The following is a 288,358-nucleotide window of genomic DNA, read 5'->3' on the forward strand; positions in this document are numbered from 1 at the left end:
GACCCGATCTTGCTCTCCCCTGATGCCTTGAATCTCATCTCAGCCCGTACCTAACTCCATGCTCCAGGTTTCTCGCCCATCTCTGCGGCAGAGTCCACGAAGTTTAAGCTACCCTCAGTCCACGAAGTTTAAGCTACCCTCTGTCCTTTAAGTACAGCAGCATGAACTGAGGGCTTCTCAACCCAGTGTCCCCATCTCCACAAAGCTGCGACTAAAGCTGCTGAGTCTGTTCTGTAATTCAAGGAGGCAGAGAAAGATGCCCACTTTCATTGAAATCTAAAGAACAAGGCAGGCTGCCTCCAGTGCTAAGGGCTTACCCTGGGCTCTGCAATTTGAGAGCAGGGGTTTTGATGTACATGCACAATGCGAGCCCACAGAGACTTTCTTCCAAACACCAGTTTGGGGACCTGGACTGATTTGGCAACTGCTCAGATTAGCCATGAAGGCAGAACTGAGGCTCTCTGTATCTCTCATCCTATGGTGTTTTTACAAAGAAAAATTTTTCATGGAGCCATACAATAATACTGCAACTCTTGATTGCTTTATTCTCTAAAAACCACCGTGGAAAAGGAGCTGTTTTATAATTTTTAAATATTAGTCTTTTCCTAATATATTCTCATAAGTATGTGCTGGAAAGGCAGTGACTAAAACACAAACTTCAATACCTACCCTGCTAAAGCTGACTGCAAGCAGCCCTTCCTCAGTACAGTGGAACACTGGTCTTCCTAGGCCTCAAGTGAAACAGAATTGGCTTTAGAACTTAATAAATATGGACAAACTGGGTGTAAGGCTGCATACTCGTAATCCTGGTACTCTGGGAGGCTGAGAGAAGATTGCAAGTTTGAACCCAGCTCAGCAAGTTAGTGAGACACTGTCTCAAAACCAAAAACAAAAAAAAAAAAATCTGTCAAAAGTAAAGAAAAAGGATTAATGAGCATTCTCTAAGATTGAAACTTCTAAGAGTACTGGTCCAGTGTTTTCTAAAGCAATGTGCAAACTTTTCACATATTTTCTAGGTAATGTTGAGTAGGAATAACATACTGGCTCAGGTCTCCTAAGGAATCACAGACCACCTGGGGGAATGTTGGGGCTAGTTAGGCTGAAAGCACATGGAAGCTAGATGGGGCAACATGATACCTGCCTACAACAGGGCCTTCAGGCCATCGTGTCCACCCTAGCACATCCAGGGACACCCTTGCCCAATGGGACTCTCTGTGATATTAAGAGGTCACTCATGTTGTCTCCTTAGGTGTGCCCAGCTTCCATCACCAACTGCGGTTTCCAGTGCCTTGGCTAGAGTAGTTCTGTTGAGTAAAATGGAGCTGGCGTGAAGGCAGCACGCCTGGGAATGTGTTGGCATTGTCCCCAACACCTCAGGCCCTAGTGGATGAGTCATGCAGCAGATAGAAGAGACCAAGCTGTAGTGACAGGTGCTGTCCATCAGGATCCAATGTCCTAGTAGGCTCCTGGCTCTTATTTTGATAAACACTCTTCAAAACAAAAAGGATCCAGGGCAGTCATGGCAAGACTTCCAGAGCTTTCAATAACAAACAGCCGGCTGCAGCACCAGTGCCACAAGTTCACCACCACTGGTCTAGGGCCTGCTGCTGAGGACTGTGGCAGCTGGGACTAACTCTGGGCTAGGGCGGGGTCTGGCTTTCTGGATGGTGTAGTGCCTGTGGACACCCACTCTGTTCCACAAGTATGTTCCGTGGACACCAGCACCTGGTTTTCAATCCTGGGGATCTTTGTCTCTGCCAAGCATCACCGAGGGACTTCAATCTACTGCAAATACTCCGTTTTCTGGAAACTTCCCGACTTACATAAAGATATGGTGCTTGAGAAGATGCAGTGAAAACTGGTCACTTCTCAGTAGGGTGATTTCCTAAAAATGTCTACCAAGATTTAAATTTTCCAACTATTTGGTGGCAAAAGGGTCAAGATGAATGGAGCTCCATTTCCGCCTGTGGTTAATACAGAGCCAAGTCAGACTGCAGGCTTACTGAGCAGCAGTCCTCTGTCCTAACCAGATCACAGGGGAAACGAGACTGGGTCAGCCCAGAACCCCAGATCCACACAGTGTGGCCAAGACAGTTCCACTTGCCACCTTGAGCATCTCACACACCAGTGCTCCAGATTTTAAGCAAATTTAAGTGAAAGGCAAGTGAGCACTTGAGGTGTTTGGGGGCACTCGCCCATTAGAGTGGCTTTGAAACACTGCAGGAACTAAGAGAAAGTAGAAGATGAAGGATATGTCACTACCTCTCTGGGCCTGCAGCATCTGACACTATTCAAATCACCTGTCACTAATCAGTATAATATCTGTTTATGATAGTCAATTATTTGAAATTATCACTTTGGCACAAACCTGTGGAGCACCAAAATGTCACCTAAGTAGTGCGTGTCATTAGGGTCTCATCTCTGATGGCAGAGGGGCCCATCTGTTCAGTGCCCAGTCTTCCCTCCTCCATCAGGGACCTTACTGAACACTGGCTACACAAAGGGAGCACTTCCTCAGAAACCTCAGCATCCAAGTTTCAATTGTCTTTGGGTTCCCTTTCCTGCAGTAAAAAGAACTTCCCTTAGCACAACTGGGTGACCCTTTGAGCGTGCAGAGTTAGCGATAGGAAGCTAAGCTACTCTCCTGGAAAGGACAAAGTACACATTCCATAGTCCCTGCAATCTTGTTCTAGTTCAACATTAAGTCTGTGAACTGATTAAAAAGCACTTATTAACAAACAACTAGATCTTTTCAGTAACTAGATATATCTCCTAGGTCTGTGTTGGTAAAGTTGATCAGTGGGTAACAGTCATATAGTTTTTACCTTTAATGTATTTTTCATACCAAAGTATTTTACATGCTGCAATGGCTAGATAATTTTGAAATTTCTGCCTTATGTGCTCTCAATTTTAAGGAACTGAATAGAATGAGTACAAAGTTAGGGCTGCTAACAAATCCTTTAGATTTCTAAAATGAAATTATACAAACATTATATTCTCACCTTATAGGAGCTGTGATTAGAAAAACTATGAGGGACATTTTACATTTTAAAAAATTTTAAAGTATAAGACACACTGCCATTAATCTCCCTCAAAATACTTCCTCTGGCTTTGAACACATTCACTCCGATATTCTCAAAACTTAGTCAGTTCTGGAATTCCTCTTCGTGAAGAAGGGTTGTGACTGTCTTTAGGTCCTATATTAATTCAAAGTGTTTACCTTTTATCCTATTTTGACTTTGAGGGAGAGCTGGAATTTGCACAGGACTAGATCTGGTGAGAAGGTGAAGAAAGAAACATCATGTTTTTGACACAACTGCCATAAATCTTTGATCAACACGGGGTGATCAAGTAATATGGCTATTAAAATAAAAATTTTTATTACAGTAATAAAATGCCATTTATCCTCTTCACAAACTCCCTCACTTTGGACATACCCCATTGTTCTTGGAAATGTGTCTTTTACTGTAATAAGCTTTTAAAAGTTCAAACACTCTATTTTTTGACTGCGCCTTGTATTACACAGTACAGTTGTTAGCTAGATCCCTGCCAGACATCCTAGGACAGTGATAGTGCTTTGAGCTATCAATCATACCAACAGCCTGCTGTGGCACACATGCCATAGGTAAACCACCACTGCCCTAGGAAATTCGAGAAAGGCATCAGTGATATCTCAGAATGCTTGTTCCACCTGTGTCTTTGCAGAACATGAGAAAGAAACACTGGAGACACAGTACAGGGAAGTTCACAGATGTAAAGAACATAGAGAGGACGGTCACATCTGCACAACGCTCTGCCTGAGACGGGGCAGCAGAGCAGCCAAGCGCTCAGATAGTGCACCTGCGGCCCAACAAATCCCAACACCGGGCCAGCAGGTGGAGCACGCTACAGGAGCTACAGCAGCTCCTCTTCTGTTTGCTCTGCCTATCAAAGAAAGAATAATAAAAATACAAAGGAGCAGGACACACCCGGTTCAGGTCAGGGAATAGTGAATCTATAAGGAAGAACTATGGGGAGATAATTTCAGGGAGAAGAGCAATGTACTTTAAAGACTGCTGTGCAGCAGCATTCTAGGAAATAAAAAATGGGTGACTTCTGAGTACATAAAAGAAAACAGTGATGGCTAGGAGACAGCCAAGAATGAACGGAATGACCAAACGCCCTTCTCAGATTCATACCAGTTACTGAATCTGAACTTAGCAAGGTGTCCCGTAGAACCCTGCTGATCATTGGGTTCTTCAGTGTGCGGAGTGGGTGGATGGTAGCCTTTAACATACAGTGGTACCTCGGTTTACAAACGTAATTGATTCTACGATTGTGGGGAAGATGGCTCCATTTGTGTTTGCATGGGTAAGATGAATATGGTTGTATTTATCACCCGATGCAATGTTTGCCAATGGAAGCAAAATTTTTGCAGAAGGCTTTTGTTTGGAAACTGAATTCCTCCAAATGGAAGCACTGGTGAACCAAGCTATTAGTGTAGAAGTGCTAAAGGCATGGTAATGTCAACCTGGGTACTGTCTCTCTGTCACGTAGAGTAGTAGTATTTTCACATTTTTATTGATAGGTTGAACAGACACAAAATTAACGAAGCATGTGGTAGATGCCACTAGAAGGTTCAGTTGAATGGGATAATATTTAAATTTGGGTAAACGTGTACTTCTAAATTTTACCCTGCTGTCTTTAGAGAAAGAGCAAAGGTCTTGCAGCCTGTCACCTCCCTTGCCTCTTAGCCATTCTGTCCCTCTGCTGTCAATTCGCTATGTCCTCTGCTTCACCAATCTTCCACACACTCTCTTCCCTCCGCCCTTTGCCATTGTATGCATACTGTTCTGTCCACTACCTCAGAAGGGCTCCCCCTCAGTGACCCCCACACAGAGCCAGGGCAGGGGATGTGTGTCATAGTCTGCCGCCCTGACTACAGACGCATGTATCACAGAGGTAGGGCATGTTCTGCATTCACACTACTGCAGTGTGAGGCCACGAGGACCAACGCCCTGCAGTCACAGCCGGCCTGACCATCTGTCTGAGGGTACTGACGGACTGAGGGAGACCTGCAGTCTGGGAATTACTACGGCAAGAACTTAGAAGGCAAAGGTGAAGAGGGCAATGTGTAGGGAGAGTGGGGTACAGGTCAGCAATACAGTGAGGCTCCTTCAGCTCAAAATAAAAAATACTTTTCACCAGTTAAAGTGATTCTAAAATGGAAGAGGGCACTAAGGAAGATGACTATACAAAATTTCCTTTTAAATGGCGCATTCCTGGAGCACACTGCAGGGCCTCCTCAGAGGAAAGTGTGAGCTTTCCGTGCATTCAAGGGGAGGCCACAGTGAGACAATGTGACAAACATCTCAAGCAGTATGTCACAGAAGTTCTCATTGTGATGCTAAAAAACTGATGTGCAAGGCAGTGATTTCAGACACCCACAGTCTGAAAACAGTTGTTATACACTATCAGTAACTGATCTGTTTTGGAAAGCAACTTTTCCCTTGGAAAAAAAAAGTGGGCTTCAAAACACAGATGCACAATCCCATATGTAGAAACATTCCCCAACCGCAAGTTGAACTCTTCCTTGCGTTTTGGACTTCTGTATAAAGCCTTTTAAAAGCTAAACAGAGTCTGCAAACACAAATGAATTTCCATGGACCTTAATGCTGCTGCAACCCTGTCTTCAAAAGCCCTGCTCTCGAGCTTCCTTTTGTAGCCTGTACAAGACCACGAGGAGGACACAGTCTTAACTTCTAGCAGCTGCCAAATTGATTAAGAGCACAGCTCCACTTGTTACAGCAGTGTATACATGAGTAGGATAGCATCTCACAGCTTCCAGAGGGGACACTGTTTCGGAATGATCACATTTTTACATAGCTCTATTAGGTTATGAAGAAAATACTTGTCTTAATTTTGCTGAATGTTCTAGAGCAGTAGTGGCAAACCTAATCAAATTCAATGGTTAGGTTCATTACTGACCTTACGGGAGAATTTGGTTCAGTTCTTACCCAATTCAATTTGCAACCAGAATCATGGAAAAAATTACATTTGTGAATTGAGATACCACTGTACTCGCAATGAACATCTGGATATGAAATTAAGAAACTTTCATTCATAATAGCATGAAAAAGAATATAATACTCAGAAATACATTTAAATTCCTAAGTGGTACAATGAAAATTATAAAGCACTGCTGAAGAAATGAAATACCTGAATAAATGGAGAGCGATCCTGTGTTTATGGACTGGAAGACTTAAAATAATATTCCCAAAGTTGTTCACAGATCCAATGTAATTCCTATCAGCCAACTTTCTATTTCTGTAGAATAGAAGCTAATCCTAAACTTCATATGGAAGACACACGATGTTGAAGGATTCATACTTCCTATTTTAAAAACTTACTATACAGCCACAGTAATAGATAGTGTGATACTGTATGTAAGTTAACATTGACCTATGGAACAGACTTGATGGTCCCAAAACTAACTTTTACATATATGGTCAATTGGTTTTCGACAAGGGATTCCAGAATAACTTACTGGAGAAAGAACTGTGTTTTCAGATGCTAGTGACAAAAATATACATATGCAAAGGGTGTATTTGAAACCCTATCTTTTAAATTTAAAAAACAGGCCTAATTTAAGAGCTAATACAATAAAACTCAGGGAAAAATAGCATACATCTTTGGGATCTTGCATTGGGCAGTGATTTTTTAACTATGATTAAGCACAAGCAATAAAGAACAAGTTGATGAATCAGATGCCAAAAAATAAAAAACAAACCAACCCTGAAAATAAGCTAAGTGTGATGGTATATTCCTGTAATCCCAGAACTCTGGGAGGCTGAGGCAGGACAATTACAATTCAAGCTTAGGTTGGACAATTTAGCAAGATTCTGTTTCAAAATAAAAAATTAGAGCTGAGGATGTAGCTCCCTGCAAAGGCCTTGAGCTCACTCACTAGTACTGTAAAAACAGACAACCAACCATACATGCTTCATAGGACATCATCAAGAAAATTAAAAACAAGCCACAGACTGGAAAAAAAAATTTGAAAATCACCTATTAGGTAAAGTACTTCGATCTCAAATGCATAAAAAACTCTTGCAACTCAATAAGAAGACAAATAACCCAATTTTAATATGGACAAAAGACTGAATAGCCATTTCACCAAAAAGACAAGCAGATGTTCACGATCACTGGGGAAATGCAAATCAAAAATCACATGGTGGTACCACTTGATACTTACTAGAACAGCTATTATCAAAAAGAAAAACCATGGCAAGTATTAGCAAGGGCATAAAACAAGCTGGAATCTTTATATGCTGCTTGTGTGACTGCTTTGGAAAACAGTTTGAAAGTTTCTCAAAAAATTGAACACAGAGTTACTATGTGACTCAGTAATTATGCCAAGAGAAATGAAAACATGTCCATACAAAAACTTGTATGAAAAGTCCCAGCGCCTCACAATATTCAAAATCCATGTGCCCATCAACCAGACTTGGATAAAGTGTGGTGGGACAGTTACACAACGGAATACTACTAAGCAATAAAAAAGAAAGTAGTACTAACACGTAAGTATCAAAAAACTTCAGAGGAGGCAGATAAAAAAGATCAGATATTTCAAGATTCTAGTGATATAAAATGTCCAAGATAGGCTCCATATACTAAGGCAGGAAATAACTGAGTGGTTGCTTAAGGATGAAAGTAAGAAAGGGAGTGACTGCAAACAGGCATGTGGTTTCTTCTGGGGAAATGATTCAAAATTAGATTACAGTGATGGCTATAAAACTACAAAACTACTTTTTATTTTGGTTTTTTTAGACGGCGTCTTGCTATATAGTCTAGGCTGGCCTTGAACTCACTTTGTAGCCCAGGTTAGCCTCAGCTTCCAGAGTGCTGAAATTACAAATGTACACCACCACATCCGGCTCAAAACTACTTGAAACTGTATTAACCAGGCGTGGTAGTACATGCCTGTAATCCTAGCACTCGGGAGGCTGAGACAGGAAGATTGCTGAGAGGTATGGCCAGCCCGGGCTACAAAGTGAGTTCAAAGCCAGCCTGAACTGCATACTGAAACCCTGTCTTTTTTAACAAGTTCAAAAAAAAAAGAAAAATCCTGTACTAAAACTCACTGAATTTTACTGAAGTATTATGTAAATTATAACTCAAAAGGCCATGTAAAGACATTTCAAGTCTAAACAAAATTCTGTTTAAATCCTGCGATGTCAACCATTCACTGAGTGTTGGAGATCAGTTATCCTGCAGGGAGGTGAATGCAGAACCTGCGTAAGAAGAACTCATCCAGGGTGGGCTGCTACATGTAAGGAGTAAGTCAATGACCTAGAAAGATTTCAGGCAGCTTTAAAGTCAATCTTTTAAAAAATTTAATAGCAAAAAAGAAATAAAAAACACCATCAATGACATAGAATTTGGCTATTTTAGAACACTGCTGAAATTCAGTTTACATTCTGAAAAAGGTGATTTATCAAGAGTTCATTCAGCAGACTTGACACTGACCTAGCACCTACACATCTTGGTTTTAAAATAAACTGAACCCCAGCATGTGATAATAAGGCTTGAGCTTTTGTTAATTCTAAATATGGTGGTTAGTATAAAATAATTTAGAAGGCTACCTTACATCTTCCCTGTCAGCAAGGGTCCTAGCTCAGTCCTTGGTGGGCCCTCAGCACAGTGCCCTGCTGAGTATGTTTGGCTGTTTGCTTTCTGGGAGGAAGAAGGCGAAAAGGACGAAGCTCTGCATCCTAGACTGTTGGCTCTTGAGTTATCAACCATTAAAAGACAATATAACTTAGCTTTCCTAAAATAAACCATTTATTGAAAAAAGAACCTTTTTCTTAAATTTCATTAGCCTTTTGCATAACAAACCTGCAGCTTGCCAACAAAAAAGATAAGGTTTCACAGTCAGTGCACTCAACAACAGGAGATTAAAAACAAGGTCCAGGACGCCTGATAACACTACAACTTCTTTCGAACCCAAAAAGGTCAAAAATACTACACTGATGTCACGGTTCTCAGTTGCACAAGAAATGGAGGGAGACAGAGGCAATGGTCCGTGTACAGTAGTAATGGCACTTAACATGCAGCTTCTTAACCTTGTGGCCGCCATCCCCCAAGAGGGCTGTGCCACATCAGACAACAGGAGCAGCAGGAGAAGTGACACTTGTCACCTGTGCAGTCTTCAGTCTTGGAAGGTTAAAGCTGCACTGCTTCTCAGCAGTCTTTCTGTAAATATTACATACAGTAGTGATTGAGAGAGTTCTCCGCGTCCACACTGCTGGGCCACGGGCTGGTGAGCATCACTCTTCATCTGTGCAGACCTGTGAGGAAGCAGGAGAGAGCTGAGCCCTTGCAGGTGTGGAAACGCATGGGTACATCCGACAGGGGAGGCTTGAGAAATGAAATGCTCAGGGATAGTGCACTTGCCTAGCATAAGACAGGGCAGGGCAGGGCAGGGCAGGGCAGGAGGAAAGAAGAATGGAAGGAAGGAAGGAAGGAAGGAAGGAAGGAAGGAAGGAAGGAAGGAAGGAGAAAGAGAAAAAGAGAGAAAGAGAGAAAGAGACAGAGAGAAGAAAGGGTAACATGAAGGTCAGTGCTAGCTAAGCGCCTGCTCTGAGAGTAAGCCTGAGAACTGACTGCTAAAGTTCCTGAAATCTGTATGTACAATCTCAGGGCAATATATTGTATGTACACCTAATACTTACTCTTTAATTACATGCGCCTACCACTTCTATGCTAACACAGGTGCTTGCTCCTTCCCACTCACCAAGCAGGCCCCGCAGAGCTGTTTGCTAGGGTGTATTCTTGTCATACTCCTAGACTCTACACCACAACACTTCTGTCTCTCAAATCTAAACCCTAGCCTAACTTCCTGGAGTGGTGGCCATAAACATTCAAATGCCTGTCAGAAACCCTCAGGCAGATGTTCCTAACGTATGTCACCTCACACATAACCGAGAAACTCTCACCTCCCTGACCTCTTACCTAGAGCGGTGAACTGAATCTCTGCGGCTGCGGGTCGTCTCCGGACTCACTCTTCGTGTCTAATCAGTGCTTCAGTCAAGGGCGTTCTAACTCCTAAATATAGCTGATAACTCATGTTGATGATCCATTCCCAATCCTCCAGTGTAGCAGCTACCTAGTTTCTTACTTCCACAGTGATCTTTCTAAAATGCACCTTAACCATATTATGTTTACAATTAAACTGAAATTTCTTTCCACTGTCCCTGCTTACTTTCTAGCTCTATCTTTTGACACTCTGCACATTCTACGCCCCATCGAGATCTCACCTACACCCGACTCTCAACTGTTTGCCTCCTGGCCTGTGTCCTTCCATAACTTTACTTCACCTGTCACATCCCTTACCTCATCCCTGACCCAGAAAAACCCTGTCACAGACTAAGTACCCCGTTCTGAGATTCCCTGACTGCATTAAATCCACCTTTCCAGCAGCCATGAGGTGTGGCATACATACTGTGATCACAGCTCCTGCCACAGTGGCTGGTCATTACCAATCTGTCTGCCCTCCACAGATCACGTGCTTCCAAGAGTGGAAACTATTCTTCAGTCTGTCTCACTCAAAATTCCATTTAACTGTCTTAAGTTTACTTTCAATATAATACCAAAATAGGCCAAGCAGAAGAACTCAATGAACACTTTCCAAATGAAAAAACACACAAAAATGCCTGGCAAAAGAAGACATTTAGTTCTTTTCTATTTTAGACATGGGTATTTTATATTTAAGTTTCCAAATGTTCTAAAGTGTCAGATGCAAAACTGAACTCAAATAAATTTAAACATGAGGATGACTTTAGCAATCTTCCAAACCTTGACAAAAGAATGGTCGAGGAGCTGGCTGGCTGTCCATCTCATCTTTGGGTCACTTTCCAGGCAGTGAGAGAGGAAGTCCTTTCCTTCAGGGCTTAATCTTTCGGGAATTGGTGGCTTATGTCCCATTCCCACTTTATACATAATCTGAAAATTGTGTTCATATTCATGCCAAGGCCTCTACAAAGACAGGAAAAATAAACATAAAAGAATGCCTAACAGCTTCAGGGTTCAGCAAACCTTGACTTTAGAACTAAAGAGGAAATACGCCAGGCTTACAGGCCGAATATTTTTCATTGCAACTACTTACTTCTCTCAAGGGAGCACGAAAGCAGCGAAAGATAATACACACACACACACACACATGCACAGGTGCAGCTGTGTTCCAATGAAACTTTGCTACAAATTGGTGGCCCGCATGGTGTGCTACCCTATTTGGGATGTGCTACCATCCAGCATTATCTAACAGCAATCTTCATCCAACTAAAAGATGTATTATAAATAATGATATAAAAATGTCACTAAAACATCTAAGATTCAACAACTCTCACAGGGATGTTTAATACGCTATCTTGTGCACAATGAAAATTCCTTTAGTACAAAGATTAAATGATCACAGGGAAAATGCATAGGGAAATAACTAAGTTTGTGCAGCATTCTGATTTGTATACTGTTGCTTAGTATATAATATGTTCTCATAAATGTGAATTCTTGCTTTTGTATGGCTTGATTGAAACACTGTAGATATCAAGGCCATTTTCCTATCTTAATGCGAGCACAAATAACATCAGCTAGTATTTGCTAGAATTGTATGTGTTGTCTTTCAGCAGTTGCAAGGCACAGCTGAATAATTTAACTGACTTCCTAGGAACACTTAAAATATTTTTTTTTTTTTTGCTATACAAATGATGCTACATAAACTAAATGTTTATACATTTGTACCATTACTCATCAGTATCTTCACAAAAAGAAATTTTTAGACACAAAATTTCTTGGTTTAAGGGCTATGCACATTTAATTTTTTTAGTACATGCTTGCAATATATAATGCCTACATTCTTTGTATGAATACATGTTGAAAACTGTTCTCCAGAGAAATTCCACCACTTTGAATTTTTGTTCATAATATATGTCTTTCCTTACAGCCCCTCTAAAAGTAGTATAAATCTTTAAAAAGGTCACTCATGGGGCCAGGGATATAGCTTAGCAGCACTGTGCCTGCCTGGCAAGCACAAGGTCTAGAGTTGAGTCTCTTTTTTTTTTGGTGCCAGGGATCAAACTCATGACCTTGCGTTTGCCAAGCAGGCACTTACATCGCTGAGCTAAACCCCTAGCCCCAAGAGTTTGATTCTTGGTACCAAAAAATAAAAATTTAAAAAAAGTCATTTGTTAAATAAAAACATTTCATTTTTACTATCTAACTCCAATTACTAGTGAGGCAGATCATTTCATGTTTCTTTTTATATTAACAGGGATAATTTGTTTTTTAGAAAACTGAACTGGAAAGCATGGAGTCCCACATACCCAGTTCCCGTCATCCGCATCCTGCAGTGGTGTGGTCCCTTTGTTACACTGATGAACCATTGTCAATACATTACTGCTAATCTAAGTCCACATTAGGATTTACTGTGTTGTAGTCTCCTTAAGTGCGGACTTACAGGCAGTAAGTATCCTTCATCTAGGTATCTACCATCACTCTCCTAAAAAGATTTCACCACCTCAAAATTCCTGTGCTCTACCTAGTTCTCTCTCCTTCCCCTGGTAACTACTCATCTTTACACTATTCTTGCCGTTCTGCCTCTTACAGAATGCTATAACAGGGAACCACACTGGACTCAGCCTTTTTGCGTTGATCACTTGGCTAGGTGTATTTAAGGTGCTTCTGTGTCTTTCTAAGGACTTTAGCACATTTATTTTTATTTATTTATTTATTTTTATTTTATTGGTACCGGGGATCAAACTCACATCCTCATGCTTGCCAGGCAGCCACTTAAGCCACGGAGCTAAATCCCCAGCCCCAGAACATTTATTTTTATCACTGAACTTATTCCTTTGTATGAATTTGATATATTCGTTCATTTATCTGTTGGACATCCTGGTTGCTTCTAAGTTCTGCCACTTATGAAAAAAGCTGTTAAAAGCATTCATATACAAATTGTGCAGACACAAGTTTTCCATTTTATGTTTCTTTTTGTAACTGACTGTGTCTCCTAGTTCTAATTTGAGATTTGTCTCTTTAAATTCATAAGGCATAGCATATATTTTATAAATATTTAGTTTCTTAGATTGTTGTATTTTATAACCTCATATGTTTTGTTGGATCACATTCTAATCTCTACTCATTTTCTCTAGCAGAATATGTGCCCAGAGAATTTACTATGAATAATAAAATCACAGTTTCTACTTTGTCAATGTATAGTGCCCTCCTAAAGCTCCTCTTCCAGGTGTGGGCTCTGCTTACCTTACCAGTCACCATCTCTATGACAACACATCCCAGACTCCAGATATCTGCAGCACGTCCGTGACCTTCTCCTTTAGCGCGGGTAATGACTTCAGGTGCCATGTATGCTTTAAAAGTCACAGATACAGTGATAATAACAGGCTAGGAATACAGCACTATGTATTAATAACATGAAGCAATAAGCTAATATAATATTCTTTCTCCAAATTATCTGAAAATAGACATGTAAAATCAGTATGTTGAAGGGACTTTTTAGAGACAAAATTACCTTTTAAAACACAATGTTTGACTATGTAAATCTTCAAATAAATTGCATTCATAATGAAATGGAAATTTGACTTGCAGAGTATGAAAAGCTTTATGACACTAAATAATCAAAACAAATAATTACCATTTAATTATAATGTTATTTTTTTTTCCTGTATTACTTGTACCCTTTTATCATTTTCTTTTTCTTTTTTTTTGTCCTTTTCTTTTTTTTACTGGTACCGGGGATCGAACTCACGACTGTCTGCTTCCAAGGCAAGTGCTTATGCCACTGAGCTAAATCCCCAGCCCAACTATAATGTTATTTTAACTAGAACAGTTTCACAATACCAATGCAAACAACAACAAGTGTCTTTGCTGGGAAGAGAAAAAGGCTTTCTGCCTGTAACTTTCAAGAAGTAGTTTAATTCACCAACTGGACAACAAAGCTCAGCAGGAGGCCTTCTTAAGTGGAGGAGCAGCCCTCTTCTTGACCACAAACCTCTTCCTACTCTGCAGATCTAGGTTAGCACAGAAGGGTGAAGGGGAGCTCCAGGGGCCACATGACCCATCCTAAGAGCATGTACAGAGACCTCTCCAGTGGGCCCTACCTGCTGTCCCCAGTGTGCTGTTGACTTCACCAGGCATCGTCTGTGCATTGTTTTTAAGCTTTACCGAGCATCCGAAATCTCCCAATTTGATTAGTCCAGATGAGGTAAGGAAGATATTGGCACCTAACAAGAAATACACAGTCACTACGCAGCCTCTAAATGAGTCCTTTAAATGTTACATGGTGACCTAACTACAGGAAACTATTCATAAACTAAATACGATGAAGCCTTTTGAAACTTTACTTATAAATGTTCAATTACAGAAAGACTTATGAACTTTATTCACAAATGTCAGTAATTCAAAACAGTGAAACTTAACAGCACAGTAGGTAAGTCTGACACACACACACACAAAAAAAACCTGAAGTGCATGCACAAATTCAAACACTAAAACCTCACAGATGTAAACAGAAATTATACACAAAATACCAATGCTTGTAGCAGTCTCTCAACCTGTTTCCATGCTAAGAAGTGACGCTCAGAAAAGAACTGGCAAACACACTGCAGTTCTACAATCACAGCTGAGTTTGCCTCTGGACTTACTGTAGACTATAACTGAAACAATGTTTTATAATGCTTCTATATTTCTACAAGCAACATATATACCTAACTAGTACTCTAGTTAGAATTTGAGTTTATTGTTCAGTTTTCAGGGCAGCTTGGGCTTTTGCTATTGACTATAAGATTGCTTGCTCCAGCGAGTCACACATCTTTGGTACCTGCCTTACACTATGCACTTCAAAAAGCAACATGGAGCCACTCAAGTTGGACAACAGCCACGCAATAAGCTAACGTCTAACATTTCTTCTCAACATCCTAACTCTTGCAGAATTCATGCTCTCTTGCACAGGAATAGTTCTGGAACCATTCTCAGCAGGGAATGCAACATGCAGTCACCATTTCATGACCGTGCACAGTATGGAAATGGGAAATGCCAAAGTTTGCTCAACTGCCAATTAAGCCAGTGCCCAGAGTGCCTCCAGACAGCAAGGCCACATATGTGGTAGAGAGGCGGGCAGCCAATAGTCCCAACATATCATATACTGGGTGACTCAGGGTTGAACCACATTACAAAGGCAAAGCTATTCTTATACCCAGACCAACGAAGATGCTGGTGTAATCAGAATAGCCCACCAGACTGGTTCTAGTCCCTGATCAGAAGTCAGGCCGACTCTTTAGTAAATGTGTTTAGGTTAACCACACTCAGACTCTATGATAGAATACTTTTGGTCAAAGGAACAAAAATACTCTCCTGCTTTAACTCTGCAAGCCTACTTGAAACAAAAGTGAAGAGCGTGGCATGGTTAAGGCAAATGTCACAGTGACAGTTCTGAGATGAAAAACACAGCCATTCCCCTTAAACCAGAAGAGAAAAGCACTTTTAATCAATCAACATGACCAAATTAACCATTAGCAGAATTCTAATTTGGAGGTTGGTGTAAATAAATCCTATTTTTGTTTCTAAAGATACAGGTGCAAATTCTGAATTAGACAAACATTTTTTATTTACTGTCACTTAACATATTGATAACACTCATATATAAATTCAAGGATCATGGCATGGAAAAATTTGCTTTGATCACAAATGTCTATTAAGCACACGGGCTATGTCAAGTCAGCTTATAAAATAGCAGACTTTGCTTGTAAAAAAAACCTAGATTTCTCTCAAAGTTATGTTGAAAAGAAAAGATAAAGCAAATTTTCCTACTCATGAATGGAAGATAAGGTTCAAGAAATTTTTTTCTTTTTGGTTTGAGACAGTATTTCACTATGCAGTTCAGGTTGGTCTTAAAACTCACTATGTAGCCCAGGCTGGCCTTAAACTTGAGGCAATCCTCCCATCTCAGCCTCCCACATGCTGAGATTACAGGTGTGTGCTACCATACCCGGACTCAACATTAGAAATGAGTATCTACAAAGCACCTATGTATGGAATACCAGGCCACTCTGCCCATGGCAACTGAACACATATGGGATTACCTTTAATGTCACGGTGAACTATGCCATGCTCATGGAGAACATTGATAGCAGTGGTGATTTGTTTGGAATATAGCCTAATGACGTGTTCCTGAAGCCCCAGCCTTGACACCTCTTCTAATGTGCCCTCGTCACAGTACTCCATGAAGATGTACATTTCTTCCTGGGGGAGGAATAAAACACAGCCCTGTGTTTGTGGTTTTCTTTACATGGATACAACGTGAAAGCTCTGGAAAACGTCATAGGCCACGCCCCCGAGGAATCAATCTTCTTTCTAGTGGTTCACTACGCTAGCCATCCTGAGCACTGATGTGTGTGTAGCAGGCGTGCCTAGCTCTTCTGCAGAGGTGGCTGCCTACACCCTGTCTGGAATTATACAGCTCGTCAGGGTAAGAATGTCCCCTCCAAATCACAGGGGATGGACTTCTATCACCCTCCGAGGTTAAGTCTGCCATATAATCTCAGACAGGGACCAACAGGGCTTCCCTATAAATATATTATTAAGTACTGAAACACATCCTTTCCAAACACGAACATATTGTGAAAACATTAGAAGTAATCAACACCCAGCTCCCCCTGGAAGCTCCGGCTCTGTACCAAGATGCTCCACAAGTCTTCGGCTTTTCCTCGACATGTTTATTGCTAAACACAGCGGGGAAAATGAATTTGAGGTTTTAATTTTCTCTTATTTCACAATGGTTCCTTTAAGACAGAAAAGAAAACCAGTGTACTGTAAATGGAAAAAGTCACAAGAAGCGGGGGAAGGGACACTTTAGAAGACTCTTCAGACTGGCAGGATGGGTTTCAGTGCTTTATAATGTCAGGTTAATGACTACAGTCTACAACTTACATTTTAGGAAGAACTCCTCTAGTTTCAGAGAGAAGGCAGAAATGATGTAACTCATGGAGATTTCCTGAGAATTAGGCAAAGTTACTGTGCTCTGAAATGAGAAGACCTGTGATGTAGAACAGGACTCCATTTTGTACCCTTACTGATTCCTCACACAGAACAGTGTGATTAAAGTCAGCTTACTCTATGCAGTTCCACACCAAAATACCGAACCAGATTGGAATGTTTGATGCCTTCAAATATTTTCAGTTCATCTGCAGTTTCCTTGATAGTTTTATGGTCATTAGGTTGAAATCGAATCTGTAAAAGAAAAATTGTCTCCAACAGTCAAACTGGAAACAAGCATCTTAAATAGTCAAGGCTGTAAAGCCATCTACTAATGTTTTCATTGTGCAGGCCATGACTATGGTGAATATGACTATAACTTTACTTCCAGATTTTACTTTTTACTTTCCTTTTTTTTACTGTTCCAAGTGAACAGCATCCTTGTTTTGAATATCTGCTGATAATAACAGCTAATAATATCACTGGCAACTGCGACCTAAACCACCAAAAGCATTAAACATTAAGTAAGCAATCACTGTCTCTCAATTCTAGGTAATACAGAAAGTTAAAATGTGATTCTGCACCTAAAAAGTTTACAGCCTATTTTAGATTCCACCTGTAAGGCTACATAGTATCTGTACTTTTCTGTCTATCTTACTATTTCACTTTAGCAATTCTTTCACTCTAGCAATTATCTAGGTTCATTCATGTTGCTAACGAGGTGACTACAGTTAGTAACAATGTATGTATCTCAAAATTGCTGAGAGTAAATTTCAAATTATGAGAAGTGAGGTGATGAATGTGTTAATTAGCTAGACAGACCACTGCACTATCACCATGTATCAAAACTTCATAATGCAGGGATGGCTGACCATTTAGAGATGAAGTGCCCAAACTGCAACCCAAGTGCCAACACTGCAAATACACCTGAATACTGCGATTTTAGTTTACGAAACAACTCAGAAATTAGTGTCTTTTATCTTAAAAACACAATTACATGTGCTACAGTTTGGCCATTACAGTTATACCGTATCCCGTAAGTATATAAAATTATGAAATATAAATTAAAAATTAAAAAAGAACGCTAGGCATTGGGGTGCATGCCTGTAATCCCACCATGTAAGACACTTAGGCAGGAGGATAACAAGTTTGAGGCCAGCTTAGATTACATAGTGAGGTCAAGCCCGGCCTGGACTATACAGTGGGACCTGTCTCAGGAAAATAAATAAATAAATAAAAAATCAAAGTAAGCATATAAATAAAGATAAAAAAGAGAAAGAAAAGAAAGACATTTACAACCAAATTGGAGTAATGACATAAAGGAACGAGGGTCAGGACTGGACAGAGAAAAAGCCTAAACACTGCCAGTGCGCAGAAAGGGGCAAAGAATTGGGACCCCTGTGAGTAAAAACATCTCCCCCTCAGTTGGGTCCAACTTTGAAGCCACACCACATAGTTCTCCAGCGGTACTGAGTCTGGTTTCCTTCGCTCGAGCCGTTCCTCATGGTTCCCTCCTCCACCCATTCCACTAGTAGCAACAGGCATACTGATTACCTGTGCAGTTTACCACAAAGTTCACCTTTTCCCTATAAGTTGTGCTGTCATCATCATCCACCAGCCCTTGTGCTATCTCCCAGTATAGCAGGATCTCTCACACTGTGCAGGGTTGGGCTTGTGTTCCTGCTCTCACACTCCTCGCTGAATTGTCAATATCTTCATTTTCTAGTGTTATCTCAAGCACTGCTGGGTTGGTCCTGTCTAAACTGCAGCACGTGAGACTTAGAACTGGACAGTACTTCAGCCAGCAGTGTTAGTCCCACTATTATTCCCAATCTCTGACATCTGAAGTCCTTCACTACAAAGGCCTAGCTAGGCAACTGACTCACCTCCTTCATGGCCATCAGCTCTCCTGTGTCAACACTGATGCAGGTGTAGACCTTCCCATATTGTCCTTCTCCTGCGAACAACACCAATAGGCCACTCTTCCAGCCAGCTCAGATAAGTTAAATCATTGAAACTCACAGTAATATTCATTAATTCTGGGTACCTATGTTATCCGTGAGTGTGTTTGATACTGTAAGACCCAAAATAGTTCTAAATGTTCTCTAATAACTGAAGTCTCAGGTAATTTTGTCAATATGTCTTTATCTGTAAATACTGTAAGGAGAGAAAATTCCAGAAGAGCATGAGGAGTCTTAGGTGCATTTTGAGCCGTCATGCCTCTTGAGAAGGTCTGGGCAGAGGCAGAAGGCAGCAGGACTGCATCTGGACCCTGTCTAACTCACTGCTATAGGACCAGGAGTGAGGGACGTACAATCTCCTGACACCCCTTCTGGGAGACTTAGGCAATGGGCAGAAGAGCTACACAAGATTAAGAGCAACGATTAACAGGTGTAGAGTATTGACTATTCTCAGGGTCTCCTGTGCTACAGACTAGCTCGTGGGGAAGCTCTAGTTTCCTGATACCCACAGAGTTCCTGTTCCTTTCTATTTGCCCTCTTAGAATCCAAATTCTTAAAGAATTCATGTATTTAAGAATGACCTGAGACATCATTTAATCTACCACTAATTATTTTACAGAAGGGAGTTTTACCTGGAAATTAATCAGAGAGCATTTCAGAAAAAAAGATTGTCCTATCCTGATTTGCATCCATTCTCTGTCTAAATAATAGTCTTGTATAGAAGAAAATAAACGGGTAAAATTTCAGTAGTTCTCCAATGGAAACTTCTGAAATTACTGAGCAAAACTATTCAATTAAATGGACTTGTAAAAATCTTTCTTCAAATCTCATGTTTATTGTTCTTAGCCCACACTTCAGCTATTAAGCAAGGTAAAGACGTCTGATATCATGTATAGTTGCTGTATCTGTAAGATGAGGATAAACTATAAAGATTTAACCTATAGAAGCACAGACAGTACTTTTTCTAACATCAAGTGCCTTCATGCCATGGTTCTTAGTTTCCTTACCAATTTTGTTTCCTCTTTGCCATTTGAAGGTCACTTTCCTCAAGCCAACGTGCATGACATTATCATAGGATTTAGGCGTATCACAAACTTGACCAATGATATTCTTTCTCCTCATTTCTCGGTATCTCTTTTCTTCAAACAATCGGACTGACTTCTGGATAGCTTCTATGGGTCCTTGTTTAGAAGCAGTATCTGCAGAGAGACCCCCAAATTCATCAGTGAGAGACACTTACCAACAAATAACAATGAGACAGAGCAGTATACATATGCACTCCATTACAGCTTATCATTGTCTATCCAGATCAACAGCAGGCGAATTAAGAGTTCTTCCACTAATTCCAGTACATATCCCCATCCAATAGAGTACATAAACCCCAAGCTCAGCAGCTAATCCCCAATCCTTATCTGTGCTTCAGGCCGATGGCTGAGCCACTACAGTAATTTCTATGGCTTCTATTCCCTGCTCTTCCCAGCTCTCTTGCTGGTCAGCATTATCTTACCACTCAAGAAATCTTGACATGTTACTTTCCTGGGTTTATTTGTGCTCTCCACTGCTTATGAACCAACAATCCAAATTCTTATTTGGGGTTGGAGTCAAGAAGAATTTGGACCCAGATTTTCTTCTTTGGTTTTGTTTGCCATTCCTCTTGTATTCTGCTACCACATGCTCCATATTGGTCAGACTGGATGATTTAGGGAGCACACCAAACTGTCTCATCCGTAAGGCTGCTCATACTTTCTCTTCTTCCTAAAATACTTCCTCAACACAGCAACCACTAAGGAAAACTCACAGGACTCAGGTGAAATAAGCACTTCTCATAAAAGGGAATGAAGTTGTCTTCCCAGGAAAGAGGTTAAAGCAAGACTCCAGCATCGTAACACCCAGAGTAATTACTTTCTAGGTGCCTGCCGAGGGGGAAATCGATCGACTTCACACATTGCATACCTAATCTATTAATTGACTTCTTCAGCTGTGAAATGAAGGTGGTAACACTGAATTCAGACCAATTGTGAAGATTTAATGAAATAATGCACATAAAGCACTTAGCCTGGTGCTTGGAACATGGGGAAACTCAGTATACATTAGCTATTGTTATCATCCCTTATGTTCCCACTAGTGTCTATATCACTATTTCTCCCACTTATTTTACCATGACTGAAAGGAAGAGATACCTTTGATGTACTGAATGATATATCTAAAAGGAGTTTTGTGAGACATTACACCCCTTTCTAGATCTAATTCTGATTCCATCCTATCCTTGTTTTTTTTTTTATCAGTACCAGGAGTCGAACTCACAACTGCCTGCTTGCAAGACAGGTGCTTATGCCACTGAGCTAAGTCCCCAGTTCCCTATCTATCCTTGTTAATAGCTGATCATTCATACTAAAATTGTACATCCACTAATGGGTCATGACTCATTAACTTGAAACCACTGATTTACACAACATTTTTGTGACTGCACTTTTTCACACCACACCCTAAAGAACTACCTAAGAGCTTTAAACTTCTAGCCAAGAGATCTTTGAAAACCTGAATGACTGTAAGGTTAATCTGAAGTGAAATTATGTTTTAGTTTTTTAAAAACTACAATCATTTTAAAACATAGGTTCCAGTTTGTTTCCTTTACCTTAATATATGACATAGTATGTGTGCCCCTCATAGGACAAGCTTTTCACAGCTGTGAGGCTGTAGACTACGTTGTCAAGTATTTCTGGGAAAAGCTTTTTTTTTCCCCCCCCAGACCCCCAAAGGAAAAGCTTTTTTTTTGTTTTGTTAAGCATAAGCCTTTCTCAAGATTTCTCAGTATTTAATATGTCAGCGTGAGCTAAAACCCACAAGAGAAACTGCATTCTGGTGGTTTCCAGAGCATTTGCTTCAATAAGCATGGCAAACACCTAGTACCCAGAGAAACTGCTGTCACAAGAGAGCCATAGAGAGTCCAACTCCTCTTCACGAGGATCAAGTCCAGGAAGTGTCTCCCACTTGACCCTCAACACACACCTAATCTGCCATGAGGCCTGTCTACTGTTGCAACGAAGCTATTTCTTGCTATCATCTCTTTTTTAGACCTCCCCTTAGACCAGTACCTGTTACTAACGTTGAATCACTGGATAGTGTTCTGTTCTCCCAAGATGCTGCTCAATTCAGACGAACAGCATAACCTACCTTTACAGTGTCTTTCTAAGCCCCATCCTTCCACTAACGAAACACCTAGCTACTCAGGATCCTTCAGAGGTGCATACTATTTCTGAGTAAGGGTTTAGATTACTGAAGATATCTATGATCAGAATATCCTTCTACTTCTCCGATTTCACCTGTATTTATAGTCACACCCACCAGTCTAGTCAACGGGCCATCCTCCAGTCACCAGGCCTCTTCCTCCTGAGCACTCTGGGCCTCGGGGAACAAACACTCTTTCAATTGTGACACAAAGTTCAAAGGACTACTGTGGAGGAGACAGCTATGGACGTGAAGAGAGAAGCATGCTCTAGTCCCAGCCCTGCCATTTTCTATCTTAGCCAAGTATTTGACCTTTTAGAATCTGTGTTATTTGAGAAAAAAGATTTGTTCTGCCCACTGCTCAAGATTACTGTGACAAAAAATACCTGATGGTATTCTGTATTCATTCTTCAGTTAGTATTCATTGATCAGCATGTTCAGTTGATTCACTGATCAACATGTGTAACGTGTTTTTTCCTTCTACTTACCATAAAAAATGTTTACTTATTTCACAAATATTTATTAAAGAATTACATCAAGCTTCTTAGAAACTTATTAGTGGACCAATTTTAGTTAGAAAAATAGTGAATGTCCATAAACATACTGTATGGCAGTATGATGTTCTAACTGATGTTAGAAGTATAAATGAGACCCCAAAATATTAATGTATAAGGCCTACTAATTTAAAACCTAAAGCAAATTTTAACTGAAACTGCTCATGTTCTGATTAAACACTTTTAAGTTTAATGTCTTCTCTTACCTTTGGTTTGGCTAATAAGTGTCCGTAATTCCCAACTTCTCCGTGTTGATCCACTTGTATCACCCCTGGGATATGCTGGCTCTGCAGGAAGTATTTGTTCACACGAATTAAGATTTATGGAAAAAATATGCTTGAGAGCAAAACTGAAATGATGAATGGTAATAGTCACCATCAACCTCTCCTTTCTAGTGATTCCTTCCTAATGTGTTTAATATGTGTGTTTCTATAAAATTGGGCAAACTAAGAGATTATTACAGGATTTTTACTAATACAGTAAAACTTTCCAGAAGTAACAGATAATTGAATGCTGAGCAGACACTGCATTCCTGTTGACTTCACTGAAGAGGTTGGTTTCAGGAGTCTCCACCCTGCTACACCTAGAACAAGGACAGGGTTCTCCAGCAGACAGTAAGGACTGCATCAGAACATAACATCAGTGTATGATCCACACACACAATATTACTTCTGCCTTTCAAAAGGAATAAGAGCATTCAACAATTAAAATACCAGAAATTTTTAAAAAGAAAAGGAATAAAAGGCGATCCAAAATATGCAGGAGTTAAAAGGCATCTATTTAAAAAACCAAGAAGTTTGCTTCTTCCCCTTCCTTCTGATTAAAGATATCAATGAGAGAAACTAGCAAACTAAAACATATGATAGGCTAGGGATAATACAGGAAATAACTGAAAACACTCACCATCTCTCTCTTCCGTGGGGCTTGAGTGACGACTCAGGGATCTAAACTGCAATTCAGCAGCTATAGATGCCAACCGGTCATTTTCAGGAACACTGGAACCCCTGTTTTAACATTTTTAACAATTGAACTGTCAGTTCAGTAAAACTCAAAATGAAAGATTCATGAGATTCTCTTGGAGCCCTGATACACAACTGGAGACAGTGCTGCCACCCAGGGACAGTGGCTAGGCATGCAGACACTTTGGACTACAATGACTAGCAGGGTGTAAATGGCATTAGTGAGCACTGGACAATGCACAGGACAATCCCGCAAGAATAGTCGCTCAAATAAACAGTGGTGCCATTTTGGAGGCCATTAGTCAGTTTTCCACTGTCATCCCTCTACACCCAGCATGGTAGCCCCATGACACGTGCTTTCAGAGTACTATACCTTATTTACATAAACAATAGAAATAAAAATAAACCCTATTTACTTAAGTATGATCGACATGCATAGAAAGCTCCACAATTTAAGCTCAGATAGGGAAAAATGCATTAGCCAAATGTGGCCAATATTTAAGGTTACCATCAAATTATATTTATGTACTTACTTATACTTAAAGTACTAAAATCATTACATAGTTCCAACAGATTCCAAATCTCTGGATAAGAAAAGGAAGGAAGTACCTAATGATTTCTCAAGCAGTAGCCAAGCAAAAGTACAAAAGAGCAGGAAGCTTAAAATACTAAAGGACAAAGTTAATTAACTGCTTTTCCAGAATCAAGTTAAATGTTCAGCCACCAGATGAACCCACAAGCAAAAATCAGAATTAAGTAAGGGGGAGTGTTAAGCTGCAATTCTAATAATCCACAATCTCAAAATATAGCATTAACTTTTAAAAAAGTTACTGGGTGCATTTTTAGCAAATAATATAATGAAGTATGGTAGCATTTATGCTCTTTTTTTTATTAAATTGAAGGCAAACTTTTTTATTAGGCTGAAGGTAATACTGTATATACTGTATTGAACAAATTTTGAAATACGCATTATTTTATATATCTCTAAACCCTCGAGCCTTGTACATAACTTGGTAGTCTAAAGAAAGGGTAACATTTTTGGGCCTCTTAGGAGGTAAAATCACTGATGTTGAAGCAAAGAAATATAAGCAATGCCAAAGGCTGTGAGATCATGGAGAAGTTACTCAATATCTATTTCCTGATTTCCTGCAGGTAAACACTGAAATTCTATGTTTTTCAGAGATTTTTGCTAGGGTAAAAGACAAGAACCCATGCTTACACAAAGTGGTGCATTTGTGGATGTTTAACATTTAGCTGTAAGGTGGGATGTGAGGGACGGGAGGTGGGTCTAGAGTTTGCAGATTTTAGTGGTGTAACAACCAGCCTGTAAAATACCTGCAAGTTAACCAGTTGAGCTCTTATGCTATCAGTTGCTGGCTCTAGCAAGTCCATAACACAAAAATGTTTTATAAACATAGAGAAGAGAATTGAAGCCAAGAATAGGTATCTCCTAGGCCAAATAAAATTGAACCAGTAAATACTATCTTGTATAGTCAAAGTCCCTCACATTGCTTTCTCCCTGAAGCGCACTGGCTGGCAAGCCCACAGCCACGATGAGGCTCCTGCTCTGGGTATGCATAGTAAACTTCAGCAGCAGTGAACTCACACAGCCCATTCCCTTGACTCACTGTGAATGTGAGCCCCTAAGCACAAGGGCTGAGTGTAGGGGCAGTCTCACAATCACCCTAGCCTAGAACAGTGATGGCAAACATCCTGCAGGTGCACAGCAGGCTGTTCGTACCACTGAAAGCTCTAAAAGGTTCAGCACCACAGCACTAGGACACCTTTGTGTGACTGTTCTTCTCTACCCACCAGTCATATATATAATGTCATATAGACTTTATTCTTTTGTAAAACAATAGATTTTGATATGGCAGACTACAATGCTACTAAAATGCACAGTCCTCAAGAACTATCCAGGTATGTACAAATGTTTGACAATTACTTAAGAAATGCTATTCATAACATGCTGGGAAATGACTTACACAAAGCCTAAGATTGAATGTGTGCAAAGGCCAATCATAGGTGTTCAGCTCTTATACTACATTTTAAACACTTTAACTCACGGTCTTTCCTTTCTGGATGACCTCCTGAAGGTGGCAGCAGAAGGCGTGGACTGGGCACCATGGTCCAGCTAATGCTTTCAACTACTTTGTGCTTACAGTTCATTTATTTCCCTTGACTATGACCACATTTATAAAAAAAAAAAAAAGTCTCAGTCTTTCCACAGGGATATGGAAGGCTATGTGAAAATAATTCACTAATAATTCACTAAACATGTGTAGGGAAACAAATCCCTAAACAAAACAAAGAGTATAAACGGAATCTGGTTCAATGTTAATTGTTGATTTTTTACAGGTGACCACTGAAGTGATCAAAAACTTCAACACTTTTTAGTTTATAGATATTTGACATTGCAAGAAATGTTTTATGAGTAAAAATAATGAAAATGTTTACAGAGATTTTAGCTGTTATAAAAGTAAGTCTAAAAACATTTTAGTCTTTTAACCTAAAGCCATAAATACCCTGTCCGTCAACTATTACACTAATATTTTTCCTATGAGCTAAACAGCACACTGAGTTGTGTCACGATTTCATCTTTTGTGAGCAAAGCACACCCAATCCAAATACTTTTATATGTCCTTTCTGGAAGATGAGACTACTGACCTACTCAAGTCCAGAGAATTAAGAGTGGCCAAAGATTGTCTCTCCACTAAGTAAATGTGAACTTGATAAAAATCCTCTGGTAAAAGGTAAATAGCATGCAAAATACTCCAACTTTCTCCTTACAAAAGGCTTTCTGCATGAGACTTAAATTTTCTGGAGCTTATCAAATGTCTCATAGTTCTCTTTAGTAATGATCTATTTTCAAGTGATATACAAACCTTGTGAACTTAGCTTTACACTTTAACATAAATACTTCTAATCCAATTTTTTAAAAATCAAGAAATCAGGTTAGAAAACTGATCCTTCTAAAACAGGAAGCACCACTTAACATTAATAGGACACCGTCTCTGGCTCTGTGTCACATCTCCTCCTACTGCACTCCAGGTTCTTTCCTCTCAGACTCTCCACAGAGCTACTACTACCAGCAGAGTGTCTGATCATTCTGGCTAATAGTGAATCTGTAAAAGTACTAACGCCAGACAAGTAAGAGTCTGCTTGTGCTGCCTGGCACAAGAGCCTGGGGGCCGGGAAACCCTAGAGAGCCCCTCAGCAACACTCACATAACGAAGGAAAGAAGCCCAGCTCTCCCCTATAACACATCCTAAAGCTGCGGTCCCGGTGGAAGGGCGGGAGGGATGGCAAGGAGGCATGACACTGGGGATGGGAGACTACCTGGTATCAGGGGCAGTGCTGATAGGTTTGGGCGGCACAGCGTCACCACCAAAAGGGCCAGGCCGACTGGTGGTGGCGGCGGCGGCAGCAGCAACAACAGCAGTAGCAGCAGCAGGGCTGCCGTGGCTCCGCATGTCCGAAGACACGCTCCGAGTGCTAAGACAAGAAGAAGAGCTTCAGCAACACTGGTGAGAACAGGGCATGGACTCACAAATGGTTTCAGTTAAAAGTAAAACATGGTAAGGACGTGAAAGTATGTAAAAAGAAAGTATGACCAAAAGAATCCCAATTTCAAAGGTTTCAAAGGTTCCAAAGGTTTTTAAAAAAGAATTATGGTCCCTACCAAGCCAACCCTTTTAAAATAACCTTTAAAATTAACTTTTACAAGTGATTTCACAGGGGAGAGAGGATGCTCACTATCTCAAGAAGCAGAAATGCCACCACATTCACGGAAATCATTGTGAATATACTTGTTTTTGAATTTACTTCAGTGTTACATTCGTAAGTTAGGAATGGAAAGGTCATTCCAACTCTCTCCATTTTAGTATTGTTTACCAAATGGTTACTTCATATATAAATCTATTTCCCTAAAGTAATTTTTCAAAGAAAGGAAAGAATTATTTCAAAGCCAGAAAGCATTTAGTAGTTTAAAGTTATGAAAAGCTGAGTTATCTCAAAATGTAGTTTTGTTTTAAATCTGCATGCCTTTTTTCTTTTGCAACTAAAGCATTGTGTTAACTCTTCAAAATAATGCAGACAAGAGTTTTTAAAGGCACATGAACAAGAGAACAGAAAACCATTTGGCTCTAGAGCAAACAGTCAGTTGTTTCAAGAGCACCAGCAAGCATATCAGAGAAGAATCCATAAGCCAAATGACAGAGGAACACCAAATACCTGAATCCCTCTGGAGTTGGAATAATTAGATGTGGGTTAGGAGGGTCACTATGGCATCGAGGTACCTTCACAGGACGGGGGCTGTTCCGATGAATGGCTGCCAGTAAAAATGGCAAAAATGCAACTTGTTAAAGTGGTCAACAGAAAACTGTCATTATATGTAATCTGAAAGTAACTTGATATTGCCAGTGATCAAAATAACCAAGTATCAAATATCCAACTATTATGAAAAATGTCTATTTTTAATAGTTAATAAAGCTTTATTACACATTCAAAGTTTTGTCCACCTAAAACATTTTTTAAAACCTGTAGTGAACTATACATAATGTATGCTAAACAAATGATTGAACCATTCTAGAGATTTTGATCTTGTAGTCATTTCAATAGGTCCTGTGTTGGGGTCAAACATGCAGGTCTATTCAATTGCTTTAAGCCAGCCCAGGTGGATAGAACACTATTTCACTGCATGTTCCCCCTCCTGCCAGAATATGTTTTCTTCTCTTCTTTTAAATATTCTAACCAAAGGGTAACACAATAAAATCTTAAATGAAATTTAAGACCAGTGATCTTACCTAATGCCAAAAACTTCACTTTCCTGGTAAGAAACTATAAATAATAATGGACAAGTGTTACATTTTGTCCAATTCTAACATGTTTTTCTCTTATTGTAACTAACTGGCTTAACCTTTGTTATGTTTTTAACTTTTTATGCTGTATTTTCTTGTCACACAATAATTTTAATTCACAAACATTTTATTGTAAATGGAAATTCTCTTTCTTTGGTTTGTTCCTTTTAATAACATTACACAAGAGACACAGAACTACTGAAATTAGAAAGACCTGAAGATGCCTTGTAAAACTTGAAAAGCGAAAATGAAGCAACTAGTATCAAAAAGTCAGGAAATCTGTGTCTCTGGTTCATCTTCTTAAGTAAACAGTAAAAAGAAAGAGAACAAAATGATTTGATGAGGATGACAACATCACTGATTCAACAAAGATACTTGGAACTAGTCAAAAATTATCCCAGGGCCAGGCATGGTGTTGCATGCCTGTAATCCGAGCACTCAAGGTGCTGAGGCAGGAGGACTGCTGTGAGCTGAAGGCCAGCCTAAACTGCATAGTGAAACTCTGTCTCAAAAAGACAAAAAAATTTTAAAAGTTTACAAAAATTTCTCATGAAAGTATAAAGACATTCTATTAAAAAAAATGAACACACTCAAATTTAATAGTCTCTATGAAACAATACATTTTAAGATATGTGTGTTTAATGTTGCAAAATGGATATTTCATTGGGGAAAAAGAAATCCAAATGACCAACAAGCAAAACAGACATTCAGATTTCACTAGACTTGAACAAAAGAGATGTTTTTCATGGCCATGACAAACAAAAGACCATAAAGAATGAATTATAGTATATCAATGATGGCCATAATGTACCCACTATAAAAAAAATTACGTAGATCTACATCTGCTGATATGGAAAATTTCTACAACTGTCAGATTAAAAGATTAATAATTCAGGCAACCCCATTTTTCTATAGTAAGTGGCAGAAAAACCACTTTATATATGCTTGTATAGTTATAGTGCATGGAGAAAGGTAGGATAGAATGTGTTTGTTATGTGGATAAACAGAAAACATGAAAGGTTATATACCAGGCTGTTATTAGTAGTGTTTAGAGCAGAAGTAAGCAACAATAACAACTCCCTTTTAAGAAAAGAATGTAAAATCAAAATCAATGATCCCTATTGTGTATGGGACACGAGAGTTCACAAAATGTTATTACCTAATTTCTTCTTCATTAGCATCCCACTTTACAGAGGAGACGCAATGATGTTCAGTGAGCAGCCCCAAGTCCCTTGCTGTCGTGCAATCTGACTCTTAAGTTCAATTCAACCACCCTATAGCAGTTGAGGCAACAAACAATAACTTCAACCTACAAAGAACACTATTAACTATCCCAAAAACAGTTTGGAGTGACAGGCATATCAAAGATCACTAAGATGTGCTTACCTATGGATTATGGGAATAAAAATATCTTCATATATTCTTTTTTTTTTTTTTTTGCTAATCATATATTCTTAGAAAATTATTTTAAGAGATAAGAAAATCAACTTATTATAATAGCCTTAAGCAAAAGCTTGGTAACAATATAACGAGATTTGCATAAATCTGTATGAACTGAGTGAATTTTAAAAGTTAAAAACACTCAGTGATTAAAATGTGTTCTAATACTAAATTTTGTGTAGGTAACAGGTATCCTTTAAGAAATATAGTTGTCGCTCAATAAATTCACTATTTATTAACTGTTTCTTGTGTTGTATTGAATTGTATAGTATTTCTTGAACTATATAGTATTTCTAAGTTTTCCTTTTCTCTCTTCTTTCTTCTGTTGGCAGTGCTAGTAACTGAACCTAGAAACTTGCACATATTTGGCATGCACACTACCATTGTGCTATATTCCCAGACTTCATCACTTTTGAGAGTTCATTACACACAAATCAAGTTTTGTTTTATTTACAGTGTATGAACAATGGCATAAGACATAATCTTTCCTTGACATTTTGTTTTTAAACCTTGAATATATACTTTAAAACTACACTAACTGTAACAGAAACCTGTAATTAAAATAATGTATATTTGCATGTGTGTTATATAACTTGATTGTCTAAAATGTAAAACCGATCAGAATACACTACATGGAGCGTGAAAATGAGTATTTGCAAAAACTGGGGAAAATAAGTCCCCTCCCGCTTTCGGAGATAAAAAGATACAGAAAAATTACTTGCCCAGCTGCATCAGGGGCCTGCTAATGTCTGTCAAACACTACCTCTGCATAAGCAAAGATTTCAAGAGAAAAAGTAGAATCATGGTGCTAACATGGGGAGGAGAAAACCCCACAGTTTAATCTTGCTGGTTAATCATGGAATATCTTATCGCATTTTAAACTTCTAGCTGGTTTTATAAGATTACCATGAAGTGTGCACATACATACCTCATTTCTGTCACTTCCATTATCATTTCTCTGCATATTTTAAAAATACCTTTTAAAAGTATAAATGGCAGCAATCAAAAGACGATTTGTTTATCCAAACCAGTATGTTCCAGGAGAAATGCTACAATAGCTGGTCTTACCAAGGTACAAACCTGTAACAGGACTGTGTGGCTTTCCTATGACATGGCCAATGCATTCATTCATCAAGGCTTGTAAACTCTAGAAATGAAAATAGGAAGAAAGAGAAAAAATGTACAATCTTAATTATTGAAGTAGCATATGTTAGGTTTTTACTGTAGTTTAAAAATATGTAATATAAACAAAACCTGTAGCATAAAATTTTGTTTTCATAAAAAAAGTACAATAGTAATCAGTCTCCCATAATAAAATGACAACCATAACAGAGGATCTTTCATAAAATCATGTCTACTACTGGGAAATTAAAAATGAAATAAATTTACCTTCTATCTTTCAGACTTCATGGAACTTACTGGAACAGTATTAACACTAATAATACTGGCATTATGACTTCAAATGATGGACATTTAAGTGACACAATTAGTCCTTAGTCATCATTAACTTGCCAAAAAGCAGCAATGAAGCTGACAGTTTATAAAACACAGAAAATTCATATTTTAGAAGTGCCAGGGTTTATAAACAACTAGACTCTGACTTAACTGAACACCATTGTTATAGAAAGAGGACTAGAGATCTCATTATGTTACTAAGCATGCTTTAACTTTTCAACATCATTACTATAATTACATAAAATATTTAACAGTTATTATTACTTATTTAAGAACATATAATTAGGGAACAAAAATGATCAACTTGTTTATTTTTTAATGAAAAAAAAAAAAAAACCTTTCAAATATTCCATACCAAGAAGTCATCTTCTGGTAGAGCTGAAATAAAGGCAGGCTCAATGGCTTGTAAAAAATCAAATCCTTGAGTTGCCCACCTGTCGCATAAAAATGGTTGAGAATTACAAAATAACCAAGAAAATGTTTGTAGTACTCTTACACTATACAATATTGAAAATACTGTAATTAGAAAATCACAGTACTTTATAGGATAAAATACCTTTTTTTTTTTGTTTTACATAAATGCCTAGTTTGAAGTGAGTTATAGGTGACCTTTTGGGGGAAAACACAGAATGGCTTTTAAAAATTTTTTATATTTAAGAACAGAAAACACAGAAGATATTAGAATATGGGTGTCCATTTATATTTTTATAAGACATATGAAATGTTCCTACTGTTAGTCCTAATTGTAGCAAACTTGTATTTCTTTAACTTGGAAATGGCATTAAAGCATCCCATGATGTTCTTCCAATATGAACTACAGAACATCCAGCTAACTTTTCAGTCCTAATACTTAACAATCGTGCTTACAATCGTGCATGTCTATAATCCAAACCTCAGAAGGCTGAGGCCAGGGGACTGCCATAGATTCAAGGCCAGCCTAAACTACATAGTGATAGCCTATATCAAAAAAACCGAAATCGCCATCATCATTGTCATCGTTCATTTCTGTGTAGTTACTAATGAACATATCACAGATATTTTATGTTTTCCTCATATAAATTCTAAAATGGCTGACTGCTAGGTAAACTTTACCCATTTGATTCCCATTTACACAAGTAACAGGCTTAATTATGAGAGGCAAATAAGAGACTAACAAGCTCACCATGGTGGTGCACACTTGTAATCCCAGCACTCAGCAGCCTGAGGCAGGAGGATCACCATAAGTTCCAGGCCAGCATGGGCTACATAAAGAGTTCAAGACCAGCTTGAACTGCATAGTGAGATGCTGTTTCAAAAAAACAGCAAAACAAAAAGAACAAAGAAAAACCCAACCAACCCAACAAACAAAACTCCACAGAGATTAGCAATCAGGAAGACTTGCCCATGGATAATGTGAACTCCCTTAACAGTAACTCGCTCAGTCTGGGTTCATTTTTTTTAAAATAAATTTCCTAAGATTGCATATTTTCACTAAAAACAAAACAAAACAAGATCCCTGATCACTACAGTATTTAGAATGTTCTCTCCTGTTACTGTCTGTTCAGAAATCCCATCTAACACAGGAACAAAATACTATCAACCACACTCAACTCACACAGGAAACAAGTTATTTGGTCATTACCTTGGTCTGGTACCTCGACCACTTTCACATTTAGTCAGCACATAATTCATCCATTTCCGGGCAAAGCTTATGTATCTATCTCCTATCTTCTGTTTAAACTCTCCCGACATCAAGCGAACAACTTCTTTATGATACTGTAAGAAGATGTCATATATATTAAAATTAAGAAAACCATAATAATACCTACACACTATAGTGTCAGTTTAAAGTGCCATTTTCTAAAAACAAAAGGCAAAATTCTATTAAAACCTATATATTCTGAATAGTACTAAAATTATAGTGTCTCAAAGTTTCATGTTTTATTCATAAGTTTAAATTACGTATGAAGTTTCATGATATTAAACATTAAAGAAAGTGTTAAATTTAGTATATAGTTATTAGCACAAAATAAAAACTGGGCAACTATAAGGTAATTTAAAAAGAAGACACTTCTGATATACAGCAGGGATGTAAGATGGCATATTTCACTAAGGTATAATTATAATATTAATTTGCCCTAAAAGATTCATAATACTTCTGGTAAGGAAGCTACAAAGCAATTACCAAGCTACACTATATTTTTTCCTCTCCTTTTATACTTACCTCAAACCCAAAATTGTAGCCTTGAATCATTGCTTCTCGGTAGTACTGCTGCAGTGTGACAGACTCAGATTCATCAACTTCAGCATCAAATTCTGATGTGAACATGTGGTCCACTCGGTCAATGGCATCACTTATTCTGTTGCATAGTTGTAGTGCATCATTCTGAAGAATCCCAAATCACAATCAATCCAAAATGAACCAAATCACATAACAGTTACTGCATTTTAAAGGAACGTTTCATTCATCATCACAGATATTTATCACTACAATATATTCCAGCCACATTTGTTCTAATTATCAAAAGGAATGAAATATAAAGGAAATATTTTTATTTGCACTTTTAGGCATTCTTTAATATCTACAGAACACAAAATGGGAAAAAGTCCATTTTAAATGGTAATGCCTAATTACAATTTGGTCTTTGCTATTTTTAATTTTGATTAATTATGTTTGTTTGTTTGTTCCAGACAAGGTCTTGTTATTTAGTTCAGGTTAGCCTTGAACTCATTATGTAGCCCAGGTGATCCTCCTGCCTCAGTCCCTCCAGCACTGGGATTACAGGCAAGTACCACCACACCTGGTCTTTGAATAGATGTTCTATCTTCAGTATTTTGTGTGTCAACCACCAGAGGTAGTACTGGCAATGTCTGAATCTAGTTTTGTTTATAAAAATTGGGAGAAGGCAGAATCCACTGGCATCCAGAGGCTAGCGGGCAGAGATACTGCTAAACATCTTACAGTGCACAAGATAGACGCCCCACCAGCAAAAAATTACTGGTTTCAAATGTCAATAGTGCAAAGTTTAAGAAACCTGGCCCTAATGCAAGCTTTTCATGTCTCTCTAAGCCATATTAAAACAGCTCCAAATTCCTCTCCCTTCCCAGCTGTCCTTAAACACTTCTGTGTATGCATGGTATGCATCAGGCAATCACCCCCACATAGTGTTACAAAATAGTCTTCCAAAATCTTCAATAACTCCCTGAGTCCTACCAAAAAAAAAAAAAAAAAAAAAAAAAAAAAGAAAGAAAGAAAAGAAAAAGAAGAAAAGAAAAAACAAAAAACGTCCAAAACAAAACAAAACAAAACAAAAAAAAAAACAAGCAAATCTAGTATCTCTCAAAAAATAAACTTTGGACCTCCTTATTTCACCAGTCTACTACTTTCCTATTTGAGAATGAAGATCCAGCCAAATCAGACCATGTGACATCCAGGCAGTGGACCCATAACCTTGACCCAATGACATCAATGCTCAAATGTTTCTTTTGTTAGTTCCTTCCCAGAATGCATCCTCCCAAGCTGAATTCCCAGATGCTATAAGGAAGTACTAAGTTCTTTCTCTTCTGTACGTAAGTGTGACAAGTTAGGTCCTTAGAGCTATAAATTTCCTAAGTTCAAAAATAATCAACTCATAAAATCTTACACTCTCCAGAATTCACTGGCTCAAAGCAAGACAAAAGCACCCTGCTCTGATAAGACAGTGGGATTGCAAGTTATGAGAGATTTACAGAGAAGTAAGACACATCAGACTGACAGAACTAAAGCCATTTGAGGGACTGCTTCTTCAAGAAGGTGACTGAGAAGACATAACTGATGGCTCATGGAAAACTGTAGATGAACCAGGACTACTAAACATGGTACAAAAGAGAAAGCGGTGAAAACAGAAACAAAGGGAAAAGAATGGACGGCTCTGACTGGTCACAGACTTCGAAAATCTTTATGTTTGTATTTATCTACAACTGTTTTCTCTATCACAGTGAATTCTGCTGAGTTATCTATAAAATAAAGGAATAAATAAACATCACTGCTACGGGAAAAACTGGAAATTGCTAAAGGAGAAAACTAATATGATATGAAAAGACCTAAATGCCAATCTCAGCTTTGCTACTAACCAGCTATGTTATCATTAACATCAAAGAATTACTCAATTTTCTATCCTTTCAACTCTAAAGTTTCACAGTTCCAAGAAAGATTCAGAACTTTCTTTCCTATCTAAACATGGAAAAAATGTATTTAAGGATACAACTTAACAATTTAAGTTCAAATGACATCATATCACACTCTTCATTTCCTCCACAGCACGGTACCCCAAGCAAAGACCTCCGCCACAAGGCAGGATACAATGAAGTACCTTGAGCTGCTGCAAAGCTGTGGCAATGACTGGCTGACTGGATGTCTGCTCTTGTCGGAGCGTCATAAGTCCCTCAATGGACTGCTGGAAGGCTTTTCTCTGAATTGTGAGATGAGCAGATTGCATCACGACTAGTAAAAGATTGTCCACCTGCGAAGAAAACCAAACATAGGGCATAAAAGCAAATCGCTGACTGTTTTCCCACTCTAGTTCCACACCCAAAACAAACTGTCCAGAAACAATGCCAACGTCCGGGCTACCAGACGAACCATCTCACCAGTCTTCTGCAAGCAAAGGTGCACCTAGAGAGCAACACACTGCAATGGGTACTGACACCGAGGCCCTCAGTATAGTGGAGAAGCTTGTGCAACTGTGGACATGACAGCTTTCAAACAGTCTAGACCTCCAAAGGGACTAGAGCTGCTGGTACAGTGTGTACGTGTGTTCACACACGTGTGAAGACAGAAAAGATAAGAATAAGAGTGGGATCAGATGAAGGGTCTCATTAAGAGACCAAGACCATATAATTTTTATTCTTGTAAGAGATATACTCACCGCACTAATTTAAGCAGAGCTATGTATAATAACGATCATTGACAAAGTACCAAAACAATCAAAAAATATAACTGGAGCAGGGCATGGACATTTCAAGTACAGAAACTAAAGGTAAGAAACTGTAATAGTTCTGGAAAGGAATGATGATATCTGACTATGGCAGCGGCTGCGGGGCAGGGATAGGATCAATTACTGCACACAGTGCCGGCTTGCCAAGCTAGTGATTAACTGGGAGGGTGGGAGGCTAAATTTATATTAACTGTCACATTTCTGGCTTAACAAGCACACCATCCATTCAGGGAAGGCAGGAGAAAGAACAGACCTGTAGCTGGTGGGGGACAGAGGCTGCATGTGAGATGAGCGTAAATATTAACCACTCCTAAGCCTGACAGATATAACATATGAAGTCTCCTTATAGTCTTAGCAAGTTACATAAACTAATCAGGATCCTTGTTAGGTGGGCAGATGTCAGTCTTTACTATAAAAATGAAAACTGCACACATTACTAAGCCAGAGTACTTAGGGGATTTCTGGAACTACAAATTATGTAAGTAAGATCATTCCTTGTGATAATTTTATTAAGTTAATTTCTTTTAGATCTCAGGTCTCTAGATGTAACTATATGACTATACCAAGTAAAGGTATAAATAAAATATATGACTTACTTCAAATGTTTCAGTGTAATTTAACATATTGTACTTAATAGAACTAGGAATATTTTAATATAAATTAATGCTGAAAATTACATGGCAATTCACAGTGGCATGCCGTGGGAAAGGACACACTTGAGATTAGAAAGGCAGTTAAACCAATCATTCGTGAGCAGCTAACAATTCATTTTCCCTAAAAGTACAATATTTTAAGAAAATAATACAGCTGGAAGAGACACAAAGTAGGACCGACCTGCATATTTTTCAGGGTATCAACAGTCTCCACCTGGGGCATTACTTTCACAGTCTGTGCCTCCCATGTGCCCCAGCCATCATCTGAGTCACGTGCTCGATCCCCATGCTTCGTTAGAAGCAGAAAAACATCTATGAGCAGATCATCTGGGTCTTTGGAACAGTCTTTTCCTGCAGCGGCATTGAGTAACTGCAGAATGATACCCTTCTCCTCAGCAAGGGTGTCTGGGACAAACACTTGCAAGTTTTCTAAGCCAGGAATCTGAACCTGTAAAGAAAAAATCCCATCTCACATTAAGGAACACTGTACATACAGAATGTGTTATTAAAAAGCAAACTAGAAAAAGACAAGCAAGTTTATGGTAGAGGATTATGGAAAAATGTTGATCTAAGCAGCAAGAGGACTTCAAGGAGCTTGATTTAGTGTGATTGAAGGAGAGCACAGCTTGGGAATAGACTGTGGGAGGTCACTCCAGGTTTCTCCAGTGACAAGAACACCTCTGCACTGTTTTACTTTCAATAACAGAGAAAATACTCCTGGAAGTGGGGAGGGGGGGGTCACAGAAAACCTCCCAGGGATCATTTTAATGACGGTCACCAATATGATGATCTAAAGGCCGCACATACTACCCTACTTGACACATTCTTTGGTTGGCATGCAATTTTCAGTGACATCATACATATATGTATGATTCAGAACTGCTAAAAACGGTTATAATTTAAAGGGAAATAAAGATGGTGCCATATAAACTTTTAATTGCTTTTGGAACTATAAGGGAAAAAAACAAAGTGATTCAGATCAACATTACACTCCTATAAATTATTTTAAAAACATACAAATATATAAAACTAAATATACTAAATGAGTAATTAACTACATTCTTAAGTTAATGAATCAAGTATGGAACAGTTTCTTTTCCTAATTATTGCACTGTGAAAGTATGGGGTAATCCTGTAACTGGGGTTAATGTATGGGGGGAAAAAGCCTGAAACATTTATTAACGGGACCCTTATGGAAGAGTGTGCTTACTTTAGAACAGAGCAGGGTGTTTACCTTAACATACTGTTTTGCTTTCAGAACATCCAGCAGGTCTCTAACTGGAGCTGAGAAGGTAAATTCTGCTGCAATTTCCAGGTCCTAAGGTCACAGTTACAAAGAAATTTCTTTAGGAAAAGAAAGACAAAAGAAAAACCAGGAAAAAGATAATAGCCTGACAGATACATAAACTTACTTTTCTCAACATTTTGGCAAATCCAAGTGCCTTTGAGGCTCTTTCCCTGGCTTCATGGAACAGCTCCTTGAGTGCTCGGCTGATCTCTATGACGGATCTCCTACCAGGAGATGGAAGCTCAGTCAGAAGGCACCAAACACAAAGAAAAGCAAATTCCAAAGCACTGTAGCAAAGACTATGGTGTTTTCAATGGGTTCGAGCAATTATTGAGAATGTATTAAAAATATTCAGAACTTGCTCCTCAGTTTTGTTTTGCTTTTTTGTGGGGGTGGGGGAAGGTTGTGGGGTGAGAAAATCAAAGCCAAGGCCTTACATATGGTAGACAAACACTCTACCACTAAGCCATATCCCCAGACTGCTCTTCACAGTAGATACATAAGTAGGGTACATTTAATAATTTTCAAGTAATGGTAATTTATAGACTCTATAAATATTTCATTGAAAAGTTTTTGATTTTATGATACATTATTGATACTCAGCTCATAATCTAATACACACACAGTGCAGTCTGATAAGTGCTAAACAATCAGCTTCCTCAAACATCGTCTCATAGTATGTGTGTCAATTTGTGTGGTATACGCCTCCCATCACAGCTGATCTCAACACAGCAGCTAAGACATCATGGAGAAGTTTGGAAGATGTGCATAGTACCCAGGATAAGCCAGCTTTCTCACTCCACTATACATAAAGTGCCTTTTAGATTCATCCCTATAAACAATTAGAGCATCATAAGGGTTATTCTCTAGTTCAGCATCTTAATTCTCGAATTATATTTATTTTGAAACTACAATGTTAGACTTTAAAACTATAAAAAAAAGCTGTGAACTGATTCACCCCATCTCTCTCAACTATTTGGTATTTTCTCAGATGAGAATCTATGTGGGAATTTCTTTCTTTAACCCAGACATAAGGACATCTCAAGTGTTCTGAATCCCAAACTTTGGATAGTATTTTTCATCAAATTTTGTTTCAGTAGTAACAGAAAACATTTTAGCTCTGGAGAAATCAGCTGCATCTAAGCATTTATGAAGGCCGAATCATATGAAATTACTGATACACAGCCACGACACAGCACTAGGTATACGCTGGTATCTATGGTATCCCACAAAAAAAGTAGCAATTTCAATTATTTAACCTAAATAGACTCTGTATAAAATTATAGAAATTAACAGATGAGTAAGCCATGGTTTTATATACTGAAACAAAAGGAATAAAGCATAATAATACAATAAAAATGTATCAAATGTTATTAAGAAGTATCAATGTACTGCTATAGAAGTTTTAAGAACAAAAACGTAACTTAATTACAGATGTTCCAGAAAATATGGATGGAGATAATTCTACTCATTTTGAGTCAACTTTATCCCTTTCTGTAAAAGTACTGTTTTTATTTTGCTAAATTCTAAGTTCACTTTCAGAGAAAATACATAAAATCATAACTAGATGGATAGTTATAGATATAGATCACATGAAAAGATGAGACAGTAATAAATAAGGCCCTGTTACAGTTATAGTGCCCAAATTCCTCCACTCTAATACAACTGGGTTTGAAAAAGGATGACTCTAGCTAGGCTCATTACTAAAAATAAAACTACATGTAATAAGAAATATAATAGGAAAGAAAGTGCAACTCCAACCGTATTTCATCAGAGGCACTGGTATCGTCAGCACTGGTCCAAAATTCAGCACAGCTCTCTTGTAAGCCAAATTCTAGAAAGCTTCCTGTAGATTTTAGCAGCATTCCTGCAATGTCACTAAGGAAACAAAAATAACAAAAATAAAATAGAAAAGAAAAATTGTACCAAAACTGAACATTTCAGCTTTTGCTACAATAGTTTAAAAGTTAGAATTTTCTTTTAATATAAAAATTAGGCTTAACATAAAAAAGTAGAAATCTATAACAGGTATATATCTTTGTTCTATTATTAACAGTATTTTATTGACCATAAAATCTTAAAACTTGAAAAGGCTATATGATAATTACACAAATATTACTTCCATCTTAAAAAAATATTCAAAATGGTATAGTAAAATATCTCAAATAATAGGAAAACAAAGCAAATTTTTTTCAATTTTAAAAAATTTCCGGCTGGGCACAGTAGCACATGCTTGTAATTCTAGCACTGGGGAGGCTGAGGCAGGAGGATCACCATGAGTTTGAGGCCAGCCTGGGCTACATAATGAGACCTTTTCTCAATAAATAAATAAATAAATAAATTTTAAAAAGAAAAAAGTTCCTTCAAAATTAGCTTTCTAGAGTCAATAAACACAAAATAATATAAAAGAAAAAGGGAAACTAAGTGAGCCTTGCAGAAATTCAACAACAGTATATTAACCTGGTCAGGTTCAAGGAAAGGCACTTACAACCTAGTAAACAAAACAGCAGTGCTAGATCTCCAGTCAGAGGAGAACGACCATACCCAACTAAAGGCAAAAGGTTTCCTGCCAGAAAGCCCTAGAGCAGCCCTTGTAGGCAAAAGCAGACTGTAAACAACAGAATAGTGGAAAGAAAGAACCTGTCAGGAAAAAAATAGAGAACAATACATATAATCGAGGAACAATACATATAATGTGTCACGCAAGGGCATGTTTGTTAGAAGTGAAACTGTCTAATCTGAAAAGATAAGGTGTTCACTGGGTGGCTAAGATCAGAAAAACAAACTGGGGCCATGCTGTGGGGACCTTGGGTGTCACACTAATTAGTTTGAACAAATTTGGGAGTCAAAGTGAGTGAGATTTAAAATACTATAAGTAGGAAAGGGATGTGATTAGAAACATGCTTTTAAGAAGAGTATCATTTAAAAAAAGAAGAATATGATATAAGGATATCCAGGGTGGATGTATTCACTGTGCTACATACATCCAGTATACTGGAAGTGGTAGTGAACAAAACAGAGAAAAGTCCTTCAGTGGGTGGAGATAAAGAAGAAATAAAATTTTTAAAACTACTTCGGATAATCAGTGCTCTGGAAGGTGAAAAGCTAAAGTGTGGGTGGGTAGGAAATTCAATTTTAAATATGGTGAGAATACAACATTTAGACAAAGACCTGATGGAAGTGGGGAAATGAGTCATGAAAATAACTGTGTCCAGCTGAGGAATTAGCAAACGCACAGGGCCCACGGCAGAAGCACTCCTAGATTGTAGAACAGAAGGACAGAAAAGCACTGTCCAACAGGCACAGCAGATCTGAGCAGGAAATGAAGAAAAGACTTAATGAGAGGTCACACTGTGTCCAGCCTCAACAGCCACCGCTTAGACACTGTCACTAATAGGCTCATGGAAGACTCAGAAAAGAGGGCTGAAAGTCCCATTTAATAACTCTGGCTCTTGAACTGAGAATAAACTACAGGAAATTACGGATCATAGAAGCAGGACTGTTTATATCCAAAATACTAAAGCTTGACTCATCTCTCACCATGAATTAGACTAAAAATCAAAATGGATCAAACATCTATTTAAACATTAAAACAGAAACAATCTACTGGAAGACAAAATAGGTAAAACATTTGAAGTTGAAGGAATAGGCAAGGACTTTCTGAACAGAACTCCAATTATATAAGAAATACAGTAACGGCAAGAGTCTCTAATGAGATTATATCAAACTAACGAGCTCCTGCACAGCAAAGGAAACAATCAATGAAGAGAAAATCTACAAAAGGGGAAAAAAATTTGCAAGCAATTCCTCGGAGGAATATCTAGAATACAAAAACTCAAAAGAAAAATTTATCACCCAAAATAAGAGACCTGATCAAGAAATGGACAAGCAAATACTTATCAGAAGTAGTTCAAATGGCCAATAAACATATGAAAATGTTCGATTTCTCTGGCCATTAGAGAAATGCAAATTAAAACAACTCAGATTTCACTTTATTGCAGAAAGAATGACAATCATCAAGAAATTCAATAACAAATGCTGGTGAGGCTGTACTGAAAGGGAAATCTATTACATTGTGTAAACTAGCACGACCATTATGGAAATCAATAAGGAGATTTCTCAAAAATCTAAAAATAAAAATTCCAAATTACAGCAGTACAGTATTACAGCAGTATATTCATATCAATGTTTATAGAAGCATACTTTATAATAGCTAAATTCTGGAAGCAGTTTATATGTCCATCAAGAGATGAATGGATAAAGAAAAGGTACTATTTATAAATAATGGAATACTAAGCTATAAAGAAAGATAAATGTAGACAATTGTAGGAAAAGTGGATACACCTGGAAAATATAATGCTAAGTGAAATAAATCAGACACCCAAGCTTAAATATAGTGTGACAGCTCTTGTATGAGTAAGGCAAAGTACAAATAAAGAACAAAATAAAGGATAGAAAGAAACAGGGACATAGACCTTTTGTAAACAGGAGGCCCTGTCTCAAAACTCCAAAGTAAATACCTAAATAGGGAGAGTGATGCTGAAAATGGGAACGAAGCTGACTAGGAAAGGAAGGTGAGTCAGACTGGGGATGACAGCCTGAAGATCTGGGAGTCAAGAAACAAGAGCAAGTTCGCTGCTCACTCAAAACAAAGACAGGATGGATGAAAAGAAAAACAGATACAAGACACCCAGACACCAGGCAGACAGAGTGGGACAGGGAGAGCTGCTCGAGTCCAAAGAGTATCTAACATGGAAGCCAGAGTCCCAGACACAGCAAGGGGAAGGAAAGAGCATGTGAGCTGGGTACGGGGGCACTTAGAAAAACAGGACAGGAATGCTACTTGATTTTTGAGTGTTAATTTTGTATCCAGCTATACTACTGAATTTGGTTATTAAATTAGTAAGTCTTTTGGTAGAGTTTCTGGCATCTTCTAATTAGAATGTCATGTTATGCGTAAATAATGGTAATTTAACTTCTTCTTTTCCTAATTCTATTCTTTCTGTTTCTTTGTCTTATCTAATTGCTCCGGTCATGTTTCCAGAACTATACTGAACAGGAGTGGTGTTAGTGGACCTTCTTGTCTTGTTCCTGATTTTAGAGTGAAAGCTTTCAATTTTTGAACATTTAGTATGATGCCAGCTGCAAAAATGTATATCTGAGATGAATACATGGTTCTAAGATAAAGAAATACAAATGCAAATAAATATATGAAAAAATGCTCAACATCACTGGTTATTAGACAGATGCAAATTAAAACAACACTGAGATTCCTCTTCACTCTAGAAAGAATAGCTATCGTTAAGAAGTTATTCTAAAACAAATGCTGGAGGGGATGTGGGGAAAAAGGAACTCTTCTCCACTTTTGGTAGGAGCATGGAATCATGCAATCACTATAGAAATCAGTATGGAGATTCCTCAAAAAATTAGGATTACAGGTTTCATTTGACCCAGCTATTCTCCTTCCGGGTATCTTCCCAAAAGAATTAAAAACATCATACCACAGATAAATACACATACCCATGCACAGTTCATAATAGCTAAACCTTGGAAATAATCCAAATGCTCATCAACTGAGGAATGAATAAAGAAGATGTGGGTTTTTATATATAATTAAATACTACTCTGCCATAAAGAAGGGTAAATTTGAGGCATTTCTAGGTAAATGGATGCAACTTAATACCACAGTCTAAGTGAAATAAACTGGACTCACTTTTGTAAACATCACTGTCTCCCTGGTGTGAGAAACTGAAAGAATAAATATGTACCAAAATATAACAAAAGATACTGGGAAATCAGAAGAAATTGTTCAAAAGGAAAGAACTAGGGTGAGAAAGGAGGGAAAGGAGGGAAGGGACAAGAAAAAAAGTGATTTGAGAAAAGGATAAAATGGAAACAATGCTTTGTAAATAGGTAGAGGAGGAGGGGTTTGAAGGGAAGACGGGATTGTGGGGAAAAAAAGGAATCAAAATATATCAAATATAGGTACAAATTCCCTATAATGAGTATGATCACTTTGTTTATCTAAAAATTTACCAATAAACTTTAAAAAAAAGAGAGAGAGAAACAGACACAAAAGAAATACAGCAGTGGAGGACACAAGTGGGAGACTTTAGCACCTATGAACAGCAGCAGGGCCCAGTGCTCTCCCCAAGTCACAGCGGTCACCAGAAGAGCCCTCTGAACTGGCCCTGAGCGCAACAGCCTGGGCCTGACTCAAGAAAGACACTCATTTTCTAGAAAACAGTCTGTCTAGTGACTGCACACCCTCCATAAGAGCACCTCAGTTTCCATTCCTAGCCTTTTCCTGTATGGAAACCAGTTCATAAAGAGAGGCTGTGACTGGATGATACTCTCCAAACACTCATTGAAAATTATACTTAGGCTCACAATGTCACCACCAAGACTGAAACACACAGGTCTATTCTACACTCACAGATTTCAATTCTCCTTTTTTTATTAAAAATAACAACAACAAAACAAAATCAAAAAGGTTTACTCTTAAGCTCAAGGCTGACATTTCGGGTGGATAATTCTCTGCTGTGCACTGCAGGATGTGCAGCAGCAGCCCTGGTCCCTGCCCACTAGGTACCAGCAGCATCTCTCCATGGTAACAATATCTGCAGATATTGCCCAATGCCTCTGAGGGGGGCCAAATCAGCCCAGGTTGAGAACCACTGCTCAAACCTTGGAAGAGGGGCACCTCACAGTCACAAGTGACTCTAATTTTCATGTGAATGAACATCCAAATGTGCAAAACAGGATCAATGGGCAAACCAGGAAGACAGTGAGAAAAGAAGGAAGCCATGTACCAAAGCATAAGATTTTTTACCAGAAAAGCTTTCCAGCCTGTGCCTCTCCTCCTCGAATATAATGAGTTATTTCTTTGGTGAAATTCCACTCCTCTTCTAACAGATTTTTTAAACTATGGGATGCTTGAGGTAATTGCTGTAGCATTTGGATCCAGCTTCGCATGTAATCAAAATATACCTTAAAATACAAAAGCAAATATTTGAGAGTCGAATTCATTAACTCATCACTTTATCTCTTAACAAAAGCTATAAATTTGAAGGGCAAAACCATGAAAGCATGCAATACAGAGAAGTTAAGATTGTTCACCACCATCAGCAAGGATTAAACACCCTGCAAACTTATTTAGCAATTTAGTATTCACAACTCTTCAAATTTTATGCAAATAAAACATTCACAATGTACAGAAAAACAGAATAATGTAATAAAAAGTTTTAGAAATGTTCATTATGAACACATTGTAAATGGTTCTTTAAAAAGTTAGTATTTTGCCTACTTATTTGGGCTGGAAAGAATTATGAATTGCAGGGAGGAACTGGTACACTTTGCACCATCCCTTCCTGACATTCAGATTTTTGTGATGTAAGTGTTTCAAGGCTATCACATAAAAATCATGATCTATAATCACACTATCCAGTTGTTTGGGGAGGGGGGTCCAATGCTCACCCCAAATCCTACAGGGACAGTTTTCTCACATCTAAATTCTCATCTTATCTGTTGGCTAGGAGGTTTTACTAGCAGTTTGTCCCAAGACGGACTCACTGAGGCTGTAACAAAATGTCCTCATCTATGGATTTTCTGACCTAAAGAGTAACTGACTGGGTAAAAAATATTTGTATCACACAATCTCTCCCTCAGAACTGTGCAGACAGAACTTTACTACCTTCTAAAACAAAGTGTGATGTTACTATAGAGACGGAATTTTCTTCTTTGCTTTTTTTCCACTGGGTTTCAAGAGAAGAATGTGTACAAAATGTGATCTGATTGCCTATCTAAAAGCAACTCTGCCCTTCTTTCTTAACAGAAATATAGATTTTAGTGGGATTCTTTTCAGTCCTCAAACATGTTACTGTCCTGATCCTCCTAGCACACTAGAGAACACAATTTAAACCACTGAAAATTGTCAGTTTCTTTAGCTATAAAAGTATTCATTCTGATTCATACACACCAAAAAACTGCAAGGCCAAAAGGAAACTCTACACTTTCCTAAGACAGATTAGCTATGAATGCAGGTAATTCTCTCACTCTAGGCCTTTCACCAGACAGACACACTAAGAGCGTGGAAACCACATTTGGGGACAATGTATGTTCTTTGCTTCTTATCTCTCACCTCCCCTTTTTCCCACTAAAGGACAAAAGACACTGGGTATGCCTTTGTAAGTTATTCTGCAAAGAACTTGCTTTTGTTTTATTTTGGTTGTATTGGGGATTGAACCCAAGGCCTGCACACTAAGCTATATCCACAGTCCCTTTTTAATTTTTTTTTATTTTGAGATAGGCACTTGCTAAGTCACCCAGGCTGAGTTTGCAACTTTGAACTCTTATGCCTCAGCTTTCCAGAGTGCTGAGATACAAGTGTGCTATTATCCATAATTATCCACAGAAGGAGAAAAAATTTGTATGGTGTTGCATTTTACCATATCTTTTCAATAATAAAGACTTTTCTGGAAAAGTGTTTTAAAATGCAGTCATTTTATGTATTGTTTTTTATGTAATAAAATTATTTCTCAGGACATGCCAGATAGTGCAACTTCCATTCCTCACCACTTTCTTCCTTTACTATTCCATATTATGTGGTCATCTACATATTTACCCTAATGAATCTAACATGCACATATTATATATTAATATTCTACTACAGAATATGGAAGATGAAAGAATTTCAGGTAGTAGCCCCTTATTCAAGGAGCTTTTGGTCTAACTAGAGAACCCTGAGATAAGTCTCTGTTTGAATGTTATAGGTACAATACAGTTCTAACTGCAACTGCTAGCACTGTTCAAAGAAGAAGGTAGGGATAAATGTAGGCTTAAAAGTTGAAACTGTTAGATAAGCTTACATGAAAGTAAGCCCTCAGTGGGCAGATAAGGATGAAGAGGGTCATTTCTAGCAGGAAAGAACACAAATACTAGCCCAGAGGTTAAAATCACAGCACAACACACATGAGAGGACATGGGCTCATTGGAAGAAATAAAAACAAGACTATTACTCTCGCCACATCAAACAATTTAGAAACCCTCAAATGTGCCGGGTTTTTCCAGGAGCCTTTGGCTCACCTCTGAGATAGGGCTTCCTCATAGTGAGAACCCTCTGAAAGTCCCTAAGCTAGGGGAAGGGTCCCATCTCAGCCTGCTTTTTTCTAGCCATGGGTGGACATGTGGAGTTTCACGAAAGCATCTTCCACAGCCAATCCTAACCAAACCATTTCTTGTTCTTCTTTGCTATTTCCAGAGCTATGCAAGTCCTTGGCCTCTTTCCTGGAAATTAAAAACTGGCTATTGACAGTTAAATAAAACAGTCATATTCTGATTCTCTTTCTGGGCCTTAATCAACTGTCCTAAATTAAATAATAAATTCAAGACTTGTCAAAAATGCTAACTCAAAAACCACTCAAGAATTTGTTTAAAAGGCAGACTTAGAAAAAAAAAAACAAATGGACCCTACCACCAGATAGACAGACTCAAGTCAAACGCTGCCACACTCACACAGGTATACACACACAAGAAATGTCTCTCTCCCTTACCATCAACATCTTATGCAGATCCTCTTCGAACGCATCGATGTTGCAGTCAGTCTTCTCCAAGTCCTCTAGAACCTCCTGCAGCATAAACTGATAGTACTGCTTCATCAAAAGGCCACCCTTCAGGACTTCTTTACACTCTCTCACCAGCTACAAAACACGAGGCACAAGCTCTGTTGTTCACGTGCCCTGTCCAGATGTGCTGTCAGTTCTCACATATCCCCACTTACATTCCCTAAATAACCCAGAAGGAAGCACTTCGCCTCTGAAAAAAAATCAGTTTATTTTACAGAAATATCTGTGGTCTCAACTGAGCAAAAACAGAGGAATGAAAATAAAGAAAGTTTGTATTACAGCACAGACATACACTGAGATAAAACTCCATAGACAGCTGATACTGTGCTAAAGATACAGTCCCCTACACGTAAGTTTATATTAAAAATAAACTCCACGGAATAAGATCAATTTTTCTACTAACTTACACTGTAAAACAACAGATACAAGAGAAAAATCTCCTAGTGAAACTGGTAAATTTTACTCATAACATAATAAAATTCAAATGTATTAACATACCAGAGTATGGTAGCCTTTGAGATAATTTAGCATAGTCTACTTACTATGACCAGTGACTTCTACCATCAAAAAAGTCAATTGCAAAAGCAAGCAAACCAATCCTAAATTTATCTAATGAACACAGATGGAAGTTAACAGAAATTAAATAACCTGATAAACTTCTACTTCTGAAGAATCTGTTTTATGAGGAAGGGTTAATTATTTTACCAGAAGTTTCCAGATCACTGTAGCAATACAGAAGACAGACGTAAAAGTCTTGCCAAAGTAGACAGTAAGACAGTGACCAGCACAAGATGGAGAGAAGCACGTGAATACTGAGCTCTGGCTGGTGCCAGATGGAGGGGCCCACTTCGAACTCACCTCCACTCCACATTCTATGCTGCACCTACCTAAACAAATAAGCACAAATCTCGATCTGTACTTGTTGTGTGACCTGATTGACCTGTCTTCTCTCAATCTGTACTGCTCAGTCTTTTTTTTTTTTTAATTTTATTTAAGGAGAAAAAAGAAAAAAAAAAAAAACAGAAAAAGGGTACAAGTTATATAGAATTTCAGAAAAAATAAACAGTAGGAAATCACTAGTTAATTACATATTGTCATCTTAGAAATAGTTGTTCAAGTTACAAAATTAAAGCATATAGAGGGGACTTTCAAACAGTGAGACTGCAAACATTTTGTTCAATGATCCAACAAAACTCAGTAATATGGTTATCTATCTTATACACTTAAATATATATGCAGTTATATCTTTTAGAGAATTTTCTTTTCCTTTCTTTTGTACAATGACAATTACACATTTTGGGTTTTATTGCTCCCACAGTTCTTATTACTTTTTTTTTGAAGAAAGTAAAACCAAATGTGACATACCAGGACAGAGTCATTCAAATCAAAAGTGTACTGCTCAGTCTTATCATTCCAGAGTCCATGTAGCATCTACCCTTTCATCACTAGGACAGTAGTAGCCAACCTATGGCACTCATGCCACAGTTAGCTGCCTGTCATCACTGATACCTGTGAAAGGTTTGCCATCACTGCATTAGAAGATGGATATGACAGTCTTCAAAAAAGACATCACTCTTTTTGTAATCAAGACCTCAAAAATTTTACTTTATATAATGAATGTGGAGAAGTTAAAACCACAAAGCATAAATTGATACTTTTTAGTATTCACTCTACTCAATAAAACTGCTCTCAGCCATTCTTCTACATGCTTTTGAATACAATGTAAGAAAAATCTCACCTAATACTAACTAGGAAATCAATCATCTTTACTGTTTAAATAATTGCTTAAGCAAGCAAAAACTCCAAACTCTAAAAAAGACATTACTCTATATAACTTAAATACAACACCACCAAAAAAAGATCACTCTACAGAACAAATTTTGTGGTTGGGTGTGGTGGTACACGCCTGTGATCCCAGCATTCAAGAGCTTTCAGCAGGAGGACTGCTGCGAGCTTGAGTCAGCATGGGCTACAAAGCATATCCGGGGCCAGCCTGAACTGCAGAGTGAAATCCTGTCTCAAAAAGACAGAAACAAATTTTTGTTTCTAATCTTCAAAGATAGAAACAAAGGAGGCAAGGGTCACATCATCCACCCATTTTTATACTCTTCTGGAACAAGGAAGCAGTGGTAGAAAAGGTGAACCGTAAGGCAAGAATATTTTATATCATTCTAAAAAGAGCAGCTTAAAGACAATACATTTTCTTTTTTTTACTGTTTGCAGTAATTATAGAAAACAATCCTCAAAAAGGATAAGCCTCGAGACAAATGTACTAACTGCTGAAAATGTAAACAGTCTTTGAAACCAACCTGCTTGATACTCAGGAGAGACGGCTCCCCAGCGGGTCTCTGCTCCAATCGCAGTTTCAGGCACTCGTGTATAACGTTCAGCAGCACTCGGCAAAGCACTAGGAAGGCAGGTTCGAATGAAGGCAAGTCCATGGCCTTCAGCTCCTCCCAGGACACAGAACTACATTTCTGTTCAGAGGAAGGTGGTGTCCTTGACAACTGCACATAATCTGACCCCCACATGGGATCTGGAAATTCAGAAAACTGACAAAAATTCAAGACAGAAATTTTAAGAGAATACAAGAACAATGCCCTAAGGTTTTTGGTTCTAAACTACAACTTCCTGACAAACCAACAACGTCTATTTTAAAGGCCTAAAAATCTTTAATAATTCAACATTTTCAACACAGACCCAAAAAGCTTAAGAGTACTTGAAAATCGTAACAAGAATAGAGACCTAATTGAAATAACACTTATCAAACCAGTAGTGAAATTATCAAGCTCAGTTTTAACATTCTGCATCATACTTAAAAGGATCACAACACTTCATTTTTAAGGTTACATACATTATTATTCACAACCATTTTTGGACTAAGGAACCAGAAAATTAATATAATTTGAGGAAAGAGTACAAAATCAGGAATTAATTCTTCCTAGGTAGCCATTATGTGAAGATAAAAACTAGGGAGTTCAACTAATTCTATTTGTTCTCATACTTAAGAATGCTGATAGGTATGGGAGCCTAGGATCAACCCATTCTATCTGTTGTTTGATGTTTCCTGGGCTCATACTTGGGAGTTTTTACACTGTTCTTAAACATCCAGCCACATTATATACTGACCTATCAAATTCAAAGACATTACATGTTCCTATTAAGAAAACCAAACTCATCTAAATTTGAAAACCTTGAATTCAACATTTCGCAGTTGTAGTTATTCTGCTCCCAGTATGACACTGATACCTGTCCTCCGTGTCATTTAGTGAGTTTTTTGACTGGTCTCCTCCTATTCACATCTTGACCTTTAATTTGACAAATGAACCAGAATTACCACCTCAAAGCAAAACTCTGAAGTGATTAGAACACTCTTGGAGGATCCACCCAAATAATACCTAATGTGAAGGTGCATGGTATTTACATAGCAGTCAGTCTGTGTCTACCACATGAACATCCTGCAGGCTCTTTCAAGCCTCTATCTACCTATTCAAAAAATACGGCCCAGAGAAGTTAGTCTGCCATCTCAGCCTGCCCAGTCCAGTCTGCACGCTCCTGGGTGGCCTTACCTCTCCCCTGCCCTCCCTCACAGGATTTCTATAACCCTCATGTGTACGTGTACGCACCACACCTGACCCTTGCTGTGGTCTCCTCTCATTTCCCCACCTCAAAACCCTTAGTGTGCAAAATTCACCTTTTGCTACCTTTCAGATGACTTTCATCACACACACACACACACACACACACACACACACACACACACCCAAGATGCCAACTAAAAACACTGCACTCTGAGTTTACTTTAGTTTTCTTTATAGAGAGTGTGTAATTAAATAAGAGAAAAAATAAAGGTCCAAAGAACAGAAAATCTGGCTTTGGGTAATTTAATTAGCTATGTGATTCTGGAAGCACTAGTCTTAGACTTGGTTTCTTTATTTTAAAAATAGAGGTGGGCCAGGGATTGTCACTCAATAGTGGAGTGCTTGCAAAGCATGTTTTAAGTCCCTGGGTTCAATTCCTAGTACTGAAAAAATAGTCGTTACCTTACCTTGTAAAGATTAAACAGAACATACCTAGTGAGAAAAGGTGCTTTTATAAATTGACTGCATGTAGCACTTGTAAAATTACTACTGTTAACATGCTCTCCCTCCCACCACACCACTGTTGCTTTAGAGCAAATTCAGGTAACAACTAATGTCAGACTTGGTCAACAATCACATCCAGAACTTTCAGTCAGCTCAATACCTGAACTGCAAAAGAGCCTTGACTTAAAACCAGGACTGTGTCCATGTCTATGACCTTCTTTGGGATGGCTCCCTGTCTTCCTTAGAGACATGTATAATGTAGCTCTCACAATGTCTGTCATCTCACTTCTCCTGCTGCACACACTTGTCAGCTCTCCTCAGTTCTCCATCTACTTACACTTACACCACCTTCATTCACTCTCTTTTCAAACTTGTTGCTTGATTCCACTGTTTCAGCCCACTGACCTTGTGACACCCCTCAGTGTGATTCTGTTTAAGGCTTATTCTACCCCTTCTAATTTGTGCTACAGCTTCACTGTCACCACTAACAACCAGGGCCTCTTATTCAGCCCAGTGGTCTGTCTACACAGAGATCTTGATCCTTATCTAATATTGCCTTCTCCCCCTCCATTTCACAAAAACTCCTTAAAGTTTCCTAAGTTCAGCGAACATATCTGCCTTTCTGCACAAATTCACACCTTTAATCATCAGAGCATGTGATTTACTGACAGTGCACTGTCTCTGATGAACTCTTATTCTCATTAGACAAAAGAATTCAAATGCTGACCTCACCTATCAAGTTTTCTTTGCCTCAAATAACATATTTTCTTACAGTATGAGAGCCTTACAGGTACTTCGCTGTTTGTGTTTATCGTTTTCTCTATAATGTGTTATTTTTTAAATTTTTTTTTTGTCTTTTTCCTTTTTATCAGTACCAGGGATCGAACTCACGACTGCCCGCTTGCAAGGCAGGCGCTTATGCCGCTGAGCTAAATCCCCAGCCCCTAATGTGTTATTTTTATCTATATGATTTTCCCCACAGTCATCAGTTCCAAAAACATGAAGAATGTCTCTTACCCGAGACTTCAACACTTAGTTCAGTATCTGCTATGTAATACATGCTGAGCTACACTCCCACTAAAGAATCGATGTCTCTTCTCCAATTTTTCCAACACTCTACATTAAGAATGAAACATCTAACCAGCCTGACCTATTAATAGCTCCTAGTCCTCAGAGTTGTCCATATACTCCTTAATGACAACAGCAACTACTGTAGTGATAAGCTGACATGGTCTGCAGTTTGAAAAGTGGGTGCTTTGATTAAAAAAAAAATTATATACTTAGTATAACTGAGACACATTTATTTATAAAAACAAGGATTATGTTTTCTTCCTAGTATAAAATTCCCAGTAACATCATCTGCTTGAAAAGATTTCCCCTGCTTCTTAAACTGAAAATATTTAATCTACAGTAATATACAGTCTGGCATTAAACAAATAAACATTAACATGGGGAATATACTGAGTGCTTCCATCTAGTAATTTGCAACAGCACTAAGGAGAACAAGATTAATTTATCTTTTTATGTTTGTCATGTTTCAGAATTTCAATTAATATATACTACTATCCTTGGGTTTCCCTAAAAGGGCAAGAATTTCTAAACTAGCCACATAATTTATGTTTTGGTTTGGTTTTTGTTTGTCGAGATAGGTTCTCCCTAGGTAGTTCAGACTGACCTTGAACTCACTATGTAGCCTAGGCTGGCCTCAAACTCAAAGCAATCTTCTTGCCTCAGCAAGAAGTGCTAGGATTATAGGTGAGAGCCACCATGCCTGGCAGAAGCCATATAATTTAAAAATCTACTACTTGTGATAAATGTGATCAGGATTAATACATTTTTAAAAAAGCTTTAGGTACTTTATTTTGCTTTTTGTGGTATAATGACATCAGAAAAAAATGTTAAAGCTCCACAGAATTCAGCAAATCTATATGTATTAATTGCCATTTGTGTGGCAGTCTGCCCACATTTGCTGCATAAACATCCTGCAGAATGGATGGAGCCTTCACCTGCCCATCCACAAACATGGCCTAGATTAGCCTGCCATCCCAGCCCTCCCCAATCCAGCCTACACCACAGTGATGACCGACCATCTTACAGTGAAGAGCTCAACATCTCACAGTGAAGAGCTCAAAGAACAGTTCGTTTACCTTCTCTAAAAACTACATAAGGAATTACAAGAGTCAAAAGAAAAGTGGATTGGAATACAAATCACACGATGGGAAGAAAAATACTAATGAAAATGATAAGCTATAAAACTTAGCAAAATTTACACAGGCTAAAATAACTGTAAGATGAGTAAGTTAGTTATGGACCAAAAATTCTATAATGAAGTATTTACATTTTTTACAAGTATACTACAAGAGAAAAATCTGAATCATCTATTCCAAATCTTATCTAACAACACCAGACTGGGGAAAGGGGAAACGTGGTACAGCAATGGCATACCTGCTATTATTTTAGTGCAGTGAGAAATACAAGGTTAATATGGTGGGAAAACCTCAGATCAATCCAGTCAAACCATTGGTGCTTAATAATATAAGGTCAATAATAAAAATCCGATGTAACCACATCATAATCCCAAAGTCATTTTGTATGTTCTTGGCAAATCCATAATAAAATTCTGATGAAAGAAAGTGATGTACAAAAATTAAAATGGCCCAAAAACTTTTGAAAAGAATAAATGGGAAGAACTTCCCTGCAAGATGCCAACCTCATTAATAACCTTACCTTATTTAAAATACTAAAGTTTTGGCATAGTAAACAGATCAAAAGAATAGAAACATATTCAATTATCTCTGATAATTTAATTTAAAAAGGGAGGCAGCAAGTTAAATTGAAAGATAATGAATTATCTAAAGAACTTAAACTGAAAAATAGTGAATTATCCAAAGAATGTTACAGGTAAACACATTTTACATTATATGCCGATTTTAGAAATTCTTGCCTACAAGGAATCATATTTTACATTATATATCTACTTAAAAACTCATACCTATTAAAGGAAATCAAGTATGCATTGAGCATATATATTTTCAAGAGATTTCAAATGTATTAAACCTAAACAAAGAGCAATACACTAGGCTAAACACATAAAATTGCCATTTTAGTCAGCTGAAAATGATCAAATGTTGGCAACTTAGTATAGGTCAATCTAATAAAAAGAGTTCTGGGAAGACAGTCTCCCTTATGCCTCATAAAACACAGAGCAACTAGCACAGCAAAACCAGCACTCTTGGAGACACATCTACAGAACATTAGGTGGCAAGGGATATTCACAAATCCAAAAAGCAGAGGGGAAACAGTGAACAGTTCCATAACCAACACAGAACAGCAGTGTGCAGGGGAAGCCCAGGAATTTATAGGCTGTCTTACCTGTGTGGAAAGGGATAACTCTCAAAATCATCAATACATATTGAAAAGAAAGCTCACTGCATTTACTTGAGAACATCAGTGAGACTGGGAGTGGTTTGGCACAACTTCCTGTGTGACGTCACAGGGCTAGCAGTAAGGTCAAAGGGTGCTGCAGTGGTTTAGGCTCATAAATGCTTAATTCTAGCACCCCTGATTTACTGTCATAGCAAAACTTCACACCAAGAAAGAAAACTAACGGAGTGAAATCCTACAGACCAGTAAAGGACAACAGAACCAAAGACGAGGAGACTACATATTTCTCAGAGAGGGAGCTCAAAGTCATAATCTAAACATTTACCTGACTCCTTTAGTCTTCAAAGTTCATGAAAATAGTTATCATGTTTTAAAATGAACAACAAGAAGGACTGTGGTAGAATAACAGGGTTACTGTAAGCAAAGAGAGAAGAGGGAGTAAAATGATCCCACAGACAAGAGAAGTAGGTAATATAGGTCAAGTGGGCAAATGAAATTGCAGTCTATTTTTAAGGAGCTAAAAGATATTAAGAAAAATCACAGAAAACACAATGAAACAACATTAAGTGATAACTTTCAATAATTTTTAAATCATTTCAAAAATAAACCAGAAGAAACACAAGAGCAAATAAACAGAAGAGATAATGCTTTCACAGAAATGTAATATCAGAAATACTTAAAAGTGCACACTGCCTGTTAAAAACTATCAAACTGGGAAAATAAACACCACATAAGACTAGTGGAGTTTAAAGAAAGAACTAGTGGAGTATTCAGCAAACCAATGCTCTTATAAATGGAAACAAAGAGGGTCCCAGGATATAGCTCAGCCACACAGTGCCTGTCTGGCAAGCATGAGGTTGTGAGTTCAATTCCCCTGTACCCTGTAACAAAAAACAAAAAATAAAAGAACTCTTTAAAAAAAAAAAAAAAAAGAAAGAAAGAAAAGGGAAACAAAGAATCACACTGGCAAACTTTCCAATCTAATGCTTTAGGCAAAAATAAATAAATAAATAAAAATCTATTAAAGGAAAGAGAGTAAAAGTAAAGGAAGTAAAGGACAATGACGAAGAAGAAAGAAGTACAAAGAAGGTTATATGATCTGACACTATAACAACTATCAAAATGTAAGAAGAAATCAGGCACCTGTAATCCCAGCTACTCTGGGCTGAAGCAAAAAGATCACAAGTTAGAGGTCAGCCTGGGTGGGCAACATGGTAAGACCCTGAGTTAAAACAAGAGAAAAAGAATCTTCAGAGAAAGGGCTGACATACCTTAGCATTTCATTAGAAGTAAAAGAAAATCACTTCAAACGAGTAGGTAAAGAATAAAAGGACAATTCTAAAGCTGAAAAGTAAAATAGAACATCCAAAAAATGAGAGAGATGTAGATAAAGATACTAAGGAAATGTATCAATATAAAAATACCTTTAGTGGGGGAAAATAAATCCATCTTTAAAGTAACAATTGTAGCAACAGAAATATGAACAGAAACTTGTTATTTGATACCAAGGAATCACTGCTATACAGTATTTTAGATGTGATAATAGTATAGTGGTTATAGTTTGAAAACAAATCCTCTTACTGATAACATATACTTAAAAGTCAGTGGGTAGATCTTATATTAAATATTTATATTACAATCAAATAAAAGTAAACCAAGTCATTTTTCATAGAAACATACTGAAATGGGTAAAATGAGAATATCTAAGGTTTTCTCCAAATGGTAGAAGAAGACGTCAAGTGGCTACAGATCCCGGCCATGACCTGTTAACTGGGGGCTTGGATTCAGATTTATGAGCGTTCACAGAATTATTCTTTTACATGTTTACTAGGATTTTGTAACAAAATAAAATTTTAAACTGTGTAACAAGAGTAAGAAAAATACAAGGACACATAAAACAACATAATCACAAAATAGTAACAGACAAATTTCAAACATCTATAAAACTGTTGTGGTTTGGGTAAATGTTCCCCAAATGTGCATATGTTAAAAGGTTTAGTCCCAGGGTGGCACTACTAGGAGATGCTGTGCCTTGTATGAGGAAAGTGTTTAAAGGAAGTCCTTAGATCACTGTCAGGAATGGGCCTGCATCATAAGGGTCTGTGAGATTCAGGCTATTTCTTTCTCTGCTGGTTTTGGACATGAGGTGAGCACTCCTCACTCCCACAGCAACTGGGTTCCCACCTGACCCTGGAGTAGAAACTCCAACACTATGAGCCAAAATAAGATTTTTTTTCTTGATAAGTTAATTATCTCAGGTATCTTCTGAAAATGATGGGACGGTAACTAACAGAAAAGCCCAGAGCCACAGAGCTATATTCAAAATTATACTAGTATTCTCTACCAGGGATCCCACCCCTAACTGAAATTCCTACAGAGGACAAGACAGGGAACATAGTTGGGTGCACTAGGGCAGCTCTAAGAAGTACTGAGGTAACATGGAGTACAGATGCTACCAGTCAGCTCCAAGCAGTGACTATTATGTAAGAATGTGCACCCAGTATTGAGAGACCATCCAGTATTTCAAGCAGAACCAAAAATCCAGATTTTCACATGAAATCTTCCCTTTTAAATACCAGTCCCTCCCTCAGTCAAATATATACGATCCCTAAACACCACGAGAGACCAACTGTAGTTGTGGGAGGTAGTACACTATCAAAAGCATGCATGGCTTTACAGCCAGAATTCTGAGTTCACACTGTGATTTTGCCACTTAATGGATATTCAACCTAACCAAGTTACCTGACCCTTCTTTGTTCCCCAGTGACATGTCAAGTGTTCAGTTAATCCTAGCCTCTAGTCTTAACACTACTGTCACAGTTTTGTTACAGGGGATCCAGTTCTCCACTGAAAGCTGATGACTTCTGTCCTCCTCTGATCTTGTATCATGTCTGAATCAATCTCAAAACAATGCAGCACAATTCCAATTTTCCCTCAAGTAAGTCCATCCCAGAAAACCTCTAGGCAAATAAGCAAGTGTATACTTGCTAGTGCGTCACTCAATAAAAAGTTCTTCTATTGTTATTTATGAAATAAGGAAGTTAATGATTGCAGCAATTCAAAAGTTAGCTTTAATAACTGCATAGTAAGCACAGATCTTGAAGGTAAAGGGAGACGGAATACTGCGGCCAAACTGGCATCTCCAGTGGCTGACTCAGAACCACACTGGCGCAGGTCTGGGTATATATGAAATATACAGCACAGATTTGTTTGAAATGTTATTCTTTTCAAAAAGTCAGCCCTCTGTTCTATGCTGAAAGATTCTGACTTGTCTTGCATCCAAGAAGGACAAAGGTGTGCATATTTTAAAGGTTCGTGGATAACGCTGATGTGCAGGCAAGACAGGAAACTAAGAGCATAGTTCAAAGTCTGGTATCCTGGAATCCTACTTTTGAATCTATGTAACGTCATACTGGTGTGATTTGGAGAGAGTTTCTTCTCTTTCTAATCCAGGCTCCTCATCTGTAAACTGCAGAAATATAACCACTATAGTCGCTGAGACCAGTAAACGGTAAGACTCACTACATGTAGGGTTTCTTTGGGGCTTTTTGTACTTTATAGAGGAAAAACCAGCATAATTTTTCTTTGGCTCCAATGCCAAACAGTAGTTTATTGGACACTAAATTTATAATAATTACATGGTCATTTCTAATTTTAAAAAAAGCAACCAAACCAGTTAATCAAAACATCTTAATTGTATATGAGGTAATATGATAAAGATTACAATAAAATATACTCATTTTATCTTTCTCTCCTCTAGAAAATATAGGAAAATTCTATACAGAAAGCAAAAATTAGCACAACAACCTTATCACAACCTATAAAATATATTTTTACAAGTATTTAAACTACACAAAGCCAAAAACCTATAGAAGGGTACAAATTTTAAAACATCAACCAAACACCGCAGAGGCTTGGGAGTGAAGGCGGGAGGTCGTCCCAAGACGGCACGCAGCCTGAGATAAAGGAGTCCCACTCATTTGGAGATGTAGTGAAGCAGCAACACTGCAGAAGGTTAAGGGGAAACGCAGCCCCCAAGTCACGTTAGAAAAGTGAACTGACTATACACTAAAAGGCTAACGCAAAGTGCACTTCACACCGTGCTCTAGTTCATACGTGTACTCCTCACAGGGTACACTTAGGCTAGTAATGTTGAAACTATACTACAGGTAGACTAGACCTGAGCAAACATGTAAGAAGAGCTAGCTTTCTCACTGAAAGAGAAATTTACAAATATGGATAAGATGAGGAAGAATGTTGTAGTGATGGATTACAGTTAGAGACAGCAGCATGAACTCATGTTTGTTCCAGGCACACCAAGATAAAAGCAGTTCAGAGTACTGGCCTGAGAACACGGATGGGTTAGACACCGTCCAAGCTCTTACTACTCACTGAGAGTCCTTAGAAACAATGACCGCCCAATAGGAACCAACATCTAGTGCCACGTGCTCACTTTCCAATACCATTCTCTGGACTGGAACAGTGAGAACTATACAGGACAAGCTTGGAGTATCATGTAGTGGCTGAAAGTAAGATATCACTTAAAAACCAAACAAAAAAGCAAATTAACACACAAAAAAATAGCAACATGCTACCGAAACAGCTCCTATAGCGAAAACAAGAGCCTAAGCAACAAAATAAGTAACACTAGAAATGGATTATAATCCTAAGTAAAAAATAAATATTTGAATTCTTCTTGATAAAAAAACTGATTAAACAGAGAAGAGAATCTTCCATACAGATTTCAAATAATACACGTAGATTGTATCCTGTCCCACTCCTACAAGTGTAGGCTGATACCTTTCATCCTATCGTAGTTTGCATTTGATGACTCATTTCCAAAGAATACTATGAAAGGAGAAAATGGTCATTTCTGGAGACACCTGGCAGATACTGTCCTAAACAAGTGATCAAGGGACACATTAACAGTGATGATGCAATGCATCGGGCACTTCAATTCTGTGACACATCCTCAAGCCCACTACTCAAATCCAGTAATACGAAAACAAACCCAAATGTATAGATCTGGATCCTGGGACAAAAAAAGGAAGTAGTGGGAAAACAGGGAAATTCAAATACTCTGTGGTTAACAGAGTTTTATATTGATATAAATATGTATTAGTTTTGACAATGTACAAAGAAGTCAATATTCAGGGAAGAAAGATGCAGAATATAAGAATATTACACTACCTTTGCAAATTTTCTGTACATCTAAAATTATTTCAAAGTAAAAGTATATTTAAAAAATATAATTGCAACAGGTAGCTTTGATATTAGTGATAAATTTTCTATATACTTCCATGGTTTCTTGTTTTAATTTTTAAGATAAAACTGAACTGTAAACAGTATTACAAAACCCAGCCTTAGCTATCATCACTACTGTGAAGGACACCTGGACACTACAACATTGCTAAAATGATTCCTATGAATTTTATAAGGAGACTGGGAAGGATCACCCCCCCCCCAAGTAGTATCCTCTTCTACAAGTAGAGAAGGAGCAAGATTTGGAGTCTAGAAGAGCCCTATCATGAGGAGATCAGCAAGTATTATTAGGAAATAGGCATCAGACAAATTCATCCCTAAAACCTGTGATTAACAGTCAGACCATAGGAATTTAGATCACACCTACATGAGAGAAAAGTAGGAACAAAAGACCTAGTGGGGGGAGCATGTACTTTCCATAGCAAGTGAGTATGAATTAGAAAATAAAGAAGGAAGCATAAAAAGACTTCAGGTCATCCCTGGGTCCACAAAAGAAGGACACCAAAGAGCTGCTTTTTCCCCCCTTATGTTATGTTGTTCCTATTGTCAAAAACAAAGCAAAAAAACCCTTTAGCTGATATTATTTTAGCTACATAGATTAAACAAGTTTTATTTTTATTTGATAACCTGAGATTCTCCTGTTTACAGCATTGTTTCTATAGAGTGCATTTTCAACATCCCCAATAATTGCCTTATGCCTTACATGTGAACTTTGGAAATTAATCCATCCCACTTTGTAATTTATAGTAATACTATACTTTTTTCCGAACTCAGAACAACCTTGTGATGTAGAGAGGTATATATTATTGTGAGCATTTTATCAGCAAAAAGACTCAAAAGCAGAAAGATCAAGCCATTTACAAAGTTCTACAGTGACCAGACATAAGGAATGGCTCCAGTTACTGGAACTTGAAATTTGTGGCTCTTTCTCTGACATACTTAATGGACTAGCAAAACAAAATAAACACAAGAAAGAAGTGTGCACACACAATACAGCCCAGATAGTATGGCCCTGAAATGGAAATAAAAACAGAATCTTCATTTTCCCATGAGTAAACTGTAACTTCAGAGCCTCATCATTTGTTAGTTTGGATTATCTCCAGTACAGTACAGAATAATTCCTACCTTAGCTGTTACTTTCACTATTTGACAAGCACTTAATATTTTATGAACCAAAATTAAAACAGCAGGGGCTTCTGTGGTTGGCTCATTTTCTGAAAAGCAAACAATCTACAAATAATTCTAAATAAACAGCCTTCAATTCATATACTTTGTAAGTTTTAAATATGAATCTGATACTTTTTTCTCTAACAAAGACAATTCTTTGGTTAAATCTCAATTAGTCAAACAAAAGAACACAACTTTGATGGGGAGTTCAAAACCATGTAAACCATGTAATCTTTCCCTCTGCATCAGTTCTAACAGAACATGCAGGTCCCTCCCTCCCTCTGTGAGGGTACTGATCACTGGACCTCACACTTGCTAGGCAAATACACTACCACCACAAAGCTTCCTCCTCAGTCCCTCAATATATTTAAGGATACAAAAGTACAGCACTCACATTAATAACACTCACGAATTCCTACAGTCTGGAGGGGAGACAAAGATACCCGGGCAGGGCATGCAAAGCAGTTTACACAAAGCCAATATGCCTGCGCTACTCCTTATCCTTACCATAGGCTTGTTGTATGAAAATTACTGTATTAAACATGATACCAGGCTGGGGATATAGTTCAATGGACAGGGGCTGCCTGGCAAGTGTGAGGTCTGGAGTTTGATTCCCGGTACCAAAAAAAATAAAATAAAATCTCCTAAAGATAATACCACAGTATTCTTCATATTACTATTCTTCATATTACTTCAAAACTGGCTTCAAAAAAAAAAAAATTAAACATCAATCTTGCGATGCCCACACATCTGGATAGAATTAAACCACTCCAGTCCAAACACTACACAAAAGTTACTCACCATTGGAAATACGTGACCTATCCTTAAGACATATCCATTGTTTTACTCTGTTGTTTCTGAAACCTCCACTATGATAAAATCTCTCTGATTCGTGAACTAAAAAGGGGGAAAAGCTAATTTGATTTAACAAAACAATGTACATCAAAAAGAACTTACATAATTCACAAAGTTAAAATACTTTTAAAAATTACTACAAAGTGCTGGTTCATCTAATCAAGACCTTGCTATGTTTATGTGACTATTTGACCTCCATGTCCTAAAAGGTTAAGGATTTATACTCCCCATGTGAGTATAAATAACCTTGCAACCTGAGTCTCTTTAGGTATTTTGCACCTTAAACGTCTTCTGTTTTGTGTCTCACTCCAGAGCAAGCCAGATTATAAAATAAACTGAAATTTTAAAAATTAAAATGTCAAGTACATGTGGGTATATGTGTATCACTGCTAAAATCCTCGATTTGCAGACTAACACAGGTACAAGCGCTCTCACTGGGCTGAGTGCTTTCACTTCCAGCTAACAGAAGATGCAAATTTACCAAAAGATAAAGACTGTACTACTTTGGACACTAAAGAACAAATATCCCACACTATGTCTCTTTCTAGTTTTGACACTATTAACAGTAAGAAATTTTGAAAGTGTATAAAGTGGGGGCTGGGGATTTAGCTCAGCGGCATAAGCGCCTGCCTTGCAAGCAGGCAGTTGTGAGTTCAATCCCTGGTACCGATAAAAATGAAAAAAAAAAAAAAAAGAAAGTGTATAAAGTTATCTAAATCACAGCTCTACTATTTTCAAGCCATTTCTTCTAGTGGAGATAAAGTTTGCAAAAATCTTCACAGACCAAAACATACACTTAATAATAAAGACTGTCCTTAAATTTCTATCATCTACCCTGAAATCTTCCCAAATACAGTATACTTTTTCCCTTTAATATTCTCCTATAATTCCCAAGATCTCTTTAAAATACAGTAACCAAAACTGGACATGCTACTCAAAAAAAGAGTGAACTATTTTAAAAAATAAAAGGCTTTATTTGTGACCTTGAATGCCAGGGTCATTTAAAAATACCTGAGTGTTACATGTTGACTCTTACTGACTCATCCTCAGCTTGTGGCTATCCACGAGTGTGGCTTTCTTCGCTCTGTATTTATACCTAACCTCTCCTCTATCCTCTATTTATATGGTTGTACTTTTTCTTTCCACATACCACTATGCACTTAATTCAATAAATTTCATGCAGTTTTCATAGATCCACTTATCACTTTATACTGAAACAATTAATTATGTAATTTATAACTGCTAGTTATGACTTATAAATGTTAAGATATGAAAGTACATAATAATTTAGTACAACTACTATAGAAATCAGCATGGAAATTCCTTAAAAAACTAACACTAGAAATTCAGTTTGACCCAGTTATTCCCCTGCTAGGAATCTTCCCAAGAATTAAAGATATCACACATTCATACCCATGTTAATAGCATCACATAACTGCTAAATCTCAGAATCAAACTATTTGTGCATTAACAATCAACAGATAAAGAAAATGTGGTATTTATACCCAATGGAATATTACTACGTCAAATAAAGACAAATTTGTGTCATTTTTAAGAAACTGGATGCACCATGAGTCCATTACGTTAAGTGAACTATATTAGACACACAACCTTAAATATTACATGGTTTTTCATATATTGAGAAACTCAAAATATAAATAAATAGCAAAGTAAAAAAATAAATAATATGTAGGATAATAGATCTTTCTCAAATAGGAAGGGGATCAAGAGATGGAGTAAAGAAAGGGGTGAAATGAAATGAAAAAGGAAATTAAAATGTGTTATATACATGAACCAATTCCCCACAACAAATGTACACATTACTGCAAACATGAACTAATGAAAAATGTTTTAAAAATAACCAACACATATTACAATTTGTAATAAGTAGTGGAACTAAGGACATCATAATACTCTTGTCTACTGAAACCTACCTCTCCTGGATGATCACTCTTAATCAGTGCTATACGCGCCCTTTGCAAGGAACCATGCATTAGTTTATGAAGTCGTAAAATTAACTTTCTTAACCCCATCTGCTTCAGTGCTTTGTCTACAAATGGTCTATAAATAGAAGTCAGACAATGTTTACTGAAGCCTGCTTCGGTACTGTACTCCGCTGCTCCCCAGCCCACAGGCTCCTCTTCAGACTCAAGCCTCTCAAGCTTCTTGGATGCACAGTCGTGCAACTGAACATCCAAACGGTTGTCTATGGATGTCCTGATTTCTGATACCCCTGGATCAGAGCTGTGTTCTTCATCACTTTCATCCATACTACTTTCCAACTCTTTTAGTCGTCCCTCTGTGTAACAGCCTTCGTCTTCCGGATCATTACCTTTGGATGGTCGAGGGGAAGGGATTTCAAACACTGGCCAGCCAATATCTGATAAATTCTTGATGCCCAAAACAGTACCCATAATCCTTAATTTCTGATTTAAGTCTTTTGTGATATTTAACCACAAACAGAGTGCCTGCACTCTGTCCTGGAAGTCTTTTGCAGCATATTTTTCATAGTCCTTTTGGAGAGCCTGCAATGATGGATAAAGTGCCTCTATGTACTCTAGCAGCTCCATTATCCGTTTTACCTGCTCAAACGAGACCCTCTGACGCTGGAGATGCTCATGGTAAGATGAGTAACCCACGTTCTTTGTTCCATAAGGGGCTTGGTGTGGCCCTTCTACTGAAGTACCATTGAAACTTGCTCCATTTCTAACAAAGGGAAAACTCCCATAGTTAACTTTGAAAGTAAGGATTTCATTGATAATATCTGGGATGGCCTGTCGGGCTGTATATAAAAAGAGGTCCTGATCATTAATGGTCCGTCCTGCATGCCAGGCTTGCAGCTCTAACCAGATCAGTTCATTTGATCGGTTAAACCAAAAAGCAGATGTATTTTCTTGCCCTCTTTGCTCCCTGTCCTTCTTCTTTGAGACTGAGGTAAGCTTTAGCAAAAGTCGTAATGTTTCAAAAAACTTTAAACGATCTGCTGGACAGTCAGTTCTAGAAGTCTGCCGTGCAGTTCTGGCTATAGGCATGGGTACAGAGACAGGAATCTTAGCGTTGCTACAGCCAAGGCTGAGGTAAGGTTTATTGAGATCTACATCTGGAATTGACTTTTTTGGCAAAGACCCACTGACTGAGTCTAACATGAACGAGCACTGTACATTTTTCTTGTGATCACGCTCTGTTGTTCTAAGAGTTGCTCGAATCTTTTTCTCTTGCTTGTAGCTGTATTCTTCCACGTTCTCTACTGCTTTTCCAGTGTCTTTATGTGGAGGCTGATTTGGTGCATTCATTTTTTCTATTAAAAAATAAAAAGAAAATATTATATAACCCTAAAATATGAAGCCATTCAACATTTTCAGTAAAACTGATATTCACATGTACTTGCGTCTCAAGTGGTTGTGAAAAATATCAGGCTGAGAATGAAAGGAATCAAACAACACATGCTAACATTTTTTCTCTACATTTTAAAAAAGATTTTATCTATCATTCTCACCATCATATAAGTAATCACCTTCAACTTAAGAAGAAAGGAATATCATGGGAGATCTGACAGAACCATGGGTTAAAAACTTACCTAATTCCTACCTTTGTCATGAAATGGATGTGTTAACTTTAGACCAAATCATTTTGCGGCCATTATTCACTAAGATTATTTCCATAAAAAGATGAAAGACAAACGATAAAATGAAAACTACAGCCTTAGTTTATTTTATTCCTTGACTTCTTTGTACAAACAAATGAGTGGTAACATTTTAAATTTAACAGTAACACAACTGAAGACATTAAAATCCAGTGTAACTTCCTAGTCTAACTTTATGTGAACATAAAATTCTTCCAAATTCAGGCAAAGTAATGCACAGTTCCTTCAAACAACTAGTTTTATTCATTTAATTACAAGCTTTGGAATGAACACACATATCTTCCTTCTTGTCTAGCAAGACACACTATTACCAGCTATCTATTTTATTAAAGTATTTCATTTTACTGTTTCCTAAATACAATTGCCTATGAATTCTCTTCTATTCAAGCCATTCATTTTTACCCCAACCCCACCTTAGAACTTTGTATCACTTCTAGTCTTAATGTGCTTCTCCCAGGTAATTATAATCAGTAACACCCAACATAGAGCATTATCCCAATCTCCTCTATACTCAGAATACACTACATTTCTTCGAATAATCTAGGGCAGATTATTTTCCCACGTTAACAACTTTGAGGTAAAAAATGTTATGTAATCAATGGTGACCTGAATAAGTTTCAGGCCCACACTCATCAATATATTTCATTTATGTAAATAACAAAGACCTTTAGGTGGGCACAGTAGTACACATCTGTAATCCCCTCACTGGGACAACTAAGGTGGGGTAATCACTACAAGTTCAAAGCCAGCCTGTACTACAGTAAATTCACATCCAGCCTAAACCACATAGAAAGACCCTGTCTCAAAACTAAAAGTATTGGACTCTTTAAATAAATAAAAATTCTAAGAATAGTGTCATCAATTATAATCATTTTTCTTTTTAGTACATAACATTATAGTGTCTTTAGATATGACAGAATAGGGTATTATTTACAAGTTACAGAGTAACATATTGGCAACCAATGCATTTTAGAAAATTTGTTTGAAATCAATTTACCTCATAATCGATTTAAAAATAAGGATTTTAAAACAAATTTTCCTGAGAGCACTAACAGGCTGATTTACCTTACATTCAAATTATATGAAACATAATTTATGATCAAAAAGGATTTTTAAAAAATCTGTCTATAGGGATTTTGTTACATTTTAGTACAAAAATTATTATTGCTATTTTACCTTACATTCAAATTATATGAAACATAATTTATGATCAAAAAGGATTTTTAAAAAATCTGTCTATAGGGATTTTGTTACATTTTAGTACAAAAATTATTATTGCTATTCCTCATTCATAAAACAATTTGCCTAGGGCCAGGGATTTAGCTTAGCAGTGTGTAAGTACCTGCCTAGCAAGCATGAGGTCAAAAAAAAAAAAATTGCCTAGGCCAACATTTAAATTACTTCTTTGCTTTGTCTAACTCTGTGTTATGTACACCTTCATTAACAGAGCACTTGCGTATCATTCATTTCTGTTTAGTTAAGCAATGATATTTGGGGAAAATGACAAATGGTTTTAAATTTCAAGACACTAAAAATACTATTTTTTAAAAATATTAATCATACTATACTTTGTCATTAAGACAACACAGACTGCTATATACACATATAAAGGCACAGGTAGAGATAATGAATTTACTTTCTAACACACTAAATTAGAGGTACCCAAAGGACAACCATGTGGAAATAAATGTCTGACAGTAACTAAAATACAGGTGTTAAACTCTGCAGATAATTTCAACAATCTGAATTTGAAAATCACATTTATACACAGATATTCTCTAATACCAACATAGAACATACAAACACTCATGCAAAGTAAAGAGAAGCACTAAGACAGTGTTACATAATTAGCATGGAAAAGATAGTCATTAGCACCCCCCCCCAAGAAAAACTTCTGTGACAAAAAATTAGTTTGGCTAGTTTAAGGTTTATGATTTTAAAAATCATAAAACTAATGTGGTATAGTATTACTGATAATGGTCATCGAATATTTGGACATACAAGTAATTTATAATTTGAATCTAACAGTGAATAGTAAAGAAGCATATATAATTTATTGATGTTCTATGATTTAAACATACTAAGTAAAGCAGATAACTGAGACTAGCTAGGATGACCTTAATAACTTTTAAAGACTGGCTATAAGCATCATGTTTGAATCTATTATATTTACCAAGTGAAAAAATCATGAAAATAATGAAATAAGGCTTCTCAGTCTAGATCTTTATGTTAATAATTAAAAGATTCTAGGTAGGAAAAAAGGTCATAATCTTATTTTTCTAAATAGAATAATCTTATTTTAGCAGGCCTAAAAAACTATCTGTAGTTCATACCATATATACACAAGCCTTAAACATACCTTACACTATACAAAAAGAGTGGATATATTATATAATGCTCTGAAATTTGTACTGACATAAAGCAGCAATTATTTGGATGTATAGTATATATAAGGAAAATCAACTAGGAATCGAACAAGATGGGACAGAGCTTATCTCACCCTCCCCAAAAAAGGAAATTCGTTTCGGGAAAAAATTACAAATTAACACTTCTTAGTTTAAATGATGATGCAATTCAAACTTAAAATAGACTTAAAATCCTAAGTCACTGCGCAAATATATAGACACAGACACACACAATAGCTGTATTTTTCAGATAATGTATGTATGATAGTATGAGTAAACACACATGTTCTTATTTTTTATTTTTTGGTAATAATAGGGATTGAAACCAGCAGTGTTTGACCACTAACCTACATCCCCAGCCCTTTTAAACATATTCACAATGTGGCTATAATTCGTTTGTCTTGCTATGGGGTCTGATTTAAATTTCACTTTCTGATATTAAAGAGCTAATCTCCAGTGGTTCAAGCCAGAGGGAACATGTTAATTTAAAACAAGTCCTACTAAGCTCCTCATCTTGTGATCATCCTGCTGCAGATCCCGAGTAACTGGTATTATAGGCACGTGCCACTGTGTGTAGCCAGAAGTGTGATTGCTAGCAACTGATGACAAGGTAGACTTCTACAAAATCACAAGGGATCTATTAAAATTTAAGAAAAACATTAGGGTGTTTCAAGAGGTATACAGGCTTCAACCTAGAAATTTCCTCAAGCATTACAAATTTTATCTTTAGCACTCTAATACACATTAACAAACTTTTAATACACTGTAAGTACATTACTAATGCACAGGTTTGTTTGTTCAGTTTTCTATTACGTTTAAATCTCCGTGCAATTAATAAAAAGTCAAATATAAAGACAGCTTCTGAAAGGAAAGTATTAAAAGTACAGTAGTTACGGAATGTTTTGTTGCAACTTTTAGTTATAATACTACTAAAAAACTAGTTCGTCATCAATTAAGATAAACAGAATATCTGATCTCTTGTGCTCATAAATTAAATGGTGTGATTTCTATAGTACAATGAAAGCAAACCTCTGCAATACTTTTCCTCCATTCAACCACTAATAATTCCTGTCAAATCAGAAATCATGAAAAATGTTTAAAAAAAAACTTTGTAAATAAACTGAAAGCAGCCTATAAGCAATATGGTTCATGTTTAAACAGATATAATTTCAACTGAATTTCTACCACCCAAACCTAGAAAAAGTTCCTTGGATATGTATAGAATGTACTTTTAGTCAAGTTCTTATAACTTCTATTTTCTCTCATTCGTTTATTGTCCAAAATTCAACATACTGGGGTCGAGCTCTCACGTGAAAAAGCACGAACAAATACATGATCTTTATCTGTAAATCTTAGATGATCACTAGAGTAAGAGTGCCCTACAATATCAAACAATGCTAACAGTATGAAGGGGCTTAAAGTTATATGTAAAGTTGTCACATTTCTGCATATGTTAAGAATCACTGAAGTCCTGTTAACATGCATATTCCTGGGGGCCCTTCCACTGTCTCCAACACAGCTAGAAAGGCACTCATTTTGGAAAACACTGCTTTTTCCAATTCCTTAATTTACTAGGTAAGGCTTGACAGAAATTGTCGTAATTCTCATAACAACAGTATGATGAAGATTACCACAGAGCTCAGGCAGATGGTACCTGGAATCCTAGCCCATAGTTGTGTCCTTCTACCACCCATACACACCTATCAAAGTTACTCCCAAGTCAGTAGTGAGTGACCAAGGAAAGGCTAAAATACCAAATGCCATAAAAAACTGACTACTGTGCACTAATTAGTCTGTAAAGACTTATAGTAAGAGCAAAAACTTGACTTCAGGTCTTGAAGAATGGTTTCAACATAAAATAAGGGTAGCACAGTGCCTGATAATTTCAGCACTTCGTAGGCTAAGGCCGGTGGTTCACACCAAGTGCAAGGCCACCCTAGGTTACAGAGTGAGCTCAAGGCCAACCTGAATGGTGAGGCCCTGTCTCAGGGAGGGAAAAAAAACATAGTAACAAGAAAAGTGAAAAAAAAAAAATAGATATTTTAAACCAGTAAAGAGGAGGAGCATGAAAAAGCAAAGGGAGAAGACAAAAGTGTGGCTAGAACAAAAGTCTGTGTATCGATAGCCTGGAAACACAAGTGAAAACCTGGAGATCAGGCAGGGTTTAGACTAAAGGGGAATAGGCCTTTTAAAAGACAGCTTGGGCTTCCCTGAAGACACCTACCTGCCATGACTGGGGCTGTGCACCCTCCATCCATCTGCTATCATAGTCAGTCTACCATGGAGGTGAAGCCACACTTCCCACTGGCCAGCTTTTCCTCAACACTCAGATGTGTACTCCCAGTCCTAGAGATCATACAAAGCATTGAATTTGGATCCCTGCACAACATACAGTGGGGCTGGTTGTCCCAGAGAGCTCACCTGAGGGCACAGTACACACCCAGGAGAATGTGTCCTGCACTCTCGTGTGTCACCAAGTCTGAAGATGCTGGTGCACTAGCTACAGGTCTTCGTTATAGCCCTACACCACAAGGGGATCCTGGGTGAGAGGAGGCGCCTTTGCAAATGGACTGGTTGGGTCCAGGGAAAGCAAATAGGTAAGCACAACTCTTTGGCTAAAGGTGAAGCTGACCCTCTTGTCTTCCTGGCTAGAAACCACTCCATATTTCCAGTCATGGTTCACACCACAGCCTTCTCACACTTCTCACTAGGGCCACAACTGCTTAACCTCCTTCTCTAAGTAGCTCCCCTGGTTCTCATCAGATTAGCTGCCCAGCATGACCTCCTTTTCACTGACTTAACATCACCAAGTTGGGGACATCAGTTCCACCTGCAGAATCCCTCCGGGCAGCACTGAGTCAGCAGTCAATCAGTGTGTTACAGAACGTGACCTGCAAGTGCCAAAGCTTCCCTTCTACCACTGCCTGCACAAAGGTCTAAAACCTACTCGCACCGGACAACGGGCTTTTAAAGTCAGTTTTCGGTAAGGCTGAAGCTGAGATACTGTCCCTGATCTTGGCAAATATGGAAGGAAACTTGTGACTCTGAATTAGCTATGCATCTGACACCTTTACCTTTCAAGTGTAGCATACCTTGGACAAGCTGCTTTGAGAAGGGAACCTTTTTGAATGTGTGGTAAATATTATCTAGGTCAGTGCTTCTTAACATTTTTAGGTCACAGACTACAAATGAGAACCTAATGAGAACTAGGGGCTCTAGGCAGAAAAATGTGTAGGTGCACTAATAAAATGTACTCTCAGTTTTAGGGAACTGCTATCCTGACTGCAATGTAAAGTGATAGGGCTTTGCTAACTTCATTCCTCAATTTTGTACATAATTACATTTCTTCAAATGCGGTACTTCAAGTGACACATTTCTTTTCTAAAATTGTATCTGTATACACATAACATATGCTGTATTTATATATTATATTTATATCTGCCCTCATATTTCTAGTAAACTTCACATTGGCCTTAGGTATTCAACTACAATCATCAATTTCATTTTTCTTGGTAAAGATAAATATATAATTAAAGATAGGTAAATTTAAACAGGTGAAACAGATTTAAGAAATTTCAAACATTATTAATGTAGAAAATATAAGGAAACAAGGCATTTATCCACAGCTGGTAGGAATGAAAAAGGAAGAGTCTTTTAAGAATGAGAGGGGTAGTATCCTAAATTATAAATGTACATGCCATTTGATACATAATTTTACTGCTAGGTAGCTAATCTACAAAATACCCCATTTATATATAAAGATATATGAACCAAGATGTTTCATATAACCATAGCATTTATTTGAAAATATGGAAATACCTCATAAAGAAAGCAGTTGCAGTTATCAAAGACCATTTAAAAGCTTAAAAGTGCATACACAGAATAGCCTCTACCTATTGCTAAGTCAAAAAATTGAATGTCCTATATTGGATGTTCTAAAATAATGTTGACTCTATAACATGGTATATGTATCTCATATCTTCACAAAATGAAGAGCTTACAATTATACAAGTGCTCTTCTCAGCTCTAAAATTTTATTTGTAACTTCCCATTTGTATATTTATCATCATTCCAACATAACTAAGAACGTTTGTAGAAATTCAGCCTATTACAATTCTATTAAATCATTTCAGTCAATTTTCTAATCATAGATATGCACAATTAGAGCTACAAATCTACTCAAGATCCAATTTTGCAATCATTATAAATAAATCTATAGCATTAGTAGCTACTGTGAGCCTATACTGTAATAATATTTCAAGAATATCCATATATTCAGTTCATAACATTGTCTGCCACCACTCAATTCCCTACACACAGCCACACAGAGTATGGCCAGTTATGTCTCCTTTGAACAGTGCCCTCAGTTGCCTCTTCATCTCCTTACAGTCCCTCAGGGGAGCTCCTGATATTTTTTGCAGTTATGAGGGAAAGGGGCTGGAGAAAGCAAGGACAGTCAACTAACAGGATACTTGCCATGACCCACGCGGCCCTTAAGGTTCTTGGGGTTAAGGTTCACAAGGGAGGATGAGAAAAATAAGAAGAGACAAGCTAGGGGTCAGGTGGAGTGTCCTTATCTTCCTGATGGGAGGAAAGGTAACTGGCTCCTCACTGCAGAGGCCTTTATTTATACCTTTTAGCAACTTAATGTCACATGACACTCTGTTGTCCTAGCAACCCACTGTTCAGACTGTCTTGGAGGCAGGTGTTCTCTGGGCTGAAGCAGTGTCTTCAGGTGGCTTGCCCCAGGTGCTCTTTGTTCTTGGAATGGTCAAGCTCCAGCCTTGCACATGTGGTCAATTTCCAGCTTCAATGGGTACCAACAGATATTATTCCAAAAGCATTACTATGAAAGCACGTAAGCACAGCTTCCCTACACAGCCAATGAACCAACCTCCTAGTATTACTACTCTGTGTAGTCTGCTCCCACACTGCACATGGCCAGTGATGTAGCAGAAGTGATGCTGTCTGACTCCTGAGGCAGTCATAGAAACCCTGCTACTTTCAGCATGGTCTGTTACAGACCTGATCTGAGAAAAGTCAGCTAACACATATGGCAAATTTCCCAGAGGTCAGTATGATGTGCAGAAGCCCAGGCCAGCTACATGCAGCTATCACCACCTCAGGCCCGGTCCAGACAGGGAAGAAAGCAGTCATCTTATGGGTCACAGAAGACATCATGTGGCAAGGGACCCAAGGCTCAGATCTGGGGCTCCGGCCAATCCCAGGGTGACAGTGTGGGTCAGTGGAGCTGTTCCAGACATCATAGAGCAGAGATGATCTATGGTCTGTCTAAATACTGAACTACACAACTGTGAGCAATAAAGGACTGCACTTTTACCCACAAAGTTTCAAGGTGGTCTGTGACATGGCAACAGACGATGAAAATAATGCAAATATTATCAATGATTATTTGTTGAAAGAGTCCAACTTTTTAACTCTAAAGTTAACAGTATGATTCAGAGAACCTCTACTTGTTGCAATGAGAAACAAAGAATGTGCCAGTTCCACTTTCTTGGAAAGCTTTGAAAATAAAGCTGACCAATCTAATTAATTCTAAAAAGTTCTTCAAAACACTGAGGGACCAATTTATTATTATGAATCATACACTAGTTTGAAATGTTCTCCCTGACTCAGCCTTGAGGTCATAGCACAAATGTTTCTTGTTTTAGAAGTCTTCCCAACCCCAGCTTTCTCAGTACCCTGTCCTGTTGCAGCCTCAGCAGCCTCCATCCCAGCCCTACCATACGAGGGTGTGCCCCTGTTATTTGTGTGCTCCCTATTAGAGAGAGAACCAGGCCTTACTCATCATTTAAAATAGCACATGCCTATAGAGTCGGGCAGATTCAGATTCAATAGAAAAATCAAAGAGAAGTAAGGGGAAAAAGAGATAGAGGAAAGGATAAAAGGAGAGTGAGGACAGAGAGTGAGCAGAGATGACAGAAGAAAGAAAAGAGGAAGGGAAGGAAAGGAAGAAAAGAGAAAAGACAAAGATTTAGCAACAAATAAACAAAAACTATAATACTACATTTTGAATGAGAAAAAGAGAAAAACATTTGGAAGAAGTAGAAAGAAATACATAGTTCCAGCAGGACAGATATAAGCAAAGTACCTACATTAACCACAATCTAAGGTTTAGTCCTGAAAACAGAGACACTAATAAAAATATACGAACAATGTAATATCTTAATTTTACTTTTAAGATTATGATTTAGCTTTAAAGAAAAAGTAATATTAGGGGTATAACATTAAGTTGCAATTATAACAATGATAGATAACATTTACGGGATATATAACCTCACTACAGTCAGTCAGATTATTTTATGGATAAAGAGAATGAGACACAGAAATTGCATATCTAGACTATGACAGAGCAAGGATGGAATCCAAGCAACCTGGCAACCACATTTGTACTTTATGCTGCTAAATTCTGGAAGCAAATAAGTGCTCAAAGACTATTTTACCATCATAATAAAAATACCATTTTACCAAAACATTAAAACATGGTCCAACTGCTTAACTTGGGCACTTCATTTCCATCTTTTCTAGGTATTCATGAATAAGAATTCTGGCAAAAAACAATTCACTGAAGGGGAAACATGGAGCTACTTTCCAACATATCCATGCCTAAGACATTCAAAGTAAAAATCTAGTGGAAACCACTCTGAGCTACGGTTCCCCGAGTGTGAAATGAATGCTCCAGTAGGACTCACATTTCACTGAATTGTCATATCTGAAAGATAATCTTTTGAAATGCTAAGCATAGTCCTAAGTACACAATATGAGTAACAACTATGAAGACACTGGTACACATGTAAATGATATATGGGCCATTGAAGTTAGGACAATAAGTCATTCTGTGACATAAGAAGTTCATAAAACATTAAACAAAAGAAGTCAGTCATCAAATAGTAAATGTACTATGACAAGAAAAATACATGCAAGCTGACTTAAGACAATTTTCCTTGCAGGCACAAAACACCAGACATCCACAAATTAAAAGACAGAAGTTTGTTTCAGTTCACAGTTTGCAGTGAATTTAACTCCATAGTTCTCTGGCACCAGTGCAGGATGGCATGGCAGAAGACAAACAGTCCATGGTATTTCCCATTATATTTCAACCAGACTACAAGCCTCGTGATTGCTACCACCCACATCCAGACTGAGGCTTTCTTTTTAAGTAAATCCATTCAGTCACACCCCAGAACTATGTTAAACTGATCAGTGGACTAATCCAGCAGCATATACCCTCACTCCCAGTTTCACAAACCCAAAATTCAGCTTCTCCCAAAAGCTCCAAATAAGTGCACAAAGATTTGCAGGAATATTTAAATACAAACCATTAACATTTAAATACAATTAAAGAGATGAAAGCTAAAATGGTAGAAGAAATCACTTTTATATGTTGGATCTATGAGTGATTTTTTCTTTTTTGTCTATACTGTCTAAATTTTACCCCGAAAATGTAATTTTTGCAGTTAGAAAAAAAAGATTATTGAGGATTTTGGTGCTGTCAGTCTGCTATTAGGTAGCCATGAAGTTAGAAGTCTGTAAGAGTTAGCTTCTTCATCTGAGAAGTGGCAGACGTTTACGTGGCTTTAGACTCCTACTTGCTGGAAAATTCCAGCTCTAATATTTTATGAGGTAAAGGAAGCTGAGACAGGAAACAAACACCTTTTCCTATATTCCCTCTATCTCCCACACAGCAGAAATTCAACAAATGCCTGGTGACAGGTTGTCTGATTAGTGAAGATGGCATACTCAGCTCAGGTATTATATTGCCTTCAGACAAGCTTTAGACTCCCTGCTGGCTGTACTACAAAAAAACCCAAATTGAGTGTCGTGAGAACCAATAGTGAAAACAGCCCTGCCACTTGCTCAAATCTTCTGCCCTTAAAAAAGTTGCTTTAAACATCCAACCCTTAGTTTCTCAAGCCATCTAACAGGAAAACTGTGCTTTCCACTGTTCTAAAATAATACAGAATGACAAGTGAAAAAAAAAGGACTTACTGCTGGCATCTTCTCATTTTACCACCACGAAGAAAATATTTATTAACCATCAGTGGTAGATACTGCTTTCCTGATACCTCTTTTAGGTAAGGAAAGTCCATAGCCATTTATAAGTTTCTTTCAAAAAATGGGCAAGAACTGATTTTCTTTTTTTTTTTATTACTTTATTTGTTAATATTAAGAAGAGAAAGTAAAACAAATTTTCACAACAAAATAATGAAAAAGTAACAATTGTTGATAAATTACACAACATTATCTTCAGTCACACAAGTACAAAATATGGGCATAAAAATTTCTTCAATCAATATTAGCACAACCTTTCCTGTTCAGTGAACTAAGTGACACTAATGGTACAACTAACTCGCATTTTTTTTTCTTTTCCCTTCTATCCTTTCTCTTTTCCCCTATCTTAGTTTCTTCTTTTTATTGAACAGTTTCCTTCCATTTCACAGTGACTACTGTATGTTTTGAACCTTATGGTTTCACATATGTCACTGTGGTGTGATGTTTTTAAATCCTTCTGGGAAGATACACAGAAGGGGAATACCTGGGTTGAATGGGACCTCTAATCCTAATTTTTTGAGGAATCTCCACACTGATTTCCACAGTGTTTGTACTAATCTACTCTCTAACCAACAATTGTAAAGGGTTTCTTTTTCCCTACAGAACCAGGAGCATTTTTTATTGGTTGATATATTTTTTTTTTAAAAACTAAATGACTTTTTAATGAATAAGGGAGAGGATGAGATAAAAGGGGGCATAACATAACAATACAGGTTAAAGCATGGCACTTTCAGCAACCTAGTGCTTCACCACCAAATAACCCGACTTAATAGTAGTTACCATAGTGTCTTTTCTTTGAAATATTTGACTATAACTTCATATGCTATAGCATCAAATATATCAAGACTGTGTAACACCATTCAAGTAGATGAAAGCATTGTAGAGTATTTAGAACCAGCTAACAGAAAAAAATGATCAATGGTTTCAATATTATCTCTTTGCCTATAACAATTTTTGTTTATACTATCACATACGATAAAGTCCAGCAAGTTACAACATCATAAAACCAATGGAAACAGAAGAACCATAGTTTGGTATGGCTTTAAGACAAGATGTTATTAAATCAGCACTAGCTGTTATTATGTCTTATTTTCTTCAAGTGGCTGTTCATTACATCACCAGCCATGATATCAAACAGCCCAGAATAAAACCATTCCAAGTAATGAGTGACAATTTTATAAGGCTTCAAGGCCATATAATGGGGAATCATGGTTATCACATACTTTTATATATTTGATTCATTTCCTACACTAGGGAAACTATTCGGAGTTCACAGATGCGAGTTTGATTTAGTTCACTTATGAGTATGGTTTCAAGCTGCGCCCATTTATTGATAAATACCTCAATGCGATCCTTCTTTATAGCTGAGTAGTACTCCATTATATAGAAGTACCACAGCTTTTTTATCCATTCCTCGGTTGATGGACATTTAGGTTGTTTCCAGGATCTAGCAATTACAAATTGTGCTATAAACATAGATGTGCATATATCACTTTGGTATGATGCTTTCAGTTCTTCTGCGAAGATGCCTAGTAGTGGAATAGCGGGAACAAATGGGACTTCCAATCCCAGCTTTTTAAGAAATCTCCAGACTGACCTCCACAAAGGTTGTACCAGTCTACACTCCTACCAACAGTATAGGAGAGTTCCTTTTTCCCCACAGCCTCTCCAGCATTTGTTGTTGTTGGTTTTCTTGATCCTGGCCATTCTCTCAGGAGTGAGATGGAATCTCAGTGTGGTTTTAATTTGCATTTCCCTAATAGCCAATGATGATGAACACTTTTTCATGTATTTATTTGCCATTTGTATTTCTTCCTCTGAGAAGTGTGTATTCATCTCAGATGCCCATTTTTGGATTGGGTCTTTGAATTTTGGGGGTCTGATTTTTTTTAATTCTTTATATATTTTAGACAAAAGTCCTTTGTCTGAGGGGGAGTTCACTAAGATCTTTTCCCAGTTTGTGGGTTTTCTTTTCACTATGCTGGAGATTTTTTTTTTTTTTTTGACTTACAAAAACTTTTTAATAAGAGGTAGTCCCAATTATTGATTCTGGGAAGTATTTCCTGTGCAGTTTAAGTCCTGTCCATGAATTCTCTACCTACCCCTATGTCTTCAAGGTTTCTACCTAATTTATCTTCCAATAGATTTAGTGTTTCTGTTTTAATATTCAGATCTTTAATCTATTTAGATTTTAATTTAGTACATGGTGATAGGCTTGGGTCAAGTTTTAGTTTTCAGCAAATGTAGAGCCAGTTTTTCCAACACTATTTATTAAAAAGACTGTCGTTCTTCCAGTGAACCTGCTTGGCTCCTTTATCGAAGATAAGGTGGTTGAGTGTGTTTGTAGTTGTGGTTGTATCTTCTAATCTATTCCATTGATCCTCTCCTCTGTTTTGATTCCAGTACCATGGTGATTTTACTACTGTTGCTTTGTAGTATAACTTCAAGTCAGGGATTGTGATGCCTCCTGCCTTGCCTTTGTTGCTTAAAATTGCCTTTGATATTCTAGGTCTCTTCTGGTTCCAGATGAACCTTAGGAGTGATTTCTCTAGATCTATAAGGTATGCTGATGGTATTTTTATTGGGATTGCATTGAATCTGTATAACAGTTTTGGGAGAATGGCCATTTTCACAATGTTTATTCTTCCTATCTATGAACATGGGATGTCTTTCCATTTTCTGAGGTCATCTTCAATTTCTTCCTTCAGTGTATTATAATTTTCCCTGTATAGGTCTTTCACTTCTTTTGTAAGAGTAATTCCTAAATATTTCATTTTTTTGGTTGCTAGTGTGAAGAGTGTGGCTTCTCTTATTTCTCTCTCTGTGATTTTGTTGTTAGTATATAAGAATGCTATTGATTTCTGAGTATTGATTTTGTACCCAGCTACATTACTGAATTTATTTATTATATCTAAGAGTCTTTCAATGGAGTTTAGGGGGTCTTCTATGAGATTATCATGTCATCTGCAAATAATGACAATTTAACTTCTTCTTTTCCTATCTTTACCCCTTTTATTTTTCTCTCTTGTCTAATTGCTCTGGCTAAGAACTGATTTTCAAAATGACAAACTACAATAGCAACTTATTGGTTTTCAACAAAGTAAGTAAAGTATTTAACACTCTATGGAAAATAAAGTTTTAAAAGAAATTTTAAACATTATCCTCCGTAGGAAAATCTGTGCACAAAAAAGATTCTTCGTTAGCTTAGATTGCCTCTTCTTTCTTTAGGAAAGGCACCAATGGGCATGTAGAAAGAAGAAGCCAACCTACAACCTTGAGAGATCATGTACTAAAGAAATCTGTATGGAAAGGAAATTGACCAAAGTTCTACAAATAACCTGACTAAGAAAAGGGAGACACAGGAATGAATGAGCTTGGGCTCAACAGAGAAATTTCTGAGATGAGACAAAGAACAAAATCCCGATCTTGTATACTAATAGGTAGAGTCCCAGAGAATTATGGCATCTGCTTTTGGACAAGTGGTTTGCCACATTTAACAGGGAAACACTAAAGCCCTACGGTTTCAAGACCTAAGGTTTCCAGTCATATGTAGGATACAAAAAGGCAGCAGGTCAACATGATTTAACTCACATACCTTAAAAAAACAGGCATTAGAATCTGCCAAGAGGAAAAAAGAAACAAAAAAAGCTATATTCACAGCTTCTAGGAGTAGGGCGCTACCTGGGATTTGGGATTCTATACAAAGAAAAAGGCAGAAAACAGGTTCTGTCCATGCAGGATACTATCTAAGTGGCTGCTTGGCAAGAAAGCCCAACACACTGATGGAATCATTGTGAATTACTGGCAGATGACTGGCAGAGGTCTCAGGCTGCCTAGGGAATCCAGAGAAGAAAGCCTGAGTCTGTCTCTATTCAACTCTCCAGTAAACCATTTCTGGAGAGAGAAAATCTTAAAATAATAAAAGAAGGCCATATTATTCCATATATTACCATCTTGGGTTAGGACAATGGGAAGCACTTGGCCTTGTCATATCTTCAAATGCTTCACATCACTAAAATAACTCAAAACAGACTTTTCTCTGGATTATAACTTGGCTTCTCTATTAACAGTATCACTAGATTAAAAATAATTCAAAAATTAGCAATAATTCAAAAACGTAAATGCAGCACTAAAATGAAATTTAAAATAAAAGGAATTACAAACATTACTATAGAAAGGATTAATCAACAACTATATGTCATATAAAGATTATTTACCAAAACTGTCATGTCTTTTCATGTATATATGTATATTTTTAACACTAGTTTATATACTGCATATTGTTATCTGAGAAGTGGTTGTTCAGTTTATAAGACCTAGGTATAAAAATGATCAAACAATCAATGACAGCACAAACTGTTCTTTCTGATGAACACAGATTAGTAGTAGAGTTATCTATCTTGCATACACATATATCATGTACACTTTTTCAAGCTTAAGACTCACCTTTCAGACTGGATCGACTGGCTGGCCTCCCTACATTATTCCTCTGGTGTTTGGCTGACATACGTTTCATCTGTCGAGGAGTACTAGGGGGAGAGGTGCCATAAAGATTTTCAGTATTTGTTTCATCAGAAAAGTACTCTGGATCTGATTCAGGACTCTTGCAAGTTGAATCTCCCAACATGCACTCTTGCCTATGAAAGACAGTAAGTAAACATTTAGCAACACATTAAGTGAATTAAAATTTGAAGTCAAATTACTTCAGTTTTTCAAAATGTATCTTCAGCATTATAATCCTTCACATTTACTTTTGCCTGTGGAAAGTTTCAGGAACTTTTCTTCCATTCAAAGGAACAAGGATAGTGATCACAGAACAGAGAGAGGTACACAGAAGAAAAATGACAGTGACTGCTAATACTCTCTGAATAAGAATACACTGGGTAGAACCCATATAGCAGAACTGATACACTATTTCTGATTCGTGAAGAATTCTTTCTAAATTAAGTGAAATTTACAAGAAAAAAGTGAAGTTTAAGGGGAAAAAAACAAAAGACTAAAAGATTCAAATCAGACAGTATGAAAAATGGACTTGTGTGTCAGCTAGTAATACGCTTAACTGATAGGTGGGCACATTCAGTCCTGCCCTGAACTTGAGGCCCTCGCCACAACCACAACCACAGGCAGAGAGCAGAAAGTGGTACAAGAACTCTTCATTGCGACCCATGTAGCAACCAACGCACAGAGCACTGACACATACAGCAGGTTGTAAGACACTGATAGAAAGTCATTACATATGTATCTAACATTAGACAATAAAAATGGTTAAGACAGTAAATTTTACATTATGTGTATTTTAACACAATTAAAAACCTGGAGGAGTGATAGTGCAGAGTATAGCTCAGCAGGGGTACTAACAGTACTATAAAAGAAGAATTTATTTTTCACTTTCAAAATGAAACTCTTCATTAACTTGTCAAAAAACACTGTGTGTGAATTCTCTATGTCCAACTAGTTTCACAAATAACATCCCTATTTTAATAAAGTTCTATTTTTTTAGCTGGGCATGATGGCACACACCTATCGTCCCAGCACTTGGGAGGCTGAGGCAGGAGGATCGTTACAAGTTTGAAACCAGCCTGGGATACAAAATGAGTTCAAGACCAGCCTGAACTACATAGCAAGACCCTTTCTCAAAAAGACAAAAAAATAAAGTTCTGTTTTTGTAAAATTAGCAAAATAAAATTGTAGGATTGATGTTATGATTATGTATATCTAAAATGTACCAATAAAATTAAATTTTAAAAATTTAATCATAAAAAAAATTTAATCATAAAAACAGAGGCAAACACAATTCTGAAACAATGAGCCAGAAGGCATCAATCACAAATTCTTCTCATCATAGTGTACCTAATTTTAAACATGCTTTATGAAATATAGTTCATATTTTAAAAAAATATAACTTCATACTGTATCCAGCAGTTTCCTTCCTGACAATTTATATCTTTTCATAAAGCCAAAGCTAATTCAAAATCATAAAAAAATAAAAAATAAAACATTCTAAGATATATGATACCATTAATATTAAACTAAGAAAATTTTAGAAAATACTTGTCTTCTGAAAAAAAGAAATTCTATGGAACTACACTAATTTACAACACTGAAATTTATTTTTTACAAAATCTTTCAGAGGTCAAAGACTATTTTTTTTCCAGACTGTTCTACTTTATCATATACCTACATATTCCCAAATATATGTACACACAAGAAATGTAACTTACATGGGCCAGAGGCTAACTGAAACAAGCTAAACCACTAGCAGATTTAGAAGGTTTCAAAGTTCCTTATTCCCTAACTACATATATATTATTTGCCATAAAGCTATATAATAGAATAACTTAATAAGTTAGGTTCAAACTTCTAATATCCGTATCTCCTATAGTCACTAAAATAAAGGTGTGGCTGATTAAAACACCCGACCCTAAGTGCCAATATCGTTTCTTTCTTTTCCATGTATTTTAATAGTTAACAGCAATGTCTCTGGAATGACTAACAGGTCAGGCTTTGTGAAGCTCTAGAGAGACTTTTATGTTCAAATTTTGTTTATGCAGGTAACTTCTGAACATACACGAAGTTAGGATCATAAATACTTGGGACTCCATTCCTGTGAAAGTTAACTCCAATAATTCATTAGACTATACTGAGAGTTCATTAAATGTCCAATATTGCTCACACAACAAGACTTAAATAAACATCACTGTGTTCACTCACTTCAGGCTTATCTGCCACAAGAGGGAAGTCCACAACAGGGTATACAGGATTAGTTATTATTATAACACTTTTAACAACTTTAAAATTCCTTGAAACATAGCACTTTTAAATCTTTGTTTTTACTTATTTTCCCACTAATATACTTAAATGGTAAGGAAAGACTTCTTTTGTATCAATAATGCTATTTAATATGGTGCTCAGAAACATTCAGTGCTTTTCTATAATAACATATTTCATACATTAAAATACTAGAAAACTATAGCACAAATATTGGGTCAATTAAATGCAACAAAGCCACACAGCATGGCGTGCTAGGACAAACAGAAAAATGGACTCAGATATGAAATAGCAAAAAAGAAAAAGTCCCATTCACAACTTGTCTCTGGAATAGTATGAATATGAACATGAGAGTCAAAGTCAAGTTCCAGACTTCCTGGATGGGTGAAATATATACTGCAGAATCTTTCTAAAATTAAAAAAGAGAGTAATTTACAATTTATAAGTTCTACATTCAGACATGGTTCAGGAAATTCACCGGTAAGGACTTTTTAAAAAAATCATAATGGAAATAAAAGGCTATGCAAAACATAAAGTGGCTTGTTTTATTAGTATGCTACAGTGGTGTGCAGATGAATGAATCCAGGTAATATAAAATCAGAGTGGAAGGAATTCTGTGAAGAGAGATTAACAATGTCAAACCTCAATGATGTAAATGGCAAGTCCGCCAACCTGAGGACAGTCATGATATAAAAAGGCAAGTTGGTTTTTACAAATAAATTAGTACTCTCATCTAATCACCTATCAAGAAACCCAATCCTTGCTTTAAGTAGACAAAAAGTCTAAAAAGCACATATAAGATAAATATCTAAGACTTTAATCTGCGGAAACAGGAAGAGATTTGTGTTGTGCTGCCTTCCAACTGTAAACAAGGTATTTCTCCACACATGAAAAAATTTAATTGGCTGCATTCCTTAAATAAAAGTAGAACAAACACTTGTACTAATTCTACAGAAGCTGACGGTCTTTTATTTCCAAATCTGCCATCTATTACAAAGCAACAAGTCATCTGTCTTAAGTCTGTATAATTTCACGTTGACAATAAACAGAATCACATTGAAATAGACAAGTACCATCATAAACATCAAAATAAGATAGTATAATACATGTCATCCTTCCTTATTCACTATGTATCCTATAAAATGAGTTAGAAAAAATGTCATGTAGTTCTACCACGTACTACTTATAATTAACGTGAATTTTAGGGTAAGCATCAGGTACAGTATTTCATACCTTTTTAAGATTTACTTAGTCAAGGTGATACTCATTCTGGGTGGAAATGTTACTGGTTTACCTGCCATCCAAACAACTTAATAACAACTATGTGTTAGAAGTCCAGCATTATTTAAAGTTTTTCTAAAAGTCCAACACTCCATAATACAATTCAAAATACATGCTATCCTATCAAAACCTACCAAAGAAACAAATATGACCCAAAGAAGGAGACAAGCCAAAAGATACAGACCACAAACGACTCAAGATACACCTAAATGAAAAATACTCTGATCAAAATAACAGCAGATTAAATTTGGCGAAGAAAACACCAGTGTACCTGAAGATGTAGCAATACAAACTATGCAAAATGAGTCAGAAAAAAACTAGGGCATAGGACAGAGCCTCAACACCTGTGGGGCAACACTAGACACCTAACATAAATGTTACTGGGGTATAAAACAAGAGAAAGGAGGCACAGGGAAAAACTTCTGAAAAAATAAGGGCTACACAATTTTCACATATGAAGAAATCAAATTCACAGGTCTAACAAGCCCAGTAAATTCCAAGCAGAACTATAACAAAAGCTATCCATTTTTAATTATGCACATGACAAACAGATTGCTAAACATCAATAATGAAGAACTCTTAAAAGCAGTCAAAGCAATATAACTTAGCTGTTACTTCAAAGTAATCAAGGGGAAAGATATTAAGCAAAAGTTTGTTTTTTCTTTTAAAAGTTTATATACAAAAAGTAGAAAAATAAATACTAGTGGTTAAGTTCAAAAGAATTCACATCATTTCAATTAACTAACCATAAAAATCCATTTTGTAATACCTCATGTGAGATGAGCTAATGTGGTCAGTTGACTGGCTCAGGATGTTTACATGGTTACCAATTATTTTGGATGAGGAAAGTAGTACAAGGTCTACATCAGCTGCCCTGAAACACACATTCCTTGTGTTTAGAAACATACAAATGTAAAATGTCTTTCTGGTCCTAAACTTCTGGCAGCCTAATAAAACAATGTTCATTCTCTTAACATAAAACCCTGCCTAAGTACTATTCACTTTACACATTAATCTAGCTGAAGGAAAGTATATCTTGAATTCAGTCCAATGGAGTTTATGTAGTTTTTAAACAAAAAACAGAGAAAGAAAACAAGACAAAAATTAAAATAATTTAAATAGTTCTATTGTGACATACTAGGTAAACCAAATGGTGTCTATAATAGCTCATTTATAAAAAAGAAGTTGCATTTAAGTTCAAAAACATCTGTGGTTTTTGCAAAAGGTTTTAATTTTTTAATTCATTAAAGGTTCTTTAGCAACATCCTTAGAAATAAATGGGTATTTTACTCCAATGAAGTTCATTATTCATTCATGTGAGGTTCTTTTCTTCACCTCCACCTCCCCATCATACTGTTCTGTTGCACAGTAATTCAACTGAGATTTCTGATATTGGGGGAGATGGAAGAGAAGCATGGGCAAAGGGAGAGAATTGAGGTTTTTCTTTCTTTTAAGTATCTGTGTAGTTCCTTGGCTCGCAAAATAAAAGAGTGAAACTAAGTTTGAAACTGAATGGTTCAAATTTTGAGAGCCAAATTACACATAAATTAGTTGATCTTCACTACCACACAACAACTGAACATTCATTAGTTAACCTCCAACTGAACTGTCAAATCTCAGCTTACTGAGCATTCATTATTGTAACTTTTGCAGTGATATCAAGCACGGGTCTCTGCAAACCTGGCTTATCTTGAGTACTTTTCAGGATAGACATTTAGATTTTTTTGTTGTTGTTTTTAACTAAAATTCATCCTTTTTAGATAAAGGTAGATTTTTTTTTAAAGTAAATGGTTTTATTACTATCTCCTCAACTATAACTGAGATTGTAGGCAAGCAAAGACAAGATTGTATGTGCCCTCTCCAGTGCCCAAAACAGTCCTGGCATAGATTGTCTGCTCAATAACTACCTACTAAATGAACAAATTTGTGAGTTAAGTAACTTTATTTTGATTTTATTTTTATACTTTAGATGTAATCATCATCAAAATCCTATTAAGATGAAATCACATTTCATTTTTTAGAAAAAAATATATTAGAAAATACACACACACACACACACACACACACACTTTTTTTTTCTTTTTTCTTTCTTTCTTTTTTATTTTTTTGGTACCAAGGATCGAACTCACAATCTCGTGCTTGCCAGGCAGGCGCTTGTGCTGCTGAGTTATATCCCCAGCTAGAATATAATTTTTAAAAGGCTCCGAGAATGAAAAATGACAGGGTAACATAGGCGATTCTATAACCCTGGGTGCCAAAAGACTATACTGACCGCAATGTGATATGGAATAAGCAATAACTGTTTTCCAGTCAGATTAACATGGACTGAAATTTCCATGCTCCCATATTTATTAGTAAGAATACAAGTTTTCAGGTTTTAATCCTAGTATTACATGTTTTCTTACAAATATTTTGATTAAGATCTCTTCTGGTGCAATCCTTCTGGGACATGTGGTTGGCCAGTTAATTAAAATGTATATACAGGTATTAAAAGCAATAAAAGTGAAACATGAAAATAAAAACTGAAATATACTGTGGTGGCTGTTCCTTTGGTGGCCTTTGATGAACATGGCCTCCGGACTGTCATGTCTATGTATTATCATCTCCTCTTGAATTTCGGATGACACAGTGACTGCTTTACCAATGGAATGCAGTAAAAGTGACAGTGAGTCAATTCTGGGGATAACCTTAATGAAGCCTCCTCTATACACTAAGAGAAACCGGACACAAAGGAAGAAGCTGAACCCAAATAGGTGGAGAGGCTGAAAGGAGAAGCTAGTTAGACCAACCTAGTTCAGCTCCCAGATAACAGCCAGCACCAATTTGCTAGCCTGAGGACAAAGCTAGTTTAGATCTTCCTGTTGTCCCAGTTCCACAGCCAAGAAGCAGATATATCACACAGAACCATGATAAATAGTTTTTAATTGAAGTCACTAAGCTTTGGTAGGGTTCATTAAATTGTAATAAATAACTACCACATACACAAATCTTAACATTTTGTTTTCATTTTAAACCCACAAAGAAGTTTTAACTAACTGATTACTATAGTGGACTCTTGAGTGATGGCTGGCCTCACACACAAAAAACTTGAGTTATGACACGAATTTTAGGTTTAATTTATTAACAAAGTCTTATGTTATGAATGTTGGTGGCTTGTATGGTTGTAAACTTAAGATTCACGTTACCAGAAGAACATATGTAGTAAGCGTATGTAAGTGTCAGTCTGAGCCCAGATGCCCATGTTTGTGGACATGATTTTGGTTGGTGCTTTATATAATCACTACAGTTATTACTATCAAGATGGCCCCCAAAAAGCTACAAAAGAAACTAAGGAAGAAAGAGAAGGTAGAGAACCAGGGATATAGTTCAGCAACAGAATGCCTGCCTGGCAAGTGCAAGGTCCTGAATTTGATCCCTGGCACCAAAAAAAATAAATTAAATTTAAAAAATAAGAAAAGGAAGGTAAGGAAAGCAATCACAATCAAAAAGAAGATGGCAAGTGTGGAGAAATGTGAGAGTGGCATTCATGGGACCAATTTTGCTAATACATATAGCATGTCAAAAGCCACCATCTCGACAACCTCACAGAGGAAAAGATTTGTATATGGTGTACACAAATTAGTAAGTTATGATCAACAGTGTTAGACAAGCTAAAAAGGCTATTATTGGTTTGAATGAATAAAATGCGGATGGTAGGTTACAGCCTATCTGAACCTATCATTTATGAGAAAACTAGGCTGTAAGTACAGGTTTCATAAAGAATGATCCATCAAAGAGTGAAAGCAGTGAAATATTTCATGGCAAGAAGCAGTTTCAGTTTTTAAGCAAGACCCAACGTTCATAGCATACTAGGCTTTGTAAAGCAGCCAGTGTTGATAAAAGAGCTGCTGAAAATTACATACAACACTTTCAAACAATGATAAACCAAATATTCAGCTGTGATGAAATTGGCCTTTTCTGGAAGAAAATGCTCAGGAAAACATACATTACCCAGGAAGAGAAAAAAAATGCAAACCTTATTGCTATGTACCAATGTGAGTGGTGACCTCAAAATAAAACCTCCATGGTTTTATCATTCTGAGACACCTAAAGTGTTCGGAAAATGTAAATTCATGAAGAATGGGCTCGGAATCATGTGAAGATCTAATGCAAAAGCTTGGTTAACAGGAGTACTTTTACTTGAATGGATCAGGGAGGCTTTCTGTCCTACTGTTAAGAAATATCTAGAGGACAAAGGTTTACCACTCAAGGGTCTCTTCAACATGGACAATGCTCCTGTTCACCCATGAGACTTGGAAAAATTGGGTAATCAATTCCCATGGCTCTCAGTCAAGTTCCTCCCACCTAATACAACTCCTGTAACGCAGACTATGGACCAGCAAGTTATGACTAATTTTAAGACGCTAACACAAGCAAACGGTTCCTCAAGTACTTTCAGATGGTCTCAGATACAGATATAACCCTTAAAGAATTCTGGAAGGAACATTACATCATCTCTTATTCTGTAGGGTTGATTAAGAAATCCTGGGAAAATGTCTCTTTAAGGACACTAAGATCTGCCTGGAAGAAAGTATGGTCTAAAATTATACCGGAGAGAAACTGTGAAGACTGTGTCGAGGAATCTGAGCTTTCAACTGACTCTGTGGTTTGATGACAGGTCACTAGGCTTGCAGGTAGACAGTGGTGATGTTGAAGAACTGGTGTAGGAACACTCTGAGGGACTGTCTACAGAAGAACTTCAGCAACTTCTGGCTGAGCAACAGAGAATAGCAGCTGAGGAGCTTTCTAAAGAGGGAGAGTATCACTAATCAATATAGCAAAATTGTTCTTCTGAAATGAAGGAACAATGGACCAAGCTACAAACATTTATAGAGAAGAGCCACCCAGACAGAGGGAAAAAACCAATCATTGCGTTCCTTGCTTAATAACAATGTCATGTCCTATTATAAACAGTGTTAAAAAAAGACAGAAATGGACAACCTTAGGCCAGTTTTTAGTTCTGAAAAGACTGAGATCTAGTGAGCCATAAGCACATCCTAGTGGGCTATAGACTCTTCCGAAGACAGAAAACATACCAGAGGGCCAGATTCCTGGTGTTATTATGGAAGAAGACTCTTCTTCCAAACAACAGCCATCTCTTATTTCATCCTCCCTTCCGCCAAGTCAAAGGCGTCAACTTGAATGGCATGTACAGTATGAAATTCTTTCTATCAAGCCAGGCACATTTTATAACTTTTTGGTGAATATACTAGGAAAATTATTGGTATTTCTGGTAAATTACACATATTATACTTTTTTATTATGAGAATGTTAGTTAAGGGGCTCTTTGGGAGGTTCAGAACACATTATGGGTACTTACATTATTTCTTATGGGAAAAATGGTCCTGACTTAACAACCAACCTGAGTTACAACCAGCCCTTGTGAACAAATTTGAAAGTCAAGGGTCCACTGTACTTTAATGACAGATGTAGCCCTGTCTTTTAGTTGATGCCAACTTCATGGCATACCAAATGTAGAATGCAGTATCTGTAAGTTCTATTTTTCTATTTCTTTAAACTAGAACAACAACTTAAATACTATGTGAGGAAATTTTCTGGCTTTTTATGATTTTTTTCCTAAAACTTTTAATAGTTCTCTCCTACCACTAATTTGAAGGCAATATTTTGGCATACAACTCAATACTGACACTATGCAAAGTGTTTCAAATCAGTTTGTGTAGAAGCTATAGTTCTCTTTGCACTCAAATTTCAGATTTGTGTCAATTATGAGATTACAAATTAAATGTAGAATAGACCTATACAGTACAGATATAGGAACAAGTCAGGAAATGCAGATAAATATATAGTTCAACTGATAGGAATAGAACACCGTGAATATTCTAGGAAGTAGCCATAAATCATCCACAATGGTCAAAGCATCAGCTTGTATGTTTTATAGAAGAAATGACTTGGACAAGGTCAGTTCTTAGAAAGGCGGACAAGCTGCTTAGGACTGCCTAATTTATTTCTTCTAACATATTGCTTCACAATCCTGTTTTGGAGTTTATACAAATAAATTTTATGATTCCTAAAATAAGAAGAAAACAGAATATGTGAAGGAGGAAGGCAATTTACAGCAGAGACAAATTATGTCATATGGATAAACTTTATCAATAAATTAAAGCTCTATGAAAATATATTCAGATGAGGCTTTCAGAAAATAATCCCTTACAAAATCATATAAACACAGTAACACAATGCTCTAAAGAACTCAGTACTAATTATTTTTCATGTTTTAACCAAGATTATCTGAGAATTAGAACAAAAAAATAAAAATAAAAACAGAAGTTTTAGGCATTCAAATACCCATTATACATCGAGACAAATGTTATATATCAAAACACAAACATAATTATTGCACAATTTTGTTACGAACTATTGAGTACTTAACACTGCAGAACAAAGACATTTTTAGGTGTGCTTTCTTATTTTTACCAGATCTAACAGCTCAAAAAGCTGTGTGAATGTATCTGTATCTTCATCTAAAACTGAGAATAAATACCAGATCATATGTATACAAACTAGCAAGAAGAAAATCAAAATTGCCTTAGATATACTTGCTTATACTGGGGAAGTTTGGCTGGAAGCTCAGCGGGGAGAGTGTTCTTGAAGTACAAAAAGTGAACATCAATATTCTCTCAGTATCACACGACGTATTTTACAATGAAATGGCAACCAAAAACATTCAAAGGAAGACAAGTGACCATTCAGAAAGTTGTTTTAGGGGTAACTAAAGAAGACTGTGGAGTTATGCAGAAGGTACATGGCAAAGGTGGGAGGAAAACAGAGGATTATGCCACTGCCATACAAAACATTAACCAATTTACAAAGAAATGTTTTTAAAACTTTAAAAGCAGGAAAAACAATGAACTGTGATCTAACAACTGTCTTACAAATGAGAAAATTTTAAAAATTTCTTCTTACTAAAAACTGAACTTATTTGTAGAAAAATGTTTTATATCATGAATTACTTCCCTGGTATTCTTGTAATTGAAGAACTATTTTCTGTAGGAAAAAAGATGAGTTGCTATATATCCTGAGCACAAGCTTCCTTATCCTTAAATCTGAACTGAAAAAGTATCTGCAAATATGCCCTACACCACACAAGATACACTCAAAAACATGAATGCCAACTGCTGGGAGGATAAATTAAGGAAATGTAAGCACATGAGATGGCCTCAAGTTTTCAAGGAAGCAACATGGAAAAGAAGCCAGGGGGAAAAAATCAGGACAGTTAAACCTTAAATCTCTCACTGTGGCTTTACATCAGTATAGTGCTGCAGACCAGATGTTTGATTCTAACATCATTCTCTAGGAAAAAACAATTTTGGAGAAACAGCTAACTCTGGGAGTACGTAAGAAAGGTACAACATGATCCTGGAATATCTTCCCAGTACCAGCAAGTGAGAAAGTGTTAAAAACAAAACAAGAGGTGTATCAAAGGAACACCAAGGGTGGAACAATTTAAGCAACAAAATAAACAAGGTAAGACTGGACTATAACCATGAATCCGTAAGTCCATGTTGACATAATTATTGAATTAATAAATAAATGGAACAAGAGACAAATTCATACAGAAAAAATTCAGATTTTACATTTCCCTCTCAAAGAGATAGGAGTTTCACTCTCTACCTCTTAAGTTTTGAGCTGCCCTCTCCATGTCTTACTTCTAAGATGTAGAAAAAGGAAAAAGATAACTTCACAGTGGAGAAATCTGACAAACTCTACAACAAGCAAGTGACCAAGGTCAACATCATCAGTGATGAGTCATGCTGCCAGCTCATGCCTTTGACTCCCTACGATGAGAAGAATGCTTTGCCTCTGTGGTCTTCCTTCCAAAATAACCTCAGTGAAATCATGAGAAAAACACCAGACAAACCCAAATTGCAGGATATTCAACAAAATACCTGGCCAGTGTTTAAACTAACAAAGTTACCCAAAACAAAGAAAGTCTGATAAACTGGAAAAGCAAAGAGAAGGCCAATGAGATATTCCTAATGCAGCATCTGGGCGTAATCTGTAAATAGTTAAAAAAAAAATTGTATTACGGGCAAACAAATGGCATATAAATAAAGCACCCTGTTTAGGTTATAATAATGTGTCGATACTACTTCATTAGTTGTGACAAATGTACACAATAATGTAAGACTACCAACAGAGAAAATTAAGCATAAGATATACAGCAATTCTCTGCACTATCTTTGCAACTATGTCTAAATTTAAAACAATTTGAAATGAAGAGTTTAAAAGTTTACTGATAAGTGCCTGAAGTTTATCTTTCTTTATGGCTTACAGTATAAATATTGTGTTTTCCTTATCCATTCATCTGCTGATGGACATGCAGATTTAGTTATTATAAATTAACATATAGAGACCAGTAATATTAAGAGAAATAAGTCAGACACACAAGCTTAAATATCATATCGCTTCTCTTATATGAGAACTCCTCGAAATATAAATGAAGAGCAAAAAAAAAAAGGTAAAACAATAGCAAGTAGGGAGACTTTTTTCAAATGGGCGGAGGGACAGGAGATGGGGGTGAGAAAGGTGAGAAAAGGGGAGTGAGGGGAAAAAGGGAATTAATAAAAATGGAAACAGCTTTTGAAAATTGGAAGGGATCAAGAGCAGTAAGAACAGGGAGGGGTACAAGGGGCAGGAACAAAAAAAGAATTAAAATGTATTTTGTGCATGTACCAACTTCCCATGATAGATGAAATTATTAGGGGCTGCATACATGTACTAATAAAAATATATATAAAAAGTGTAATTAATTCAATTATATTACATGAAACAGTTCCATGAATAAGTATAACTATACAAGTAAAAAAGACAGAACTAAAACTGAATTAAAATACACAAATAATTATAAATTTAACCAATTCTTCATAAATACAACTGACACCTAATGATGATTTTTAAAAAAAAATTTCCAAGTGGTAGAAAAGAAAATGTCATTTAAAGCAATGGCTCCCAAGAGATTCCCCAACTTTCTTGCTAATACAGATTTCAGTATCTTTGACTAGAAATTCTAGGGAAGGGCTCAGAAACATTTCACATTTAGCAATCATTACCCGAGCATCTAATCCATCGGTCAGTGCTATAAATGGTCTGGACAACTGTCATAAACCCCGCATTTTGTTCCCATCTAAACTAGCTCTGTTCTTGGTGTTCATGGACAAGTTACCCCTCCTAACCTAGGAGCTGGGTGACAAGGCTAACTGAACTGCTGACTCATGTCTCTGGGTGAGCCGGATGGAAAGCCATGTGTGCAGTTCTTCATAACGTGGTATTTAAAGGACTTTAGGATGCACATGTGCAAAAAGTCATTTAACATTGGTTATTTTCTATTTATGGGAAGTTTTCCATACTTACTATTGTGATGTCTCCTTTTGAAATAAATGCAATTTCCTTTAAAAAATTATGTTAAAGAAAAAAGAAAAGCAAATAATAGAATAATTGTAAAAAGATAGACCCTGAATTATAAAGGTAGCACAATTATGATGGAAGGCTGACAGCCACTGGGCTAGTTAAATTCTATCATTCCTTTTAGATAAAGGCTGGAAAACAGAAAAGTATAGGCAAGTCAATGGTCAAAACCAATAAAACAATATCACAGTAATGAAAATGAATACAGGTTTTTAATCAGCTCTATAATTTTTACATGGTAACATAATTTTTAATGTAACAGTATAACTGCTAATATTAGTGAGCTAATATTAGTGCCAGGCACTATGCTAAATAGCACATATAGATAAGTTCAATCTTTCCTAGAACTTGATGGGGCCATTTAGAGAAGGACTGGCCTAGAAGGTAATTCTTGCTGATAAAGCAACACACTCAAAGCTCTGTTATCTACTGTTAACTACTAGATACCCTAGCACTGCTCATGTTGCCCTGCTAGAACCAAGGACTCTGCAGAAGCAGGCATAATTCATGGGTGCCAGGGTAGGGAAAGGACTTCTGTGGTAACTTAGCTAGTGTTCAGCATGACAGTGTGTATGACAGAACTACAGTCCAGATCTAACTTCAAAGTCAGTGCACCTCCCACCACCACCCACTACCCACATGCCCTCTCAGTGGCAGACACACAGGATGGCACAACTGTAGAAGAGGTCTCCACTGGCTAGAGAAATAGTGGGGGGCAGGGGGGGGTGAAAAGAAGACGACTGGTAGTTCAGGGAGCTATTTCACTGGCCAGTTCTGGCACTCACATTTCTAATCACTCTAAGTCAAAATTTCCTTATCTACAAATGAAGGTATTAGCCTGGACACAATGTTGAATCTAAATTCAGGCCTAGGAGACCTAGCGTGGCCTTTATTTAAATTAAGAAAAAGAGTGGGCATTTTGCCTGGCTTACTGATGTCTGCATCTGAAACAGAAAAACCATCTCTCCAGCTAACTACTTACCTTGCCTACCAGGAATTATACCCTGCCTTATCGGAAGCCAACTTAATGTGTTTTAATCGAGCACTCACCATGAGGCTGGTGTCTAAGTTTATTTCATGTAAACTGTGTATATTGACACCTAAGAAGCATAAAAACTACCCTTACAAGGTCCAGAAAAAAGACCTCTTTTAAATTCTGAATTAACAACTTTTTTGCTACTGGGAAAAGGATTTTGTGTAAGAGATAGATGTTATATGCTTTTTAAATGTATGCTGTTTTCTTTTATTGATTTTTTTATTTCTTGGGTTTTTCTAATTCTTTACATTTGAATATATGCATTTACTGTTTCATACTTCCTTGTGTGTGCATGTGTCAATTTATGTGTTTAGCTCCTTGAGTAACTCTTTGATGCACTCCTCCGTTCAACACTGACCCTACTAGACAAGAGTGCTGGGTTTGAATGAAAAAAATACACTACTGAACAAGAGCATCAGCATCCTTGCTCACCTCTTGGAGCTTCCACATATGGAGAGAACTTGGTAATCAACACATAATTAAGCAGTCGATCACACACACACGCGCGCGCGCGCACACACACACACAGCATGTGCCTAGCATGTGCAAGGCCAAACACGAAACAAAACTCCCTGTAGCAGGGTGGGCAGGGAGAACCAGGACACCCGAAGTAGCAACAGCAGGCAGACATGTTGGGTCTTTCATCCTAGTAGAAACATGTGACCATCGAAAGGCAATAAGGAGAAGAACATGTATGAACCTATTTTCCGCTTCAAAGAATTTACCCTATCACTTCAGTAGACAAATACACACAGTCTTTTAATTGCCTTTACCTTTCCCCGATGTGACATTTCTTAACCACAACCATGTATCACTTAACATTGAAGGGATGTGCTCTCAGAAATACATCATCAGTTTGCTGCATGAACATCACAGTGTGTTCTTAAGCAAACCTAGAGGGTATAGGTCACTCATTGCATGCAATCAAGAGACTCTGAACACAGTAGACTTCATCCAGCATAACACAGTATGCTGCTCTATAGTGTACTTTTTCTAATAAACAGGAATACATCTAAAGTAACAAATAGTACCATACATAACCCAATCACATATTTATTATCCTTAAGTATTATGTACTGTACATGGGTTGTATTGCCATGATTTTACAAGATTAGCAGCATAGTAGGAGTGTTTCCAGCATCCTCACAAACAGTCATGAGCAAGTTACTTCACTAGGCAACAGGAATATTCCAACTCTTATAATCTCACAGGACCACCACCTCACGTCCAGTCTGTCACTGACCATAAGATCAGATTCAGTCCATGATTATATTTCATCTTGAAGTCAGCCTAAACAGCTACTCTCCCTATGCTATTACAAAGGCAAGACAAATTCATCTGTCGGTAGCTAAAAGAGGGGGAAAAATTATTCATTTGTGAGGAACAATGCTTTTAGGAATTACAAAATCTTTAAAAATGGTAAGTTAACACTTAAGAGGTAAAATATTAAACACAAAGATATATAAAAATTATCTCATGAAAACTATAATTTCCCTACTAATTAAAAGCTATGCAAATGGGGAAATTTTAAATGGGTCTAAGAGATTTTAGAAGAAAAAGTTGCTATTTTTAACTGTACAGTTTTCCTTACTAAGAAGAATTCTGCTAACTGCAGCTGAATAGTTAAGGACAAAATTAAACTTCCTGAAAATGTGGGGCTTAGAGGCCCTATGTATTCCAAACAGAAATACCCCAAATAGAAAAGGATGTCTTGCAGGATGTAACATGGACAAAATTCACTTAATACTAAAAATCGGTAAGAAATCAAAACTGCATTACTTTGTATCTTAATCAGGTAAACTATGAATCACCCAAAACTGAACCTAAATTTTTATTATGCACATGGCCAATCTGAGTGGAGTCCATAATCTCCCTCAGATTCTCAAATGCAGTCTGGGACACAGAAAATGTTAAGAAGCACTGAACTACACAATACTTACCACACACCTAGCAAGGCTCTCTTTTTAAAATATCTATCTCCTCCTGGCATAAATTAGGCATTCCAAGGATAAAGATGTCAGATGCACAAATAATTCCGAATCAATGCTCAAGCTATAAGGTTGTTTTCACATGAGCCAAGATCCTCCTACTTACCTACACGCACAGGCTTTCCAAAAAAGTATTTAAAATCACAGGTATCAGGAAGATCACTGAATAAGGTCATTTTTAATGTTTTACTCTTATCTTATTTTTATATTTTGAATCACACTTTATATTTTGAATCAACTATAAAGTTGGCTAATTAAAAATAAAACTGAAAAGTACAAACAACAATAAACATTTACAAAGTAACAGTTAATTTAAGAATTAGAAAAATCCTTAAATGGCTCATAATCAAGGCCATGACTAAATATAACAAAAGTAGCCATTTGAAAGGAAAAAATTTTAAGTAAACATGGAAGAAATTAATTTGAGCTTATGAATCTAAGACTTTACATTATCATTCAAATTTGAAACATTTATAGCCACTGTTTCTTAAACATTTTTTGATTCTCCCCTTTCTTTCCTATTTCTAAAACTCAGTGTCACTTGCTGACTGCTTAGTCCTATCCCGTAGGTCAGTGATGTTCTCTTAGATTTTTCCAGTCCTTGTTCTCACTGTATTGCATCTTGCAATTTCTATGCTACGTCTACAAGTTTACTAATTTGTTTTCCTGCAGTGTCTGCTATGCTGATAATCCAATCCAACATACTTCTCACTTCAGATACTGTATTTTTCTCTTAAAAAGATTTATTTGGATCTTTTGTGTATCTTTTATTTTTCTCTAATATTCAGATTTTTCTTTAAATAGTAAAGATGATTATAATTATTTTATAGCTTCTGCTACTTCCCTCATCTTTTACCTTTCTGAGATTATCACTACTGATTTTTCTCCAAGTTGTAAGTCATATTTTTCTGCTTACTTACAATTTTTGATTGGATACTGGACACTATAAATGTTATTTGGAGTTTGCTGTTCTCCTTTAAAGAGTACACATAGGCTGTTAAATTATTTCCAATTCTTTTTATCCATTCAAAACTTGTTTTCGAGCTTGACTAAAGCTACTTCTAGAAGACATTTTCTCTAATAATCGTTTAGCCCCCTTACTAAGCTGTAAACTCTCCACAAGCCTTTATTGAATGTTTCCAACTGCAAACACAACAAAGACTATGTACTTTCATCAACTGGAACTCAATGATCAGTGGGACTCAAATGGGAATCAGAGTCCTTTGTGAGCTCTAGGAACATTTTCAGCCGCAACTCTCCAGTAGCTCTTTGCCTTGTCCTGTAGAGTTATGAATTCACTATATCTCTAACCAAGACTCAGGGTGGCCTTATGGAGATTTCTGGAGTTCCTTTTCTACAATGTTCCTTCTTTCCTAGAACTCCATCCTCAACTTCTAACTGCCTCAGATTCCCAAACTCCAAACTCCTGTAATAAAACTCTGCCTGGCCTGGGAGTCTCCATTCCAGACCTGGGTCTGGAACAGGCTTATCTTATTTGTTGCCTCTGAGTCAAGTATTACCATGTGTGGCCTGTCTACTGTCTGCACACTGTTGGGAATTGTGTGTCATATATCACTAAAAAGCAACATACACACACATACATGTATATAAATAAATGCCATTAAAAAATTGTTCTGTAGGTTTTTTGGGTGTTACAATGAAATGTTACACTATCTACATCATGAATACAATATAAGAAAAGCAATACTTGACCTTCAAAGTGACTAATCATAACAGTTAATTATTTTATAACATAATTACATAATACTTCTTTTGGGAAACAGAGAACTTTTACTCAAAAACTACTTTTTAAAAAAAGGCAAAAATCATTCAGTTTTGGAAGCTAAGATACTCAGAGAATCAAACTTAACTTATCTGCTCTGCAGCAATTAAATCTCTCTTGGATCCAGTTTTCATGATTTATATGATGAGATCGCAAAAGATTCTTTGTGGATCTAATTGTTAAGGAAAAATATAAAATGTCTAAATAAACTTAGAATTTAACAAAGCTGATACAATTTAAAATATTCAAATATATCAAAGATGACATACTTCTCACCTCTAAGTATTACCAGAAGACCAAACAAATAAAACTTTTGGCAAGTTGCTTATATATCTGTCAAAAAAAATTGTAGGTAGTTGTATTACTCTTACCTCTGCTACTGAGGGAAGAAAACCATTATTAAAACAATAGGCAGGGCACCAAATTTTTCTCAATTCTCTTTCTGAAAATTCATATTAAGTTATATAAATGTGTTCCTCCTCTAAAAGAATTTGTTATACTGAGTCTGTACATTTCTTTGTCGCTAATAGCTTGTTGGTTCATCACTGTGGTCTCTGCCATTCTTTTTTCTCATTTATAATTCTTTGTCAATGCACACAGGACCTCCTCCTAATGTTCTGCAATACTGAGCACTGAACCCAGTGCCTTTGCAAAGTGAGTTATATCACCATCCCTTTTTTATTTTGAGATGGGGTCTCTCTAAATTGCTAATTTGCCCAGGTTGGTCTCTAACCTGAAATTTCCTGCTTCAGCCTCAGAGAATGCTAATATGATAGCTCTGCTTCACTACATCCAGCTACATACTACCTTTAATAAACCAATGCACTCCATGATATGTATCATTACTAGAAATTTTTATTTGTATCAGGGAATGAAGATATGTTACCAAATGTTGAAAAAAGATGTTGCTGGAAAAGTCTAGAGATACCAACTTATTGCTCAAATTGAAGATGAATTAGTTACTTTAAATTATGCAATGCAATATTTACTAAAAGCTATCATATGCTAAACACTATTCTAAAGCACTATATGCAAAGATACAGGGATACAAGAAGTTAACAGATAAAAGCAACCAAAACCAAGAATAAAGCTGAAGGATTCACCTTCCCAATTTCAAAATTTAATACAAAGCAATAGAATTCAAGATACCTGTGGTAGTAGTATAAGGACAAACAGATTAATGAAGAGAATTAAGCGCAGTTATAAACCTGCATGTATAGTACAACTGGTTTTCAACTGAGATGCCAAGATTACACAATGGAAAGAGTAATTTTTCCAACAAATAGTGCTAGGACAACCAGCCACATTTAAAAAAAAAAATACATCTGTGTCTTAAGCTCACACCAAATACAAAATTAACTTAAAATGAACTAAATATTTAAATATAAGAACTAACACATTTAGGAGGAAATGAGTAATTCTGTATAATCTAAATCTAGCAATGGATTCCCTCTTATACTAAAATCTCCTCAAAATAGCATAAACAAGAAGAAATAAACCACACATCAACAAATTTAAAACCTTGGGTACATTATCAAATTTAAAAACTTTTGTGTGATCACAACTTGATTGTGAAGGACACAATCAAGAAGATGAAAACAATTACCCATACAGTGATCGAAAATATTTGCAAATTATAGAAACCTATATAAAGAATAAATGAAGAACTTCTATGACTCAGTAAAAAAAAGACAAAAAAGCAAGAAGACATCTTTCAGGAAAACATCTGTTTCTTTCAAGAAAACATCTAAAGATACAAAAATAAACAATAAGCACCTGAAAAAAATGATCACCAACATTAAAGAAATGCAAATCAAAACTGTGATGAGAAGGGTTCTATACCTACTGATGGATGAGGTAGGTGAGGATGGTGAAAAAGTCAAATAACAAGTGCTGACAAAGATATGGGAAACTCCCATGACAGTGGTGGGAATGTCGAGGCACCCACTTTGCAAAACATCAGCATTCTACTCTTTGGTACCCTATTTATCCCAGAAAAACGAAAACAGAACATCCCATAAAAACTTGTACATGCATATTTACACCAGCAATGACCCAATGCCCATCCACTGCTAAACAGATAAACATAATACACTCATTAAATTACTGTACCATTAAATGGAACATTATTCAGCCATATAATGAAACGATGTTTGGCACATGCACAACATGAATAAAACCTGAAACCATTATGCTAAGTGAAAGAGAGTCATAAAAGACATATCATATGATTCCATTTACATGAAATGTACTGAATATGCAAATACACAGAGACAGAGGTAGATTAAGGGTTATTTAGAAGCAGGAGGGATGGGGACTGGGAAGGGTGGGCAACTGATAAAGGGTACAGGGTTTCTTCCTGGGGTGATTAAAAAGTCGAGAAGAGGCCGGGCATCGTGGTGCACACCTGTAATTCCAGCACTCAGGAGGCTAAGGCAGAAGGATCACCACGCGTTCATGGCCAACCTCAACTACATAGTGAACGCAAGGCCAGCCTGAACTACACAGTAAGACCCTGTCTCAAAAAAAAATCTAAAAGTGACCATGTTGAATGCTGCACATATCTGTGCATATACTAAAACCACAGATTTGAACATTTTAAATAGGTATGTTATACATTATATGAATTATATCATAATAAAGGTTTTCTTTAGGGAAAAAAGGGCCAGATTTCTAATTGTATAGCTGTTTTTCCATGAAATCTGAATTCAAATTTACAGCAGTAAGGTCATGGAGTTGTAATATTTTTGGTAGTACAATTCAAATATATTTAGATTACTATAAGTTTTCAGCACTAATATAAAGAAGGGACACCTGTTATTTCTAGGAAAAACAGAATAACAATACATATGTGGCAAGCCATATCACACAAATCTCTGCAGAGCCAAATTAACTCATTTTAATCATTTATTATTCAAATTCTAAAACTGAAAAGGCACTAGTAAATTATCTCAATTTAAAAGGAAAACAATCCTACTTATATCGAAACAAGGAAAAACAAGGATCTCATGGCAGCTTCTATATTACCTCTCTCAAATATCATTTCCAGGAAGAATGCTCTTAGATGCAAACTCAGTAGTACAGCAAACAGAAATCTTACACAAAAAATGCCAAAAGAGAAGGGCAATCCTTTGTCTCTTAATCATTCATTCTCAGAAAATGAGAATGTGTTCAGAATGTAAAAGGAAGAGGTGCCAAGAACCAGTAAGATTATTAGGAAAGTCGTGTCACTGATAATTTAACTCTTACTCATACCACCAACAGATACACATTCAGTGCCTGTGATGCACACAACTAGCAGAACAAGACACACAGTGATGTATAAAATATACACAATACCTACTATAAGCGCTTCATAACTTACATCTGCTATGTATGTTTCCCAAAAAGTATAAAGTTATTTCTCTTAATTTCACGTGTTACAAATTCTAGCTTAAAAGAAATGGAAGAAAATTTGAAAGGAAAGACTTCACTGTGAATATTAAAACTTTCAATATTTAGAGAAAAATCTAAGCCATATTAAAAAAGTTAAAATGGTGAAAGATATTGTCCTTAATTTATGAAAGGCTCATTAAAACTGCCAAGAAAGGCTCTAAAATACTGACAAAAAGATGGATAAACACCACAGAAAGATGATCCACAAAATAAATTCAAGTAGCAGTAAGACATTAAAACTTGTTTTCATTTATGCTAATAATCAGATACCAAAACAAGATTGCTCTGTCTGGCCTACTTTTATTTGCAAACATTTTTCAGTATTCAGAGTTACAAAGAGTATGGTTAGGTATATACACTGTGTCACTTATGCATTCATACACTGTTCCCAGAGGAAATTTTTAATAGATACCAAAATCCTTGCCAACAAATTTGTATACTGAGAGGTTCACTACAGTCTAGAATAGTAAGAACTGTTAATAATTTAGATGGTCTAATATTTTACTAACACGATAAATACAATGCATTTAGATATGTCCACTTCAACCTAAAGAATCTCTCCCATTGCTATAAAATGTATTTGGTCATTATTCTTGTGATCTTCTTATTGCTGTAATAAACTATTATTTAAAACTTCTACCATGTCTTTTGAGAAAGAGATAGTATATAAAGTAGAAAACCAGAGTCTAAATCATAACAAATATGAATTAGAAACCTGGCTTCTGGTATTCCACACTAAAATATCTCTTAAAGCCTTACATGCCCACTTGGAAATGCACATCCATTTTATAAATTCACTCCAAAAAATTTACATAAAATACAACACACCACTTAGATGATGACACATATGTAGATGACAGATATAAATTTCTTAACATTTCTGCACTAAATCATGAATTATAAAGTTTCCACTACTTCTTCAGAACTAGACTATAAATTCTTTGAAGCCAGGACATGCTTTATGTTATGCTTTATTTATATAATAAAAGACTGGCTGGCACAAGAAACAACCCAACTGTGATTACATCAACCAAAAACAAAAAGGCCATTTGGTGTACAGGAACCAACTTAAAGGAATCAAGTTGAGAACATTTGGGAATTGAGAAGAGTTCAGTGTGGATAGAGATTAAATCAAAGAGGAAAGGAGTTTGGCAGGATTGTTGGTCTGGACCTCAAGGTTAAGCATGTCTCAAATTTGGCTACTGACAGGCAAATCTGCATACACACCCAAGTCAAGGCTTCCTCAGAAATGTTGCCTTTCAGTGAAATTTATGGCCTTAATTCTAGCTAAACTTAGGTAGAGAGATCTTCAAATCAGTTCCCCCGGGCCTGGTTATTGAGCACAGGAGACTCAGTTTACCACTGGAACCCCCAATATAACACCAGCACTGTTGATAGAGCAGCCACTGCTGCACAACGCAGACCCTGCTCAATAAAGCACACTTACAATCAAGTGAGTGTGCAAGGGAAACACATGAAGGGAGGACAGACTTCATGGGTAGCATTAGTAAAGTTTCAGTTTTTAAATTTCCTTCACATGGTCAGACTAATTACTCTCCTGTTCTAGTAACTGTTCCTCAGTGTTCCTCTTTGTTTTCAGCACCAGGATTGAAGTCTCAAGACAAATGTTTCTGGCATTTCCAAAGCACTTTCTCCCCAGTTCTTTTAACATCCTACTTCCTAAGACAAATGAGCATAATGACATAACTTTTAAATTATTTTTGTTTAAGACACGTGTTATCAGTCAACGTTTCACTACAGAAATAGATTTAATATAAGATACATAAATAGACAAGGATTTACAAGGTAGGCTTACAATAGTCACCTGCAGAAACGGGTACAAAAGAGTACAGTGGGGCAGTGTGCATGCTGGAGATTTAAAGGATCCAATCAAGGGCTGAAGGCCTGGAGTTCACTGTAGAGCCCTCTGCGGGTCACATGAAGAGGACAAAGGGTCTGCAGTGGAAGGCTGACAGGTCTGCGCTGCAAATCAGGACTCGGGTATCCAAGGCAAAGGCAAAGGCAAGACTGGAGCTGCTCTGAAGAAAAGTAGTGAGCCTTCCTTTTCCATTGCTCTTTTTATCCCATTCAGGATAAAAGTCTTTTATTAGTTGGTGCCACTCACAACACCAAGGTGAGTCTTCTGCCTTCAGTAAATCCACTCAGTAACACCCAAAACTGACCTAATCAATTAGAATTTTTACTCTTACAATGGCTAACTATCACAATGTGATATCCAAAGTTAAGTGTGTGCTGGAGAAAGGAGGTAAAAGGCCAGTGATACAAAGCTGCCATCATTTTACCTTGCCAGGTAAAGATTTCGGGAGGCGGGTTACTGGGAATTGAACTCAGAATCTCGTGCTTGCCAGGCAGGCACTGTGCCGCTGAGCTACATCCTCAGCCCCAAGACATTATTTTTATATTTGTTTGAACATAAAATCTGTCACCATTCCCTCCCCAAAAAAACTCCACAATTTACCCTGAAAAATAACTTTATAGAAAAAAGTCATTAGCGTCATTTTATAGCTCAACTGCAAGCTGATAACATCACTGCCTATCTGAAACCCCCACTAAAGGAGTCAATCCCTTAATGGCATATTCTCCCAGAGAAACTTTTCTTAAAAGCATTTTACTTTAAAACTCTTCCCAAGTCTTCCTTCCATTAGCCTGTTAGAACAGGGACTGCTGCTCTGCGTGAGCTGACACCTCATTCTCTACCCACCTTGTGTGTCTGTGCTACAGCCCCCAACTCCTTACACTGCTTTTCGCTCTTTTCGTTCATCCACTCTCCCCACAATCATCTCTAGAACTCTACCCACTACTAGGTTTCTTCTAATTGACTGTCTTACAGCACCCTAAGGATCATATGCTTCACATTCCCTGCGAAATAAATCACACACACTCAAAGCTGTATCATTAAAAACAATCTCACAGACTTTAACTCAAATTTTTCAGTTGTGAATTCAAAAATTACATAAAATGCTACCAGAATCCCAAATATAGTGAAATAAATTCTTTAAACTATTCAAATAGTTATCGACTATTTAACAAGGCTTAATATAAATATAGCAAAGTGAGTGATATACTAAACCTAGGCTTAAGAATAATATCAAGTCCATCTACTCTACTTAAAAGAAAATAAAGGGTATGTAACTGTACAACTCACTTAGATGGACTAAGGACTAGGGAGAAAAAAAGAAATTCAATGGATCAAAATTGCTTTCATTTAGAATTGAATTTTTTAAGTTTACCTAAGGGTAAAAGAGGACAATCAATGTTGCTTTGACCTAGAAATATAAAAGAAAATGCCTAATAAGGAAAATATTAATCAAATACTACCTGAGACGATTTACTGCCCACTATTTTAAGAAATACTTTTACAAGAGATTAAAACAAACCAAAATTATTGTAAGGATACAATCTTAGGAGGTTCCAATAAATTCACAAACAAGTCTATCATTTGCCATTACATCTTGAACATCTCATACAGAAAACAATATTAAGATAATTTAGGGATGAAGAGAATGTCCATGATGACCATCTTACTTTCAAATAGGTCTCAGTCAAAAGAAAGACATATGAACAAATTTTTAAAACATGATACAAAAAAATTAAATAGCTGATTAACATAAGACAGTATCCAACCTTGCAGATAATTTTTAAATGCCAACTATTTAAAATAAATTTTTTTAACCTATCAAGTAGGCAAAGACTTCTATTAGAAAGAATAAGCTCACATATTCTTGGCACAAACTGTCAAATATTCTAAAGAGCAGTCAGCAAAATAAATTAAATATCTTAAAGAATATACCTCTATGACATATAAATTCAATATATAAAATTCTATACTTAAAGAATAAAACAGAGTATAACTAAAATACACAGAGTGTAACTAAATTACACTGCCAGGATTTTATTCTAATAAAGTAGCATGAATATACAAAGATTGAATTAAATGCAATGCTTCTATTATTGTTTATAATAGCACAAGAAATAGAAACATCTTCAAAACTCCAACTTTTGTTATGATCACAAACCACTTCCTAGAAGAGAAACAGGAGAAAACATGAAGTAGAAATCAGTACACAGTTGCTTTACAACATAGGTTCCTACTGCAGACTACATCCATGCCAAATATCACACAGTGAAAATTACCACGAACTACTTCCTTAAAAGGTACCATACCAAGGTTTAATTGCAGTTGCTTAATGATGTATAAATTTATGATGCATCTAACAATACCTTACAGCTATGAACTGTTATTCTCCAAAAGCTTGATTTCAAGAATAAGACAGCTAAAAATGAAGAAACAACAGAGGCCAACTTAAGTATCAATCCAAGTATCTTGCCACTACACCTGGCTGAATTTTATTTTTTTTATACTTGGGCCACGACTAATATTGTTTAATTAAAGAAATAAGCTTCCTGTGTAATGCTTGTATGTCTATAACTCAGAAACGCATTTACCTCTCATTATGTATTTCCTATCTCTGGACGGCTATGACAAATTAATTATAAAATCTCTTAAAAGGACTAGCTTACAGGTAAATAAGTACTTCCACAACCTGAGTATTTCTAAAACCCCAGAAATTAAGTATCACGCATGATACAGATGCAAAAATAAAATCTGGTTTTCTCTGTTGCAATGCCAATGATTTTTTAATTGCTGATCTGCTCTTACCATAAAGTTGTAAATGTTATTCTTTGCTCTTTTGTGTTATGTGTCTAGATAGCAAAGATTCTATTTATCAGGATAACATCAAATACACAATTCTACAGAGTATGCCAACTTACATCCTTGATTATTTAAGAAAACAAGTATCACACTTTTTTTAAAAAAAAATCTTTTCAATCACGTTATTTGCCTGTTTACTTTTAAGTATACCTTTCAAGTATAGTCAATTGTTTCTTGATAACCCATGATCCCATCATAAAGTACTCAAATCTCCTGACAACTTTTGACATTTTGTATTCCACAGTCAAATTGTAAATAATACATTTTGCCCCTAAAAACGTCTTTATGAGATTTGCCAGTGGTCCTCTGGATGGTCTCAAATATTTGTGTTTTATCTTGTGAAAAAAGAAGTGCTAGAAATAACTGGGATTACATGAACATCGAATCAGAAAAGATAGCCTTCTGTAGGTTAATTTTGTATTGGAAAAACATAAATATTTGAAACACTGTTTGTCATATGAGTTCTCAGAGAACTGTCACTTCTCTCCTTGGCCATGACATGCTTCCAATCAATGGTGTCCTGAAGCTACTTTGCTTATATTACACAAGTACAAAATGTTATCAATAATGATTTCCATCTCTTTAATTTGAATCTAACTTCTTCTAGGCCAGTGGTTTTCAAATGAAGACTCACATCACTGATTGGTGAATTTTTATTAATATATACAAATGTTTAAGACATATCCCAGTCTTACAGAATCTATCTACTTGCTCTTCTTAATATATACTTGGTATATTCTAACTACAGGCTTGGTATATCAGGTCTATGTAACGTTATACCTAAATTTTTTTTCTCCACATAGGATGTGTTCCTACTTTTTAAAATTAGATGTAATATCCATGTTTCCTTGAAAATTGAGTTAATCATTACATCTGTAAACATTCCGTTCAAAAATGTTTTGGAAACTTTTGTTTTGGATGTCAGAAGAACTACCAAATACAATTTACCAATTGCCTTATCTTGTCTTGTAAAGAAACTTCACTGTTTCTTTTGCTTTTGAAATTTTTCAGGAGTAAATTTCAAGCTAATTTAAGTTTTTGGTTACTCACACATAGGCTTCTCATTTACTGTGCTGCTTCCCTAACAGCTCCTGTGATCAGCTGCAGGTCAACTGCCAGTCTTCCACAAAGAAGGGCTGTCTCAGGGTCCATGGAAAAGGACTGTTGCAGGTACTTTTGGAGAAAGGCCTCTCAGGGCATGTTTAAACAGCTCTGAGAAAATGCTAATGGACTGAGTCAGGATTTTTAGAACCATAGTCAAGAAGATGGATTCATGAGATGGCTAACCAAAGATCAAGTAAAACAAGACTTATAGAACTGACTGAACTGATGAAGGATGACTATAGGGGTTTTTTTGAATACTGTTGCTGTTAATATATTTTAGTTTTTTATTTTATTAAATTACTTGCTATGGTTTGGATATGGTCTATCCCTAAAGGTGCAGGTGTTAAGAGCTTGGTCCCCAGGATGGTAAAGTTTGGACCTTCAAAGACAAGGCCTTGTGGAAAGACCTTCAGTCAACTGTGGGTATGTCCTGAAAGAAATCAGGATAGTTCTCTTGGGATTACAGTCTCACTTTTGGCTTCCTCTTTGGCAACTGCTCTTACACAATCCCACCACTGCTATCCATATCAGGTGATATAATCATGCAGGCCCTTACCAGAGCTTGTGCCATGATGTCTGAACTTTCAGCTACCAAGGCTGTGAACTAAACAAACCCCTTTGCTTAATAAATTTAGTCTCAGGCATTTCATTACAGTAATAAAATCACGGACTAATACATTATAGTTAATTTGTGAGATATAAATTAGGAGAACAGTTCTGCCATAGCTTACTAATAGGAAAATGATATGGCAGTTTGTAAAGAAAAATTGTAGGGATGGTGAAGAGACACACATACACACACAAACACACACACACAAAGATAAAACCAAGTAAAGAAACATATCAAAATGTTAAGGATAAATATTTTTAGATAGTACAGTTACAATTAGTTATTCTTCATGGTTTTCATAATTTTCCAAATGACATGTCTGATTTTTATAACTAGTGAGATTTCTAACTAAGATATTTTATTAAATAAATAAATCTCATTCATTTTTTTGAGGAAGCAGCAACCTCAATCTAAAAAAAAATCTTAAATACAGTGTACAACTTTTAAAAAATGAAATTAATCTAAATTATAAAGACACAAGTTAACTGAACAACTAAATGAACTTCAAAAGGAAAATCTGTGGCTACGGACCTAAACTAGTTTAGTACCACACTTCTGAATGTACTAACAAGATTTTTGACCTTCCAAGGACCAGTAAGAATTGCACACTCTTTTGCAAAATGTCACAACTAAAACAAGTGGAAATCTAGGAAAGGTGGATCCTAAAAACCTTTTTCTTATTTCTATAGTTTCTGCAGATACAGAAAAACAAAGTTTCTTGAATAATGTGGCCTATTGAAGCTATTTTTAAACCGTATCTAGCTTTAAAATATATTTGATGGTTTTTAAAAGAAAATTAATTACAATAGGACTTTCTCCTTTTTACCTTAAACAAAAAAGGAAACAAAAAGATAATGATTGCTAGTACACTATATAAAAGGTATTACTTCATTTCTCATAACAACAACCTAGGAAGTAGATGCTATTATTATTTTTGTTTCTCAAAAGAAAAAAGACAGGCTGGGCGTTTAGCTCTGTGGCTCAAGTAACTGTTTGGTAAGCATAAAGTTGTGAGTTTGATCCCTGGTACCTAAAAGGAAAAGAATTTTTAAAAAAAAGACTGAGAAAGGTCAAATAACTTTCCCAAAATCATACAGCTAGTAATCGAAAGGTAAGATTCAAAGCCAACCAAATACTGAAACTTATGCCCTAACCAATATATTCATTGCTCACCCAGCAAGTATCAGTGAAGAGCCTAATGGTTAGGTGCTATGCCAAGAATTGGGATATGAAAGACAAGGTCCTGTCTTCAAGGAGTCTCATGGTTACTGATGGCAAAAGACAGTAAACGAATATAAGCACAGATACATAGCTACAAATGGTAGCTCACTCCATGGCAGAAAACTACAGGGAGTTCTTAAAACACAAACAGAAAGACCTCTAATCTAGGTGTACATGGAGATGTCAGAGGTAACAATGGCAATGCTTGAGAGAAGACCCGAAGCAAAACTGCACTCTCACCTACACTCCTACATGAATGAAGTCAATTTTTCCCCCTTACAGATATCTCTATTTGGAAAACTTTAAATACAGATCAGTGTGTTATAGGAACATGAATAAACAGGCTGAGGCAGACTCCTACTTCAACCCTAATTTTACTATAAAATTAATCCAAATTTTTATAATGATTTTACAGTTCTTGCATTTTAAAAATAGAAACCAAGAGAACAATCCTAAGCAAAAAGGATAAGACACATTCTATACTCTTGCCTACAGGTAACAATGCTGTTTTCTAGAAGAAATTACTGGACTCAGATTCTGCCTACCAACTTCAAAATTTCTTTTGATCATTCAGCAGATAAGAACCATTCTTGATCTCCTGACTCAGTCTCCAAGGACAAGGTACAAAGTAAAACAACACCTTTATTATTTGTAGGACGGCCATCTTTTTCAAAGTGATTCATGATCCATTTGTAATAAAATCAATTTAGTAGGTCATGATGAACAATTTCTAAAAAAAAAGAACTACCCACACATCATATATTACAAGTTCAAATATTTCATAAAATTTTTATTTCTGCTATACAGCACATACATATTGTTACAAAATATATCTCTTATTGTAGGTTACAGTCAGTTTAAAAATCACTGCCACACACAAAAAGTCAAATCTTACTGCCTACTTGAGCAACAAGGCAAGTGCAAAAAAGAGTAACAACTAATTTAACGAGGCTTGAACACTAGCTTTTAACTTTTGTGTGAGCTAGTTCTATGGTGGAGGGTTATACAATGAATTTGGAGAAGTTTTTTTTACTTTACCTGAGCACTGTTTTTGGAAAAAGCACCTTTCATATTTGCTTGATCCAATAAAGGCTAAACAGTCTACAGCACTGCATAGCGACCCAGTACCTATTCCTGTGAGCTTTGGCTGCAGCTGGGCTAGGGGAGTCAGGTGTCAGATGAACACCTTTGGCTTTGGGCCCTCACCAGAGTACAGTGTGACACCCAGGAAATGGAAGCAAGAGCCACTAAAGCCCTGGTTGTTTCATCTTTAAAATGAGCCCAGGTGATCTCCACATTTCCTCCTACCTCACAATTCCCATTACTTATCTCAGTAAGTAATGATGAAAAGTTGGATGAAATAAAACTGAGGGGCCTCCCACCCAAAAGACTTCAAATAATAAATAAATTCTGCATTTGAGTAAAAACCAAACACACATTCAAAGCATTTGTGAAAGAAAAAAGGTTAGACCTGTATGTTTATGTTCCTACATAAAAGCCTTTCAATTTTAAATAAAAATAATGTGTTAAGTTTTCTTTCAAAAATTTCCTCACAGAAACACTTGGACACGATGACAATTTCTAGTGCTTTGACATCCTTAAACAAGCAACCTTCCAATAGGACGTAGTAAGAAAGTTCTAGAGTTCAGCAATACCAATACCAATAGTATGCTCACATGCAAGAGAGCTTCTACTAACAGAACAATCTAAACAGCTTTAAAGCTTGGCATTTACTTTCTCTAAAGATAGCTTGGCTCTTCTGAAATAATGTTGAAATGAAGTCCATTTATAAAACACTGTTGATAGAATGCCTGATATATTCTTAATAGCACTGCCTGCAGCTACTTTTAAACGTAGCATTCACAGGTTCCATGAACCTAACACTTTTACTGATGTCTGCAAAATAGGATAAGAGAATGTACCTGTAAATCAAAAGTAATCTTAATTTGGTATGCTAGTGAATAAACATTTAAGAGCAAATGGCACTCCATTACATAAGTCTGAGATCTGTGGAAATCTAAGAATGAACGCAACACATCTATTCCCAACAGACTGTTCCTTTTAAAACAAAGCCATTTCAAATACACTTCTGATAAAGGATAAAACAGTTTAACATACATATTGAGGACAGTTATAAATATTAAATAATTGTATAACATAAAAATATCAAACAACTGGGATGGGGAAAGGAGAAAAGAAGGAAAAAGATTATACGTCCCTATATACATTCATGTATATACATATATATGATAACTATACTACTAATCTCTGTTAGCTCATCAAAAAGAATACTTTGTATTTTCATTGTTCAATTGTTTGATCATTTTTTCATGCCTAGGTATTAAATGCGAATGACTTTAAAGGTAACAATACACGATGTATTAACCAGTGTTAGTCTCCTATTATTCTGTTTTGAAATTCTGTATCATCTTTCTTTATTCTTTTTTTTTTTTGCTTTTAAAATTAAAGAAATTTTTTAAATATCAGAAAGCAAAACTTTGTTTTGTCACTATTGAAACTTTTTCTAGTCTACATTTTTGTTACCCAAGATGAAGTGAATATTCAGTTCAAGTATCACATGGAATCTCATCAAATTTCAATTTTAAATAGTAATTCAAACTAAAGAGATTTAAAATTATAAGTTTACCAGTTAAGAATTTGGTCCCTAAAATTAGCTATTTATTTTTTTAAAAATCAGTATATTATAAAAAAATTTTTAGGAAAAAAATAGCACATGACCCTTCAATTTTTTTCTATGCACACTTTTTATAATGGAATAATATGATTAAGATTTTAAGAAGCTCTACCAAATTAATAATTTAAGAACAAATAAGAGAATATGTTCATGCACATGTCAAATCAAGAAAGAAATGAGAATGAATCTAGCAAAAAAGACAAGTGACTGACCAAAGACTTCTTTCAGCCTGCTTTCCTCTGGCACTTAAAAATCACTACCTGAGACCAAACAACCTCTCTCTGAAAGGGACCACAATTTTAGGTAACTAGTTTGTGGTTTTTGGCTTCACAGATTATATTTCAATTTTCAAAATGTACATTTCTCTCCCCCGGCTCCAATCTGAAAAATCCTAGTAAAGAACCCTAATGCTCTGGTATGGGTCAAAGGTCTACGCCTACAGTCAGGAGTCTATGTGGAGAGAGAGAGAGCAGCTTCAACTTATATTATAAGCTAGAATCAACAAAAAGATACTTCCAATGGGGACAAGGGAAGACAGGGAGGTAGGATACTTGTGACAGCACTGTAGAGACACAGGAGCTTAGCACCACAAATCTAGGCCAGCATCTTATACAAATACTGTTTTGTCATCTGCTTCAGGCACTGAACACAATGAAAGGTACGTTCTAGAGTAAAAGCACTTGAGAATTTTTTTTTTTAAATATTCAGGTTCTCCTAAAAGACTTTTAGCATGAGTAATTTCATATTCTTTAAAAAAGTACTTTTAATAGCTGCACAGAACTGTAATTATTTTTCAACTTAATGTTATGGTTTAAACTCAGAAAACAACTTACCATGGTAATATTTTTTGAACACAACTTTCAAAAAGAATTTCACAAAAGCACTAACCACTGACAACTGTGCCATACCATTTTCAGGAACTAAGCCAAAGGATTTTTCATGGGAAGTGCGGGGATTATGATGTTCCTTTGAGTCTTACATTAGTAAAATATATCCTGCCACAGAAAGTTTCCTTAAATTTCTTTAAGGAACAAGAATATCCCCCAAATTAATGTAGGAAAAGAAATGTTTATCATAATCTAATTAAAATCTTAAGGTTAAAAATACACTATAACCCAACCAAGGGACAGTCATAACAAGGTGGAAAAAAGCAGCCTGTGTAACAAAGACTAGAAGAATGAAAACCTAGGAGTAAAACTATCTCCCTATCATACTAGAAGTGGGGGCTGTGCTGGACAGGAATGCAAGCCAACCACTCTGGTCTGTTACCATTAGTCACTAAGATGATTCAAGTCATTTCCCTTACTAATGCCACAGTTACCAACCAATCTCTTAATTATACTTTGGCTTTTGACAGACAAGAGAACATGCTGACCAATCTATCACAGACCAAGCTGAGCAGCTGTGCCTGAGAAGGTGAGGCTCAGCACCTGCACCTTGCTCATATGATGTGATGCCAACCTAGGAAGCCTTAGAATGGTCAACCATCCTCTTCTCTTTAAAGAAACTATCTTCAGCAGCCAACTGATAGGCAATCTTAAAGTCTTTAAACAAAACACATACGACCTGGTAAAATGGAAAGACAGACAAGAGAACACTGTAAATATAAAGATAATCATTGAGTAATGAGGAATTATTAAGTAATAGGAAGGTATTAAGGCAAACATCCAGAAAGTAGTAAAGACTTTTATATTCCCATTATTTTTGTAAAGCTCAGAACAAGATTTGTAAGACATCAAGAAAACTCATGACAAGGAAAAGGAGCAACTTCTAACAATACAAGAGCGTCCAGTCAAAGTTGTCCCAATTCAAAACACGAAGTTTCTGCCACCACTAGAGCTTTTTGCCACTGCTGTCAGGCAACTGATCATTTCTGTCTAAAGCTACCACTACCGTGGTCATTCTGGAGCTCCACAAGACTGATGATAGTAACATCCAATGTCAAACTGGAATAAGCAGGCTCAAGCCGGGCATTCAAACTGAGAGATTAAAGGGTCTCTGAGTGGTGGTATTTAGTGGTGGTATTTTATTAGTGAAACCATTATTCAACTGAACTTACAAGAACCCCATTACATAAAGTAACAGACATTGCTTAAAAACAAGCTATTGGTAAGATTCACTGGTATGTACTTACAAGATCAGTAAGAGCAATAAGGCTCTACTTAATATAAATATTTTAAATGAAAGGTTACAGTAGACTTAATATTCAGTTTATTTATTTTTTTAAGGGCACAGATCCAAGAAATTACAAAGGTAAATTGTTCAAATTAGTGCTCATAGCTCGTCTGGCAATTACTGGACTCTACTAACTGACCCAGAAGCATAAAACAGAAATAAGGAATGTTTATTACAACACTTAATCACTAACAACCATCACACTCACCTTGAGTTCTTCACCAAAAATAAGGACAAGAAGTATCCACAACTGACAATAAGCAATAAAAGCATAATAAAGTACTACCACCTCTCAACCTGTTTTGTGTTCTTCAATCATTGCATAACTCTGGCGTGGGGAGGAAAGCACACAGAGAGCAGATGTACTGGCTGCCTGGCATCTGCTGCAGTGGTGTATTGCAGTACAGCTTTGGAGATCAACATGTACAGGCCTGAAGTCTACTGCGCATCAATACAACCTTCCTAATCAATAAGGTGGCAGAACAGCTTTACTTGGGTTTGCTGCAAAACCAGTTAACCTGATATCACAAATGATCATATTATTGGTCTCCAGCATGTTAAAAGGTTTCAGGTTATCACATTTTGAAAGTACACATTGGACTTCTTTTAGATGGTTAAACATAACAATAAAAATATAAAAGAAATTCAAGTAGACAACTGAAGAACCCCCACAACATCTTTTACCAAAGACCTAAAGTAAGACTGTCAGAAGTCAGCTCTGTGTATTGAAAAAATGATGACGATGAAAGCATAAAAGAAACAAAACAATAGGTTTACCAAGTAATCTGTTTCACAGATTTGCTATTGTAAAATTAACTGCAATGTTGCTAAGAAAAATATTTTTAAGATCTTCTTGTTCTGTACACTGCTGTTCACTTAATGTTGGATGAAGCCCATTACCCTGACCTATTTTTATTATAACAAAGACAGACAGAAAGCTGGCTGCAAAATCAAGGTTTGTTTTTGTCACTGCAAAAGCACTCGCACTTGCAGCACGTTTTCATTTCTCTGCCCTTCTCACTTTTACCTAAAAATGTTCATTTTTTCCCAGAAGTTATATAAAATTATAATTTCTAATCTATACAGAATGAAATCACATCCCATGATAATTAAGGCATGGAATGCACAACCAGACCTTTGTTCATTAGGAGCTGTGAAACTCCAGACAAGATACTTAACCTTTGTGCCTAAGTTACCTTGTTCATAAAAGATAGATAATAATAGGACCTATCTTGCATAGTTGTTGTAAAGGTTAAATGAATTACTAGCAGTAATTTTATAAGTGCTAAGCTTTTAAGCATTTAATAAGAATTCAAAATTTTTTTTAAAAAATTCAAAGGAGCCAAAACTGTTCAAAACTAAATTTATTAAATTTACATAATAAACTGTGACAAAATTTCTAAGAAATGTTACATGAATTCAAAAGAAATTCTCCTTACACACTCTACCATTATTCAGAAAAACTTTTAAAAGTTCACAGAAGTATTTTAGAATTGAGAAAGTAAAGCAATGACTTTTTTCACAGCTTATAAAAATAAATGCGTTCGGGCCGACTGAGCTATGACAAGGGAGAATGCAACCTCAGATTTATTTAAAACTTCTTTAAACAGGAAAAAGAAAGGACACTTAGTTGATTTATTCCTAGAACCAATCAATACAAAGCAAGATCGCAGGACGGGAGAAGCTGTATAAGTAGTTTCATCATAGGGGACAGGGGGCAGCAATTTGCAAGTTGCCTCTAGGATGCAGAGGGTCTAGGAGTAATAGAGTATTTGAACATTCAAGCGTAAGCATCTAAGAGGAAAGCTTTTAGTTTAAAATAAAGATAAAAAAGTAATTAACACGATCTCTAAGAGGCAAAATGCAGCTGAATACTTTGAGTACGAAAGTTCCATCTTAAGATTTCCTGCATAGCGAAGTTTTAGACAAATCAACCCTTACTTTATATGCACGTGCAACGCTACTACTAAAGGACAGTACTGTACAGGGCCCTCAGAAAGAGAAAGCAACCTGTCTATCTGATCAGTCTAAAGTGCTGTTTCTCCCCCAGAGAGACAACAGACACGGGGGGAGGGGGGAGCGGTAGGACGATGCGGGGCAAAAGCTAGGGTGCTCGGACTTCGCGAGTCTTCTTTCCTCGAGGGGGGTCAGAGTGAGAGACCACCTCCGTTCAGTAAAGAAATGAGGAATTCCAGTGCTCCAGAAGCTCACTGCAAAAGTGCTGCGCTGGGCTCCCGGTCCCCAGGGCCCTCAATGAGTCCAGAACTAGCCTGCAGGTTGGGACACCGGGCTGCACACTCCGGCAGACCCTGCGGCGCGCGACCCGAACAGAGGTCGCTGTCGCGGTGACCGGCTCCTAGGGTTGCACCGCGCCCCTTCCGCAGCTGCCAAGCTTGGATGCGTCCTCCCCACCTGAAAGAAAGAACCCCCCAAGCCCCTTCAGCCCCCGATCGAGCTCCGGCAGCCAGCGGCTGCACAGCTGCACTCACCTCGCCGCCTGGCTGCACTCCTGCTCAGGTTCCTGCGGCGGCGGCGGCGGCGGCGGTGGCGGCGGCTCTTCCATGGCGGCGGCAGGGGTGACGGCGAAGGCGGGAGGGGGGACCAGCTCGTCGACGGCTTCCCTCATCCGTGCACAGAGCCCTGCATGGCCGCGGCAGGCAATAAGCTGCAGCCTGGCGCCTAGGACCCGAGCCCTGAGTGCAGGAGTGACTCGGCTCCGCCTCCGCTTCTAGCCCGCCGCAGGAGCGATGCGTGCCGCGGCCATCTTGAGAACGGCAGCCGGTTGGGCTACGGCGGGCGGCTAGGGACAAGCCTCCCAGGGCGGCGGCCGATGAAAGAATCTGAAGGGCGGGGACGTGGGGGGGGGGGTGGAGCGGAGCAGCGCGAATCCCAGTGACCCGTCGGTGTCAGCGCGATTCTGTCCCCGGCCTCTCTTTCCTTTCTCAGGCGACGGGTGACAGCGGGGAGTTGTGGTGCAGATCTTGACCAGGTAGGGGCCTGGGCAGCTCGCGCGGCTTCCAAGTAGTCCGCTGAGCGAGGGCCTGGGCCGGTGGGCACCAGGAATGCTAGGAAGAGGCAATAGTGTATCCTGCTGCTAAGTGTTCCCTCTGCTGCTAAGTGCTTTGTAAACTTAAGCCAGTAGGTCGCCGCCGCCAAAGGCTGATGCATTCCTGGATCCCATCTTTCCTAAATAGAGATGATGTCACCCAGACACCCACAAGTCAGACTAAAGAAGAGCGCCAGCCATTATACTGCTGCTAAAACTCAGATTTTTGAGACTTGAAATAAAGTTTCTGGAAACTCCAACCATTGAAGTGACTGGTATACTCCAGGCAGAAAAGAACACCTTTCCACACTAGATCACAAGGTTAAATTTTCCAGACTCTTGGACTAGAATGTTTCCACACTGGCGGGAAAAAGAATTCTGAAAAAGAAAAATGAAGTTTTAAAGAGTTATTGAAAAATTACAAAAATTGCAATACATCATTTTTCTTAGCATGTGGAACATCCCAGCAGTCAATTGCAAATGCACACATATTTTCCCATGGAGTGAAATCCTCAATCAATTAAAAAATAACATTTAAAATGACGTATGTAAGTTTCCATTGATTCAGATTTTTAACAAAAAAAACTTTATTCAGTTAAGTTTTGATAAGTAAAACAAATTTTTGAATAAATTTTGGTAAGAAAACTGACCCAGACAGAAGTTTAAACATAAAAATCAGGTAAGATTGGAAGGCTAGCTGTAAAATCACTTACATTGTGCTAACTTCAATGTATACTAGAGAAATTTCTTTGTAGTTAAAAAAGTTTCACCATTTTTGAATTATAATAGTCTGTAATATGTACTATTCTGAGTGCTGTGTTTCTGAACTGACATTTATGTATTCAATAGCATGCATTCAGCAAGTGCTCATTAAGTGCACGTATGTATTAGATTTGAACTGTACAAAATGCTGGAGAGCAAAATAGACCAAATTTTTTTTCCTATACAGCTAATTGCCTCGTAAGAGGAGAGAGAAAACAAAGCAAAACAAAACTAAAGTATTCAAGGAAATAAACTGATTTTTATCTTGATAAAAACTACAAATTTCTAGTTACTAATACATTTCCATTATGTGAAGAAAGCTCAGCAAAGTATTTCTCCAATTGCTGAAAATCTAATTATCTATTTAATTTTCCTTTGCAGTTTGCTGGGTCAGAGCACTTGTTAGTGCATTAGAGACTGTACAGAGTAATAAGCTAAATGCCACTCCTCTAACAAAGCCTTATGCTATGTAGTCTTAAGAATTTGTATTCCAACTAACTGCAACTGCTGACAGTGAGCTAGCCACTAAGCACAGATATCTAAAGCAGGAAACACGGGACAAATACAAATCAGCCTCAAGCAGGACTATCACTTTTTTCCAGGGTCCACTAGAGGATAATGTCTGGTTTTCACAGGATCCACACAGTCTTACATTTAGCAACTCACGTAATGCAGCGCTTGTAACAACTCAAATTAACTGGTACTAAACACTCAGTGTAAGTGCAACAACTTTCTGGCTCATCCCCTCTCTGGGTCCAGGCATACTGCTCTCTGATCCACCTCCTCCAAAGACTCCCACTGTGACTCCAGGGATTCCAACAGGTTCTCCCAATATCCACCCCTTCTGGTTCCACCCACCCCACATCCTATCCTGTTCTTCCCTTTGCTGTCCCCCCTACAGTGTGTATGCCTTCAGGAGACATGCCATTCATCTTCCTGTCTACTCTACCTAACTGTCCAGCACAGTATCTGATAAATAGTAAGAGCTCTGCAAATATTGTTTTGAAACAGTTAATGATCCAACGTCTTAAAATATACCAAATTATACATTGATTGCTTTAATCTGAAATCACTTAAGAACCTCATATAAAACTTTTGAATAACCCTATATCAGTTAATGAAATTGAAAACAGTTAAAACCTTACCAACAAAGAAAAGCCCAGGTCCCGTTGGATTCATAGCTAATTCTACAAGAAATTTAGAGAATTAATGCCAATACTCCTCAAACTCTTTAATGAAATTGAAAGAGAAACAATTCTCTCTAACTCATTCTTGGAGGCAAATATTGCCCTGATAGCAAAACTAGAGAAAGACCCAACCAAAAAAGAGAACTGTAGGCCAATCTTCCTAATGAACATAGATGCAAAAATCTTTAATAAAATATTAGCAAACAATGCAGCAAATCATCAAGAAGATTATACATCATAACCAAATGGTCCATCCCAGGAATGCATGGTTGATTCAACATTCATGAATCAATAAACATAATACACCATATCAACAAACCAAAGAAAAAAATCACATGATCATCTCAAAGGCTGCAGAAAAAGCTTTTGACAAAGTCCAACACTCATTCATGATAAAAACCTACAAAAAATCAGAATAGATGGTCTTTGTGTCAATCTGATAAAAACAGTCTATGACAAAACCAACAGCCAACATCATACTAAATGGACAAAAATTGAAAGCTTTCACTCTGAAATCAGGAACAAGACAAGGATATCCACTATCAAAACTATTCAATACAGTTCTGGAAATGTTAGCCAGAACAATTAGATAAGAGAGAGAGAAATAAAAGGATTAAGGGTAGGAAAGAAAGAAGTCTGAGAATGACATGATACTCTACGTGGAAGACCCCAAAAACTCCACCAAAAGACTTCTAGATTTAATCAGCAAATTCATTGGCATACTTGGATACAAAGTCAATGCTCGAAAATCAATAGCATTCATGTACACACAACACACTCACTGAGACACAGTTAGGGAAACAGCCCCTTCACAATAGCATTCAACAAAATGAAATACTTAGGAAGCGATCTAACAAAGGAAGTAAACAACCATACTGAAAACAATAGTGCTCTGAAAAAGGAGATTGAAGAGGGTATTAGAAAATGGAAAGATATTCCTTGCTCTTGGATAGGAAAAACCAACATTGTGAAAATAGCCATACTCTCAAAATTGTTATACTGATGTAATGCAGTCGCAGTCAAAATACCATTAACACACCGCACATATCTAGAGAAAACATTCCTAAATTCATTTGGAATCCGAAGAGACCTAGAATAGCCAAGGCAATCCTGGGAAACAAAGGCAAGCCAAGAAGTATCAACAATCCCTGACTTGAAATTATCCTATAAAACTAATGTGATAAAATCATTATGGTACCAGCAAAAAAACAGACCTGAGGATTAGTGGAACACGTTAGAAGATGCAGACATGGCCAGAAACATACTCAGCCTCTTTATCTTTGACAAAGATGCCAAAAATACTTTCACAAAAGAAAGATAACCTCTTTAATTAAAAAAAACTGGCTTTCCACATATCTAAGACTAAAACTAGACTCATGTCTATTACCATGCACTAAAAGCAAAGTGGATCACATATCTAAATATTAACACAGAAACACTAAATCTACTAGAAGAGAAAGTAGGTAGAAATCTTGAAGATCTAGGAGTAGGCAAAGAGTTCATGAACAAAACACAATCTACACAGTAAGTATTTCAAAGACTCAACAACTGGGATTTCATCTTATCAAAAAGTTTTTCACTTCAAAAAAAATCACCAACAGAGTGAAAAGAAAACCCACAGAATATGAAAATTTTTAGCCAACTCCCCCTCAGACAAAAAATTTCTATCTAGACTATATAAAGAATTGAAAAGAATCAGGTCTCCTGAATTCAAAGACTCAATCCAAAAATGGGCATGTGATATGAATACACACTTCTCAGATAAAGAAATACAAATGGCAAATAAATACATGAAGAAATGCTCAACATTACTGGTCATTCAAGACATGCAAATTAAAACAACATTAAGATTTCATTTCGTTCCAGACAGATTGGCTATCATCAAGAAATCAACTGATAACAAATGTTGGTAGGAGTATAGACTGATACAACCACTGTAGAAATCAGTGTGGAGACTCCTCAAAAAACTAGGATTAGAGGTCACATTCAACCCAACTATTCCCCTTCTGGATATCTTCTAAAAACAATGAAAAACGTCATACCACAGTGATATATGTCCATCCATGTGTATAGCAGCATAATTTATTATAGCTAAATCTTAGAAACAACCCAAATGTCCACCAACTGAAGAATGGGTGAAAAAGATGTGGTATTTTTATACAGTGGAGTACTATTCAGCTGTATAGATGGATAAACTTGAAGCTGTTATAGATAAATAGATGCCCCTTGAAACCATACCTGTGGACCAGCGGCATAGGTGCTTGCCTGGCAAGTGCAAGGTCATGAGTTCAATCCCCGGTACCAAAAAAGAAAAAAAAAAAAAAAAAAAAAAAGAAAAGAAATTGTACTTGTAAGTGAAGTAAATCAGACTCACATTTGTAAACATCATTCTGTCTCCTTAGTGTAAGAAGCTGAAAAACTAAATAAGATTCAAAATGTACAATAGATGTTGTAAAATGGGAAGAAACTGCTCAAAAAGAAAGAACAAGTAGGATAGGGAAAAGAGAAAAGAAAAGGAAAAAAATATATATATATCAACACACATGCTTGCTAAGGTAATTATACTACTAATCTCTATTAATGGAAAGAAAAGGTTTGTGCTTATATTGTTTAAACAATTTTCATGCTTATATCTTGTAATCTGAGCAACTACTCTGAAGATAACCATATGCAACTTATTAACCATTATTAATCTATTATCTTGTTTTGAAGTTCTCTATCATTGTTTTTACTGTTTCTTCTCTTTAAAATAAAATTTCAACAAAGACCCATAACTTAAGAAAGGGCCATTTGGCCTGTGTTTTCCTACACACTGCAAGTAGTAAAGATTCTTTCGGGAAGGAAGTCCTTCACATCACAGCACCAAAAATGTCTCAATGACTGTCGGGTAATTAGGATGACAATGAACTGAAACAACAAGAGAACACCCTGAAGGAACCCTTATTTCCACTGCCTTCTACATGCACCCCCTCTCCTAAGTCTCTTAGTAATATCTCCGAATTTTCTACTCTCACCTATATGTTCCTTTATCCTGTCTTTATCTCACAAAGTTGTTGTTCTTTGTCTGAAAAGTATAAAGCATTGTGTGTTGATCATTTCTTGTGAAAATCTCTATGTATAGGAAAAAGTAAAATTTTGATGCTTTTCTTTTGTTAGCTTTTATATTGATTTCTTCAACCCAGTCATAGAGCCCACAAGAGAATAAAGAATTTATGAAGGAGGGTTCTTTTCTAACATTAATAAGCTACTATATAATTACACTTTCATCTCTGATTTCATAATGTTTAGCACATGTTTGGCCTCATTACCTTTAATCATGTAAAATGATTACAACAATATCCTCAAAGAATTACCTCTTTTTGTCTTTCAGGCTTAATTCACAGCCCAGTGTCGCAACACAGACCTGTAATCCCAGCCCTCTGGTAAACTGAGGCAAGAGGGCCACAACTTGAACCCAATCTTTGCCACTTAGTGAGACCCTGTCTCAAAGGAGGCAGGAGGATTGGTGGTCTGGGAATGTAGCTTAGTGTAAAAGCCTTGAGTTCAATCTCCAGTACCAGGAAACAAGAATAAAGATTGGGAGGAAGGCAGGAAAGAAGAAAGAAAGAGCGAGGGAGAGGAGAGAGATTAAATTCACATAGCCTTTATTGAACTTCCTATGTAAAATGACTTACAAATGCTAAAGTTCTACTGAAGATCCAGTTTTGGTCAAAGTCTGTAACATTCTTAACTTTATTTATCACTAAATTCAAGATCATTTTTGAAACAAAATCAGGTACATATTCATATGTAAGTTTTTTCTGCTTTCCCAAAAAACTAATAAACCTTAGGCACAGAGTAGCATTATTATGAAATTTCAAACCATTATGTACATCTGTGTGAGTGTGTGTGAGAGAGAACATGCTCACACATACATCAATGCAAAGGGGATTGTTGTACCACCTTACCATCATATCAAGACTAGGATATAAGCAAAAGTTTAATTTTATGGATTTTGTGGCAACATGATTCCAAAAGAATTTTTGTGCCAAGCCATTCAATAAATACAGTTATGTCTTTGTGGTTTGGGAAAAAAAAAAACTTTCCTGGCTACCATAGTATTTAAATAGCATGATGCTGCATTTTATTTAAAATAAGTTCTTCCCTGCCTAGTGGCAGTGGTAAGTTCTTCCACCAGGAATGCTCCAGTGGCAACATTCAGAGGCTTCACCTGCCCTGACCCTCTATACTCTACCCAGCTCTGCAGAGTCAAAAGATCAGAGAAATCCCAAACTGCTTCATGATTCTCTGCCATTCCCGCACACATAAAAGAAGGAAAATCTCACTTCTAGTGGGAAAAATCAAAAGACAACATCATACACGTTTTTTTTTTCCATGATGATACCAGAACATCTATTTCTCCCTACTAGTAAAACACAGCAAAGAACTAGTTACCACACTTGTTAATTTGTTTCACTTTGGAGTGTTGGGATTCAGGCAGTGTGCACTGCTAAGCTACATCCCGAGCCATTTTTAATTTTTTAAAATTTTTTAATGTGACATGATGTTTATAATTCTTTTGGGAAGATATGAAAAACAGAATAGCATGCAGTACTGGTCCATATACAAACACCTCTTGATCGTTTTTTCCTTCCCTTCCATCCCTGCCTTCCCTTATCACCAGATCTCCCTCCCATCACCAACAAAGTCTGAATCTGTTCTTCAAGGACAAGTCCACAATCTACAAGCCAGAAAAGACCAACGCTCCACTCTGATCTCTAATTCCAAGCCAATAGTAAGTCTTACAATAGTAAGTCTCATCTTCCTTGTCTGAGCACTGGGAAGTCAGATAAAACTCTCCTGTTTTTTTTCTGAGAGGCAATTTGCCTAATTTCGTTATTTCTCCACCACTATACAAATCACTCCTTATTTCAAACATTGTCCTCTTTACAAAGTATAGACTGAGCCTGTTGATAACCCTAAATTATTAGACAAAGAATTACCAGTGATCTGCTTTTAAAAAGTTTAGAATAGGGGCTGGAGATTTAGCTCAGTGACTTAAGTGCCTGAATGGCAAATACGAGGTCATGAATTCAATCCCCGGCCCAAAACAAAACAAAAAAGTTTAGAATAGTATGTGTTATCCCAAGGGATAAAAACAAGATAGGGGATGGAAGTGGCCCCAGCATATCAGAAGTGAGACTGTGCAGCTTGGAGAGACGTGCTAGCAGGAAGCCTCATTCTTCTGGAAGCACAGAAGGATGAATCAGGAAAGTTCCTATTTCTCCATTCCTGCTTTGTTCTCTCCATTCTCCTGCCCAAGACTGCCCAGGTGAGGAATGGATAGCTTAACAAGTTGAAATCCGTGTGAAAGCTCACTCCGCTGGTGAGCCAAGAATTTCAGTTGTTTCCTACCAAAACATCAAAAGATTGCCTGATTCTCATCCTTTCATTTCCCCTTTCAATGTCCAGGTGCAAAGTTTAAAGAACTGAGAAACTACAAGTTGCAGTTCCTAAATTATCTTCGGGTGCCTTCACATTGTGCTTCGTGTGTGACGTGGGACCAGGCACAGAGGAAAACAGGTGACTAAACAGCAAGAATTTCCACGCCGCCTGCCGGGGGCTCCTGCCCCTTGATTCTGCTCTCTTGCCCTTCCAAGTTTTGCTTGAAGGTTTCCCACTTCACTCAGGGAACACTTCTCCAAGCTCCGCCATCAATCTGCCCTACGGTGACTGTTAGGTGCTTTTATTAGTGTCCCCATAGCACGTAGGGCAAACCCTTATTTTAGCATATTCTACCAACTATCTGCATCTGGCTGTGTACTTGGCTGGCTACATGTGCATTTTCCCCCTATGATCTTCTCAAAAGCAGGTACTATTTCTTCTTATCACGGTTACTATCTTCAGGACCTAGAATCATATTCTAGAAAATCAAAGATATCTGTGTGGCTCTGAATTTTCATAGTAGTTTCCTTGAGTTGGAAACACCCTGAAAAGTCAGTCTACCTTCTTCTCAGAACAAAGCTTTTCTCTGTCAGTCATAAAGGTGTCCAGTGTCGGAACTGCCTGGTTTCACAAGCAAGTGTGTTCTGAATACTCTTATGCTTAGGAAGTTAATGCTTAGGAAGCTTAGGAAGTTAATTCCAGCTCTTCCTCCCTATTATATTTACCCAAAAGTCTAAGACCTTTGTACATAAGTACATTTGACATTTTTTGAGAGCAACTATATTTTTGCTTCTCTTCCAAAATGGCAGCAGTAAGAAATATTTTTTCCAGATTAATTCTCTTCTCTCTTCCTCCAAGCTTGAATTATTTACTACAGGGAATAATTATATTGGAAATTTTTTGCCATGGTTTATTTCATGATTCAGACTGTACTAACTTTTTAAAAAAATAATTTAAAATTACAATTTAAGGACTTTTTTTTTTTATCGGTACTGGGGATCGAACTCAGGACCATGGGCTTGCAAGGCAGGCGCTTATGCCGCTGAGCTAAATCCCCAGCTTTGAAAACATTTTTAAATCTGGAATTCATCTCAGAACATAAGTGGAGATAACTATATTTGGGTGATATTTTGAAAACATAATGATTAATTTTCTTATTTAAACAAAGCCATACTGTGTTCACAACAACCAAGAATGTAAAGGAAGTTGACTCCTTGTTATTTATGGCCCACTGTTCAAAATTTGAAGTATGCCTATGCCCTTTGCAGATCTTGTTGCCCTGCACATTCCCAATTCTGTAGGTCGAAGTGGGACCACAGAGCTTGCATTTCTATTCAGTTCTGAGTGATGTAGACGTTGCTGGAGAGGGACTGCACTTTTGAGAGCAGGAATACACACATCTGCTCAGTATACACAACACATCTCTGCTTAAAAGAAAAGTGGGACTCATTAAATTCAAATGAGGATAACAAAACATCCCTGCCAAGTAAAAACAGCAAGTGTGTGGTGATCCTGGCTGTGTGTTGCACTGTGTCCCTCAAAAAAGGATGTTAAAGTCTAATCACTTTTTGTGCTGATTTTTTTCATGTCTGAAATTGGATATTTATACACAGCATTAATATATTGCTCACAGTTTTAGAGGCCAAGAAAGCCAAAAACAGGTGCTAGCGGGGTTGGTGGTGGCAAGGCCCTGCTCTCTGCTTACGAGATCTGGAACACAGCTGACTTTGGACAGAACAAACTTTGTGTACTTTAACAGAGCAGAAAGGGTGGAGGAGCAAAAGAGGGTGCAGCTAGTTCCCTCCAGCTCTCTCATAAGGATAGGGTTAGGGTTAGGATTAGGGTTAGGGTTAGGGTCTTAAAGGCTGCATCTACTAATGCGTCATGTTAAGATTTACATTTTAATGTGAATTTTGGAGGGGCCATCACCACAAAGTCCTAACAACCCTGTGTATGGGAATGAGATTTTATTTTTAAGTAGAGCATTTAAAGATGTAATCAAATGAGGCCATGCTGGTATAGGCTGTGCCCATAATTCAATTCAAGTAGCATCTTTAGAGGAAAAAGAGAACAAAGAGAGAAACATGTGCAGTGGGAAGAGGGTTTGCCCATGGAAGCAGAGACTAAAATGAGGCATCTGCAAGCCAAGGACACCAAGCACAGCCTGCAAACACCAGCAGGTAGAAAGAGACTCACCTAGCCTCAGAGACAGTGCGGCCCCACTGATAGCCTGGTGTTAGACTCTCACTTCCTATACTGTAAGAGCACACACTTCTGCTGTCTTAAGCCACCTCCCCTGTGACTCTTGGCTACAATCACCCTAGGGATGGCACAAGAGGAGAGAGGAATCCTAGCCATGCCAGGAAGTCACATGTGAGCAGAAAGAATCTGTGCTGAAGAAAGGTGTTCATAGAGGGGGAGGACACCAACCTGGCAATGACCCATGAAGCAAAATGTCTTCCTAAATGGGAGGATGCATGTGGGAATGCACTTACACAGGGTTATAGGGGTAGCATAGAAGATGCTCATATCTCATTTTTTAAAAATCTGTTCATATTTATTGTCAGTGGGATTACCAAAAGAGGTTAGTGACTGGTTGGTAAAAGTGAGACGCAGATCAATGAGACTCTCCTTTGGCTGGACACTAGAATCACCTGAGAAGATTTTAAGGCAACACTGATGCTTTTATCCAATTCCTCTCCTAGATTTGCATTTAAGTGGTCTGAGATTGGACCACTATGGCAAGGCTGAAAACATTCCATATATTACAAACTAGGCGGCCTAAGATAATAGAAGTGTATTCTGTCCTGGTTGTGAAGGCCAGAAGTCCAAGATTAAAGCATAAAAAGGGTGGGTTTCCTGTTGGGGACTCTAGAGGATGGGTTGCTTCACGTCTGTCTCTTGGGTTCAGGTTGTGGCCAGCAGTCCTTGGCAGTCCTTGGCTTAGAGCTGCAGCACTCCAGCCTTGGTTTCTGCCTTCCCTCAATTTCAGTCTCTATGTCTCTTTTCTTTTTTCTTCTAAGGACACCAGTCAGACTGGATCAAGGGTCCACCCTCCTCCAGTATGACCTCATCTTAAGTAATTACATCTGCTATAACCCTACGTCTAAATATAAATAACCTGAGAACTTTACATTCTCAGGTTCCAGGAAAGACATGCATTTCAGGTGACACTATGCAACCCTGGACAGTGGGTCACTGTATTGCTGTTATGGCCATATACTCCAAAATAGATCTCCCTTGAATTGTTAACTCTCTTGCCAAGAGAATTGATTTTATGATTATTTTGGGGCTTTTCATGGAACACTACATTAGAGCAACTTACTTTTCAAAGTTAATTAGAGTCACATACCAAAAAGTGTCTTTGTTATATGAATGTGAGTTTCAGTGCCCACCCAAACTTTGTCTCTGGGGATGCGGATTAAGATCCTGTATCTTTAAAGATGTTGTGTTGTTCTGGTGAAGGCTGACCTTGATTCACACACCGGGAGTCACTGGCATGGGGTTTCACTGAATATACTTTGCAGTGAAAAGCTGAATTCAAATTCTCATGGAGTATATTAGTCAGTGTTCACCACAGAAACAACCAACATCATGTGTATATGCAAATATGAAAAGCAATTTTCTTTAAGGAATTAGCTCACATGATGTTAGAAGCTGATGATGCCAAAACTGGCAGGGTAACCAGCAGGGTAGACACCCAAGGAAGAGCCAATGGCAGACTGCAAACGGAATTCTCTGATGTTCGAGAAAACTGTCTTTTCTTCCACTCAGCCTTCAACTGTCTATATAAGGCCAATGACATCATGGAAAGCCATCTGCTTTACTTAAAGTCTACCAATTTGATGTCAGTATCAGAAACATGCACAATAATGTTTGACCATATACAATGCCCATATATTTGGGCACTGTAATTCACAGTGACATACAAAATAACTACCGCATGGGGATCTCAGGGAATCCATCACAAGGACAGACAAGTCCAATAAAAAGAGAGCAGGTAGGGCAGGTAAGATCAATGCTACATATCCCTGGCATGTGCTTCTCCCAGAGTGGCCTAGGGCTGCACCACTAACCTTGGAAGTACTATATGAAAATGCAGATCACTAGGCCTCATGCAGGGCTCAGTTAACCAGGCCCTATGATGCAACCTAGGCATCTATAAAATAACTGGTGGTGCCTTAGATTATATTTAGAAACAGCATAAAAGTCATACATTTATAAGCATATCATAACTATTAAAATGTACTACATTTAATATATTTATTATATATACATAATACATTTCAATACTAAAGTAGATAATTATTATCTATAATTATCAAAACATGCTGTATAAAGTTTATAGGCATGTTAGGAGTACTATACATGAATGTACAAACTAAAGCCTAATTGTCATTTTAGCTCTTGTGCTGCCTTTTTGCCCTCAGTGTGCATCTGCTGTGGCGAAGTGACTTCAGTGAACAGTGAACTGTCATGATTGTTCCAAAGCAACATTCACTGACATTTCTGGGAGGAGAGGCAAGCGAAGACCACTCCAGAAGCTGAGTGTACAGCTCTAAATGCGAGGTGGGACTGAGCAGGGCCTAGAGAGACCAGTGGGCCATCACTAGACAGAAAGGGTGGGGAAGGCCCAGAGGGAGAGGCCGGGAACAGAGGTGCATGCACACGTGAGCGCAGAGATGCTCAGAGGCTCTGGGTGACAGGGTGGAAGGACGGTGGGGATTAGAAAGCAAAGAGCCTCAGATGTCAATCTGTACTTTGTGTGCAAATCCAGTGACTCCCTACCACCCTCGAATCACTCTGTTCACTTTGGAGTCCTAATTTTAGATCCTCAGTATGATCAAAGTGTCACGGTGAGAGGGCAGATTACGCCAAGTGATCTCCGAGTTGCTGGGGTTCCTGAGTAGCAGCACACAGCAAGGATGAGGCCCAGACTGCGTCCCTTTCTACGGTTGGACTGAGAATTCAGGGCTGCGGACTGTCAATCTTGCTCCCTGCTGGCAGTTGTGAGTCTGATTCATTCATCTCAGACAAGAGCGTTCCCAGTTCCCCTTTCACAGAGTGCTTAGGAATGTGTGAATGCAAGGCTGTGGCATGTCAGAGGGTTTCAATTCAAAGTCCTCTGCCGCCTGCCAGACCAGCAGTACTGCTAGAACAGATCATCACTATACTTGTTTACCAACTGGCAGAAGCCACTGCCCACAAGGGCAGCTGCCTGGGAGCCTGTGCTGATTCCTCCCCTAAGTTCTGGGTGTGCTCCCATTTCCTCTTGGAAAACAAGAAATGCAGGTGCTTACCAAAGCAAAGGAAGAGCTGCTGTTTAACACGTGAACACAGGCATGACACATGAGATTGAAGACAATCCCTGCCTTCCAACATCGGCTTTCCCTTTGCCTTTGTTTTTTTGTTTAGTTTCTTTTTTGGTTCCTGCTCCAGCAGGAAGCCCTGTTACTGGCCCTCCTCTGCCCTGATTGCACAAACGTGCATATCAATCTCAGTATCCTCTTCACACCTGGGATCGGGTCTAGCTGCCCATCACCATCAGGCTTCCAAATTCGGTTATCTCTCCGAAACATTTAAACGAAAATATAAAACCCAAAAGACAATTCATCCAACAAATGTCTTGCAAATCAGCCTCCTTCCTTTTTGTAGAAATGACTCTCAGGCACATTTTATTGGAAATACTGTAAACAAACAAAGTAAACAAAAAACCTTGCATCCTAAGAAAGAATATTGTTGACATCAAAACACAAAACATGTAACAACTGAAGATAACCACTAAGAATCTCTAGTTTTTTCAAAAGTATGTTTGCTGAGATGTTTAGAGGACAAAAAAACAAAGATTAAAAACAAGATTTTTTTCAAATGATGCGTCTCGTCAACGTGAACAATTTCAGTAAGTTGGAGTTAACTTCTCCTTTTGAACACTTTCACAACCTTGTTCCTCAGGCACTTATTATTCACCTACTGTATGCACAGCTGGGTGCTGGCTATGGAGGGAAAGGTCACTATCCCTGGGACTATGAAATCTAGTTGGATATAAAACAAGCAGGCGTGGTATTTCGGTGACAGTGTCAAACAATGCCTTTTCTACTATCTTTCAGCCAAGTCTTCCCTCCTCTGGGAGCCAGCTCAGTCTGGTCTGTATCACATGATGAGTCTCTGGGGGCAGGCCATCTTTCCCCCAAGTGCCCAATTTCCTGGCCCACATGGCCACTTTTTTGTTGTCCTTCTGCTGGATTTAATCTTTTTTTGGGGGGGTAGGAATAGGCAAAGATTATCATTTCTTCTGCATTGTCCTTTACAACTAGCGTATGGAAAAGACTCAATAGTCAAATGATAAAGCCATCAGATTTCTGAAGCACCATATCTCCTCCTTGATGGCTCAGACAGGAGCAGGGCACCAGGAGGCCTAAGAACATCAGTAGGAATCAATCATAATGTATTTGACTGGTTATAAGTAGGATGAGCAAAAAGGCAAGGGTGAGTAGTTATCTATTTTATCAAGGTCAATCATAGCCTTTTATTGATTCTGAGCTGATTTCTGACAAACAAAAAGGACTTCCATGACCAATCCCAAGTGTCCACAAATTATCCACTGGAGACACAGTGGGAAAGATCTTTTGGAAACCTTTGTTGTTCTCTTCTGAACATTTCAATGAATAAAGCCAGAAATTTCTCTTGTTCACTTTAAACTGCTATTCATTTTGTGTTCTAATGTTAACAGTGTCCTTTCACTAAAGCTACATTAGTATTTCTTTTAAAAAATCAGTATGAAATACCTAAAAGCCACTTCAACATTTGTGAATCCAAGCAAGTCATGGTCATGTCGGTAAGAGTCGTAGTAGTCCTAATATCTGATGGAAATGGATTTTGAAATTTTCCAAGCATCACACATGCAGCTGCTAAAAACCGCCTCTGGGGTGGTAAGTGTCACTTACTCATAGTTTTCAGGATCTGAGCATCAGTGGTTTTACTGAGACATTTGTGTTGGAGCAAAAATTTTAGTTTGTTGAAATGAATAAACCACAACTGTTTTTAGGCTGCAAAATCTTGTCACTGTGATCAGAAGAACTAGCCTTCTGATCTGCATCAGAATATGGAAGGCTCTACATCCTCTGGGTTCTATAAATCTACTGTTTAGCAACATGGTGCTTTTATATGCCTCCATTAACTCCTGGAAAGTGGCCTTGTGGAAACCTGAAACCCTGACTCAGTTGCAGGCACTTTCAGTGCAAGGAATTTTGAATTAAAGTATAATCACTGCAATTCAGAAAGCTTAACATTCAAAACTTTTATTCCTGCAAATTGTCTCAGAATCTTGAGGAAAAGCCTTGGCTTAGTGTGAAGCTTTTTCTTTGTGATCCTGGGTCCATCTTTGTAACTAAGACCCAGTCTCTTGAGTCTCTATCTCATTTTCCCAAACTATCTCTTACAAAAAAGAATAATTGTACTTCTACTTCTTGAGTGTGTTTTGAGAATGAATAACATACAGATGAAGCATCCTGAATTCCAGAAGGCTATTGTTTAAATGCCTCTTGTAGATCAACATTTCTAGGGAAGAGAGCTATGTTGAAGTGCTGCTCTCCTGTGTGGAAGAGCTCTGTTTCACCTACATGGATCACCCCCAGCTCTCACAGGCAGCTGAAAGCACAGCCTGACAAATGACTTCCAGCTTTCCCCTGCAGCTGGGCAATGTTTGACAACTCAGGTGGAGAAGAAATTTTCTTATCATAAACCTAAATCCACATGTAAGACCATGTAAATGTTATTCATTCTGTGCAACATCAGCTGAGCTGTATCCACTGTGTGCCACTACCCTGTGCAAACACATTCAAGCATACAAATCCTGACTGACTTTCTCCCTCTTGGAAATTAACATGAATCTCTCTAGTCCCTGCTCATTATGTATGTCTTCTCAGGCTGTCATGTCTGTCACTCTCTTCTGAATAATTTCTTTTTATTTTTTATTTAGAAAGTAGTAAAATACAACAAAACAAGACAGAACAAAGCCAATTAAAATAATGCAGTGAAATTGGTACAGAACTTCAGGGCAGGATACTGAAGTAGCAGTAATAGGTACCATGGTATATATCTTGTTATTTTCACAATAGATGTCCATTCCATCAAGTATAGCAAAATCAGACCAAAACCAGAACATTATAAAAACCTGTCAAAACAGAATATTGAATAGAATAAGACAATTGATCAGAACAAAGCAAAACAGTGAAAACAATATTTGCCTTCAAAGAGAAGATAGCAGGAAATCCCCCATATTTGCTCTATTGCATATAGTCATGCTCCCAAGAGATGCTCAGACCTCTGGCCTCCGGTCAGCATAATCAACTCTTTTGAATAATTTCTAAGTTTCCTCCCATCTCTCTGTTGTGCAGCCTAAAATGGATGCAGTATTTTCTTGGTCCTTGCAATTAACACTCAGAACATAGTTATAGTGTTGGCTTGGGCTAAAAAATAAAATCTTTCCTAAATTTCACATTTCTTTCTTTTGGTCTCCATTGAGTATAAATAGCTAGGAATAAGAGAATCATATCCATTGGCTCTAGTTTGCATATTTTATTCTTTTTTTTTTTTTTTTTTTGTCTTTTTGAGACAGGGTCTTGCTATGCATTTTAGGCAGGCCTCAAGCTCACTTTGTAGCCCAGGCTGGTCTCGAACTTGCAACAATCCTCCTGTCTCAGCCTCCCAAGTGCGAGGATTACAGGCAAGCAACAGCATACTTGGCACACATTTAACTCTTATAAATTAAATTTATTTTTTGAAACCTTTTTTTCAATGCACACAGATTCAAAACAAGCTGTAGTATCTTTCTTGAAAATATTGGAACATTTCAAAAAAATAGAGATCCTTTATATACAACAAAACCTTAATATTTAGTTAGTATGACTCAGTTTACCTTTACATAGCGGGTCTTAGGCAAAAGTCCAGATAAGCTTGGAGAACTCACTAAATTCTCTTCAATGCTCATGCAGTTTTTGGTCTGAAGATGCAAATTTCAGCTGAATTTCAGAAGACTGCACTGGATCCTCAAATTTCATAGACTTAAATGTCTTGCTAGTACTGAGACAGAAGAGAAATAGCATCACACAGTAGACTGACACACTGAAGGCAGAGGCTCTCTAACAGTAACATTTGTTTAATGAGCCCTGTCTGCTATCCACAACCTCACTGAATGCTGCAAGTCAGTGGTGTTGAACCACTGGCACGTGTGCTGCAGCAGGCATGAAGAGCCCTCTTGGCAAGCAAACCAAGTTGCCCTAATCAGCATTTTACAAATTAACAGCATGCATAAAACAGCAAAGATCACCTTAATGGTGCAAAAGCACATCAAACACAAACTTTTTTTCTCTCAATAAAAGACTCTGTTATTGTTTTTCTTAAGACAAAAGATGTTAAAGTATGTTTTTTTCTAAACAAAACCCTTGGTATTCAGATTTAATTGCACTGTTGGCACTTTGTAATAAATAAGTGAGTTTTGGGTTACAGTTTGCTGTTCAGAAGTGTTCGCAGTGTTCAGAAGTTTTGCCATCACTGCTACAAAGTGATACCAAAGAGGCAGAAAAAGAGAAGACAGACACTTCCATACCTTAGTATGGGTCTCAAAGATTTTCTGGCTTAATGTCAGAATAATCATACCACCTATGAATTTTAAATGAATAACATGTTAAGAAACTAGGACTGTGCCTGGCTCATGAATAAGCACTCAATAAATGGTAGCTACTTCAATTATTATTATAAGCAGTCAATGAATAGTAGATATTATTGCTTCTCTCCCTCATTAAGATATACTTCAAATAACCTTTGAAATCGTAAGTGAAGGTATTACCCATTTAACTATCCAACTCCTCTTATAAGTAATGTGAAGTATATGACAACACATTAATATACATTATAAAATGTTAGTTTATATTTATATTATTGTATTTCAATATTCTAATGTAGATATAATGTATTGCTATTATATCATAATGTGTTGATATTATATATCATTACATAATTATGCTTTAATTTAATACAAGTGATAAGTAATTAAACCCAGTTAGAATAATGACATCAAAAAAAGTCTGTATTTTTAGATCAGTGCTGTCCAACAGAGATATAATGTAGGTCAAAATGTGAACCACAGATTTTTAAATTTTTTGAAATTCATATTTGAAATTTTAAATTTTCTAGTCATAACACTAAAAGAAGTAAAAAGAATATGTAAAATTAATTTCAGTAATATATTTATCTAATAGCTAAATAGCACCACTGTATTAACATTATAGAATTATAGCCGGGCATGGTGGCTCACGCCTGTAATCCCAGCACTTGGAAGGCTGAGGCAGGAGGATTGCTGTGAGTTCAAGACCAGCCTGGGCTACAAAGTGAGCTCAAGGCCAGCACGAACTGCATAGTGAGATCCTGTCTCAAAAAAAATTATATATACTATTTTTGCAATCAATACAAAAAGTTATTAGTGATACAAATTTTGCTTTTTATAAGTCTTCAAAATCTAGAGCATTTTGCTCATTTCCATTCTGAGCAGCCACATTTCAAATCTTGACAGCCAATGTACCTACCAGTTACCAGCCTGGACAGCACATTCTAGTTGACTAATTATAACTGATAATGATAATAATGCAAGACATCATGTTTCTTTTTATTGCCCTGGTTGCCAGGAAACTCAAAGCTAGATTTGGTGTTCAATTATAGAAATTTTCTCATCTTGAGTTCCTTTAAACTTTATTTTTCTTCCTTCTAAATGGATTTGAATATCTTTGTTGTATATGTCCTTTTAGAAAAGTAACTTAGTATTAATAACTTCAATAATATTTGCCTTTCCTTTTTAATAATGGTAATTGATTCATTACTCACTATGTACCATGAGTTACAAGTATCATACAGTAAGAAATGTCAGAACATAGACTATAGCCAAAGTTGGATTCCAGAGACTCCATTCTTAATCATTTATGTCTTGTAATGCTCACAATGATCACAAGCACCACTCTGTTCCAGGAACTCACACACATTCCATCCTGTAGGCCTGAGAGGATGCCTGCGAGGTGGTTACATTACTCCCATTTCATGGGATAGGATCAAGGCTCAGAGGTTAGGTTGCTTAATAAAGGTACAGATAATACACCAGAGCTAGCATGTGAACTCAGCTTCTAAGCCCAGTCACTTCCTGTATACTATCTACTTCAGTTGTATATAAGTCAACCTCAATGATCAAATCCCCTTTGGAGAGCAACATACTACAAGGTTATTCATTTAATAACTGGGAACTCTGTTTAAGGGCCAGGTACTGCCCAGATGCTGGAGATTCTCAGACACAAAAGATAAAATCTTTGTCCTTTAGGAGCTTACAACAAAAGAAATGGAAAGTGAAGAAGGAAATCACATAGATTACTGGGAAATTCTTTATGGAATTTTCCATGGCAGATGCTAAACAAATAGTTGGAAATCAATCTAGCAAAATAAATTAAAAGAGTAGTGCAAAGCAGTGACAATCATGAGTGTGCCAACAAAGGTACTGACAGTCTCTGTCTGTGGTTCATCCTGTGGCTCATCCTGAAATGCGCCATGTGTTCTCCATAGTGTCTATGTGTGTTCCCATCAGCTGTCCAAAAGTCTAAATGCCACAAGAGGAGCAGTCTCATACTCTGTGTCTCATTATACATTGTCAGTCAATATCACAAGCAAAATTGCTACGGTGGCTTATGCAGTTCATCAGAGAGAATTCATAGGTGACTCCTTTAGTGTTTTGCAGGGGCTTACAAACACATTTCATCAAGTTTAACACAGCCTTTATCAAACGTATGATAAAAAACAGACATTTGTTTTGCTTGGTGTTATTTCAGTTTTCTCCAAAACATCTGATATTGGCACAGACTTTGATAGCAAATTAACTTCAAAGTTGTTGCCATGTGGAATCTTTCTGTCATTCACACAGCAAAGCACCTTTTAGCCCAGATTTATAATGCTCTCTTCCTATGACCACAAGGAAAAAGAGGCCATAAAGCAGACAAATGATTTACAAATGATCATTGATCAGGGCTCAGTGGAGTGTTCTTCACATAACAATTCTGTATTCTTAATTCCAGGATTAGATATAATTATATATGTAACAGTTCAAAGCTTAACCTTTAAATGACACCTCTTTTTCATGCAATAGTAGCCTAATTAATTCCCTTCAAAGCCAACAATTCAGAAAGTGTTCATTTCTATGAGACTTGGACATCTTCAAGTTACGGTCTTCTTGGAGGAGTTTGTGTTTTCTGAGTGGCTAGTATTAATGATTTTTCTATGCTGCCTCTTTTAATATCAAGAAATGGAAGCCATGACATTTGTTCTATTAATTTAGGAAAATGGGGCTTACCACAGAAAACAAGAAGGCTGAATTTCTCCAGGTTCACCCTCACTTCTTCCTTCCGGCTAGCTTCCTCTACCTGATTGTAGTCTTTTCTTTCTTAGGATTTCAGTGATGACCCTGACCCTTACTTGTGACATCTGGCCAGCTGCCACTCCATTCACCAATTCCCATTCCCAATAGAGATGAAGCCCAAATGGACTCTGAACATCCTCTATCCCTGGCCAACCTAGGAGTCTGCTTACCCGGCTTCAGATGCACAACTCTGGTCTAGTTAGTGATGACCTGCGAGTTGGGTGAAATGAGGATAATAACGTGGCACCCCGTGCCAGCCCCGTCAGTACAGATCTCAAAAGGGCAGTTTCCCGGAGAAGCGTTCTGGATGGCGCTTGAAGTGCTGTCTTATTCTGTACAAACAGAAGCGGTATCCTACCACATGTGAGCCAACTAAGAAATTAAGTGTTAAGAGATTAACCAATTAGGAATGAAGTGTCCTATCTGTTATAGATTTTTTAAAAGGTGAATAAAGAAAACACATTAAATTCAATTGGAACAAAATAAACACGTATTAAATTCTTTATGCTAAGTACTATGTAGGCATTTTATAATGCATGATTTTATCTAAGGTTTCCACTCTTGAACTTAGCCAAAAGGCTAAGAAGCAATGTCTAATCTTTCCAAAAGAGTGTCATTACACAATTTTCAATTGTAGCAAATGAGATTCAGAGACACTTCCTATATTACTATGTGATGCAAAGTCACAAAGAGAAATAGTGGAGCCAAGATTTGAAACTGTATTGCTGGACTCTAAAATTCTCTGCCCTAAAAAAATGAGATAAAACCAGGCATGGTGGCACATGCTTGTAATCTCAGCACTTGGAGGCTGAGACAGGAGGATCCTTGCAAATTTGAGACCAGCCTGAGCTACAAAATGAGCTCAAGGCCATCTTGACCTGTATAGTAAGACCATGTCTCAGAAAGATGAGAATAAAATGAGATAAAAGATATTAACATCATTCTAATCTAACATCATACTAATCTAAAAACTGACAAAATTGGGCTATTTCCCTAAACACCTCTAGGGATGACCAGACTTTGTCCAGATTAATGGGCCTGAACAATGCATTATCAAATCTTTAATTCACTGGGAACATCAGGCATAGACCAATTATCTCATCTACCCAGGAGGCTGAGGCAAGGAGATTGCAAATTTGAGGACAATCTTGACAATTTAGAGAGACTTGTTTCTAAATAAATAAATAAAATATAAATAAGAGATAAGGCTGTAACTCAGTGGTAGAACACCCCTGGGTTCAATGCCCAGTATTGAAAGAAAAAAAAATGCCAATGGGCTACAACAATGCGCCTAGTTATTAGTTGGAAAAGGACAAAGTTCTTAAAATAATTCATTTACATCTACCATGTAAACGATTCTTGCAGTACCAACAAAAGTCAGGTTAGTAACTAACTGCACTGGTTTCTCCCTGATGTCTGAAAAGTGAGCCTAAGGAAATAAGTGTTGGCCCAAATACATTTTGTTTCAAAATACTCTCACAAACTTACATTATAATACAAATATCAACTTAATTAATCATACTAGTAAAATAGTGTATTAAGCACTGTAGTAAATAAAGTATTTTAAAGACATATTTAGTCCTTAAGGATTTCAAAATAAATGAATCTAAAAAGAAAATGCAACAAAATGCCCAGTGTGGATCTCTGGAGAATATACTCTTTCTTGAGGGGAGATGGGAGAATGAGGCTGCTGATAATTTTTTAAACTACTAAAAACCAGCATTGTCTTTTCCCAGAATGATATGTTAAAAAAAAAAAAAACAGCATTGTCAGATTATAGAAATCCATTACTAGTGGCCAAATACTTTTGCAAGGTTAATAAAGCAAAAGTGGATGCAAAATCATGTTTAGAATAGATAACAGAATTTAAGCATCAGCACAGATAATACTGTAAAGTGATTCTATCCTGTTGCCTTCGGAAGAAAATTACAATGTTACTTGCAACCTACGTTTACAGCGGGAACCTGTGCACCACCTCCACCCAGCTGAAGTGTCTACTTGAGGGATTTGGGAGTCAAGTAAAGAAGTTTTATAATCGTGTTTTGCTGTGCTCTATCAGGTGGAGAGTTGTGCGTTCAAATAACTAGGCAATCTGATACAATGCTTTGATTTTTAAAAAAAAAAAAAATCTAGTTACCGGGTTGCTAGCTTTTTCAAATAACCCATGAATCCAGAGAAGATCAGAGGTGGTTGTTTTCCTGTAGTCTCATAAATCCAGACACAGCTGTACAACTATGTATTAGATGTTAAAGGAGGGGAAGGTAGGTAGCAAGTTCTGAAGAGGGTTTCAATCACATCAACATTTTAGATGCTTCACACATTTTGATGGCTGGCTTTTGTGGAAGTTTCTCAGCTTATAAACTTTTAATTATGGCAACATGAACACAATTCATAATCATTACCAGCATTAATACTGTGAAAGAAAAGAATGCATAAATTTTTTTTGTGGTAAGGAGGGGAACATTCGATTACTATGTCAAGATTTATAGGTTTGTGGTCGACATCATCTTAGCCTCCTCTCTATTTGAAATCTAGGTCGATTGCTGTGCTAAATACAAATTTCTATGCTGCAGCTACTGCCATTGCAAAGTTCTATTGTCCTTTTGTCTTTGTGGTATTGGGATAAATCTAGAACCTTCACACTGAGCTACATCCTCACGCCCCTTTTATTTTCTATTTTGAAACAGCATCTTGCTAAGTTGCCCAAGCAATATCAAATTTGTGATCCTACTGCCTCAGTCTCCAAGAATACTTGGATTATAGTCATGTGACACCATACCGAGCTATTTCTCTATTTTTATGTATTATGATTTTCATGTAAAAGTTTACTAACATCTATTTCTGAGTACATTTTAGTATTTGCCCTTGAAACAATTTATTCCCCTTCATGATCAAATAGTTTATCTCTGAAGTGTCTCTGCAATGTTTCTGATTGGTGAGAGAAGGCATCTGAGATCTGGGGAGTACAGCTCAGCAGATCCCAGCCTGGGATCTGGAGCCAACCCAGGGCAAGAATCTTAGCATAGAATCAAAGTAAGTGAAGCAAAACTACAGTTAGGAGATCAATGAAGAATCCAATCTGTAAGTCTGAGGCTAAGATCATAGGGAGAAAAAAAAAGGACCAGGTGAGCAAAGAGAAATGGGGTATAGAGAAAGCTGTAATTAGAATCAAGCAATCCTGAGTCTTCTTTGGGGCCTCATCTGTGCCCTTTGCTTGCCCTAAACTTGACTGAGATGCCAGGTGAAAGGGACATCCTGTACTTGTGTTAATAACTTAACATTTCACTCTGTCAATCCCAAGACACTACCCATTTGAGCAGTTAACTACCCATAACAGCAGGCCTCTCTCAAGGGACAGTAGAACATGGCTGAATTCTTGGAGTTTAATTGGCATCCTAGACATGAAAGAAATCTTAGGAAAGACTGAAAAGAAGGTTAATAAAGTCCATTGGCCATTTTCCAGTCCTAGATTGTAAAATCAACACAGCTGAGTCTTAAAACAAGCGCTCCCATTCTTCTGCTTGCTGCTCGCTCTTGGGACTAACCTTTGATATTTCAGACTTGGCTGGAAATTAGTTAATTGTAGGCCTACTCACATTACTTGGAACAAGAAAGCATTTTAGAAATGTTTGAAAATACCTCCAGGGCAGCACACAGAATTGTCGGATTTTTAAAATGCAGTTAGTGTGCATCTAATAAGTTGCAGTTTGAGGGGAGTCTGACTTGACAGGTTTCCAAGGAGGCTTAATCATAGCCTCATGTTTTCAAAAACTGCTAGTATTTGGTCATGGTAATGAAAAGGTCAGAAGGTGATGGGTAGGTGAATGTGTATTTGCAGCCTACCAGATGGGTTTAAAGGGTAAATTTGAGAGCTTTATTATACTGAAGTGTTCCAATAAATGTTTGAATATACACTGTGACATGTTACAAACCATCTTCTTGAGTCCCAATTAGAGACTTAAGATACCTGCAATGACTAGTTATCACACTGATTTAAAAAAAAAAAACAGGGCATTTACTAAGGGACATAGCATCTAAATAGATTCTGAACATAAATAGGGCATACATAATTGGCTAATTCAGGAGTTAACATTCTATAGCCCTGCAAACATTTTCAGAGGCTTTCTTAGCAGGAACATAATGAAGAAGTCTGGCTTTTCATCGGGTGGAATACAGGAAAGCTCTTCTGTTCAAGGAATGTAAGAATAATGGAGGCAAGATTTCCTATCTAAAAACAATATAAGGAGTTGGAGAATAAGACTCTAAAAAATCTCTTTATCATCTCCATCTAAATCACAGAATCCCAAAGACTTTCACAGTCATCAGCTTAACTATGCTGTTTTCTTAGGCTGCGTACTTTTTCATACTCAAACAATTCACAAGCATAGAAATTGGATGTGGTTGCATAGCCTGAGCAGATTATAACAACATAAAGCAATGATAGTAATTTATTGGTTACGGTTGTAAGGTGTGGCTTTCTGTATTGGTTAGAATCATAGTCCTGGGTCATTGGAAGATATTGGTGCACAATTCACTTAGCAATGGAGCAACTACTAGCTAGGCCTCGTGCTAGGAAGGGATAGCACGAAGGGGGTCTCAAGAAGAAGAACAAAGTTAACAGAATTGAAAATAAATATTATGTACCTCTCTCAGTTTCTCTCTCTCTCTCTCTCAAATTCCAAAACTCTTTTATTTCTTGTTATCCAAGTACCTTTGAGAAGATAGTTATGCAAGTCATGGCATGAAAAATGGAAGTTAGGTAGCCCTCTGCTGGCTGTGGCCTGAGAATGTACATATTTATATGGGTGCTTAGAAAGCAGGGTACTGGCCAGTTGAGTGGGCGACTGGAGACAGGTAGAGAAGGGGCGGAGGTTTCATGGCCACTGGCTTCACACAGTAGTAGGCAAGAGACAAGCTGTGTGGAAGGTACTTGGTGACATGTGCAATTTACAGAAGCCTCTGCAAGGACCCCTGCACTTGGACCTGGGCACGACAGGGTGTGGTAGGTGAGTCTCACAGCATGCAAGGCCCACATTAGGGAATTCATGCCAGCTGCCCTGAGCACTCCAAGTCTGAGGACTTCAGGTATTGCTATGGGGTGGGTGGGGCTCCTACAAGACAAAGCATATCTCTATTTTAATCACAAGACATTTGGATATTAATAGGCTGCATTATTTTCTTTAATTTTAAAAAGCAAAACCGAAAAAAAGATACAAATGACACAGAATCTCAAAAAATAGGAAATTAACACTATTTAATATTATTAACTAGAGTTAACTTTAACTGTAGTTAATATTAAGAGATAGTTAATATCTATTAACACTAGATATTGTTGTTTTAGAAGTAGTTGTTCAGGTTATAAAATTTAGGCATGAAAAAATGATCAAACAAACAATGAAAGCACAAACTGTTCTTTCTGATGAACTAACAGAAATTAGTAATATAATTAACTTTCTTGTATATATATGTATATATATATATATATATATATATCAAGATTATCCTTCTTTATAGTTGAGTAATATTCTGCTACATAAAATACCACATCTTTTTCTCCATTCTGAGATTGATGGGTATTTGAGTTGTTCCCAAGATTTCGCTATTATAAATTGTGTTGTTGTAAACATGGGTGCACATTTATTGCTATGGCATGATGTTTTCAATTTTTCTGGGAAAATATCCAGAAGAGGGAATACTTGGGTTGAATGGGGCTTCCAATCCTAGTTTTCTGAGGAATCTCACACTGACTGCTGCAGTGGTTGTACCAGTCTACACTCCCACCAACAGTGGAGAAGTGTTTATTATTCCTCAGATCCCTGCCAACATTTGCTATCAGTTGATTTCTTGATGATAGTCACTCTTTCTGGAGTGAAATGGAATCTCCATGTTGTTTTAATTTGCATTTCTCAAATGACCAGTGATATTGAACATTTCTTTACATATTTATTTGACATTTGTATTTCTTCATCTGAGAAGTGTATATTTCAGATGCTCATTTCTGGACTGGATTTTTGAACTTGTGGGAACTGATGTTTTTCAATTCTTTTTGTGGTCTAGATAGAAGTCCTTTGTCTGAGGGACAAAATTCTGGCTAAAATTCTTTCCCATTCTGTGGATTTTCTTTTCACTCTGTTGGTGATTTCTTTTGAAGTGAAAAAATTTTTTAATAAGATGAGATCCCAGTTATTGATTCTTTGAAGTACTTCCCATGCAGTTTGGGTTTGTTCATGAACTCTTTGCCTGTCCCTATGTCTTCAAGATTTCTACCTGCCTTGTCTTCTAGTAGATTTAATGCTTCTATTTTAATATTTAGATCTTTGATTCACTATGACTTTAGTGCATGGCGATAGACTTGAGTCTGGTTTTAATCCTCAGCATGTAGAAAGTCCATTATTCCAGTACCATTTATTCAAGAGGCTGTCTTTCTTTCAGTAAACATATTTAGCCCCTTTGTCAAAGATAAGGTGGCTGAGTGTCTTTGTAGTTGTGTCTGTATCTTCTAATTTGTTCCATTGATCCTGAGGTCTGTTTATTGTCAAGAGCATGCTGATTCTGTCACAGTAGCTTTGTAGTATAATCAAAGTCAGGGACTGTGATGTCTGCTGGTTTGTCTTTGTTTCCCAGGATTGCCTTTGCTATTCTAGATCTCTTTGGATTCTGAATGAATTTTAAGAATGTTTTCTCTAGATCTGTGAGATATGTTGATAGTATTTTGATCAAGATTGCATTAAATCTGTATAACAGTTTTGAGAGTATAGCCATGTTTATTATGTTGGTTCTTCCTAGCCATGAGCAAGGGATGTCTTTCCATTTTCTGACATGCTCTTCAATTTCCTTTTTCAGAGTACTATAGTTTTCAGTGTATAGGTCTTTTACATCCTTTGTTAGATTGTTTCCTTAACTTCTTCCTTTCCTATCCTTATTCCTTTTATTTCTCTCTCTTATCTAATTGCTCTGGCTAATGTTTCCAAAACTATATCAAATAGGAGGGAAGACATTGGACATCCTTGTCTTGTTCCTGATTTTTAGAGTGACAGCTTTCAATTTTTGCCCATTTAGTATGATGTCTTTGATAGTTTGGGGTAATTTTGTTACATGTACAAAAATTTCCTCAAAATTTGGTGACATGTAGTAACTGTCTTAAAATGGTTGTGCTGTTGACTCACTTTAACTTCTACTATGTCCACTTATCTTCCAATGAAAGCTAAGAAGCTATTATTTATGCTAGATATAAAACTAAACCTTTTGGAACTTACCAGTCCAGCGGCAAAGGAATAATTAAATAATTATTGCAAAACATAAAGTAGATGCAATACAATCTTGCCCCTACAAATGTTTACATAGTACTTTCAGTGACCTGAATATATACTGTTAGCTTACAGAAAAACATTTCACACACACATAGCCACAAATATGTATACACGCTGTAGTCATAAATACGTAAGGACAAGTAAGCAAGAAAAGGTTGCCTATGAATGCGGAGATTATGGGCAGCGTTTTTTGTATGCGGGTCTGTAACAAGTGAAAAATATTTTAAAATGTAGCATAAAAAATCCAAATACCTGCTGTTATTAATGTTCCTTTAATATTATGTTTTGCACTGGGAAGAGAAAGAACAGACTGGTGAAACCACCTCCACACTGCTGGACTGTGGGTAATGTCTTGGGGCCTGACTTACTAGCACCGTCTGACAGAGGTCAACACATCTGCCCCTGGTTTCCAGATGCCATTTCTCTCCTCTCTCATCATCATGGATCCTCCATCTCAACCTCTTATATTGTTCCTTTGTATCACTGACATTTGTTGGGACACCACGGGGTTCAGGATTCAGGCTGCTTCCTGTTTACATGCTCTCTGAGATGATTTCACCTACCTTCCAGATACGACAGCCTCCAGACCCTATGTGTCCCAAATGCCTGCTGTCTCAAACCCAACCCAGGCCCCGAGCTCTTTCCTGCTTTCCTGTGGGACATCTCTACTGGAATGTCTAAAAACTTCACATACTGCAAACTGAGCTCCTGACCTTACCTACTTCCTTCAAAGAAACAATCAGATAAAATTAATAATAGAACACTGTACCTGCAGTCACTCCCATTTGGTACACAATATCTCTGTTTCTCCAGCCGCTTGAGCCAAAAACTTGGAGTTCATTATTAATAGCTATTTCCCTCAAACTTCACAATTTGAGTACAATCTTTCAGTTCTAGTCACAAGATCTATGCAAAGTTCAACCATCTCTCAGCAACTCACTGCTACCCCTGGGCTCAGCTGCCAATATCTCTTAGCTGCACCCACCGCAAAGGCTCCTTTCTGGGGCTTCTGTACTCCCATAGGGCTCTTTGATCCTTAGCCAAGTGGGTCTGGTAAAAGTAGGTCAGGGCTGCTCCTCTCCCCACACCCTCAGTGCACCCCAGCTTGCTTAGTACAAAGTTCTGTGGTGGCTCAGAAAGTCGGTGGAAACCTGACCCTCTATATTTCCTAAGTCCTGTCCCTTGACAGAAGGAATCAGCTGCCCCTCCCCGTCAGAGCCCCTGAACCAGCCTACATTTTGCTTTGGATAATTACCAGCCCAGTAAGATCTAGATGCCCCATTTCAGGGAGGAACAGCAGCGACCACAGAGGGCCATGAGCCCTCAGAGACAGTCATCCATTCACCCAGGATAAGCAGAGACTGAGACAATCTCTGCCTTGCTCACTGAGCTCCAGCAACTCTGGCCTTCATTTAGGGCTTCAGATGTTCAGGCATGACTGCCTCGGGGCCTTTGCATCTGCTTTACTCTCATTGCAACACTCTTCAGATATCTGCAAGGCTTGCTTCAGTCTCTTCCCAAATCTTACCTTAGCAGGGCTTGACCTGACCTCCTGATACCAATAACTTTTACCACATCTGGAGCTCCTTTCTATAGTCTGACACATTACATGTTTACTTATTTTATTGTCCTTTCCCTTGGCTTAGAATATATGCTCCATGAAGACACAGGCATTATTGCATTCCCAGAGTCTGGCATGTAATAAGGAGTCACATGTTTGTGTTGCCCAAATGAAAGAAAGCTATAATTGGCAAAAAGAACATTTACCTGGAGTCAAGACACCTGGTGCCACAGGAGTATCTTTTGGGACCTGAGACTGAGAGTTCATCTGCCTTATCTGTTTCACATGGCAATTAAGAATAATGAGGAAAAGCAAGACTCCAGACTTGGAAAAGACCAAACAAATGCAAAGCTGGATCCCGCCGAGTCTACCAGGGCTTGCCTTCTTTTGGGCACACGGACAAAACCTGTGCTACAACTTGTTTTCTCTTCTAAGAAGCAGCAAGGTGCCCAGCTTTGATGACATCACTGCTCCTATCCAGAAAGGAGCCCTGAAGGGTTGGAGGCGGCAGGGACAAAGGAGGGACAGACATGGTGCTTGCTTGTTTACTTTCTTAGGTGTCTTAGGTCACGGGGACAGCCAAAGGCAAGCTTATGATTATTCTAGTTATGTGTCGTCATCCACATGTGGACACTTTTCCTTCAATGTTTATTACTAGAGCTGCTATCATTATGTACATTTTACTAAGACAAAAACTGAGTCTGGTCAAACACTCTGACTGAGCCCCGAACCAGGGCTCTATTTCTACCTTTTGTGCTTTTCAAGGATTACTCCAGTCCGCGTTATTCTTTAGCGGTAAACAATGTTCCTGCTTCCCTAAGAGGTAGAATGTAAGGAAGCAGGAGGAAGAGGAGGAGCAGCTGAAGGACAGAAAGAGGCGGGGTGTGATGTCATGTATCTGCACTTCGAGCCTACTGGGAGGCTGAGGCGGAAGTATCAAAAATTCAAGCCCACCTGGGCAAATGAAGACTTAGGAAGATGCTAACTCAGAAGAAAAACTTTAAAAAAAAAATGGGTTGGGGCTGGGGATTTAGCTCAATGGCATAAGCGCCTGCCTTGCTGGCAGGCAGTCGTGAGTTCGGTTCCTGGTACCAATAATAATCGAAAAAGACCAAAAAAAAAAAAAAATGGGTTAAGGATATAGAGCATTGCAAAAGCCCTGGTCCCCCCGCCCCATACATGCACATGCACACACAAATGGCTTGAAATTAGAAAGGAGACCGTCACTAGCCAAGAGGAAGGGAAAAGGAAAAGAGAGGTAAAGGGAGGGCAGGAAAGATTTGCATAGAATGCAAACACGTCATATACATAACTGCATAGAATCCAAAACTTTTTAAGATACATACTAATAAAATGTGTCTAATTATACTTTATCCTTAAAATATTTATATTTAAGGATATTTTAAAGTCTCCCCTAGTTACTTGAAATACTTGTTTTTTAAATACACATACTAGCACACTTCACCCTTACATAGTTGTAAACTATAGAAAATTAAACTTTGACTATTTAGATTACACATGAAAAATGCCCAGTTCTTTCTGTCAGTAAACATGTGGAGCCCACACTGCGCTGGCACCAGGTGCTGAGAGACAGCAGCTGCCACGGCAGGAAGCAGTTCCGCCTTCACTAGCTTAGGTGTCCTGATGAGGACGATGACTACCCAACAGGCAAATGCATTGTGGGAGGCTGGAAAGTGTTAAGTGTCAAAAACTGAGCAGGGGAAGGAGGACCAGAGTGAGGACTGTGGTAGTAAAGGAGCATCGCAAACAGCCTCCCTTAGAAGGAGAGAAGAGAGTAGGAGCTGGGGAAGGTCTTAGAGGAGAGGAGGGAATGGACCGGTGGGTCTTTGGAGGAAGAGCATCCCCAGGGAAGGAAACAAGCAGCCAAGGGACCCCAAGGCAGAAGTGCCCCTGATATGCATGCATGTATGCAAGTGTCATATCATAGGCCATAGATATTTATAATTATTTGCTCAATCAAAAATATTGTTTAAGGTGAATATGATTGTAGGAGCTAGATTCGACTCAGTGAAGTGAGGAACTATTGGAATGCTCTAAATAGAGGAGTTAAGTTTTTAAATGTACATCGTACAATCAATTATATAGTGAGATGTTTAAATTAAAAAAAAAAACTTCACCTCATTTTGAACATACTTGTCCCATGGTTCTTGCCATTTCCTGAAACAGTTCTGGAAGTCCTCTTTCCCGAATGTCTTTAGCTGTGCTACCATGGCTGCCTTGATGTCCTGAATTGACTCAAAACATTCACCTTTGAATCAGTCAGATACAGAGGAGTGCAAGACGTCTGTTTGCATGCTAGAGACCCAAAGGATCTAGTCGAGGGCTTAGTGCCCAAGGCAATATCCTGTGCAAGTCCGTAACAGGAGGCCAAAAGATCTGTGATGGGAGTCTGAAGCATCTTGCCAGAAAGGCCCAAGGGCCAGTGCTGGAAGAAAAGAGTGTCTGTGCCAGAAGGCTGAAAGATCTGAGCCAGCAGTTGACGTCCAAGAAAATGAGGATTAAAGCTCTGATGAATAAAGAAAGCAGCCAAAGCACTTTCAAAGAAAAACCTCTGACACTTTTCTGAAGAAAAACAGCCACCACAAAGCTCTTCCAAAGAAGATCTGCTGAAGTTTCCCCTCCGTTCTCCTTTTATATCACTCAGACAACAAGCCTCCTTAAGTGCATCTTCCATATCCAGAACCACGCTGACTTAATGCAGCTGGGCGTTCCCCACCTAAGCTGACAGTCAATTAACCACCATACCTTTACCGTCATTTTGACTTTGGAAAAGAGCTAGAAATTGCAGGGGCCAGATCTAAAGAATATGGTTCGCGAAGACACATGGTAACATTTTTATGAGCCTGCCTGTCTGTTGGATGGCACTTAACAACAGCATTCAGTGTATCTTTGATCACATTTCTTTAAGACTCTCAGGAAAGAGGATTTGCAGAACTGTTTCAGAAAGTGACAATAATAATGAGATTAAGTGTGTTTAAAGCTGGGGGATTATTTTGAGAGAGGTTAATAGCAATGTTTCTTTTACTGTAACAATTACAATCTAAGTGTTCACTGTATGTTTTGATCACATTTTGTATTTCTACTTCAGAAACATTACTGTATCTGCTCTGCAGCAAGCGAGCATGGTACTCTGGGTGCTGATTAGGAAACAAGAACTGGGACCCAGATGCAGAGGCTCTGCATAGTCTCAGACTGAGGAGAAGCAGTTGTAATGACTTGGCAATAAAAAGAATGAGTAAGCGAGCAAGTTAGGAAGCTGCCCTATAAAATCTGACTCTTTACTTTCTGAAAGGGCATGACAAACTGCTTTAAGTAAAACTAGCATGACTTGTCTCCCAGAACCTGATTTGCATGCATCATTTCACAGCACATTTTCTCTGTCAGCAAGGTAAACCCATAACTATCATACAAAAATCATCATCAGGAGCATAAAACAAAAGTTATTCTTAAGCCAACTTTAACAATAATGTATATTCTCTTTTTTAGTTAAATTGTCAACAGTGAAATGTCCCTAAGAAGTCACAATAATTGGGACTAAGAAAAAACACATCAAAGATTCCACCAGAGTTAAACACAGGCCTCGAGGTGATATAGTTCAGTGGCACAAGTGTCTGCCTGGCAAGTGCAAGGTCTTGAGTTTGACTCCTGATACCAAAAAAGAAAACAAAACAAAGCAACAGACTTTCACAAGGAAAGGAACTATTGTCTGTTGAATGTCTTGAGGGGTGTCAAAGAATTTACCTTCAGAGTTGTTTTGGACAAAGACACCTCTAAGCTCACATTCTTTTTTCCAGGGTATAATGATGTTTTGCAAAAAAGGGGACACCATTTAGAAACAGAATCAATGCAAGGACTTCTTACGGACAGGGACAGATGAGCTTTAGAAACTACCCAGTTTGCAGGGCACACTGAGACCCTGTGGGGGAGACTCCAGGCCACTCTGAGCTTGCTGTGAACAGGAAGGCCTTCTTTGACCCCATTGCTGTCTCAGTCACTTATGCAGCTGAAAGACCATGGGGAAAGTGCCTGTGCACAGAAAATAGACAGTAAATGTCACTTTTAAGCTGTTTTCTCTTTGATTTAGTTAGTCTCTATATAATCTAAAAGTTGCCAAGCAGTTTAATGGCAAAGATCCACAGGGTCTGAGCTTTTTATTTTAATTAAATGTTTGAAAAAAAATATTTAATGTATAATAATTTTTCTCTTTGAATAGTTTTATAAAATATTTTCCCTTCCTAGAAAATGTTAAGATTAGGCAAGACTTCAGCAGTTGTACCTGTCTGAATCCCTGACAATGCCATGACAAAAAACGTACCTATAAAGTTAAGTCCCTCATCCAAAATCAAAGGGCGGAACCTAGGTTCACTGGTGTGTACAGCTCTAGTCTCTGATTCAATTTCTTCAAGTGTCATTTTAAAAAACTGCAAAAGAATCCCAAAAGTAATGGCTGACTCTTAATTCTGAAAAATGAATATATTCCTTTTATATATGTTTATTGATGTTTACTGGGTACGACACAGTCTGCTGCCTCTAGAAATGAAGACAAGCATAGACTCTTATCTTTAATAGCTTATAGTTCACTGAAAAAGACAGGTAATGAATTAATAATTAAAGGGAAGTGCAATAATGCCTCTATAAGGCAAGATGGCATAGAATGGGAGCCAGAGAGATACTTAAATAGTGTGTTTGTGTGGGCATATACGTGAGCACATGTATATGCATGCATTTGTGGCAGGTATATTTGTGCATTTATTCGCCCTAAAAACAGACCCTAATCCTTTCTTGTCCATCCATCCAGTCTCTTAAACTAGAGTGTTTTGTACCACCCTTGATTTCTCCTGCTCCTTCACCTTTTATAATCAGTCACCAAGTTCTGCCAGTCTGGAGCTTGTAATTTTGTGAAGCGGTCTCCACTTTCTACTCCTAACACCATCTGTCTGTTTCCCAGTCCTTCTCCCAGAGATCAGTCTGTGCTCTACCTGTAAGGCAACTCTGACATTGTGACCCCCATTTAAACATTTTGATGACTGCCTAGCCCACGCAGGATAAAGTCTGACCTTATTGACAAGACCCTAACCCCTCTGTGAGTCAACCCTGCCTCAGGGCACATCATCTGTGCCATGTCATGGGGACACCTCCTTTGCCTCTGCACCCCACTTCCCAAAGGTGTCCTTCCCTCCTCTCCCATTGGTTGAGAACTGCTGCTGGTCCCCTCCAACGCATTTTAGGCAGCTCCCCTTAGGAAGCTTTCCTGACTGCTCCTGCTGAATGGAGTTACATTCCCTTTCTCCCCATTCTCACATTCAAATACTTGCATAGTGCAACTCTGAGTCATTTGTCTACAGCCCCATTTCCCTCCCTGGCCTTGACTTTCTGAAAAACAAGACGTGCCTCCCTCTTCCTGCACACCTAGTACCCACCAGAGGCCTAGCACAAAGGAGGAGGTCTGTTTGTTTCTGTTTAACAACAGACCCATTGTTTCACATACTATATATGGGTAATTCTTGTTCCAGCGATTGAAAGTGATAGTAGTGGATATGCAAGTAAAATACGTGGTTCTAGTTTTCCAAAAGGGGACCCTCTACAAAGAATACTAGTTTTAAGCTTCTTAAAAATTGGCTTTGTGATTTTGGTTAGATGATCTACAGTAATAATACCTAAAGTCCATATTTTCGAGACACAATAGCTTCTTTTTCATTACTAAATGTAAAATCAACACGTACACTGTTGAATTATTTTAGGTGATTAAAAAAATAATATACCACTATCTCTTGTTACCGCCTTGCTTGTCTCTAGAATTGTTTAAATTAACCAACAGGTAAAAGACAGTACTAGGGCTGATGCTGTAAATGACACATTGCTTCTTCATGCCATCATTGAAAATCCAAGATCACCAAGATCACTACTTGGCATTTACCTTTATATATCCTCACCGCATGCTCCTTTCTTTTACCTAGGTTTGCCTATTTTTAAAAGTAGTTACTATTTTGCAAATATTGTTGGAAAATGTAAGGTGGTACTTGGTAGGAGCGAACCTTCAGGATAAAAAGAGACAAGCCAGAACTGAAAATAATTACCAGAGACGGCAAACTGCCTACAGATAATCCACAAGGTTCATAGATGAAAACTGACAGTCCTTCAGTGACCACATGTGACCTGAACTTCAAATTACAAACTATATAATCATTATGAAGTTTGTAAATGTCTTTTTATTTTTGAGCAGTGAAAGAAAAATAAGCATTTTGTTATGAAAACTACTATATACAACACTGCTCTTAATATAGCACAGAAATTTTGGGCTTAGCACAATGACAAGAGCGTTTTTACACTCTGGTTTTGTTTATTTTCAATGTGGGTGTGGGGCAGAATATCACATCACAACACATTGTATACTTGCCCGTGAACCTTTCCTATCTTCCTAACGCTAATTCTACTTTCTCGTTTAAGCCTGACTTTAAGGAATATATCTTTACAAATTGGCATAAATTGTTATCTCGCTAACAGAACTTGTTTACTAGCAGTAGCTTAAGTCTTAAGTGAATCCTTTATGTGGCAAATTGAATCTACTCTTTGTGCTTTGGTAACCTTGAAAAAAAAAGAGGCTCAGCAAAACAGTTGGCTAATTCTCAAAAAAGTTCCAACACATTTTTAAAAACATCTTAAGATGAAATATTGCTGTTAACTTTAAAACATAAAATACTATGGTTCCATGCAGAAGGCATCTAAAAATAGTCTTTGGTAACAAGCCTTCTGTCCATAACACTGAGGCTGTGTGTTTGTGTGCCTGTGTACATGCTGATAGGTGCTCGAGTATTGCACCACATGGCTGGGAAATAGGAACTTAAATTTAAAACATACACACACACGCACACAAAACAGTGAAATGAGGCCTTTGGTACAGTTCTGTGACAAAATCTAAAACTTGAAAATTTGCTTAAATGCTTTCAAGACATTTGTATTCATAGGAAATAATGATTTGTTTCATAAATGCAAAATTTCAAAAAGAAGGCAATATAATCTAGAAGAAATGAAACTGACCTTTTATATTTAGAATCAAAATCTTTCTAAGTGTTTCATAAAACTAGCTACGATAAATATGGTTTATAACATTTAACAGAATATTTTAATACAACTAGTAGAATAGATTTTGAGTGTTCACAACATAGAGATGATCTACTGAGTTGATAAATACACCGATTACTCTGATTTGACCATTACACGTTGTATACATATATTGAAATACAAAATTATACCCTATAATTACATACAGTTACTGTACTAATTAAAAATAAAATATATATTAAAAGAATGCTTTGTGAAACCTAGACAAGTGTTTTCTTCTAATTACTATTTATCTTGTGCGATGTCGAATCTACATAGATTTCTGGACAGCTCCGTATTGCTTTATTTCTATTCACATAAAGTTTTACTCTGTGATGGATAGTTCTTTTGTTTTAGTGTGAGGGAGAGGAAGCCAGGTAAGTATATGCTGTCATCATAGTAGGAGGTGAGTGTTGGAAGAAGCATTTTTCAGCAGAATGCTAATGCAAATGAATTTGTTATTTTTACTAAGATCATCACATTATGAAAAGACATCCAATATGTGACCATGTTAGTATTTTCTTTCAAACAAAATACAAAATAGCTAAATGGTGTAAGGCAAAAAATTATCCATGGAAGGCTATGCCACTATAGGTTTAATGATAGTGTAAACTGAAACTTTATATGCCTCACAAATGACAGACTGTGGTGAACCATAACTGTGCCTTTCCAGTTTAGTCCTATGCTTGTGAGTCTGCATTCTGAATTAAGATACCACTTAACAGTAACATAATTGTCCAGATGGTCATGATCAAAAAAAGTGGTAAATATGTCTCCTAGACTTAACCAATTATTTTTGTAGTCTAGCATACAAACAAATAAAAACTGTACCTACTAGCCAATAACTGTTGAACTTAAGGTAAAAATTGAAGATATTCTGAAATTTTAAAATGTTTAAATTCCTGGGAATTTATGGTAGAGGAGACTCTGCTGTAGTTTCTTTTTTATTAGTATATGTTTGCTGTTTGTGTGCACAATGGGAACTGGTACATGTGCATAACGCATCTCCTTTCCTTTTATTTCCCTTTATCCTTCTCTCCCTCCCTGAAGTAGCCCTGATTCCTCTCTCTTTCTGACTGGGAAAAGATAGGGTGATGCAAATGCAGGCATTTCTAAAAATAGAAATGACAGATTTCTTGGTATCTAGAAGACAGATGAAAGCATTTATTAGTTTTTCTATTGCACGAAACTATATATTCATGCAATCTATATATTCATTCATAGATTCATATATGAATCTATATATCCATGCTATAGAAAAACTAGTAAATGTTTTCTTCTGTCTTCTAGATACCAAGAGTTGTAACTGATTTTTGGTCTGTAAGTGCATGTGAGATGATATGGTTAGAACACTGTTAAATAATACCCTCTTGTTTTGGGAAATCTGAGAGATCTGATCTTCAGTTTTTATAGTTTAAATGCATATTTAAGATTGTAGATAATTCTGATATCCAAAACATACTGATAGTTATATTGTTCCCAAATATAAAGCCATCAATAGCAAACAGCTTATGGCAGTAGTGTTTCAAATCTCTTTAATCAAAACTATACAAACAATTCTCACTGGCTCAAAATATATACATGTTCAGATAATGTTACCCTCAATTTCTTCATTGAAGGTTAGGGAGGGCAACTAACCCACTGTCAATTGGACTTTAAAGTTTCTTTTTATTCGTTACCAAAACATTTCCTCTAGTATACAAAGAAAAAAAATGTGTCTCCCTCAAAAAATTTGCAAAGAAACAGGAACCTGCACTGCTCACACATTGAGAAAAATCTCAGTAGAATGACTGTCAAAAATCCATATGGAGCTGGGTGTGGTGGCACATGTCTGTAATTCTAGCACTTGGGAGGCTGAGATAGGAGGATTGCTGTGAGTTCAAGGCCAGTTTGGGCTACATAGTGAGTTCAAGGCCAGGCTGAACTGCACAGTGAGACCCTGTCTCAAAAATAAATGAATAAATAACCCATAAGGGCTATGTAGCCCAGTGAAGATAAATGGTGCCTAACTCAGGAATGACAGTGAAGAACACCTCCACATATTACTAACAAGAAAGATAAACAGGAATGGTCTGGGAGAAGCTCATACTCTTCAGCCTCCCTGCTCAGGCTCTTCAGCCATCTAACAAGGACCCTTTGGCTACCAATGAGACGCTGCAGAGAGCCCCAGGTCCTCCATTTTGACTAGATCGTCTGGCCCGCCAGCATGCAGGCGGCCCCACTGCAGTCCTGCAGCAATTGTAAGACTAGTTTGTAGACTATATATGTAATACCCATTACATATACTATATTTATAATATTATATACACATGTATACATTATATACAATCCATGTGTGTATATAGTATTACATTATATATATTATGATATAATATTAAATACATATATATATAGCATTATATTAAATTTATTCCAAAAAATGGTTTCAGAGAGCAGGAAAAAAAGTAATTGTTTGCAAATAATTTTAAATAAAGGAAGATATTTTCTAAAGAAGAATTAGGAAAAAGAAAAATAAACTCATGCTTTGTTCCATCTTCTAATTCTAATAAAAATTTTGTTCTAGAAGGAGTATATCAGAAAGAGAATTAGAAGATGAGGAGGAAAATAATTTATAACTGAGGCAAAGAAGGATTTAATATGGATGCAACTGAGGTAGTCTTTGATTTATTCCCTTAAGAATCTTCTTTTAGATGACTAGGGGCACAGTGATGATTATTACACATAACAAATAATTGAAGACACATTAGCTCCTTATGCTAAGAAGACAAAATAAAGAACATGAACGAAGGTAGACAAAACTTCGAGCTGACACCTCTCCAATGAATGGAACACTTCAAAATTGGTTTCCTTTTATTCACCTCAAAAGTTTGTTAGGGTTGGTCCAGTTTAGATCATATGATTTTTGTGGCTTTTTAAATACAAATAACACCAAAAACCGTTTGCCAGGCTTCAGATCCTCAGCTGCAAGCACCCAATCCCTTCAAGCCATGAGTCTTGCTGAGCGGCTACTGCAGCGCAGTCCACCTTCACCCTGCACACTCCTCCCATGCTTGCCTGCCCTACAAAACACCAGCCCTGACCACAGGTAGCCCTGAGGTGCTCTGGTGTGTGCGTGGGGGGTGCTCACTCTCCAGGGGGTAGCTGTGAATATAAGGCCCTTCTCTTCTACACAAATGAAACCTCTGCTCTTATGCCCCAGGAAGGAGGAGTCTCTGGATTGTCAGGAATTTGGTGGGAATTATGGGTGGAGGAAGGAACAACCGGTTTTTGTTTTTAACAACAACTTTCAATCATTGCCTTCTTATGCTTCTATCCTCTTGTGCTCTATCTAAATGTGAAACGTTTCCAGGGTCCCAGGCTTCCCTTTCCTTTCTGTATCCCCTTTGTGATCATGTAGGACAGGCTCTTTCAGCCTAGGAAGCTGATCTTCTCTCCAACAGTTACCCCTCACTCTCATTTTTTCCAAGTGAAGAGGTTGTTTGTTTGTTTGTTTGTTTTTGATTCCTCTGTTGTCCCATCTAGAGGGCTAAGGAGAGCATTCTGTGAGATGGATAATCAGACATTGCAAACAAAAATTCCACAGAATTATTAGAGCTATGACTCCTGTACATTAATAATGAACTCACTGAGAAGGAAAGCAGGTAAACAACACCGTTCACAGTAGCAGTGAAGAAAATTGCTTATGAATTAACTTAATCTAGATAGTGGAAAAATCTCTACAACAAAAATTGCATCACTCTGAAAAAGTACATTGAAGAGGACATCAGAAAATGAACATGCTCTTGGATAGGCAAAATTATATAGTCAAAATGGCTATACTTCCAAAACTGATATGTAGATTTAACACAATCCCAATCAAAATATCAACAGCATGCCTTACAGATCTCAGGACAACAATCCTAAAATTCATACAGAACCAGAAAAGTTGCAGAATAGTAAAAGCAATTCTGGGTAATAATAGCAAAGCATGAGGCATCACATTTCCAGACTTGAAGTTATATTACACACATGGAAGGAAAGACAGCCTCTAATAAACGGTTCTGAGAAAACTGGACATCCACCTGCAGAAAATTCAGTCCAAATACATATACCTCACCATATACTAAGCTAAGATAAAAAATCTAGATCAAAAACCCAGATGTTAAAATAGAAACATGTAATCTGCTGAAAGACAGAATGGGTAAAACTCTTGAAAATACAGGCACAGGTAAGGATTTTCTGAACCGAACCAAAAGGCACAAGAAATAATACTGAGAATCAATAAATGGGATGCTATCAAATTAAAAATTAAAAAGGAAACAACCAATAGCGTGAAGAGACCACCTACAGAATGGGAACAATTTTTTGCCAGAGGACTGCTTCTAAAGTGTATAAAGAACTCAAGAAACTTAGATTCTCCAAAATAAAAAAGTGGGCAACTGAAAAAATAAACAATTCTCAGAAGTACAAATGGTCAACAAATATATGAAAAAATCTTCACTATCACAGGCTGATAGGGAAAGGCAAATTAACACAACATCAAGATACCATCTTTCACTCCAGAAAGAATGGCTATTATCAAGAAATGAAACAATAGCAAATGTTGTCCAGGCTGCAGGGAGAGTAGGAACTCTTAGTTTACCCTGCTGGTGGGAACGTAAACCAGCACAACTGCTATAGATAGCACTACGAGAGTCCTCAAAACAAAACAAAACAAAACATTCCATCTGACCCAGCTATTCTCCTACTATGTATCTTCCTGAAAAAGTTAAGACATTATATTACAGAGAGACATGCATGGCCACATTTATGGGAGCACAATTTACAATAGCTAAATCTTGGAAACAGGATATATGCCCATCACTAGATGAACGAGTAAAGAAAACATGGTATTTATATACAATGGAGTGCTACTCTGCCATAAAGAAGGATACACCTGAAACATTTGTAGGTCAACAGATGTATCTTGAGACCGCAGTGTTAAGTGAAATAAATCAGACATACACGTTTAAATATCAAAAGGCTTTTTTTTAATATGAGAATCCCAAACTATAAATAAAGAGAAGAAGAGGAAGTAGGGAAATCTTTTTCAAGTGGAAAGGAGAACAAGAGATGGACAGGGAGAGGGATGGAAGAAAAAAGACATTTTAGAAAAAGAGTTGAAGAGAACAATGGAAATAGAACTTCTGCAAATGGGAAGGGGACCAAGGATTGGCGGGAGCAGGGAGACACGAGAGGGGAAGGGAACAAAGAAAAGAATCAAGGTGTGGTGAGGACGCGAACAAACCCCCCACGCAAATGCAATGATTATGTACAGCAAGCACGTACTCAGAATAAAAGTAAGAAAACAATGAGTGCTACTAACTGAAATTCTCTGAAGAAACTGCTTTAAATACTCTTCAGATTGTTAAAGACCTGACTGTAAGGAAATAGAGTGTCACGGGGGTCACAAGCCCACGTTATCTTGAGCCCTTTCATAGCCAATTACTCTCAGTTCTGTAACTACCTAGCATTCTCATGACTCGCAGATAAACTTCTTGGGGAATGTGTCACTCCTCTGGCCTCCTCTACCCCTAAGGTTAAGAACTGATAAGATAGAGTTGAACCTGGTGTGGTGGTGTCCCTCGCATGGAATCCTAGCCTTTGCCTGGAGGCGAAGGCAGGGGAATCATAAATTCACCTACAGCCTAAGCAATTTAACAAGAGCCTGCATCAATATAAAACACCAAAAAAACAAACAAACAAAAAACATGCTAAGGCTGTAGCCCTGAGTCAAAGGGAAAAAAGGCTGAAAGAATTTCCCCACTTTGTGGTGGTCACCAATCAAAAGCGCCCTCCAAGGTAGTTGGTCAATGAATTGATTTAGAACTTTCTTTCGTTCTGTGACTATCCAAGTTCATCTGACCCCTTCCATGGTGAAACATGCCATTCAGGGTTCCCTGAATTCATGTTCCCAGGCTGTAATCACACATATTTGGCTCAAAATAAACTATTTTTTCTCCTTTCCATTAAAGCAGAGTTATTACTCGTTATGGACAGTGCTTTCAGGTTCTGTAATTCGCACACTGTTGTAGTCACCAATGCTATCGTAAATGTGTTCTTTGTCAAACAGATTTTAAGTTCCCAGCCCAGAATTATCATATCCATAGTTGCTAGATACAGAGTAGCCATACAAGAACCACTCAACTCATTCTTGAGTCTCAAAAAGAAAATAATTTTTCTGAGTTCCTACACAGGTGTAACATACACGTTATGCTCCGGGCCTCTGGCATCATATTCTACTATTTCCTTGCTACAAACCCGGCTCTTCCTCCATTGATGTACCTCATGGGTCAGTCCCTGGTTGGTTTTCTTTTCTCCTACATGCAAATGAGCTCAGTCACTCCTGTGGCTTCAAGAAACCTCTGTCCCATTACCCCCATACCTATGCTCCTTGACCACATCTGCACCTAACATCTGTCTATTTCTACTTGATGTTCTGCTGGGCATGCAAGAGCTCCACATTCCTACCTCTCTGTTCCTCTGCCTGTCTTCTCATCTTCCAGGGCACATCACTGCCTTTTACTCATATCAGAGGCCTGGGTTCTATACTCCATGTCTTCCTACTCCTCGTTTATTGTCCCCATTCCAACCCATCTTAGTTTGCCCTCAGCTACCTTTTTCCCAAGGTCTCTCTTGCCTTGGACCTGTATTATTTCAATCACCTCCTAACTGAACTCTTACTCACAGTATTACTGGCTCACATGCAAATCCAGTATATCATTTCTTTGTATTTTGTCAAGGCCTTCGTGATCTGACTTTGGTTTATTTCTCTAGACTTGCCTTTGGTTTCCTTACGTTTCTACTATTTTTTAAGAAGTATCGGGCATTGGATGCCAGGCTTCCACACTGACCTATATCCCCAGTCTTTTTAAAAATTTTTTAATTTTGACACAGGGTCTTGCCAAATTTCCAAAGCTGGATTTGAACTTTCCATCTTTCCTACCTCAACCTCTCAAGTGCTAGGATTATGGGTGTACATCACCATGACCAACTCTTTAGATTCATTTTTTAGATAGTTCTCTTCTCATGGGCACTATCAATTGTATGTTTATTTCTCTCAATACAAGTAACTTTCAAGCTCTAAGTTTGTAAGTGAGATTTACTCTGCTGAGTCCTTCTATCCCGTGTTTTCAGCTTAGCATCTGTAACTCATTCCTCCTTCAGATCTCTGCAGAGCAGAGTCTCTATTGTCCATCCTGCTCCATAACTTTGGGGTCCGTACTTTCTTACAAACTTTGCTTCCCTGTCACATAGCTTTTACCACATGGGGATGAAATAGCCCTGTCCCTGCCTGAGTCCCTGTGAGTTCACTGAGGCCATGGCCATGCCTGCCTCTCCACAGTTTCAGGTCCATTCCAGGATCTGTATCTATGACATGATGCATGATCCATACATGTTTGTTGCTTGGATATATGAAATGCTATCAACATTTTATTTATCATTACAAATTTTATCCACATTTTAAGAGGCTTTCATCTTAAATTTTGGTTTCATCTTAATCTTTAATTTTCTTTCTTTCTTTCTTTCTTTCTTTCTTTCTTTCTTTCTTTCTTTCTTTCAGTACTGGGGATTGAACTCATCACTTCATGCCTGCCAGGCAGGTACTTGTGTCATTGAGCTAAATCCCAGGCCCTGATTTCCTATTTCTAATGTAAATTTTTTATAGTGTAAAATTTCAAAAGGCATATATTTCCAAAGACAATGTATTAAAATATTGAAAGTTTATGTATTAATTCATTCAGACATATTCAATTGTTTCTTTATGTAATTTAACCAATACAAAGAACCACACCAGTTGGTGAAGTCTCAGAGAAGATCCCAGGAAAGATGAGACAGCTTTCTCAGCTTCTGCCCCACGAAGTGATTCCACAGCACCGAGGCAAGTTGAAAACTAGGAATAGGCTTAGATACCTCTCTCAAGTGAGGTTACTAGATGTGGGGATAGATGTGTGCCTATTGGCCAAGGTTGCCAATAGTAATTGATATTTGATTTTCTTTAAAGTTACTTTTTGAAAGGTACATAAAAATGGGTATTTATTTCATTATCAGATTAATTGGCATAAAAGTAACAATTTTCTTCAAGATTTTTGTATATGAGAATAAAAAGGAAGAGACAAAGATCAAATTATATAAAAAACGTCAGTCAAATGGATAAAGAAGATGTAGTGCACATATATATTATATATACATATATAACAAATGAAAATATATTACTATACATATATGCATTGTATGTATATTATATATGTATATAATAATACATGCATATATACATTGTATAATATTCATACAATAGTATATAATATATGTATATATATATTATATTACTCAACCTCTAAAAAAAAGAAAACCCTGCCTTTAGGAGAATAGAGGTGAACGCAGAGGACATTATAATAAGTGAAATAAACCAGATAGCAGAAAGGAAAACACCGTGTGATCTCATTTGCATGTGGAATCTGAAAGAGTTGAACTCACAGAAGCAGAGAGTAAAATGGTGATTACAGGCTGAGGGGTAGAGGGTAAGAGGAAGGAGGGGTATTGTCAAAGAGTGCAAATGGTTGATTTTGTGGGGTGAACAACACACAGCATGGTAACTATGGTTAATACTACTGCACTGTGTATTTGAAGTTCACTGAGATAGTTCATCACAGACACACACGCGCACACACACACACACACACACACACACACACACAATCTGAAAAAGAAATTCTGGCCAGGCGCGGTGGAGCACTCCGGTAATTCCAGCACTTGGGAGACTGAAGTAGGAGGATTGTTGCAAGATCAAGACCAGCCCTGGCTACAAAGTGAGGCTGAACTACATACTGAGACCTTGTCTCAAAAAGATAAAAATCAAATAAGACAATTTATTAAAAAAAAAAAGAAATTCTGTACACCCTTGTTAAAGATGATGCCAGAGGATTTGTACTGACAAAAAGAGGAACTAACGAAACAACAAAAAAGAGAAAGATGTGAGATCCAAGAACAGAGAGGCAAAGAAACCATGTCAGCGCTCCAGACTGGATGGGGAGGAAGAGGGGAGGGAGCCTCAGGAAAGGTTGGACTCCCTAGTGGACTCCTGTATATACAGCAAAGATGTACACATCTGGCAGAAGATCTGGTGTGGACTTAGGAGGCCACATAAAAAGTTTATGAAAGGAAAAACCTGAGCCAGCTGGAGCAAATTAATGAGACATTGTCTCAAAATAAAAAACAAAAAGGCCTGAGATGTAACTCAGTGCTCTTGAGTTCAATCTGCAGTGCCACAAAAACAAACAAACAAATCCCACTCCTAAACTAAAAGAACTTTAAAATGTGCTCTAATACATTGAATGGGAATGTGCATAGTGATGAGTTGGCTGTAGGAAACGTGTCACAAGGGAACATGTAAACAGTGCCTGTGCAGGGCCTGGGGAGGGGAACACAGCAAGTACACTTTTTTGTGTATGTGAGGGGGTGTTCCTTAAAGTTAAAATGGAGAAATGCTCATAATTGTTAATGGTGGTTTGTGGGAAAGTTGGGAAGTGGCTTTAGTGTTTGTTCACTGTATAATTCTGTACGTTTAGTGCTGATTACATTAACATAATCCAATGAACTTCATAATCAGTCAATGGCTGAGAACGCGGACAGCCTACTCATGGACACCTTAACTGATAAAATAAACAGTATCTTTTAAATAAGTGACTATTTGCTGACTTGATAGAAGTAGGACACTCAATCAAGGGAGCTCTGTGCCAATTCCCTGGAACAGACCTAAGGGACAGGTCTTCTCCAAGGTGTAACATTATCCCAGAGAACTGATAAAGGACAAAAGAAACACTGGAAGCTCCCACGCTGCTTTGTAGGATATAGGATTCAGGAACTCAAGAGCTGACTGAAGAGATCCAGGGCCTGTCACTTGGAAGAGGGTTCAGGTGATGGCAGGTGTAGCAATGATGTCATCAATAATGACATCTGTTGCGGGGGGTTTAGATCAGCAGCATAAACACCTGCCTGGCAGGTGCTAGGTCATGAGTTCGATCCCTGGTACAAAAAAAAAAAAGACATCTGCTGATCATTTTCTTTGTATTGGGTATTATGGCTGCCCTGAATTTCCAATGTTGTACACTGCTTTTCAACTTTTCTGAGAAAGGCTACAACAACAAATCCATACTCTAGCCCAAAGAACAATTCCCAAGGCACAGCATCCAAGGCTCTTCCATATTTATCAGCATTTAACAGACTCTCATGATCGCTAATGGTGACAATTTAATGATTGCCCACAGCTGGATTATTACTTTCTCTTTTTCATGTGTGTTCATGGAACCACAAAAATATGTAATGTTTTTGTTGGTTATTTTGCAATTCTGTGTTTGTTTGTCCCTTTGGGACTGAACCCAGGGCCTTTCCCACTGAGCTATACCTGCAGCCCTTTTTAAATTTTGAGACAAGTTCTCACTAAGTTACTAAAACACCCAGGCTAGCTTTGAACCACATTTATATTAGTTACTAAAGCTTAAACTACAGAATAGTAGAGGAAAACTGACTCTCCTGTCTAAGCCTCTGAGAGCGTCAGGATTATAGGTGTATGCCACCATACATGGCTTCCAGTACTTGTGTTTTTGACCAAACAACAACAAAAAATCCAACACCAGAAAAGCTGGTATAATCAATTATACTTCCTTAACATGTGCAATTTTATCCCTAAGATTCCTTCTTCAGATTTACCTTGCTTCATCCTAGAAAGCTACACAAAAACTTTTATTAAATTTTATTTAAAAGGCAAGAAATGACTTTATTGCAAGGTGTATTGATCGTAGGTAAAAAGAGGTATTCATACCTTAACTGTGGATGTCCTGGCCTCTCTCCATGGGCTATGCATAACCAAGGATGAGATGATCAACTTTGCACTGGTTTTCAGAATTGTGAAGAGTTCACTCAAGAAAAAAACAAGTATTTTTATATGAGAGGCTCACACGGACATTTATTGTAACTCATTTCACAGAGGTGGTGTTCTTTATATTTTGTGTCACAAATTTGATTTCACTCCTCTTTACATTGTGATCAGTCAGCTGGTTACTTTATAAATTATATGTGGAAGGTGACTTCCTATTTCCTTTTTTAAAATCTATCTTCCCTGTTTTTTAAAATTTTTTGTTATTTTTATTTTTTTCTTCCCCATTTAAAGGAGCAAAAAAGTAGAAACTTTGCTGCTGAGATCAGTTTACCTCTATTATTCAGAAATGTAAGTCTTAATGACTAATATAAGTTCAGTAATATGAATACTTTAGAGCTAGCTGGCAAACCCGATAACTAGAAAACATTAACTTTTAAAACTTCTATCCAGTAATTTGACCATACGTATGGTTTATATGCTCATGAGTATACAATAAGGTATACTTTACATTGTACTGAGCTTATATTGTAACTGCTCTTCATTAACATCCTTTAAAAGTTTTCCAGAGCTGGAGATTGAATTTAGGGTTTTGAGCGTTCTAGGCGGGCTCTTTATCACTAAGTTACACATGTAGCCCCAGATCTTTTTAAAAACATTATTGTGTCTGTTTAAGGGATGTAACATAATGCTACAAATTACAGTGCGTGTAGAAAAATGGTTACAACAGTGGACGAGTGAACATATCCATTACTCATTTTCTCCCCTATGGCAACAGCGGCTGTTTTCTACCCATTTAGCAAAATTCCTCAACACAGTCCACTTTATCAGCTGCCATCCTCATGCTGTGCATTGGATTTTAAACTGTAACTGCAGTTTCTATAGAGCTGTGAAATAACCAACAGAAACACTGCATTTTTTGTGGTTCCATGAACACATACAAAAAAAGTGAAAGTAATCATCTAGCTGCTGGGCAAGCATTAAATTGTCGCCATCAGCAATCATTAGAGTCTGCTAAATGCTGATAGATGCAGAAGAACACCCCCTCTCCCTTTCTCTCTATCCTTTCCCCCTTTCACTCCCCCCAGTACTGGAGACTGAACCCAGAGCCTTAACACTGAGCTACAGCCCTATTTTATTTTACTTTTTATTTTTTGAGAGAGCCTCGCTAAATGTTAATTTGCCCAGGCTGGGCTCCAATTTATAATGCTTTCGCCTCAGTCTCCTAGAGTGCTGGGATTATAGTTAATCCACCATGCCTAGGGTTGTTTGATTTAACCCAAAACGTATTCAAATCAAGACGCCCGAAAGCAGCCTACCTCCCAAAGCTCTCCAATTCCCAGTCCCTAAACAACCAGGCTGCTGGTCAACACCCTGAAAAGTGAGACTGTCCGGTTGTCCCCCCCATCGCCTTTGTCGTGCAGATTGCCCACCAGTCCACCCGATGATGCCCGCCTGGGGCCAGCCTAGGGGTCAGCGCGGCCCTTGGCCTGAGCACACGCAGGGCGGGATCCAGCTGTCCCTCTCGCCCTGGGCAGCCCTCCCGGCACTAGCAGCGTGGGGGTCCTGGTGGCCTGCGCGCTCCGGGTCCCCCTGGACAGCTCCCGAGTAGCTTCCGCGCCCGCGACCAGGAGCGCAGATTGTCTACAGGGATGGCCGCGGGCCTCCACCCTGGCCTTCTGGATTGTGCGTTCTCAGCCCTGCTTCCCACCCCCACTCCCCGCTCCACCCCAGCTTTTGCAGTCTTAGAAGGACTAGAATCCCTCAGCTTGCCTGAAGTCTGTTGAGGTAAAACGTGCAAGTTCTGGGACACGGAGACTCCGGTGGCTGCAGCTGCAGAAATTGCGTGACCTTCCGCCCCCTGCTGGGCTTTGCTGGTAGGGGCATTTGTGGTAAAACTCGGAGGCGTGTACCGGAAAGTCATCCTCCTCAAAGGCAGGGCAGCTGAGGCTAAAAATTGCTTGGAAATTACACAAAAGAAAAGAAAAGGAAAATAAGGTTTCTCTTCCTTTTAGCAATACTTTTCCTCAGCCCAGCCAGCACTTCTGTGGGTTGGGTTTATGTCTCAAGTGAGTCACAGTTTTCGCCTCTGGACTTGGGAAGGGCTGGCGCGCGGTGGGCAGTGTGAGGCGGGTGGATGGGGGTGGTGTTCTGTCTCTAAAAATGCCAAGCCCTTGCTGAGACAATCTTTCCACGGTAAGCAAATAGCATAACCTCCTTTTTTCTTCTATTTATCCATCTTGCTAAAGGAGCAAACCGCTGCCCAAGTAAGGCTTTCAAAGATCTTTTTTTTCCCAGAAGAAAATGTTGCGTAAGCTGATTCGTTGCCTGCAATTTGTTGACTTTGCATCTAAAACAGATGTGCTTAAAGGTATTAAAGGGTATGGACAAGAATGAATGGGACCAATACGGAACGTGTCACTCATTTTTGGGCACCAAGACTCCTTGTACAGATTGGAGGATGTCTAGTGGCTATACCTTCTGCAATTCGTGTCCTGCCGGGATGTAAATGTACCAAAAGCAGGAAGCAAATGAATCTTTGCACTTAAGGAGAAAGCTCAATAAACTGAAAAGTGCACACCCAGGCAAACTGCCCTTGGACCCTGGCTCAAACGAAGGCTCCTCTTGCTCCCCCTGGTGGTATAAGGGGTGCATTGCAGACCTTGGACTGGCTGAAACCTCGCTGTTCCTGGCATTTCTTGCTTGGCTTTGTCTCATTATTGCTTGGCTTCTAGGGTGATCAGAGTTCCGTAGTCCTAGCAAGTACTTAATACATGTTTATTCTGGGTCCAGACATTGGTGACCATGGCGGTGGTGAAGCTATGCACAGCAAAGCACGAATCTGAAGGGCTTACCAACATTTATTTTCCACTCCCTCTGGCTCACTGGCTGTGGGATTTTGGGCAAGTTACCGAACCTCTGCTCAGCTCTCTCCACTGGTAATTTACGAATGATAACATTAGTGCCTCCCTCATAGGGTCAGAAAGAGGAGTTAATGAAATAACGTAGGTTCAGAGCTTAGTACAGTGCCTAGTGTGTATCCATTGTTCACTCAAGTATAGTTGGCATTATTATTCTTTCTTCCAAGTAGTGCAGTGCAGTGGTTAAAAGTAATCTCTTGAGACCCAGATATTTGGGGTGGAACCTGCCTGCTTATTTCCACTCGTATAACTTTGGGCAAGTGTGATTCATGTTTTGATCTATAGGTTAGTAATGACAATAATGGAAAAGTCTGGCGACTATTAGCATGTTAGAGGGTTTTGCTGTGTGCAGTTCATAGTGCTGTTTGTGCCTGGCACAGACAGGACAAGTTTACCATAGCTCATAGCGACAGAAATCTTTAAATAAGTATATGTCTAACCGCTACGCTTACCTGTCTCTGAGGGAACGATGTTTCTATCTAATTTCCACTTTCTCATTTACTCACTATCAGAAGATCAGTTCTTAGTGGACTGCCGTGCCAAACTCAGAATCCCTTCTTCTGTGAAGGCTGAGCGCTGTCTGCAGCCCTCAGTGGAAGTGTGGCTCACTTGCAGCTTCTGCACAGTCAGAACAGTGCCGTGCAATCTTGCAAACAAAGTTATGGTAGAAAAAGGGCCCTGAGGTCTTTAAAGGTGACTGCCACTGATTGTTGCCTGGGTGGGTGGCAAGGAACAAAATGTTATAACCCTCACCCTGCATAGATATTCTCATGTTGTGTAGTAAGTCAAATAGTACTGAACAGCGGTCTCATTTGAGCCAGCTATTCTCCTCCGTCTTTCCCAAAGAATTAAAAGCATTAGGCCACAACCACATATGCACACCAATGTACATAGTGGCACAGAGTGTAACAAATCAACCCATGAGTGAATAAAGCCCAAATCAACTAATGAATGAATAAGTGAGATGTGGTTTTATTTTATTTTTATTTTAAAGAGAATAAAATAAAACAGAACAAAACACAACAAAGCAGATCAGAACAAAACAATGCAAGTAACACAGGATTTCAAAACAACAGGAAATCAACAGTGGCTATCTCAGTGTCTCCTGTTCTGTCCCAAATAGTTGTCCATATTTTCACACACAATGAATTCAAACAAACAAAACAGTATAAAACTGATCAAAACAAAAACCAGACAATAGGAAAATCAACAATGGTTATCATAATGTGCCTTGTTTTCTTCAAAATAGCTGTCTATATGTTCACACATATTGAAATCAAATAATAGAAAACAGTCTAAATCCAATCAAAACAAAGAATAAAAACATTATTGGACTTCAAAACAAGATAATAGGAGATTAGCAATGGCTACTGTAAAGTCTTATTAGCTGTTCATACCATCACACATAATAAAATCAGTTCTTGTTTTAATGTGAGGACTTTGCGAAAAAAAAAATCAGTTCTTGTAAACTCTTTAGAAGTTCTTGGCATGTTATAAGCCTATACATGTATATCTATACTTTCTGTATTAAAAGGAAAAACAAAACAAAACAAAATACAAGAAAAACATTAAACAAAAGATAAATAAATAGCAATAACAAAAAGCCCAAAACAGTAAAAATATAGACTTTCAAAACAAGGTAATAGGAACATAACAAAGGTTGTTATTTTACAGTTATCTTCAAAGAGTTACTCAGATTACCAGATATACACATGCACATTTAATCTAATCCTATGAATGTTAACTGTTTTGTTGGAATAACTAATAGAATAGTATAATCATCTTAGCTATCTTAAGTTTATATATATAAATTTATATTTCTTTTCTTTTCCCTTACTTCTTTTCTCCTTTTTCCTGAGTTATTTCCTCTTTGAGAAGTTTCCTGCTCTTTCACAATATTTATTAAAGATTTTGTACCTTATTTACTCTTTCAGTTTCTTGAACTAGAGAGACAGTATGGTGTTTACACATGTGAGTTTGATTTATTTCACTTATGAGTATGGTTCAAGTCACATCCATTTACCTACAAAAGACTCAATGTGATCCTTCTTTACAGATGAGTAGTACTCATTATATAAAAACACCACATCTTTTTTATTCATTACTCAGTAGATAGGCATTTAGGTTGTTTCCAAGATCTGGCTATTACAAATTGTGCTGCTATTGTAGTATAACATGGACATATATCACTGTGGTATGATGTTTTCAGTTCTTCTGGGAATATGCTCAGAAGTGGATCCAGAATAGCTGGATCAAATGGGACTTCCAATCCCAGCTTTTTGAAGAATCTCTGGACTGATTTCCACAGTGGTTATACCAATCTACACTCCCATCAACAGTGCAGAAGAGTTCCTTTTTAGATGTGGTTTTTTAATACAATGGAGCCATAAAGAAAGATAAGCTTGAGACATTTCTAGGTAAATGGATACACCTTGACACCATACTTGTCAGCAAAATAAATTGGACTCTCATGTAAATATCACATTCTCTAGTGTGAGAAGCCTAAGTGTAACTAAGAACTAAAATGTATAAATAGATATTGTAGAAATAGAAAACATTCTAATGGAAGGGGGACAAGGGAGAGGGGAGGGGAAAAGGAAGGGACAAGAAAAAAGAATAGAAAGAAAAAATGGAAACAAAGTTCTTGTAAATAAGGAAGGGAAAGGGCGTGAAGGGAGGCAAGGGGAATGGGAAAAAAGAAACAAAAATGGATCGTGTACAAGTACAAACTGATGAACATTATTATTATGTAGATCTAAAATGTATCCATGAAATTAATCAAAAGAAACCGAACAGTGTTTGCAGTCCTCCATCCGCTGTCTGGGCAGGCACCTTCTGCTTACCAGTCAACTGGGCAGAGTTTGGCCCTGGAAAAACACTGTTCTAGACTCCTTCCCTGAGAAGAAGAGGATGGAGGGTCCAGCAGGGTTATGGAGATGGTGCAGCTCTCCCAGGCCCACTCCACTGCCCACGACCTGTGAGTTGGAATGTCAGCACACTGGATTTCTTTTCCTCTCTGGCCACTTGGGCACATCAGGTACAACTGATTTCAGGAAAGTGCTGTAAAAATCCAGGAAACTCCCTTGTGTTACTGTGAAGTACCATTTAAGAGCAGAAGGCATTTTGTGTCATGAACGTGAAATCACTTTAGAATGGGGGCCTTATTTTTTCCCACAAATGATACCTTCTCTTTTCCAAGGGGCCCAGAGCTCCCCGCAGTTAGTGGCTCAGCATGGCCTTTAGATTGAAAACCACAGCATTTAGCAACAAATCAATCCCTGCCCCCGTCAGCTGGCGCCAGATTCATTTCCCATCCTACCTGCTCTTAGTGTGCCTCACATCGTGTTTGGATCGAACCAGGGGTTCCCAGCACAGATGCAGTAAAAAACATCACAGATGGAGCGACTTATGCAGACATGGACTGCTCACAGCACATAAGGCTGGGACATCCAGGTTCAAGGTGCTGACAGATCTGGCGTCTGGGGAGGAGCCACTTCCTGTCTAGTACATGCTCATTTTTGTTCAGCCTCACGGGCACTGCTCCTGTGCTTTCATGGGGAGGTGTGTGTGTGTGAGTGTGTGTGTGTGTGTGTGTGTGTGTGTAGAACGATCTCCATCTTGCAGGAGCATTGATTCCATCACGGGGTTCCCCCTTCATGGTCACATGTAACCTTAATTATCTTCCAAGTAGAATCACACTGGGGACTAGTGAGTGAACATGAATTCTGAGGGAACACAAACACTAAAACCCTAATACTGCAAACTCAGTCTCTGGTATTGTAATTTTGATTTATGCATTCAGAAGCCAGGCAGGTAAAATGAATTCTTGATGACAGTTCAACCCAATATTTTAACTACATTGTTTTTTGTTTATTGAGATGTGATCTTTCTGTGTTTCCGGCTGAAGTTGAAGTAACTGTGGAGTGCAGGCTGGCCTTAAACACGTAGCAGTCTTCCCGCCTCAACCCCCAAGTGCTGGGATTACAGGAGTGTACCATTATGCCTGGCTAAATACAGTCTTCAGCAAATTAAATTACTGCCACTCCTGCCAACTCCAGAAAGTCAAGTTCCTTGTTCCTCTGTCCTGTCAGCTCCTTCCATTTCCTGACCTGGACTCACTCAGCCTGGGGCAGCTCAGACACTACACTGCCATGTGGAGCTAGTGTCCTTTACCCTTCATTGTCCTGGGATATTTGCAGAACAGGATGGAGATGCTAGAATCCATATAATTGGCTGGCTTTGTAGGTTAAGATATTCACAGTGCTCAGACATGAGAGCCCTGGGGCTTGCAGGTCCCAAAGTCTGGACTAGCGTCTCTGGGCAGCCAGCCCCTTGTGCTCCTGTCAGATCTCTATTTGCCCCCTCATGGACTGGCTCAACCTCTCCTCTCCCTCCTGCAGCCTCCTCCAACCTGCCCCTGCATGCTCTGGAGATGAAGGCTCCTGCTGCGGGACAGACACTAATCACCAAGGAAACTCCCTGTCGCTGCCAGGTGTCCTATTCTTTTGTCTTCTCCTCTAGGCCAGGATGGTCGTTCCTCCAGGAATGGCTCCCACGCTCCCCACAGGCTTCACACTTTGTCCCCTGTCCCTGCCTTCAGCCGCGATGGGGACCCTTAGCTCCCTCCAGCTCCTGTGCTACTGTCCCCGTGCTCCATCACAGCCACGCGTGTCTACAGTTCCCTGAATTCACTGCTTCTGCGTCATCTCCCACTGGCTCTTCCACCGTGGCCTGGCATCTCCTCCAGCATGGCTCACTTCCTCCTTGCTATTTTCAGTGAACATTTTTTTAGTTTTTTCTCTTTGTAAAAGGACATGTTAGTAGGGTATAAACTGGATCCCAACCACTTCTGATGAACATAATTAGGGTTTCTCTGAGCTGATTTGTGGCTGAGACTAAATGCAAGTGGAGCTGGATGAACCTCCCTGGCCATGAGGTTGAGTGTGCAGTTTGGTCCAGGGGACATCAGGGAGAAAACCTGGGATGCTGACACTCTGATGCCTACTGAAGTGAAGGGATGCAAAATCCCATCAAGACATCAGGTGGCTCCAAGCCAAGGTTAATCCACAGGCTTCTGAAGAGCTTTTCATTAAGGAAGTACTGTGGTTTCAGCAAGTGTCCTTGGGATCTCCAAGCAGTTGGTCCCCTGCTCCTGGGGTCTTAGGGAGCAGGAGGAACCTTTCAGAGGAGGGATGTAGTGGGAGGGAGTTAGGTCATGGGAGTGCACCTTCGAAGGGGACATTTGCGATCCTGCTAGTACCTTTCTCTTTGCTTCCCAGATGCCATGAAGTAAGCAGTTTTCTCCTCCAAGCACGATGTTCTGCCTTGTTGCCCAGAAACGACAAGGCCTGTAGACAACAGACCACTGTGACCACTGAGACCTCCAACCTGTGATTCAAAACAAATCTCTCCTCTTCTGACAGGCTCATTATCTTAGGTATTTTCTCACACTGACAGAGGGCTGATTAATGCAGAGAGACCAAAATTTACACACAGAGCTGTTGGCCAGCACCATGATGGCAGCTTGGAAGGGCTATTGGTTTGAGATAAACTGTGGAGCTAATGCCAAAAATCCATTCTAATAACATTATCCATTTAAAGAAATTTTAAACCTTATCAATAATAAAATGCTAGAGAAAAAATGAATTATTTTTTCCTCAGATTACAAAATTGTTGTCAAGAATGTGACAAAATGCATATTCTTTGGCTGGCACTGTGGATAAAGAATTACACATTTATGACAACTAAAAATCACACAGAAGTGAGTCTGGAAGCACAGCATGTAATCCCAGCACTGAGAGAGGGTAAGGTAGGAAGGCTGCAAGTTTGAGTCCCGCCTGGACATCTTCGTGAGACCCTGTCTCAAAATGAAAAGTAAAAAGGGATGAGAATACAGTTCAGTGGTTGAAAACCCCTGACTCTGATCTCCAGTACCATTTTTTTTAAAGGATTTTTTTCCTATTTTCTTTTTTGATACCAGGAATCGAACTTAAGGCCTTGTGCTTGCCAGGCAGCTGCTGTGCTGTACCACTGAGCTATATCTACCCTCCCCAGTACTATTAAAAAAAGAAAGAGAGAGAGAGAGAGACAGAGAGAGAGAGAGAGAGAGAGAGAGAGAGAGAGAGAGAGACAGAGACAGAGACAGAGAGAGAGAGAGAGAGACAGAGAGAGAGAGAGAGAGACAGAGAGAGAGAATATTGCAACTGTAGTTTGGATCTTTAAGCAGTTTTGTGTTGTTGTAATCCTGATTGAACATAGTAAGGTTTTTCCTCTTAAATATCAAATACCTCACTTCCGAGGAGAAATGAGAAATCAGAGTGTGTTTCTTGGGGACCAGCTGAAATCAATGTATGAGTTCCTTTACCTATTAAATGCACAGTGATATTGGGGGGGCATTAATTCACTGATCCCACCAGCAGGAGGTAGGCGGATTGACAGATCTGTGGCTCAATCTTTAGTAGAAGCAAATGTGTTTGAAGTTATTTGTCAAATCTCCAAGGATTTGAGCTGCATCAAGGTGGGAAAGGGAACTGTTTTAGAGAAATATGTGTGTGTAGTTTTTTTTTTTTTGCTTTTGTTTTCATTTTTATTGAAGAATATGAGTAAATGGATTCACAATGTACAGTGTTGCTACCAAAGCTTAGGCTACAGACCCTATCAAACATGCGTTTCCTGTAATGTGACCTCTCTGAAACACGCACTTCCTTTGATCCTGGGTGAGACTATATCTGTGATGTAAGTGGTGCTTGTGAACTTCCAGGCTAGTTTATAAGAGAGATATGATGTTTGCTTGGCTCTCTTGGAAGTCACTGTCATGCTGCTAGGAGGCCTAGGATATAAGGAGAAGCTCCTGGAGTTCTGGTGTATAGTCTGAGCTGTGGTCCCTGGGACTGCTGGGTTCAGTATGGGTCTGTGGTGAGGATACTTTGAAGCCAGAGTATTTTGGGGTCCAGCTAGAGAATTCAGCTGTGGTTCATTTAGTTTGGGTTCAGTAGGATGTATTTATGTGGTTCGGTGTCACCTCTGTGTAAACTATTGCTGGCTGTCACAGCATTAAATGGCTCCTGGAAAATTCTTAACATCACAGTGCTGGGCTGTCTCTTTGTGTCATTAGATTTCAACATTCAGGATCATAGGTGGATTAGGTATTGATTGTGAATTTGATGGTGTGTGTGTGTGTGTGTGTGTGTTGATGGTAAGTTTGAAATGCACAAAGCCAGTTTGAGGGAATTAGTTTAAATCCTACAAATCTTATAAAAATAGTTTGATAAAAGTTTCCCTAAATTTGCCAACAATATTGAAAATTTATCTTTTAGTATCAGTAGTGAATTATGAAGCTGAAAGAAACTTTTAAATCTGTCAATAACAAAGCTAGAGAAAAATAAATTAATTTTCCCTCATATCACAAAATCACTGTCACACAAAGAAGAAATTGAAAAAAACAGTCAAGAATGCTGTGAAGGAGAATTAGAGAAAGAGATTAATCAAGAGTTTCAGGAAAGCATGGCATTTTGCTGGGTTTTGTGCATATTTAGTTATAGTGGTGGGCAGAATGGACTTGGTAGGGATTTAGAACGTCAAGATTTGGATTGCTAACTGTTGCTACCTTTTATGGTGACAAATTAATCCTATGACCCTAACCCTTCCCCTTGCAGTTTATTGCTTTATGGCTCCTTACAGCTAGGGGGTGGGTGCGCACTGCCCAGGCTGCCTTTGGGAACTGTGCCACCACTGAGCTCAGCTAAATAAAAGCACTTCTTTTTTAATTTTTGAAGCCTGTTATTTTTATTGCCCATGTCATTTGGGGGCTCATCCAGGATTCCACCTCTTACGGGATTTACGGTCAAGGGCTCCTACTCTTCAGATGACATCAGGATCTTTTGAAGGCAGCTTCCTTCTACTGGCAAGTACTTACTACTTTTGTTTTGCTTCACAATCTTTCTCTCCTTACTAGGACTTGAGTCAAGTTTTCAGGCTTACTGAAATTAGGACGGATTACCACTATTTGAGGGAGGAATTGACCTCCCCTGGGTGCACTACATTTGGGGAGTCAGGTTGCTCCCATTTGAGGCAAGATGTTGCCAAAATTTTGTCTTAGCACTCCTATACCTTCATCTTCTTGTTCTGTCCCTGTTTCTCCCTTTCTGATACTCCTTGAAATTTAAGCCAGACCTAATATGTAAGCTGCTTTTTAGAGGTTTTTCATGTCAGCTGATTAACTTGAATGAACTAAATTAGATGATTTTTTGTGGGACTATATGGTTTACTCAATTGAAAAGCATGCTTTTCCCTAGGCTAGACTGCAGCTAGCACAAATTGGTTTTTAAAAAATCCCTGGTCTGCCATCAACAAATAGGAGAGTAGCCACCTGGTAATTTTAACCAGCTCCTGATTGCAAAATCGAGGACCTGCTCCAGTCTCCATTGCCCTTTGGGTGATTTTTTGTCTGTGAGGCAGGCCTCTGCCATCTTGTCTTTGTCCACTTCTCTGCACCCCTTGTCTCATGTGTCTACTATTATGGACCAAACAGCTTCCTCCCCTTTGTTACCCTTGCAACTCATTCTTAATCATTTTAAGGATTTTAGGGATTGAGCTGCTGGATATGGAGATCCTGTCTACCCTAAAAGGCTGAGAACTTTCTGTGAACTTGAATGGCCTTCTTTTGGTGTCGGGTGGCCTTTTGTAAGTCTTTTATAAGTCTCTCAAAAGGTTTGTCAAGTCATTTTCAGACCCCCTCATAAGTTGGCCACACACCCTGATTAAGTGGTCTAATGGTTAGGATTCAGCGCTCTCATCCATCGGCCGACTTGGGATGACTGCCAACAGCTTTTGCAGACTCTCTTCACATCTGAGGAACTCACGAGAATCCACACTTTGGCGCACCAATCTGTCCTTGACACTAATGAGGAACCCACTTTGGATCTAACGAGACTTGATGCTGTTTTCCCTTTGACCCGCCCCAACTGGGACCCAGCACAGATGGAGGTAAGGAGGCTCTCAGTTGGTACCATCAGACTCTTCTTATGGTACTCCGAGGTGCCACCTGAAAGCCAACCAATTTATCAAAAGTAACTGAGATAAGACAATTGGCTTCTGAGTCTCCATCAGCTTTCCTTGAGCATCTCCTAGAGGCCTATCATATATATACAATTATAGATCTAGAGGCACCAGAGAATAGATGAGCTATTAATATAGCATTCACCTCTCAGTTGGCCCCTGATATTTAATGAAAGTTGCAAAAATTAGAGGGTTTTGAAGGAATGATGATAGGTCAGTTGATATTCAAGATAGCCCAAAAGGTTTTTGACAACAGGGAAGACACACACACACACACACACACACACACACACACACAGAGTTGACCAAGATCTTGGCTATACTAGCAAAAGGACATACTCAAGGCAAAAAGGAGAAAGACCAACTAACAAAGACCTTGCTAGACATGAATCAGTGTGCATACTGCAAAGAATTGGGCCATTGGAAAAAGGATTTTCCAAAGTTAAAGGTCAAATTGGAAAAAGGGAAACCACCCCTTGGGTCTTACTGGAAAAAGATTGATGACTTCAGGGTTCATCTGCTCCCCCTCAGCCCCAGATAACCTCAACTGGGGGAGGGGCAACTCATAAATTTCCTGGTTGACACTGGAGCCAGTTACTCAGTATAACACCCCCTTGGGGGAGATATTCAAGAATACATTAACCATTCAAGGAGCCATTGGTGACATCCATGGACATGAACTAAGATCACCCACTTGGGAAATTAGACTTTGACTCACTCTTTCCTTGTGGTATCTGAATGTTCTGAGCCCCTGCTTGGCCGAGACCTACCTCATAAGTTCCAGGCTAATGTTAACTTTTCTGGGGATAATTCCTTTGCTCACCTTGAGGGCACAGCAACTACTGAAGACTCTCCCATAAGTCTTTTGATTACTTGCCCCATTACTGAGGGACACCTATTAATGGCTGAGCCACCAAAAGTACCCTCAGAGCTTCAGACCAAATTGCTAGAGCTCTTCATGCATGAGACTCCTGTTGTTTGGGTGGAGATCAACCCTCCTGGACTGGATATTAACCATGCACCCCTAGTCATAGAACTCAACCTCCTGTGACTCCCATCAGGATACATCAATACCCCACTGCTCCCTGTCCAAAAGCCTTGAACCACAGACAATCATCCAGTCCAGGACCTGAGAGAGGTAAACAAATGTGTTGTCACTCTTCACCCTACTGTCCCAAATCCTTATATGCTCCTAAGTCTTTTACCTCCATTTGCTATACATGCTCAGATGCCTAGGCTACTGTGTTTCAGCTAGAAAGGCTCAACTATGTACACAAGAGGTGACTTATCTGGGCTATACACTTGTTAAAGGAAATTGATCACTTTCAAATAAAAGAGTTCAGGCTATCCTCGAAATTCCTGAACCTCAGACAAAAAGACAAATTCAGAAGTTTTGGGATCCATAGGCTATTGCCACTTCTGGATTCTGGACTTTGCTGAGTTAGCACAACCTTTCCACGTTGCAACTGGGTGAACCCCTTCTCTTCCCCAGTTTGGACTGAGAGGGAAAGCCAAGTGTTTCAAAAACTAAAATTGGCCCTTGCTCAAGCTCCAGCGTTGGCCCTATCAGATTTGACCAAATCCTTTCTTCTGTTCATTGAAGAACAGCACGGGATAACAAAGGGGGAACTGACTCAGATGTTGAGACCATGGCGCCACCTAGTTTCTTATCTCTCAAAAAGGTTAGACTCAGTTTCTTCTGGCTGGCCAAACTGCCTTTGAGCCATCAAGGTCACTGGCTTGATAATAAAAGAGGCAAATAAACTAATTTTTGGACAGAAATTCCAAGTTGTGGCTCCTTATGTAGTTGAAACCCTCTTTAAGGCCCCACCCAACAGATGACTCTCAAACTCAAGGATTTTATAATATCAGACCCTCTTGCTTAACTCTGACCTTATTGAAGGAGACTACTGTCTTAAACCCAGCAACCCTGCTGCCAGATGATGATCCAGGGGTACCCATCCATGATTGCATGGTCTTGCTCTCTACCACTGCCAGTCTTTGTCAAGACCTTACTGATCTTCCATTAGAGAATCCAGATGTTGAATATTTCACTGATGGTAGCAGCTTCATTTTTGAAGGTAAACAGTTAGTAGGGGTGGCTGTAACCACTCAAACACAAGTAATTTGGGCCCAACCCTGGATCAAAGCACCTCACTCAAAGTGCCGAACTCATTGCCCTCACAGAGGCCCTAAAGTTGGCTAAGGATCTAAGGGCAACTATCTACATGGATAGCCATTACACTTTTGCTACCATTTATGTACATGGAGCAATCTACCAAGAGAGGTGTCTCCTAATCTCTATTGGTTCAAAGATTAAAAACACTCCTTTTATCCTGGACTTGTTAGCTGATATCTGGTCCCCCAATTCTATGACAGTGATGCATTACAGAGGCCACCAAATGGGAAAAGACCAGTTCTGCCACCCCCTTGTTTGCCCCAATTGGTGTATTCCAAGTCAAATCAAGAGCTAGCTAGACAACTGAGAGCAAAACAAGAGCCCCCCCAAAATTGGTTTCAATTGCCAGACAGACGAATTTTAATACCTGCTGCCTTAGGAAGAGACTTGATTCTTCAAATCTACCAGGACTCAAGAAGCTCAAAATTGGCTGAGTTGTTTTGGAACAGGTACTTCATTCTTAAGCTAACTCAATTAGCAAAGGAAGTCAGTCAAAGATGCCCACAATGTCTATAAGTAAATACCAAAGTCACCATTATCTCAGAGGAAATTCGATACTGGGGAACTTTTCCAGGAAAACACTGGAAAACTGAATTCATGGACATGAGAAAACCAGGACATGGACATAAGCATTTGCTGGTTTTGGTGGATACTTTCACTGGTTGGACTAAGGGATATCCTCAATTGTGGTCAAAAATTTTTATATGAAATAATTCCTAGATTTGGCTTTCCCTTATCTATGGGGTCTGACAATGGCCCAGTTTTCTTAGTTTCCATCACTAATAAAGTTGCTCAGTTATTACAGATTGATTAGAAATTTCACTGTGCCTACCATCCCCAAGGTTCAAGTCAAGTTAAAAGGATGAGTCGAATTTTAAGAGAGATGCTTAGCAAATTTATTTTAGAGTCTGGTGAAAACTGGGTGAGTCTCCTTCCTTTTGCACTCTTGCATGAATATTGTACTCCATATATAAATGGAATAACCCCATTTTAGGCAGTCTATGAGAGACCACCACCCCTTGTTCCCCGTCTTGGTAGTACCCATTTGGCAGACACTACTAACCGCAATTTAATCAAGTCCCTGCAGGCTCTTCAACCTGTGTTGACTTCCATCCACCAACTCTTCTGAGACCACCAAGCCAAGCCACATGCACCGGAGATCCCTCTGGCTGCAAACGAGGAGATCAAGTGCTACTTAAACACCTTTCTTACAACTCTTCTCTTGAACCACGCTGGACTGGACTGTACACCATTGTCCTCGGCACTCCCACAGCTGTTAACCCACCTGGATATATCATTTGCACATCAAGGCTCTCCCTCCGGATACCCAGGATACAGATAAGAGGACTGTTACTTGGACTGAGCACCCCCTGAAACTCAAACTGTCAAAATGTTCCTGATGATACTGTTCTCTCTTAGTTATTGGGTGATAGTCTTGTTATCCCAGATCATAACACGACCCTTTATAGCTGGAAACTAACTAATGCATATTCAGGTGAAGTTTTAGTGAAAAACATCACCCTTTATGCTGTCCTAAATACAGATCTGTGCCACCTTCTAGGGTCATCAGCACCTTACCCTCCTTTTTTATCAATTGATTTAACTTCACCCTTAGGAGCAAACAGTGGTACGCTGACCTGGTCCCAATATGTTAACCCTTATGACTGTCGCACCCAATGTGGAAGACAAGCCTTGCAGAACATGGAATTTTATGTTTTTCCAACAGAACAGACCTCTGGAAACCCAATTGTTGAAGAGGTCAATCACAAAGGATATGAGCAATATTATTGTGCTTATTGGGGATGCGAATCCATTTCTCCTTGGGGAAGTAATGATCTCTTTTTAGATGTTAAAAGATCCTCAAAACCTGCTAGCTGCGCAGACAGGGCCATCACTACATTTATTATTAAACAAGCCCATCACAACTCTTGGTTTGGAGGAAAAACTTGGGGCATCCAACTCTCTGTATCTGGGTATGACCCTGGGACAAGTTTCCATATCTTCAGGGAATGAGTCATGAGTCACCCTATTGGACTAGCTATTGGGCCACTGGCCCCACCAGCTCCTTCTATTAGAAAACCCATCCTCACCTTAGGAAATGTTCAAGGTAATGGAACTTGTGTTAGATCTGATGCCTATAACCTCGATTCTAACCCCTATGCAAACTTATGTTCTGACTCTACTGTAATAACTAATGTCTCTCATGCACCGAGTCAACACCTAGAAGCCCCTACAGGATCCTGGTTTGCTTGTATTTCAGGTTTAACTCCTTGTGTCATGCTTGATATATTTACTAGACATACTGAACTATGTACCCTTGTACATGTATTTCCCCAAGTTTATTGGTATTCAGGCCCAAGTGGACGAGAACATCTAAGCCTTGAATCAGATTTTTTTCGATTGCCTTGAGCAGCCTGTTTTAGTTCTGGTCCTGATGGGATTGGGTCTATCTGGGGCTACCGCTTTAGGGGCTACAAGTTCAATTATTGGTGCTAAAAACTATCATAAATTAAATGCTCTCATACATAAAGACTTAGCAGCCTTAGAACATTCAGTGTCTAAACTAGAAGAATCACTGTGTTCTTTGGCTGAAATGGTCCTCCAGAATCGCAGAGGTCTAGATTTGTTGTTCATGAAGAAAGGTGGTCTATGCGTGGCCCTAAGAAAGGCCTGCTGTTTCTATACCAATCACTCTGGAGTCATATGGGACAGCATGAACAAGCTTAGAAAAAGGCTCCAAAAATGGGAGCAACAGTGACAACCTGACCAAAACTGGTTCCAAAACCTGTTCTCACTGTCTCCTTGGCTGACCGCCTGCTCTCAGCCCTGACAAGACCAATAGTTCTCTTTTTACTTGCCGTTATCATCAGGCCATGCATCATAAAGTGCCTTTTAAATCACATCCAAGACCGACTTCAAACTGTTAAAATGTTTACGCTTAGACAGAAAAGGTATAACTAGCTACCTACATATGATTATACAACAGTCAAAGATTTGACTCAATGACCAAAAGCAGTGGGAAATTGTCGATGTCCGCTCCCGGCCGGCAGGAAGGACACACGACACAGTCTGGTAGTGGACAACCTTTTCTTTTTATTTTCCTTCTCCGTACAGCCTGCCCTGGGTTCTCCCAGCTGAAGCCTCCTTTGGTCCGCTCCCCGCGGCTCCTTTTGTGCTTCAGCCTGCCCCAAAGCCTCTACCGGTCCGCTCTCCGCGGCTCCTTTTGGGCTTCTACTTCCGGGCTTCTATCTGGCTTCTTCTTCCGCCCAGGGGTGGCACCGGTATATATACGGGTACAGTGTCCAATCATGTTAAAGTAAGCAAGGCAAGCTGATTGGCTAACATCATCAGTTGCCAGGCAGACTATATTGTTGAGCGGGTTGTTTACGCGGTAAGCAGGAAACTAACATATTCGATGGGAGGGGTAATCTACCTCAGGCCTCACTCTTTACTACAGGCCTCACGTCCGCCAAGTGAGGCGACCGGGCTCGGGGCTGCGGCTCCCAACATCTCCCCCTTTTTTATTTTATTTTTTTTTTATAAATGTGCGCATCGTAGCCCTTCCTGGACTGGGTGCAGAGGCTTATGCCCTATGCGTAGGCCCACCGTAGGTCCTTGGCTTAGACCCTGGTCGGCCGTCCCATGGTCTGCCAAGGCCCTGAGGCCCTCGTCCTTTTTCTAGGGCCAGGCACAAACTGGACGGAACCTGGATGCACACAAGCTTGCACTCATTTTCTCTCCGTAAAGAAATCCCCTCGGAGAGAAATTTAGACCAGCATCTAACAGTCCAGCGGCTTACGTGCAGGATGGGGTAGGGCCTGGCTTAGGTCGAGTCATGCTGGGGAGGCACGCTCTTACCCGTCATTGACTCATCTACCCTGCTATATCATAATTTTTTAGAGGAGGAGTGTGGGAAGCTCACCGTCCCTAGACTCGGTCGTAGGCTAGGCGAGCGAGCCATGCATATGCCTGAGGATCTTCTTGTCCATTTCGGGCTACCGCTATTTCTATTCATCTTGTTGGTTGGTCTGTGATGGATCTCCAGTAGGGCAGGTCTGATCTTCAGTCGAGGGCTTTGTTGCCCGTGTCAGTCTCTCCGGTATCCACAGTGGTTCTCGTCCCGGTTCCTGTGGGAAAACACAAACCGCGCCTCGGTTCCAGCTGACCACTGGATCCGGGCCCATCCATTGTCCTGTCAGGACATCTTTCCACTTCACCCACCCTTTATGGTTGGGGGAAGGGTTGCAGTGCTCCACAGCTGGGGAGCGATTATCATTATTTAAATTTAAAAAATTGTGTGTGAATAGTGCCATGGATAATCGTGCCTTTGGGGCCAGGCCTTGGCCTACTCCCCCTTTTTGTTTTTGTAAAATTTTTTTGAGGCTTCTATGAGCCCTCTCAATGATTCCTTGACCTTGGGGATTGTATGGGATACCATGTTTTAATTGAACCTCCATCATTTTGCAGAACTCATTGAAAGCTTTGCCTATATAGGCTGGTCCATTATCAGTTTTTAATATTTTTGGTTTGCCCCATGCGGCCCAAGCCGCCAGGCAATGATTGATCACATTAGACACTTTTTCACCTGTTTCTGCTGTTGCAAATATGACGTGAGAACAGGTGTCTGTGGAAACATGAACATATTTAAGAGTCCCAAACTCCTGTATATGTGTGATGTCCATCTGCCAAACATCACCAGGGATCAAACCTCGAGGGTTTACTCCCATCGGTATGGCAGGTTTGTATGTGGCACAGGAGTCACATAGTCGCACGATATCTCGTGCATCTGCTCTAGAAACATGGAAATGGTTTGCTAGTGTCCTGGCATTAACATGAAATTTATCATGGAAGGCACGGGCTCGCTCGATTGGTGTTAGTAAGGTAAAAATCCATAACGGGCGAATGGCAGTGTCAGCAGCCGCATTCCCCTGTGCCATAGGCCCTGGCAGGGATGTATGTGCTCTTATGTGGGTGGTGAAGACCTTATGGTGTCTGTTCTGAAGCAATGTCTGGATAGACAGGAACAGTCCAGCCACTGTGGAAGTGGATCTAATTAAACTGGCAGTCTCAAGCACTTGCATAGCATTGACCACATACCTAGAATCGGAGACAATGTTAATGTGTCCTAATCTAAGTTGTGTACTGACTATTTTTGACAAGGCTAATAGCTTCTCCTTAGGCAGGGGCCACTGAGGTACCCAAACCGGATCATTTGATCTCCAGGTGATTTTGATCGAAGTGGGTAGGAGAGCTTCTTCAGCGGCCCCTAAGAAAAACCCAATCCTTGCCTACCTTTTTTGTTCTCTACTGGTATTGGGGATGTCCGACCCTGCAGGGCATTGCCCAAGCCTTTGCCGGGGGTATATCCCTGGTTCCTGAGTATATCCTTAGCCTGGGGGGAGCAGTTTGACGTAAGCGTGACATCCATCTGAGTGAGGATGTCCCTTCCCCATAGAGACACTGGCAACTGCAACACAAACGGTTGGAAATGGCCCTGATGACCCTCCTCATCGCACCAGAGCAGGGTTGAAGCACTAACCTGAGGAGCTGACACCATCCCCAGGCCCTGCAGCGTGTTATCTGCAGTGTTGGTGGGCCAGTTGGAAGGCCAATCCTTTCTGGAGATAATGGAACGGTCAGCTCCTGTGTCTAGGAGCCCTGTTATATTCTTGCCATTGACCTTAAGTGAGAGCATGGGCCTTTTATCAAGTGTCATATGGAGTCCCTCAAAGACTTCCCCTGAGGAACCGAAACCTTGACTTTCTCTAATTTTCTGCTTTGAGGGAAATCTCTTGTGGAGACTGGGGAGCAGCAAGAGCTGCGCTATTTTGTCTCCTTTATTAATTACCATAGTACCCACAAGAGATTGAACCATAATTTTAATATGTCCTGTGTAGTCTGAGTCTATGACCCCCGGGACTACTGTGAGACCCCGAAGGGCCGTGGAGGATCTCCCGATCACCAGACCCACGGAATTTTTGGGTAACGGTCCCTTAAAAGTGGTTTCAACCACTTGAACACCCATATCAGGCACTAATATAAGTCCTGAGGCGACACTGAGGTCCACACCTGCTGACCCAGGGGTGGCCCTTGTTGAAGGCTGCCACCCTGAGCTGTCCTGTCTCTGGGGCGGGGGCCCGCCTTCGAAGGGGGCCCCCTCTGGCCGTTTTTTGGCTCTCTAGCATCTTGTCCACAAATACGGTTGCCCTGAGCATCAAAGACCGACCTACACTCCTCAGCTTTGTGTGATCCCTTTTTGCATCGCCCACAAACATATGGTTCTTCATTCCTAGGACGAGGCCTAGCATCTGCATTGTTTGGGCAGTGACGTTTAATGTGTCCTGGCTCCCCGCAGGCAAAACACCCTTTAGCCTTACATTCCCCTTCTAACCCGCGAGGTCCCCTCTGCTGTATAGCCGCGGCCAGGAGAGCAGCCACTCCCGAGTTGGAGAGCGGCCCCCCTATCTCTCTGTATATCCTAATCCAGGCATTGAGGTCCTTGTTCTTATGAGGAGCTATCGCTGCCTTGCACTCCTTTGTACACTGTTCGAAAATCAGCTGCCTTACCAGCGGTCGAGCCACTCCCGGATCAGAAAATATCTTATCGGCAGCATCTTGCATTCGGGCCACAAAGTCAACAAATGGCTCTGTGGTACCCTGAATTATTTTTGAAAGACACAAGGAGGCTGTTCCGGCACCACTTATCTGCTTCCAGGCGCGGAGTCCTATGGCATTGATTTGCTCATAGACAGCGCCGGGGAACTGGGTCTGGTCATCAGCGTGCCGACCTTCTCCCATAAGCATTTTCTTGTTCCACCCCCGGTTTCCTCGATTGGCGTTTTTCTCAGCCTGCTCTGCAGAGAACTCTGCATACCAGGCTCGCCAATCCAGGTAACTGCCCGAGGGCAGACAGGCCTTTGCCAGCTGAATCCAGTCCGCGGGGGTGAGGGGCCCAGAAGACAGATTCTCCAGCATGGCAATGGTGTAAGGCGCAGTCGGCCCAAAGGTTGTAACTGCATTTTTAAGTTCTCTAATCTGCTTTATCTCAAAAGGCTCCCATACATTGCGTCCCTGGCCCATAGCTACTTGTACAGGAAATATCTCGTAGGGGCCACTATCTATCCCAGGTGGATGTACCTCATGAGACAAGCGTCCCCCCTGCCAAAGCCGCCTGTAAAAATACCGACCCGCCGGCGGCGGAGCATAAGACGGCGGCCGTGATTGGGCGGAAAATGGGGGCCCGTGCATCACTTCCTGTTCTGGCGAAAGGGGGGGGGGCTCCCAGGCGGCCGCCTCGTGGCGAGGGATCGCCTCCGGAAACGGCCCCCAAGGTGGGGCGGAAGGCTTCGCCTCCCTCTCGCGCCGGGGAGCGCTCAGGAGCTCTCTACTCCTCCGCAGACCAGGTTGAGCAGAGCGCAATTCGCGGGGCAACGCTGGAAAAGAACCCTGCGACTCCTTATTGAGCGATTTAGGCTCCTGACAGCTGGTCTCTTTGGCCTCCCTGCCATTCAACTTTCCCTCGTCCTCGGAGTCAGACGACTCCGAGGCTAGAGCCCCGTCCTCCTCCTTAGCATCCTTGTTCCCCTTGACAAACACCTCTCGGGAGCTCCCTGACTGGGCCTGCTCAGATACCCTGCGTACTTTTGTAAGCTCTTGAGAGCTTTCTCCACAACCACCCTCGCTCTTAGTGCCGCTACCTAACATGTTTCCCATCTTTTAATATGTTACTCACCGCGTGAGGCCCAAGGAATCCGCCACTTACGCGTGAGCCTGAGGGGAGTCTAAAAGCCCTGTAGGTGCGCGCCACCCAGAGCCCAGGCTTATCCCCAACTCACCTGTCTCGCAGCTCTGTACTGGAGCGTTGTCCACTTCCACGTCGCGGGGGTGATCAGTCCCCGTACGGGCCACCAAATGTCGATGTCCGCTCCCGGCCGGCAGGAAGGACACACGACACAGTCTGGTAGTGGACAACCTTTTCTTTTTATTTTCCTTCTCCGTACAGCCTGCCCTGGGTTCTCCCAGCTGAAGCCTCCTTTGGTCCGCTCCCCGCGGCTCCTTTTGTGCTTCAGCCTGCCCCAAAGCCTCTACCGGTCCGCTCTCCGCGGCTCCTTTTGGGCTTCTACTTCCGGGCTTCTATCTGGCTTCTTCTTCCGCCCAGGGGTGGCACCGGTATATATACGGGTACAGTGTCCAATCATGTTAAAGTAAGCAAGGCAAGCTGATTGGCTAACATCATCAGTTGCCAGGCAGACTATATTGTTGAGCGGGTTGTTTACGCGGTAAGCAGGAAACTAACATATTCGATGGGAGGGGTAATCTACCTCAGGCCTCACTCTTTACTACAGGCCTCACGTCCGCCAAGTGAGGTGACCGGGCTCGGGGCTGCGGCTCCCAACAGGAAATGTTGTAAGCTCAAAAACCAAAATATGCTGTACTTGTTACTTAATGTGCCTTTATAACTCCTGTTTCTCCAGTAAAGCTTGTGTAATTGCTAGTAAAGTCACCATTTTGTGGTTTACCCCCTATGTAAACCCCCTCCCTGCTTCTCTGTTTCTTGTAATTGCTTGCCCCCCCCCCACCTGACTCCTGCAAAACTAAACCTAATTACCTTTTATGGTGACAAATTAATCCCATGATCCTAACCCTTCCCTTGCAGTTTATTGCTTTACGCTCCTTACAGCCAGGGGGTTAGGGTGAGGGGTGGGCGCACACTGCCCAGGGTTGCCTTTGGGATCGATGCTGCTGCTGAGCTCGGCTAAATAAAAGCGCTTTTTAAATTTTTGAAGTCCGTCATTTTTATTGCCCATATTACTAATGTTACTGTGGCCTCCCTGGGGCACACAGATGTGTCTCACCTGTCTTCCCAGAAGCTTGTGGCCTTGTTGGCCACTCCTGCCTTTTACACATTCTCATTCCCTGGGCTTCTCAAAGTTAGTGTTCCTATCCTGCTAACTGTTGTCATTTGCCTCTGAAGAATCCTCTGCTTCTGTGTCCCTGTGCCATGACTGTCTGACCCAGGGCACCGTATCCTCTCTCTGGTGATCTCACGTGCTCCCAGTGTTTCAGACACTCTTTTTGTCTGCCCACAACTCTTGACAGCACACCTCCCACCTCTTTCCTGGGCTCCAGGCCCAGAATCAACTGTTTTCTGTAAAGAGACACACAGAGACACCATGCAGGCTTGCCAGCCAAAACACCATTTCTGTCACGTCTACTGGGCTCCACCTCTGTAGAGCCAGTGTAGCCACAGACAATATTAAATGAATGGGTGTGGCTGAATCCCAGTAAAACTTTATAAAAATAGAGTCCAATTTCTTCTGCTATTGTTTTCTGAGCCCTTCTCTAGATTAAATATCTAACTCTTTCTGGAAATTTCCACAAGTTCCAAAACATAACATGACTCCAGTTAAATCCATTTTATTCCCTCCTCTGTATCCTTTTCAATGAGCGATACCAGTCACCATCAGTCATGTCAGAGTTTCAGGTGATTCCTTAGTTTCAGTCCCTACATTCAGTCAGACCTACAATCCTGCCGTCTCTCCTTTCTGAGCAGCTCCCTAATCCACCAATTATCTTTCTCCCTGGCCTTCTTGAAGGTCCCCATCACTGCCTTCTCCTGCGCTTTTAGGACCCCTCACCTCTGTGAGGGCAGAAACAATGCTTATTTACCCTCAGTTCCCCAGCACCCACCCTAGTGCCACATACTCTGCACACTGAAAATCCCCCTCCCACTCTCTTCTTCTCTGCCTGAGCTTACAGGAATCAGACAGGCTGAATTTCCACACCCCAGTTAGCATCTATAACTTTTAGACTCTCCCAGGACAAGTTTTCTTTATTATAGAAGCACTTATACATCCTGGGTCCTTTCAAAATGTACACTCTATGTCCAAATATACACACCTATATTTAACTGTATGTATATATCCAACATAATATACATATATACGTATATATATATATACTAATATTTTATTTTTTGCATATTAAAAACTACAGATGTAGTGTTGCAGTTTGGATATGAAATGTCTCATAGGTTCATGCATCAAAGGCTTGTTGCCCAGTGCAGAAACATTCAGAGGTGGGGCTTTTGGTCAAAGGATGAATCAGGGTTTGTAAAGTTAGAGACTTCATGATCCAATCACTTTTCAAAAGATATTCAATATATACAATTAGCCTTTTGTGGGGTACACTGGGTCCTAGTCATAACCTTGTAAGCGGTGGAAATGGAGGCTCAGCCTAGCTCTGTTTTATCCTTACAGATTCTAGGCTTTATAGCAGGAAATGCTCTGCTGTTTTTGTTTAGCACAGGCAGTTAGGACATCCAGGACTGACTGGCCCTGTGCTTTGCTCATCATTCCCCTCTTCTCCTGCTCCCTCATCCTTTCCCCGCCTCTCTTCCTCCTTTTCTCCCCCTCCCGCCTCTTTCTCCTGGTACTGGGGATGGAATCCAAGGTCTTCAAACTGATCTACATCCCCAGTCCTTGCCATGTTTTAACTATAGAGACAAGATCTTGTTAAATCACTAACTTACTCAGGCTGGGCTTCAACTGTTGATCTTCTTCCCAGGGAGCCAAGATTACAGGTATGTACCACCACATCTATCTAATCTTCTTCTTAAGCATATAAGGAATCTGGTAAGGAGATGGCCAGAGAAAACTGACTTTTAGAAGCACAATTTGTAATAACTAAATCTTGGAAGTGGCCTACAGATATATGCTCATCAACAATGAATGGATAAAGAAAACATCCTTATTTTTATACACAGGGAAGTACTACTCTGCCATACAGAAAGACAGACTTGAGGTATTCAATAGGAAAACTGATCCACCCTGAGATCATATATTGAGTAAAATAAATCAGACACACAAATTTATTTTTTATTTTTTCTTTATTTAAAAAAGGATAAAACTAAACATAACAAAACAGAACAAAGCAGATTAGAAGAAAACAATATAAGTGACACAGATTTCAAAGCAAGACAACAGGAGCTCTACAGTGGCTACCATTATGTCTCTTGTTTTTTTCTAAATGCTCATCTGTGTCTTCATATATAATGAATTCATATAAAACAAAGTAGTATAAAACTGATCAGAACAGAGTAATGAAGGCATTACAGGCCTTCAAAACCAGACAGTATGAATTTTTTTTTAATCGGTACCAGGGATGGAACTCAGGACCACAGGCTTGCAAGGCAGGCGCTTATGCCGCTGAGCTAAATCCCCAGCCCCGACAGTATGAAAATTAACAATGGCTGCCATAATGTCTCTTATAGCTGGACACGCAAATTTAAATATCACACAGTTTCGCTTATATGAGAGACCCAAAATAGAAAGTGCAAAATAAAACATAACAAGAAGAAAGGAAATCTTTTTCAATGGGAAGGAGTACAAGAGATGGAGGGAGGCAGGGGGGAGAAAAAGAAAGGGAAAAAATTGAAACATCTTTTGCAAACGGGAAGGAAACCAAGAGCTGGAAGGAGCTAGGAGGGATGGGAGGGTAGGGGACACGAGAATGAGGATGTAATTCGGACATGTACTAACCCCCTATGATAAATGTAATCTTTATGTACTGCAAACACATACTGATTTTAAAAAAAGAAAAGAAGAAGAAAACGTCACCTTGTTGAACACTCAAGGTGTCAGTTTCCAGGTGTCAGTTTCCAAGGTGGCTGGAATGTTATCTCTTTGTGGGTTATATTTTAACCCATGTGCTAACCGGGCAGCTTATGACCTCTTTTCCAGAGGTGAGGGCTGGTAAGCATCTCATTACATGGGCTCTGGGGTTGGTGAACCTCTGTTAGCAAACAAGAAAAAGGTCAAATGAAGAAGTGCAGCCCCAGTACTAGATCAATTAGAAAATGTTTCCTAGTGATCTGCCCTAGGAAGCCAACAGGTAGGAACAATCTAAATGGCATCAATGGGGCAAAGACAAGCTTCTTAAGAGCCCCAAACAGCAAAGGGATGCTTTGCATGAGTCCCAGGTTGATGAGCTTTCTGCTGTTTTCATTTGGAAATGAAATGTTTTATTTGGGCTCTTCAAAGAGGATCACGATGAGGAAAGGAACTGCCCTAGAATGTGATTTACAAAGAGCTGAGTCTGGGGCCAGAGGAAGGTAGCAGACAGGTGTATTTGTCTGTGTGGAAAGGAGCTGACAGGTGTATTTGTTGGGCCAGCAGTGAAGGTCCATGCTGGGGGATGGCATGTCACTGTCACCTGGCACATTACCCCTCAGATGAGACTGAACGCAGACTGCTCCCCTCTCCCAGTAACGATGGCCTGGGACTCTTTTTATAAGGAATTAGCCATTTTAACCCTGGGAGAAAGCAAGAGGAAAGCGCTCTTTCTCTTCTTAGCAAACTCGTGTGGGTGTCACAAGGAGGCCCAAAGCCGAGCTGAGCTGAAGATATTGGATCCATCACCCATTCTATGTGGATGTCCTTGTTTCTGGATCCCAGAGCAGCTGCAGGGTCTCTGTGTGGTCCTTCAGGGTGGAGAGCAGAGAAGGGAGAGACAGTGGTTTGTGTTTTCAGAACAATCCTGATGGAACTGAACACAGTCCAGTACACAGTAAGTGGTCCCTATTCACAAGGAAGTGGTAAAATAATATTTTAAATAGAAAGAGATGCATACTGAGAACATTGTATCTTTGTAGAATTGGATCTCCTCCGTATTCTCCTTCTCCTCCTCTTTTTCTTCCTCCTTCTCCTCCCCCTCTTCCTCCTCCTCTTTCTCCTTCTCCTTCTTCTTCTCCTTCCCCTTCTCCGTACTGGAGATTGAATTCATGACCTTGCACTTGTCAGGTAGGTGCTTACACCACTGAGCTGAATCCCTAGGCCCAATTTATATTTTTGTTTTCTAAAAGCATTTTCTCAACCACATCAACAGTTGTTACCTAAAAGACATTTTACAACATTTTAAGAAAAAGATTTGCTTAGTATTGATTTCTTATGTTAGTTCTACCTTGGTTCTACCCTCCAAAAAAACTGGGCAGGATTGAGTGTAGGATTGAGGATTGAGGAAAACCAGCAGGACTGAGGAAGCAGATACCAGGTGAGTGCGAGAGGAGGGAGGAGAAGCTGGGCAGAACTAGACAACCCACAAATGCAGCCAGGTGCCGCTGCCCCTGGCCAGGTGCCTTCCTCTGTGGGTCTTGGGTCACCCACAGTGCTTCAGTCCCAAGGGATGCTGCAGAGATGCCGCTGCCCAGTACAATCTGACACTGACCTCCATTTTTTACTGGGAAAGAGTAGTGCGCCTTTTGCTGTCCTTACGTAATGCTTTAAAATAGTAACGTCTGTTTATGTCGAAGTATATTTAGACATTAAAATGGGAGTTTTAAGGCAGGCATCACCTGGTCAGTGTAACCTTGAGCTGGGGAAAAATATAGATTCAACAATAAAGTTGAGACTGACCCTTTCATGTCAGTTTCACTACCCTTACTTCATTCCATAAGGATGACATATAAAGCACTGTGAATTCAAAAGGGAACATCAGTATTTTATGCCATATTTTATAATTATGAAATAAATGGTAAATATTTAAAGTGACAGCTGTTTTTAATATGATTTAAGCATCACAGTGGTAGAGCACTTATCTAGCATTGTACAAGGCCCTCTGTTTGATCCCTAGCACCAAAATCAACAACTTGTAAACATTACAAAATGTATACAGGCATTGAAACATCATGCTACCTCATTAATATGTACACCTTTTATGTTTTTATCTACCAAATTAAAAACACATTTAATTTAAATAAAAAACTTAAAATTTTATAATTATGAGAAATGTGAGTTTACTTAGAATAAAGCAATTTTGACGATAATAAACGATTTTTACTTATGCCATAATTTCAATGCCGTTTGGTAGGATGTGAGGATGTTAACAATGGCGCCCTAGCCTATTTGTTGTCTGAGACCTAAATGGTTTGAATCTACTAGCTTTCTCCCTCATTAGTTGTGCAGCTTTGGGAAAGCCTTGGTTTGCTCACCTTAAAATGGGGATGATGATAACATTGCTTGTTGAAAAGGTCAGATAAGACTGGATACGAACCACGTGGGAGACGATGGCCTTTGAAAGGTGCTCAGCAAATGGGAGCTATTTTTTATATTAAATCTAAAAGAAAGAAATGGAAGAAAATGAGAAGAAATGGGAAAGAAGGAAGCTGGGGATGAGAGGGGGATGAAAAGAAAGACAAGTTGCTTGCACCACTTCCCGGCATCTGTTGCTGATCCTGCCCTCAAACATGTTGCAAGATCATCTTTCTTGGTAATGTTTGCCCCTTTCTGTGTATGGTGACAGAGCCCTCTAAGAATAATTAACCTCATTTGACTATCTTGTTTGTGGATGAGTTTGATCTCTTGTAAGTCAATAATATCTCAGGATTGGAACATAGTTTTCCAGACACCACTAGCCAGTTCCACCATGGACCATAAGGTAGTAATCCTGCTCCTTTTATTTCTGAAATCAGGTAAGATCTGCAGATTTTTAAAAACTTTAATCATCATTTTTTCCTAGCAATGTACTACAATTAGACACCTATGACTTTATATGCATCTCATTTAACTGAGCTTTTGCTGCAGTTTTCAGTCCAAAATTTACTGTAAGATTGAGAAATTCTCCAAGCTATAAATTTCAGTTACTTATGAATATTGCCAAAGTGTTTGAGATAGATGGAGAAAGTCATGGGTGATTTTTCAAATCCAAACGACTAGCCCCAAATCCCAACCATTTTAATTGAAAAAACTGCCAATATAACTTAATCCCAAAATATGATTAATCTCTTTGGCTGGCTCTCAGTTTGATTAATTTATATCATTTTGTTAGGCTGTCATAGTCTTATCACTTCAAAATTTGAGCAATTAAATACCTCTTCAATTATATTTTACTCCTTGACCAGTCTATGGAGTTGGACTCAACTTTTCTTTGCCATGGTTTAAGGAAGTCTTTCCAGATCTCTATATTTACATCTTATGCTTAGATAAGTCATATGCATCTGTTTTGAAATGATACTGGATATAGTTCAATAAACATTTGTTTAGGATGTGAGATAGTTCAGGCATATTTTTATACATATGTACATTGTGTGGGTGTCTATGTGTCTCCATTTGTGAGTCCTTTTCTAATGCTAGTTTATTTAGTTAATCGTATATGAGGCAGGAAGTCTAGACTTAGGAAATTTATCTTATTTGCCTATTAACCAAGTTCCCAAATTAAGGAGATGAAAAAACCTATGTAAACTAAGGCTTTCTAAGAAAAAAAATTACTGTTCTTCCTTTTCCAACTTTCTTCAAAGTTGTTTGTTTGTTTTGGCTTTTCAAGAGAGGGTCTCACTGTGTAATCTAGGCTGGCCTGGAACTCTCAGTGATCCTCCTGTCTCAGCCTCTAAAGTGCTGGGATTACGGGCATGTACCACCACCCTTCAACTGTTTCAGTTTTGAAACAAAGTCTTGCCATGTAGCCCAGGCTGGCCTTGAACTCAACCCTGTTGCCTCAGCCCCTCCAGCAGCTAAGAGTATAGACGCATAGCATCACTTCCAGCTAAATTTTTAAAAATCACATATCTTAAATAAATGCAGCTATTTGGATTTTAAGGCAAATTTATTGAGATAAAATTCACACATTCCACAATTCACTCACCAGAAGCAGGTGACCTAGTGGCTTTTAGTACATTCAGTTTCTCAACCATCACTATAAATGACTGGGAAGGAAAAGAATTTGTTTTGTTGCTAATGTAAGAGATGGGTAAATGTAATTTCACAGTCTTGGATTTTTATTCATTTATTTTTTAGTGCACAAGTAAGTGTGGGTATATATATATACTTTTTTTTCCATAATAGCAGTGATGGAAAAAAATTCTCATATCATGTAAAATGTGTTGCTTTGATCGCACTATATATCTACATTTAGCTAATAATATAGAAGCAGCTTTCCCATGAAAAATTTTGTTTAATGTTTCTTTAGCAACAAATAGTACAAAATTCCCTAGCCATATGAGCCATACAAGTGAAAGAGGAAAAAAGACTTGGAAAAAGATATTCAAATATAAAAGAAAAAATGATCTTCTTTGGGGCTATTTCTTGAGGATATCAGCTCCTAAGGTGGCTTTCAGCAGCTATAATTTAATTTAAAGATCTCATAAACAGAAAATTTCTCTGTTTCAATATCCTTGGTATCCTTCACTGGTACATTTTCCAAGAACTCTTCACAAAAGCTACCTCTTTGTAGAACACACTTTATAGATCTAATTGTGTATTTTTCAAACCACTTCTTGATCTATAGAACTTACTAAACCATTACTCTTCTTTAAAATAAGAATTCAAATTGAAAGAAAAACAAGGGTAAGGACATGACTATGGGCCTAAGCTACCTTATTCTCTATAATCTTTTATATATTTATCAATGCTTTGAAACCTTAAAATGCATCAGCCAACTTTATGTTCAAAGATCCACTTTCCCAGTTTGCAGTATCTTTAAATTGAGGAAGGATAAGTATCAGAGACAGGGAAAGGGGGACTTTGAGGATGGTTTGGGTTCCTCTGTTCTCTTCTGCTATTCCCACTTCCTGCCCTGGTGACTCGTTAACATAACCTGGCTCTGGTCCCTGTCACTTCCCTTCAGTGGTCAAGGTTGCCGTATTACCTAATCGCATGGAAACTCTGCTATGTTCATTTCATTTAACATCTTTTTGCCTCCCACACCTGTGAAAATTACTAGCATTTACACGGGAAGCTGGCATCTCCAGGCCTGAAATGGAGCTTCTGGGCTGGGCCAGGTGCTAAATGTAGCCTAAGATCAGGAAATGCTTTGCAGCCTCTCAGTGGAACATGTCCGGGGCCTCTTGGCCACACTCTGCAGTGACAAGAAGGAGGAAACAAACTCTTTGCCCCAGATTTTATCTCACAAAAAAGATCAAAGTCAATATTTTTCCCAAATCCTGCTTTTTCAGTTTCCTTAGCAATGCCAAATACAGTACCTGTCATCATCATGAAAAAAAATCATTACTATTAGGAAGTATATATTGTTGGCCTCCAAGTTTCACTCCTACCTAGACACGGACATATAAACACCAATTTCAGAAACACGACTGCCCTCGATGGTACCTTACTAGCTTATCCTGATGTGGTAATCAATAGGACAGAGAAAACTTATTCAAAGTTTCATATCCATTGGTATAGTAAATTGTTGCATATTCTAAACTATTAATTTATTGATCTGGTTGTTTTTAACATATTATTATATGTTAATAGAACTGTTTTCCTGACTAATTTCTTTACTCATGACAACCTATTTTGCTTCCAGTAAAGCAGCATGCTTTATTTTGGTTGATACAGAAAAGATAAGTTAAAAAACTAGGATAGTTCAACCGTGGCATTGGCTGACTGATGAGACTTCCGCTTTTATCTTCCACTTTTAGGTCACGGGAATTCCCTGGATAACTACGAAAATACCCAGGGGGCCTCCCTGGTCAGCCTCAGGAATAAGCAGCTAGCAGCAACAAGCGTAGATGAATGTGCAGCAAACTGTGAGGCGGAAACAGAGTTCATTTGCAGGTATTTTCATTATAATTGCACCTATGCAGAAATCTTGCTGTTTAAGATGCTATTATTTTGCTGGCAAGAAATGTACTCATGGATTTAGTACAGAAAGAGGAATTTATAGGATCAGAGTTTGGAACCATATTTGCTCACAGTATCAGAAGTCTTAATAACTTTTTGTTGAGCTGTTAGTATCCCCATTAGAAAAATACCCTCAAAAGAAGTTATTCATTTAAATGAAATTAACAGTTACTGTTCTGAGCTCCAGTTTTTAGCATCTGCAGCAGTAAATATGTATTGAAGATCCTGTACTGAGGAATGAAAGTATCCTACATACAGCTGAAGGAGCAAAGAGCTATCGACACAGTCCAATGCCTGCCTTTTCTATTTATGGTCCTAAGAAGCCAAAAATGATGATTTAAAAAAAAAGATAGCCAACAGAAGGTATTGCTAAGGGCATAACTCATGCACTGTCTATTGAGATTGCAAGGAAAGACAATTCCTAAGGGTTGAGATAGGTAGGGTGCTAACATGCAGGAAAGGAGCTGCTCTGGACTTGGAGAGTGCATGAGACTTGACACCAAGGAGGCAGGCAGGTATCCAGGAAGGGAGAAGCACAGCCTGTGCCTGTGATAGGAAAGTTGATTAAAGCACAAGCTTCATGATCAGGCTGTGGATGGCCTTGAATGCCAAAGTGAGTATCCATGACAGGATCATGTGCATAAGGATGGGAGATGGAAAGTCTTCGTAGTCTGTTTTCTGTTGCTATAATAAAATACCTAGGACTGGGTATTTTTGTGAAAGAAAGAAGTACTTGGTTCTGGAAGCTGGAAGTCTGAGACTCAGTGGCTATATGGGGTAAGGGCCTCTTTCTGATCCTCTATATAGCAAAAATCAGAGAATCAAGCAGGAGCAAGAGAGGGAACAAGGTGGGCAGCCCCACTCTATGAGCACTCACATTGGTATAACTAATGCAGTTCCACAGGAGTGGAGAAGGAATTCACCTAGTATCAGAAAATTAATCCTGTCCTTTCCTAACCACCTCCTAAAGATCCCACCATGTCTCAGTACTGTTTCCCTGGAGTCCAAGCCTTAGTGTGAGTTTCAGTGGGGGCAAACAACATTTAAATCACAGCCAAGGTGACATGGAAAGATGGAATGTGGAGGCAAAACTTAAAGAGGAAACACCAGTAGTCTGGAATAACCAAGGCAGCCTATCTTGGGACTGGACTCAAGATAGAGTTGCTTCTCCCCAGCACAAAAACAAATTGCTGGCATTTAATTAAGAAACAAGCGAAGAAAGAGTAAAACAATCAAGAGAAATTCTGGTGAACCTCTGTAACCCCAGCATGTGGAGAGGCTGAGCAAAAGAATTAAAAATTCAAGTTCAGCCTGGGAAATTTATTGACTTAGAGAGATCATGTCTCAATCAGTCAATCAATCAATCAATCAATCAATCAATCAATGGAAAAGGAAAGGAAAGAAAAGAAAAGAACTGTTACGGTTTGCATCTAGATATCTCTTCAAAGCCTCTTGCAGTCATAGGTGGGGCCTTTGCAGAGGCGGCTAGATCTAAAATGTGTGATTCTGGTACTGATTCATGGTCAAGGCCACTAGGATTAAAGTGTGAGTGCTGCCCACCCTAAGCATCCTAGATAAAATAAAAGGGGTAGAAGGAGCTGTGGCTGTCCCTTGCTGGCTTTCACCTGCTTGGTTGTCATGGACTATTTCTCTTTTCTCCTCTTCGATGCCCCTCTGCCATGCCACCCTGCCTTGGAGCCAGCCAACTCTGAGTTGGAACCTTTACAAACTGTGAATGAAATAAACTTTTCCTTCTTTAACTTGGGTGTTGGGTATTTTGTCTCAGCAGTGAGAAAAGTAACTAAGGTAGTAATTGAAAGAGAAAGTTAAAATTTGGAGGAGAAAATAAAGGCAAAGATGTAAGAAAAAAAGAATAGTTACCATGCTGATAGACAGTATTCATTTTTAGTGTTCAGCTGGCTCAGTGTTGTCACATAATTAACTAACCAAAATGCAACAATTTAGGGTTCCTTGATCCTCCAAGAGACAGAATTTTTTTCAGTGTCTTATCTAAAAATGTTTGCTTCCCTTTAGTAAGGAAAATTCTTACTGTATTTCTCAATTTTCCTCTGCAGATCATTCCAATATCACAATAAGAAACAACAATGCGTGATCATGGCTGAAAACAGCAAGTCTTCCCCAATTGTGAGAATGAGAGATGTCATTTTATTTGAAAAGAAAGGTGTGTACATTCTTACTCTATTTTTTTAATTTATGAAATCACAGATTGAAGATACCATAGAGTATAACCTGAATTCTGAGTTAGTCTAGGATATGACCGCTAACCATCTATGGCAATATGATAATTCATCTCTTTGATTTCATTTTTCCTGTTTGAAAAATGAAGGAATTAGACTTACCGACTCACATCTGTCTTTGTGGCCATGACAATAAGATGTTTGCAACTTTATTTTTAAGGGACTCTAAGGGATCTAAGTGCTGTTTACGATCTTGGCTTCTTGTTCTACAGGGTGAGCATCAGCTTTGGGCTCTAACTTCTAGAATAAAACTTGGAGCGATAGAAATACTGAGTTTTTTTTTTTTTTTTTATCAGTACTGGGGATTGAACTTATGACTGCTTGCAAGGCGGGTGCTTATGCCACTGAGCTAAATCCCCAGCCCCTCTGAGTTGGTTTTAATACTCAGGGACATGTATTTAGGGACAAAAATCCTTTTTTTTTTTAATTAAATGTTCCTTTTTTTAAAAAAGCATGGTCTATATTTTCCTTAGTTTCCAAAATGCTGTCTTTTATGAATGTGCAAAAATTGCAATTGCTTTTCCACATTTTCCTTTAAATTCAGATCAAGTGTTCCTAATAAGAGAAATGGGCTGAATGTCAAAGGAAATCAGACGTCTTTTGGGGACTTCAGAGTGCCATTAAGTATGTAGGAAGATTTAAATCAATATATGACCATTTACAGCTCTCTGATTTTTACTGCTGGGTGGTACTGTATGAAGACGTCAATAATAAGAATTTAGCTTTTCAAATATTCTATATCACAGAAACTAAAGAGTTCAAGCAGCATCCAATTTGTTGTGTTCTTGACAATGACTTGCAACATTGTAGACTCATCGCAAAACTTTAAATATGACTTTTAAAAGTATTTTTAAAGTCAGCATTATTTTTATATATTGATTAATCTTGGGTCACACTGGCTATACCTCTGTTTTTTGTTTTGTTTTGTATTGAGATTGAACACAGGACTTTGCACTGCGCTACATTTCTACTCCTTCATTTTTTATTTTGAGACAGGGTCCCCCTAAGTCACTAAATTGCCCGGGCTGAGCTCAAACTTGGAATTCTCCTACCTCAGTCTCCCAGAGCCAGAGTCCCGGGATTGCAGGTGTGCACGACTGTGCTCGGCGGTTGTGCCCGTCTTGTGTTCCTTTCCTTACTTCTGTTTATATTTAACTTTTGAGATTAAATTTGAATCTTATCTTTTGAAGTTATTTGTTCCTATAAATAGTGAATAAAGGGTGTAATAAATAGGACTACCCGTCATCCATTATTTTGGGGTTTTTTTTTGTGTGTGTGTAACAGGAATCAAACTCAGGATCTTGCAAGGCAGGCACTTGTGCTGCTGAGCTATAGCCCCAGCCCCATCCACTGCATTTTGTTTTTAAAAAAAAGGTGTTCAGTGAGAGTCTAAAAATGCTAATGTTTAAATATGTTACGTGTAAATTGTTAACCAGAAGGAAAACTGGAATAAATGCTAGGCTTAGTTTTAAGCCTGAAATTTGGAGACTTGGTTTGCTTGTTTTAAAGAGAGCAAAAGGTTATATAAACTCTGGCAGGTACATATAAACAAGAGAGAGGGTGAAAAGAATCAAAGGTCAGTTCGTTTTTGATCCTTGCTTCTTTACTGTGGAATATGGACTCATTGGTAATTTACCAGCCAATGATCCGCTGGACTCAATCAGAATCAGATTACATTTACACCTGGCACTCATGCCATTCCCATTGCCCCCATCCCCAGAATCAAGCCACCATCATGAATGCAGAGGCCACTGGTCCCCACCTTGCAAACCCTATCTATGACCTCTTAGAAATATATCCCTCCAGATTAAAACTCCTCCTTATACACTTTCAATAAAATCAAGACCATTCCCCAAAGCCAACTGATCCTTGGTGTGGTGAGTCTACTGTATTACACAAGGGCCTTTTTATTTCTATTCTTGCAACACATCAAATGCTCTTCTGTCCAAGATCCTCTGGCCTACTAAGTCTCAGACTGACTAGTACCTTCTTTCAGGGGTCTTTACTTGGGCCTTCCTCTCTCAAAGTACTTAGAGTTGACACTTGGATGAGTATAACACATGTGCTATAATCATATATCCCAATGAAGATATAGTTACAATTATTACACACACATACAAGGTGTGATCACAAAATACAGTGAACAATTACATTTAAAAATAATTACAGTAAAATAAACATTTGCCATTAATCCCCTCCAAATATTCTCTCTTGCTTTGAAATACTTATCCATTTTATTGCCACTTTCTTAAGCAGGTCTGCAAATTCTCTCTCTCAAGTGTCTTTAATTGTGCTGTCGTGGCTACTTTAATGTCTTGATTCGAGCAATCAATTTTTCATGGTCATTTTGACTTAGGGAAGAGCTAGAAGTCACTCCATGCCCGTATGATTAAGGTGGAGGAAAAACTGTAATATTTTTCTTTGACAGAAATTGCCACCAAGGGTTGATCAATGACATATGAGAAACATACAGTGAATGTTTCAGTTAAAAAATGATTACATTGTAAGACACATTGCCATTATGCTTCCTAAAAATACTCAAAACTCTCCTTTACCTTGAACACACTTCTCTCATCATTCTTGGCAACTGTCCTTTACTCTAACAAGTTAATTTTTTTGTTGTTTGTATATTTTATTTGTACAGGGGACTGAACTCGTAATCTTGTGTTGGCCAAGCAGGCACTTGCGCTGCTGAGTAAACTCCCAGCCAAGTTAATTTTCTTTAAATCTTAAAAAATTTCAGCATACTTTTCAATCACTTCTTATAGTACTATTGACAAAACCTTTTGCTAGAGAAATGTTAGAAGTACTTCCTAGATTGACTGACCAATAAATTTTTAAAAAAATGGGAATCTTTAAATATGGTACAAGTTACCTTAAATATCTTAATATATATAATTTTTTCATTGAAAGCTCAAGCTTACATTGGCACCTTTTGACATATAGCAAAGACTTTTCTCTTTGAATATGGGGTCACCAGCAACAGCATTTCTTGTATGAACCAAACTCCCATGCAGTGCTTCCAATGATTACTTTCCTCATATTTGAGGTAGAGAAAAATCTACACATTTATAATCACTCTGACTGTAAAACCTTTAGATTTTATGATTTTCCCCCTCAAATTCCAAGAGTCAACTATTTGAGGGGGTTGCCCTCAGTGGATTAGACAGAAATTTTTAAAATGATTCCACTGTTTCAAGACACTAGAAGTATTCAACTTAATTAAAAACAAAAACATGGCAGTTATACCCTCTTTATGTCTTGATTTGGATTGTTCTTAGTTAAGTATAACTATAAAGTTGGATAGTACAGAAGAATGATGTCTGGGAAGTACATGACCCATCTGGTGGACATGCTACAAGGGGCCTGTAAGCTTAGGGCCAGCCCTGTCCCTTATAAATTGCAGGTGGATACCGTGTTTCTAAGACAAGATGGAGCCCTCTGAGTAATTGGTGAGCACGTTAAGTGGAGGTTGATGGAGAGGATTCACTGTACACATTAAAAGTGGACGTGTGTGTGTGTGTGTGTGTGTGTGTGTGTGTGTGTGTGTGTGAAAGAGGGGAGGCTTGGGATTGTACCCAGAGCCTTCAAATTGAGTTACCTCCCCAGCCCTTTTTGATTAAAAATTTTTAAAATACATCTTAGTTCTCTTTAATTTTCCTTCCCTTTGTCGCTCTCTTATTTCCTCTTCCTCTTCCTCCTTCTATCTGTTGGTCCCCTTCACATTTGCAAAAGATCTTTTTCTCTGTCTTTTATTTTGCTGTTTAAGTTATTTATACTTCGGGTTTCTCATAGAAATAAAACCATGTGATACTTAAGTTTGTGTGTCTGGTTTACTTCACTTAATATTACATTCTCAAGTTGTACATTTTTTTGAGAGAAGAGTCTCACTAAATTGGTAAATTGCCCAGGCAGGGCTTGAATTTACTTTCCTCCTGCATTAGTCGCTCACATTGCAAGCAGACACATTTTTTATAGCCCTGTTTGGCCTTACCAGGAGCCTGAAAAATTAGAAGTGGTTTGCATCTCTTTTAGCCTTGGAATGCCTGCTGCTCACTTGCCCAAAATGTCCTATGTTCATCCTTTGCTATCTTATCACCACTGATTTTCTTTATAACACATGTCACACTGAAGTTAGCTCCTCCCACAATGTGTCGCCTGAATTCCACTAGCACAAAAGCCCGTGAGGGTGGGGCTCTTGTCCATTTTGTATTTCATGCATTCCAGCCCCATGGAGAACCTCAGGAAAGAGCTCTGAAAAAATAAATTAAGTATGAAATGACTCTGTTTACAGCAGCCCTTTCATAAATGCAAAAAACCAACTTTTAGATAGCAAGAAGATATAGCCTGGTTTGTAAGCTCTTTCTCTCAATGGGGCTCTGCCATGTAGAACTTTGTGAAGTTCTTGCCTGCTATTTTGATCCCTGTGCATTCCTCTTGCAGTGTACCTCTTGGAGTGCAAGACAGGCAACGGGAAGAACTACAGAGGGACCGCGTCTAAGACCAAAAGTGGCGTTACCTGTCAGAAGTGGGATGCCACTTTCCCCCACAAGCCTAAGTAAGTCTCTCCCTTTCATCTCGGTATTCCCCTACCATATTTAGAGTAATTATGTCACTTGTAAACCAAAACAGAATACATGAGTGAGCTGAGAGAGAATCTTTTTGATGTGATTACAGAATAATTCAATTACTTATAGCACAAAAATAGAAAGAATAAGTAGAAAGCAATTTATTCTTATGTATAGAGTTTGCTGGGAGACCTAAAGCGTAGAAAAAGGTACAATAAAAACAAGAATGAAGCTATGAATTTGATACTGAGTCTGCTAAAACACCAAGGATGATGATGTTTAGGGTGGGACATATCTCCATCACGTATAACCAATAGAACTTGTTCAGTTCAAGGCAAATGAATGCATGCAATCTTAGAATGAAGAGGTAATATAAAGGAAATATATCATTTGTAAGTTGCCTATTATTTTAGTGTTTATATTACATTCCCCCATTTTGGTGTTCTCTGTGACAATTCTTATCAAACAAGAACTCAAGTGTCTGTTACCCTGCTCCACTCCAATGAACTGCCCTCCTTCCTAGTGAGATGAGCAGACCAAAGAGTTTCCATTAGGTAAAGTAAAAATGATTCAACCAAATGCCCAAGCCAAATTTCTAAGATTAACATAACAACCTAATATTGCATATTTGAGAAAAGAGACTTTCCTGGTGGTGGGGGTTACCTGAAGCAGGTACATAGAAGAACCAGAAACAGATCCTGCCTTTTTAGACTATACATTCTTGTGCTTTTGAATCTGAGTTGTTACCTCCACATCACAACTCATCTCTAGAACTAAAGATTAATGCAGACTGCACTTCACAGAAAACAATCAACTTTAAATTTGTGATCTGCTCTTTATTCTTTCTTGGAGTTTAGACACATTTTGTTTTGTTTTATAGCATCACATTTAGTTTTCTCATATGTAAAAAGAGGATCATAACACCATCTTGAGATGTTGTTCTCTTTTTCCTGAAGTACTGGGGATTGAATCCAGGGCCTTAGCACTGAACTGTATGACCAGTCCTTTTTATTTTTCATTACGAGATAAAATATTGCTAAATTGCTAAATTATTCAGGCTGGGCTTGAATTTGTGATCTTCTTGCCTAATAGTTTCTTTTTTTAAACTAAGTGAGAGAAGGTACAGAAAGATGTTAGTGTAGTGCTGGTGCACAGTTCACATGGACAAAATGATATTGGTTACTATTACTTCATGGAGAGAAGAGCCACTGACCAAAGGCTGTATTTGGAACAAGTCCAGAATTACACAGACATCTGAGACCTTATGTTTCTACTACTGCCTGTCTAGTAAAAATACTTTGGCTTTGCTTCCAACCCTTGGTTGTAAGTACAGTAATGGTGGTGATAATAGTTACTGCACATGACTCAGTTTGTCCATAGAGGAATGAAAAGGTTGACTACTCAAATGACACAGCTGGTGGCTGAAATTCATTCAGATTTCAGAAATTAAACCTACAATAGGAAATGCAGAGTATCCCTTCACACTTGCTGGCAGTCTGCTGTGCTTTAGGATGTCAAAATGTTCCTTTCCTGCTCTTTACAGCTATTTTCCTGATAAACACCCTGGGGAGGGCCTGGAGGAGAACTACTGTAGGAATCCAGACAACGACCAACAGGGGCCCTGGTGTTATACTACGGACCCTAACAAGAGATTTGACTACTGTGACATCCCTGAATGTGAAGGTCAGAAGGGGCATTAGAAAATCTTTTCCTGTCTGCCCTTTGCCTGTAAAGCAATTTTCTACAAGGATAATACTAAAAATCTGTTAGTGTGGGCATGCCAAATCTGAGTATGTCTTCACATTTTTGGAAAGTACAAAAGTTTTCTCAGCCCCCATGTATTGACTTGCATTTTAATTAAAATGTTACTTCAATGAGCACAGACATTAAGCTAGATCCAAAACTTTAGATACAAACTTCTTATGCTCAAAATGGTATAAAACATGTTATAAAACTCCAAACTGATTTGCAATTAAATAGCTAAATTAAAACCATGAAGTCAATAACATTTAAGTAAACAATATTAATGTGGATGATTTTATTTTTTGGTTGAAGTCAAGCAGTGCACAAGAAATGTGTCATAAGTCCTTTATTTTAATGGACCAATCCATTTCAGAATGTACTTCAAAGATCAGTAATAAAAGATAAAAACATCAGACTGGATGTATTTCATTTCATATTTCTGGATGCATCTATTCAAGCAAGAGGAATAGATTGGGGTGAGGTTTATGCAGCAGTGTGGGCATTGTACTATGTAATAACTGAGTCTTTCTATTGTTTTTGGCCATTGGAACACAAGGATTATTTATTTGGTCATGACATCACCTATAATGTGTATCCAATGACATCATGTCATTTGGATACACATTATAGGTTACTTGCACATGCCATTGCAGGTCATTTGGTCTTTAAGTGTCCTGAGGGCATGATTTTTGTGTCAAGTCTGTGTCTAGTTTGTATAGTGCTTGGCCTAACCATTGGTTTCAATAACTTCAAATCATAACTTCAATTTTAAAATAAGTTAAGAAAATCAATCAATCATGTCATGCTTCTCAGCAATATAAAAAGAGAAAGGCAGACACTCCAGGCGAATGCTGTCTTCCGGTGAGTGTGTGGTGTGCTCAACAAAGGCTCAGAAATCCTAAGATAGTATTGCTTATTTGTCAGTTGTCAAATAAGCAGAATAACTTCATAGACTTTTAAAAGATTGGTACTGAAATGAAGGCACTCCATATTTAAAAACTGTAATGGAGAATTTATAGACTGCTGAAAACATGTGCACCTTCCCTGCCACCTGATCTGTGCCTCTCAGTGTAAGAAGTTATGGTATTATGGAGTGTTTTAGTTACTTCTTGGTTAGTTTTCTCTCACTGCTGAGACAAAATACCAGACACATATAATGAAGGAAAAGATGGTTTAATTCACAATTTGTGGAATGTCTTAGTCCATAATCAGCTGGCTCCAAGGCAGGGGTGGCACATGGCAGAAGGAAACAGTTCATGGCAGCTGAAAACAGCACAAGCATGAAGAGCAAACAAAAGGGGAGGAAAACAGAGAGAAGACTCTTTCTGTCCCTTATATTACATGTCGCCATACCCACTTGGGTGTAGCTCTCACACCCATAATTTCAACATTGGACCATGAGTCATTCACAAACTCTAGAAGCCACCTCCATGACTGCATGAAGCTTTGGGCGGACATCCAGACTCAAACCATAGCATGGAGTCTCTGAATTTGGTCATGATTACCATAATTAAAATGTTATCATCCAAAACATGCTAATTGCAGCAATTGGAAAAGATAATGACATTTTGGATTGTATCAGAACATTCTAAGTCTTGATTGAGAATTTCATTGCCAAGAGATTTTTGAGAATTACACATGAACCAGTGATAAGAAGTATCTGAAATTTTTCCAGCAGGATTCTAGTTTTACTCTATTTTGCTTCATCCATTTCAGTTTCTTTCTTAATCTCTTCTCTTCTTTTCTCTAATGTCCAGTTGAATGTATGCATTGTGCTGGAGAAAACTATGTGGGCAAAATTTCCAAGACTGAGTCTGGACTTAAATGCCAGGCCTGGGACTCTCAGGTCCCTCATGCTCATGGATACCTTCCTTCCAAGTAAGTCTCATTGTTCAAGACTCTGTGACTCTGTAAGACATTTACTGTTGTTTAGATATTTTACATGTCTTGAGAAGTGAACTCCTCATGATTTTGAGTTGCAAGGCTGTCATTCACTCATGTGGCTTCAAAAGAAGTATATATTCTTGCTACTCAAAATGTGGATCAGGGACCAGCAGAAGTGAAATCATTTGATAATATGTTGGGAATGCAGAATTTCTGGCCCTCTAAATCAAATTTACATTGTAACTAGATCTGTAGCTGATTTGTATACATTAAAATTTAAGAGATACGGATACATCTGTCTTGTGTGTGTCAAATATTTTTCTCTTCACCTCTTCCCTTTCTGTCTGTACCAATGAGTTAAGCCTTTCCAAGCTATGATCATGGGTGAACATCATAGGTCTTGTGAATTCTCCAATATTTCATGTGTTGATGCTGGTGTATTTTTCTGTGGCAAGATTTCCCAACTCCCACCAAACTTTTATTGGCAAATATGAATTTCAGTAGAAACAGGATTCCCTGCTGTCAAAAGTAATGGTAAGAATTCTATTTGACACAAATTGCCCCAGAAAACACCTCCCCACTGTTTTTGCTCTGTTCTGTCTCCTTGTTCTGTGATGACTGTATAGGACTGTAGCAAGTCTCCTTAAAACTTTGACAAAGAAGCTAAACCACAGGTTTCCAACGCGGAAAACAATGCCATTGAATTTTTACACTTTCAATTCCAAATACCTTGAAACATAGGTATTGTCCTTGCTATTCACAATTAAGAAAAATAGAAATATCAAGGCCCAAGGTAGGGGAAATTAATTTCCAGGAAACTGGAAGGAAAAGAGAGTTATTAAAACAGAGCTAGCTGCTCTGTTCATTTTAAGCACTTTGTCAGTCTCAGAGAGGTTGTGAAAGAGGCCCAAAGGGATAGCATGGCATGCATGTACCAGGGTACCCTGGGTACCTGCATGACTTTGGCTCTTCACTCTCGATTTCTCTAAGCTGCAGGTAGCAGAAACTGAGTCTAGCAGGTCATATGCCAAGATACCAATTCCTAGCTGCAGCGGCCTTCAGGCACCGAGCACCTTATATTTTAAAAGTTGCTATTTTTTGCAGTTAAGTAACTAGAGTTGGCCTACATCAATTTTCCAAATGGTCAAAATGATAAGATTACTGATTCTGTTCAGTGATTTTTTTTTACATGTGTAATCCATTTTTAAAAAAAGGTCCTGGAGTGCTGAGCTAATATTTCTTCCTGGATTACCATCATGTTGAAGATAGCCTTTGTCCAGTTGCTTCCTCGGTGCCTAACTGTGACTTCCACATAGCAAGTGCTCAATATTTGCTTATTTTTCCAGGAATGTAAATGTGCCAAGCTATTAAAATTTTTCCTGTCTATTCAGACATCCAAACATGAACTTGAAGATGAATTACTGTCGTAACCCTGATGGGGAGCTCCGCCCATGGTGCTTTACCACTGATCCCAACAAACGGTGGGAATTCTGTGACATTCCCCGCTGCAGTAAGTATGGCTCTGCTTGCATCAGGTACTCTGGGACCAAGAAGGAACATGTATCAGGAGGGAAAGAGCTCAGAGAAAACTAAAGGAAAGGTCTAGTAAGAATGACATGCAAGAAATGATTTAATAATATGTTGAAACTACTAGATCTGTAGCTGATTTGTTTCAGCTACAGATCTAGTAGTTGAAAAACACTACGATTGATGAAAATTTTTCAAAAACTTCACTACAATAAATTTTTAGGCCCTGAATGCAGGATCCAAAAAGTAACTCACAGGTCCTGTGTAATGTTATTGCACTTGATTTTATTACTCTTATAAAGCAATTTATTGGCTACTGTAAGTGGTTGATCCAAGCATTTCACTTATTATTTATTTATTTTTCTGTCAATGACTTCTCCTTCTCCTGAGCACACTTACGTAGGCTCTGGATAGCAGCTCTGGTCTTTCTCTTTTCTCTATGTCAAAGGGAAGCAAAACCCAAACTCTTCAGACTTCATTACTAGGCAGGGTTTTTTTTCTCCCGCAACCGTTGCTTTCTCAACAAGCAGGTGTGTGTGGGCAACAGATTTTCATTCTCTCCACCTTGGCAAACAGTAGGGGAAGAGAGCTCAGGAGAGGAAGATGAAATAAATGGCCTAGTAGAAATGACATGCAGCAAAGTATTTCCTAATATGATGTGCAATCAAAAAACACAATGAATGTTTAAAATTTTTAAAAAACATTATTACAATAAAAGAAAAATTGCATTATTAATTCCCCTAAAAATACTCCCCCTTTTTCAAGCACACTTTCTGAAGTAGTTCTGGAAGTTTTCTTTCATAAATGTTTTTAGTTTTGCTAACTAGGTGCCTCGATGTCCTGAATTGACTCCAAAATGTTACCTTTCACATTTTGATCTTGGGGAGAAACCAGACATTGCATGTTGACAGATCTGTTGATAAAGTGGATAAGAATGCACCACAGTGTTTTTACAAGCGTACCTTCCTGTTGGATGGCACAGCAGCAGGATTCACTGTTTTTTTTTATTACCCATCATAAAATATATCAGGAAAGAAGATTCCCACAACCACTTCAGAAAGTGACAAGAACAATTAAATAAGAATATTCAAAATGAAGGGAATATTTTGAGGGAGATTCATGGCAATGTATCTTTACTGAAATCAAATTTTTAAAATTTAAAGATCACTGTATATTTTGACCACATCTTGTATATTCATCCTTTTTCTGAGAACTGGAACCAAGATACAGAGAGCTTAGACAGAGGCATTCATCACAAGTGATGAAGGAACCAGTGAATTCTGGCTTCCTCCTCAATAGGACAGTGTCCTTGAGAAGCTGAGGTTCCTGTTGTCTTTTTATTTTTCCTCTCAAGATTATCTTGAAGTGCAGCAGCATGTACATCCTTGAAGATGTTTTTTCTTTCTTTCCATGAGTTCTTTCTCAGTTGTGTTGCTTCATGAAATACTGGGTTCCATTCTCTTATGTTTATCAGTGAATAATGAGTTCTTCACAAAAGAGATCAGATCACTGGCTCATGTAAAGATTTGAGGTGGGCCGAGAACTCATGTTGCTACTTGCCATGTATGACAAACTGAGCCAAGGGACTTTAGAAACAAGCATGCAGTCCAACAAGCATCTATATCCAGATCTATTCCTGGAGAGATTATTCATAAAATGATCTCATAGACATAGCTTCTACCAAATCGACTTCTGAAAACACTAAACAAATTTCAAGTGCCAAATTCCAAAGAAGATATAAAAGAGGAGTCAACTTAGTCACTCTGTATCCATGTCAATCTGTGTATTTCTTACCTGAAAAGTATTCATTATGATTTTTCTTTCCCCATTCAAGCAACACCCCCACCATCTTCTGGTCCATTCTACCAGTGTCTGAAGGGAAGAGGTGAAAACTACCGTGGGAAGGTGGCAGTTACCGTTTCTGGCCGCACCTGCCAGCGCTGGAAGGATCAGACCCCTCACAAGCACAACAGGACTCCAGAAAACTATCCCTGCAAGTATGTTCAGTGCTTTCCTCCTCCTCTCTGCTGTGGACTGTGATGCTCCATTGGCTTTTTTTTTTGTTAGACACTGCAGGAACCCAGGATTAAAATATTTAGGAACAAAAACCGATCAGTTTAGGGAAATGAAATTCAACAGTGTGTTTTCTCATAGCAATCTTTCTCAAGTGTGGTCCCCAGGAGTCTGCTAAAAGTTTAAACTCTAGGAGCCTCCCCAGGTACTCTAAGTTAGTAACTCTGAGATGGGGCCAGGTAATGCCCCCTGCTGCACACATTAAAGCTTCAGAATCATTTCTTTGCAACCTGTATATTCCTAGGATGGATACACTAAGGGGAGGTACAGTAGAGAAAATACTCACTGTGTTGCAGCATATAGCACAGTGCCCAAATACATCAAAAGCCTCATAGTTAGCCACACAACATCAATGCATATATTTCCACCATTTACCCAAACAAATGTCTGTGTCATGATCCCATAGGATCTTTTGGAATCCTATTGACTTATGCTTCTTCGTGACATCTGGAAACATATCCAATACAACCAATACAGCTTGTATGGACCTTGTTTGTCTAACAAGCTTTGTGTGTCTTGTTTGTACTTGATAAGCCAAACTCACACTCATTTCCCTTTCAGAGATCTGGATGAAAACTACTGTCGTAATCCTGATAAAGAAACAGCTCCCTGGTGCTACACGACTGACAGTGAAGTGAGGTGGGAATACTGTGCAATTCCATCCTGTGAGTCCTCACCATCGTCTGCAGAGCATTCTGATGGCCCAGGTAAGAGATGGCCATGAGCACCTACTAAATGCCTAAACACTGTTCTTATTTTTGTACTTCAGTGGTTTCATCATATTCACAGTAACTTTGCTTCACTTAATCCTGCTGTGGTCAAAGAACATGATCGGTATGATTCCAATAATAATATTCTCAGAGCATTGAGGTTCATTTCATAGCCTAAAATGTAGACACTTGGATGAATGTTTCATTTGCTCCTGAATGTAACTTCTATTGGTAGGGTTAGAATGTTCTTTGAAGGTCAGTTAAGTCAAATTAGTTGTTAGTGTTCTGTATTTCTACTGATTTTCTGTCTCCTCATTGATTACTGAGGGATGAGTGGTGACCTATCCAACTTTAACTGAGGATTAGTTTCTTTTTCTTTGCAGTTCTAACTCTGTTTGCTTTGTATATTTTGAAGCTCTGTTGTTAGGCACATATACATTTAAGACATTTATGCTCTCTAGATGAAATGACCCCTTTGTTATGATGTAATGTTGCTGAACAATTCCTATCCTCAAATCTGTTTCTCTAGTATTTGGTGTCTTTCTTCAGCTTTCAATTGGGATATTTAGACCATTTTCATTAATTAAATTATTTATATGGTTGGATTTAAGTCTTCTGTCAAGTTGTTTTTCTTTGCCTTAGTTGAGCTTTGCCATTTTTTAACCTTCATTTGGAATGATTATTTTAGGGTTGTCCTTTATCTTCACTATTTCCTTATTAGTTGAACCTATTTTTAGTTTTAGTATTTTCCTTAATGTTTTTAACATACATTTTTAATTTATCAGATTCTATGTTTAAACGTTACTCTTGTTCATGTATAAAACCTTATAACACTGTGCTTCCTCAAACTTTGTGCTACTGTTCTTTGTGGTAGCTACTTCCTTCTATTATGTTATGATATCAAAACACATGGATACTATATATATTTTTTTACTATTTGTCAATAGTCAGTTGTGTTTCAAAGTGACCACAGGTAGAAAAATTTTTATATTTCATTATTTATTTTTCCATTTCTGTTTTTCTCTTTTTAGTTCCTATGTAAATCCAAATTGCCATCTGTGTCATATTCCTTTTTGTAGACAATACCACCTTCAGCATTTCTGGTAGCACATTTCTGCTGCTACTAACATTTTTTTATCTTGCCTTAAAAATTTTTTTTCCACTAGGTATAGATACTGGGTTGAGTTTTTTACCACTTCAGAGATGATATCTTATTATTTTCTGTTTTGAACAGTTTCTGATTAGAAATCTTATTTTGCTTCTTATATATTCAGTCTCATTGTTTTTAGCAGTCGGTCTATGAGTGTGTGCGTACATGTGTGTGGGTGTGTGGGTGGGTGTGGGTATGCTTTCTATTTATTCTACTCAGGCTTTGCAGAGTTTCTTGAATTTGTAAATTGTGAATTTCATTATCTTTATGAAATTTCAGACATTCTCTATTTCTCTCTCTCTTTTCCCTCATTTTCATTTTGGACTCCATGTTCCAAATGTTGCACCATTTCATAGGCTCTCAAAACTCCTTGTATGTTTACTCTATTTTGCTTCTTTTTTCATCTAATTCTTTTTTGTCTTTTGTGGGTTAGTTTGGATAACTTCTACAACTTTTTTCTTTCAGTTTTACTGATTATTTCCTCGGTTGTGCTATCTTGTCATTCAGCCCACTGAATCCATCTCTGTTATCATGTTACTAACATTTTTAATTTACTCTTTTTTGGTTTCCATTTTCCTGCTGAAATTCTGTATCTACTCATTCATAATGTCCACTGCTACCAGAAGCTCCTTTGGTGTCTTTGATGGGTAGTTCACAATCGCAATCTGAAAATTTCCAGATGTGGTCATCTCTGATGAACCCTGGGACCTCTACTCACAGTCCTAAGGAACAGGACTATTTCTTGTGCCATTCTCCAGCGGCTTAAGGCTTTGGCATTGTATGAGCAATGAGTATGGGGAAATGTACAAATTTATGTTTGCTTGGGCTGACAGTCACCACTTGACTCCTGCACCTCAGCATACCTCCCTGTTCTGCTTTGTTGTTCTCAGGAGCACCCAGAAAACACCCATGAAGGGTTACCACATACGTACAATTTCCAGTTATAGTCACTCTACTTTTTTTCCTCTATGGAGTCTTGTCTTAAATATTTCCAAGAAAAACTAAGTCATTAAATTTCTAGAATGTTATAAATATAGTCTGTGTGAGTGGGGAGGTGGTTTTTGTTTTATTTGGTTTGGTTTTGTTTGGTTTGGTTTTTTGCTTATCTGTTTGTCTAATGTAGACTAGAGAACACTGATAATTCACAGAGACTGCTGTACTGTTTGTGTCATTAACTGCATCACATGTCCCTCTGTTCCACTTACTATTCTCCTATTTTAATTTCAGTACTACCTGAGCAAACCCCAGTGGTCCAGGAATGCTATTTCGGTAATGGAGACACTTATCGAGGCACATCATCCATCACTGTCTCCGGAAAGAAATGTCAATCTTGGTCATCTATGAGACCACATGTGCATAACAAGACCCCAGAAAAGTACCCAGATGCGTATGTCTTTGATTTTAACAATAAGAAGAATCATAATAGCCAGCTTTAATTTTCATTAAATGAATTATGTTTTAAGTTGACTTCTTAGGATTAAATTTCTCTTAGATCGAGAATGGGAGGGAAAATTTCTCAGGAAGCTGCTTTTGAGCAAAGGCCCTGGAAGAGAAGAGAAGGCTAAAGGCTAGGCTAAAGGTCAATGTAATGTTTCAACTATGGAGTTCTATCATTCCCTTGAAATGAAACTGTGCAGTTCTCATTCTTGAAATGAAAGTTTTGCCTGGTCCTGTGCTTTGGGCCCTACATCAGTATCTAATTCTGTATCTGCATCTATACTAATCTGCACAGCCACTGTGAGGGTCCTAAGAACTAGTGGTAGGAGGTGCTGACAGTTGCCAGAACAGCAAAAGTGATGGTACAGGCAGCATACAGGTGCTGCAAGGTAAAATGAATAGATGCATGAATGGACTCAAGACCACGTCTGAGCTACAGAACTCAGAACTTTTGGGGAAACTTGAGTTTTGATGATAGGAAGGACCATATCAAACAACGTGGGCCTTCACTAGAAAAAAGCCAGACTTCAGAAGTAGGGTTAATATACTTTTAGAAACACCTTAACAAAACTTGAAAGCAAAGCTAAGACGATCATAATTGCCCCCCAATAACTGATAGTAGAAAACTTAACATTCTTTAGAGGAAAACAAAATCATCAACTTGCTTATCAGTGAGGCCTCCACAATGTCCAGCACAAACGGGAGAACTTCCTAGACATACAAAACACTTTAAGCCAGATGTGGTGGCATATGTCTATAATCCAACTCTGGGAGGCTGAGTCAGGATGGTTACAAATTTGAACCTGGTCTGGGCAAATTAATGACTTAGTGAAACCTTGTCTCAAAATGTTAAGAAAAGGGTTGGGGAAGTAGCTCAGTGCAGAGGCCCTGAATTGAATCGCCAGTACTGCACACATCTACAGCATTAAATGTGATCAATAACCAAGCACAAAAGTCAGCCAATACAAACAGTGCAGAATGATAAAAATGATAGAAGATAACAAATTAAAATATAATTAATACGTGTTTAAAGTCATGCAGCAAAATACAGAGTTAAAGGAAACAAATGGTAATATCAAGAGAAAGAAAAATTATAAAAGCCAAAAAGAAACTCAAATTTAAAAATGTATATATTTGGAATGAAAATTTGACAGATGACCTCACTATCAGGTTGATATTACAGAAGAGTTAACTGGAAGATAACGCAATTCAAAGTAATGTTGTTATACCAAGGAAAAACAAAAGCCTGGGGAAAACACAGAGAGTATCAAGGACTTGTAGAAAAATACAAGCGTTGATATCTGTGTAAAACAAGTCCCAGGACAAGAGACATTAAGAAAAAAAGCCATTCTTTAAAAATAAAACCACATAACTTATTTAGGTACATCATATATGGTCAGAAGTCAAAGATGAAAAGTCTTATAAGAAACAAGAGAATAAAGAAATAATTACATTGAGAAACAGTGACAAAAATAAAAGATATTTTCTCATCAGAAATGACAGGAGCCAGAAATATCTTTAATAGGAGGGGAGAAAATGCATCAAAATAGAACTGAATATCCAGCCAAAATATCTTTTGAGAATGAATGTTAATGACATTATAATACCAGCTCCCAAAGAAACAAAGCTTGAGAGGTTTTTTTTTTTTTTTTTTTTTTTTTGCCAACAGGCCTATATTATAATGGATGTTAAAGAAATTTATTTAAGTCAAAGAAAAATAATACTAGACGGAAATTTAAATCACCACTAAGAATGAAGAAGTTTAGAAATGGTAAAAACAAATACAAATTTAAAAGACATTTATCTCATTTCTTAATTTCTTTAAGAGATAACTGGCTAGTTACTTGAAGCAAAATAATAACAATGTACCATTATTTTAACATACATAAAATTAAAAATTATAGAAATAATACCATAATATAAGGATGAATGGGAGTATATTGATATGTTTTTATATTAGCCATGAAATTATGCACATTTTTGTTCGTGTTTCTGAGACAAGGTCTCACTATGTAGTTCAGTTTGACCTTGAATTTGCTGTATACTCCAGGCTGGCCTCAAACTTTTGATCATCCCGTCTCAGGTTCTGAGAGCTGGTATTACACCAACACAACCAGCAAGTTGTGTGATATTTATATATGATTTAATGTAATAGATTAAAGAAGGTTATTGTAAATACTAACACAACTATAATAATTTAAATCTACAAGAAAACATAAAAATAAGAATATTCAAGATGGGCATGGTGGCATAGGCCTGTAATCTCAACCAAGGCAGGAAGATCAGGAGGGTTGCCTTGAGTTTGAGGTCCTTCTGGGCTACATAATGAGCTCAAGGCCAGCTTGAATTACAAAATAAGACCCTGTCTCAAAAAACCACACAATAAATTTAATTCTCCAAAAAAGGAGGGAAAAGGAAAAAAATTAAGAAGATATGACTCAATTAAAAATATATATCATTATCATAGAATTACCCAATTCATATCACAAGGATATTAAATGTAAAAGAATTAAAAATTTCAATTAAAGTTCATATATTGTTAAATTTAATAAAAACCAAAGCCCAGTTGTGTTCTCTTCATAGTAGTTGCCCTTTAAACTTATATAAGGACATAGATTAAAAACTGAAATAGGGAAATGATGTACCAGGAAAACTTGAATCAAGAAAAAAAAGATGAAATCAAATAAAGCAGATTTCAGGAAAAGAAATAATACTAGGGCTAAAAAGAACATTTGGTTAACAAAAGTGTTTATTCTCAACACTTAAAATGCTAATGTTTTGCTATCCTGATAACCGCTTCAGCTGCATAAAGCAGAAATTAACAAATAAGGAGAGACATAGGTAAGCCCTTTATAGGTGGAAATTTCTTCAACATGGTTACATATCTTCTCAAAACAAATTATAGAAGAAGACAAAAATCAGAAAGGATATCAGAAATTTTAGAGCAAAATATCAACCTCTTTATCATATGCCCAACTACAGAGTAACATTCAAGTGCATTTGGGTAATTCACTTTGATGTACCATGTATTTAACCTTTAAATAAACGTCCATAAAGTTAAAATGATTAAAAGACAATCCAATGTGTTTTCTACCACTACAAAATTAAATTAATTTTCTTATATATAATAAGAAATTTGGAAAATTCCCAAGGATTTGGAAGCTAACACATTTCTAAATGATCAGTGAGCCAAAGAAGAAATCACAAAGTATTTTAGAAATGTTTTGATCTCAAAATAAAAATGTATATCAGAGCTTGTCGGTTATGTCTAAGCTGATAAGCTTCTGATTAAACTGATCATGATGAAAAGAAAAAACTCAGTTGACAACATCAGGAATAGAAGAGAGAAGGTGTCACTACAGAATCCTCAGATATTAGGAACTAACAGGAAAAAATTAAAAGCGACTTTATTTTAACACATTCAGCTACTTGGTGTGACACTCCTCATTTAACGACCAAGCAACATTCCTGCAAGTAGGTTATTAAATGGTCAGTAGAGGAGGAACTATGTAGTATGCACGTTACAATATTTAGGACAAAGAAATGTTCAAAGGAATCTCCAACTTGATGACTTTGCATTTATTAGCATAACTCTTACATGCAGTACTGTAATGCATAATAGAGTGTAAAACCGCAGTACTGCACTGTACAGTACACTCAGCAAAAATAACAGTACTATATACATAAGGCTACTGTACAAGAAAGGAGACTGAAAGGACTATAAACAAGAGGTACAGAACGGTTCAAAGATAAAAAGGAGTCACAGGTCGTAGTTGTTAAGTCCAAACAGTTGTGAAACATGTAGGTCGTGAAATGTAGAATATCTGTCATATTTTAGTTACATTATAATTAAATAAACTAAGGGGACTGGTTGGGGATGTCTTGCACAACACTGTAATAATTTGTCTATTTTTGCGGTCTGTGAACTGAACCCAGGACTTTCACATTAAGGTACATCTCCAGCCCTTCCTATTAAAATTTTTGTTTGTTTGTTTATTTCATTTTGAGGCAGGTTCTCATTAAGTTGCTACATTTCTCATTGCTAGGCTTGAATTTACAATCCTCTTGTCTTGAGCGCCCAGAGTGCTAGCATTATAGGCATGTGCTGTCACATCTGGCAGGGGTAGTTGTTGGACTTCCAACTTACATAACCCTATCAAGTGACATACAGAGATACATAGGTAGATTTGTGCATGCTTTAAAAATCTAAAATTAGGGGCTGGGGATTAGTTCAGTGGCATAAGCGCCTGCCTTGCAAGCAGACAGTCGTGAGTTCCATCCCTGGTACCGATAAAAAATGAAAAAGACAAAAAAAATACCTAAAATTATACTTTAGAATCTATATTTTTGGAGGCTGAGGATTTAGCTCAGTGGCATAAGCGCCTGCCTTGCAAGCAGGCAGTCGTGAGTTCGATCGCCGGTACCGATAAAAAGGAAAAAGAATCTATATTTTTTATCCCTGGGGAGTATACTTGGCATAGTATGATATTTTCTTTTACACATTTATGTATTATCTCAGTTTTTTTGTAACCCATGTATCGCTTTTGATCAAAAGGGTCATTTGTGCTTGTTATTATATTATTATACCTTTTATGGGACTATTTTAAAGTCACTTGCTAACATTTTGTCCGAACAAAATTCAGAGGGATCTGAATTCTCTCAACCTGTAATGACCTTACTTTTTTGGAATTTACAGTGGCTTGATAATGAACTACTGCAGGAATCCAGATGCTGATAAAAGCCCTTGGTGTTACACCACTGACCCGAGTGTCAGGTGGGAGTATTGTAACCTGAAGAAATGCTCAGAAGCAGGAAGCAGTGCTGTGGAATCTCAGCCTCCTGCCCAAGTTCCCAGTGCAGAGACTACTTCTGAACCAGGTGAGAAGTCTGGGGCCGGATATCTATGCACTTGGACACGGGGATGTGAAAAGTGGAGACTGATGCACAACCTACTGCGTTATACAGGAACATGAGTGTTAGTTGAAGGTCTGTCATGTGGAAGAAGCCTCAGCACCAACTCTGGGAAGCCAAGGCTGTGATTGGTGATTAACATGGGTGGGTGATTTCCTTAAAACATGTGCAAATCCCCAGGATGCTCTGTCTTACTACTCACCCCGATATAAAATTGTGTCTTCGTGGTGTCTGCCAAAATTTTCCTTCTGACATCCTGCTAAATTTGTGATTATTTCCTAGCCAATAACAACTTCTTTAGTATGCAGTATTTGCTATAATTTTCAGCCCTCTGTGACACTGAGCCTACACCTTAGAGAAGACCAGCACCCTTGCATACCTGGTCTATCGAGTGGTGTGTAACTTCCCATTTTCCTTTCTACAGACTGTATAGTTGGATACGGTAAAACATATCGAGGCAAGAAGGCCACCACTGGTACTGGGACTCCATGCCAGAGATGGGCTGCCCAGGAGCCCCACAAACACAGCATTTTCACTCCAGAGACTAATCCCCGAGCAGCTTTGGAAGAGAACGTAAGTCATTCCGATTGGGATTCCGTTTTGCCTTTTGCTGAACAATCTTTGAACAAAATTAGTCCAGGGTTACAGAAAGGAAGCCCAGAGTGATTTTCAGTGTTTGTAGAGAAAGAAGGGGAGGAAAACAGGAGAAGAATTTCAGGGGAATGAAACCTAGACAATGAAAGCAGCCTCAGCATTCCTTCGTCCCTGCCCTGGCTGTCAGGCCTCTTGCATCCGTGTGTGATGGGTTGTACATACTTCTTTTATTCAATGCTGTTTCTAGTTTCTAGTGTTTGTCCTCTGGTTTCTAGTGACCAAAGATGCTCTTTATTATATTTGTCAGATTTTTCTAGAAAAATGTTGGAGTCATACCTTAGTCACTTTCTTGTCACTGAGACTCCACAATCACAACATAAAGGAAGAAAGTTTGATTTTGGCTTTCAGTTGTAGGGTTTTCATTGCATAGTCAACTTGTTGAAAGGCAGGGCACTGTGGCAGAGGGGTAGAGTGGAGGAGAGTTGTTTGTGCCATGGCAGCCAGGAAGCAATGAGGGAAAGAAGGATCTGGGACAAAAATATACTCCCCTCTTCAGATCAGACCCCATAGCAAATAGGCTACTTTGCCCTCATCATCCAATCACCGTTTAAAAGCTCTGCCTATGAGTTGAGGTTTGGAGGTGGGGGCGTGAGGACTCCCACTGTAGGATTGGCCCTTGTCTACACTCTTTCTGGAAAGTTAGTCCGGGGGTAGGCGGGGCATTTGAGATATAAGAAAAACCAGGTTATTTTTTCACTCTTAACATTCAACACTACTGGCACCGGATATGGGGTGTTTCTCCTCAAACACTTCTCCAAGAGTTGGACTGTCTTACAATTTAACTCAATTCTGACATTCTCCACCTGAAAATAGGGTCAGATCCCACAAGGCAAAGACTGGCCCAGCTTTAGATATTCAGGTTCCTGGATGTAACCTGCATGTGTGAATGACTAGTTGTCATTGAGGGTTCCCATGACCCCCACTTTAGGTCTAATTAGTTTTCTACAGTGACCCCTGGAACACAGGGAAACACCTCGCTCATTTTTTCCCATTTATTACAAAGAATATGACAAAGGGTATAGATGAGCCACAGAGGACAAGGAAGTGGGGAGTGGCTTCCAACTGCTGCTACCAGCACAATTGCTGAGGTTGCTGGAGGGTGGAGAGAGGATCATGAGAGGATGAAAAAATAAATCTGTGTGAGTGGCACCTGAAGGGTCTGATTTTTGGGGTCCAGAGCCATTTGTTTTTGTGGCTTATCCCAGGCAGTCTTTGTTCGGGGACTAGGCTGCCTGGCTTCCACAGGTGTGATCAACTTCCAGCTGCAGTGGCTCTCAGCATTCAACTATCTGGAATCCCTCTGGATCTTGTGCTTTTAGCTTTTTACAGAGGTTTTTTTACATCAGCATGATTGGTTATAACATTGATATCTATGATCGTCTTAGTTACTCTTCTCATTGCTGAGACAAAATATACAATAACCAAAGTTAAAGGAGGAAAGGTTTACTGTAGCTCACAGTTTGCAGAGGTTTCAGTTTACAATTGGTTGCCTCCAAGCCAAAGAGATATGACAGAAGGGCACGGCAGAGAATAAACAGTTCATGGCAAAGCAAGACAGGTAGAAGGCAGCTAACAATAAGCAAGCAATGACAACAGCAGCCCTCTTTCTGTCACTTATATTTTATTCAGTCTATCTGCACTAAAGTAGCTACTAACACCCTTATTCCTACAATCACACTGTGAATCAGTGTCAGCATCACATCCTTAATCCCAGTTTTATATGCTCTAAACCCGGTAAGAAGCCCCACCTATGAGTGCATGAGACTTTGGGGTACATCTAGACACAAGCCATAACACTGTTCAACTAAACCATCAACCTATCTCCTTCCCTAGAAGTCATAGTGAGGTTGGAAATTTCAACTTCCTAATTACATGATAGATTCCACTTGCAGCCAACCCCCATTCTGAAGCTGCCCAGGAGCCCTCAAGAGTTGCCTCATTAGAATAAAATATGCTCCTATTGCCCATGAAATTCCAAGGCATTTAGGAACTCCATGTCAGATGTTATCACTCAGGAAATGGCAAACATCACAGGAGCTGGGTGTCAGAAACCAAATGCATATTTATAGTGTCACAATATCACAGGGAGAAAAGGAAGACATTGTCTCTCTGTCTTGACTGTGGAGGGCATGTGATCCATAAGAATAAGCATTTCTGAACCTACAGCAATCAATATTTGTCCTAGCTAGAGGATCGCTGAAGAGAGCCAGGAGCAAGATGTGTCCCATTGCCCTCCACAGTGGGGTCTCTCAGATCTCCACTGAGCCGGGCTGCCAGTAGCAAGCTGTCTTTATGTGTTCACTAATTTTTGAGAAAGGAGACATGACTAAGGTTGTCTTGTGACTCGGAGGCTTTATAAACAGCCAGCATAAAATAACTTTCACAAAAAAATAAGGAAGGAAGGAAGGAAGGAAGGAAGGAAGGAAGGAAGGAAGGAAGGGAGGGAGGGAGGGAGGGAAGGAGGAAGGAAAGAAAGAAAGAAGGAAAGAAAAACAAAAAGAGGAAGAAATAAAAAAAAGAAAGGAAGAAAGGGAAAAAAGAGACATTTCTTTGCTTCTTGCTAGGACTGTAGTGAAATGTGCATGTCTCAGGACCCCTACCCCTCTTCTGCCCCAGGGGAGCTGTATCTCAAGTCCCTGCCTCTTTTCAGTACTGCAGAAACCCTGACAATGACGTCAATGGTCCCTGGTGCTATACGATGAATCCAACAAAACTTTATGACTACTGTGACATCCCTCAGTGTGGTGAGTTGCTTCACTTTTTTTTTTTTTAAAGGAAAACACTTCTTAAATAAATATAGTCATGACCTCTTTATTTAATTTATTTTTTTTTTTTTTTGTCTTTTTCCTTTTTATCAGTACCGGGGATGGAACTCACAACTGCCTGCTTGCAAGGCAGGCGCTTATGCTGCTGAGCTAAATCCCCAGCCCCAGTCATGACCTCTTTAATAACAATCTATAAACACAAACAAAACCTCAAACTCAAAGGGCTTTGAGCTGAGAGTTTCTGAGAAAGAAATGACCATTTCTTTCTTGAGCCCTCTCTTCCTCATGGGCATCTTGATCCTGGTCTAGTATGTTACCCCATCCACACACGTGCACACACGTAAAATAAATACTAAATTCCTGAAGAGCAAGCTTAGAAATGATCTAATAAACTGCAGAATGATTCTCCTGAACTCTTTGATGTCTAGTGTAGGATGCATAAAAAACAAATTTTGAATCACACAGATAGGCAACTTTTCTATTCTATAGATGAGAAGCAAAAGGGGAAATACAAATGCACTGGGAACATCTTTAAGTTGTCAACGTAAGAATTCAAAGAAAAGTAATGCATCAGTTTAGTTGGCTCCAAAGTTCCTTTCTCTTGAGATCCTTATTCATCAGCCACACATTTATCACCTAACTTAGAGATGAAGTGTTGTGTTTCTTCCTCAAGTCCCCAGGAGACACTCTGGAAGGGAAGAAGAGGCATAAGTTGGGGAAGGGAGAGTTGACATCAAGTCTTCAAAGACTGAGATAACAAATTTATGTGTATGTCTGGGGAAAAATTAAGCCATTTTTGTTTTCTGCTGACCAACTCTTGTAAGCAGAATTTGTCCTAGATACAGACAATTACCCTGGACTTCTTCTCGTTGTCTGATTGGCTATAAGTAAAGTCTGTAAGGTAGGGAAATCTGGAGCTGAGAAAGGAGCTCTGCTTACACTCCTGTTTGGAGCAGCATCAGAGGCAGCTGTGGGGCAGTGCTCAGGAGCTGGGAGCTAATCTGTGTAGGCGGGTTTGTGTGTGGGTGGCACCTGGGCAGGGCCTGAAGGAGGACCATTGGCCAGTTTTGTGGTAAGATGGTGTGTTAGCTGTCACTGTAACACGATACTTGTGAAACGCAACTTAAAATTGGAAGAGTTTGTTTCGGCTCACAGTTTCAGTATGCCAGGTCTGTGTTTAACAGCGGGCCCATCCTCAGGGACAGGTATCGTCTGTGTGCACTGTGTTTGTTGCTGGTTTTATTTAGATTTTTCAGACTGAGAAATGACTTCAACCATGACTTTGTCTAGTCTAGTTGTTTAGGTCATTTCTCATTTTCTTTAAAGATTTTCACTGTTTTGGGAAATTTCAGGCTTTGTTGATTGGAAAATTTCCTATTAATCATTTTTCTTAAAATTTTCCAATATCTGATTTTTGATTCATAAGGAAAAACATCTTTAAAAATTAAATAGTACCATTGATTAACATGCAAATTTTTTTAAACAACTCACCTGAAAGAATCTGTATAAACTGTGACTAAAACAAATAACACTATGCAAATGGCTCATAAACAAAGGCATATAAAGTAAGCCAATCTGAAATTAGAAGTGTATTCAGTCCAAATTTTTAGTTTTACTAAGGGTTGTATGATTTTTCTCTTTAATATTAACTTCAAAAATTAAAGGAATTCCTACTTTAAACATAGTTTTATTTACGTACTTATATGTATTTAAAATTACATGTTTATTGAATGACTTTTAGAAACATTTCATTTCTAAGAATACATTTATACAAATAAGTAATAAGTGACACTGTCAGTTTGTTTTGAGTAACCATTATCTCTTTAGTTACTATTTTAGTGTATATATTTTTCATATATAGTACATGTATTTTACTGTACATGTAAAAATACATGTATTTTAATATATTTATGCACATGTATTAAATGCAAGGCACAACAGCAAAAACTGAGCTCAGTCTTAGAAGAGAATATCTTGACCCTGTGTGCATCCTTTTGAAAAAAGACCTCTGTACCTAGATTTTCAGAACAGGCCATGGAAAAGGGAAAGTTATTTAGAAAAATCCAAGTTTCACATTCTCTAGAGTGCATAGTCTTTGGTTTATTAAGACAATAAGAATTTCCTATCACGGTTTTTATGAACAATGGCTTACGTTTGTATTTCTGAGGACTTTGCAGGCTTCAGACCACTGAGAAGCATTTCAGGATACCTTTGCGGTCCCACTGGTGGAGGGCACCAAGGATAAGACACTGCCCCTACTGCCAGGAAGCCTGTGGATTAGGCTAATGTGAGGGGCAGACAGGAGATAAACGGAGAGGGAAGGTAGGAAAGGGCAAGAGTTATGTCAGTTGACCCTGTGGTCTTGGGTCAGGCATACGACGCTCCCTGGAGGAGCCATGTATGCTAAAGCTGGTGGAGAGAAACCATATTTCTGCTGACCGTAGTTACCTTTGCTACCTGCAGTCATACACACACACACACACACAGACACACACTCACACTCATAAAAACAACCTTCGCGCTGTTTGGCAGGGATGGCTAGTGTGGTCTTCAGGTTCAGAGGGTGACTAAGATGATGGCAATGGAGATGATGACAGACAGTGTTCTAAACATATTACGTTGAGTCAGTTACAAATATCCATATGTACCAATCAAGTTCCTCTCAAAAAGATCTCATTCTAATGCTGAATTATAACAACTTATTTTGTTACCTTCCCATAATCAAAAGCACTTACATTTTCTTCAGGGTAGAAATGTAGAGAAAATGTTCCAAAAGCTGGTTATGATTTTGTTCTTTGGTTTGCTATTAGTTTTATTATTTAGTTATTTAGCATGAGATGTATGATGAATTCTGTGTTTGGCTATAAGCTATGAACTGTTCTTAAATTATATGGCAGAATTTGACTCAAATGCGACTTTCTCCCCATGTTGTCACAGCTCCGGCTTTGTATGACTGTGGGAAGCCTCGAGTAGAGCCAAAGAAATGTCCTGGAAGGGTCGTAGGTGGCTGTGTGGCCAACCCTTATTCCTGGCCCTGGCAAATCAGTCTTAGAACAAGGTAAGAACATTCCTAGAAACCGTGTATATCATGTCAGGCATGGCAGGCATGATGATCCAGGCCTGTAGTCCCAGAATCCTAGAAGGCTGGTGTAGGAAGATCACAAGTTTGAGCCCATCCTGGGTAGCCTGGGAAATTTAGTGACTTAATGAGTCCCTGTCTCAAAATAAAAAATAAAAAAAGGACTAGCGATATAGCTCAGTGTGACATCCCTGGGGTTCAATTCCCAGTACCATAAAACAAAACCCTTCACATCAGGCTCATACAGCTGAGCATCAGTCTCCCCTTCTATATTCTCTCAAGAAATAAAGCTATAAAAGATTTAAAATATGTTTTTCTAGCTTTTTTACTTTAAAAATGGCCAAAATGTAATTGAAAAAAAAAAAGACCTCTGGGTTGTTCTTATCAAAACCTGTAGGTGTAGTAACCTATAACAAACTCTGATGTTGCTGGAAAATATTGAAGCTGCTTTGCAGGTTTATACAGATATACATTGGCTCATTGTATAATGAAAAAAAGAGATATTGGTAAAAATGTGGCACTTTTTTTCAGGGGGTGGGTGTTTATCCACAGTCTACTACAGATAGGCTTTAAAAATACTTTTGTATACATTTGTGAACTGTTGAATTAAAGGCAAAGACTTAGAACTAAGATCCTGGCATTTTCTTTCTCTTAGGCTTACAATGAGGCACTTCTGTGGAGGCACTTTGATAGCCCCAGAGTGGGTGCTGACTGCACGTCACTGCTTGGATAAGTACGTTCAGGGGTAACAGGCACGAGGACCTAAGACTCACTCCCCAGCTCCCTCCCTCCCTTCTTACTATGGCAGTGACACAGGCACCAGGGAGGGCACATGCAGAAGCCTAGGGCAGAATTGCCAGGGCAATTGGGTGAGAGGGGAGAGAATTATTTCTAGAAATTGCAGAAAAAGAGCAGACCTAACTTTGTGACCTGGATGAAAAACAGACAGAGCCATGTACTCTGATATGGGCTGTTTTCCGGTCCTTAATTGCCAGATTCAGGTGAATCATGAAGTTCATTTCTTGCCACTTTGGAGTCACCAATTCTGATGGCTATGGGTCTTGAGAGAAAGTGTTATGCAGATAACTTGAGAGAGCACCCCCTGGAGGAGGTAGATTATTTTTCTCTTGACATCACCATCTTTTCCAGGTCTTTGAACCCACTGTACTACAAGGTCATTCTGGGTGCCCACCAAGAATTAAAACTTGAATCTCATGTGCAGGCGATAGATGTGGCCAGGCTGTTCCTGGGGCCCAGTGGAGCAGACATTGCCTTACTGAAACTGAGCAGGTACCAGTTCACCTTGGTTTGTACCCTAAACTGAGTGAAGACATTTGTTTCATGCCTGATTTTATAAACTGAACCTGTGGGGCAGTGGTGGGGAGGTACTATCTATGCTGTGAAAAGCATAAGAGTTTGGGAAACACCATCAAACTTCACCACAGACCCAAGACCTGGCCCCAGTCCTCCATATGCTAACTGTGTGCCTGAAGAAGGCACCAAGATCGAGTTTCTTGTGGGAAAAAAGGGAGTTGACAAATGAGAGCCACTGTGACCCTTAAAGGTCCCTTAACGTCACTAGTGAGTATGCATAGTCATGATTAGAGAATGATTCAATTATTTCAGCTGATAATTGAGCTCCCACTCTGGGGCTATGAAAGTTCCTCCACAGAAGTGATTCATTCAAAGCCTAAGAGAAAGAAAAATGCCAGGATCTTAGTTCCACGTCTCTGCTGTAATCCAACCCTTTTCTGATTCTTATCAACATAACATGTTTAAGAGAACCAAGTGAGATTATATATTTCAAAGCACTCTTAAAAACCACAATATCAAAACAAAACAAAACATGCACAAACAACTCACAAGTGGAAATTACATCATCTTTTCCTTTCAGCTTTATTTTTCCTATGGAAATGGTACTTTGGTAAGCCTGAACAGGGATTAATTTGTTGATGTCGCAAAGTTAGGAATATTTACAAAGAGATTCCAGTGGAGACAGCTCATGAACAGACCACTGTTTTGAGAAACGTGTTTGGGACAGGCAGTGGGCAAGAGGGCACATTACCCGTGGGTGACAGGCTCCAGATAATGGCATCTGGTGCTGGCAGAGACAAGGGCTGTCTGGATCAGCACAATGCTGTGGTCGGGAGTCCAAGTACTGTGTTTCTGGGTCTGATCACAGACATGGGTGATTTCTGGGTCTGTAAGCTAAGAGTTGATATCTTGGGATATTTTGACATTCTAGAAAAGCAAGAGGGAAACTGCATGGTGCAGCCTGAAAAGCAGATGATTTCCTTTATAGTCTCCAGTGTCCTTTCCCAGTTCTCTAGCAAATAGTCAAATGTAAGGTCCCCTTCCATCTTTGTCATCCTAGGGTCATCTGATGGCCTACACAAGCAATTTAGTAATATTTGGGACCTGAAAATGTTGTCTAACAGACCAGTGCATTTTGAGTTTAGTGAATCTTGTACACCCTCCACATCCCAAGGGTCTAAGACACTGTCCCATGAAGGAATCCACAGAGTGACATCCAGAAAAGAGGCTGGGACTATTTGGTGCCTCCAGAAAAGTGTATCTGCTTTGAAGTTGGCAATGATGATGAATTTTAACCATAAGAGGGCACTTCTCATTTCCAGTCCTTTTCTCCTTGAACTTGCTAGAGCAGATTAGTGTCTAGTGCTATGTAGTGGCTTTTTACGGTCATGGTCTTGTGATATTTACTGATGAGGAGATCCCAAAGATGGAGCAATTCAGAGTGCACACATGAGCACCCGCCTCATGACACCGTTTTGGCTGGATGGTCTGCCTCCCATCAATGCAGGATTACAGGTGGCATAAAATTCCAATCAGGTCCAGGATATACATGCAGCATGAATTTTTGCCATCTCTACTCCTGTAAGTTATGGAAACCAAAAGTTTCTTATATACAACTGATGCTTTAAAAATGGAGCCTTACATGTGTTTAGTCTTTAGGAAACTAGACAATTGTCAGGATGAAAAGTTACTTTCAAAAAGCAGTGAGGAAATAGCAGCTTATATGGTTCTGGTCTCTGAGACAGGTTATAGGTGGTCCACAGATGAAGTGAAGAAGTTTCTAGCAGGACAGCAATATAACTTTTGATTTTCCCCTTTCAGCCCTGCTATGATCACTGACAAAGTAATCCCAGCTTGTCTGCCATCCCAAAACTATGTAGTCGCTGACCGGACATTATGTTATGTCACTGGCTGGGGAGATACCCAAGGTGAGATGAATTCAAGGATCCATGTAATTGCGAGGTTTTGACCTACTGCCCTACATGATGAAATGAGCATTCTGGAAGGAAGTTGAACAAGTTTTCTCCATGAATGTAGGCCTATCCTTTCCTGATTTTATCTGCTGTCTGTGCCTCTATAAGAAGTAACCATCATGGGTAAGGGTAGGAAGGACCGTTTCTTTGAGTTTCTTACACCCAAATTGCAATGTTAACATTGCCTCTCCAGGTGAGAGGGTTTTGACTAAGCCCATGAATTAAGAGTACTACATGAGGGGCTGGGGATTTAGCTCAGCGGCATAAGCGTCTGCCTTGCAAACATGTGGTCATGAGTTCGAACCCTGGTACCAATAAAAAAAAAAAAAAGAGCACTACATGAATTTTCATGTGAAGTTAGCCATACCAGATTCCCAAAAGAGCATAAAACAACAAAAATTAATCACCATCATCTCTATCATTATTGTCACTGTCATCATTATCACCACTGTAACAGTCTCCACCAATATGATCCCCACATCATCAACATCCCCCACCTCACGTTACCTCGTCACCACCATTATTGCCCTTGTCACTATCACTGTGATCATCATCACCATCACTATTATGATTGTGACTCACCATGACCACCACTATCACTACCATTATCAACATCCCCACCTGACTATCACCATCATTGTCACCATCATCACCCCCACCATCTTCACAGTCACCACTGCCACCATGGCCACCATCAGCATCAGCATTATCACTATCACATAGTCAGCGTGTGACTGAGCCCTGATGGAGTCCAGTCCTGCTTGATTCCCAAGGGCATTTACTGTTTCTTCTTGCTCAACCCCACCCATATATTTCTAACCATTGTCCTTGGCTCCCTGTCACTCTCAGTCCTGCAACCCATGTGCTGAGGAAGTGATTCTCAGCATAGCCTGGACCAGGAGTCACGTACCATAACTGAAAGCTACTTACCAATTCCTCCACAGTCATAAAGACTAAAGATGGATCAGTATTTCACCTTTCCAATGTGAGATCCAAATTCTTCCTGTCTCCTCTTCTTATCTCCAAGACTTTCCTTGACTTTCACATTCCAGGCATAAAGTCAGTGTTGAGGTTGAGAGATTCTCCTAGCTCAGCCCCCACCATCTCTGCCAGGAGCATGTTGGACCTGCTACTGCTGTTGGACCTCCCTGCCACTCCCTCCTGCCTCTACTAGGGTTTCTGTTCTGCTGAAGTTCCCGCCACCCGCGGTGCCCAAGACATGCCTTCTCTACTTTGGCCACGGGATGGCAGCACACCCCACAGACCACATCAACTACCTGTTACTATTTCATTAAGATGCTCAGAATGGGCTTGGACTTGTGATCTTCCTGTCTCAGCCTCCAAGAATGCTGAGATTATAGGCATGTGCCATCAGGCCTGGCTCAGCAGAATGTGTGAAAAGGGGACTCCTGTCAGTTTAAGCAATGCTCCTCGCTGCTCAGTACTTGATAGTCAGTACAGCTGTCCAGCCAGGGTTGGGCTCAGCTGTGGACCATGACATTCAGACAAGCCTCTTATGGGCTCTGCTGATCTCCAGATTGAGTCCAAGTTTTCTGAATGAAGGCAGTCATCTAAGTTAAGTGTCTTAGGGAAGAGATAGATGTCATTTCTTGGCTGTTCTAGCAAAGTAAAGATTTGCTGCAGAGCCCTGGGGAAAGCTGGACTCGCAGAATTGGAAAACTAGATTATCTGTGCAAACACTGAGACATCCTGGGTGTGTCCATCTGGAAAAGCACTATTTTTTTTGGCAAGTCTGTGAATACTCTATTTCAATTTTGTAAGGAAAGAAAAGGCAGTTTTTCACAAAGAGAAGAAATAAAACTAGTAAAACAAACACATAGGAAAGTTTCTCCTCTCCATAAATGTCAAACAAATGTAAATTAGAAAAATAATCAAGATGACTTCAACCTATTACATTAGCTAATACTTTTTAAAGGCAAAATTTTAATGACATTAAAGTAGGCGTACTCACAGGGGTGTGATGGAGTTTGTGTTCTCAGTGCATTTTTCCCTTTCACATCCTTTTAGAAAGTAATTTGGCAATGTTATTGGGAATCATAAATATGTCTATATGGTTTCTGGGAACTTAGAAATAGGAAAATATTAGGAACTAAGGAAAAAACTGTATAAACAGAGATGAAGAACACTGAAAGCAAGAGGATACAACAAGCGTGGTGATGCAGGATCCAGGTAATAACTCCACAAACCTAAGGTCAAGGCCAACATCATAACCGCTCCAAGCCTCCATTTCCTTAACTGCACACCAGGAATGATAACAGCGCCCACTTCATAGGGCTGATGTGATGATTAAATGAGATGCATCATAGTATGAGCGTGTTGTTGAGGTTAATTGTCAATGAATGGTAGCTCTTCTCTTTTATTATAACAAAATATATGCAAATGAAATTTACCATTTAATGAATTTGAAGGGTACAACACTGAAAATATGTAGCCATCACTACATTTCTAGAACATTTTCCTCTCGCCCAAAGGAGACCTCACAGCCACTGAGCAGTTATACCTTATTAAAATATTATAAAGATTGTGACATTAGTTTAAAAGTCCTTATATTATAATGGTGAGTGAAAAAAATCAAGGTTTGAAATTTCATGATATGGTCTAGGTACTAAATGAAGCATAAAAGAGCCTAAAGAAAAATATGTAAAAATAGTAACCATTGTATTTCTCAAGCTTCCTTTATTAAAAATAATTTGTTTCTAAAAGTAAACAAATAGCAAACAGTCAGACACCATCAAGAAGCCCAGATTGTTAAGTGCAGGTCATGAGAGCATAACGTCTTATACCAAGGTTATATTTTCAAGTAACGGAAAAAAAAAAGGTTCTAATACCTTTAGGACTGGCTTCTCATGTTAACTGGTTGCCTCAACAAACAAAGAGATCTGTCATTGCTGCTCTGTTCTAGCAGTTGCCTTTGATCCAGGTTTGGATCCAGTAACTGTCTTTTTACTCTAAACACAGGGACCTATGGTGCTGGCCTTCTCAAGGAGGCCCAGCTCCCTGTGGTTGAGAATAAGGTGTGCAACCGCTTTGAGTACCTGAACGGCAGAGTCAAATCCAACGAACTCTGTGCTGGGCATTTGGCTGGTGGCGCAGACAGTTGCCAGGTAAGGAAGGACTAACGAGACTCAGGTCAGACTTGGCCTGGCGTGACTTGGTCCCATGAATATTTCAGTCCCAAGGTGGCAAAGAGGAAAGGGTTTGCCAGCCCCAAACTGCAGTCATAATGTTGCCAAGAAGCCCCTTATGGGTACCCCAAGGGTTATGCAGAGAATCTAAGAAGATTTCTCAGGCTTGGGCTTGAGACTGAGAGTCAGGGAGTGGTTGGTGGTGTAACTTGCACAGGCCACATGTTTTCTTGGTGAACTGGGGCTGAGTTGTGGGGAGCTTTGTAGAAAGGAAGAAGCTTGAGGGTCCAGGTCAGAGACCCACTGAACCTCTTGGCTCAGGGTAGCCAGGCCTGCAAGAAGCCCCAAGGCAGGAGGGGATAAAGACAGTAGTCATAAGAGATTGTTTCCCAGGGATAACTAAATGGTGTTCTGCTAAATGGATTTTTCTAAGTACTTAAACACTGCAGATGCTCAAATGATAATATTATTAAGTTCCTTTCTGATTTCAAATGCTGAGAAAAATCTACCTTGGGATTGACAGAGGGAAGATACCCATAATAAAGGGAGAATAGGTTAGCCCTGTAATGAACTTTTTCCTCCATTGTCCCTAGGGTGACAGCGGAGGGCCTCTGGTTTGCTTTGAGAAGGACAAGTACATTTTACAAGGAGTTACTTCCTGGGGTCTTGGCTGTGCACGCCCCAATAAGCCTGGTGTCTACGTTCGTGTTTCAAGGTTTGTTAACTGGATTGAAGAAACGATGAGACTTAATTAATTCGATGGGTGACAGGATGAAGCATAAGCTTACCCAGAAGCTGGAACATGGGTGGGGAGTTTAGAAACCTCAGACATAATTTGATAGCAATCAGACTAAGACATTGTACTTAGCTACTGTCAACCTTTGGCATTTTTGTATTTTTGTGAATAAATCTTGTCTGTGGACCGCTGAATTCTAATAATAAGGCAACACAGCTATGATATATGCTCTAAATAAACTCTGTACTTTCTTTGATTTAATTTTTTTGGCATGGGGGAAGAATATCATATCTTCTTCACTCTACCAGTTTTAAGGGAAAAGCTAAAGTGATTAGCTCATTTCCACAAGGAACAGTTGCATGTAGGACGAGGAAGCCTGAGAGGTCTTAGCAAGTCACCCAGGACTTGCTGAATCGACTGCATCAAGGAAGGTGCTCAGCATCCATCTTTAATGCCTTTTGTCCCCTGGTGCTCGCATGAATGTTTTCGAGGCTGCCACACATGTGGGGAGTCAGGAGAACAAGCAGTGTTCTTAGGAATTAAATCCATTACTGATGACTCAGCTTTAGCCCAGCCCACGGTGCATGGAGCAGAGTCGTGGGTCACGTGAACCTGGCACTGGAAATATGCTGCAAGACCAAATGAGAGTCTCGTGCTACTCTGGGTCACCTGTGGGTAGAGGAAGGATATCAAGAGCTGCAGAAACAACAAACCACTTCACCTCCTGCCCCCAACTGGCTGCCATGTTGGGAAAGTACAGGTGGCACACAATGTTGTTCAGCAATGTTGACACATGCTCCAAAGAAAGGGAAAGGATATTTTTTAAAACAATTCAAATTTTTTTATTCTTATCAAACAAAAATATCAATTCCAAATACAACTCAAAGGTGATAGTATCAAAAAGCAAAGGCAAAGAGACACAAAAAAAGCAAAAGCATCAGTGTCTGTGAATACAGGCTGAATGGAGCATTAAATCCTCAAAAAGCTGTGTTTTCTCCATTGATGAATAGAATACTTATATGAAATTCTGATGTGCTTTAAAGATTAAGACGTTTATTTTACTGGGGGTGTAGTACCATGATACAGCATCTACCTAGCATGCATGAGGTCCTGGGTTCTATCCCCAGTACCACACACACACATACACATGCACAAAGTTCATTTTCCCATCAGAACATGCATCTTAATACTGTCACACATTGTATGATCTCTTCATAGAAATTTATCTCTCATTGGCAAGATTTCCTTTTGTTACTCATTTTGCCTATCCACACAAAGTTTGGTGTGGGCTGGGCAAGTCATCATGAAGACTTCGTCATGAAGTCTTCTTGGCCCTCCATTCAGTGATGTGTCCTTTAATCAGGTGTAAAGCATGCGTCTCCATACACCTTTCCTGGATCGTTGGTTGTACAACCTGCCTTCCTGATAAGGATCACATAGGGATTCTCTTGTTGCTCTTTAACCAAATAAATCAGAGACTGCTGATCCCAATACCAGAAAACCATACAAAACAAAAAACGGCAGAATGGGCTGTGCCCTGGGTAGGCTCAGCCAAGTATCATGAGCTTCCAGAACCTTCAATAGCATGATAAATCTGAACTCACCCCATATTGTATAAAAATAGTCTGCAGGTCTTTATATGGTATTAAAGACACTTGAATTGGTACCACGTAATGAAGCTGAAGTGCACAGGTACATCTCCGGAGGCTCAGTTTCTCCAGGAGGCTCCACTCCAACAGCTCCTTTCTCTGGCTTTGCAGGATCTCACAGGTGAGAGTTCGAAACTGGGGTTTTCTTTTTCCTGCCAAGTTGATTTAAATTTACAAAACAAAAGAAAAAAGATAAAGTCCTTGTGAGCAACTATGTAACCGATTAGAAGAAAGTGATATTATTACTCAGTAACATGGTTGGCTTTGGTCAAATAGACCGATACATAACGTCTGGTAGCAACCTAACTCAAAAGTAGCCAAAATAACTACTTGTGTGGCTCATTTTGATCTGTTTTCAGACTTTTAATTAGCATTATAGCTTGCAAGTTCCTTATGAATTTCTACTAAACAATGTAAAGCTTGGAAGTAAGCTGCTGATGTGAACAAGACAGTAGAAATGACAGACTAATTCCTTGCAGTTTTAGAAGGGAATACACCAACAGGTTTTGGTTATTTGATGCTAAGTCGGTTTGTTCTAGAGTAAATAACCATGAGTTGTAACAAATGACCTTAGTTTGTAGATCATAAATCATATTCCTAGATTATTTTTTAAGAGTAAGAACTAGTTGTAATTAATTTACTCTGCTTTTTGTTATAAAACTACAAAAACATTAATGCACTTATGTTGTCTGAGTGAGAGGGGTGCTTAGACTAAAGCCACATCTTTGTGACCAGGGTTAGATGCAGTACATGACTCACTCTTGGCCTGTACAGGTATTTTCCAGTTGGACTTTTGGTTTGACTATCGAGCAAAGTTGTGAACACTGAGCTGAATTTTTTCAAACTTTGCTGTTCAAGTAGTGGAAAGTTCGAGATTGGAGCTGTTTGACAACCAAGGGAGCACTGTTAGATCTCCCCCAAAACTCATTCTCACTGTCTCTTATTCATCTGTCTCATCTATCTATCTACCCATCATCTATCTATTTATATCTATCTATCTCTCTGTCTATCTCTGTATCTGCCCATCTTCACTTATCAATTATATCTTATCTATCTTTCTGTCATCTGTCGTCTCATCACAGGGGTTGTTATTGGTTTATTTTTTAATAAACACAGTAGCCCATTGCTTTTGCAACCAATACCAAGAAGCTTCCCACGTGCTCCATGTAGACACCTTTGCTTCTTTTCATCTTGGTGTAGTGAACCACATTACAGTTACCATCTTTAATGCATATTTAAGTTACTTCATTCTGCGACTTATCAGTGCATTTTTTAAAGATAACTGCTGATTTTTAACATTTTATTTGGAAATGCTTCCCAACCACATTTTAAAAATAGTGCATATTCTTTTATAGCATACGATTTTTAAATTGTTCTTTTTCTTTCTCCTCTTCCTCCTCTTCTTTTTTTTTCTGCTTCTCCTCCTCCTCCTTTTTTCCCTTCTTCTTTTTTGCTTATTACATGAAAGGTGGGTTTAATGTTATCATTTCCTATGGATGTTGGATTTTCTCAACAACATCTTTTCCCCAAGCATCTAAAATTCTGCTTTAATTTGGGATGTGCTGAATTTTCTACAATACCTGCCAAGTTTTTCAACATCATCCACTGTCTCTGGTAAGGCAATACCCTTGGTTTCAGGCAAAAGCATCACAAGGCCACCACAAACCGAAGCCAGGATACCTGCAAAAGGGGAAACACATTACCGCTGCAGAATCACAGGCTGACCCTCAGGCTCCTTGCCCACTCTGGAAGCTGCCAGGCTCACTGACCTCAGTTTGTCCTCTCAACCACAGTGACCCTTTTCTTACCCTACTCAGCTCTTCCAGGAACTCAAATGTCCCTCACCCTCCTCAAATTCTGTACCACACCATAGGTCCTGGGCTCTTGGCTGTTCATTTACACAGTTAGCAATTACAGTCCTGTGTCACTTAATGACAGGAAGATGTTCTGCAAAATGTATCTGTAGGTGACTTTTTGTTGTGTGAACTTTAGAGTACTGTATACTTACACGGATTAAAACAACTGCGACATTGCTAGGCAACACAGTCTTATAGGATCACCATAAGATGACATTGCGGGTCACTGACCAAAATGTCCTTACATGGTGCATGACTGTGTTTGCTAAGTATCAACCAAGCTAAGCACTCGTGGTTTTACCTCCTGCTTAAGAATCAGAAAGGATCCCCTCCTCTTTCTTTTTTGACACTAAAACTTAATTGAATCCTCTCCTTTCCGTGCCTTCACCTCTAAGACTTGTCCTTGCTACTGCCAAGAGTGAGGTGTCACTGAGACCCATCGTTTGGGGTCCTTATTATATTGATTAATCTACTCTCCAGCATCTTCAACAGAGTAGTAGGAATATTCCAACACACTGACACATCTCTAACAAGCTGACTGTTAGCCTCACTCTCCACTTACCATTCACTTTTCTGTTCTTTGGAGTCCAAACACAGGGTACATTGTAACTGCCTATTTCTCACCCGTATCCTAGCAGTGTGCTGGGAAATGTCTAATAGTTGGCTCTGCACAACAGAGGCCTGACTTATAGCTTTGCTCATTTCCATGGTATAAATGTCACCATCATAAACACTTCAAAATACAGTGCAACTTCAGGGAACACAGCCTCATGCACAGACAGACAGCAGTGCTCTATTCCATTGTATTCCCACCAGAAACATACAGTAGAATAAATAACCTGAAGATCACCCCTAACAGTAAAAATTTGGTACATGAATTAGAAATGTTGAGTATTTATGCCCTCTGCTTTTAATATATTTTATAAACTCTAATTTTTAATCATGGTTGTATTTAATGACTGACTGGCTCTCAGAATTCTTAAAAATGTCACAGTCAGCCCTGGTGAGCTGTCAGGAGCCAGTCTCAGTATGTCAATCTACGTCACACATCCAGGCCCACCTTGCACTGCTCCTGCATCTTCCCTGGTCCTCCTCCAGCCAGGTCACCAACTGCCTTTGCCACCAGATCCAATGCCACTGCTACTGGGCTTTGTTTGCCACTCTAGAGTTACACATGCCTTTCCTTGATGTCCCTACTCTGTCATCACGGTCCCTGCTCTTCCCTTACAACTTTTCTCAGCTCCTGTGTCCTACATTCTGATCACTGCCCCCGTGTCACTGGTGATCCTACATTCAGATATTGCTGAATTCCCATCTCCAAGCCACATTTCTCTCCTGGGCTCAGTGACAGCCGGCTCCTAGGTTCTAAATATTTTGACTTGGATTCTTACAGCTACTTCATCTTGCTACAATCCTCCGCTAGTGCTTGTCTTTCATTTGCAGGTTTCTGGGCTACCGATCTCGTAGCTCCTTGGCTGCTGGCTCTGTCAAGTACTTCACCTGCCAATCTAAAGCCTACGACGTTTCCTTTCCATTCTACTGTCATTGCCTCCTTAGGCCAAGCCACTACAGTCTCAATACTCAGTTATAACATTCTTTTAATCATCTCACAGCTAGCTCAGTCTCCCTCTAATTCAACTGCCTGTCTGCCATCTGCATCCTATCTAAGATACAATAGCTATGTTGGCCCCAGTGGTATGTCAGGCTCTGAAGTGCTTCCCTGGTTATCAGATAAAGAGCAAAGTTTCTATATATCCTTGGTGATCTGTACTTGTCTCCCCTGACAATAATTTCCATCAGGAAATTATACATTGGACCCTTCATACATTGGACCCTGACCTTTGCTTTAGGCCTTCCTACTGCCTAGATCATAGCCCACAACTACATGGGGAGCTCCTTCTCATTGAGATCATATCCTAAGATCTTAGGCTTCTTTCTTGCCTCCCAAACATTCTCTCCTTGACTCTCCCCAAGACATGACATGTTCAGGATTTTTCACCCTCGACTAACCCTGGGTTTTCAGGATCTTGGTCCCCTCCCCATCAGCTCTAGGAGCACATGGGCTGCCCTAGTCCTAGGCATTTGTGTCACACTCCCCAGAGACTCACTGCAATCACATGGACTAGGCTAATACTTGGCCTTGACTGCCCTGTCCTGGTTAGACAGTGGTGCCTCTTGGCTTTTCATCCTGGCTGCAGTACTGACACTGAGTTTTATTATCAATCTGATGAAATAATTTGAAATGTTTTTGTACTGAGATCGTTGTTGTTAGGTAGTTAGAAGTTGATTTTCTGTCCTTAGTGCTACCAGGGTTTTGCAAGAATCAGAATGTATGGCCTCCTGCATTAAATATTATCATTCAAATTTCAACTGCTGAACAACAAATGAAAACAAGGAAGTGGAGGAGGAAAGACAGGACAGAAAGGAGACAGGAAAGAAAGGAGACAACTCTTGCCTTTCACTGCTGGGCACAGTGTGTGTGGGTAAATCCTGGAACAGCATGGAAGTACCTCCAGGTGCCTCCTGAGACCAGAACTCTGTCAATTCATGAGTTCTGTGGAGACTGGAGGTGGAAAGCAGGTTGTGAATTTGAGGCATGTGGAAAAGGTTATAGGATATGTGGGTATGTGGAAGGGATTTTGTGTTCTTTGTTTTTTCCGATTAGCATATTTAGCATCAAAGCAAATTAAGATCTAGTATTAGTAAATACTGATCATTTAAAAATACAATTAATTTCTGTATTGAATTTTAAACATACTGAAGGTCTAATGTAGCCCTCTAGAAATTATGTTTTGTCCCTCAATACTATAAAATGTAATGTTTGGTTTTAGCTCAGAACTTAAGGCTAACTTGAACATTAATATAAATTAAAACTATTCAGAATTTCAAATTTTATTGTGAACAGATTGGCTCCTTAAAACTTAAGACAGCTGTTACAAACAGATGAAATGGATATCATTTAAATCAAATGTAGTAATCATATTGGTTGTATTAATAAAAAAAGTAGAAGAAAAGCACTGGAGAGTAACATATAAAGTAAATTCCTACCGAAGATGATCAGAGGTAGTTCTAGCCACACAGCTGCTAGTCGAAAGAGTAGAAATGGGGCTATGATTCCCCCAAAGTCACATACACCTGAGCAGAGTGAAACACCAAAGTTTCTGCAGAACGAAAAACAGTTTTAAATGAAAACAACTTAGATACTCAAGGTGATCAAAATGTTTGGATATTAAGTATTAGAAATTGGGTCAAGGATATAGCTCAGTGGCTTCCTGGCAAGCAGAAGGTCCTGAGCTCAATTCCTGGTACCAGTAAATAAATAAATAATAGAAATTACAACAGTATTTGCCATTTCTATTGCTTTTAACTTTGAAAATCCCATTTCTCTTGTATTTGAAGTAAACATTTCCATTTGATACTACTTCACGATAAGGATAGGGAGAAATTCTCCAGTGTTGGTAGAAAGACATTCATCCACCAACTTCACTGTCTTACTCCATAACACCAAGTGTACGTTGGTGCCTTACCCAGTGTACCCAGAAGACTGTTCCCACGGCTATGAAACCCGAATTGTGCCATTTCATGAATGGTTTCACATCATCCTTCAAGAATCAGCTGTTCACAAATGTTACATACTCAATATGCTTAAAAGAGGAGCCATAGCCTTGAAATATGACAGTGGGGAAGAATACACATTTAATATGCAATCTGAGAAAGTGCACTAAGAGGTTTCCTAATTCCAAATTTAATGCCTTTCCCCAAGGTTACAGCTACATATAAAGATGCCGATATGGAAGTATTTAATACTTACACTGTATTATAAAATGCAGCAGGTAGCAATGCAGAACATAGCTGTAACTTAAAGAATATCTTTTTTTTTTACTGGCTGAATTTATTCCAGGCAAATATATTACATATTAGGAAACATAAGAGAACATTTGGCTACAGAGAACTTAGGAGAAACTATGATATATGTTGGAATTACCTTAATGTTGTTGGGTACAATTCTGAGTTTACTAAATAAACAATTTCAAAGGCCATGGTTATCCCTAATCTTCCCAGTGTAGCAACTGTTTTCCTTAACCATGGTATTCCTGTGAACACAGAACATTTGAAAGAGATGTTAAGGTCTGATTTCATTAACATCTTACAAAACCATAAAAGGCAGTGGCTTAGTGTCCCCACTCCTTACTCTTTGACAGTTTTAAAACCAAATGATAGATTCATGAAATGCAGTGAGCAATATTGAATAACAACAACTAGAAGATTTTAGTGTGCTAGAGATGCCTTCCTGACCCAGGTTAGATTATAGAAATACAACTCAAGAACTATTTGTTGAACCCCTGTTCAACACACACACACACATACACACACACACACACACACACACACACACACACACACACGCATGCAGAGAAAACTATGTGTGGTTAGCTCAGATAAATAACTAGTCAATTCAGTAAATCCGAAAAAGCCATAAAATGTAACTACATTGAGGCAGATATTTTGTTGAAATGTGTAACAAAAGCAAAGTCCCTGAGCCACTGCATTGTTTATTAAGTGAGAAAGAAGAAAATAAATTATTGAGATGTACAAATTATGCATGAATAATTATGTACACATACAAAGATCTTTCATCATCTCGACAATATGCTAAATTCATTTTGGAGTGGAATTGACATGTTTGGGTGACAAAGACAAACATATACATTCCCCCACACACACATATACACTAAAAGAACGAGCCTTACAGCTGAAGTCATCTTCCAAAGAGTTACGTGAAACAGAAAAACAATGTCCTTCTGTGACTGGGGACCTGGTCAAACTACTACAGGCGATTAAGAGTAATATCTCATTTCTTGAAGAAAGAATGCAGAATTTAAAACACAATTTTGAATCTCTTCTGAATGTACCATCTACTCTGAGTTCTGAAATAAAAGTTAGTGAACAATTCTAATGGGCATATGTATGTTGGGATTTTACTTATGGTCTACCTTATATGTTGGGAATTCATAAACCTGCATTTAATTAATCAAGCGTTTTCTAAACAAATGCATTACCGATCTAACTTCCTCAGTATTACCAATGCCTTTCCTGATGCTCAGAAGATTCTCAAAGAAAAAGAACCTTTTATGCAGAAACAAATGACCACCAGAGAATGTAGCTCTCTGCGTCCCTGATCCACACCTCTGAAAATGGAAATAATACTCTAACTCACACTGCTGCTGTGTTCTATGGCAGAGATCGTCCATTTGAGTTAATCATGCTTTTGGAGGCACATATAGCTCCTGACTTCCGCCTTATCCCAAGCCATATCCTTCTCTAGCAACCACGCTCTGAAAACATAACCATCACATTACTGAAAGGAACTCTTTCTCTCCCATCCTGTCTGATCGCCCAGCCTTACTTCCAGCTTTCAGCATCTTGCCCTCCCATACCCATCATCCAAACTATGTCAGTTATAACAAGCTCACTTCTTCTCCTGGGGCTTCAGGGCAATGCCATGCCCTTGGCATGGCCAGCAGGGGCAGTCATGTTGGTGACTGACCATCCTTAGGTCTCTGTGCTGGATTCTAGCCATAACAAAAAAGTTCTTTATTCTTGAACCCACAAAAGTTTTCATATTTCTTGGATCTGTTCTCTATTTTGGAGAAACTGATTTTCTCCTACATTCTGATACATGCATTCCTCATTCTCACTTCTGGGGAGATTTTCTGAGCTCCCAAGCATTAATTCTTTCCTCTTTCCTATCCTTTGTGCATGTGTGTGTGTGTGTGTGTGTGTGTGTGTGTGTGTGTGTGTGTGTGATGCTGGGCCAGAACATCACATATGCTAGGGAAAGTGTTCTATCACAGAGCTGCTTGCCCCAGTCTGCCTCCCTGTTCTCTTCCTTTTTTCCTCCTCCATCCCTTCCTTGCTTCTTTCATCTTTTTCTGTATCTAAAGCTTATAAATAATTGTGTTGATTCATTTATCACAAATAATTGTGAGAATGTTAAAGTGTTTATAGCCCTGAATGGTCATGACCCTCGGAAGCTGAGAAATTCATCTTTTGTTGTTCCTGATCTTAGTGCTTAGCACGGTGCCTGTGAATGGCCAATCTTTAGAGATGGGTTAAGCAATGTCAGCCACATCACAGAAAGAAATCAGAAAAAAGTGATCAAAATCAAATCACATCACTGTGGGCTAGATTTAGCAAAATATCTATTCCACCAATAAATGAATATAAAATTAAAAAAAGAAAAAATCTGTAAGACAATATGTTATATCTTCAAAGTCTTGTCACTGATTAAGCAGAACCATGAGTGATGCTACTGATGCTTACTTGGTACCAAGGCTACAATACAATCATATAGTTCCTAAAAAAAAAGTTACCTCTCATGCATAATTTTGATAAGTGTTTTCAAGTTTTTCAGCAGTTGCCAAACCAGTGTGAGGGAAAATTACCTTCTGGCAAGAATGCAGTGACAAGGCACGCCACCCCTGCCACAATGTTGCTTGCTGCAAAGGGGAGGCGTCGTCCAATGGGCTCGATGGTCAGTAAGATCAGCAGAGCTGCTGGCAGCTCCATGACTCCTGAGATCAAAAAGTCTATGTAGAGGTTGCCTCCTGTGATTCCCAGGCGCATGACAAGGCCTTGGTACACCACTGCACTTGTGAACCTGCATCAGCATTGGCAAATACCGGAGAACAAATAAAAGGTGATGTCACCTGATTGGAAGAAAGTGGTGGACTGAACAAGTTTTAAATCCATCAAAAGGGAAACTTACCAAGCAAACATAAGTATAAGTGTGCATTTCCTCATCTGGGGAGTTCTCACCAGATCTAAAATGGATGGGTTACTAACTTCCTCATCTGTAACAGTGATCTATATAAGAAAAGCAGATTTCAGTAACAATATATAGCAAGAAACATCACCAGAGTATAAATTTGTAATGAACTAGATTCAAAGCTATGGGATAAAAGGATCTTACTAAATGGCCTGGGGCCTTTTCTAATTGTACCTTAAATTGAGAATGAAAATGCTTGTCTGTGGCATTCTCAATAGGTCAAACTCACAACAGATGCAGTTAATTAAGAATCTGTTCTTAGGATAGTTGCAGTGCTTATGGTAAACTGCTCTGCATGGTCCAAGAAGGTATATTCTAAAGTAAAACATATACATTTATTATGTTGGGAGGGAAAATGAGAATGAAAATGGTAAAGAAGGTCCAATCAGGTATTTATTTATACGTTAAATCCTCAAATCTTACTTTGACTAATAACTAATAAGTATAAGACCAAGTACTAAAGATACAATTTTGCTTTCATCCATTTATTGGAATCTGGCCTCTTTTTGATCCAGGAAAATTTGGCTCATTTCTATTTGGTGGTCTCCACCCACAAATTTCCTATTTTCTTCAATCAATTCAGTAGTTGCTATATGCCTACTGTCTTCAGGGCACTGCAAAGGAGACAAAGAAGAAAGCAAACCTCTGTACTCAGATGTTGCTTCTAGTCCAGGCTGTGAAGGCCTCACAGTGCAGTCCCTGCAGTGACCACTGTTCTAAATTTCACGGGCTTGCATTGATCGGTACCTCTGTCGGGAGGGCCTTTGACCTCCTCACTTCCCCTGACAGGTTTTTCCTAACCTCTGATGGAACTAGGCCTCCACTCCACAGCTCCTATACAAATGCTTTCTCTTGACTTATCTACTGATCTTTCTCCAAGAGCTCTGGAGCTCTTGAGAGGCAGAGAATACACTGTAGCACCAAGACAAGTGTCTAGTGTTCTACAACTTTTGCTTAATGATGGAAGGTCAAAATAAGAAGCCCTGTACCCTGGCTAAACCTGTCCCTTCAGTGTTGCCCTCTATTTTTGTCTTTCTAGTAACCTGGAATCTTACTACTAAAGACAGAACCTCTTCTATTTATTCATTTCCAGATCTAACTAAGAAGGAGTAGAAATCTAGGAATGTTTCCCCCAAGGTTTTGGAACAGGGGTATCTCTACCAGCAGTCACAGAATTTGATTTAGAGCAAATCCACATTGAGAATACATTGTCAATCACTTATCTTGAACGTTAAATTCAGTGGATCAACTAAAGCTTGCTATCTCATAACTACATTTGCTCTAGGGAAAGTCACAACAGAAGACTACAAAATGAATGTCTTGCACCCCTCTAAGTCTTCCTAATAGTACACTTCCATAGCAAGTCACATGATCCTATTCCTCCTGCCAAGTTTTAAAGTGTCTAAATTGGGATTTGTCTTATAAATGATAATGTTTTTTTCACTTACTATGATCATGAGATTTAAAATCAATAATGTTTTAAAATCAACAAAACAATGGTAGTTTCCATGATTATGTTTATGGAAAGTTGTTGATAGACTTTACCACCCCATTCTTGCCTTCTCTCTTTTGATAACAGTATCTATAGAATTTCAGTTGGATACATGGCTTGCCCTTCATTTTCTGTCTTCTCCTTCCTGTAGAGTGGCAGAAGAAGATGGTGGTGAGGTTCAATTACATAACCTATCACAGGTGATGGTGAAGAAATGGAATGAATGGAACCCTGGTGCTGGAAGACCTCATGGAGAAGAGCTGCCTAGTCAGAACTGGGCTATTCACCTCTAGGGAAGAGAAAAAATGCCTTTCTCTTTTTGACACCAGTACAGTTAGACACAAAGGAGCTAAGTGAGTCACTCCCTACTCCCCATCTAAACCAAAGTAGCATCCCAATGGTTATTCCTGCTTCTGTTATCCTAAGAGAGGTACAAAATGAAATAACAAAAACCTAAGAGATCTCCATGCCCTGGAACCAAGGGAGATTCAGTGGGAGGCACCTAAAGCCAGAGGCGGCTAGTCTTTAAAGTCTAAAAGCATGCATTATAGGCTTCCCTCTTTTTCCTTTTTCCTGTTGTTGCTGCTACCTTTTCTGTGATCTTCAACAAACATAGCTATTTACTAGTGGGTGCACTTGGCAATTCTTTCTCATGTATTCAAGAATCTGGACTATTATTGGCCCATTCAACTGTAACAACGCTGTATTTCAAGTTGACCATGATTGTCCATTCAACTGTAATAACCCTGTATTTCAAGCTGAACAAGATTTTAACCAACACAATGCTTTCTAAAATGTTCCTTAGCCAACTCTCTAAATTTTAAGATCCCTTCACCATTATGTTTCCAAAATAGAGCAGGACTATTAATGTAGAAGAACACATATTACCACACAAAATATCAAAATATTTCCTAAGCACAGTGAGTTATCCACATTAAGTGGCTAGCCTCTCCAGAGTGTAATATTAGTTAGATTCTGGGTCAAGCACCTGGATTATTTCATTTTATTCTGGAAAGCTCTATAAAAGTACTTGCAATAATCTGATTTTATAAATATGAAAACAAGGCCTAGAGTATTAGAGATTAAAGAGCAGGAAAGTAGCTGAGTTCAGATTTGAAATCAGGCTAATAGAAATCCCCTAATTTTACCTATTACCCAGAACTTCTGACTATAAAGAAAGCTTTTATTCCATAAAAATTCTTTAGAGTTAATGGTCATTTCTACATGTTTTTAAAGGGCACCATGCTCTTGATCAGAAAATGGAAACTTTAGTTCAGCCTTATATCCCTGCTTCTTTTCTTGCAGTTTGGGCTTTTCTACACCCTGGACTTGGGTCAGCTTGGCTATATTAATCTCTACTCTTTTCTCTGAGAAGTCTCTCACTGGATCACTCATTTTCACATCTGTACCACTGCCCATGGAGGTGGCAATATTTTCTTTTCAGAATCAGTATTCGCAATTTATTTTAGGCTCTTTCATTTCCTATTTAGTCTTTGTATTTTCTGCCTATGCCTTCATATCTTATACCTACCAGATAAGATTCTGACCAAAGTAACTTTTATTCAGGCCCAATGTCAACATTCCAGACTTCCAGGGAAATCAAACACATTATGAACCTTGTAAATAACTTAACATTTAAACACCTTTGAGGATTTTTTAATTACTCATGGTCTGCAATTATTCCTAAGTCACACAAAAACTGAGCATTTACCACCCTCATATTTGATCTGTAGATGTCCACTTTTTCCTGATCAGAACCTCTGTCACCACTTGAGCACAGAATTATTATCATCAGGTGGACACAAGACAACTGAAAATTTTCTGCAAAATGCAAGATAATATTTTTGGTTTGTGAACTATAAATTCTCAGTTGGAACTACTTGAGTTTGCTATTGTAGTTGGAATGTAGCCATGAGCAATATATAAATGAATTCTGATAAAATTTCCTTTATAAAAACAAGCAGGGGACTTCCGGGAGAACATGGTGGATAGATAACAGCAGCTATGGAGGCTCTCTGAGATAGCCAGCTTAGATTCCAGGAGTGGTGCGGTGTGGGGAGTCCTAAGCAGAGGGAGATATGCCCTGCCAACCCAGGAACGAACTAAGCTGAGAGAAAACAACTGGAAATGCAGTCCCAGTGCTACAACTCTAACAGTTAAAGTCTCAGTGCCTCAACTTGCGGAACCCGCGCCTCTGGAAACTGCAGCTTGAATTTCCTGCTGCTGCACTGCATCTGAATCAACACAGCAGGGATAGAGACGTGAAAGCTCTGAGAGCAGGAATCAGTGAACCGAATTGAGAGCAGAGCTGGCAGGGAGCCCTGTATCGACCTGTGGTGAGTGAGAGGAACAGGGACACTTCCGTAGACTAGGAGGCTCCAACAGAAGACATTCTGGGACTGGGCAGACTAGCCGGAACAGGACACTGCAGTCACTTCAGTCACATATTCCCCTCTTAAGTGGGATTGGTGGGGAGTGCTCGACCTGGGTGATGCCACGGACTAAGACCCAGTAGACTAGCCCAAACCAGATCCCTGTACCTGGCAGTGCACCCTAATGCAGTGAAGCTTTCAGCAGGTTGACTGACCTGGAGGGGCGGGCCCAGCATAGGCTTCCCAGGTCTGTGTCTCCCTAGTACACTGCAGTGGGCGGGAACACCTAGCCGGTGCAATTCAAGCAAACTGTAACCGACAAAGAAAGAAACTGGGCCTCCTATATATGCTTGTATGGAAGGAACAAAAAGTATGGGAATAGGGAGAAACAAGAAAAGGTCCTCAGTCCCCAATCCTCTGAATACTGATTCAGGAAAGGTAAATGCAAAGAAGAATGAGGACAGAAAACATGCATAAAGTGATATCTTTGGGACCCCATAGACGAGTTCAAAAGTGAAGTATTTAACCAAGTAAAACAAGATATAAGTAGAATAGTTAAAGAAATGCTAAGCACTTCCCAAGAAAAAACAGATGGCGGAATGGAAGAACAGAAAAAAAGGGGAGAATTGTTTGATGGCAAAAATAGAGAAAACGTAGAATACATGAAGCAGGTTCAAAGAGATTACCAGGAAACTAAAAACTCTATTGAAAGTTGGCATAACAGCTTGAAAGAAACTAAGGATAGATTATCTGAACTGGAGGACAGATTTGTAATGTGGGATCATGAAAGGAAAAACTTCTTAAAAATAACAAGGAAACAAGCAGTAACAATACAAAGACTAGAAGAGGATAAGAGGATCTATAACTTAAGAATTAAGAATGTAAAGGAAGAAGCAAGGATACAATCAAATGAAGTATAAAGGCTATTCACAGAAATAAGGAGAATTTCCCTAATTTAGCAAAAGGTAAACATACTCAGATGTATGAGACATACAGGACCCCAGCCACCTGCAACCCAAACAGAACAACACCCAGGCATATAATAATCAAAATTCCAGAAATCCAATATAAGAACAGAATATGAAAAGCCATCAGAGACAAGAAACAGATCACTTACCAGGGAACACCCATCAGAATTACAGCAGACTTCTCAGCACAAACCATCAAATCACAAAGAGCGTGGGGGAAATAATTCAAGCTTTGAAAGATAATAACCTCCAGCCAAGATTGATATATTCTGCACAACTATCCCTAGAATTTTATGGATAAACAAGATGCTTCCAGGATAAAGAGGAACTAGGGGAATTTGCAACCACCAATTCAACTCTACAGAGAATAGTGCAGGACATTCTAAAAAAAGAAAAATACCAAGATTCCAGAAATAGTGGCAGAGAGGCCACAATGAATGGAGCAGAAAGCTAAATGAAGAAGACAAACTGACAACTAATGACGGAAAAAGAGCTCAACAGAAATGAGGCAGAGAAGGTTGGATGATAAGAACAGCTATTTTGGAGAAAACAAGACATCACAATAGTTAGTGCTGATTTAATATTATCTTGTTTTGAAGTCCCATCAAGTTTTTGTTCTTCTGTCTCCATGGGTCTTAACATGTTGTATCTTATTGGATTTTATTATATGTGATAATATAAACAAAAACGTTTATAGACAAGGAGATTATACAGAAACCATTGTTCATTTTCTGTTAGTTGGTTCTAAATACCCTGTAATACTATCATTCTCCTGAGTGGTTTTACATTGTCTTGATATGTTTGATGCTACAGTATACAAAGTTATACTCAAAGTTTTCAAGGAAAGAGACATTATGGTAACTACTTTTATGTCAGGATATCTGGTGGTGCAACACTATTTTGCTTAAATGGTTATGTTTTGACTTGTGCTGTTTTGTTGTTATGTCCTCTTTTATCTCAATCTCCTTTTTTATTATTTACTTTTTTATTTTCATCTTTTTAATTAAGGGAAAAATTAAAAAATAACAAGATATTATTATAGTAACCCACTTTGATTTCCTATTAACTTGATTTGAAACCCTGTATTGCTCTCACCATCTTGTTTTGACTGATTTTCCTCTATTTTGTTTTGCTTGATAGTACCAAGTTTGAGAGAATAGGAAACAACTGTGAAGACAATAAGATTCACTATGATGCCCATTCTAGTTTAACTATTATCTTCTTCTGAAGTCTTGTAATGTCTCCAATGTTATGGTTTTATTGGTTTTGTTCTTTACTGTTTTGTTCAATTTTATTATAACTGATGATATACACAATTCCTTTTAAGATAACAAGAGGCATTATGGTAACCATTGTTGATAACCTTGTATTTTGTTTTTACATTATGTATTATGTTCATCCTTTTGATTTAACTGACTCTGTTTTGTTATGTCACATTTGGTTTTATTCTCTTCCAAAAAAAGTAATAAGAACTGTGGGAGTAATAAAACCCAAAATGTGTAATTTTCATTGTAAAAAAGAGAGGAAAAGAAAGTGCTCTAAAGGATATAACTGCATGTATATTTAAGCGTATAAGGTAGATAACCATATTACTGAGTTTTTGTTGGATCATTGAACAGAACTGTTTGCAGTCTCACTGTTTGAGTGTCTACTTTATATGCTTTAATTTTATAACTTGAACAGCTATTTTTAAGATGAAAATATGTAATCTACTAACTAGTGATTTCCTACCTTTTATTTTTTTTGAAACTCTGTATAACTTGTACCCTTTTTTTTTTCTTTTTCACCTTAAATAAAATTTTTAAAAAACAAGCAGTAAACTAGGTCTGTCTGAAACCTGTAGTTTGCTGAATCCTTGACTGGAGAGCTAAAACTGGAAGAACATTTATAGATTAGCAGTTATGCTTTCTCCTATTAGACAGAAAGCAGTTGAGGCAAAGAAAAGCTAAGGGGCTAGCCATGGAAGACACAACGGTGAGCACATCAGCCAGAGACTGATACCAAAGTCTGCATTTTAAACATTATGCTATACTGCATCTGAAGCATGTAAGCATATTATTTGTGTGATGAAAAGCACACTTTATAGTGTCATCCATGAGTCTCATGAGGAAGTGGGATTATGTTTTCTGTTGGTTTGTTTTACTTTTTTTTGTGGCTATGAATTGTATCTTAAAAATAAAATCTGTATTACATTTGTAACAAGAAAAAAGCTCACTTTTAAAGTAGTTGATTTAAATTAGAGAATAGAACTTAATTATTGAGATGGTATTTCCTTTTCCTTTTTCTAATATAACCTCCAGTACACTCACCACACATGAGCTAGCATGTGTGCACACACATGCACACTTAACACACACACATTATCTAACTACTGTTCTCAGGAGAGCTGACTCTGCTTCCACTCGTGAGGGTGAGGCCTGATTACCTAAGGGTAGCTTTATCCTCTAACTGGGCATGTGGCCAATGTAAACCAATGAATAACATGCATGAGACTCGATTTAGGCCAATGAAAACAGGGCAGGTGACCCCAGTGAGTCAATGAGAAAATAATTTGTGAAAGTCTTTCATTGCTGTTAAGTTAGAGGCTCCTGCAGGAAACTTTTGTCGCTTTCCTCAGGGAATGAGTATAGAAATGAGCCCAAACAGATATTAGCAGTTGCCCTATACCCATGAAAGAACCAGTCCTAGAATGAAGCTGTCCTATCAGCAGAGTGGAGAGGGGTTAAAGAGTAGCTGAGACTGTTGATACCCTGGTCTGGCCAACCCAGAACCCTGCTGTGACTAGAATTCCAGGCACACTAGCCAGGGAATGCTCTAATTGTGTAAGCCCATTTAGGGTGGTTTTCTGTAACTTCTTGCCAAAAGCAGAATTAACTGAAGAATCCAGTCCAGAACAATGCTTTTGCTTTAATAACTATTTTAGGCAAAATAATGTTACTGTTAAAACAATCGTTTCACTATTCCAATTTATTCTGTAAAAATAGTTGGAATTACTTTTAATTTCTAACTTTTAAGATTTGGAACCAAGCAGTCACAGTCTTTACTTTTTCAAAGCACAAGTTTAATGCTTAACATATAATCTTCTAGCAAAACATTCTGAAGTGCTGATAACAAGTGAAAGTAATCAGGACCATAAAAGCACCCTTCCCTGCCCAGTGAAGGGAAAGATTAATAGTACTTCCAAGGAAGAAAGTATTTTGTTGCATTTTAGAGTGAATCCAGCTGGTCCCTGATTTACTAACATCTTCTCCCAGTGACGCAGATCTTCTGAAAGACCACCCACTATCTGGGTGCCTAGAGCCCTCAAGAGTCTAAAGCTGTATCTTGGCTAAAATCCATCCAGTTGCGTCTTGCCAATTCCTCCACAGGGCCTGCTGTGGCTATTGTCCTTTTATATAACCTTTTGCTCCATGATTGTGCTTGCTTTCTATTGCCAAAGGGTGCCAAATTCTATTTAGTTTGAGTCAGATGCAAAAGAACTGAAGTGTTATGCCAGGTTACTGCACAGTTTTAAAAATTGGCTTTATTAAGATACTACATACTCATAATAAAATTCAGCTGTTTAAAGTGGACCCCCTCTGTGAGTTTTGGCTAGTGTACAAAGTCATGAAAACATGACAATTGTGTGGAGCATTTCCATTTCCTCCAAAAGTTCCCTCTAGTCTCTAGTTAGTCCCCTCTACCCACTCTGCCTGTGCCAACACCCAAACTGTTTTCCATCTCAAGTTTTGCTTTTTCTAGGATTTCATGGGCACAGACTCAGACCATATGCCGTCTCCTGGGCCTCCTTTGGCATTACTTCGTTGTACCTTTTATATCACCCAGCTTCGATTCAGAGGAAAGGCAGCGGGAACTCACTCTGGATGATATTTGTGTGTTTGGAGACCTGTTGCCTAGTAATGCCACTCATCGAAAATGGCATTGCACAAGCTGATTTCCTTATACACATGTATCTCCTGAGCCGAACTGCTCTTTACTCTATCTCTTTGATTGTCCTTGAATCCTGCCAACACTGTTTTCCATCAACAATGACATACTCAACACTATAAGAATATTTTATCTTTCTCTGACTAGTTTATCTCCCTTTACAGTTCTTCCTGGTTCCTTTCTAAAACAGTTTTCCAAGTTGATGTCTTAGTTTAAATTGTCAAGGGAGAGAAAGACATTACAAATAGCTATCTGTTATATATAAAGATTGTGTTCAGAACTCCCTGTGTGTAGCACTGACAAGTCTGGGGTCAAAAAAAGAAAAATAGCTAAGGGCTCCCCAGAGCTGTACTATTTTGCTGAGAATTTTATTTTTACAGTCATCTTATTTAAATTCTATTAGGTTTGATTTTTGCCCTTGGTAGTATGAGAATATTAATACTCCATCTGGCATTTGGAGGACTCTGTTAGATAATTCTCTGCTGCACATGTGTGCGCACACACACACACACACACACACACACACACCAAGCACACAGTAAGTATTCCTTGATGCAAGTTACCAATATTAACATATTTTAAAAACATGTGGGAGACACTTACTTCCGGGTGCTAATTCAAGCAGCATTTTCTGTAACCAGTGCTATCATACACACAGGCAAATGCTGTGAAATGTGCTCCTGGCATGAACGCCCTTTTAAGAAGAACTCTTGCTATTCCCTTTTTTACCTTTCCTTAATGGTACTGGGGACTGAATCAGGGCCTTTACACTGCACTACAGACCCAACCTTTTTTACATTTTAGTTTTGAGACATGCTGTGGGAGACTGAGTTGGCAGAACCAAAAGTTTGAGTCCAGGCTGGGAAACTCAGCAACTAGGCTCTGTCTCTCTTAGGGACATGATTTGCTATTAGCAGGGAGGAGATGGTTCTACGGATCTATATTGCTTGTCTTAAAAATCTAGCTGGTGGTTCTGAGTAGGTGACTTCTTCATCAGCTGCCCAACTTTATAGAGAAAGATGATGCTGATGAGAAAAGCAATCAACCTAGAGCACAAAGCTGTGATTTCTTCAGTGTCTGTGCCCTTGCAAATTCTCAGCAGGCTATGTCCTCTAAAGACTTCTAATCTATAAAAAGTTCATGTGAATAAAATACTATTTGGGGATTTGGGGCTCAGTGATTTGGAGAATCAGGAATCATCCTAAGAGATAAGCTACTATAGGCCTTACAGATGAATACCAGGAATGGGAGTGCCTGGGGGGATAGGGAGGGTTGCCAATGCCTACAGACATACAGCCAAGTTCTTTCAAATACCACTGAGCAGAAGACCCCATAAATCAGCCAAAGGCAAGCCCAAGAAGTGCCAGAAGAAATAGCTAACATTACTGAGAGATGGCCAGTTTCTGGCCAGCTCTTTTGAATCCACAAAAAAGAATGTGCCGAAGTACCTGTAGTGCTTTGGGATTTTTTTGGGGGGGGGGTGAAAACTTAATTATACATTAAAACAAGAGTAGATCTCATGCAAGAACTTATAAAGAAATATCTGTATTAAAGTCATAATAAATGTTTTAAAATTCCACTTTCTGGAACCATTGCAGTGCAGTGAAAATATAATATAAGCCTTATAGGCAAGTTCTATATTTTCTGGTCCCACTAAAAAAAAAAGATTTAAAAAAAGCTTGACATACTTCATTTAATCCAATCTATTCAGGATATTATCATTTCCTTTTATAATTCATAAGAAATTATTCATGCGATACATTACATTGTATGTCAGACTAAATCTTTGCTTTTCACTGTGCAGTTTGCTCTTAGGGGACATTTAAGTTTAGACTGCCCATATTTTATGTGCTCTGACACAAGGGTCTGGGTTACCATACTGCCCAGGGCAGAGTTAGACAACCTAGGACCCCTTAGGAGGGGTGTCTCCCCAAGACAATCTGCAGACAAGCACTTCTACTCCTAAATTCTGGATGGCCTGAAGGAGTCTCTCCCCATCTATGAGATCTGCCATGTCCAGCACAGCAGAACAGCCAAAGATTCTCTACCTAGGAGTTCCCACTAGGGACCCATGTACCACCTCAGGATGAACAAAGGCTGATGCTGTGGAGTCATATACGGGAACATTTCATTTCTTAACAAGAAAGCTGAGTTGCTAAAAGAGTTTTTATTTTCACTTTTCACAGGATAGATAATTTAGTAAGAGAAGGAGACCGAAAAACAGAGAGAGAATCATTCGTAGTTCTAAAAGGCCAACTCTGAAAATTCAGAATGTGTGATAAAACACCAGCGTTCAAGGTCAGTGGGCTGAACAGGTCATGTTATTGACACTCCCAGAAGCACCAATAGATGGCAACAATCATGCAAACAGAAAAGTTCTCTACAGCAAATTCTTTAAATGCTCAGTGTCTTCAACTATAGCACCTTTTATGGCTACATCCAATTTTTAGCTCTACAATAGGCAAATTGAGTATCTATAAGATACTAGTTAGTCAAAGGTTCTTTGTTTCTGTAGGGGAAGAAATAGAGTGAATTAAAAGCAAACCCTCTGATCTGTCACAAATAAAAATCCACCCTCTTGTCACAGTTCTTGTCACCTCACTTTTCAGGGGTTACCCTCATAAGAACATGGTCTTTGACATTCTGGGAAGAAACAGTCAAACCTTCCACACAGCAGTGAAGGAGGCTGCTCCAAGGCTCTGATGTGAGCAGGCGTCCAAAGTAATGACAGTCTTGTCCAGTCAGATTCCGGAAAGGTGTCTTCCACTTCCACCTGGATACATGCGGCTTTCCTGTTCCTATTCTGGGAGGCTGGTACTTTCGGCACAGACCAATGACTGCTGGGGTGACATCAGGCCCCTGGTCATACAAGTCTCCAAGGCAGTGTGTGTGGGATCTAGCCAAGATAATGTCCACAGGGGGTCAGCAGTGGAGTCTGCTGCCAGTCTTTCCCTCCAAGGACAGTCCCTTTCCTCTTTTTCTTCCTGCAGCTCTTACCCACTTGGTTCCCAGGCATCTCTTATGACTCCTCCACTTGAGCTACACTGCCTGTACCTGGCCCTGGAGACCTGGTGACCTGCAATTGCTTCTGTCTTCTCCAAAGAGCTCAGCTTCCTGGACACCGCCTTCCTTCTGCCTTCTGTGTGATGGGAAACCTGGCTTTCTTTGCCTGGGAAAAGAGCCTTCCATCCCTTTCCCACAGGAACTTTTAAAAAGGCACCTGCACTTTGAAGTTACTCTTTAAGCAGCCACAGAGATGAATCTCCTTGCCAGTAATAGTTTGAGTTGGAAAGTTTTATCTTCCTAAGTGACTGTTTCTTAAATGTTTTCTCAAAATTGCTTTCCTTTGAAAAGAGATCAGGGGTATTTATTATCATTATTTGTTAAATATTTTGGGCTCCCTTCCACTTTCCCCCACCCCATGATATGGCATGATGATTGCTGGTCTCTGTCCCTCATGATAGGGTCAAATCACCACCCTGAACCTTCCAATGAATTGTGAACATGAAATTATTGAAACAAGACCTTCTAGATTCAATCCTTTCCTGCAATGTCCCATGCTTTAACTGTGAGGACAGCCTGGATTAAAGAGTACAGATTCTGATAGCAAAGGGAAGAGTCCCTGTGAACTTACATGGCATAGACAAGAATTAAGTCTGTAGTTTTAAAACATGGAGCTTTGGTAGTATTTATAACACTCCAAGAAAGGAATAAAAATTACTGCATTTCTTTTTTTTTTTTTTTTTTTTTTTGTCTTTTTCGTTTTTACCAGTACCGGGGATCGAACTCACAACTGCCTGAAATACTGTATTTCTACTGTAATTTTAGTCAATAAGCACTAATCAGTTTATCACACTCTCTTGGTTACTTTTTTCTCATTGTTGAGACAAAATGCCTGATGCCCAAAGTGAAGCAAGAGAAGATTTATTTCTTACAGGTTGGAGGTTTCAGTCCATACTCAGTTGACTCCAAGGCAGGATGGCATGGCTGAAGGGCAGCCATCCATGGCCACTGCAAACAGCAAGAGCAAAAAGGGAAAAAGAAGGAAAACACACCTTCGTCCCACTCTTACGTTGTATGCTCCACCCCTGAGGGGATGCAGGCTCCACCCCTGAGGGGATGCAGGCTCCACCCCTGAGGGGGATGCAGGCTCCACCCCTGAGGGGATGTAGGCTCCACCCCTGAGGGGATGCAGCACTCACAGCACCAGTCCCAGCACTGGACAACAAACCAATCACAGGTGCTGGATTCAGCTATCTCCATGACTACATGAGGCTTGGGGGGAAGGCATCTAGACACAAACCATAGCATACAGGAATAAGCCACAGAGACATAAATAAGCTAGATATCTCTAAAGCAAAAGGAACCCTGGGCGGAAGTGCCATAAAACTTAAGATTTTTCAGTGAAAACCTATGCCTTTGCCTAACCATAAAATGGTGATAAAATCACATTTCAGCCCCCGGGGTAGATCCAGTGAAGGACAGATGATTCAGAAACCTCATGACTTCCTTCTACACAATATCCTCATGAATAGTTTCCTTCTGAGAGATACACAGGGAAGGTATTATTTATTTCTTAAAATAATAGAGCAATTATCATTTTAAAAGAAATACTTGGAGAATTTTTTTTGGCAAGTGGGGAATCATATCCCTTCTGCCTTCACATTATGAATTTTCAGGCTTTAGAAACTACTTTTGCATTATTTCAGTGATGAACAGTTAGAGGAACAAAGTTGAAAATCAGAAAATATTCTTTAGACAACAATAAGTATTGGGTACAGTATTTCTTTAAAAAAGCACTTCTAAGGGCAAGGGTGGTATCCGTATAGGCATCTAAGGTCTAGAAGCTATGACTCATTGTCTTCAGTAAGACCCAAAATTGCAAACATTTAAGTTTTGGACTTTCACAGATACAAATGAACATTGTAGATGCGAACAAATCACTAATGTAGCTCATGTATCTGTTGGACATTGTCACGGTTGTGCTGCTATGTGTTTACTGTATAGTATGAAAGTGTACAGTAGTACGGTGCTCAGTCAGAGCCCAGGATGTATGGAAGCACGAGGAAAAGCAGGAGTGATGTGGAGGAACCGCTAGGATGAGCAGAACAATAACCATGGAAACAACAGTGAAAATAATTGAGAGATTGTACCGAGGCAAAAGGATGGTGGACATCACTCGCTCTTATAAATCGATAAATTGTTGGCAAGATTCTAAAGAACAAGGACTGTAAAAGTAAAAACAGCTTATTTATGTGTTTGGTTTTTTTTTTAATGTTTTACATTGTATCTCTGTGTCAAAGATGTATAAGGCCATTTTATTGGACTTGTGAATGAATCCAACTTACAAATGTTCTTCTGGAATGGAACTCTCTTGTAAGTCGGGAACTTTCTATACTTGTGCGGACGTGAGCACCATGTCCAACTTGAAATCTGCCAGTGGAAGTCCCGATATTGGGGACCTTAAAAGTAGTAGGCAGGCTTTAGGTGGTAAACTAAGTTAGACTCAGAAATGATAATTTGTTAAAACAATGAATCTGCTTGTTAACTGGTGCTTAGAAAACAGGCTCCACATTGCAACCAGTAAGGTCAAGAAAGTAGTGGACTCGGATTACTGTGCCATCCAGAGAGGCATGGTGAACCCAACTTTGTCCCCAAGGAAAAGTAACAGTAATAATTCTACCTCACAAAGAATAACATAAACTATTTGGCATCTCCTTAATTTTCAGTGCTTCTACCCTTCCCAAATATCTACAAATATAATTTCCTTCTGTGGTTCAGAAGCCCCTTGTTTCACCTGAGAATGTTGAGAAAATTTCCAAAGACATTCAGATGAAATGGAAGATTTTGAAGATCAGTACACATGCTCCTCAAAAAATATCACAATTATGGGGCCAGGCATTTAGCTCAGCAGTGTAAGTCTGCTGAGTTTGATCCCTGGTAATGAAACTTTAGTTAAAAATATCACAATCCTTTCATAAGTTGTGCAACTGACTTCTTCTGCTTCTTGATTCACAGAAATTTTCTATGTGCAATATTTTTTTGTTACTGGTATTTCCTTTGTGCAATATTTTATTGTTACTGATATTTTCTAAATGTTCTTTAGAAAAAAATGAGATGCTTTTGTGTGTAAGCCATTACTAGGTGGTACCCATCATCTCTGGGATCGTAAATCTGAAAGTTGTTGACAGTGTAATATTTTGCAGTCATGTTGCTGATCTCCAGATACAATCAAGAGCATTAATGGTATATTATGAACACTACTTGACATAACTTTGAGTTGTGACTTGATTTTTTGTATTAAAATAAACATACAGATTAATTTTCAATAACAGCTGTACTAACCTAGACTTCAAGTCAAATATCTTTCCACTTACACACAAAACAACCAAAATTGAAATATATTCAGATTTACTCTAACTTCAAAGATGAGACATTTGCATTTAATTTTGTTAACATATGATCAAAGAAAGTATAGTTGAATGAAGAAATATTACTAGAAAGGGAAACTACAAATAGATCAAAAAAGAAAAATTAAGAAAAACAACTACAGGGGCTGGGAATTTAGCTCAGTTGGCATAAGCACCTGCCTTGCAAGTGCATGGTCATGAGTTTGATCTCAGGTACCGAAAAGAAAAACAACTACAAAGACTTGGAAAAATATAAGGAACCTCAAATACATATGGGGAAACATTTTTGAAAGTAAACATTGATAGAGGATATATAAAAAATAGATATATTGAGTCAGGTGTGGTGACACACTCCTGTAATCCTAGTTACTCAATAGGCTGAAGCATAATGATCACAAGTTTGAGGCTAGTATGAACTGTCTTAAAATAAAATAAAAAAACATTGAGGATGTAGCTCTGTGGTAAAGAAGGCTTGCTAACCATGGGTATGCCCTGTTTTCAACTCCTAGTACCACCAAAAAATGTTGCATTGAATCCAGAGTTCAGCAACTACCGAATAGACAATGAGCACATGAGGATAAATAATTGCTGGAATGTATGTGTGTGTGTTGCAATATATTTTTGTTTCTAGGATAATCGCATGTCTCAGGAAAATGGATTTTCTAGAAATGTGATCAATAAATACCATGTTCTGTGATTCAGTTCTTAATGTGAAAAATATTTTCACTGCAATGATTAATAACTGGTTTGTTGAACATGAGATGCTAGTTATTTTTAGACAACAAAGCATACTAAATTATTTTCAGAATTGTGGGAAAAAAGAGACTGTAAACAACTCTACCTGAAGCAGTTTCTGTATTTCACTCAGTTGACATCAAAATCTGTGTACTGCTAACTGTAGAGTGGCCTTATACACATAGAATATGTCAACTGTGATGAACTTTGGAGTACTTGAATTGTCTTTAGTCAACTTTGCTTAGGTCAGGTGTCACAGAGACATGTGTAAGCCTTCTTTGCTCCTTTTAGATCTAAATTGTTTGTATATCTGGGTTTTGCACAAAAGTTAGAAAAAAAGGTAAAGATTCACTTTTTTTTTTTGTCTTTTGTCTTTTCCTTTTTATCGGTACTGGGGATCGAACTCACAACTGCCTGTTTGCAAGACAGGCGCTTATGCCGCTGAGCTAAATCCCCAGCCCCAAGATTCACTTTTGAGGGACAGTGAAGAGTTCTGAATCATGTCACTCAAGTTCTCCTACTTGAGAGCTTATGCTTAAGGTCACTGTATTACATAGTCATCTGCCTATTCCCGAACACAATACTTGAAACCCACAACTTAACATAAGAAAGATTTCATTTAGCTTATGTTTTAAGGGGATTCAGTTCACAATTAGCAGGATCCAATGCAGAAACTTAATGGCAAAAGGACCTGGGAGAGCAAAGCTTTTTAGTTCACAGCCGATAGGAAGCAGAGAATAATAGTGCCAGAAAGTAAGGGACCAAGGACCATATCTAAGTACTCAGGTCACACCTTCATGACCCACCCAGACATACCCAGAAAGGTGCTCACCAACTCCCTGAGTAGACCCTAAAATCAATCAAGTTGACAGTCCACCTTAACCATTCTATCTAGTAAAGGATAAGAATATAATTAATTAGAGTTTATTTTATGGATATAAAACAAAAGGGATCACAGGTATTATCAAGAACTCAATATATGTCAAGACTCCACAGGGTCCCTCAGGTTTTCCTAAGAACAGGGGTAATTTGAATTCTGAAAATACCTGCAAAAAAGTACAACAAATGAAGATAAACACTGTTTGAGCTTACAGATCAGTGACTCCAGGTCTTTTTGAGTATGAGGATTGCAGGTTAGTATCAAAATATTTAAATATGCAATAGGTTCTGTGCTTTAAATTCCTGTTCTTTGAGACCATATAATGACACAAATTTCCTAAATAATGCTTATTAATTCATTAATTATTAATTATAATTGAATTTGCTTTTTTCTGAAAAGAAATATTTATCTGAGAAGTATTAATTTATTCTACAGACCAGGATTGGTTGCAAATGGTTTGTGGTTCTTTACAATAACTTCACAGTCCTTAAGGATCTGTGACCCACCAGTAACTATGATCTGTGAACAGACTGCAAAATTCTGGAGCTTAGGTCATATTTCCTTGGAGACAGGAGGGTGAATAAGAATAATTAATCTGATGGTTCAGGGTTCCCTCTCTGGTCACATTCCACATTCATGACTAGGAAAGGTGACAAAGTTTTACTATTACATGAAGGTTCCTCTATCAGAAAAAGAATCCTTAGTTCTGGCCATTTTTCCTGACATTCCCTAAATTCTCTTGCATAAAATGTGTATCTAATCCTTTTTCAAAAAAAAAAATCCATTTTATGTGAAAGACAAAGAAAAAATAAATCAAAATTTGAAAACACATCAATCAGGGGGCAACAGTTGTACATACATTGTCATCCCCAAATAATTCACTTAGGGTGCAAGACATCTGCATTCAATTATCCCAACAATATCAGCACAAATTTTTTTTTCTTCAGTGGACTCAGAGAAATCAGTAGTATAACTATTTTAACTATCTTTTTAATATACTTATACACATATATTCATATACATGTACATGTTGTTTCTTTCAGCTTCTAACATTTATGAGATGATACAATGTTTACACATGTGTGTCTGATTTATTTCACTTATAAGTATAGTCTCAAGTTGCATCCATTTACCTATAAAAGGCTCCAATTTATCTTTCTTTATGGCTGAGTAGGACTCCATTGTATAAAAATACCACATCTTTTTTATCTGTTCTTTGGTCAATGAGCATTTAGGTTGTTTCCAAGATCTTGCTATTACAAATTGTGCTGCTATAAACAGGGGTGTGCTTATATTGCTGTGTTGTGATGTTTTATTTCTTTTGGAAAGATACCCAGAAGGGGAATAGCTGGGTGGAATGGGACCTCTAGTCTTAGTTTTTTGAGGAATCTTCACATTGATTTCCACAGTGTTTGCCCCAGTTTACACTCCCACTAACAGTTTAAAAAAGGGTTCCTTTTTCCCCCAAGCACCTCTAGCATTTGTTAGTAGTTGATTCCTTCATAGTAGCCATATTTTTCTAGGGGGAAGTGGAACCTCAGAGTTGTTTTAATCTCCATCTCTCGAAAGAACAGTGATGTTGAACATTTTTTAGTATATTTATTTGCTGTTTGTATTTCTTCATTTGAGAAGTGTGTATTCATCTCAGATGTCCATTTTTGGATTGGGTCTTCAAATCTGGAAGGACTGATTTTTGTGAGTTCTTTGTTCTCAATAGTAATCTTTTGTCTGGGAACAGCTGGCAAACATTTTCTCCCATGTTGTGGTTTGTCTCTTCACTCTGTTGGAGGTTTCTTTTATTGTGCAAAAGCTTTTCAATAGGATGAGATCATAGCTGTTGATTTTTTGTGATTGTTGGGCAATCTGGGTTTTGTTCATAAAGTCTTTGCCTACACCAATGTCTTCAAGAGTTTTATCTACTCTATCTTCCAGCAGATTTGATGTTTCTTTTTTAATCTTAAAATCTTTGATTGATTCTGATTTTGGCTTAATGCATGGTATAGGTCCAGTTTTAACCCTTAGCTAGTTTTTCCATTTAGTAAAGTGGCTATCTTTGTTGCAGTGAATGTGTCTCGCCCCTTCATCAAAGATAAGGTGTTTTAATGTGTATGGAGTTGTTTCTGCACCTTCTAATCTGTTCCATTATCTCCGAGTCTGTTTTTTTTTTTTTTTTTTTTTTCATTTTCCTCCAGTACCATACTGTTTAATCACAGTAGCCTTATAGTATAATTTCAAGTCAGGGATTGTGATGCCTCTTATTTTTGATTTGTTGCCTAGGATTGCCTTTGCTATTTTAGGTTTCTTCTAGTTCGAGATGAATTTTAGGATTGTTTTCCCTAATTCTGCAATTGGAATTTTGATTGGGATTGCATTGAATCTATATTAAAAGTTTTGGAAGTATGGCCATTTTCACTATATTGGTTCTTCCTACCCAAAAGCACACAATATCTCTCCATTTTCTGGCATCCTCTTCAATCTCTTTTTTCAGAGTACTATTGTTTTCAATGCAGAGGTCTTATATAGCCCTCATTAGATTGATTACTAGGTATTTCATTTTTATTGGATGCTACTGTGAAAGGTGTCATTTCCCTGATTTCTCACCCAGTGAGTTTATTATTTATGTATAAGAAGGCTATTTATTTTTTGGTGTGGACTTTGTATCCAACTGTGCTACTGAATTTGCTTATTAAATTTACCAGTTTTTTAAATGGAGTTTTTGGGGTCTTCTATGTACACTATCATGTTATTTGCAAATAATGACAGTTTAAGTTCTTCCTTTCTTACCTTTATTCCTTTTATTTCTTTTTCATGTCTAATTTCTCTGGCTAAAGTTTCTAGGACTATGTTGAATAAGAGTGGAGACAGAGGACATCCTTGTCTTGTTCCTGATTTTAGAGAGAATAATTTCATTTTTTGTCCATTTAGTGCGATGTTGGCTGTTGGTTTCTCAAGGATGGCTTTTATTAGATTGAGAAAAAAACCATCTGTTCCAATTTTCTGTAGAGTTTTGTTTTAATCATGAATGAGTACTAGACTTTGTCAAAAGCTTTTGTTGCATCTATTAAGATGATCATATGATTTTTGTCCTTGGCTCTGTTGATATATGCTTGCTTACCTGTACGTCAAATTCTTTTTCTCTACCAGGAAAATTTTCTGCCATAATGTGTGTGAACATTTTTTTTTTTTTTTGCCTTTTTCATTTTTATCTGTCCGGGGATCGAACTCACGACCACCTGCATGCAAGGTAGGTGCTTATGCTGCTGAGCTAAATCCCCAGCCCCTGTGAACATTTTTAAATATCATTTGTGGTATCTCCTGCTCATTCATTGACTCCAATTAATCTTAAGTTATTCTTCTTTGTCTCATTTACCAGTTGCTGGATTGATTTCTCGTGGTATCTTGCTATTTTTGAGAAATCTTTCTTTTCCTGATCACTAAGTGCAAGCCTGTCTTCCATATCTGACATACTGTCCCCACATTGGTTTAACCTTCTTTGAATACGTTCAATAGAATTTTCACTTTCCTGGATATCTGCTTGAATCTGGTTTATGGATTCCATTTCTTTCCTATGCTGAGCTTTCATAATTTTCTTAAGATCATCTATTTTTTTTTGTCTGTATCTGCCTTAGAGTCACTAAGGATAGTCTTTATCTGATAGATTATTTCTGATAATCTGATTTCATTTTTTCCAGAGGCTCATTCAATTGTTTTGTTGTTACTACTTCAAAGAGGCCAAGTGGGAGGCTTTTGGGTTGTTCCACTTCATTGCCCCCTGGACTTGCCTTTGGTGAACTAGATGTCTGGGGCTGCATTTTGTTTAAGTGTCCATTTTTTCTCACTTTTTTTAGTTTAATTTCTGAGGTGATGCTTGTAAATTGCCTATAGTTTATTGCTTTATTGCTAGTATTTAGGGTACCTAGACGATGGCTACTTCTCTGGGATATCTTCCAGGTTGTAGCCGCTTTTTAGGTTTGAGTTTGTTGGAAGATCTTACCTCTTAAGTTTATTGACAATGAGAATTTGGTGCTTGTTTGGCCCAGTCCCTGGTTGTTTGACACTGTGCTGCTGTATTTACTGTGATCTCAGTCAATCTCAGTCATGGAATACCAGAACCAATAGAAGTTTAGAACAATTATGCCAATTTTGGCTACAGTGATACCAACAGCAACAAACACCTCCTAGCAAATGACAAACTGAGCTAACCCTTAATTTGCCACTTTTAACCATATGAACTAGATTTGTGGTTATATAACAAAATCTAAAACAAACCAGAAAATTATGTACTGTATAAAAGTCAATTTTGCCCTCAGGGTTTAGAATTTAAAATGGATTGAGGAGAAAATAGAGAAGTAGAAGAAGAGGAAGAGATTAGAAGCAAGGCTGGAGGATAAAGAGGGATCATATCAATTTTGGGAAACTGGTGCAGATGACTGAAGAAAAAGTGAGATGGAAAAGAGCAGAACAGAACCAGAACCACAAAGAGGAGCCAGGTTCACACTCATAAAAAACAAGATGAAATAAGGAAAGAGAAAGAGAGGGTAACAAAGAAAAGAGAAAATCTACTTCCAGGGCTCTCCCTGGTTTCACTAGTAGACAATATGTAAAGACAGAGTCTTGATCTGTGCAGATCTCTCCCAGAAAGCCAGCAGTAGCTTTGTGGTGGGGTAGTGGATAATCTCAGCAGGCCATCCCTAAGACCAGACTCAACAGGCTTGCTGCTGTCCAAAGCAGTTCTGTATGTCTGATCCTAGCTGGGATCTGCTAGATGGAGCCAGCAGCATTTCTGGGTTCTGAGCTCAGCCCCCCATCTCCAAGATGGATCCTCGCTAATTGCTTTCTCCTACAAAAGGAGTAAGTCCTCTGCATGCATTGCTAACCAGTGCAGCCCCTCACATCTGCTGTTCCCCTCTACTACCGCATCTCTGTGTAGAGGCCTCCAAGTTCACCAGCCATCCCTCTGGGTCCACAGGTTTAAACTGATCCTCTTGTGCAGTGAATCTCATCTCAAGGAGAAGGCACCACCAGCTACCTCCTTCATTGGAGTTTCTCTCTTCACTCGCTCCATAGGCTCTAATGCACACTTAAGATTCTTCCTGGGTCCAGTGAACCCACTTCTTTCCTTCTTGCCTTCCTCACAATGCTGTATTCCAGTATCTGGATGGTGACTATCAGAGACATTATTATCTGCTGCTTATTGTTCCATCATCTTGGTCTCTCTCCTAAGTCTCTATTTTTCAAGGTCTCCTTTATTCAGATCCTTCAAGAGGTTCATCTACATGTGGAGATGGCAGGTGACTTCTCATTCCATTTCTCTTTTTGTATATTTATTAAAGTATGTTTCCTTCCCTCCAAAAGCATCAAATTAAAAGAAAACAGAAAACAGCACAGGTCTATAATGTTAGTCCCAAACTGAGTATCTATCTCTGCATTGTGAGGCCAAATCCTATTTGTATGAGTGGATGTGACCACCACAGTACTCATAGGAAAAAGCACTGTCATGCAAAATAATCCAGATATGCTTAACTCAGCCATCTGTTTCATAATTTTAAGGAAAAAGAGGATTTATCCCATGAAAATTCAACAACCAATACCTTGTTTACCATCTTGGTGGGAATTTGAGAGATTACATTGTAATGTGTTTACTCCCATATCTTTAGTACAGTTTCCTCCTGATTTATATACATCCTAAGGACATATTTGTGCACACCAACATTTAACCTAGCTCTGCAGATTTGAAGTGGATTTCATCTGCTCTCCAGGCCACATCTCTTTTCTTAGGACAGTTTGACAAAGACAGTTGTCCTGTTGGGTCAAATCTTAAGCAAGCACTGCTGTTAAAGAAATAGTGGCTATGGATTAGGAAGGATACTGGCCAACCTGCAGGGGATGCTCCGGACAGGGCTGTGGGTACTGTGCTCAAGGCCCTCACTGAGGAACACAGTCACAGAAAGGAGCATTTTCTTATTGATTCACAGTAGGGAAGCACAGTAATTTGGATTGCAAGAACTGGTTTTGCTGAAAACACAAGAACGAGCCAAATGGCCCAGGAACAAAACACTTGCAAAAGCCTACATCTTTCTTCATCTCACAGTTGGAGCATGAAGATTCAGCAAAGGGATTAGAGGACTGTTCCCTTGGTGCATGCCCAAAAGAAAAAAAGGAAAAGCAAAGTTATTCCTCTAGTCTACTACACAGAGGCTTAGAATTAAAATAACGGACTTAGATATTTTCCCACCAAAGAGTCCACCTAATATTTACGGGATAAAATAAACTTGGGTAGTGTCTTCATTTTGCTTTATACTTTAGCCTATTTATGTATTATGCAGCCTGGGCTTGGGATAGGCAGAAAAAAAGCAAGTGCGTCTCTACACAGCAGGAGGTGTTGGAACTAGAAGGGACTCTCACTCCTAAATGGCGCTAAGAAGATCTGTCACCAGGAAGGGGACCGTGATGACCACTGACTTCCACATACTACACAACTAAAAAATGGCTGTCTCTCTGCTAAAAGCTTGGAACTTTTCTCCCTTGTCATAACCCACACAGACTACCAGTGAGGACTTGGGGTTCTCAATAGGGAAAGCAGTGTGTGCAGAAAGGGAAAGGGCTTTGGCTCTGAGCCTGGTTGAGCAACAGGACAATTTCCCCTAGTGGGGGATGGTGCATATTTGGGCCTCTGCAGGCTGGCACCAAAGTCTAAGGCCTGGGAACTTGCCTGGCAAGGGAGCTTCTGCAGCAGCAGTCTCCAGTAAAGGCACAGCCTGCTATCTACATGGTGCCAGCATCTCGCTCTGGGACAATGAATGAGTGAGGGTGAAAGTGACCGGATCTTGCTTTCTGAGGAAGAAGCGGGCATGAATTAAGCAGGGGTTCAGGGACTCAGTGAAACAGCATAAGATTCAAAGTCAGATTAAGAATGAGAATAAAAAGGAGGCACTGAGGAACACAGAGAACGGTTGTTGGCACAGGAAATGAACCCACCAAGTGAACAGGTTCCAAGCCCTACCATTCAGTCAGGCCAGCAATCTCATGGTCTCCTCCTGGGAAAGGTCCAAGAGATGGGATGGTAGGGGTGGGGAAGTTTGCAAGCATACATCTTTGATATCTTTCTCTGAGCACACTCTGGAGGGGGAGGGCTGAGTTTGTGTTAGAGTGACATCTGCCTTAGATACTCTAAGTGAGGGCTTTGAACATCTTTTAGTTCCAGGAATATCTAGATCTTGGGCAAGTGGGAACAGGTGCGTCACCACATACCAAGACTGGTGGGTATAATCATACACAGGAAAGTTCTCCACAGTAATGCTGAGATCTTGCCTTTCATACTGTTGATGAGAATGCCTCAAGCTTAACTTGTGCAGAAAAAAAATATTTAAGATTTTGATAAAAGCCTGACCTAATTACTTCAAGAGGGAAGATGGATTTGTGTGAGTGGTCGAGAAGGCTCTCACCTGCCCATGATTCTTCACTCAAAGCGCTGCTTTTTGCTGAGGTACCTCACAAGTCTGCCTAGCCTGACTGCACTCTCATTCTTTAAGGCATATGTCATCTGAATTTCTAATTAAATTAAAGTGATATGATAGTCTGAAGCATCCACGCCTCAGTGTTTGTATGGGTTGAAAGATAGCACGCTGACCTGAAAGCTATTAGACAAAATTTCCTTTCATGAAAGAAACTTTTCACCATGTTAGGGAAAGGAGTTCAGGGTTCTTATTCTGCATATTACAGCTCATCAGTACTGTTTTTATGGCTGTTTCACTGTAGCATAAACAGTTTTCCAATTTTATGCAATGTAGTCCTATTTTCAAAAAGTTAGAGATAAGGAAAATAAAGAAATCCTTTTACATATACCTATTTGTAAAAGGTTATTTCCCAAAATATGAAGTATTATTAAGTTAATTCTTAGCTATAAAGGTCCACAGCATGAGTACACCCAGGTTTGACACATTTTATGCATTTGAGAGTATTCTACATGAAAGCTGGTGCGATGGTACACATACTACAGTTATCACATTTAGGAATCATTTTAGGGATGAGGGATTTGCTATTGGCACTATTCACTGTGTGAAGTGAAAAAAAGCAGTTTTAGGCTTGGACAAATTTCCCATGATTTTCTTTCTTTTAGCATTTTCATAGTGTATACCATTCTGGTTCAAGGCCTGGAGACCCTTCGTGTACTCCTTGGCCCTTGCTCACCTTATCTGAACCTTTTGGAAGTGTATTTCATGCAGAGAGTTTTCAAATGTCAAATCTAAACTAACAAATACAACAGTTAACAAGATAGCACAATAACTGAACCAAAATGCCACATGGCCCTGATGATGGCCCATGAATGTCAGAACTATGATATAGTTTCTCTTTCCAAAGAACAAAAATGTTTATAGGAATTCCCCCTTTGAAAGAAAATGTCAGGTATTCTGAAAGTTAAAAAATCCCTTCCTGAAGCAACACGGATGTTTATGTGACAGCTTAAAAGAGTGTATAAAAGAGGGTAGCTCTCAAGAGTGAGAAGTCTTTCTTGTAACTGAGGTAACCTAAGACTTAACACTTACAAATGAGGTTTTAATATTTCTGATTTTAGAGATCTATCAGAGTGAGACCACTCATATTGATCACTCTGAGATCAGAAAGCTCCAACATCTATTCTTCTTGCCACTTAAAACATACTAGCATCAGAACATCCCAAGAGCATATCTGTAAGTGAATACATATTGATATATTATCTGGAATTCAATTTTAATAAAATAAGATTATATGAGCAATAAATTATAGAGGAGTATCATAAAAATAAGAAAATTATAATCAAATCTTACAAATTTGTTGGTACAATGTGGTATAAAAATATCACTAATGAATGTGGACATATTCAGAATAGTCTTTTATTATGAGAGACTTTGTTAAAAGTTGTAACCTACTATTCTCTATGAAAATTTTCTACACAAGAGGGTTTGGGGATGGGAGACAGAAGAGGATTTTTAGGATAAAGGTTTTTATAATTTTGAACATAAATGAATCAAAAAAATGTTTATGATTTATGAAACTATAGAATCCAGTTCAGTATGGCTGAACCTGGCTGATCAATCAGTGTGTCATTCAGCTACTGAAATAAAGCTGCATGACAACCATCAATCTTAGTAGCAGTGTTACCTCTCCTAATCTTGTACTGCTGGAGTCACCTACCTGAATCTCTACCCCAATTTAATCTTGTTTATTCTTTTTTTTTAAATTTTATTTAAGAGGAAAAAGCGAAAAACTACTTGAAGGCAATCTTGTTTATTCTTGAGGACAGGATGCCTGTAGGCCAAAGGTCCCCCTTCAGGTTGGATCTAAGACAGCTGCTACGGTGACTGCCAGACAACCTGAAATTTCATTATAATCCTACCTGCATGCTAAACGACACACCCTCCAGCTCATGATAGCTGACAACTGGATGATGATGACTGGAAAGAACCATAAAAAAAAAAAAAAAAAAAAAAAAAGACATGGTGCCTGAATCCCTGAAAAATCTATGTCAGTTCCTAGGAAAAATAAGAACATTCCTTATCTCTGTTGGTCTATCTCTCCTCACCATTTCTTTTGCCTTATGTCTCTAAGATAACCCCCAACAAGTCAAGAAGTTTATTTGAGAATTTATCTTTCACTTCTATCCTTGGACAGGAATAAAAGTCTCCTTTGCTGCTCAACTGGTGCTCAATCTTGTTATTGTACCACAATTTCAAGAGGGAAAAAGGACCCAGTTGGCGGTCTAAAATTGGCAAAAGTATGAAACAACAAATATTAAGTCAGCTCAGATTTGTAGCTGGGTTGGGAAATTGCTGATCTAGGTTTGGAGACTTTTCTGGACCAACTTTCCTCCAAATTCTCTGTGCATCCCCCGCAAAACCAATAGTGAGTCTGGAGACACTCTCCTCATGGTCATGGCTGAAATGCAGAAAAAAGGCTGAACCACACACAAGTACATTCAAAGCCTCACTTGCATCACATTTGGTAACACCACTGACCAAAGCACATCACATGCCGTGCCCAGTATCACAGAGCAGGCAATGCATTTCACAGACCATGAGGGAGGTCAAAGCAAATTGCATTGCCGTATCCAACATCAGTGAGCCCAGAAGTATTTTCATTTCATGTAATTGAAGAGAAGAATGTGACTATTTCCACTCATCTGATTTATTTCAATCAAACGCCCTCTGGATGACCAAAGAGAATTAACTCTGACTCTGCAGTGAACAAGTACTGTTATGGTCAACTGAATTGGTTAGGTTTTGGCTGCATGATTAGACACCTCACATCCAAGCAGCATACCAAGATACCCTAACATGCTGTAATTTATGGAAGAAACAGTGATTTCCTGACCATGTTCCCCAGGGCAGTTGTAGGCCATCTGTGGTAGCTCTGCTCCCAATTGTAACTCTGCCTATCATAAGCCCATGTTAGGATATGCTGTTGTGAAATACTGCTAAGGTATGCTACGTTTGTGGAAGATGGTAAGAGCAGGGGGCCTTCCAAATACTTGCCTCTTGAAGCTTTGTCCTGAAGCTGAGCATGGTGCTGCACACCTGTAATCCCAGTACTCAAGAGGCTGAGGCAGGAGGATCACAAGTTTGAGGCAAGCCTAGACTACACAGTGGTTCAAGGCCAGCCTGAACTACATAGTGTGACCTCATCTCAATAAAAGGAGGGGGGTGATGCTTTGTTCTGAATTGATAGAGCTCAGTCAAGTCAGGTGGCCAAGACAGACACTGGGTGTGAACAGGTATGAAGGTATTATCTATGGAGAGGTATTGTCACAAGTCACGTGGCAATGCCTGGGGGTGGGGTATATAATGCACTTACAGCATATATGAATATTTAGGAGCACGAATTCATTCTATCACAGATAACACCACTTCTTGACATAAAAATAGCTCAAAAAGAAATAATCCTAGCTCTTCACTAGTTACCAACAGATCAAGTCTACCATTAGCAAAAACATGGACACTCTCAAATGTGTGTCCATTTTTGCTATTTTGATGAGCCCAAGCATTCAGCATCTTTCAGCATCTGGATCACAGCTCTATCCTCAGATAAGCATTATCATTCCATACCCCCTGTACATTATACACACACACATCATTCATCCCTGCACACAGTTCTATTATATGTGCATCATTTAGGACTGGAAAGTTGAGTTAATGATCAGCTATAGGCAGAGAAATAGCATAATATGAGTAATATTTAAGAAATAATCTTAAACTGATACCAGGAAAAATTTAACATTTACTAAAACATGGAAGGAATTTGCATTACAGGCAAGACAGAAGATGTGGCCAGGGCAGAAACAGCTTCATCACTGATGTGTGTCCACGGATGAGTGGATGACTGGAGGTTCCCCAATATAATGTGAGATCTTGCTATCTGTGACCATGCTTGTGCCATTCCTATTATAGATGTACTAATAATTTGGCTTTAATTTTCTCAAATATGTATTAAAATTATAGTATTTGCTTGCTAAAAGTATTTTAGGAATCATCAGCCTAGGTGTCTAAATTAGTCTGTCTTCTGCCTCAAATAACTATTTACTGTTCAAAATCCTGCTTGGCAATGGGTTTCATTTTGGACTTCCTTTTCAGAGAATAATAGTTACACTGTTGGTATATTCAGAGATGCTGAAGTGCTAATCTTCTGCACTTGTATTTTCCTACTGGCTGTCGCTGTCACAGAGCCAGAGGCCACCCAGGATCTTCAGCAAATGGAAGCCTAGGCACCCATGAGATAGAGATACAGTTGTCTGCCCATGAAAAGAGGAACATTCACGTGAGATCAGTGACAGAACAACCAACCCAGGGAATAATCCATCTGGATGGGTGCTGGAACTAAATCTCTAGTACCTATGTTCTCCCCTACAGTTACTAAAGCCCCAGAGAATGATATAGTCCTAGTTTGTAGTGAATTTACATTGCCTTCTATAATCTAGAGCATCTTTGGGTAGTTTTAAACTAGTTCACGAGGATTCCCTAAAACATTCCAGATCTCTGGTGTCAGCAATGGGATCTGCTGGACTTGGCAGGTGGCCAGGGTACTGTTGAAAAGAGTACAGAGCTGCCCCATCTCCTAGAGCTGCTTCAAATCTTACCACATTCTTCCAAATCCATTCAGACTTTCTCTGTTCCCTATGATGGCCACCCTGAAGATAAGGTAGACATTAGAGAGAAGTCTTTAAAGATGAAGCAATTTATATGACAACAAATTTTGAACATCAGGATTTACTGGGAAGAGATTCTGAGGAAGACAGAAAGACAGCATTTGGCAATCCAGCCTTGGACCTGAATGTCCTTGAGGTTGTATTCCAAGTTCCAGATGTAGGCAAATACTATAAGGCGAAGTAACTGTGGAAACACAAATTTTGTGATGACTCTAATACTGACATGGACAATATTTATTTGGGGGGTCATTGAAATATGAGTAATTGTGCATGCTTATCATTGCACAAAAGTTGTACTATGAGCACATGCTTTGATTTTGGTGTTGGAGATCAACTAAAATTCCTATACTGCTGGACAGTTTTTTTGGGCTTCCATAAGATATATTTTGTACATTATTATGTCTTGTGGGAACGCAAAGGCCTTTGACGTAGAAAACTATGGCTTGCCTTAAAATACACTTAAATCAGTTATTAGTAAGGTGTTTTACACTGAGACTGTTAAATTGTTCTCTTTTTCCTTCATGTTATACTATTTAAAAGGCTAGAGATGGATCGCTGCAGCTGGAAGACATTTGTTAACCCATAGCAGGCATTAGTTAGGTACCCCTGAAGAAGCAGGCATTTCCAAGTGCGATACTGGAACTTGAGAGAAAATCCCTGTATTGAAGTACGAGGAAATGTTTAGAAACTACCAGATGAGGGCAGCTAAGCTGTATCTACCCCAAGATGGGACACTGTGAGCACCAAAAAGGATACTACTGAAATAACCACAAAGGATTGTGTAAATCCAGGAGTTTATAGTAAGCCTTTAAAAGCCACATAACTCTTTGACCATTTTTTGAGGCTGTAGGGACCAGTTCACTAGTTTGAAAAGAAAATTTTATTTCTGAGATGAACTATGCCGTGGGGTAACCAAGAGTTGATTAAAAAGTTTAGTTTCTATATGAGTATACCAGAAATAAATGAAGAAATAATGACACAATGACAATACTATGATTTCTTCACTTCTGATGAGTTAATTCATCCAGACAATGATTATCAGTGGCAGTCCACATCCTCAAAGAAGAGACAAGCAGGCACTAAGTCTGCCTAATGGAAAAATATGAAGCCACTTGTGAAGAAATCATACCAAGAACACCAAACTCAGACCCAATTAAACTCTATCAGGAGATTACCAAGACAAAGGAAGTGCCAACTGAGCCTAAGAGATGTAACCAAGAACATTTAGTTTGCAGAAAACTAAAGGAAAAACACCCCAGATTCTTCACCCTCTAAGTTTTTAGGAAAAGAAAAAGGGCTCATGGATTAAAGATATATGAAGAGGCATATCAGCCCAAGACAATAAGGAAACAGGAAATACTGACTCAATATTTGATATTAAGGACTTAGGTTTAATTACTTTCATTAGATGAATGGTATTGAGATTATATTATATATAACATCACCCTCCCAATTTGCTCTTAGCTTAGCTACCAGTCTGCCAGCTAGATCAAAATACTGATTACTTACACTGAATTGTGAGAGCCAAGTGAATATTATTTTACTGTTCATTCAGCAATATCCTGAAGATAGTGCACACTTGGCCCTAGAGTCAAGTAAATATGTAACTGTTTCTATGTTACAGAAAATATTGCAAGATGAAATGATCTGAAGCGTACGATTCTTAATCAGCAGGTAAAGAGAGAAGGTCATGTACAGATAAAATTAGTTATAAGTTAATAATGGAGCTGGGTGATGTGGACAAAGATTAAACTCTTTTCTCTATTTTAAGTACATTTGAAATTTTCTATATTAAAATTTTTTTAAAGATAAAATAAAGTGAAAACTTACTGGAACAATAAAAAGAAGCAACAAACAAGAACCCAGAACTGAACTTAGGTGACAGAATGCCAATTAGTGGTAGCTAGGATGCCACAGTAAATTCCCTAGAGAAACAAACTGGGTTTAAATCCCAGATTTTGAATGGAAATAATTTGCCTTATGTCTTACAACTCAGATTACAATAACTTAGAAACCACTGGACCCCAGTGTTCATGATCTGTTACTTAAGCACAACCATGTAGAAGATTAAACTGCTTCCCTTTGAAGTGACTGCTACGGTGCTCATGAACTTGGGGCCAGGTCAGTGTGCCTGTGAGACCAGCAGTGAACCAGACACTCACAGGATATGTAACAGCAGCTGCTTCTGGGACCACAATGGCATCTCAGCAGTACTCACCAAGACACTGGATATGTCTGGCTGATGCAGCATTGCATTCCATAAGCCATTAACACAGAACTACTGTTTCTATATTCTTACAAACCTTGGTCTAGATCTTATACCTCTGTGACTGTATGTGCAATATCTTCAGGTTACTGCTAAATGAGTAGCAAAAAAAAAAAAAAAATCACTTAGCAAAAAAAGAAAAATCACTTGGCTATTGAATGAATTTACATAATCATAGCTTTGATCCAATCATGAGGACCTCTAGCCAGAGGGACGAGAACAAGCTGGGAGAGAGGCAGAACATTTCTTTACCTAAAGGGAATTCACTGGTTAAGTGTATTTACTCAAAGAATGACAAGGACTGAGTTGTCTTAGGGCTTAAAAACACATGTTCTAAATCTGACACACATTTTCAGAGCAGAGGTCAGGGTTGATCATTAAACTACTTGCAACAGAAACAACTGATCAGTTGGAATCTTCCTAAACACAGAGGCTACTGCTTCTTATTTCACAAAGAAAGGGTAGCAAAAGGTAGAAATCCAAACCAATATGATCAATCTAGGGGAGGTCGGGTGGGAGGGAAGGGAATGATAAAGCCAACAAAACTCATCTCTTATCATAACATTCTTATTAGAATATTTCTAGCAAAGCAGGCTGAATGCTACAAAGAAAACAATGCTAATTTTTAGAAATATTTTAGTCTAATAATTTTAAGGTTTAAATAAATATCAGTATCTGTCAAAATTGCTAATATTGCTTTTTAAAAATAGCATTTACTTTTAAATATCAGCAGATTCTCAAACATTTTTATGTGTTTTCCATTGTGAAAGGTAATTTTAAACTTATTGTCTTGCAATTTGTCCCAAGAATTAGGATTTGGGGCTGAGATGTAGCTCAGTGGTGAAGCGTGTGCCTGGCAAGCACAAGGCCCTGAGTTTGATTCCCATATCAAAACCAAATAAACAAATAAATTAATAATAATAATAAATTAGAAGCATGATAAAAAACCATACTAGTTCCTAGAATAAGAAAAAGTAGGGCCATGAAATTGTTGCCCTTTAAAAAAAAGAGAGAAGAAGGCACAGGCTGTGGGGAAGGAGGGGAAAAGCTTGGTTGATGCAACGCAAAACACGGACTGAGGCCAGGAGTCAGTGGACTTTCGGGGTTCAATGGCTTTTGGAAAATTCTTCCAATAATCACTATGTCAAGCATCACAGATGTTTCTCTTTCTTCATACAAGGAAGATCAGGGATTTAAAGTTACCAGAAAAGCTAAAGAGGAACCATTTGTCGCTAATGAAAGGACAAATTTTGTAGCAATTGCAGCAAATGGATTATACAAATTGAAGAGCAGGTAAAACACTATAATGTACATTTACCTGATATACATACAGGTGACAGCCCAAGGCTTTGCTGCGGGAGTAATGACCATTGATATGGGCTATTCTGTGTTTTGGGAGTTCTGGGCAAAACCTAAACTTTAGAAGAAGAGAAACCATCTTGGGCTTTTTGGATATGCTTGCTTTAGTTAGACATCTCACCTTGAGGATACATATTAGTGTCAATAAATCATTAGAGTTGGTTCTGACTACATTATAATATTTTGAATAATGTCTTTTTTTTCCTTGCAAACTTAATGAATAAGTTAGTAGTGACTAGTTCACTAACTAGGTCATTCAAAGCCAGCATAAGAGAGACATGTCACCCAAATGCACTTCATAGTGTTAAAATGTCCACCTTTCTTAAACCCTCATGACAAAATTAGTACTAAAGAAGAAAGCAACCCAACTGTTATGATTTTGTCTGGATGTCCCCCCAAAGTTTCATACAGTCACAGGGTAGACTTCTCGAGTTTGTGACTGATTCATAGTCCAGTGCTGGGTTTATGGGTCTGAGTGCTATAATCACCCTCAGGTCGGGGTGGCCTATATACAATATAAGAGACAGAAAGAGTCTTCCCTGGTGCGCCTCCTTTTTTGCTCTTGTTGTTTTTGCTGTCTTCCACTGCCATGAACTGTTGCACCCTGCCTTGAAGCCAGATGATTATGGACTGAAACTTCTACAAACTGTGAGTTAAGTAAGTCTTTTCTCCTTTAACTTTGGATGTTGGGTATTTTGTCCCAGCAACAAGAAAAAAGTAACCAACATACCAACCCTGAAGTACAACCAATCTGCTACCAAATATTACATGCCTTGCGTGTTATGTAGGAATTTCTTGTTGACCCTAGTTTTTTCAGCTTTTATTTGTCTGCCTTGTAGTCTGGTGTGAGAACTTCAGTTTTTAAGCTCTTGAAGGACTCTTTTAAGATATGCATGAGTTTTAACTTATGAACCCTCACACAACTGGATTTGTGTGTGTGTGTTCAAACCTAGAAAACTTACATCAGAGCTGCATAAAAGTAGTATTTATTTTAGAATCACACTTGTAAGCATGAGAATAGCTTACTTATGAATTCCAGTTTAGTTTTTATATAATTAGACAATTATATTTTTGCTGCTTTTATATGAGCATAATTTTTAAATGTCATCTTAAAATAGAAGTATTTATTTTAAATTGACATTTATATACATGTAATTGAACACTTTCAAAATGTGTGCAGTATGTTTATTTTCTCTGTGAGAATTGTAAATGTTAAACATTTTACAATAGAAATAGAAATGATTAGTGGTTTATGAGTAAGCTGGCTTGGTCAGACAATACTCAAGAACTTTGATGTACTACAGAATACTTGTAAAATTCTCTCATCCAACCTGAACTTACAATCCATGGTGATAACATGGTATATGTGTTGTGTTATTAAAGCAAGTGAGCACATCAAAAAAAGGAAGGAAGGAAAGAAATCTTAAACCATTAAAGACTTGAATATAGGAAGGGGAATCCATAAATAATTTATACTGATTTTTTTGCTGGCTGTGCAAAGTGTGTTTGTCTTCTACTTAAAAAAAAAAAAAAAGACAGAGGGATATACAATGTTGTCCAGCTAGATCCACATCCACTGTTGGAGCTTTCAGTGGCAAGCACAAATGCAAGACTGTTTCCTAAGTTACAAAAGAAGTCCAGCTGTTTACAGTCTGGTGAAGTTGGGTGTCATGGGCACCCACTTGTGAGGGCTTTGCCAATCACCACGCATTAGACACTATCAAGTGTGGCTTGATGCCTGGGCTGGATGATAAAACAACCTACGAGGCATGGCTTTATGGGGAGTTTTTACTACTGGCTTCACCATTACAACTGTCACACTCAGGTGATCTTCAGGTACCTGCACTGTGTAGACTTATAAGGATTAACAGCATAATCCACCAGGTTTACAAGCAAAGTTACACTGAACAATGTGTAGAATTTACTCATTAATTATATATCTCAATGACTAGAAGAAATCTCTATATCAGACTGTGAAAGACTATACACATATTTAAAAGATGTTTTTCTTAAATCCTCATGACTCTTCAGTATACAGTTTCAAAGTTCATTACTGTACAGTTACAAGATGATAGTGTGTGACAATTTTATGTGGAATGAAACCAGTCTGTGTTCTGAAAACTATGACTTCAAAGACCAGAGTATAAATATCATGGAAAAGCCCCCCTTTACACCTGACACGAAGTTTTCATCCACACATCTTTAGGTGTTAAGTGTAAACAGGCATGGTACTTTTCTGATCTCTTGTAAAGAACTCAGCACAAATTTGTCTAGGACAATGAAGGCGAATCTTTCAGAGAATCAGTGCCCAAACTGCAATCCAAAACCCACTTGTTTACCCCAAAATGCCAGCACTGCTATTAAACCTGAATGCTAAGGCCCAGTTTAGAAAAAACAACTGTAATCTGATGCTTGGCTGCTGGGGTGCCTGGGTTCCAGGGCTGCCAAAGCAGGCTCTGCATACCCTCCGCTGCACGCATGCCATAGGTTTGTCGATCTAAGAGATTTCCTTTTGCAGGACAGAGAACGTTCCCATTTGATGAGAAACTAGTGTTTTTTAAAACCATTTTCTCATCTAAAATAATGGTGTAATAAAAGGAAGGAACACTATTTACACTGTGCACCACTCTCTAATTAAGGTGTAGCTAAGATCTATCAGCCAAGAATGAAACAATAACGTATGCAACCTAAAGTATGAATATTGAACTTCAGTGGGACTTTTTTGAGTTCTGCAAAAGAAAAAAGTAGAGACCATAGGGGATGGGCAACGTCTCTAATGGATGCGTTACTATTACTTTGCCTCCAAATAACCTCCAAATATTATGGACCAAATAATCTCAGTTCATTACATATAACTTCAGATTTTAAGTCCCCAGTGTCACAGTCAGCTATTACGAAAAAGTCAAAAGTCCACAGTGGGTGCATGCCAAAAGATCTGATTGTGCTTTGTGTGTTCTAAAAAAAATCTCACAATTAAGAAAAATGTGACACTCTTTAACTCAAAAGGAACTTAATTACTACTTCATCACTCTGTATTCACTTGATCTTTGCAGCTAACATACTGTCACATATTTCTGTATGCTGTCTCTAATAATTCAGTAGTTACTTTGAATATGTGTATTATATCCTCAACTGTATATCTTTCAAAGGCCAAAGAATAAGCTTTTTATTTTCTCCTATACATAGATTTCTAAAAAGCCTTGTTAGAGGAAGGAAAGAAGAAAGAAAAGAAAGAAGGGAGGAATGGAAGAAGGGATGGAGGGAAGGGGAGAAAAGGGGAAGGGAAGAAAGCAAATGTGAGCCTAAAGCTGAAATTCTGCATTATTGGCTGATCTCTGATTTGAATAAATAGTATTTCTGAGACTAAATTTAAAAATAAATCTTGGCTAGGGATGTAGCTCAGCAACACAAGTATCATTTGGCAAGTGCAAGGTCATGAGTTCAATCCCCGGTACGAAAAATAAATAAGTAAAAATAAATCTTTAGAGTGAGCTAAATATCAGGAAAGAGTGGTAATTTGTGCAACTAAAATGAATCATTAACTACGATGAGGCCAATAGTAAGCAACAATAATTCAAGTAACTTGGTCCAACTATTAAAATGTAGACTGAAATGATTAATTCACCTCAACTAGAAATGATTTAGTCAGATGTTATGTAGTATGTATAATTTTTAGAAGCAAAATTAAGTATACCAGTAATAAATTCATCCATTTTAATAGTTTGTTACTGGTAATAAATAAAATTACCTCTGTGTAACTCGAAGAGAGATATTTCCCATTGCATTTAGCAATGCGCCTCAGAATTTTTAATGCTTTGTCTCCTTCCTTCCGAGTAATCAGCCAGCGGGGAGATTCAGGAACCAACCTATTAGAGAAAGAAGGTTTTGGAATTATGTCAGGAATTTCAAAACCTGAAAGTTTATGATTTGAATTTTTCTATCGAAATGGATCTTGCATTTAGGTATAGGTTGCAATCACTCACAAGTTGACAACACGCTCTCTGAAACAAGATTATCTTTGTAAATTTATAATGAATGAAAAAGTGTAAATCTGACAATTTGGTCACTGCTCATAGAAAATAATATTACAGTGCTTTTGCAAGACTATTCTGATAGTATCTCTAACATATATATGAAAAGAACTGGGGTTTAGTGAGAATTAGGAAAAAGTTAATAACTTGATTTATGTAAATTGATTTGTCTATAGAGTAAAATAAAATGGGAGAAATGATTAAAACATGTTTGCATTAATAAGAATCAGATGCATACACCTGTACCTTCTTGACAATTTAATTTCTGATGGTCTTAACATTTTCTTATTCCTCAGAGAGTTCTTGAGTAACGTTAATTTGCTTAATAAAGCATACAGAAAAGCAAATTAATTTAATTACATCCAGTTTGCTTTTTCCAATACTGACACATACAATTTTCTGCCTCATGGTTTGCACTGATATTGCAAAATAAAAAAATACAAAGAGATTCTCTAGAATTTTGATATGTTGGTATTTTATCATTTTCAGTAACAATCATTAATTTGATAATAAGTAATCTCTGTAAATTCTCACGTACTCTGAAAATTCTCAAAACTCATATCCTTTCTGGAAATATTAGAAGATTTCCTTCACTGCTTTCATTTTCATGTTAGTTTAGATTCTACATTTCTGTGGAACAAGTATAAATATAATGATCAAAACCACATTACCAGTAATAAAGGAGAAAGAGAAAGTTGGGCAGCGTTATGGCTAGTTGGATCCCTTGCCAATTGGGGATGAAGTATGCAATTCCAGGGAGAATTATGATTCCAAGAGTGAAGAACACTTGAATCACTATTCCCACAATCCTCCTTTGTTTTGAACCTACTATTTCTGTCACTGAAGGAAAACAAACATAAGAAGTTAGGGAGGTTCAAGATCCACTCCAAAATAAACAGACATTACACCTGTCGCATCAGTTAGCATTGATAGAATACTCTAGAATTCAAAGGTACTGAGGCTTCTATATTTGCTGAAATGATGGAGATGTACTTTCTAGTTTCTTTACAGGTTTGTTTCACTCTCCTGTTTGCCATGTTCCTTTTAGGCACCAAGCTCAATACCCTTCTGGGTACAGTTGGGAAATACAAAGCATATGTGTTGACTGTAAGGAGGCCTCTATGATGATTTTTTTGGAAAGTAATTGTAATTATAAAAACAGTATAGTGAACTGCTAAATTTTCATCATCACATCTTTAAATATTTGTACATGATACTTTCATACAGAGGTTCATTATGAACATAAGATTATACAGATGCTTTTGGTTAAAACAAGATAGTTTCCATTAAATGACAATTCTCCCCACAATATTAGACTTCTCATTTATGTGACATTTATTTAAAATCATGTGGGACATTTTATTGGTAGAATCCTTCTTCCTCTGCCCCTTTCCGCTCACGGGTTTATTCTGCTCTCGTGAGCCTGGGATAAGCCATCTTAACGTTGTCCTATGATAACAATCTGGAACATTCATATATACTTAGGTCTCCTTAAAGTGTCTCACATTCCAAACCTTGTTTCTTATGCTCCAGTCAGTAACAATCTTTCCTAGAATTCTCTCTTTTTCCCACCCATTAAAAAGGTCTTAAAAATATTTAAATTAAACATTGCTTGGGTATAGCAGTGATGAGAGTGACCCTCAAAAATCTAGAACAATAATCTAAGACTACCCTGGTCATGAGTCTACCATGAATTGAAATGTAGTAAGTAGATGGTTTTACATTAGGAGCTGAACCAAGGGGAGAAGCTGGATTTCTCCAATAATATGAGCAAAAAGTAGAGGAAATGTCAAAGGGAGATAAAGGCTCATAAACTTTTCATTTTTAGAACATATCTCCCACATGGTAAATAGTTTTACACATGTAAGAAGTAAAAATAATATTTAAGAACAAAAATACTTTTAAAATATTTCAAGGAGATGCTAAAATTTTTATAGAAATTAATTCCCAGGAAAGCAAAGCTAAAAAATGTGATAACCACAACATGAATGGTCAGAAATGGTCTATCCTACTATTTTATGATATTTCATATTTGGTTCCCAAATTAAAATCGCATTTCAGTTTTCAGAGAAGTCAGAAGCCTACCCTGAAGCCCTTCTATTTTCATAAGCAATTACAGTCACAAGGAAGTCTCCTATAATTACAGTCGTCACAATAGGAAGTCTCCTATAATTACTGTTAAGGAAGGCCCACTTGGCAGCTCTTCTTGGTCACTTGACCCCAGTTCCCAAACAAAGAGAAGGAAATAATGAAGTCTTACCAATCACGTAGCAAGTTATCCACGTCCCCTTTCCAAACACACCTTGTAGGAATCGGAAGATCACAAACACAGGGAAATTTGGTGCAAACGCCACCACAACACCGGTAACACCCACACCAAAACAGGATATTAAGTAAACGATTATTCTGCCATACCTTTTTGAGAAAAAGAGAGAAAACAAGATTACCTTAAAATTTTTCTTCAATATCATGAGGAGAAAGCCTATCACTTTAGGATTGCCAAAAGAAGGCATAGGTATGGAAAATCTGTTCTCTATAACTTAATTACTACAAAAGGAAAGGATTACAAAAAGCTTTAGGTGTTTTACAGCAAAACAGGGAATATAAAGCTAAATGCGGCTAAAATGTTACAATCACCAAAATGATTTTTGCAATCGTGGTTTCCTCAAAGATGATCCATTCTCTGTTACACATGATGTAGCACAGATGTGATATCGTTTAACATTTTTGTGGCCAGAGTTATAGGAAGACTAAGGTAGAAGGAAGTAGCAATGATAGCATTACAGTCATTCAGTTGCTCCAATTAGTTACCAGTTACATGGTCACATTTTGTTTGCTTATTTTTATTTTTCACTTTTCTAGAGTGAGGTGGTAAGATGGATCAAATAAGATGTTAATGACAAAACAACTGTAAAGTTCACATTCAGTGTGAATTGTTCTAAATTTTTGTAATTTCATTTCATCTTTTGTGTAACTATTATTAAATAGCTTAGAAAAAAAGGAATGGAGGCATTCTGCATAAAACTAAACATATATGTGGAGTGAATTGGTTCGGTGTAGTTGTCAAATTATTCCCTGGTCAAAGCTGGTTGTCAGTGTTCTTTGAGAGATTTTATTCTGATTACTTTTCCCATGGAAATTTCCACCAATAATCTGTGTTTTGCTTCAGTCAGCAGAACGGAGACAGAAGTCACCCTAGTTTATCTAAATGACTGGTTTTTGGAACAGTTTTAGGTTCATAGAAAAATTTGAACAGAAAACACAGACAATTCCCATGTGCTCTCTGCCTCCACACACACACAGTATCCCTTATTACCAGCAGCTCCTACAAAATGGTACATTTGTTAATAGTTAGTGAGCCTACATTGACATATCACTCAGAGGGCATGGTTTGCACGAATGTTCACTCTTGGTGTGATATATTATATGGATTTGGATAAATATATAGTGGCATGTATCCGCCATTATAGTAATGTACAGAGGAGTTCCACTGTCCTAAAATAACTCAGTGTTCTTCTTATTCATCATAAAGAGTTGCTCCTAACCTCTGGAAATCATTGAAGTTTTACTGTATCCATAGGTTCGCCCTTTGCAGAATGTCATATAGGTGGAATCATTTACTATTTAGTCTTTTCAGGTTGGGTTTTATTCACTCAGTAATAAGCATTTAAGGTTCTTTCATGTCTTTTTATAGCTGGTAGCTCACTTCTGCTTAGTACGGAGTATGAGTTCATGTCTGGATATATCATAGATTATCCATTCAACTACTGAAGTGATAGGTCACACTAAATTTGTTGCTGTGATTTGGGTACAGTTAGTCAACCAAAAGTTTCATGTGCTAGAAGCTTGATCTCTAATGGCAGTGTTGAAGTGGTGGGACCATTAAGGACATCATGTGGATCGCAGGGGATACTCCCTTGTGAATAAATTAATGCTGGTCTCACAAAATGGTTTGGGTCTCACAGGAATGAATTCTCATGCAGCTCACGCAGCTGGTTGTTGTAATGGGAGGTGAGCCCTATGTGTGTGACCTCCTCTGTTTACAGTTGTTTTCCATTTGCATGTATTCATACCACTGTGATGCCACCTGTCATGAGACCTTCACCAAAGTCAAGCACATGTCAGCACCATGCTATTCAACGTCCAGAACTGAGTTAATATAAGCCTCTTTTCTTTACCAATAACCCAGCTTCAAGTATTTTGATATAGTTAACAGAGTAGACTAAGGCAATTTTCAACTGTTGAACTAGTTTTGCATGCCTAACATAAACCTTTGGCTGTGATGTATAACTAATTGGTTTCATACATTTTAAAATTTTATTTGTTAATATTTTGTTTAGGGTTTTGCATCTATATTCATGACAAAGTATTGCTTCATGATTTCCATTTTTAAAATATCTTTGAATTTGGCATTAAGTAATGATGGTTGTACAAAATAAGTTAGGAAATACTCCTAATTCTATCATTTGAAAAAAATTATAAAGTAATTAGTATTTCCTTAATGTTTGGCAGAATTTATCTGCCATCTAAGTCTAGTATTTTGTTTTGAGAAGTTACTAATTGTTGATTTAACTCATTTAATAGATATAGGCTTATTCAGACCTTTTATTTCTTCTTGTATAAATCTGGCAGATTAGGTTTTTCAAGAAATGTAAGTTGTCAGATTTGCATGCATAGGGTTGTTCATAATATTCCTTTATGATCATTTAATGAACATGGTATCTGAATGATGTCTTTATTTTTTAACAGTAATAATTTAAGAGCTGATATTTTATATTTCTTAGCCTGGCTAGAGACTTATCTATTTTAGTATTTTTCCCCCAAAGGCCCAGATTTTGACTTTATTATTTTTTCAATTGACTTGCTGTTTTTAATTTACATAATTCTTATTTAATTTGTAACAGCTCTTTTCTGCTTCCTCTCATTTTTTGAGTTTTCTAAGACAGTTTAGATAATCAAGTTTAATTCTATCTTTTGCTCCAATATATGAACCAGTACTGCAAACACAAAACTTGATAAACTGTAGTTTCATTTTCATTTCAAATTACCTTTTATTTTTGTACCAGAAATCAAATTCAGGACCTCATACTTGCCAGGCAGGCACTGTGCCATTGAATTACATCCCCAGTCCCTCAAACTATTTTTTTATTTCTTTTTTTGACCCATGTTCTAATGGAAGTATGATGTTTAATCCCAACTTTTTGTTATAGGTTTCTAGTTTAGTTCCATTGTAATTTGAGAGCAGACATGCCCTCATAATTTCTATTCTTTTAAACTATTAAAATGTACAGGGTCTAATCTTGTTGAATGTTTCATGTAATAAAAATACATGCTCTGTGGTTGTCAGATGAAGTAATTGACAGATGTCAATTACATGTGATTGGCTGATAGTGTTGTTGAGCTCATCTATGTTTCTAATGATTTTCTGCTGATTAGATTTTTACATTTCAGATAGTTGCTAAGATTTCCAACTATAATATGAATTAAATGTATTTCTACGTATATTTCAATTAATTTTTGCCACACATAGTTTGACACTGTTATTAGGTACATACATATAAGGATGGTTAAGCCTTATTGGAGAACTGATCACTGTATCATAATATAAGGACTATTTTTAGTGCTGACAGTTTCTCTTGGTCTAAAGTTTTCTGTCTGATATTCCCATTTTCTTTTGGTTATTGTTAATATGGTATACTTTTTCTACTCATTTCTTTCCATGTGTACATCTTTATATTTAACTAAGTTTCTTATAAACATTGTATCATTAGGTCTTGTTTTTTTGGTCCACTCTTTCACTCTATCTTTTAATTATGCCTCTAGACATACTGACATAGTTGGATTAACAGCCATCATGTCTGTTAATCATTTTCTATTTTTTAATTCTGTTTTTGTCTTCCACATTTTCTGACTTCTGTAGTAATAACTGAGTTTTTTTTTAAATGGCTCCATTTTCTCTTTGCATGTAATTATCTTTCTTTTTTTTGATCTACTTTTGGTGATTGCTGTAGAGTTTGCAATACACATTTACACCAAGTCCAAATCTGCTTTCAAAAAACACTATACTACTTCATGGCTAATAACTTACAAGAAAAAAGTTCTAACTTCTGCTCCTTTCCCTTGTGTAATTGCAGACTTTTCATTTCACATATACATAAAGACAAATAATTATATATATAAAGATAAATAATTATATAAATAAACATACATAACCAAATCTATTACTGCCATTATTTTGAGTAGATTATTAGATAAATTAAGAATAAAAAAGTTAATTATTGTGTCTTCACTCATTCCTTCTCCAGTGTTTTCCTTTATATAGATCTGACGTTCTGACATATATTATTCTCTTGTTCTCTGAAGGACTTCTTTTAAAATCTCTTCCAAGGTCTGTCTATTTATTGGCAACAAATTCCCTCAATTTTTGCTTGTCTATGAAAATGTTTTTCATTCACTCTTTAAGGGTAACTTTACAGAATACAGAATTCTAGGTTGGTGGATTTTTTTCTCCCAACACTAGATACTTCACTTCTATCTCCTCTTGCTTGCGTAGTTTCTGAGGAGAAGTCTAGTGCTATTTTTTTTTTTTTAGCTTTGTTCCTTTTCTATAGTAAGATGTTTCCCCACCCTGGTTTCTTTAAATATACCTTTCTTAGCTTTGATTTCCTATAGTTCGAAGTATCTCTGTGCACTTTATGGAAGATATTTATTCTGCTTAGTGTCCTCTGAGCTTCCTAGATCTGTGGTTTGGTATCTAATATTACTTTGGAGAGCTTTTCAGACATTGTTTCAAATATTTTTTGGTTCTCGTCTCCTTTTGATGTCCCCATTATTTGTACGCAATTTTGTTGTCTCAGGTATCAAATATTTTGTTCTGAGTCTTGTTTTTAAGTCTTTGTTTTCAGACTGCTTCTCAGTTTTGAACATTTCTACTGAGATATCTTCAAGCTCAGAGATTCTTTTGTCAGCCATGTCCAGTGTATTAGTAAGTCTATAATGGCATTCATTTTTGTACAGTGTTTTATATTTAGCATTTCTACTTGATTCTTATAATTCCCTTCTACTTACACTGTCAAGTTGTTTTCACACAGTCTGCTTTATTCCTTAAGCACTTAGCATATTAAACATAGTTTTAAAATTTGTAAACTGATAATTCCAACAGCCTTGTCATATTTTGGCTGGTTCTAATGCTTGCTGCCTCCCAATAAGCTGTGGGGATTTGATTTGTTTTCTACCTTTTAGAATAGTTTTTTTTTCCTTAATAGCTAGACATGGCTTACTGGGTAAAAAAATCTGCAGTAAAAGGTGCTCAGTGATGTGGTAGCGAGGTATGCAGCCCTATGCTTAGTCTCAGCCTTTTAGAAACCCTCTGGACTTTGAACAGAACAAGTGCTTCTCAAGATTTTTTTTCTTTCCTTAAGTAGGATGACATGAAGATTAGAGTGGACTGGATTTGGGGAGTTTCCTCCCCCATAGGGAAAGCTCTCTGGATAGGTATTCCCTTTCTGCAGGTCATTTAGGCTCTGATAAACTCCATCACTTTAGGTTCTGGTTTCTCCTGATGGTAGACCTTGTTAAGAAAAGCAGAATGCTCTGGTATATTTCAAAAGGATGGTACTTCCCCTCTCTCTCCCTCCTTCTGTTGAAAGTGTGGAAAGATTTCTCTTGATAATTGCTGTGATAACCCAAGAGGGCTTCCCACATTTTTGGTGCTAGTGTTTTTGTGATGCTGGGAATGAAACCAGCAATTTTTAACTCTCAGTCTTGTCCACACTGAACCTCCAGCTATTCATTAATTCAGCTCAGGTTTCCTTGTCCTGCACTTCCAGGGAAGTTTCAATTCTCTATATCTGTTTCTTTGTCTCTCCTATTTCATTTTGTTTTACTGTATTTTTTGGTACTGGGGATTGAACTCATGACCTTGCACTTGCCAGGAAGGCGCTTATGCTGCTGAGCTAAATCCCCAGCCCCTCTCTAATTTTACAGGCAGCAATTTGCCCTATGATTTGTTTTTTGTTCATTTGTTTTCCTTTGTTTTTTAGTTTTTTCAACTTTGTATTTTTTAGGACTGAGTGTAGATGTCAGATTCCTGATATACTGTGCCAAAAACTGAAAGTCCAAACCTATATTTTAAAATTCATTCTTTGCACCTCCTACAGTGTTCACTCATAGGACCTATTAATTATTTATTATTCTTTTCTTCATAGATACGTATCACAGACACAGAAGAAGAGAAGAAACTGAAAAGTGGTCAGCACTGTCAGGAAGAATCCTTCAGGGTTCTGCCTTTTTCCCAAGTCTGGTTCATTCTTTTCAAAGTGTCAAGAACAGATATTCAACCCCTGATTAGGTTGTGCAGGTCTGCTTGTTCTGTTGAGTTACTTTAGTTTGTGAAGAAGAAATATTCAGAGTAAGGAAAATTTAATTTAGAAAGTTTAAATTAGAAAGATTGAAAGTAAAAGAAAATTAACATTTTAAAATATAATCCAATTCACAACTGTAGCCAATAGGAAAGTGAGATGTGGCAGTGGAGGTATTAGGAAAACAAAGATGAAGATTGGAAAGCTATAAATAGAAAGAGTACAAAAGGACAGAGATAAAAGAGAAGATCAAGAGGGAAGAACATCAAACTCCAAAGAGTAAAGGAGAAATTTGGGTGCGGAGGACAGTTTTAGGAGAGGGCTAGAACAAGGTAGAGGAGGAAGAGAAGCCCACAGAAGGAAACACTGGACAGATTTTCCATCTTGAAGTACTGGCTTGATCAAACTCATATTTTCAGTAT

The 288,358-nt window shown here is 38.3% G+C and overlaps 3 protein-coding genes and 1 pseudogene across 7 annotated transcripts in view; 2 read left to right on the forward strand and 2 right to left on the reverse strand.

Moving 5' to 3' along the window:
- Window positions 1-8,805: 8,805 nt before the first annotated feature.
- On the reverse strand, window positions 8,806-165,956 carry Map3k4 (mitogen-activated protein kinase kinase kinase 4). 5 transcript variants are annotated; one of them, XM_003466360.5, is made up of 27 exons: window positions 117,660-118,594; window positions 81,321-81,511; window positions 64,688-66,051; window positions 50,310-50,552; window positions 47,929-48,075; window positions 45,210-45,367; window positions 40,139-40,255; window positions 38,502-38,601; window positions 38,324-38,407; window positions 37,271-37,537; window positions 35,813-35,962; window positions 33,685-33,846; window positions 33,103-33,236; window positions 31,837-31,915; window positions 31,107-31,173; window positions 27,961-28,057; window positions 27,067-27,222; window positions 23,672-23,772; window positions 22,975-23,055; window positions 19,994-20,185; window positions 18,912-18,982; window positions 17,164-17,280; window positions 16,134-16,293; window positions 14,154-14,276; window positions 13,297-13,403; window positions 10,837-11,016; window positions 8,806-9,329 (listed from the first exon to the last, which is right to left on the reverse strand). In XM_003466360.5, the coding sequence occupies exons 1-27, from the start codon at window positions 117,794-117,796 to the stop codon at window positions 9,309-9,311; spliced, it is 4,806 nt and encodes a 1,601-aa protein (XP_003466408.3). In that variant the 5' UTR covers window positions 117,797-118,594; the 3' UTR covers window positions 8,806-9,308. The 5 variants fall into 5 exon arrangements, with proteins under 5 accessions (XP_003466408.3, XP_063089164.1, XP_063089166.1 ...); XM_063233094.1 differs by having other exon boundaries at window positions 31,095-31,173; XM_063233096.1 differs by lacking the exon at window positions 27,067-27,222.
- A 27,462-nt stretch (window positions 165,957-193,418) lies between these two features.
- Plg (plasminogen) lies at window positions 193,419-232,885 on the forward strand. The gene is made up of 19 exons (XM_013148879.2): window positions 193,419-193,548; window positions 196,495-196,630; window positions 198,772-198,878; window positions 203,398-203,512; window positions 205,066-205,205; window positions 207,023-207,143; window positions 208,541-208,659; window positions 210,511-210,673; window positions 211,311-211,456; window positions 213,837-213,996; window positions 218,743-218,924; window positions 219,382-219,530; window positions 222,262-222,355; window positions 225,314-225,434; window positions 226,111-226,188; window positions 226,605-226,745; window positions 228,591-228,697; window positions 231,722-231,867; window positions 232,482-232,885. Exons 1-19 carry the CDS (start codon window positions 193,425-193,427, stop codon window positions 232,641-232,643), a joined length of 2,511 nt encoding a protein of 836 aa, XP_013004333.2. The 5' UTR covers window positions 193,419-193,424; the 3' UTR covers window positions 232,644-232,885.
- A 557-nt stretch (window positions 232,886-233,442) lies between these two features.
- Slc22a3 (solute carrier family 22 member 3) overlaps window positions 233,443-288,358 on the reverse strand; it is a 99,759-nt gene continuing 44,843 nt past the window's right edge. Inside the window, exons 3-11 of the mRNA XM_063233098.1 lie at window positions 281,837-281,991; window positions 280,248-280,416; window positions 279,294-279,411; window positions 242,899-242,996; window positions 242,576-242,790; window positions 240,115-240,223; window positions 239,178-239,290; window positions 235,854-235,953; window positions 233,443-234,425 (exon numbers count right to left, since the gene is read on the reverse strand). Of these exons, the coding sequence (XP_063089168.1) occupies window positions 234,389-234,425; window positions 235,854-235,953; window positions 239,178-239,290; window positions 240,115-240,223; window positions 242,576-242,790; window positions 242,899-242,996; window positions 279,294-279,411; window positions 280,248-280,416; window positions 281,837-281,991 (1,114 nt within the window). The 3' untranslated portion in view covers window positions 233,443-234,388. The remainder of the gene's footprint in view (window positions 234,426-235,853; window positions 235,954-239,177; window positions 239,291-240,114; window positions 240,224-242,575; window positions 242,791-242,898; window positions 242,997-279,293; window positions 279,412-280,247; window positions 280,417-281,836; window positions 281,992-288,358) is intronic.
- On the forward strand, window positions 275,328-275,609 carry LOC101787914 (HIG1 domain family member 1A, mitochondrial-like; annotated as a pseudogene).

The sequence above is a fragment of the Cavia porcellus genome, unplaced genomic scaffold (assembly GCF_034190915.1).
Source record: "Cavia porcellus strain 051 isolate PalLab524CR breed Dunkin Hartley unplaced genomic scaffold, mCavPor4.1 scaffold_22, whole genome shotgun sequence".
Classification (NCBI taxonomy): Eukaryota; Metazoa; Chordata; class Mammalia; order Rodentia; family Caviidae; genus Cavia; species Cavia porcellus.

What these genes read in the sequence shown, in the direction of transcription:
- Map3k4 (XM_063233094.1), bottom strand. Translation starts at nt 117,796, where the DNA reads ATGAGGGAAGCCGTCGACGAGCTGGTCCCCCCTCCCGCCTTCGCCGTC. An exon ending in ATCTGCATAAGATGTTGATG is followed by an intron (nt 45,368 to 47,928) that starts GTAAGGGAGAGA and finishes TTGTATTTTAAG; the next exon opens with GTATATTTTGATTACATGCG. An exon ending in CCCCACGGAAGAGAGAGATG is followed by an intron (nt 23,056 to 23,671) that starts GTGAGTGTTTTC and finishes TACTTCCTGCAG; the next exon opens with AGCCAGCATATCCCAGGGGT.
- Plg (XM_013148879.2), top strand. Translation starts at nt 193,425, where the DNA reads ATGAGTTTGATCTCTTGTAAGTCAATAATATCTCAGGATTGGAACATA. An exon ending in CATGGATACCTTCCTTCCAA is followed by an intron (nt 207,144 to 208,540) that starts GTAAGTCTCATT and finishes CTGTCTATTCAG; the next exon opens with ACATCCAAACATGAACTTGA. An exon ending in CCAGAAAACTATCCCTGCAA is followed by an intron (nt 210,674 to 211,310) that starts GTATGTTCAGTG and finishes TTTCCCTTTCAG; the next exon opens with AGATCTGGATGAAAACTACT.